The sequence below is a fragment of the Uranotaenia lowii genome, chromosome 3 (assembly GCF_029784155.1).
Source record: "Uranotaenia lowii strain MFRU-FL chromosome 3, ASM2978415v1, whole genome shotgun sequence".
NCBI lineage: Eukaryota > Metazoa > Arthropoda > Insecta > Diptera > Culicidae > Uranotaenia > Uranotaenia lowii.
In genome coordinates, this window is record NC_073693.1 from 137,037,151 (window position 1) to 137,280,943 (window position 243,793).

General features: G+C 36.3%; 4 protein-coding genes across 18 annotated transcripts in view; 1 reads left to right on the top strand and 3 right to left on the bottom strand.

Moving 5' to 3' along the window:
- The window catches only part of LOC129755968 (akirin), a 5,623-nt gene extending 2,463 nt beyond the window's left edge, over positions 1 to 3,160 (top strand). For all 5 annotated transcript variants that reach the window (XM_055752695.1, XM_055752693.1, XM_055752692.1 and 2 more), the window contains exons 3-5: positions 304 to 506; positions 588 to 744; positions 819 to 3,160. In XM_055752695.1, coding sequence (XP_055608670.1) covers positions 304 to 506; positions 588 to 744; positions 819 to 829 — 371 coding nt within the window. In that variant the 3' untranslated portion in view covers positions 830 to 3,160. The remainder of the gene's footprint in view (positions 1 to 303; positions 507 to 587; positions 745 to 818) is intronic.
- A 426-nt stretch (positions 3,161 to 3,586) lies between these two features.
- Positions 3,587 to 5,028, bottom strand: LOC129755817 (ribosome biogenesis regulatory protein homolog). The gene is made up of 4 exons (XM_055752490.1): positions 4,750 to 5,028; positions 4,196 to 4,685; positions 3,869 to 4,125; positions 3,587 to 3,789 (listed from the first exon to the last, which is right to left on the bottom strand). The coding sequence occupies exons 1-4, from the start codon at positions 4,896 to 4,898 to the stop codon at positions 3,645 to 3,647; spliced, it is 1,041 nt and encodes a 346-aa protein (XP_055608465.1). The 5' UTR covers positions 4,899 to 5,028; the 3' UTR covers positions 3,587 to 3,644.
- A 28,063-nt stretch (positions 5,029 to 33,091) lies between these two features.
- On the bottom strand, positions 33,092 to 71,887 carry LOC129756674 (glutaminyl-peptide cyclotransferase-like). Of its 11 annotated transcripts, none has more exons than XM_055753608.1 (4): positions 71,620 to 71,887; positions 63,123 to 63,477; positions 33,552 to 34,338; positions 33,092 to 33,489 (listed from the first exon to the last, which is right to left on the bottom strand). In XM_055753608.1, exons 2-4 carry the CDS (start codon positions 63,222 to 63,224, stop codon positions 33,302 to 33,304), a joined length of 1,077 nt encoding a protein of 358 aa, XP_055609583.1. In that variant the 5' UTR covers positions 63,225 to 63,477; positions 71,620 to 71,887; the 3' UTR covers positions 33,092 to 33,301. The 11 variants fall into 11 exon arrangements, with proteins under 11 accessions (XP_055609583.1, XP_055609581.1, XP_055609584.1 ...); XM_055753606.1 differs by having other exon boundaries at positions 63,123 to 63,492; XM_055753609.1 differs by having other exon boundaries at positions 63,123 to 63,565.
- A 16,406-nt stretch (positions 71,888 to 88,293) lies between these two features.
- LOC129754668 (organic cation transporter protein-like) lies at positions 88,294 to 236,843 on the bottom strand. Its single transcript, XM_055750850.1, has 7 exons — positions 235,704 to 236,843; positions 147,770 to 147,983; positions 133,233 to 133,491; positions 101,847 to 102,039; positions 101,345 to 101,778; positions 100,930 to 101,278; positions 88,294 to 89,793 (listed from the first exon to the last, which is right to left on the bottom strand). Exons 1-7 carry the CDS (start codon positions 236,165 to 236,167, stop codon positions 89,577 to 89,579), a joined length of 2,130 nt encoding a protein of 709 aa, XP_055606825.1. The 5' UTR covers positions 236,168 to 236,843; the 3' UTR covers positions 88,294 to 89,576.
- Positions 236,844 to 243,793: the final 6,950 nt, after the last annotated feature.

Consider the following 243,793-nt stretch of genomic DNA (forward strand, 5'->3'; position numbering starts at 1 on the left):
TCAATCGCTAGAAGTAACCGGTTATTTGAGCCTCGAGGAAGAAACAAAAAAAAAGTTATTTGAGCCTGTTTGCCAGGAATCATCATTTTGTCATTTAACACACATGGTTAAAAATTGAGCTAAATTTGCGGAAAAAAATGTCACAAAATGCACCCTCTCAAGATCCAAAATATAATTTTGTTTGCTGCTTGAGAAAACATTACCGAGTGGGCGTCATTTCTGTCATCCTCCTGTTCTAAAAATATTTAATAAGTGAACCAAATATAACCTTGAATAAATTATCATAAATTGATTGCATTACAGAGAAAATGGCCCAGAATATAACCGAAGAAATCAAAAGACTACACCGTCGGAAGCAGCTCACATTCCACTCGCATCACAACATGGAACGTATGCAGGACTCTGAATCGAGCGGATCCGAGATGGGCCCGGATAGCCCACGCCGGCCGGACAGTCCACCAAGCATGGTCAAGCACCCGGAAAAGGCTTTGTTTACTTTCAAACAAGTTAGTTGCTTTTTCCAAAACATTCGTCTTGTCGTTTCCATTATAGAAGTAATTCTTGTTCGATTTCTCCTTCAAAAATAGGTGCAAATGATCTGTGAGCGAATGCTCAAGGAGAGAGAAGATTCGCTACGGGAACAGTACGATGCAGTGCTGACAACTAAACTCGCCGAACAGTACGATGCATTTGTTAAATTTACATACGACCAAATACAGAGACGTTATGAAGCGGCGCCAAGTTGTAAGTTACTTTCGATGGTTTTATCTCGTTTGGGAAACGCTGAATGATTTGTTTTGTTTTTTTTTTCCTTGCAGACCTCTCCTAATCAGCTAGTTAACTTATGATGTTAAGCAAGCAGCAAGCAACAGCGTCTATAAATGTACATCCACACAACACAGTAACGTACAGCAACAAAAACACACAACTTTCCCACAACACTTCACAAATTTCCTTCATAGGCCGTTTTTTTGCTATTCATTTTTTTACTAAATTATATTAAACCATTCTGCTGATGCCATCATCCGCAGCGAGAAATACTACAAAAATAAGATTGGAAAGACATGTGAGAAAATGAACGTGTCCAACGCTTCGACAAGAAGTTTACTTTGAATTTTGTTGTATGGACTCTACACAGTAATTGAATTTCCAAATATGAATTTAACTTCTGAATCATTTTCAAATTTATTTAATACGAAGAGTATCAAAATACTATACATAGAAGTAAAAAAAAACGTTCTCTGTAACAAAAAAAAAAAAAAATGACTACGAATTCTTGAGACATAATTGATCCTAGGGCTAGCTGCACAACGTGGTGGTCATATCGTGCTGCCAAGAGTGCCGTTTTTAGTCTTGCTGGTCAAACAGGCTTAACTTATGGAACTATCTATCGTCGGAAGTCAGCTATATGAAAGATGAATGAATGACACAAATCGCGGACTCAGATAAATATAGTTTTAATTTTGTTTCAGTTGGTCTCTCAAGTATATCTATTTTTCTAGTTTCTTTTGTTCATCTTGTACTCAAATAACAAATCTTGATACGATGATATATTCATTCTTAGTTTAATTTTTTTTCTTATAGCATTCTTTAAATTTTTGCTAGCAAAATTTAATTGATAAGAGTTTTGTTTGATTGTAAGTTTGGTAATATTTGTCAATTCAGTTCAATCTTGTTTCTTTTCAAAATGCTTCCTTCCTCATAAAACCTTCTTTTAGTAAATTTGTTGTCTATTGTAGATTTTCTGTTTTGTTGCAGTCATAATCACCAACGATGAAACTTTTGTTAGCGTACATGTTAAAATTTATGTTCTAACACTCATCATGCAATAATAAATCGATAAATGACAACTGTGTTAGTTTTACTGTTTATTCTTCTCTTATTTTCATCATTAGATGATGTAAGATCCACTCTGTTCTGTGAGATATCCCAAAATACTTGAAATAATCCAGGCAAATTCCGAAACGGAGTTCTAAAATCTGCTGACCTCTATCATTGTCTCACTAGAACCCTAAGAATGCCAGAAAATTAACCTATATTATTTGCGCGATAGAAAAAATCAGAAGGTCAAGTGACGAAAAAAACTAAACATAACATTAGAAAACACACAACATATACATTTATACATATGGTATATATATATATAAATATATATTTATATACATGCAGAAAAGAAGACATACAATACTGGACAAAGACGTATGTAACCAGAAGTCGGAAGTAAAATTGACAAAATGCAGTAAAATGTTCATGTAACAGTTAAGTTTCTATTTAAGTTAAGGGTAAGTACTGTCATTATTAGTATACTTAATAAAACAGTAAAAGATTGAGCGTAAAGAAAACTAAAAATAGAAAAAAAACACAAAAATTAAGCTTATACTATTATATGTAAGATGAGGTTTATTCGTAAGCGTTTATATACATATGTTTTATATAAAAAAAAAAAAATAAGAAAGAATATGATGCAAAATTTATTTAAATGAAAATTCTAAGGAATACACAACACATAGCTCACCCAAACAGCCCCATGTCATTGCAGAGCAACTCACAGCAGGCACCTCTTTACTAACAGAATCCTTAATAGGTAAGCTGGAAAGCATTACATTATCAGAAGCAACCAACGCAGACATACAAAATAAACTAGCTATAACCTAACCAAAATGTAGCAGCCTGCAAAATGAAACCACACAAATATATATAATAACGACATTCTCGAACTCCTCCCCCAGATAACCCATTGAACGAGTTACGGGGAGCTATTCGATGTTTTAGTCCGGTAAAACAACTCATACAAAATACATAGCATCAAAAACACGCAGCATCTAATAGCCTAACTTACCAAAGCAAACGAAACGATTAGAGAAAATGAAATCAGAGTTAATAATGGCAGTGCGTAAGAAAAATATAGAATTGAAAAATAATCTATCTATTGCCAGTTAGCCGTCGAAGTGCGAAGGTTGCGTTCATGAAGTTGTAGACCTTCAAACACGCGGCGCGTTCGACAGGACGAACGGCACTTGGCAATGTTCATTGCAATCCCTAATTTTATTTGTATTTCATCATTTGACTACAAAAGCTGAATTAATGAAATAGGCAGACGAAACAAGTAGGAAGTAAAAACATCTCGTAAATAAAAATACAATTTGCTAAGTATAAACAATTTTGTATGTGCTTATTTAATTTCTACAATCCGAAACTGATATTTGAAAGGTTATCCAGAATGGTCAATTTCATAAATGTTTGAAGCCCAAAACTCAAAACATTAATTGAACTGATTCATCTTATTTATTTTATTCAAAAAAAACTTAACATGACCGGAAAAGATAATAGAAAAAAAATTTTTCACCTGTCGTTTTTCACTTCACTTATCCTTTGAAATATGACTTCAAATCTCAAATTTGCTTTACCACACAAAAAAAGCGCTCTGAGCGATTTAAAAGAGCTGATCTGATGCTATTCAAGTAAACGAAATAATGGTTAACGGGTAACGGGCCATTAAATTCTGGTTAACAAACATTTAAAGAATAGGATATCATTTGTGCCTCCTATATTTGTCAATAGTTTCGGATGAAATCAAACACTTAACTTGTGGAATAACTCTTTTTTATGACTTTCGAATAAAATATTGTGGAAATTAAAAACATCTAACGCCTCTTTCGACCGACTGCTCGTTTGCTGTGGTTCCGTTTGCCTTGACCACCTTTCGGTTTCTTCCTGCCAAAGCTACCCTTCGCACCCTTTTTACCTTGCTTCTTTTTCGGTGCACCTTCAGCCGATGCAGCTTCTCGTCTGAAATAAAATTGTACATTAATACTGAGTTTTTCCAGGAACACATACAATTTTTCCAGAAACAATCATTTCAACTCACTCTGCTCTTGCTTCCGCTTTTTGTAGAGAAATGGCTTTCTCAACATCGATTTTAGGTTTTTTGTTCAGCACTTTACTGACAATGTCCAGATTACGTTTCTTTTCACCCGGCAGTGTTAGCGGTGTCCGTTTGCGTTTGCTACCCGGAATCAGCTCACGTACTCCAATACCACGGGCCACCTTCTCGTTTGAAAGTTTCTCTTGGAAGACACCGACTGAAGCCGTCGACGCCTTAGCAATATTAGCGGCCGTGACCAACTAAATTTATGAAGAAATCATCATTAGTAAAAATAATTCAAACAAAAGGAAAAGGCTCATAAGTACACACCTCTTTAGCCGATGCAGATTCTGGCCCCAAAAACCCTGTTCGCAGTGTTTGTATTTTCTTGGTTCGGGCAATGTTCTTCATGCGAGAAATTTCATTCTTGGCAATTCGTTCAATACGTAAATCGCGCTTCTCTTGGAACATGTCCTTGTTGGGATCGGCGTTCTGGGGTACCTCCAGAACCCAGTCTTTCTCTTTCTCCGCCTTGTATCGCTGGTAGCCGTACGTTGGTACCCATTTGTCCAGCACCTCATCGTACACCTTCTTGTCCCGAGTACGTTTTTTGATTCCCTTAGCCTTGGCTATTTGTTCCCATTTGGTCAGCGGTTTAGGTACCGGTAACTTTCGTGCTCTGGGTAGAACGGTCCGCGGTACTGGCAGTTTGGCTACTATGTATTCGTCCTGACGATCCGTTGGCAGTTCCCAGATGCTGTTAATAAGCAACTGGGTATTGTCCCGCGTTAAATCCAGTAAATATTGTTCATGGTCGGCTCTAAATTTATAGAGAATTAAGTAATAAGTTAGAGATCGCAATACTTTAGCTTTTTCAAACTTACTTGAACTTTTCGTCGTCGAAATAGTTTGGGTCGGTTACCATTAGATGTCCCAAATCAGTTGCAACTTCCAGGTGTTTTTCAACCGTGATAGGTTTATATTTTTCCAAATCTTTTCGCTGCTTGTCCAATACTTCTTTTACGATATCCATTACTGTAATTTATTGGCAAATAATGCCTAAAATCAACGACAAACTAGAAGGTTACTTGTTATAAATTAACACGTTTTCGCGATACAATCGAATGGAATGAACTGAATGTTTACCTGAAGCGACTGACATTCGGGTGTACACATAACCTCGTGTTTTTAAAACCAGCGTTGCCATCCTTGAAACACTGAAAGTAATGTTCGATACTGAATTGAAAGATAAGACATGAAGTTTCCACTACACGGTTAATGTTGTTCAATGTTTATTATCATAAGAGCACCTGCAACGGTTCAGGCGTAAATATTGGTTTTAAGTATGCCAGTTTTAGCACAATTTGAAATTTTAGAATCGGCTAAAACACCCACTCCCCACCGGTGTAGGAGCAAATTTAAAACGTAAACACTTTCATTGCAGGTACTCAATAATTGAGAAGAAAAAACCCATTTTATTAGAAAAATTGCATAAGTTTTGAGTTTCACGGTTAATTGTCTTAAAATTAATTCTACGAATATTCTTTTTGACAGAACAAGGATTTCAACTATTCTACCAGAATTTCATTAATTTAAAAGCAAAAATGACTACACAACGAGGAAAAAAGGTCAATTGAAACAATTCTTCAATTAATTCAATCGAATTGCTTTGAATCAATGAAATAAGGTTTTGTTGAAATGAAATGAAAAAGCAATTTTTTTTCAAGTTATTGCTGAAGTCGATATGGTGGAGGAAGGAACACTCGCGGAATAAAAACTACTTCGGAGACGATTATAAAATAACAACGTGGTTTATTCTCTGGTAGTTTTACCAAGATTGAAAGCAAGCGGAACACTGTGAACGCAAATAATGACAGCGCTACCACATAGGCGGGTACGAATAGATGGGGGCACATTGATAGGGTTTGCAATACTCAACACGCCCGCTCAAACGCAGCAATCTGCCATTCCAAGGCTGTCCCGTAGCTTTCTAAACGCTGGTGCAGGTAGACCCTTAGTCAAAATGTCCGCCTGCTGCATCGACGTCGGTATGTAGTCGATCTTGATGATGTTCCCCTCGAGTAGCTCACGAACGTAGAAATACTTAACGTCCATGTGCTTCAGACGAGACGAATCCTTCGGATTTGAAGCTATCTTGATGGTTGATTGGTTGTCCTCGTGGAACTGGATGGGACCCTCTGGACAACGTCCAAGGTCTCGCAGCATACGAACCAACCACTGACTGTGGCATGCAGCCACACACAGAGCTACAAGCTCCGCCTCGGTTGACGACAAGGATACCGTTGCCTGTTTCTTCGAAAACCAGCTAACCACAACACCATATACTTTGAACACCGCTCCCGACACGGAACGACGATCGGTGATGTCACTCGCCCAATCAGCATCGGTGTACACCTCGAGAAGTGGGCTGTCACCGCTGCTTCGATAGGTTAGCCCCAGCTGCAACGATCCTTTAATGTATCGGAGAACTCGTCGAAGATGAACCCAATGTTCTTGATTCGGGCACACTTGGAATTGGCTAAAGTAATTCGCAGCCACAGCCAAGTCCGGTCGGGATGTCAACGAAACATACATGATGCATCCGACCAATTCTCGGTACGGTTCCGAGATCCTTTTCGACTCTTCTCCTTTCGGAAGCTTCAACTTATTCTCCATCGGAGTGGACACGGGACGGCAATCCTGCATTTGAAAACGTGTCAACAGACTTTCCAAATATCGCCGCTGGCTAATTCGCATCACTTTCTTTTTCGTGTCACGATCAATCCGCATACCCAAAAAATTCTTCACGGCACCTTGGTCGCTCATCTCGAATTCTCGAGCCAAACACTGCTTGATCGTGATCACCAACTTTTCCGACGGACTCACGATAAGTATATCGTCCACGTACAAGACGATAATCACCTGCTGCTTCCCTGTGCCTCGATAGTACAGACACAAAACGTTTGGGCTCCTTTTGAACCCTAGCCGCTCGACGAACTTGTGGAACCGGATGTTCCAAGACCTGGACGCCTGTTTTAAACCATAGAGCGACTTATTCAATCGACAAACAAGTCCGCTCTGCTGCTCGAAGCCCTCTGGCTGAAGCATGTACATCTCTTCGGAAAGTTCGCCGTTGAGGAATGCCGTTTTCACATCCATTTGGTGGACGGCCATTCCTTCCTCGTTCGCCAAAGCCAGGACAGCTCTCAGCGTGTCCATGCGCGCTACCGGGGAGTAAGTTTCAGAGTAGTCAAACCCCAATTTCTGGCTGAAGCCCCTCGCTACTAAGCGGGCCTTGTAGCGCGGCGGCTGGTCATCTTCAGACGGCTTAAGCTTGAATATCCACTTGCAGGATATTGCGGTTCTTCCTTCTGGCAGCTCTGCTAAGGTCCATGTACCGTTTCTTACCAACGCGTCCATCTCCTCCTGCATCGCCCGCTGCCACCGAACCCAGTCGTCACGTTTCTTCATCTCCTCCAGCGAATCCGGCAAGTTCTCGACGTACGACACGGCATTCAGGGCAAAAGCGGCGTAATCCACTTCATAATCCTTGTGCCAAGCCGGCGCAGACTTCGCGCGGACCGGACGATTTTCAGAAACACTCTCCGTCTGTTCTTCGGGATACCACTCTTCATTAAAACTTGCAAACTCTTCGTCCTCTTCTTGCGCGCCGTCGGACTCTTCAAGATCACTCACTTCTTTTTCGTGTTCTACACGATGCACTTTTTGTCTTTCGTGATTTTCACGATTCACTGTTTGTTCTTCGTGTTCTTCTTTTTCAGGTTGCACACAGATGATGGGAAGACTTTCCTTCTTTTTCTTCACTTCCTCCGATGACTGCAACTCCTCCGGAATCTCCACGAAGTCAACGTCGTGCGCCACGACGATCTGCCTCGTTTGCGGGTTCCACACACGATACCCATTCGGTGCATAGCCAAGAAAAATGCCTCTCCACGCCTTTGCGTCCAACTTCCGGCGGGTCTCTTTCGGAACGTGGACGTACGCAGTGCAACCAAACGTCCGCAGCTTACTAACATTCGGGCGTCGTCCCTCCCAAACCTCGAAGGGAGTCGCATTCGATTTATTTGCACTGGTGGGGCATCTGTTCGTCAAAAACACGGCAGTCTCGACGGCTTGCACCCAGAATTCTTTGGCTATCTTCGCATCGTCAATCATGGCTCGAGCTCGCTCAACTACAGTCCGGTTCATTCTTTCGCTGGTTCCATTCTGTTCGGGTGTGTAAGGGACGGTCCATTCAATTTGGATCCCCTTACGCCGGCAAAACCCGATAAAGCTCTTGTTCTGGTACTCACCGCCATTGTCGCACTTAATTCGAGAGATTCGATTCCCGAATTTGGCCGTAACCAACGCCTCGTAGTATTCAAAACAATCAAGCACTTCAGTCTTTTTCTTCATTGGAAAAACCATCGCGAAATGGCTCCAATCATCCACGAACGAAACGAAATATCTTTCACCGTTCAGTCCGGTAGGCGTAACCGGTCCACAAACGTCCGAGTGGACAACTTCTAGCACTCGCGACGACCGTTTCCCTTCTCGCGCCGGAAAGGGCTTACGCGTTTGTTTGCCGATAACACACGATTCGCACACGATCTTTTCGTTGCTCGAACTTCGCTTTACTGGCGACAATCCGTCCACTAAGTTCTTGTTCACCAGCAGATCTAACTGTTTTTCGTTCAGATGTCCGAATCTGCGGTGCCACAACTGCAATTCTCGCGCGATTCGACCACACGCGAACAACGATTCACTTCCGCAAATTTCACTCGTGTATAAATCAAGCTCGTAAAGTTTTCCGCGACGCGAACCGGTAGCGACAGTTTCGGAACCACTATAGATTTTCACTTCGCCTTTATTAAAAACAACTCGCATTCCCTTGCTCTCAACCTTCAGCACAGAAAATAGGTTGAAGCGTAGCGATGGCACAAACAGCACATCCGTAACTGTACATGGAATGCTCTCACCTTTTACGCGGGAGAACAGTCTCACCGTACCAGAATGTTGAGCCACGATTGAATCGCCATCCTTCGCCACTGCAATTGTCACCGGCTCTGCCAGTGGGCGCAAATCTTCGAAAAGCTCCCGATCCTTAACGAGATGATCAGAGCATCCGGAGTCATGTTACCGGTTGAGCGTCTTGCCCTACATCACCACATTAAGAACACTCAGGAAAAGCGGAGGTGGGTGTGAACGCACTCCACTGAAGCTTAGCTAATTCCTGAATGTAGGCAATAGTCAAGTCATTGAGATTCGATATTTAATAAAATATCGACTTGCTTTTTTGTACATTCCTTATTCGATAAATGTCTCATATAATATAATTTAGTTGATTAGATATTTGGATAAAAAGAAATTAATTGTAATACTAAAATCACACAAGCTAGCAAGGGACTCCCAACGGTCAATTTAAAAGCACGACACATTTCAACTACAGACTCACAGCAACATCATACAAGGAACAGGTTAAAAGGCCTTTTTATTGGTAAAGGTTGGACATGAGCAAGGAAAAACGGAAATAGATTTGTATGAAAGGAAAATATAAGGGGCAGCAGGCTGATATGCGAGAGATACACGTCCTTTCCGCTGCAGAACGCAGAACTGTGCACATCGCAACCACATCACAGTTTTCTAATATAAAGTGCGTTAAAAGTGGAAAAAAGCTATATTGTGAATTAAGCGAAAATCAGGTAGCTTAAAGCGAGTGTTATCCCTTAAACGCAATTCTAAGACCTGTTTGTCCTAGGGCCCATTTTAATCCCTTTGCTGAAAGCCAGAGCAAAGTGAGGTTAGGCCAGGCTGTCTGAGGTGCAGCTTCCACAAGGAAGCACCAAGGATTGGTTGGTCCGCCACACCGAGCAACCAGCTTTGTCCCGAACTTTCCAGCCGAACGTTATTCCGGTCAACCGTAGGTGTAGCTCACCGCAGGTTGAGCCAGCGGGAGGTTCTACCATCTGTGGACATAGCAACCAAGCCATCCAAAGTCGTGCATCCAAGCCGGCCAAGTCAAATCACCTGATCGTTCGCCTAAACGATATTCTCCTACCATACTTCCAACCGTCAACCACCAGTGCCGCAACCAAAGGTACTAGCCAAACCACCTGGTCGTAGTTGCCAGGTCGCCCATCGGTAATCCCGCCATCACACGAAATCAGGCCTAATCCCGTCGTAGTAGCGTTCCAGCACCAGCCGGCTTACACACCACACCATACACTTTACACAGGTTTGTAACAATACAATTACTTAACTAGAATACCGGTGTTTTTCTGTCATCCAGTGAAAGTCCCTGCTTTGCCCAAGACCGCCCTCGAAGGCCTCCGTTGCCGTCGAGAGCCAGTCAAGTCGCCTAAAAAGAGGCCGATGTAGTGCCCACCCCGGATCAGTTCTCGTGGCTTTAGACCAAGAACAGGGGGGATTGCTCTTTGGTCGAGGTCCCTCTGACTTAGACAGTATTAATTGGCGCCCGAATTTAAATGACTTACTGGATGGCAGTTAAACTTTAATTGTGGAGATTTTGACATTTATAGGTCCAGGTTTTCCAGCTAAAATTTCAGAGTTTTCTTTTTTGGTGGTACAGAGTAAAACGCAGAATCGGATAACGCTTTATTTGCTATTTTTTTTTACAATTCTGCTCAATGGTCATTTTTGTGCTATTTACTAGTGCGCGTGCCATCTATAAACAGATAATTTTCATTGTGGATTTTCTAAGTGGTTTGGTATAGTTAAATTTTTAAAATATTGATTTACGTTGTGGCAAGAAGGTTAACACAAATACAAATTAATGGGTCTTGATTTTCAAAAGATCGGTTAAGTTAATGTTTATTTATAAAAAGCGAGTATTTTTCAAAATTTTTGTTCAAAGTGTTGGAAATTTATTTATTATTTGATTTTGAATTATTTTGGGAGCTTAAAGGGTTAATTGTAGAGCTCCATTCAGAATGGATCTTCACGAGCTATATAAGAATATGGAAGTTGCGCATTTAACTGAAGATGAAGTGGATCATGAACTTCTTTGTCGTAATATGTTGTTTCATCCAGATGAACATGTGAGCACTAAGAGAAGAAAGCTCAAAGATCGCCTCAAAGTCGAAAGAGGTATGGAAACGGTAACGCTTGCACCTACTTGGAAACCTATTTTAGAGGAAATTACTCAGATTCGACAAAAGTTAGCGGTGATGGGAGGAATGTTGAAAAATGCGAATATAGGAGCTAGACAGAAGGAAAAATTAGCAACCAGATTGGTTCACTATCGCGCGCGAATCTTGACGCTTCCACGCAACACCGGAGCGAATCAAGTACGTGATGATATCATAGAGCTAGGGCAATACGCTATCGATCTTTGGCAAAAATATTTTCCGAATGGTCCAACCCATAAATCCACGATATCAACCGATTCTCTAAAAGTAAATTTGAACATGGCATTACAAGAAGTGCGTAGCGAGATTAACCTGTTAAACGAAACGGCGAGTGCGATAAATCTTGAGGATTCAGAAAGTTCAGAAGAGGAGGGAAGAGCAGAAGGGAGAAAAGAAGTAGAAAAAGAATTATCAGTTGCTAGATCGAGGGAAATTTTGAAAAAGCTATCAGAGTACGAAGAAGGTAACGTAGAGGTCGCGAGTGATTTAATCAAAAGCTTCAAGACTTTCGTAATCCAGACGACAGAACAGCAAAAACAGTTGAGAGAAAAAGAAATACAGAGAGAAAAGCAGATCAAGAAAGAAACAGAGGAGAATATAGAAAGAAAAACTCGGCTAGAGCAACTTTTGACGAACCTTAATGAAAAGCTAAGCAACAAAATGGATATCGATATTAAAGAATTAAGCACATCTCCGAAAATATCTAAAACAGATTCGGAAATGAAACATAGCTTCAAAGATCAAAATTCAGAAACAGATTCAAGTACGAAGTCATTCTTGAAAAGGTTTCACAAACTGAATGAAAGAGGCGAAACAGCTAAACTCGAGAAAGAAGAGAAGAAGCAGAGGGAAGTAGTTCAGGAAAATAAGAGGATCGAAAAATCGAGACCTAATTTACCGATTCAGTCCAGCTCCAATTCAGATTCTGAGGAGCACAATAGTAAATTGCGCAAGTCTCGTTCGTCAGATCTTCGAAAAAAAGATTCTATTAAAAGCTTCAGGAAAAATAGAAAGATTAGTTTCGAGAGTGAGGAGAGCGACATGAAAGAAAGAAGCAGGAAGGGAAAAAGAAGTCACGATAGAGAACAGAGGTACCGAAGAAGGTCCTTTAAACGTAAGAGCTTTTCATCCGAATTCTCAGATGATTCAAACTCGAATTCATCAAAAAGCTTTAGTTCACATTCCAGCTCGGAACTTGATTGTTCCGAGGGGAGTGAATATCGACATCGAAAAAGGCAAAGGGCCCCTTTGAAAAGAACTCCAATTTCCGAATGGAGAATTAAATACGATGGCAGAGATAATGGAACAAAATTATCAGAATTCTTAAAAGAGGTCAAAATGCGGTGTAGATCTGAACAGATTTCTGATAGAGAATTGATTAGAGGGGCGATCCATTTATTCTCAGGGAGGGCGAAAGATTGGTACATGGATGGGTGGGAAAATCGAGATTTCAGAACGTGGCCCGAGCTTAAATCCGAACTGAAGCGTGAGTTCCTTCCGCCAGACCTCGATTTCCAGCTCGAAGTTCAAGCCACCAATCGACGGCAAGCTCGGGGAGAGCGCTTTGCTGACTATTTCCATGACATGTCGAAAATTTTCCAATCGATGCGTCGTCCTTTGTCTGAAAGAAGAAGATTTAAGATTATTTGGAGGAATATGAAATTTGAGTATAAAAATGCAATGACAGGGGCTGAGATAAGAACTATTTCAAAGTTAAGGAAATTTGGGAGAATGGTCGATGAAAACTTGTGGAGCAGTTTCCACAGAAGCTTTGAGTATCCGAATAAGTCAAAAACAAACCAGGTAGCTGAAATCTCAACTTCAGGGAGAACTAAAGAAGGTTCTCAGGTCGCTCCGAAGAGGGAAGCCTATCCTCAAGAGAAGAGGGGAATGGGAAAATCCAATAAGGGGATGGAGAAAGCGAGAGATCCAAGTGGCGAGGGAAACAAATCGGAAACGCCACTGAACGAGCTACAGGGTTCATCTAGAAACACGCTTAGAATTTTGATCGAAGAATATCAAAGACCTCCAATTGGCACCTGCTACAATTGTAGAAGAAAGGGCCATCACTACGCTGATTGCCCAGAAGAAACAGAAAAATTCTGCAGACTCTGTGGTTTTAAGAATACATTAACTAAAATATGCCCGTGGTGTGCAAAAAACGTCGAGGGTTCAGCCTAGAGGGGGTGGCTGAAAATGAGAATCAAAGTCCTCCTGAAATGAAAAATTTGTTGAAAGAAAATGGATTAGAACAAATCACAGATAACGATTATGACACCGAGTATGATGAGCAAGTGGAAGAACTATTAATCGCCGTGGATGGAGACGCAAGGCCGTTCGTAGAAGTGAACGTTTTGGGAATCAGCATGATAGGCTTACTTGATAGTGGGGCGCAAAAAAGCGTGTTAGGTAAGGGTGCCGAAAAGCTCATAAAGCTGTTGAAATTGAAGCTTTTTCCAAGCAATGTTGCTCTAAAGGTAGCTTCGGGAGAAGCATTAGAAATAGTGGGGTACGTGAACCTGCCAATAACATTTAATCAAGAAACCCATATAATTCCAACTTTGGTTGCTCCCAAACTGAAACGAGGTTTGATTCTGGGATACGAAGACTTTTGGAAAGCTTTTAAAGTTATTCCGACATTACAGGATAACCGCGAGTTGGCAGAACTTAATTCTCTGGAAGATGAGCTCGAAACTGATCTCACAGCAAACCATCTATCTGAAAATGAAAAAGAGCTATTAGAGGGAGTGAAAAAATTATTTAAAGTTGCGGTTGAAGGGGAAATTTTAGAAACCACTCACTTGATAACCCACAAAATTGAGTTAAAAGAAGAGTATAAAAACTCTCCTCCGATTAGGTTGAATCCCTACCCAACTTCTCCGAAGATGCAAGCCAAAATAAACCAAGAGTTAGACAACATGTTGGCACAAGATGTCATAGAACCGAGTAAGAGTGACTGGGCGTTGGCCACGGTAGCGGTGCTGAAACCGTCAGGGGAGGTGCGGCTGTGCTTAGATGCACGTCGCTTGAATGAACGAACTAAGCGAGACGCCTATCCTCTCCCACACCAAGACAGAATACTAAGTCGATTAGGATCAAGCAAGTATTTATCGACAATTGACTTGTCGAAAGCATTTCTGCAAATACCGCTTGATCCTAATTCACGAAAGTACACTGCCTTCTCGGTGATGGGAAGGGGGCTATTTCAATTCAAACGGCTTTTCTTTGGGGGAGTAAATAGCGCAGCAGGATTGGTGAGATTGATGGATACTGTGTTAGGGTTCGGAGAGTTAGAACCCAATGTCTTCGTTTATCTCGACGACATTGTGGTTGCTAACGAGACGTTTGAGGAGCATTTAGAAACACTCAGAGAAGTTGCTAGGCGGCTTAGGGAGGCCAATCTTTCGATAAATTTAAAAAAATCGCAGTTTGGAGTTCGTGAGTTAACATACTTGGGATATATTCTAACGAGTGAAGGTCTCAAACCCAACCCCGAAAGAATAGAACCGATTGTTAACTACGAACGTCCAACGTCGATTCGATCTCTAAGGAGATTTTTGGGTATGGCCAACTATTATAGGCGGTTCATACCCAAATTCAGTGAAATGACAGCACCCTTAACAAATCTATTGAAAAAGAAGCCTAAATCAATTAAATGGACGAGTGAAGCGGAAGTTTCATTCAATCGAATCAAAGAAGCCTTAATAACAGCCCCCGTGTTAGCTAGCCCCAATTTCAACTTACCTTTCCATATCCAGACTGACGCGAGTGATACGGCCGTCGCCGCAATATTGACACAGGACCACCCAGAGGGGGAACGAGTAGTCGCATACTACTCGCAAAAGCTCTCTCCGGCCCAGCAAGCTTATGCAGCGTCGGAGAAAGAGGGCCTCGCCGTGCTTTCGGCCATCGATAAGTTCCGCCCGTATATCGAAGCGACACGATTCGTAGTTACGACCGATGCTTCAGCATTGACGCACATAATGCGAGGTAAATGGCGTTCGTCTTCAAGACTTTGTCGTTGGAGTATTGAACTGCAAAGTTATGATCTGGAAATCCGACATAGACGAGGGAGGGACAACATCATTCCAGATGCTTTATCTCGGGCCATTGAGGCCATTGATGTTGTAACAGATTCCTGGTATCAGAAGTTGTATCAATCGGTTCTGTCCTCGCCTGACGAGCACATTGACTACAAAATAGAAAATAACAAGTTATTTAAATTCATTCCAACCCAGACTGAGACACTCGATTATAGGTTTGAGTGGAAGATGTGTTTGCCTGCAAGTTTTCGTGAAGAGGTTGTTCAAAATGAACATGAAAATTCTTTTCATATAGGCTGTGAAAAACTGCTAAACAAACTTAAAATTAAATACTTTTGGCCTAGCATGCGAAAAACAGTTAAATCAATTGTAGGAAAGTGCACAACATGCAAAGAATGCAAACCGTCATACACATCCCAGCACCCACCGATGGGCAATCAAAGATTGACAACAAAGCCATTTCAAATATTGGCAATCGATTTCATCCAGTCTCTGCCACGTAGCAAGAAAGGAAACTCTCACCTGCTGGTACTTTTGGACCTATACTCAAAATGGACTTTGTTGTTCCCGGTCAAGAAAATTCAAACCGATTTAGCAATTAAGATTTTAGAAGAATCGTGGTTTCGCCGCTATTCGGTCCCTGAATTCTTAATCAGTGACAACGCAAGTACATTTTTGAGTAAAAAGTTCAAAGAGTTTCTTTCGAGCTACGGGGTAGAGCATTGGACGAACGCACGTCACCACAGCCAAGCCAACCCGGTGGAAAGGCTCAACAGGAGCATAAATGAATGCATACGCACTTATGTTAAAACAGATCAGAGAAATTGGGATACGAAGATCTCACAAGTTGAGCATGTTATCAACACAACCATCCACTCGTCGACCGGTTTCGCCCCTTACAAGGTTTTGTTCGGGCACGAAATGATAGAGCGAGGTGACGATCATAAGGTTGATCGGATCACTGTCGTTCCAGGAGATACGGACAGAATAGAAAAGAAGATTGAAATAGATCAGGCGATTCGGGAAATAGTCGTGAAAAATTTAAGAAAAGCTCACGAAAAGAGCGCACGAAGCTATAATTTGAGGTCCAATAGCAAAGCCCCAACATACGAGATAGGTCAGGAAGTATATAAGAAAAGTTTTGCCCAATCGTCAGCAGCGGATTCGTTCAATGCGAAATTAGGCCCGAGTTATGTTGCATGCAAAATAATCGCCAAACGGGGAACAAATTCGTACGAATTGGTTGATAAATTTGGGAAAAACATCGGAGTGTTTTCCGCGATGGATTTGAAACCCGGAGTAATCGCGAATCAATAAATTTCCAATTATCTAGTAAACAAATTAAATAAATATTTTTAAGGTTTAGGTTAATTAGGTAGTGAAACAAATTCAATAAATTATATAGTTTCAATAAATTGTCGAAGTCATAGAAAAACTGTCATAAAAATAGTCAATGTCCAAGTATTTGTGAGTCAGATAAAGTCCAGAAGTGCTGTCTCTAGTCGTTCGTCAAGGTCATGTCAAACAATAGTCAAATTAAGTCCTTTGTCTCACTGGTTTTAAGCTGTGATAGCCTATGATGAAATCAAACCGATCAATGGCAACAAAACTGATCCATGCAAGCATTTCACATAGTGCGAAGTAGGTATTTTAGACTAGTCGATCCTACGTTACACTTTAGCCAATCTTAACTAATTAAATAGTAAATTCCCATCAAATTAAATGAATTTCCAACAATTCAAATTATTCTGAGAGAATCTTCAAATTCCACGCACCATATACACATGAAACTCCGTATTCCATAAATTAAACCGATCGATAACGCGAACAAATCACTAATGAGGAGCTACTTTATCTGATACAACTCGCAGAAAGCAAAATAGCAAAGAGAAGGCAAAAGTCTCCAACTCAAAGCTCACGCTGTTTTGAGATCCTCGGAGCAGATAGATCCTTTGTTCAAAAGCCTAGCCAAAGGTAATGAGGTCAATAATTGACCTATCGTTAATATAATGATATGATCCAGTTATAGAATTGACATGAAAATGATCTATTTTGTGATTTCCGAAGCAATAAAAAAAAAAAAAAAAAACTTGCCCCTCAAACCTGGATAGCATGAACATGATCGAGTATGAAAAATTAATAAAATTCGACTTCATCGAATTTTATTTGGGAGGGATATGGGGTAGTGTTACCGGTTGAGCGTCTTGCCCTACATCACCACATTAAGAACACTCAGGAAAAGCGGAGGTGGGTGTGAACGCACTCCACTGAAGCTTAGCTAATTCCTGAATGTAGGCAATAGTCAAGTCATTGAGATTCGATATTTAATAAAATATCGACTTGCTTTTTTGTACATTCCTTATTCGATAAATGTCTCATATAATATAATTTAGTTGATTAGATATTTGGATAAAAAGAAATTAATTGTAATACTAAAATCACACAAGCTAGCAAGGGACTCCCAACGGTCAATTTAAAAGCACGACACATTTCAACTACAGACTCACAGCAACATCATACAAGGAACAGGTTAAAAGGCCTTTTTATTGGTAAAGGTTGGACATGAGCAAGGAAAAACGGAAATAGATTTGTATGAAAGGAAAATATAAGGGGCAGCAGGCTGATATGCGAGAGATACACGTCCTTTCCGCTGCAGAACGCAGAACTGTGCACATCGCAACCACATCACAGTTTTCTAATATAAAGTGCGTTAAAAGTGGAAAAAAGCTATATTGTGAATTAAGCGAAAATCAGGTAGCTTAAAGCGAGTGTTATCCCTTAAACGCAATTCTAAGACCTGTTTGTCCTAGGGCCCATTTTAATCCCTTTGCTGAAAGCCAGAGCAAAGTGAGGTTAGGCCAGGCTGTCTGAGGTGCAGCTTCCACAAGGAAGCACCAAGGATTGGTTGGTCCGCCACACCGAGCAACCAGCTTTGTCCCGAACTTTCCAGCCGAACGTTATTCCGGTCAACCGTAGGTGTAGCTCACCGCAGGTTGAGCCAGCGGGAGGTTCTACCATCTGTGGACATAGCAACCAAGCCATCCAAAGTCGTGCATCCAAGCCGGCCAAGTCAAATCACCTGATCGTTCGCCTAAACGATATTCTCCTACCATACTTCCAACCGTCAACCACCAGTGCCGCAACCAAAGGTACTAGCCAAACCACCTGGTCGTAGTTGCCAGGTCGCCCATCGGTAATCCCGCCATCACACGAAATCAGGCCTAATCCCGTCGTAGTAGCGTTCCAGCACCAGCCGGCTTACACACCACACCATACACTTTACACAGGTTTGTAACAATACAATTACTTAACTAGAATACCGGTGTTTTTCTGTCATCCAGTGAAAGTCCCTGCTTTGCCCAAGACCGCCCTCGAAGGCCTCCGTTGCCGTCGAGAGCCAGTCAAGTCGCCTAAAAAGAGGCCGATGTAGTGCCCACCCCGGATCAGTTCTCGTGGCTTTAGACCAAGAACAGGGGGGATTGCTCTTTGGTCGAGGTCCCTCTGACTTAGACAGTATTAGTCAATGAACCACTGCACACGATGCGGTTCGGTTGACCTTTCTTGCCGTGCACAATTCAACGCCACAAACGACACTCCTTTGCTGTTGGCCAAATTTGCCTTCACTTGTTGTTTTCCTTTTTGCGACACTCTCGGGCAATCCGACATTTTATGCCCCTCTTGCTGGCAGCCAAAACACTTAAACTTCTTCTTCTTCCTGTTTTTCTGCTGCGCTCCGGCAAAAGCTGTGACGTCAGCTTTCGGGGGAAACAACTCGACATCTGACCCCTTCTGTTTGATCTCCTCGTCTAGGAGACGACAGCGCACGAAATCAAGTGTCAGTTTATCTTCGGGCATTGTCTCAATCGCCGTCACGACGGTGGAGAATTTCGGTCCAAGCGTTAGGAGCAGATGACAAATAACATCCAGCTCATCAATATTTGCTCCTGTGTTGCGGTACTGCCTGACCAAACGGTCAAAATGCAGAAAATGCTCCTGCAACGAACCCGATTCGAAACGCAACGACAGCATCAGCCGCTTCAGATGCAGACGGCTCGCTATGCTTTTTCGCTCAAACACCCGGACGAGAGCGTCCCAAATCTCCTTCGGCGTGCCCTTCTCCTGCACGTACTTCAACTGGGAGTCGTGTATACGGGACACCAGGAGCGATTTGCACTTTCGGTCCTGTTTTAAACGCCGTTCCCGTTTCGTCGCTTTTTCGCGGATCTCTTCCGCCGAATCTTCTGCTTCCTCCTTCAGTTCCGGAACATCATCCGCTTCTGTCTCGATACACTCCAACAAATCGTGTTCTTCGAGAAGAATTCTCACGCGGAACTTCCACGCAGTGAAGTTTGTTCCGTCGAACAACGGGAGCAGGAATCGCTCACTTTTCACTTCCTCGGCCATTTTACACTTTCACAAAAGTCTTTACGCACTTCGCGAAAACTGGGCACCATAACCTGAAGTGATATGGTGGAGGAAGGAACACTCGCGGAATAAAAACTACTTCGGAGACGATTATAAAATAACAACGTGGTTTATTCTCTGGTAGTTTTACCAAGATTGAAAGCAAGCGGAACACTGTGAACGCAAATAATGACAGCGCTACCACATAGGCGGGTACGAATAGATGGGGGCACATTGATAGGGTTTGCAATACTCAACAATTGCTGACATTGATAAAGGAAACGAGAAATGTTCATCCCAAAGTCAAAGAAAATTTTCCTTTGATTTGTCGACATTTTTGTTTGACAAAAACTTGTTTCTGATAGATTCCGAGGTGGACAGGTTCGCAGCGGAATCGGCGATGGCCGTACGGATAGTGACTTGATGGAAAAACTGGTTTTATCCCGGGGAAATAAAACGCACGCGACTGGTGTAAATACGTTTAATCGGGAGAAAAGCTAACTTAGAACTAAACCGTCCGTTGGCGCACGACGGTGTAGCCAAACGAGACGAACACGCTAACATTATTTTAGCGACAAGGGGTACACAGTAGCACATATTCTAACACTCCTCCTCTACTTGTGCCCCTTGGCTACTCTCAAGACCGATCAGCTCCGTAACCTTCCTCGCACGTTCCTGCTACTGCCCCATACACTGCTTCTCTGGACGAGATGCTGACGCAAGATTTACGCCGGCTCGCCCACCAGCAGCAGCTCCTCCGACAAAGCAAACCACAATTGCTGCGGTTATCCTGCGAGAACCTGGGTTACTAGCCCATTCAGCATTGACGAACTCCTCGATATTCCGGTCCTTGACAACATCGAGTTTGAGCCTCAAACCACCGGTCCTATGGCAAATCAGCGGAGCTACCACTCCGTCGGAATTCATCCCGCAACGCTGCTTATCGCCTCTAGCCAGGAGACGCGCCTTGTACCTTGCCGCCTCACCAGACTCGATCACCCGAGCGTTACGTTCCGGACAATTCTTTGCTTCGGCAAACGACACTGGTTCCACTACTATATGAGCGACCAAACCAGAAACCTCCGAGCCGAACCCAACGGGCTCCTCCTTCATGCACAAAGGATTTCCTGCTGACATTCCAGGAGTAAACTGCTCCTCCTCACTTTGAGCTCCTCCCAAATTTTCTAGCTGATAGCTTTCCTTCGGAACACTCACTTTTCCCGCTCTGTAAGCAAACTCTAGCTTACGGCGTCCATTCTTCCGGTGCCACTGGTGTTGATAGGATTTAATTTGCTGCTTGATCTCACACTTCCCCACAGTCTCCACCATCTTCAGGTGGTACAAATCACCTGACCGTATGCCCTTCACCACCACTTTCCCTGATTGGTCACGAATGTCACAATCGTTCTTCCTGAAAAGCACTTCGAAGTTCTTTGCTGTCAACTTTGGCACAGACAACAGACTTGTATTCAATGAAAGCACATATAAAACATCCGTCAGCGTGATTGTCACTGTTTCACCGCAGCCATCAACACCAGTCACCACAACCGTACCACATCCGGCCGACTTCACTACTGAGCCATCCGCGAGAACAACATCCCGAGCACACTTTTCTTTGAGCGACGTAAATGCTCCTTTCTCGTTCCACATATGGCTGCTGGCCCCACTGTCGATCACACAGCACTTTGGCGTTTTCCTCCTAGCCATAAATAAAACAGCATTCTGCTCTGTTGCTCGCTCGGCTCTTTGCGGTTCACTTTTTCTTTTGTTGCCCTCCAAATCTGGGCAATCGCGCTTGTAATGGCCCTTTTCCCGGCACTGGAAACATCGCACTTCCGATTTTCCCCCAAAAGCTCTTCGCGAACCCGCTTCGCTCTTCAGCACTCTCGCTTCCCCGGATGAATCGCCCGAACGTTCCTTTCGGCGCTCCCATTCATCCAAGAGTTTGGATTTCACCAACTGAATTGTCAAATCGTCGTCCGGTCGTCCCTCCAGCGCTGTCACTAAGCCACCATACGATTCGGGCAAACTTCGCAAAATCATCGCGATTTTCAGCGAATCTTCCATTTCCTGCCCCGCACTTTGCAACCGATCAAATAGCTCGTCTATTTCACAAAGGTGCGATTCCAAATCGCCACCTTCCCGCAGATTCAAGTTGCACAACTTTTTCAGCACTGACACTCTGGAAGTCACGGTGCACTTCTCGTGATACCTCCGCAAACACTCCCAAAAATCACGAGCCGACTGGGCTACTTTCACCAAACCATACTGGTTCTCTTCTATGCAGAGCCCCATTGTCGCTCGAGCCTTTTTGTCATCCGCTGACCACTTTGCCGTCATCGGTTCCGGCTTCCGCTCCTCCACCACATAAAATAATCCTTCCCTGGTCAGGAGCATTTCCATCCGGAACTTCCAGGATGACCAGTTCTGATTATCCAGCTTTACAAATTTGCAAATTGCTTCCATTTTTGCTGCCACGGAAAAATCCAACCGCACACCGCAAGCAAAAAACGCACTAGAGCAAATTTCTTCTCCCGCACCGAAATTTCAAATTTCGCAAAATGGCGGACCACCGCAACACACGCAATTCACTTTTCGCGATTGTTCCGATCAGCACGAATCACTTCCGGAAACCTCCACTGGGCCCATAACCTGATAGATTCCGAGGTGGACAGGTTCGCAGCGGAATCGGCGATGGCCGTACGGATAGTGACTTGATGGAAAAACTGGTTTTATCCCGGGGAAATAAAACGCACGCGACTGGTGTAAATACGTTTAATCGGGAAAAAAGCTAACTTAGAACTAAACCGTCCGTTGGCGCACGAGTGTAGCCAAACGAGACGAACACGCTAACATTATTTTAGCGACAAGGGGTACACAGTAGCACATATTCTAACAGTTTCACTATTTGTAAATTTATGTATGGATACAGAAAAATATGCTGATATTGACGAAAACTCCGAGCAATCCATACGAAACTAAAAATCTCTCAATATCTCAAATAAAACAAAAATTATAGAACAAACAATAAACATTTATTTTTCCTCATCGAAAAAATATAAAAATTTTCTTTTGGTTTATTTTTTTCAAATTTTAGAACGCTGACTGGATTCACTAATTCGTCGAGCCCAAATGAAAAGCTTTTTATTAAATTATATTAAATCGAGAATAATGTGACGTCTATTATTTATACTTGATATGGTTTTTTATCAACATCTATTCTCAATTTATGTTACCTATAGGGTGGTTGAAGCGAAAAAAAAACATTCAAATAATATCTCAAAAAGAAACTATTACCCAATGTTACCCAAACATGTGTGAAAGAAATAATTGTTGGCTAAAATTTTCTAACCGTGAACTAAATCGGTCTGTCGTATATTTTGAAATCCTGTTCCAAATTTGCATGAATTTGGAACAAAGACGTATAACTGTTGGGAATTTTGAAATCGATAACTGTGCTAAAACAGCAATATACGCCACCGGTGCCAGCCGAAATGTTTTAGCGTGGTCGAAAACCGTGTTTTGCATCTACCGTTGGGACAGCCCTAACTATTAGACTGTTTAAAGAAAATATAATTAAATAAACATTAAACATTTTTTGACAATCTAATGAAATTTGATGATTTTTTTTATTATACTGATGTGATAAACCAGATTTTCCTGTATAGATTAAAAATGTTATTTCCATAACTTCCATAACATTTTTCTCTGATGATATTTTTTGATCAAATTTTCTGCGTAAGATAGATCAACTGTCACACTATCATATCATAAAATTTTAGTTTTCTGAAGATTTTGTGGCGAGAGATAGAGTACCCAAGTAACCATAAGCACTAAAGCTGTGCATTTTTGTAGCTTTACACCAGCATTCAAAGGCTAAATTACACTATATCAGCACATCAAGTGCAATTTTGCATTACAACAGCCCTTCGAGTGCTATGCTGCATCATGTTAGAATTATACCACTCTTTTAAAATGCAACTTGCATTCTATCAGCTTTGCACAATGCTTTTGAAATGCAACATTGCTCTAAATCAGAATAACAAAAATGCTATATTTTCTTAGCATTAAATTGGCATCACACAAGCTTGCTTTAATGCTTTTAAGCACTATGTAAGCACTACAGTGGCATTAGGTCAAAGCACATTAGCATTGATCGATGCTGAATCAATGCAAATTCAGGGCACCGGTTGCTAGAAATTTGATTCAAATAGGTCTTTTTTTTCAAAGATTTAACGCGGACCTGATAGGTTCACAGGCAGAGTCAATGTCAAATGTCAGAGCCACATATGGCATGAGTTCGATTCCAGGTCATTTTCAGCTGAAAAATAAAAAAAATATCATGTAGAGAATTCAATCCGAGAGATCTCCTCAATATGCATAAGCGAATATAAAAATAATTACAAATTTTGTATCATGGCCGAAAAATAAACCGAACAAAAATCCAAAATATTTTTTTTTTTCGCATGGTCGAACCTCATTCGAACGCCATTTGCATTTTCCCAGCATTTTGCCCGCCAACGCTGTAGCATCAACCAATGCTATAACAGTGCTTTTATAGGGTTATACCAGTTTCTGCACTAAAGCAGCAGTTAATTTCGCCAAACCTGGCTCACAGAGCTAAAATGATGCACAGAATCAAGCACTATAGCTGACGCTAGAGCAGAGTTGATGCTAGATTTTAGTGCTTATGGTTACTTGGGTAATTCTACGAAAATCGGCCTTTTTGGATTGTTACCATTCAAACTGCGATACAGTGAAAACCCGATTTTATCACCCCCATGATGAATTTTAGAGTGATAAATCGGGGAGAGTGATAAAATCGGGAGATTTTGAAAAAATGATTTCCATCCGTCATTATCTAATAAATTACTATAAAAAACGTATAATATCCCAATAAAACAGTGTAGAGGTTTTGTAGTAGATATTCCCTTTTTTGACATATTATTAGTAATAAAGCATGGATCACTACAAATCTGGACGCATTAAAACGGGTCTATCTCGGAGCTATATAAACGAAATAAAAATGTTTTGTACTTGAAATGTAGGGTTTTTATTGCACTTTAAAGGAAAAATAATAAAAAAAATTATTCCGATGTTGTTTTGGTGAATTTTCGAACTTTTGGTTGAGTATCACTCATTATAGTTTGAACACCCTATTCGCTGACCTCAGCGGCCATTTTGTTCCACAATCTCTTCATCTCTGTTGTTTCCCAAGTCGTCCTACCATTCTTCTTCATCTTCTGCTTGACAATTGCCCAAAATTTTTCGATAGAGCGGAATTGAGGGCAGTTGGGTGGGTTGATGTCCTTTTCGACAAAATCCACCCGTTGGCCCAATACCACTGTAGAACCTCCTAGCTGTAGTGGCAGCTTGCCAAATCTGGCGAAAACTTAACTAGTCCTTTGTAAGATCTAATGTACGAAAAAAAAAGTTTTTCAGGCATTCCTCCTTGTAAATTTCGGAGTCCATGGTCTTGTTTTTCACAAAAACCGGAATTTTTCGTCCGCAGCTGCAAATACCTTGCCAGATCAAACACTTTCTTGCAAACTTATCAGCAAAAACGAATTTGAAGTTGCCGGGGACATCACCATGACCAGTTCAGTGCACCACTGCAGTGGCTTTACATAATTTCCGTCGAACTTCGTTGGAATCTTCTTGTATAACTTGCGGGCACGTCCTTTGGCTACTAAATTCTGCTTCAATGTCCGGTTTGGTTGCTTACTGGTCCGATAGGATCGTATTCCTTCGCGTAGACGAATTCTGCTGACGGTGCACCGGTCGGCGTTGAATTTCTTGGCAATGTCATAGTCCGACTACCCTGTGTTTTCCTTGATCGTTCTCAATGTTGAAATACAATTATCACTACTCCATATACTTGTACATCCCTAGTTTGTTTGTCGCCTTTATTAGCCCACTGGGCATTTCTTATTCCTTTGTTAACTCACTCGTTAAAAACCTCTTAGAGAATAAACACGCGTTTTCGTTTTGATCTGTAAATTAGATCTCGTGTTTCTTCCGTCCGAAAACCCGATTCTTATCAGGTTATGGCCCCAGTTGACGCCAATTAGTTTCGGTTAAAGAATCGGTTGTTAGTAAAACGTATCCGTAAAAATGGAACGCGAAGAGGAACGAGATTTTATTCGTGTGCAGTTGTTCGACGGAACCAATTATCCGGCGTGGAAATATCGAATCCTCGTTGCGCTTGAAGAACACGATCTTCTTGAGTGTGTTGAGCAAGAGATTGTCGATTGCGCGGATGTAGTGGTAGACCCGAATGATGAGCCAGATGTGAAACATCGGAAGGAGCGAAATCTGGCAGTACTGCAGAAGAAATACCGGAAGTGCAAATCTCTTCTAGTCTCGCGAATAAGTGATGCTCAAATCGAACACATACAAGGACTTCCCACTGCAAAGGCAATTTGGGACTCTCTTGCTGCTGTGTATGATAGGAAAAGTGTTGCGAAAAGAATGCACTTAAGCCGGCAATTAAAGGAGTTAACATATTCTGGTGGTGATTTGCAACAGCATTTCTTGCGTTATGAGTCGCTTGTTCGACAGTTGCGAGGTGTTGGTGCTGTTATGGACAATGTGGATGTTGTTTGTGGAATGCTGTTAAGTCTTGATACACATCCGTCTTTTTCAACCGTGGTAACTACTTTGGAAACGTTGCCACCTGAAACGCTTACAATGGAATTCGCAAAATGTCGATTGCTCGACGAAGAAATAAAAAGAAAAAGTGTTGATAGTAGTGGTTCAGCATCGACAGATTCGAGTTCAGCTGCTTTTGGTGGTAGTGTGAGGCCTTATACTGGTGCAAAGAAGAAAATACGATGCTATTCATGCCAAGGATTAGGGCATAGAGCCTCGGAGTGTCCAGAAAGGAGAGCAAAAGAAAATAGAGACTCCAGTGTGAAATCGACGGCTCATATGTCCGAAGGCAGTGGTGGTGGTGTTTGTTTTGGTGCGCTCACAAATAGGTCATCTAGAGTGGTTTGGTACGTTGACTCAGGTGCGTCGGAGCACATCGTCAATGACCGCAATCTTTTTGTTGAGCTTAAGCCACTTGAAAAGCCCATGGATATAGCTGTAGTGAAAAATGGAGAAAGCATTTCTGCTAAATTTTACGGTACGGTGATCGTAAGCTCTTTTGTTGGGGAAATGAGCATTGAGTGTAGAGTATTAAACGTTCTGTACGTTCCTGAGGCGAGATGCAATCTGTTCTCAGTACGTAAAGTAGAAAGTGCTGGAATGGTAGTTATTTTCGAAAATGGTACAGTGAAAATAGTGCGCGGTTCAGAAGTGGTTGCTTTTGGTAAACGGAAGAATCTACTCTATGAGTTGGAGTTTTATCAGAAATCGGCGCAAGGGTATTCTTTGTACATGTGTGGTGGAATTAAGCGTTGCGACGAGCTATGGCATCGGCGTTTTGGCCATCTGAGCCAGAAGAATCTGGAAGTTCTTGCTCAGCATAATATGGTGATCGGTCTGGAAAATGTGTCTCATGGAAAGGTGGGTGAAAATGTGATCTGTGAAGCATGTATCCAAGCGAAGCAGACAAGAAAACCGTTTAAAAAGAATACTGTTCAAAGGTCGCAGCGCGTACTGCAGTTAGTACACACTGACGTCTGTGGCCCAATCTCACCCGTCAGTCATAACGGAATGAGATACTTCGTAAGTTTCATCGATGATTTCAGTCGATTTGTTAAAGTGTTCTTGATGAAATCAAAAGACGAAGTACTCCAATGTTTTGATGAGTATGTGCAGGAGGCTGAAGCATATTTTGGCACCAGGGTATCGCGAGTCCGTTGTGATAACGGTGGGGAATACTGTGGGCAATTCAAAAATTTTTGTCGGGCAAAAGGTATTCGTGTGGAATTCACTGCACCGTACACACCTGAGCAGAACGGTGTAAGTGAGCGAATGAACAGAACTCTTGTAGAAAAAGTTCGTTCAATGCTTTTCGATTCCGGAGTAGATAAAGTTTTCTGGGGGGAAGCAGTTCAAACTGCCGCGTTTCTAACAAATCGAAGTCCGGCTAGTGCTCTAGATAGAAATATGGTTACTCCGTTTGAATTATGGAATGGTATGAAGCCAGATGTTTCGGGGATGGTAGTATTTGGGAGCACTGCATATTGTCACATTCCAAAGGAACTGCGGAAGAAGATTGACGTTAAAAGTTGGAAAGGAATACATCTTGGGTATCATGTTATTGGATATCGGATCTATGATCCAATGAAGAAGCAGGTTCGTGTAGTGCGTGATGTAGTGTTTGATGAAACTTTACCAGCCGTGAAACGGGAAGAATTAATTAATGGATCAAACAGTGTTGTGATTCCTGAAAAGCTCGAAATGTTGGACTTGAAAATTGTTGACCATGATCCCGAGCCATATGCGGAAGATCTTGAGGAGTCGGAAGCCAAGTCGGATTTGTCGGATAGACAGTTTATGAGTTGCGACGAAGTGGTAGATGAAGAAGAAGAAGTAGAGGAGGAAGAAGAAATAGATCTACAGAAACAAGAAGAAACTGTATCCCATCGTGCTCGGAAGGCACCGGTATGGCATAAGGACTACGACATGGATTTTGCGGGTTTTGCTTTGAACGCATTAGGATTCGTTGATAACGTCCCTGAAACCTTGATGGAAGCAAGGAAGCGTGAAGATTGGGAGAGTTGGGAAAAGGCAGTTAATGAAGAGATGGATTCGTTAGCTCGTAATCACACATGGACATTGACGAAACTTCCAGAAGGAAGAAAGCCTATTTCTTGTAAATGGATCTTTAAGGTGAAACCGGGACCAGATGGGTTGAAACGCTATAAGGCAAGGCTGGTTGCTCGAGGGTTTTCCCAGCGCTACGGGTTTGATTTTACAGAAACATATGCCCCCGTGGCTAGGCTGGATACGCTTCGAACGGTATTGGCTGTGGCCAACCAAAAAGAATTAGTTGTCCATCAATTAGATGTTAAAACGGCTTTCTTGAATGGGCACTTGGACGAAGAAATTTTCATGGCCCAACCGGAAGGGTTTCAGCAGGGGCAAAATGTGGTATGTCGTTTGAACCGATCGTTATATGGACTCAAGCAAGCATCCCGTGCTTGGAATGAACGTTTGCACAAGTTTCTACTTAGTCTTGGGTTCAGAAGAAGTGAAAATGATGCCTGTCTGTATGCTAAAGAAGGCAGTGTGTGGATTGTTGTGTATGTAGACGATTTATTGGTGGTTAGCTCTGATCTTGAGAAGGTTCAGCAAACAAAGAATCGTTTAGCTCCCGAGTTCGAAATGTCCGATTTGGGTGCGGTGAAAGTTTTCCTTGGGATGCATATTGCAAGAGATGTGCATCTGAAACGACTTTGTATTAGTCAGCGTACATATCTTGAGAATCTGTTGCAGAGATTCGGTATGCAGGATTGTAAGCCAGTGACAACCCCGATGGAGTGCCATCTGAAACTTAAAAGAGGAGATGAAGAAAATCGGACCAATAAACCATACAGGGAACTGATAGGCTGCCTCATGTATGTAACTCTAACATCGAGGCCCGATTTGTCGGCTGCTGTCAATTATATGAGTCAATTTCAAACGTGCCCAACCGAAGAACACTGGGTTCACACGAAAAGGATTTTGAGATACATCAAGGGCTCCCTGAACCTAGCGTTGGTGTTTCAAGGTGGAGAGCAAGCGATACCAATCGAAGCTTACACAGATGCAGATTGGGCAAACGACATGAACGACAGGCGGTCCGTCAGCGGGTATGCGTTCAAGGTTTACGGGAGCACTGTTGCATGGTTGACAAGGAAGCAACAGGCTGTTTCCTTATCTTCGACTGAAGCCGAGTATGTGGCTTTGTGTACGGCAGCTTGCGAAGGAATTTGGCTGGTTCGTTTACTAACGGATCTCGGAGTTAACATCAATGGACCGTTGGTGTACCATGAAGACAACCAGTCTTGTATGCGAGTTGCTGAGGAACCCAGAGACAGCCGAAGAATGAAGCACGTAGATGTCAAATACAACTTTATACGTGATTTGATACACGACGGAAAGATCAAGATTGAATACGTACCATCCGCTAAACAACAGGCTGATATATTCACAAAAGGTTTGCCATCGACACTTTTTCGGCAATTACGTTGTGATCTTGGTCTTCAGGAGTAATGAAATTGAGCAGGGGTGTTGAAATACAATTATCACTACTCCATATACTTGTACATCCCTAGTTTGTTTGTCGCCTTTATTAGCCCACTGGGCATTTCTTATTCCTTTGTTAACTCACTCGTTAAAAACCTCTTAGAGAATAAACACGCGTTTTCGTTTTGATCTGTAAATTAGATCTCGTGTTTCTTCCGTCCGAAAACCCGATTCTTATCACTCAACACCTTCAAATGCAGTTTACGATCCTTAATTCCACTATGACGCTTGGTATGAACCTGCCGATCTATAGTACGTATCTCACGGAAACGTTTGAGAACGCTACACACGGTTGATTTGACCATTTTTAACGATTTCGCGATTTTTGAACCCGACCACGTCGGGTTTTTGACGTGGGTGTTCAAAATTTATTTTCATCTCGCGGCTTCCATCACGTGTAACTTTTTTTGAAACAAAACGAATCGTAATGAAATTTTCAGCACTGGTAGAAGAAACAATCCTCTACAAAGTGCTGCCAAAACATTCCAGATCCGACAACTAGGAGCACTATGGTAAAATAAATAGTGCGTCCAGATTTGTAGTGATCCATGCTTTAGGTCCATTTTACATCAAAACATCATACAATATTGTTTTTACGTTTCTTTAAACACCTTGTTGCTCAGCACATCATAAGAATGATGAGCTAAAAAGCGATGATGGTTTGATAACTGTTTTTTTATGCCTCCAAATGTGACTGCAGTTATTCAACCTATTGACCAGAATGTAATTCAGAACTGTAAACTAAAATATCGTCAAAAACTTTTGCTACATGTCATGGCTCGCGAAATCGATATACATAGGTCAAAGCTTGAAGAGCATATCGTTGAGGGATGCATGTTTCTGGATGCACGGATGCTTGGAATGAAATAAAGCGAAGAGTAATCCTGCAGTCATGGAAGAAAATTGGAATTATTTTAAATAACAAACTCGTTCACGAAGATGGTGTTCCCTTGATCCATTTGATTGATGTAAACAACCGTGATGAAATTATTTTGCCACAGGACCCTGAGGAGAGATATGCAAGTAAAGCATTTACGGATGAAGAAATTCTGAACATGACACTGGATGATCAGTCAGCATAAAACGAGCCCCTTGAATAATTGGAGCCATTAAAAATATCGGATGTAGCACCAGACTCAGAATAAGCGGCATCTACCCTTAATGATTCATGCGAAACTTCAAGAAACATAAATGATGTTGAAGCTGTACGTATGTTGGACAACATAGTTGATTGGGCTGATTCTTCAGATCTCTCGATAGTTGATGTCATCTTCTTGCGACGTATAAGAGAGATTGCTTTGAAGAAAGCCCAAACAACTAAAACTCAGCTTTAAGATAAGAATACTACTACTAATATGTTCTATTATACCATTATATTTAGTTATGATTGTATTCAAGAACTTTGATTTAGATAAAATTGTAATAACACATAACATAATTTAAAACTTGACTTTTTTGTGTAAAAATCTTGAAACGTCCCTGATCAATAATCTTCACTTTCAATATCGATGTAATCATCCATCAGTTTTGTTCCTTCAGAATATTTTCAACCCTTTAGTATTTTTGCATTGAATAGAATTTGATGACAAAATCGGGTGAAAAAATGAGACAAAATCGGGAGTAGACAAAATCGGGGGCAGACAAAATCGGTGTGTGACAAAATCGGGTTTTCACTGTATCTCAGAAACTACGCAACGTTTTTAATTGAAATTTTGCAGAGTGATTGTTGAAATATAAATTTAACATGTCTGAAGTTTTTGAAAAGTTCTATTATGAGATCAAAAGTTATGTGATGTACTATATTGAACCTTGGCATGAACCTTAAAATGCAATTTATATAGAACTTTGGTCGAATGTTCCCATAGGAAAATCATGTTTTATGCTCAACAACTAGTAAATCTGTTTCAATCAAAAACCTGAGACAATTTTGTGAGATTCTGATTTCGAAACACAAATGGATTATTTATTCTTTTTTTGCTTATACATCTCAGCTTGAAGTTCTAACTGCATGGTACCTTTATACGATAGATTGTTGATTATATTTAGTATTTGCATTAAAAATAGTTTAAAAAAATTTGTGATATTTTTTAAACTTCTTTTCCATAGGGAAATGCTCATGTTGAATGCCATTGTAAAGGCATTTGAGATGAATGCTCAAGCATACCAAGCCAAACGTTTTTATATCATAACAAATAAGTTGCCTATCCAAAGGCGATTTATATTGTCTTTTGTTTATGGAAATTTTCGAAAAACATTAAATTTTGTACATTCAGGCGTTTTCTGCAGTCAAAAAAGGAGCACATATAAGGTTGCTATTTTCCATCAAACAAGTACCTATAGGCATAGGCAGGCTTGGCAAAAGTCATCGTCATGAGGCGTGAAGCTGTGACTGTGAAGCCTCTTGGTCCGTCAAACTCAATTGACTGTTCCTTAACGACCAGTCACTTCGTTTGCCAGTCATTCATTTGAAGCTAAAATAATAACCTAGTCAAGCAATCGCATTCAAACGACCGATGACGAAAAAGAAACGCATTTATTATTATTGTTGCTCCTGCCAGCAAGCCGAAGACGACCGAAGACGAACAAGAAAGGCATTTATTATTATTGTTGCTCCTGCCAGCAAGCTCGTTTTCAGTTTTTTATTGCTATTGTTGCTCTCTGCCAGCAAGTCGTTCAATTAGTTGTACCCTGCCGTCAGCAGCCGATCGAAGTGTGGAGAGATTTGCCAGTCACTCTCAGGAGAAATTTTGATCATGTGTAGGAGCTTCGCCAGTCGATGATGGAGAAATGTTGATTGTTGTCGTGCTTTATCCGTCATGCGAGTAGTGAGGCTCCGTCAATTGAGTAAGGTGCCGGTCGTTTGATGAAACAAAACTAGTCGGGTCAAGCGTGACGGGCGAAATTTACCATCACTGGGCATAGGTAATATTCTTCGACGTCTGTTAAAAGATGATAAATCATCGTGATGGACATAACAATCAAGAAAACTTTACAAAAGCAAACAATAATGTTCCCTAAAATCTATTAAAATCTTATTTCGCAGTTGCTAAGTATGTGGTATGTAATCAAAAAAATAATAGGTACCTTAGATCAAGCGACGAGAAACGGTGAATTACTGAACTAGTTTGCTGAGCTTATAACCATTCATTGATGGTCGATGAATTTATAGAACATCACAAGTTTGATGTGCCATTTTCATCTTTGACATATTCCCACCCACGTTGCTATTAGGCATTACAACACAACAAATTTTGTTCTTATGAAAAATTGGTTGTTTCGATTGATAAAAGAGGCGTTTCATTCTATATTATTTCGGTTAAGAACGATTTGTTCAATAATATTTATTTAATGTTGTTCAGTGTACTAAACGAAGTGTTTTGGCGTCTTCTTTTGTTCAAATTTTACGATGCAAGTGATAATCAAAAAATTTACAACTTATAGTTCGCACATCGATTTGGTAAAATATTACTTTATTCATAAATGCTCTGATTTAAATAGTGCACAGGTTAGGCAATAAAATATCCTTTGTAGATCTCGTACAATCACATTCTCGTCTCTGGCGTTGTGTCACACTCACGTTAGACGTATGCATGAAGCGTTGGTATTTGTTTTTATTTTTAAACATCAGGTAGAAGTTTAAAGTGAAGCAAGTGCCACGTTTAGTTCAAACAGGTGCCAAGCGGTTCGCCGTACTGGCTGTTGCAAAAGGTTAAATATTCCAGCATGAAAACCCGCATGATCATGTTGATGTTGGCTACCGAGCGGAAGTTCACGTTCGCTTCTGTGTCTTCCGGTTTGTGCCACTGAGCAGGAAATGGAATCGGAATCATGTGGAGGATGGGAATATCTGAAACATTGTAATGTGAATTAGTTTCATTGTATACAGTCAAAACTATTTCTTCAACATACTTCTCTTCAAAAATGGAAGATGGTCATCCTCAATTCTGCTTGAGCTTTTTCTATCCACGAATATCTCGCTACCCTTGGGGTCTTTCAGAAGTAGCCTATTGCTCCTTAATGACGACTCAATGGCGCTTAACCTTTTGTGATAATTCTTGGTATTGTCGAAGAAGCTGTAGAACTTGGGATTTTCGCCTCCAATCAGATCGAGCAGCACCATAAGTTGGACCCGGTCGATCTCTCGCATTGATTTCCCCGATCGAGCTACGTACGGATTTGTGGTCCATTTCTTTGCAAGATGGCGCGATCCGTACAGCGAATCCGTAGCGGACCACTTTCGGAAGGCTTCCTCGCCGTCGAAAAAGACCAACATCAAGCTGAGATCTGTGTTGTTCCTGAGCAAATCGAGTGCCGATTCGGTTGTTTTGGCTAAATTCAACATCATGGCACAGGGCACGGCCGAATCTATCGCTCCAACAAACGCGTGCTCTCGGAAATACTTACTATCGTAATGACACGCCAGGGTGAGGTACTTATCAGCGGCTGGATTCAACTTGGCAATTATATTCGTGAACTTGAGTCTTCCGAAATGAGGCGTTTTATCGTTAAACTCGTCTAGTTGGACGTCGAACTGTAGCCGTTGTAGTTCCTGCACCAGATAGCGCTTAACTTCGTCATGACTAGCGGTGCCAACAATGCGGGGCTTGAGGATTTGCTTCAGCGCCTGTCGGAAGTGGGTGTCATTGTTGGACTTGGACACCACTCGCATCTGATCCACGGAAAACTGAGCATTGACCTGGTAAAGCAAGGAGAAAAAAAGTTTTCAATTAAACCAGTTATGAAGCAATGAAATGAAGAGAATATAACATCAATTACTTAAAGATAAAATGTGTGTATATCAAATGTTATAACCTGTGTGTATCAAATGTTATAACCTTTTGTGATGTATAATTTGCATTTTTTTACATCATACTCTAGAAGGCAACAGAATTATAAAATTTATTCAGTTTTTTTTTTAATGAAATTGGTGATAGTACGAAAAATATTTTTTAATAATAAACCCATTCAAACGTTGCATCACATCATTCGGATGAAATTTTTTTGATGAACTTTGTCGTTAGAACTTTATCAGACAGTATAGTCTGTCACATGGGTCACATGCTTTAAACAAGCTAAGCTATAATTTGCAATCAAAAATAGTTTTTTTTTCTATTAACTTCACATCATGCGACTTTTCAGCGTTTTAAAAATTCTTTACCGTATCGAAGGTTTCTGCTCTGTTCAACTACAAAAGTTTACGAAATTTTGTGAAAACGTTTATTATAAACATCACACGATTTTTTTTTCTAACAGGTTTTTCCTCTTGATATGACGCAACGAAAGAGGTAGCACTGGTTTTTTTATCAATAATTTATTTGAAAATTACCTGAAATTCCAAGTGTTAACTTTTTAAAAGTATGCAATGTGTGTAACACGAAAATGTGCGCCTGAAAGACGCAATACGAATACGAAAAAACGAACAAACAATTTGTTCCGCAACACAGTTTTCGTTGCGTCAAATCATTTCACTTACCTTGTTGTAACTTCTTTGTTTCTCAATCGGTTATAATTTTTAATATTTAAAAGTGAAAAACGTTTGAAAAATTGTAAGCATTCATTAAAAATGGTAAGCCCTTTTTTTTTTACTAAAAATGAATTGATTCTATTGAATGTTTTCATAAGTCAAATTTTATTTATTTAAATTTTCAATGTTGAAAAATTTACCTTTCAAATTGAGTGTATAAATATGAAATATAAAAAATGGCTTTGTGATGGACAGTCTAAGGGAATGGGTTAAATATTTTATTTTAAATAACGGTTTTTTTTCAATCCATGATGAAATCAAGTACCAAGTAAAAGTTACTGTTTCCACTAAACGGTAGAACGTTTATTGGTGTAGTTTTCGCTCATGAAACAAACATGGTATGTTTTCATGTCTGACGTTCATTGTATGCTAATGGCAGATGGTTTTTTAATTCCTCGGTGAAAGTTCTACAGTTACGGTTCTTTTATTCTGTAGAGAGAGCACAACAATCCACCAATTCCAACATCTAATTAAACAGCCAACAATACATATGGGTGGTCAGAGCTTTACTTTATTCAGTCCAACTTGATTGAGAAGATCAAACGTACCGTCAACCGAGAATAAATAATCATACCGTATGTACATCAAAAGTTTTAAGGTTGATGGGACATCAAATTGACGAAGTCAGAAAAAAAAATGTGTTACCATCTATTTTTTATTTGATAAAAATGCGATTTTTACCATACTAAGAATAGGGGTTAATTACGTCAAACTTTATTTTTAATCAAAAATCATATGAAAACGTTTGAAAATTTAGAGTTGTTAAAGCACCAATTGCAGTAATTTCTGGTTTCGTTCGAATAAAATGTTACACTTTTTCTGTCAAAAATGTTTACAAAGAAAAACCAAGGGTGATACATACATTTAGGGGTAAAAATACTACAAAATATTCTACTAGCTGAAATAATAAAAATTAATGTTTGGATGCTTATGGAAACGGGATTCAAAAAAATCTAAAATCTAAAATCTATGATTTACATTTAGATTACAATTGTTCGATCTTCTGAAAAAGGTAGATTCCCATGATCGATTCAGCTGAATGGTTCCAGGATCGATCCACCTAAAAAAATCGAAGCAAAAGGATCGATCTCTTCAAGATCAATCTTTAAAATTTTTGTAAGGAGTTCTGCATGAGGGCCGTTTTATGCTGAAGTAAATAGTGAAAAACGATAGGAAAGCTCAAACATTTCAACAGCAAATATGTGAGCAATAATAAAATATGTTTTCAAATTCAAAATCTGAATGTTTAACTTTTCGTGACTTTGGTTGAGTGTATATTAAGCTTGCCAGGTTGCCCGGTTTCATTGAAAAAGCTCGGAATAAAGTGAAAAATTTGCCAAATAAAAAAATTATGTTTAAAAATGTTTTACAAATAAATGCGACCAAGACGGATTTTTTTTTAGCTAGTTTTATAAAAAGTACCATGAAAGGTTTTATGGAAACCTAAAACACGATTTTAAATTTGCTGATGAATTATAATAAACTAAATGTTTTAAAGTTCTTTTTCTTAATTTTTGTTCAGTTTTGCCTGGACTTTCGGTTGACAATTTTGAAATCAAACGCTTGGATTTTGCCAGGTTTTTAGATAAAATAGCCCGGATTTGTCCTGCCCGGATACGAGCTGAAAAAGTTCTGGCAAGCTAAATGACATATCAAAAACAGAATAAATGTATGCATTTTTCATACGACATACTTTCAAGTTAAAATTATGAGCAAGTTGAATACGAATAAGTTTTAAAATTGTTATCTTACTGATTAAAGCAATTAAACAATTCTAAGTTAGTGCACTTGATGAAATGCTAATTTTGAAAAGGCTATGGATGTTTATTAAGGGGGGGGGGGGGGGGGGGGTAGGGTCTAACACTTTCAAAAAATCGATTTTTTTATTTTTTTATTTTCTTGTTGTAAAACATTTCAAGAATGTTGTGTCAAATTTTCAAGTCATTTGAAGCAAAACTGTAGAAATTATAGGCCTTTATCTCCTCTTATCTAATACTGCAAGATAGCAAGAGCAGAAACTTCAAACGCGTTTTTCTCGAAAGCACATTTTTAAAGTCCGTGGACATCGTCATTTGAAAACTACTTATCCGATTCTTTTAAAATTTGGAACATATTTTCTACATACAAAATACCAGACCCCAACGTTTTTCTTTTTTATTTTTTTTACTTTGGGGAGATTTTACAGGTATAAAATGGCGGGTTTTTTCGTGAAAAATCGTAGTTTTTACTTCAAACAGCCACAAAAATTTCATAAAATTTTTTTTAAGTAAAATAAAAACGTTGGGGTCCAGAGAAACATCTTTTAAAAATATTTTGCTCTGTTTTTTTGACTTCAGATGATTTTGTGCTGAGATACAGTGTCCACCGCAAATCCTGTTTTCTAAAAGGCATCCTCGAAAGTGCTCCTGTAGAAGTGTGTATTTATTATTCAAACAACATCAAAGCACATCGCCCGACCCCTCGATGCAGTGGAGAGTTTAGTTAAAGATTGGAATGAGATCGGGAGAGGCGATAATCGAACGACACGATGCGGTAGGTATGAAACAGAGAGAGATTCGAAGAACGGCAGTTGGTGAGTAAACGGTGCGCTGGACGGACGTGCATTTTGGAGTGTTTTACTGTTTACCTATCCGAACAAAACAACGGTGGAAATTAATAAGGAGGTTCCTACAATTGGCGCAGCCGGTAGAAAAGAAAAGGTAAGCCTACGTGTAACTTTTTTTTAAGATCTAGTTCGACAATTAACCCCGCTTGTGAAGTGAAAATTGGTTTGTAATATGGCGTCCCAGTAGCATTTTTTCCTTTGCCTTACAAAGTGTGTAGAGTTTTGTTTAAATTTATTACCTAGTGAAGAATACAACAGAATGTGGAATAAGGCTGATGCAGTGAAGAAAATTGAAAACGGTTGATGTCCGTAGGAATTTTTTTTTCGGTTGATGACCGTTTGGTGAAAATTATAAGACGGTTGAAGCCCGTGAGAATCGTAATGAAAAACAGTTGAAGCCCGTAGAGAATAATTATGAGCAACGGTTGAAGCCCGTGAAGGATGATAGTGATTTAAAAACGGTTGAAGCCCGTGAAAAATAATGATGATTTAAAAACGGTTGAAGCCCGTGACGAGTGATGCAAAAACGGTTGAAGCCCATGAAGAATTATGAAAAACGGTTGAAGCCCGTAAAGAATGATGAAAAACGGTTGAAGCCCGAGATTAATGATGATGATGAAAAACGGTTGAAGCGCGTGGAGTGAAAAATCATGAATCATTCAGAAAATTAAAATTTAATGATCAATGTTTAATTAAAAATGACGAGGTGACAAATAATAATAATAATAAAAAAAATAAAGCTTAAAAAGATGAAGATAGATGTTTGTGTGTTGTTGGAAAAGGCAAATTGTTTTCTCGTATTTTTTTTTATTTAACAAAAGTCTGCACATGGTAATGGCTCGGCCCACATAATATTGTTAAACCAAATCAAATTTCTAACTCGAAAATTTTGAAACAAATAAACATAATTGTAATTTAATTATTCAATATTTTAGATGGACAAGGATTGGCCACTAGAACCATTCAACGGCTCTACTGACTCCACCGATCAGCGGCGTGAGTGGGAGGAGTGGTTCCGAGCTTTTCAACTAATACTCGAAATCAAAGGTGTAGAATCGCAACATGACAAATTAGTCTACATGCTAGCCCGAGGAGGAAGAGCACTGCAACACATTTATTTCAATCTTGGCCCAGTACCTACTGAAGTACACCTAGAACCGGTAACAGTACCGTACGCCCCGGTAGATACTCCTGAATTCGATAATGCTGTTAAAAGACTTAACAATTTTTTTTATCGGCAAACGCAATGAGCGTATTGAATTAGAAGTTTTTCGTTCGATGAAGCAGTCGCTTGATGAACCGATAAATCGATTTATTCTACGTCTTCGACAGCAGGCAAAGAGATGTGAGTTCAAGGATCGAGAAGACAATGAAATTCTTCAACAAATCACAATGGGAGCGAAGGACATGCACGTACGTGATAAGGGTATGGAAAATTCTATGAGCTTGGACGAACTGGTGAATTATGCCACCAACAGAGAAATTTTGACCAAACAAAAGGAAAAAGCTCGGCCATTTAATGATGAAACAAATAGTTGTGAAGTGGCAGCTATTGGAAAACAATGGAAGGATCAGCGAAGAGGAACACAAAAGTTATCTGGTGGAAATATGAGAACATTTGGTAACACGTCGAATCTAAACTTTCGAACAAAGCGTTTCCGTGAACAACAAGAGGAATGTGATCGATGCGGGTCATGGAATCACGATGCAGACTTTGAAGGCTGTAGCGGACGAGATATCAAATGTACAAAATGTGGATTTCGGGGCCATTATGCTAGAAAATGTCAAAGTCGTAAATTTAACAACACCCAACGTAACAACAATGACTGGAAGCGCAGAAATGTTGGCCTCAATAGCCTTGGATATGAAACTCGTCGTGTTGATGGCCCAATTAACAATAAGCGCATCGAAGGTCCACCACAGGTAGAGTACTAGCATTTTCAAACCTTTTTTTTTTTAAGTCTCGAGCAGATGAACTGTTTTTCTTTTTTTTTAATTTGAAATAAATAAGAAATAAAAAAAAAGACTTTTAATAATTTATTTCACTTAATAGGCCTCATCGATAAATAAAGGGATAATAAAGTGTTACATCGATACATTTCCAGTGGATTTTCTAATAGATTCTGGGGCAGCAATCAATACTGTGACAGAGCAGGTTTGGCACAGTTTGATAAACAGCAATTCAAGAATTTTTAAGAAAAAGTTTCAATGCGATCGTGAGATCATGGGATATGCCAGTCGTGATCCTTTAAAAGTAACAACTATTTTCGAAGCGTGGATCTTCATCAATGAGGCTAAGCCTAAATGTTACGCAGAATTCTTTGTAGTTGAAGGGGCTACAAAGTCCCTGCTGGGGAAAAGCACAGCTGAGGAATTGAAAGTCCTGAAAGTTGGACTTGATGTCAACAATGTGGGAATTAGTAATAAAATATTCCCAAAATTTCCTAATGTACTCGTTAGACTTTCCATTGACCCATCGATTGTACCTCGAAAGATAGCCTACTTGAGAATTCCAGCTACTCTGGAAGATAAAGTAAATTCCAAAATTCAAGAAATGTTAGAAAGCGACGTTATTGAGCCCGTTGTTGGACCGTCAGAATGGATATCTCCACTAGTTGTCGTTCCTAAAGGAAAAGGGGACATTCGTCTGTGTGTCAATATGAGATACCCTAATCAAGCGATCCAGCGAGAGCACTATCCACTCCCGCTTATAGATACTCTTCTGAATAAATTAAGAGGGTCTAAATACTTTTCGAAGTTGGACATTAAATCAGCATTTCATCACATCGAGTTGCATCCAGACTCACGTGGAATAACCACTTTCATGACGAACCAAGGGTTAATGAGGTTCAAACGTTTAAATTTTGGTTTGAATTGCGCGCCCGAAATTTTCCAGCGTGTTATGGCGCAAATGTTGGCACATATAAAAGGAGTCGTAGTATACATTGACGACATTGTTGTCTCAGGAAAGGACGAAAAGGAGCATGATTCCAGATTGACGGAGGTTATGGATGCTTTAAAAGCAAATAATGCAGTTTTAAATAACGAAAAATGTCTTATCAGGGTTTCTGAATTAGAAATCTTGGGATACAAGGTTAGCGTTTCCGGAATAAGCCCATCGGATGAAAAAGTCTTGGCCATTCGCAATTTCCGTAAGCCTGAGTCCAAGGAAGAAGTTCGTAGCTTCTTGGGACTCGTAAACTACGTTGGTCAGTTCATTCCCCACTTGTCGACACGCACAGAACCGTTACGCAAATATATTCGTGGTGATGTTGACAGTTTTGGTCACGAACAACAAAAAGCATTTGATGATTTGCGAAGCCAGCTGGCGAACAGTGTACATCGATTGGGATTCTTTGACCCTAAGGATCCAATTGAGTTGTTCGTTGATGCCTCGCCGGTCGGCTTAGGAGCAGTCCTGACTCAAAGAAATGTTGGAGGATCACCAAGAATCATATCTTTTGCATCAAAAGGATTAACTAAGGCTGAAAGGGTTTATCCACAGACGCAACGAGAGGCGCTAGCAGTGGTTTGGGCGGTAGAGAAATTCTACCCCTACTTATTTGGAGTAAAGTTTACAATTTTCACGGACCACAAAACATTGGAATTTATATTCAAAGGAAAGCATCAAAGTGGAAGACGGGCTTGTTCCAGAGCAGAAGGGTGGGCGTTGAGGCTCCAACCTTACGATTTTGTTGTGAAACACATTCCAGGTTTTGTTAAACGAAGGGTTTATAAATGATTTAGTATTAATAAACATTTATATTCTAGGTTCATCCAACATATCTGATATTTTTTCCCGTCTGTGTGAAGAGTCTGACGTTCCATTCGACGAATCATCTGAGCATTACCTTTTCACAGTCGGTGAGGAGCCTATGGCAATAACTTTGGAAGAAATACGTAGGGAAACTTCGCAGGATGAAACACTGAAATTAGTGATGATGGCTATTGAGAATCAGGATTGGACTGCAGTTGGCCCCAGCTATCAAGCTTTCGCGATTGAGCTGGGAGTAATTAATGGAATTGTGGTTAGAAATGACCGCATTGTCCTGCCTTTCAAGTTGCAAGGAAAAGCCTTAGACATTGCAAACCGAGGGCATCCTGGTGTAGTTACGATGCGACGAAACTTACGAGACAAAGTATGGTGGCCTTATATGGATAAGTCCGTATTGCAAAGAATTCAGGTATGTTCTGGGTGTGCAGCTGTTAGCAAACAAAATCCCCCTGAACCTATGCTACGGAAGGAGATGCCAGAGAGGGCGTGGCAAGACATTGCCATCGATTTTTTTTCGGCCAAGGATTTCGCAACATTTCTGGTTATTACCGATTATTACAGTCGGTACTTGAAGGTTATAGAAATGCAGGGGACTAATGCTACCAGAACTATTGAAGCCCTGGAAGGTGTTTTTATTGAACAATCATACCCTGAAACTATCCGCAGTGACAACGGGCCTCCTTTCTCGAGTGAACAATTTTCAAGATATTGTACAAACAAAAACATTCGTTTGATAAAAGCAATACCCTACTGGCCTCAAATGAATGGGTTAGTGGAGAGGCAAAATCAAGGGATTTTGCGGGCCCTGCGGATTGCGAAGGTAAATAATGATGACTGGCGTAAAGCCCTGAAAGAGTACGTGTACTCTTATAATACAACCCCGCATTCAGTAACCCGAAAAGCACCGTTAGAATTGCTATCCGGGCGGCCTGTGAAAGACTTGATACCTTCTATGAAAACTGACCCTTTCTGGAATCGAGATGAGGAAGCACGTGACAGGGATGCGATAGAAAAGATAAAAGGAAAACTTTATGCAGACAAACGAAGACATGCGACATCGTCGAAAGTATCGGTCGGTGATACAGTTCTTTTAAAGAACTATGAGACTGGAAAACTAGAACCGAATTACAATTCAGAAAAGTTTACAGTTGTTCGAAAACAAGGTATGGATATTGAGGTAAAGAACGATGAGGGAGTAGTTTATCGTCGACCAGCTACACATGTCAAGAAATGGCCGGTAGTACAAAGCGGAACTGAAAGTCTCTCTGAAGATTCATCAGATGACATGCAATTATCGGAATCTTCTAGCATCCTTAGGAAAAGCACGTCGACTAAAAGAAACTGCGAATCAAGCGTACAAGATGAAGGGAAAAGTAATCGTCCTAAGAGAATAATAAGACTGCCAAATAAATATTCCCCGTAGGAGCAGGGAAGGGATGTAGAAGTGTGTATTTATTATTCAAACAACATCAAAGCACATCGCCCGACCCCTCGATGCAGTGGAGAGTTTAGTTAAAGATTGGAATGAGATCGGGAGAGGCGATAATCGAACGACACGATGCGGTAGGTAGGTATGAAACAGAGAGAGATTCGAAGAACGGCAGTTGGTGAGTAAACGGTGCGCTGGACGGACGTGCATTTTGGAGTGTTTTACTGTTTACCTATCCGAACAAAACAACGGTGGAAATTAATAAGGAGGTTCCTACAGCTCCGTCACCGGCTCATTTTTAAATATTTTTCTACGAAAAAAATACTAAATGTTCTTTTAACAATGCTTTGTATAATGCAAAAAATTTGAATACATTTGTTTGAACGATAGCTCTAGAAAAAAATCGTGAAAATGGTTGTTTTTTATACCCGTTATACCCTACCCCCCCCCTTAACGCTATACCGATTTTTTTTAATAAATAAAAATCTTGTTCTTCTGTGATTTGACCTGGAAATTCTGTGACGGCTTTCTGTGATGCTGTTGTCATGAAGTTTATAGAAAAGTCAAGTCAAATATAAACAAATTTAATCATATTTTAACAGTTCCATTGGAAAAAGTAAATTTACATAACAAATACAATAATATTTCATGAAATAGATTGGAAACATGAGGTTAATAGTTATATCGAAATTCCTTATTTTAAAAGTATGTACAAAATGCAGAAACTCTATTAATTCTGTGAAAATTTTCAATATCTGTGATCTACGACACAGATTCTGTGACGAAAAATAAAAAAAGCTGTGAAATAACACATTATTCTGTGATATCGGCAATCTAGCTATGAGACTTGAAAGTATCGTTAAGAAGTTAAATCTTGAGCTGAGTAGAATGCTACAGAATATTGAAGCTTAATTTAAGGCTGAATAAGCTTTCAAGTGACCCTTCTATGGAGCTTTCGATTACTTGAGTATTTGATAAAAGTTAAAATTTTTCTCAAGAATATAGAGATTATAAGAACCAACAATGAAAAGTAGTCTTTAGCAGTCTGAATCTCAAGATCTCAGTAATAAAAAAAAACTTCAAGAAATCGAAAGATCGGATAGAAAACAAACCGATTTAATCGATTTTTCCAAGGCTAAAGAATCGATCCAAAAAATCGGAAATTTCAGTTCAAAAGATCGATCTCGCAAAGATCGATCCATGATCGACCAATTTTAATTTAGATGCATTTTGGTACAGACTGGTGTAGTGAATAAAGGAAATAAAGATGATAACAGAAAGTATTGCATCTTTCTAAATCATGACAACAAGATAAAGTATATGAAAAACTGAAATGAATTTTGATTCAGTTTAATAGGCGCAATGTTGCACGAAATAAACTGTAGGAATCAGTGAGACGCGATATACATCGATGCTCTTCACACTCATCCATCACAACGAAATAAGAATGATAGGTGAGATAGAGTAGAGGAACAGTAGAAAATTCTTTAGAAGAAAAGAGATAGATTAGAGGAAACTGAGAGGCAGTGAGAGGAACTGGACGAAGTACGAAAAGTTGTCATTCCATTAACGACTTTTGTCGAAAGCAGTCGTGGTCAGTGCGTATATCCAGACCCGGATTGTGAAACTTAGAACGACAGGATACGACAACTGGTAACTGAATTATTATAAAAATATTCATTCAAAATAATTTAGTGATTATCCGAAAAATATTATTACACGAACAGTGTCGGTATAAGACAGTGGTCGGCAACCTTTTGGTTCTAAGAGTCAAAAGTTTAAAATATTCAAAATTTCAGAGTTTGAAAGAATCACATTAAAGATTAATTGTATTTGTTTTTGATAAGAACACCAAAATATATGAATGATCAATGAACATTGGTTTCACGAAAATAACTTCAAACCCGTTAGACTTTTTTCTTGGATATTTTTTTAATCTGCTTCTTACCATTACCATTCTTACCTTACCATTAAGGACGTGGATTGCATTCTTTTCTGGATTTTCATGGTTTGATTTTATTTCAATTTTAATGCGTTGGCAAATTTAAAATCCATATCAAGTTTAAATGAATACTTTTCATGTGTCGAAGTGAAAGATTTGAACCTATTAAGGATGGGCGAACATTTTCTGTACAAATTTATTTTGTCGAAACTAACTTTTTTCGAGTTTATGAAACTTGGGATCCACCTCTTATACATGAAATACACCTAATACAACAATTCACTATCCTGTTTTCAAAAAGGCATGTTTCAATCGTAATAAACAGTGGGTACGAAAAGCGCCTTCAAGTATGCAATGAAATGCTAAATAGCAATCAATATTCACAAAAGTAACTTGTTTCAATGCCTCGTATAAATCTGGAATATTGTTTGTTTTAAGAAAATTTGCGCGTCTGTGAAAAACATTTTTTGTAGTATTTTGTGTAATTTGTCAGCTTTTCGTGTCAGCTATGTTTGGTGTGGTTCCTGAATTTTCGCTTTTCAATAGTTTGAGAATATTTCTAAAGAAAATTTATAGTTTTCATTTTGCTAATTCCAACAAATTGGCAGTATTTGAATGACTTGGTTTTTTATTTTAATTTTTTTTTTCATTTTTTATGTACTCTTTTTGGCGTTGCATGATATGGTAACCCTAACATAAGCAGAATATTTATTTTTTTTTTGTTTTTTTTAAGCTTATTAAATAAGCTATAAAATATTATCTTTTTATGACATTTACAAGATTTAGCATATCATTTTCAAAATCCAGAAGTATGAGGTTAAAATCAACTAAAATTTATGCAGCCGATAATTTTAATCTTCAAAAATTGTGCTTCCGACTTCTGCTAGAAATTTATGCAACTGTAAAATTCAAAAGTCTAATTTTATGCCGCATGTGATTCTTCAGTATTGTGCGTCTAATTGAATGAAGAATCAAATTCAATACATAGTAGATTATTCATCAATGCTTGCTAAAGCTTAGATTACTGGAAAAAAAATCTGTGGTTTGACCAATATAAATCTATAAAAAATAGTGTCTACAAATTTTGTAATCTTTATTGAAAATTCGTGATAAATAATACAGAAACAGTACATTTTATCTGGAAAAAATAGTTCCAGAATACTTTTAAAGTTTCAAAACAAAAAACAATAAAAAAAAATCGTAGGTGATTACCCCTTAATCCAAAATAAAAAACGTTACTGAAACTTCGTTAAAAACTTGAAATTTTAAGTGTGCTCAAAGGTATAAAGGTAAATTTTTTTTATTAATTCTAAGTGTTTTGCCTGTGATTAAGTTTTCAAATAGATTTTCAGAATTGAAATTTTCATCCATTCTCAATACTGATTTGATTTTGAAAAACCTGTTCAACTTTAATTTAGTAGTTTTCAATTCTTAGTTTGTAACTTTGTATTAGAATATCATTTATCTATTCAATTTTTGACACGTTATTTTTAAGTAAGTTTTCTGGATTTATTTCTGTACGTATCCAGACCGTGCGAATCCGGGTATTAGGTTTCTAAATCAGGTAATAGCCGGACACATCCAGCAAAAATCTAGGTATTCTTCATAAAAAGACAAGAAAAAAGCTGAAGGAACAACAGCAGCGTTCAAATCTTATCTCAAAATAAAAAAAAATGTTTCACAAAAAAAATGAAATTTCGTAAAAATTGTAAATAATCCGGGAAAAAAACGGGCCTTTTTCGTCGATATCTGGACCGGACCGGAAATTTCCCAATTTTTTCTTTGAAAATCCGGGCAAGCCCAGTTAGAACCGGGCTATCTGGACTACTAATGAGATTTATCCAGACCTACATTAAAATTATCGTTTCCAATTTAAATAAATAGTGTCGGATTGATATGGTTTTTCCAATATTTTAATAATGTTGCGCGTCGAAGTTGTAAATATTTTTTTTATTTGATAATAGTTTTTGTTGTATTTACGGTTAACGATAAATTTAATCTGTTCTTGTGATATAGCTTAGTTGATAAGTCAGTTGCTTCCTGAGCCGATGTCTGTGAGTTCGAGCCCAAGAGTGAATATCGATCTCAGATTTTCAATGACTGTCCGCCAACTGCATCGTTGATATGCGTGTTGCATCTAACCCTGCTGTTGCATGATGCCCTGTTTGACGGTACCCCATTATGTAACTGAGCTGATCTTTCCTCTAAAAATTACAACTTCATAAAAAGAGGTTCCTCGAAATGCTTTGAAATCAGCCATATTTTGTTTCCTCCCATAACGGATCATCACTAGGTATAACTATCCAGATTATAACATGATAATCGATTCAGGAAAACTTGTCACCAACTCCAGCGACGAGTCAGCTCTCAAACTGCAGGAAAAAAAACGGTGTGGGTACAATACAGATACGTATATCTATGAAGATTTTCCCATTCAGTGAAAACCTTCCACGAAACATCTATTGGCTCCCGAAAAAATATGCGTGGAACGTAAACTCTTTTCCCTCGTCTTCCTCTATTATGATGTGCTCATCATTTTTATCACGCTCATTCACAACATCCCGAGCAGCGGCAATCCAATTCGAAGGGAAATTGTGTGGAACCAAAGTCGGGGCGAATAAATTACCCCGCTCACATCCGGCCAGGCGGGTGACCGGCTTAGTGATATCATCACTTTTCCGAATTGCTCACCCCCTCAAGGTTACCCACTCCAAACAGGGTTGGCTTTTTTTGCTGCAGAAAAGATTCCTTTTCCCAATTGAGTTTCCTATTTTTCCTAGTTTATGTGACCGATTGACTGCCGCAAGGTAGGTCTTCTGTTAATAAACGGGGAAAGATACCTACTTTGAAATTAAATTTATGCACGGACACGAATCAAGGACTTTACTCCTTAAAAAAAGAACTCCTCAGTAGACTGAGTCTATTTGGGTTTGTTTTCGAATTTTTCAAACTCTGAGATCTAATAGCTTCTTTTTCGCTCAAAACTCATTAATGATTTTATTTGTGCAAGTTTTAAAGTAAGTAAGTGGGGAAAAAAAAATTATATTTTGCTCTGAAAAACGTACAAAATCTATCTTATTGTTTTGGGCTAATTTATGAATTTTCTAAACGAAATTTTCTGCTGAACAACTTTGTCTAAGACCGTAACTTAGTATCTCATCAGATATCCGAATTGAACCCCTTTTAGTGAACGTATGTCAATGGTAGTTCAATGAATGAATTTTCAGCCAAAACGAAGCGACTTCAGGGTTTGAGAAATTCGGAAATGACCGAAAATCGAATCAGTCTACTTCCCAGTAAAGTACAGAGGGAAACTGGATGTTGAATTTCAGTTTTGAAAGTATAGGTTTACAGCAATTGTGAAATTTGGGAAAAGACGCTTCAAATTCATTTTACAGAAAAGCTAGCTTATGCATTATGTGCATTTTTTTTTTAGATATCAGAAAAAAGGGTTTGGTTCGTGATATAGCTCAGTTGGCAAGTCCGTTGTCTCCTGAGCCGATGTCCGCGAGTTCGAGCCCAAGAGTAAATATCGAACACAGTTGTACCGGATGAGTTTTTCAATAACTATCCGCCAACTGCAACATTGATATAAAGTCGCGAATGCCATAAAGATGGTAAAACGACTATAATCGAAACAAAAAAAAAAAAAAAAGAAAAAAGGCGTAAGGATTTTTTACTTGATCGAAACCCCCACATTCTACATGCTTCCTAACTAGATCTTTCGCATTCGATTCCAGCTGAAGCTGAGCTGTTTGATAAGTAGCTTTTGAACTCATACAAACTTGTCTCGTAAATCTTGATTGGTTTCCAATGTTGAACAGGTGAATAAAGTCGTTCACAACACAGCACATGTGGTTCGAAGCGCATTGCAGTGCTTGCGTTCATGTTAGATGGGTTCAAATTATTTGTGATTTTTTTTTATGTTGGAACATGTTCAATAAAGTTGCAAGATTTTTCCAAAAATTTAGCTATTTATAAATGTACATTGCTATGGTTAGAAATAGGGAAGAATGAGGATACCTGACCCTTGGGGATACTTGATTCCTTCGCTATATCTCGGAACAGGAATGTCTTACAAATATCAAACGTTTTAAGAAAATGTGCCGAAGAGAACAAAATAACAATACTGTTATCTCCACAATTTAAAAAAAATCTATTTTTCGAGCTACATATTGAACTTTTTTTGAAAAATGTAACAAAATGTGATTTGAAGATTTTATTTTATCACTTTAATAATTCTCACATGAAAAAATTAAACTAAAAATATTTATTCCAATATGTCAATCGTTAGAGCACAATATGAACATATTTTCAAAGCAATAGTAAACTCTCAGTTTTTAAAAGAAGCAGTTTTCCAGATTGTATGTTATGGGTATGATTGATCCGTAAAGCCCAAAAATATATATTTTTCATCTGAATGGATCGTGATCATTGGTTATCATGAAATTACTTATATCTGTTTAATAACAACCAGTAATTATCTATTAAAAAGGACTTAAAGTACTTGTTCCGGTAATTTCGGATCTATTTGAGACGGATTACTATTTTTTGCAGCAGTATAAATCAGCTCAACTGAAAGTGTATTAAATCTTTTAGAAGCTTAAAATATTTGTTAAGACTAAGATTACTTACAAATTTTATAGTTAACCTTCTCTCCTTAGGCTTTTACTGACAGGATTTAATCTTCCCTTGATCTTCTTCTCCAAACTGCCTTAAAATCAACCTAATTTAAATTTAGAAATTTAGTTTCCTTCTTTTAATATTGATTTGTTATAACTTACAATGATTGTGTCTATTATGCACAGCGGAGAAGGTATTTTTATCTGATTGATAATTCTGACTTTGAGGTTATGTTTGATCTGTTAATCAAACTAACTTGCGAGTTATTGCACTGATGGCAATTTATCTTAGCTGTATCAGGTAAGTATTTTGGTAAGTATTCAGGTAAGTATTTCAGGTAAGTATTTAGGTTATTATACTCACAGTTTCCTTATTTTAAATTTTCAGGTTTGGGCTAATAATTGCCTAACGTGCCAATTCGATCTCCTCGTGTCATTCGTAAATATTTTTAGGGTATATTTTTATGTTTTTATTATTTGAAAGTGATTATTACTAACCGTGGATGATACTTCTAGTAGTAAAGCACTTTGCAATTAAAGCCACTGATAATCTTAACTTAAGGATTTTAACTATATTTTAATCTAAATCGCAAGCCTTTTGCACCAGGTGGTTGATTTTCAGCACTCAAACTATCTATCTTGTTATTTGGTTAGTTCTACTTCTACCCAGAGTTGCCATCAAGTTTTGATGGTCATTCTAAATTGACACATGGCTATGGGCTGCCTCAACAGTACTGTATTTCTCTTAAAAAAATAGAAAACTGCGCCTTAAAGTAGGCAATGACTATAGGGAAGCAGACAAACTTTTAGAATTCTCTTTGTCAGATACTTACAAACTGTGTAATGAGAACGTTTATGGCGAAAAAACCGTCACTGAACCTTTTATCATCGGATTTTACTGGATTTTTTCTAGGGTCTGGGCACCCTGAATTAATGATCAAGTCTCCTTTAGTAAAGGATAAGGTCTCCTGTAACTTGAAAAATATCACATTTTTTTTAGTTTTGTGAAAATTCTTCTAGTTTATCTACGGGTTCATGTATCGTTCCAACTTTTGGAACATGTGAACTTGAAATTACACGCTAATAGAAAATGTCAAAGACGGCGAGACGTTTAATTTTCCCAAAAAGATATGATGAAAATAAGAAAAAGGGATCAAGTATTCCCATTCTCCCCTACCTACTTTAATACTTTTGTTCTTACGACGTTACAATTAATGAATTCCATCCTTGAAGCGATAATTCGGAACGAGTGCGAAGTCCTTAAATATTTCTAGATGTTGGGGAGATAAGGTTTTTTTTTTGTTTTTCTGGGATTTTTAAAGGGGAGATAAGGGCATAACGAGCACCCGTGGTCAACTGGGCTCCCCTTTTTTCTAAGGAAATACGTCTTTTCTCAAATTAATTTTTCAGCGAAAAAGAAATCTTCTTATTAGCTTTACAGAAATATTTCAAAAAAAAAACAATCAGGTTCTCGAGTGACGAAAATGTTATAATTCATGAGCCCAGAAAAATAAGCTCTTATTATTGATAAATCATCTTGATCTATAATGTACGCTCTGCAATAAGATGTAGGTACACATTGTTTTTCAATTTTCATCATCATTCAATTTTTGATTTTTCAAATATACTCAATTAAAAAACGCTTTTTTTCTTTAACTTGTTGACTCAGGGCCAACAGAGCACCATTAATCGGGGCACGATGAGCATTTTCTGCCGTAGGATCTAGCAGCGAATTCAACTCGATGAAGTCAACTGAATTATAGAGAGCTACAGCTTGACTAAGGTGTTGGAGAGGTAAACAAAAGACTCGAGTTCGATTCCTGGTCGAGTCCATTTTTTTTTCATTTGCCATTGATAAATTATTTTGATTGCTGCATTATACACTCTAGGCCGCTACAACCAAAACAAAGTTGTAATGCTGCAAAATCGGATGAAACTGGCTCCTGACAAAAATGAGTTTGAGGAGGTTTTCTCGAACTTGAGAATGAACGTAAATTCTCGCTACTTAGTTTTGGGGCATGTCATTTCAGGAATTTTGTTTGTTTGCTTAGTGATCCACTTATGAAAAGGGCATTCTAATATTTAATAAATTATGTCTTTATTCGTTCAATATACTTTTTTTTATTTAAAAAAGTCTTCATGGTTCTAGAATCGAGGGCGTAACATTAAAACTTTATCCATCTCTTGGCACAATTTAATAACAGAACCGATAAAAAAGCCCTGCTGCCACCGTAACGGAGCAGACCGGAATCACCATTCGTGCTGGCGAAATCTTTTGGACTGATCAACTGATCAGAATACAGTCCAATGGCCAGTCAATTCATCTGGTTAGTTTTCCAGAACATCATTTATCTGAAATAAGTAGGAATAAGGTCCCAGCAAACATAAAATCTTATTGAAATGATAACTCAAGTCATTAAAAACGTTACTGCGAATCGTAATTCCAGTTAACGCAAGTAAAAAGTCGTAAAAATTGCTACCCGAAGTCGGATTAAATGGTTTAAATCTGATATGCAAGCCATGATTGCAGATTTTGAAGACGATTTCGTTTCTTTGCTTTCTCCCGTGTGGGTCAAGGGAGAGAACAGCTTGTTGTTCTCTCTGCGACCAGATTGCTAAAAATCAGATGGTGTTTTTTCAAGAATTGCCTAATAACAGAGGCAGCAAATATTGTCGCTGGCAACGGTTCGCATGCGTTGAGAGGAAAAACTTGTGCTCTCTTGCATTCTTGCAGTTTGTATGAATAAGGTGTCGAACATCGTCCAAATCGTAAACTCTTATCGCTTTAGCCAGAATATGAAAATATGTAATGCATATATATTGCCTCCACTTTGGTAGGTATATGCTATTTTTTCGAGTTTTAATTTAATTTGTAAAGCGGCCCACCACACTCCCCCACACCAAGAGGCTCGTTTGGGCCCCTGGTAATCAACGCTTTCTGTTCTCAGCATGCCTGACAGCAAAAAACAATTATCAACAACAACTTAACGCGAGCAAAATTTACTCATGCTGAGAACTTAAAAAAATATTTACATTATGCGGGGAATGAAACAATACAATAAACTAAATTTAGACATGAATCTCAGTAGAAAAAGATTTCCTTTTAAGAGATTTATTTTATTTAACAAAAACAACAAAGATTAAACTAGAATCTATTAAACCAGCGGTCGGCAACCTTTTGAGACAGAAGAGCCAAAAATTGCAGATTAAGGAAATGTCAAAGTTTCAAAGAGCCGCAATTAATTTTATCCTTACTACAAATAATGTTGATCGCTAATATACATTGCATCCTGATGTTAACTCAGTTTTATTATCCTTTTTCACAACGCCACAGATTTTCGTTGTTGTATTAGCAAACGGAAGCGATTTTCTTTCTTCTGAATCAATACATTTTCATAACGGGTACAGCTTAGAAACGTTGAAATTTTGGCGATTTACCATTGTGACCTAATAAAATTTATCATTTAAAACTTTGGTGCAATTCTTTCCTAACACCTTTTCCCAGATAAAAAATAGACTTTCGATGTGTTCTGTTGAAATATTAAAAAGAAGCATTGAATATTTTATATCATAAAAATGCATACTACAAGATGTAATTAATATAAAAAATAACTATACGAGGGTTAGTCACAATTATTTTTTCTTCAAATTCTACAAAAAAGCCTTAAAATGTTTTGGGTTTTGAACATCCGTTAAAATCCATTGAAGTTCATTTGTTTGTTATGCGCATGAAACTATCATTTTAAATCGATAAATATTTTCCGGGCCCTAGAATAAATAAACCAATAAATTTTAATTCTTTAATACTCATTTTACGGATTGAAAAAAACTAGCCGAAATTTGACAAAATTTAACAATCGGTCGCGAGATGTGGTCTATAAAATGTGGTTATAAAATTTCTTTTAAATTTTTTCATTACTAGCATTCCGATCCAGCTTTCTAGTTCTCATTTTAATTTCTGATAAAATTTAAAAAAATATATATTTTTCGATAACGAAAATTTAAGTTTAAATTCTCAATTCTGTTCAAAATCGTAACCCTTCCAAGTTGTTTCTCCTCCATACTAATGAAATCTCAAAAATAATGTCTAAATCTCTGAGTCTCAAATATATCATGGATTCAGATTGATCCTTCTGTCAAAGTTTCTATGAATTCTAATCACAAATTCATTTTTTGAATTTTTAAACAATTAGTGATTTGGAATTTAATCTATTTGATTTATTCAAACAGATATTTCAATTTGTTGAATGAATTCTCAGTTTTCACTTGCGAATTTGTAATGTTAAACATTATAGTAGTTCGTTGGCGGTTTCCTGGCCGAAAATGTTACCAAATTTTAATGATATAAGATTCGTTGTGTGAGTAATTTCTTCTAATTTTCCAATATATCAAAACAAAACAATTTTAAATATTTTAAATAGTCAAAAAATTATTTTTAAAATACTTTTAATTCTTGGCAGATTTGCTGTATTTCAGTGTATCTTGAATTTTAGCAATCGCCAAGAATAGATTCTAGCGATGATGTAGAAATATGCTGGGGTCCAATGAAAGTTTTGATGGGTATCTTGGATCTTCGTAAACAATAATAAATTTTACATACCTAATAATAGACATTCGCTGTCTTTCATTTTTCAACGAATCGATTTTTTAAACTCAAATTTTAGTTTTTTGACGTTATTTTAGTCATCACTTCAGAGAACAAACCGAAACCAAAATTCTTATAAAGACTTAGAAATCAAAATCAACTTTTAGAACAGCCATGACGTTTAAAAAATAATTGCAGAATAATAAATTAGGTTTAGAATTTAAAAAAAAAGATGTGAAAGTTGTTAGAAGATATATTAAAGTTTATGGAAGAAATTGCTTCTCTGCCAAATAAAGTTTCTCCTTCGAATAAATACCTAAAAATACCTAAAAATACATGAAATTCTAAAATTAGACCAGCACTCAGATCCCGGTTTACAAAAATATTTTTTAACAAACTTGAACATTTTGTTCACTTGAACTCATGTTCAAAATTAGAACGAAGAACTAAATTTTTTTCATGGGTTTGAAAAGGAACATTGAGAGATGGAATTCAATATTTGAAAAATTTAAAAAGAAAATGTTTTAAGAAAGAAATTTTAATAAACAAAACAATTATTATCAGTATTCAAAGCATTATTAAAATCATCATCTGATATTAATATTGGATAAGAACGGTGATAAATCAAATTTATTTTTAAAATATTCAATTCAAGAAAACCATACTCAATTTCATAATCTTAACAGTGAGGACTTTATTTGACGATTGAAAAATGCTCGGTTTTTATCCGCTTAAATCAGAAAATCAAATTTAACGGAAAACTTCCCGTACCAGCGATGAAAAATTTCTCCAGGCTTCCAGATGCTATATCAGACTTTTACGAAGAACGTTAACTGATTTTTTAATCTCAACTTGGTTGCAAACTGACAAGATACTGTTAATTTATTCTATAGTAGTTTTTTGGTTTCTTTTTTTTATAATTCGTTTATTTGAAACGGCTCATACCGAAGGTTTTAAGGAGCCAAAGTCAGTTTTTTTTTTTGAATTTTCAATTCATTTTTAAGAATAGATATAGGGAAAATAGTAAAAGATTGTTTAAAGACAGAGGTTGATAGCTTTTAAGAAGAGGTAGATTTCCAACATGTAATCAAGGTCTATCAAAGCTAATACATCTCTTACAGGGGTGTAGGGTGGATTTCCTCGGACCCGGAGGGAGTCCAATAAATCCGCTCTGGAGGCTAGATGGACCTCACAATGGTTTCTTTTGGAATCCTGAGAAATATTATCTGAACTGAAGGAACTTATGTTGCGTCCGTTTACTCTAGAAAATTTCGAGGATTTTCAAAATTTTCACACATTGAGCTAAAGAGCCGCAGTTATACATCCAAAGAGCCGCATGCGGCTCGCGAGCCGCAGGTTGCCGACCTATGTATTAAACTAATGCTTTACAAAAGAAAAATTTAAGAAAATGTTATTCTACTAAATTAAAATTAACAGATTAAAAATAAAATTATTGACTAATACGCAAAAAAAACTGACAAGGTGATTTGGTTATTGACTAAAGTAATCCTTTGAGGTGACGAATGAATTGGGTTTTGAAAGAGCTACGATTGTTAGTGCTTTTAAAGACTTCAGGACGACTGTTGTAAGATAATGGTCCAATGTAGGAGATTCTGCGTTGACCAAAAGATGTTAAACAGTGACTTTGAAGCAAATGATTTGACTGACGAGTAATTCGAGAGCGAGTACCTGCGAGCTAAACAATAAATTACGGTTATTATCTGTGGAGTTTAAATTATCGAACACGTACGTTAATGTTTGCAAGCTGCATAGTTTAGATAAAGGCAAGACATTATGAGATGTACTTGAATAAAGTAATGAAGTTGGATACAGGAAAGGTAGTTTAAAGATAGTTTTCATACAACGATTCTGTAACGTCTGCAACCGGGCAAGAATGGACAAAGATGCCCTCCCCCACACTGCGATAAGGTAGTTAAACTGTGAATGAATAAATGCAAAGTAAAATTTCATAAGAACATGACGCGGTACAAAATTCCTGACTCTCCAAAGAATGCCACTCAAACACGATGTTTTATTGATTATGTTGTTAATATGAAGACTCCAGGAAAGTGTTTCATCCAGTGTCAACCCCAAGTATTTAAAGTTGTCAACTTTTTCAATTGTAGAATTTGCGAAAAAATGGCGATTACTGCTGGTGATAACATGTACACCTAGGTTTTTTTTTACACGGTTCTTTTTTACGCGGTTTTTTTTTACACGGCTTTTTTTACACGGTTTTCGGGAATTAGCACGGTTTTTTTTTACACGGTTTTCGCGAATTAACACGGTTTTTGAGAGAAAATATTCTAAGTCCTTTTCAAAGGAAAACACTTAGAATCTTTTTGAAGTTGGGAAAATCTTATCTCTTAGACTAAGAACATGATACATGAGACCTGAGACCTGGGATCTGAGACCTGGGATCTGAGACCTGAGACCTGAGATTTGAGACCTGAGACCTGAGACCTGAGACCTGAGACCTGAGACTTGAGACCTGAGACATGAGACATGAGACCTGAGACATGAAACATTAGAAATTAGACATGAGACCTGAGACCTGGAAACTGAGACAGGGGATATTAGACTTGAGACCTCAGCATGAGACATGAGACCTGAGACCGGAGACAAGCTACTAGAATTAGTACCGCGAGAGATAAGTTTAGCTCCGATTTCAACATGCGACCCCTCTAATGAAAGGGTTTGACTTGTGGGTGACGAAAAATAAAGTCGCGACTTCGCTAGTACAAGCTACTAGTGCTAGTACCGCGAGAAATTAGTTAAGCTCCGATTTCAACTTTCGACCTCTCTAGTGAAAGGGTTTGGCTTGTAGGTGACGCAAAATAGTGTCGCGACATCGCTAGTACTAGCTACTAGTTTTAGTACCGCGATAAATTAGTTTAGCTCCGATTTCAACTTTCGACCGGTCAAGTGAAAGGGTTTGACTTGTAGATGACGAAAAATAGTGTCGCGACTTCGCTAGTACAAGCTACTAGGGTTAGTACCGCGAGAAATTAGTTAAGCTCCGATTGAGACTTGCGACCCCTCTAGTGAAAGGGTTTGGCTTGTAGGTGACGAAAACTAGTGTCGCGAGTTCGCTAATACAAGCTACTAGGGTTAGTACCGGTAGAAATTATATTAGCTCCGATTTAGACTTGCGACCCCTCTAGTGAAAGGGTTTGACTTGTGGGTGACGAAAAATAGTGTCGCGACATCGCTAGTACAAGCTACTAGTTTTAGTACCGCGATAAATTAGTTTAGCTCCGATTTCAACTTTCGACCGGTCAAGTGAAAGGGTTTGACTTGTAGATGACGAAAAATCGCTAGTACAAGCTACTAGTGATAGTAACGCGAAAAATTAGTTAAGCTCCGATTTAGAATTGCGACCGGTCAAATGAAATGGTTTAACTTGAATGTAACGAAAAATATTGTCGCGACTTCGCTAGTACAAGTTACTAGGGTTAGTACCGGTAGAAATTAGATTAGCTCCGATTTCAACTTTCGATCGTTCAAGTGAAAGGGCTTCACTTTTAGGTGATGCAAAATAGTGTCGTGAGCTCGCTAGTACAAGCTACTAGGGTTGAAACTAATTTCTACCTGTACTAACCCTAGTAGCTTGTACTAGCGAAGTCGCGACACTATTTTTCGTCATCTACAAGTCAAACCTTTTCACTTTACCGGTCGAAAGTTGAAATCGGAGCTAAACTAATTTCTCGCGGTACTAAAACTAGTAGCTTGTACTAGCGATGTCACGACACTATTTTTCGTCACCCACAAGTCAAACCCTTTCACTAGAGGGGTCGCAAGTCTAAATCGGAGCTAATATAATTTCTACCGGTACTAACCCTAGTAGCTTATACTAGCGAACTCGCGACACTATTTTTCGTCACCTACAAGCCAAACCCTTTCACTAGAGGGGTCGCAAGTTGAAATCGGAGCTAATATAATTTTTCGCGGTAATAACACTAGTAGCTTGTCTCAGGTCTAAAGTCTCATGTCTCAGGTCTAATCTTTCATGGCTCTTGTCTCATACCTCAGGTCTCATGTCTTATGTCTCATATCTCATGTCTCAGGTCTCATTTCTAATGTCTCATGTCTCATGTCTCATGTCTCATGTCTCATGTCTCAGGTCTCAGGTGTCATGTCTCAGGTCTCATGTCCCATGTCTCAGGTCTCGTGTTTTATGTCTTAGGTTTCTAGTCTCAGGTCTCAGGTCTAATGTCCCATGTCTTTGGTCTCATTCTTCAAGTCTCTGATCTCATGTCTCAGATCTCAGGTCCCTGGACTTAGGTCTCAGGTGTCATGTCTAAAGTCTCAGGTCTCATGTCTCTAGTTTACATCCTCAAGTCCAGGTCTCAAGTCTCAAGTCTCAGGTCTCAGGTCTTAAGTGTCAGAACTTCAGAGCTGCAGAATTCGAATGGTCTTTTTTACACGGTTTTCGGGAATTAACACGGTTTTTTTTTACACGGTTTTCGGGAATTAGCACGGTTTTTTTTACACGGTTTTCGGGAATTAACACGGTTTTTTTTTACACGGTTTTTTTTTACGCGGTACGTATATCAGTGTAAAAAAAAACCTTACTGTACTTGGTTTTCGATAAGTTTAGAGTTAGAAGGTTACTATTGAAGTATTTGTAAAGAATTTCTAAATCTTTTTCCATTTGTTTACTATTATCTTTGGGCAAATTTCAGGATAAAACAAAGCAGTGTCATCCGCAAACAGTCTGGGAATGCCGTGTTTAAAGTAGATTACTTAAATCGTTGATGTGTAAGAATAACAATGGCCCAATATTACTGCCTTGTGGTACACCCACATCAAGGGGTTCCAAAGAGCTTTCTGTTTGGTCGATAGAAATTAGTTGTTTCCGACCTGTAAGGTAGCTTTTAATGATGGTATTAGCAACACCTCTTATACCATACCGATCATGTTTTTTTAAGGAGGATTTCGTGATCTAAAGTATCAAAGACTTTTTTTAAATCTAGAAACAATCCTACAACGATTTTTTTGTGTCTATATTTTCTATGGCAGAATCAATCAGTTCACACATAGCTATCAGTGTACTGCAGCCGGCTTTGAAGCCGTATTACAGGTTGTATAAAATATTATTTTCATTAATCAATTGGTTGAGTCTGCTTATTTTAAGTTTTTCAAACACTTTACTGAATACGCTAAGCGTTGAAATTGGACGGCAATTGTTGATACATGTGGCATCACCTGATTTAAATACGGGAACAACTTTTGCGATTTTTAAGATTTCTGGATAAATTCCCGTTTCCAAAATATTATTGAAACTCTCAGAAAGTATTCGTTGTATTTCATACAATCATTCTATAATGTAAATGAGATGTATAGCAAAGTTGTTGAGAAATATATCTATATTCAAAAATGTTTGCTGGAGTCAGGCCCGTGCGAAGGACCCGCTCATGGGGGGGGGGGGGGGGGGGGAGGGGGGTTTCAAATTTCAAAATTCAAATCCAAGATTTTCTAAGTCTTGAATCATTGGCCTTTCATCAATAAATTATTTAAAATGATGTTCTTTATTTTGAGTAAGACTTTTGCTCAAAAATGAAAAGTAAGCAATCAAGTTAACAAATCTAATATCAATATTTCAGAAAACACAGAAAACGAATGCGATTTAAAATTTTGATTAAAACCAGAGTTGAAAGTTTCAGTCATAAAAATGATAGAAATAAAATTCATTCATTTTAATCCAGTTTTAAAAAGAAACTTAATCCGAATTCTAAAATGAATTTCAGACGATGGAAGAAAATAATCATGATTTTAAATTGTTCAGCAAAACTTTAAAACTTGTTGTTAATTAGTCGTCAAAATTAACGTTCTTTTTTTTTATTTTCAATTGAAAGCTTGACTGAAAAATTCCACTGTAATATTTTAAATTCGAAGAATTATTGAATCTCTGTTTGAACTGTGAAATATTGATTAGGAAAAAATACATTTTGAACTTGAGAGAATTTCTTCGAAACACATATGTTCCTATTTGATGATTAAATTAATTTTGATAAAAAGAAAAATATCAATTTGACTTCAAGAGTACCAGTGATCAAAATCAGAGATAACATAATTTTTTATTTCATCCAGTTATCAACCTAAAAGACTCAAATAGTTCATCTCTGAAGTTCACAATAATTACTTCATATATTTATTTACAACAACTTGTTCAGTTCGTCATTGATAGCTTCTATTGCCAAAGTACTGGTTTGGAAATGGGTGACTTCTTGAATGATCAATAAAAAACTTATAAAAATAAACATCATAAATTTGAAGTTTTGTTGTAAATATTGAAAGCACAAAGCATATAGTTATTTGATAAATGCATTAAATTTTAACTATAAAATTGCTGCTTCGAATAATTTCGATTCTTTTCATGAATTAAGAAAGATTATTCAAAGGAATAAAAATAAGTAAAAACTTTATAAACTTTCAAGCGCAAGTTTTATAGTTTAAAATTTCGAGTTCTGAATATTTTGTAGCCGTCAATTTAAATACTTGGTCCTAGAAAAGGCAAAAGGTAGAAGTTATGTTTTTCTTTATAAAAATTTGGATTATTGGGCTTATTGTGTTTTCAGAATACAAAAATTCAGATTTGAAATACATAGAGAAACAAATAAAATTATTATAAAAAAAAAACTAAAAATGCTTGACTATAAAAATCGGTAAATTCATGTCAAAATTTAAAGCTTTACCATAACCATAAACTATAAAATTCGGTTACCTTATTTGAATATAAAAACAAAAAAAGACATTTAAAGAGATATGTTTCTAGTATTGATGTTATGGAGTTTATAAGTTTAAAAATGAATAAGTTTTAAGTGAAATCTCAATCATTGATAACTGATGCTCAAAAAAATCTTCAAGAAATTGAGAAAAAAAACAAATTTCTCATTTGTTTTTTATACTTTAATTAATTTTGGAATAATATTGATGATGACTATGCATGATTTAAACAAGTTCAATTAACAATTTTTATAAACTTGGAAAAAATCATTAAAAGCATATTCGACTAGAGTGAAGCAATTAAAAATAGAAAAGATAATATTAATTTAAACCAATTTGTTGAAACCTGCATTTGTTTTTCGTTAAAAATATCTTAAATCAAATTTGATTTAAATGGAGTGAAGTGAACAAGTAGAAGACTGCTATAACTTTTTTCGCAGAGACAAAAATTAGTTGCGATCTAGGGGAAAGTGAGTAGGTAATCGATTTGTAGCGTGTTTTTTATTTTTTGTTATGTCATAAAAATAAAAAAAAAAAAATTCTTAAATATTATTAACCTATTTTTAAAAGTGATTTCAAAAACAAAGCTCTTTAAAAAACCTTATTGCATATTTGAGACACCCAAATTATTCAAAATCATATCTTAAATTCCTTGCACCTAAGAAAAATGTGAAATTTGAGGCCTTAGTAATTTGTCAAACACTTTTTGGATATGGAGTTTGAGATTTAGAAGAATGAGAAACACAAAATACAATTGAGGCTGAAATTGGTTTCTTGAGGAATATTTTATATCAACATAAAATTTGGAATGAAATTTACACTTTTTTCAATAAAATTGGTTAGTAATAAATTCATCGATACTAGGATTTTGTTTTTATTTAGCTATGTAAATCTGTTGACTATCGTAAGTGTTAAACACTTTCAACATGGCAACCAACTTGTGATATGTTAAATTAGTATTCTTTGAATGAATTTTCAAGTAGAAATGGTTGGTTTCAAATTTTGAACTTGAACTTACACTTCTTTGTAAAAACCCATTTTAAGCACGAATTAGGTATTTTGTGTGTCAGGTTTGAGTTTCAATACAAATGTTATTACTTGAATCGCGAATCAAAATCTCAATTGATTCGTTTCAATTTGTGAACGTCATATAGAGCAATATGAAATGTTTCAGGCCTAGAGAGTGGTTTCAGACAAAGGCGAGCCGAACTCCTGATAGGTTTGTCAACACTTATACTGCCCCAAATTTTTATGGGAAATTCAAAACCTGTGAAACCAAAGGGAACTAAAGTTATTGGTGAAAAACTGCTTTTCATGTTCCTCCCAAAAAATGTCTCAAAATCACATACAAGCTTCAGGCTTGTTGAGCGTGTCCTTCCTGTGATCCGATCTGGCCCAAATTTGGCATGAGATCTTGTAGGCACTAGGCCTAGGATCAATTTTCGCCTGCAGTGCATAACTTTTTCAAAAGTCGGGTCATTTAGGCACTGTTGTGGTAATTATGCCCTTATTTTCCCTATCAGAGTTGGATTAAAAAAATCTTTGGTTTCTTAGGTCTGGATACAGTTGTGATCCGAATGTAATGGGCATCATCTTTATTGTTTTTAAAAGTTACATTGGCCGATTTTATATCGTTTCAATTTAGGGAAAACGCTGGGAAATTTGACTAATATTTATGGATTATGTAGAAACTTAGTTTTACGTTTTACTGCGTGTGACATTGTTGGACATCTTTTTAAGTCAAAATGAATCCTTTGTCTTACGTACAGCAAATAATTTTATTCATAAAACTATATATCATTCACGCTAGATACTTTCGAATAAAACTAGTAACAATTAATCTTAAATCTTCTTAACTGTATTTTTAACAGCTGAAGTTACAGGACGATTCCAGTACAGCAAAACATCTCAGGAAAACAGTTATCAAATTATCCTGTTTCCTGTATTTACATTCAAAGCGGTTCTGTCCGGGAAGGGAGATTAGGAAATTATCCTGTAGTCTCGAAACTGTTCATTCCTAACAAATTACGGTTACAAAAAAAAAAAACGAATGTGAAAAAGTAACTGTCATTTAAACAGTGTCCGGTGATACAGGAGTTTTCCTTCCTGATTTGTCTGATTTCCTGAACACTCGAAATAGAATTCCTTCAAATTTCAGAATAAAGTGATTCAAAACGATATAAATATTTAAAACTGACGATATTGAACCCATCTCATGATAGAGACCCCTTTCGTTTGTTGAACGATGATGTCGGAAAACCACTCTCACCTGTTGAATAGTCCACTGTGTGAAGGTCAAAAGCATCGGTAGCAAAAAAAGTAGCGCCGGCAGCCGCCGCAGCTTCAACCGCACCAAAGATGACGACGCCATGGTAAACAATCCTGAATGGTCGCTGGCGTGGATCTGTATCGGGCGTCGCGCTGAGTGTGAGTATTTTGCAGGGGCTTGTTGACGACGCCTTACATAAGTATAGCGCTAAGGGAGCTTTGTATGTATAAGCCTTGGCTGCCTTCTCACGTTGTTGTTTGCAAAAAGCTAACACGGTTATTAAGCTTGTTTCTCGACACTGTGTTTAATATTTTACCAAGCTCTTCTTCCTCTGCGTTTTCTGCACTGCAAAACACTTTAAACCGATGAACTGTTAAAAATTGATTTTGTTAGTGCTGACTAGGCAAATAATTCACGAGATGCTGTGTTGTTTTGTTGGTCGTCTTTAATGAATAATTGATGAAGGACCCCCGCTGCCAAGACGTGTGCATTGCCATGGAATAGTGATACTCATTATGTGTTATCAAGGATTTTATCTGGATGGAAGATAACAAACACGTGTGGAAAATTGGAGCATAATTTTCTGAACTCTGAAGAAAAATATACCAAAGCGATGGCCAAGCTGGAAAAAGTTTTTTCCTTGCTCGACTTTACAAGTTTAACTATAAGTAGATAGTTGATCTAGTTTATCATGGATCAGCATAAGGAGCTCGTGGTAGCAATTTTCTTATGCTTTACTTAACTCAGAGCACCTCAGAGTTCACTTTTTGCTCCTCAAAAATCTAAATATCGACAAAGAAGAAAAAAAAACCGCTTCCAACACTCAAACTCTTCACTGGAACAGTATCCACCTACATTGTTGTAGAAAAAGGTGTTAGATGAAAGTGATGTTATTTATAAGTTCACACCTTATAGTTATCAGTAGGGTAGAGACACTTTGTTTCGTCAATGTAAAAATGTTTAAAATTAATTGAAAATTTATTAAATCGGTTTGTCCGTGTTAAAATTTTTATCGTCGTTTTTACAATTGAAATGTTTGTAGGGGAGTGATGAATTCATCGAAATGGTACGTTTACAGGAACACACGCTTCAATAATCATTCTAGCGAACAGGCGGATAGATTAATCGAAAAGGAGAATTGAAATCAAATGAAGGACCACTTTTAGCGGAAAACTCGAGCACCGCTTAGTTAATAATCACTCTTTAGATTGTTAAGGCATTGTGTTTGGAAAGGTTTTGGATAACAGATGGATTGTGATCTGAAAATTAAATTAAATAAAAATGAACATGTACGAAGTATCAGCAGAAAAAGTAATTTCAACATTTAATGTATGCATGAGAAGAACTTATATGACTTGATAATCTCAAAATCTCAATCTGTTTTAAAAACTCAGATTTCTGAATTTAAATTTTGAAAACAGTTTAAGATTGGACCCAATTAATATCCATGCGACATTTTTCTTTTATGAGGTTATAATAATTTAGAATCCGGACAAACGTGTGTATTTTAAAAACTATTCATTTGATCGAAAAACTTTCTATGGAGAAAATGTTGGTTTTAATATGACATTTAAAGTAAAAATATAAAAAAAATACTTTTTTTTAATTTCAAGCAATACTCTTACTTTATCAAAAAATCTCTTTTTTATCTTAGCACACTTCTTTCAATCATGTACCTATCAAAATCATAATATTTTACACACATTCACCAGAAAAAACCAATTGGAATCGGGTTGGAACCATTTCATGAGTAGGCATCTCAAAGAATTTGACTTCTTTAATCCAGTTTTGACACACAGTCAGACACACGTTAATTAAAAAATCTGAAAAATGGGCAAGATAGTTCTTTTCATAACCAACACAAAACTGCTAAAGTTTTGCATATCCAAGCTCTTGTAACGTAGCTATCACTGAAATGAAGTGCCCGGATACTAAATGATCATAGCTTTAGTCATTGCCTACAAAAAGTAATTTTAAAAATATTTCAAACCATATTTTACATATTAAATTGTTAGAGTAATATTTTAGAGTTCATAAGTTTTCTTGCAATAAAACTTAAATCTACAGTTTCAGAACTGCTTTAAAAATTATGGGCTTAAAAAGCTTACCTCTTTATTCATGAGTGGTACTTAAATGAGTTTATGTTCTTAAACTACAAAAATCAAATACCTACTTAACTTTCTAGTTCAAATTTAGAAATAGTCAATTCTTTAACGAAATTTCATATTTGTTTGAATTTTTTTATGGTTTCTGAAAGGCATCTTTGATTGAAAATTTTATAAGATCGGTGCAAGTTCAAGTTAAAGTTTAAATGTGGATTTCAGAATGCTTAGCGGCATATTTTCAGAATATTTAGTTCTGTGTAAGAATTGGAAATTCGTTTTGGTGAAATTTATGTTCATGCCTACAGTTTGACTAGGAATTTGTGATATTGAATTTATAACGTTGAGTTTCTAAACTGTAAAATTTAAAAACACTGACGCAAAACCGGAATTTAGTGTCGTTTTAAAATAACACAAACTAAACTCAAATTACCTCTCAATTCAAATTACCTATCCTAAGTCGAGCTAGGGATGAATCTCCGACAGGGTTAAATTAAACTATTTTGAGACATTCATTCACAAAAAAATTCAAGCAAGAGATTTCTAGAAATTGAACCATTGCATTGTGTCAAATTTAGGTGTGAAAACAAAGCCAAAATAAGCAAGCTAAATTAAAATTTAATATTTTTTTGAAAAATATAGAGCACTTTAAGCTTACGCGTGGTTTAGCTGAAGAAATCAAGTAAAAACTTTAGACTTGATGTATGGCAAGAATGAAAACAAATAATTTAAACAACCGGAACAAATTTCAAATCCTTCTTTTGTCACTCGGAATGGGAACATTGCCAGAGGAGGGGACAATAGAAATAATGCGAAAAACAAATAAATTGGAATAAATTTCACGGAAGCTTGTATGCAACAAAATTGCATACTATATTGTTGCACAAAACCTATAAATCAAGTAATTTTTTATTGAATAATTCAATGAAATCAAGAAAACAAAAGGTGTAATACCTAACTATGTATTTTAGTAGTATTTTATACGGAATAAATAAGAAATTTACTTTAACCGTAGAGAACAGACGTACAAGCTCGAAAAAAAAAATCGTCAAAAAAGTGTGTAAAATTTCAAATGCTTTCACCAAAAAAATACGTTATAAATTGACTACAAACAGCGCCATCTATTGCGCCGTTCAAAAGTTACAAATCAACTTTAAAGTGCTCATTTTTGGAAAAGCGTAATCTTAGCTTAGCTTAGCTTAGCTTGATTGACTACTCACATCCACATTTAAACATTGAACCCGAAATGCTTTATTTAAATTTCGAGTATTAATATAATATTGACCAATGCCGTTGAACTTTCTCAGTATACTTTATAGAAACTCTTTATTGGTATAACAATGATATTGAAAAAAAGCATTTCGAATCCCATGATCGCAGGCGTGGCTCAGTAGAACGAATTCCACATCGCCAATGGTTGCTACTCCGTGATTGACCGAGGCCACCAATTTTGTTCAAAGGTCAAATGAATGGTGCCTGGGACTGACAGCACATTCACAATGCCCAAAACTGATGCTCTCTCTTTAATCATCAATAACGGCGCCGGCCACGTCCTAGTAGTCAAAAGATAGATTGGAAAAGAGAGAAAGGGATGAAAGAAATAATTCGTGCTTTAGGACCGAGGTCACCTCTGCATCCTAGCAAAAAAATTTATTGTGGGGAGTGGGTAAAAGGATGTGATCTGGAGACACTTTTGACCAGTGTGATTTGTGAACTTATTATCTACCATTCCATGATCTATTGACGCAAAATGTTTATTTTTCAGGAATCAATTCCTAATATTTTTGAAAAAAAAAAAGATTTTTATATGGTATCATTTCCAGCTCAAAATTCTAAATTTATGATTAATTAAATATGGATGCGAGTGAAATTTAGTTTATCTTCATAGTTTGAGTTCAGTAATTTCTATGGTTTGATTAAAATCAAAAAATAAGCCAACATTTAGAAAAAATAAGCCAACATTTCAAGGCCCGGATGTTGGCAGAAAAATATCTGGTAAGCTTAGATTAGATTGATTCTGGATATTGTGGTTCCAAATTTGTTCTGACACATTGAAATTCGATGTCTGTGATCAGATTTCGGACTCTTATTCAGTTTTTTTGTTGTTGTAGGAATCCAGTTTGGATCATCATTGGAAAAAACCTTATTCGAATCTTGGTATGTATTGCATTTTAAACCTCTACTAGATGCATTTTCCATATTCGACACTCATCATTTCGGAATGTGAAAAAAAAAATTAAACTTACAACTCTTAAAACATTTCAACTTTTAATTCTTTTGCAGAATTGGAACTACAGAAAGTTTCATAATGATGATCCAGAATCGAAAAATCTGAAACAGTTTCATCATTTGGTTTTATTATTTAGATTTAGAAATTGAATTTCTAATAATTAACTGAAGAAGGAATTCACATTAAAATCCTAAAATTCAGAAACCTCATAAAAGATTTCTGATTTAGGTTTTTCATACAAATTTACCTTGTTGGTTCATAACTAATAGAAAAAAATAGAAATTATTATCCGGAACTTAGATTGAAAAATCGTTTCCAGATTCGGAATTCAGATTTTGAACTCATGTTAAAACGGCAGAATTCAGATCTGAATTCGAATAAGAATTCAGATTCAGTTTCAGCTCGAAGTTAGGTTTTACTTCAAATTATCAATTTGAGAATTTCATTAAGATTTCAAATTGCAGGTGATCGCAGTTTCAAAGGTTTAATTCTTGATACAAAATTTTAATTTTATAATTAATCAGAGACAGTTTGGAAACATAAACTAGCAGAAACCACAAATATAAAATTAAATTTGGATTAATTTTGAAGATTTTGATCTTTGCGGATTCCGTTCGTATAGGGATATTATTTGTTCGAGCAATAGTAAACTCACAATGGATGATTGTTACGATAGAGGCACACAAATTCCATTGCACACACAGTGGTTAAAAAAACCTTCACAGGATTCTAATTATAAAATAAATTATTTATGATCAATTTGCGGATTTACATTGGTCAAAGAACTTGTACTTTATCTTCAAGCTAGAATTAAGCTGTGAATTGTTTTATGGGTTTTTACATTGCTAATAAAAAACATACGCCATCTAAGTCGATAAGGGTTTGACAGACTGTATAAATTATTTAAAACTGCTTAGTTATTCAATACAATAGTTTCAAACAAAAAATTTAAATTTATTTTTAAATTATCTTTTTCAAAGTCAGTGTCGATTGATTGTAATTTGATTAATAATAAATGCTATTCCAGTGATTCGCTTAGAATTTATTTAGAAAAAAAAGAGTTTCCAGATCTTGTTTTAATATGATGACATATATAACAACCATTCTTTTACTGAAAAATCGAGGCACATATGGAAAAAATTCATCTGTGTTAGAAGGTACTTTCTTCTTAAGGCCCATTGACGTGAAAATGAACGTGAAAAAATCTTATTTTATCAATAACTCAAAAAACCACTAGCATATGTACAGGCTCGGTCCTATGGAGGGGTGGGGGCGTCGTGGTGGTCGTGGTGACCCCCCCTTCCAAGCGGCAAAAAATCGTTACAAAATACTCGCAAACGCTGGAATTTCTATAAGAACTTTGAACTTTTCCTAGTGCATGTCCTTAAGAGTTTTAAAATTTTCCACTCCGTGTGGGTGATTGTCAAATAAAAGAATTTATTAATTTTTTCAATTCCTATAAATGGAAACATATCGGTCTGCCAAACTAAAACGGCTGTAACTTGCAATTCCCTAGACCGATTTTCACCAAATTACTTTTGTTAAGGCACTTACAGTGTTTAATTCGAATGTCTTTTATACATTGTTATACATTCATATCTATTCAATTTTCTAAAAATACCAGAAATACTCCTTCTTAAATTAGAGGTGATGAACAAAATCTGATAAAAATTGAGTTCAAGAATAAAACTCCAAAACCAGTTTTTAAAACATAGGCTCCAAAAGCTTGCCTATGTATTAATTTTAGAAATTGAAGAATCGAAAAAGAGTTAATATTAATTAATTGAATAAAATTGAAGAATCGAAACAAGAGTTAATATTAATTTGTTTTTTCGAATCACAATTCAGCAATATACTTCAGAAAAATAATAAAATATTAAGTTTTAAATTCATAGGAATTGTTAACACTTACTCAAATAAATGTTTGGATTTCCAAACGAGAATCACTCAAATTTTAGTGAGAGTTGAGAGTTTTGCGGTGATATATAGATACTCAAGAAAAATATTGTAGATAACTTGAGAAATTTTTCACGTTTTCTTCTATGAAAATGTGTGTATTTTTTTTATTGTAAAATTACATTTATATCAGAAGATTCATCATTTAAAGAGTTCTTAAATTGATAATATTTAAACTGCTCGATATGCAAATGACGAAAATGATCTCTTTATCAACAATATTTGCAGTGAATATTAAAAATTCGCAGATTGTTTTATAAAAGGATGTATAAGTTGTTTAAAATTATATTAAAATAAGTATGTATGTATAGAAAGTTTGTTAAACTTCTCTTATTTCAATTTTTATTAAAATACAAACCTCTAATTTAGTTCAATGAAATGGAGAGAAGAAAAGAAACAGTGTGCATCATGGTCGTGTAATATTGTTTTTTTTTTGAAGAAGTGTATCTAATCAGGATCATCCATTACTTTGATGAATAATTAGTTAGATAAAAAAATCGTTTGAATCATTACAAATTTATGCTGATATGAAATATTCCTTCAAGAACCCAATATCAGCATCTATTTTTTTTATCTAAATGTTCAACTCCACATTCGAAAGGGTATTTTTAAATTCACATAGCCACAGAATTAACATTTTGTTAGATGAAAAGAATTTAAGAGCTAATTTGGATTTATGTTGGTGCCCTAAAATATTATCAAATAGGTTAAAAATTATTGAGGAAAAATCTGCACTTTTCTGAAAAAACTTTTAAACATAACAATTAAAATTCGAAATAAGGGTTCATAGCACATTTCTTTCCCCAAGAACGCAAGTAATTTTGACTTCTGTGAAAAAAAAGTTATTGAAGTTTTCTGTTTTTTACTGTTCCATATTCTGTAAAATAAAATACTTTTAACGAATGTTTAGAGAAGTAATAACTACATTGAATTTATGATATTTCTCAAAGCAGAAACCAAATCATTTTTCAGACTTCAGCAATTTTTTTATGAGGAATTGTAATGAATTGTTGTTATATTTTAAATACATAAAGTTATAACTGCAAACACAATCAAAAATTAACTTGTATTGCCTTTTATAATGATTACTGGTAGAATTTGAATATAAATAAAGAATTTTATCTCTGACTTTGATAACTGACACTCTTGATAACTGACACACTCAAATTCTGGCTTTATTCCTAATTTCAATTCGCATTCCATTTCTGATGTTTTGAAAATACTTACTTAATTTTTTTTAGTTCAGAATAAGAATCAACATTTCGAATAATTTATTAATGACTAACCGGAAATAAAATTGATTTGAAATTTTTATTGTGATTTATTTTGATTCGTACCAGTAATTTTTTTTCCGAGTTTGTGTAATGATTATGGGTTTGAATATGGTTTTAGAAATGAATTAGCTTATTTATTGTCCTTTTTTTGGAATTTTTATTTTTTCTAACATAATTTGAAATTCGAAATGGACATGGACGTCTCCTTCGCACGGGTCTGGTGTGCAGCAGTCTCATTTGAAACTGAACAACCCCCCCCCCCCCGCCTCCCCCACACTCCTTCCAAATGAACGTATTTTCGTTATTGACTGATTTTTTGAAAATTTGGAAAATCTGTCCTTCTGGAATTTCATCTTTCAACGATTACCCATCGATTCCACTATTTCACAAATCCTTTTTTCGTCGCGTTGTTGAGTTATTGACGAAATAAAATTTTCCACGTTCATTTTTACGTAAAGCGGAAATGGGCTTTTATCTGGTAAAATTGGGAATATGAAATAAAACATATTCGATCCCATAATTTTTTTTATGAAAAATATCTTTAATTTTGGGTTGAGGCGTTAGGTGTTTTCGTTACTCTCCGTTCTTCATATTTTCGTAATTTTTGCAATGATTTTACATCTTCAAAACAAACACATTAAGAGTTTCTGTGAGATATCTACTACTCGTGTTTGTAAAATAACACAGCTGTTGACGTTTACAGGGCAGCAGGTTTTTGTTTCTTAATGGCTTTATAATTTAAAGGTCCTTTGAATAATGAGTATCACTATCCGAACAGCACACACAAAATTTTACTTTTACACCTAAAAAAATGAGTATTGCCCTACACAAGTATTCCATCAATGAGACACTTCAAACAGTACCCGGTTTGTTATCAGCGAACCGGGAATCCAGGAAGCAAACAAAACACCAATTGTGACTACACGTGGTTTCACCTAATCAAAGTTGAAATTTCAAACAGGTTGTTTCACTAGCTAGCCAGTCGCTCTGCTGCTGCTGTTCGTCGTCGTCACATTCTCGGTGCGCAAATTATTCCGCAATCAAGTTCGAACTTCACCGTTTAAAACAAGCTTTCGCTGGCTACAACAATTAGCCGTTCGCTAACCATGACACCAACTATAACACCGAACAACCACCGAAAGTGGCACACCGCGTCTAGTCTCGATGACGTCCTACCAGCGAATGAGTATGTGCGAAATGTGCAAGAATCGGGCGGCTGGTTCGAAGTGAATGTCTCTCCCCCATTCACATCCATATTGATACGCTCCCCATCACAGAAGAAAAAAGCGCGCCGTGCCAAGCTCCGGTACCTACTTGGGAACATATGAATGGACGTCTCGGCTTGGCTCGGCTACTGCTGCTGGTTAGAGGCGTCTCGTCGTTTCGCTCGTATCTAAGCAGCAGCGTCGAGATCGAAGAGTGAGCGGGCGGAATCAAGATTGTGCCGAACCTCCAGCAACCTGCATTGGAGCACAGCATACCCATAGATTTGATGATTCATTCAAGTCGGCAGCTTACCTACCCCACATCAATGCAATGCTTGGTGGAATCTACTTTTTTACTGGATGCTGTGTGGTTGGCAGTTCATAAACTTCTACTAGGTAGCTGCCATTGACGTGTGATAAAAGGCTGCAAATGTGCTAGCAGCAGCAATGAAAGGTCTCATAAGTCAATGTGTGTGCATGGAAGTCGCTCAAAGCATTGTTGGTTGGGAAAAAGGCATTTGGTTTTGGCTTATCAATGCCACATCATTTAAAAATACTTTCACGAACCGAGGTGCATTTGAGGCTCAGTTAGGATACAAAAATGGCTCCAGAGAGCACAGTTGCAATCTTATGTTCTTAAGTTGATTTTCTCATTCAGTTATGTAGAAGTAAAATTAAACAAAAACTTAAATTCAGCAATCTGGAACGCTACCTATAATAAAATATGCACTTAGCAGCTTATGGTTTTTTAAGCGAAACAGGTTAAAAAAAATTAATATGCTAACGTTAGATTGCAAATTTGCTCTCTGGAGCCACTTTTATATCCTGGAGCTAAAGTTCAGAATTTGAAATTGTGGAATCTTAGTTCTGATATCGAAATGAGGATTATAAAAAACCGGCAAACATAAATAATCACGAATACAAATTCAAAATGATTGAACCGACAAAAATTACAAAAATTACAAAAAATACAAAAATCACAAAAATTACAAAAAAACGAAAAATTAAAAAATTTACAAAAATTACAAAAATAACAAAAATGACAAAAATTACAAAAAAACGAAAAATTAAAAAATTTACAAAAATTACAAAAATTACAAAAATTACAAAAATTACAAAAATTACAAAAATTACAAAAATTACAAAAATTACAAAAATTACAAAAATTACAAAAATTACAAAAATTACAAAAATTACAAAAATCACAAAAATTACAAAAATTACAAAAATTACAAAAATTACAAACATTACAAAAATAACAAAAATTACAAAAATTACAAAAATTACAAAAATTACAAAAATTACAAAAATTACAAAAATTACAAAAATTACAAAAATTACAAAAATTACAAAAATTACAAAAATTACAAAAATTACAAAAATTACAAAAATTACAAAAATTACAAAAATTACAAAAATTACAAAAATTACAAAAATTACAAAAATTACAAAAATTACAAAAATTACAAAAATTACAAAAATTACAAAAATTACAAAAATTACAAAAATTACAAAAATTACAAAAATTACAAAAATTACAAAAATTACAAAAATTACAAAAATTACAAAAATTACAAAAATTACAAAAATTACAAAAATTACAAAAATTACAAAAATTACAAAAATTACAAAAATTACAAAAATTACAAAAATTACAAAAATTACAAAAATTACAAAAATTACAAAAATTACCAAAATTACAAAAATTACAAAAATTACAAAAATTACAAAAATTACAAAAATAACAAAAATGACAAAAATCACAATAAATAACAAAAATTTCAAAAACGATTTAAATTAGGAACTCTCGTCATCCTGTAATTTTTGTAGAGGAGAATGGGGTATCATGGGCCACTAGGCGCAATTAGAAAATCTATCAAAAACATAGTAAATTTATAAATTGAATCAGCAAGCAACATGATTCGGTTCACTGTCTTATGTTTGGGATTATTTATTTATTTATTTTATTTACATAGTATACCGTCTCACGACATAACTTGACGAACATAATTCCTATAATTCACTCGGTCCATGGCAACCGTTCTCCAATTTCTCGGGCACCCCACGTTCACCAGATCACGCTCCACTTGGTCTAACCACCTCGCTCGTTGTGCCCCCGCTCGTCTTGTTCCTACCGGATTCGTAGCGAACACCTGTTTTGCAGGACAGTCGTCCGGCATTCTCGCAACATGTCCCGCCCAGCGTATCCGGCCAGCCTTCACCACCTTCTGGATACTGGGTTCGCCGTAGAGTCACGCGAGCTCGTGGTCCATCCTTTGCCTCCACACTCCGTTCTCCTGTACGCCGCCAAAGATGGTCCTTAACACTCGTCGCTCTAATAATCCGAGTGTACGCAGGTCCTTCTTGAGCAATATTCATGTCTCGTGCCCGTAGAGAACAACCGGTCTAATGAGCGTCATATACAGGTTTCACTTCGTGCGAGAGCTAAGTCTTCTCGACCGAGTTGCTTGTGGAGTCCATAGTAGGCACGACTTCCGCCGATAATTCGCCTCCGGATCTCACGGCTGGTGTCATTGTCTGCGGTCACCAGTGAGCCGAGATAGACAAAGTCTTCGACTATCTCCAGCTCGTCGCCATCGATCGTGACCTTGTTACTACTGGACAAGCGGGTTCGGTCGGTCTCGGATCCGCAGGCCAGCATGTACTTTGTCTTGGACGTATTAATCATCAACCCAATACTTCCTGCTTCGCGTTTCAGTTTGCGGTAGATCTCCTCCACCGCCGCAGATGATCTGCCGACTACATCAATATCATCGGCAAAGCAGATAAGTTGACTGGATCTGTTAGAAATCGTGCCCCAATTTCGCCCACCGCTCGTCGAATAACACCTTCCAGCGCCACGTTGAACATCATGCAGGATAGACCATAACCTTGTCAAAGCCCCCTGCGCGATTCTAATGAACTCGACAATTCACCCGAAATCCGCACACAGCACTGCGTCCCATCCATCGTCGCCTTGATCAGTCTGATCAGCTTCCCGGAAAAGCCGTTCTCGTCCATGATTTTCCATAGCTCGTTACGGTCGATCGTGTCATATGCGGCTTTGAAGTCGATGAATAGATGGTGCGTAGGGACTTGATGTTCCCGTCATTTTTGGAGGATTTGCCGTAATGTGAATATCTGGTCCGTCGTAGACCGTCCCTCCTTGAAGCCGGCCTGATGACTTCCCACGAATCTGTTTGCTTGTGGCGTTAGGCGGCGGAGAAGGATTCGGAACAACACTTTGTAGGCGGCATGGATGACAGTGATCGCTCGGTAGTTCTCACAGTCCAATTTGTCGCCCTTCTTGTAGATGGGGCATATTACCCCCTCCTTTCACCCCTCCGGTAGCTGTTCTATGTCCCAGATCCGGACTATCAACCGGTGTAGGCAATCGGCCAACTTGTCCGGGCCCATTTTGATGAGTTCAGCTGCGATGCCATCCTTCCCAGCCGACTTGTTTCTATTCAGCTGGCGAATGGCTTCCTTAACTTCACTCATCGTTGGGAGCGGCTCCTCTACGTCGTTGGCTACGCCGGCGATGTATCTTCCCCCACCGTCTTGATCTCCTGCATGTGCGCCGTTCAGGTGTTCATCGAAGTGCTGCTTCCACCTTTTGATCACCTCACGATTGTCCGTCAGGATGCCCCCGTCCTTATCCCGGCACATTTCGGCTTGCGGCACGAAGCCCTTGCGGGATGCGTTGAGTTTCTGATAGAACTTTCGTGTTTCTTGGGAACGATGCAGCTGCTCCAGCTCCTCCTCCTCCAGACGGCGGTTTTTCTCCTGGAAAATTCGGACTCGCTGCCTCTTCCGCTGTCGGTGTTTTTCCACATTTCGATGGGTGCCTCTTTGCACTACTGCCGCCCGTGCGGCATTCTCTTCGTCCATCACCCTCCTACACTCCTCGTCGAACCAGTCGTTCCGTCGAGTTCGCTCCACATAACAGATGACGTTCTCCGCAGCACTGTTGATGGCTGTCTTGATGGTATCCCAACAGTCCTCGAGAGGGGCTTCGTCAAGCTCGCCCTCTGCCGGCAGCGCTGATTCGACCGATTGCGCGTAGTCTGCCGCGACCTCAGGTTGCTTCAGTCGTGCGGTACTTAACCGAGGCGGGCGCCGGTTTCGTAGGTTGTTCACTACGGAGAGTTTTGGGCGCATCTTCACCATCACCAGATAGTGGTCTGACTCGATGTTGGCGCCTCGACAGGATCTGACGTCGATGATGTCCGAGAAGTGCCGGCTGTCAATCAAAACGTGGTCGATCTGTGATTGAGTTTGGTACGGTGAACTCCAGGTGTACTTGTGTGGGAGGCGGTGCTGAAAAAAGGTACTACGTACGGTCATTCGTTTGGAGGCGGCGAAATCAATAAGTCTGAGGCCGTTTTCGTTGGTCAGCTGGTGCGCACTGAACCTTCCAATTGTCGGTTTGAATTCCTCCGACCTGAGGATTGAAATCCCCGATGACGATCTTGATATCATGTTTTGGGCAACGGTCGTATTCACGCTCCAGCTACGCATAAAATTCGTCTTTGTCGTCACCGGTATTCCGAGGTGAGGGCTGTGCACGTTGATGATGCTGATGTTGAAGAACCGGCCCTTGATTCTCAACCAGCACATTCGTGAGTTGATCGGCCACCACCCGATCACGCGCTTTTGCATCTTTCCCATCACTATAAAAGCTGTTCCAAGCTCGTGTGTGTAGCCGCAGCTCTGGTAGATGGCACGACCATCTGGGTACGTTCGTACCGGGACGCTTTTCCAGCATACCTCCTGCAGTGCTACGATGTCGAATTTGCGGCTCTTCAATTCGTTGGAGAGCACGTGGGTACTGCCCACAAAATTTAGAGATCGACAGTTCCATGTTCCATCCAAGTTTCCAATCGCTAGACCCTTTTCGTCGCGTGGGTCTTTGCCGATTTCCATCCGAAATTTGTTGTTCGCTGTTCGTTGCTTATGTTTTTTGTAGTCACGGGCTCGCAAGGCCCGCAGCGAACCCCACTATCTCGCAGGAGGACCGTCGTGATGTTGCTGTTTTGGGTCCCGAACACCACCAGGACGTTGTTGCACTCCGCACGCCGCCCCTGACATGGAGAACAGGCGTACGAAGCCCCCTAACTCAGTCTGCATGCGACCAAAGCATCCACCGGGGGTTATTATCTTTGATTGAATAGGTCTAGTATTCGTTAGAGTTTTTATAAATGAAAAAAGCCAGGTATTTTTTTGTCTTTGCAAACTAATATCAAAACAACAGAATGTTCATATAGTTCGTTAAACTAGAAAAAAATATTGATTCCGAATTGATGGAAATTTTAAATTATTCTAGTTACAAGAGGGTAATATAGGTTCACTAAAAAAGGACTCTGACAAGAAATTTAGTTGATAAACAACTGAATCGAAACGTTACGAAATTTATACTGAGTGTTGGGAGCAAAAATTCCAAATTGACCAAATAACATGCAAAATTTATGAGTTTTACCAAAACTGTAATTTTATAATTCATTTGTTATTTTTAAGCAATTTCGGAAAGGATATAAAAAAGAGAGTTGTTTACGATCAAACAGTTTAAATAATCTGGCTCGCGAACGTTTTGACAAAATTCCTCATATAAGATTTATTTTTGTTCGTCTCATTTACATTGAACGAAATTAATAGAATATTTTTCATATCCTTTCATTTGGCATAAGAAAACTGTACACATAGGATAAATGTATTTAAGTTAAAAAATGTGTATAAAAACACCGAAAAATATAGGTGGCCCAAGATATCCCACAAGCTATGATTTGCAAATTGGTTGCGTATGAGTGACTTAAAGATATTTTATGAAAAAAATAATTTTCCATGTGAAAGAGCAAGACAACACTAAGAAAATAAGCATGGGGCATATTTTTGTTATGAACTTAGGTTTCCCACCGATGCAATTTGCAGGTGCTTGTTAAATTATAAGCATTTGGTGCGTATATAAGTCAACAACATACACAGCAAGAAAAAATCGTGTAATTTTAGATCGAAAACAATGCACGAAAACGGAACATCGTTTTCGATCTAAAATTCTATTGAGGCGTGTAAATTTAGATCGAAAACGATGCACGATAATGGATCGGCTTATCGTCGTGTAAAAATACACAACGATGTAAAATTTTTGAATTTTTGTTCAGGATATTTTTAGTTTTGATTTCAGGTTTTGGATGTCATGAGGCCATTAAAAACAATGAACACTTTTATGAAACATTTATTTTCATTGAACAGCTTGAGGATAAATTTATGAAAATTCAATAACAATCACCGGACAGCGCAAGGCTGGAACATTGTTGAGCTCGAAGATGACCATCCTGGTGATACTTTACTGGTCAGCGTCACCAGTACGAAATTGTTTAGGGTTCAATTCCGGACAATCATTCTGGATTTTGGACACAACAAACAAAGAAAAACCAATCATTTTCAACATCTTTGGTTTATTTTATGAATTTTCATTTCTTATATTTACCTTAACTTCATCCGTTCAGGATTTCGTGTGCATTGATTTCCTGGGATTCGATTTTCTCTAGCTTCTGCATTCCTTACACTATCGCGAACTGCTAGTACTTTTGGCTGTTCGAACAATAACAACACCATCCACATAATTTTAAGCTTAGCATTTAAAAATGAATTAAAAAGAGTTTAAAATTACATCTTTTTTCAATTACACTCGGAAAAAATAGATCGCTCTTATTTTAGATTCCGTATACTTTTAGAAATTTTTTGCTGTGTATAAAAATAAATGCATACGCAGCGCAACGGCAATGACAGCTGGGAAGAGATTTTTAAATCAATACACAGCTGAGATATTTAGAACGGTACAAGTTTTCCCATGGACATCATTACCTCACTCTTCCCTTCTTGACTTTTGCAGTTTTTGTATATTTGTAATATTGGTTATTTTTGTTATTTCTGGATTTACAGTTTTTTTTAAATTGATGTATTTTTTTCAATCATGTTTGTCATTATTTTTATTATTGGTTGTTTCTCATGTGTGTAAATTTTGTAAATAAAAATTTAAGATGCCTTCTAAACATTCAAGCTATTCACATGTGGTTTTAGCGTGGTGTCATTTATGTTACAGACCAATTTCTCAACATTCCTATAAATCAATCGGAGTGTCGAAAAAAGTCCTCGAAGGTCGATTTATGGCAATTTTTTTAATAACATCCGAACCTAATTTTTAATACATTTTTAAGAAATTTGACATCAAAATTCGAGCATTCGATTTTCCAAATTTTTTAGGAAGAAATGAAAATCGAAAATATCGAATCAGATTCGTTAGATTTGAAATTTTACACTACACAGCAAAAATTATTTCCTGTAAAATTACGCAAATGTCCTGCAACAAAAAGGAGCATGACATTTATCGTAGTTTTATAGGTCGAAAACATGATTACGTGACATTTAATTTTTAGTGTACAACTTTTTTATAGGACATTTGCTGTAATAATAAATGAATCTTCATTAAATTTCAAGGAAAACTATTTTAAATTACAGGTTTGTTAATTACAGGTGATTTATTTTAAAGGTTGCAGTTTTCAGTGACACGCAATAGTCAAAATTTTTTTATGTGTATTTTGGTTCTTGAACCATTTGACAAAATGGATATGGTCCGTTTTTGGAACGCGATTTGGCCATTTTGGCTGCCACCCTTAAGTCTAAGCATGGTGTTAGAATTTTTTTCTGAACATTATTTTTAAAATAAATTTCATACAGATCTCAGACTCTATCTCAAATTCGAATACTTTTATTTCGTTTTGCTTGATTATGTTTCCACCGTGGAAATTAATCCAATCCTTAAAATTGAAATTGGAAAAGTTTTCAAAGGTTTTCAACCCTAAGCTCAGTTAAAATTTTATATTCAAACTATTTTATACGAAATGCATAGCATAAAGTGTATCTCTTATTCCTACAATAATAGAAAACACTTGTTATGTCGTTAATTAAATACCTTAACAACCTCGGTCCAAAACCTCATCTAGCGTGTAGATGTTTTTGTTTGAAGTACCTAATTATGTACATATTTATGATAGCGACAATAGTAAGGTGCGTGCCTCTAAATAAGACTTCAGAACGATTGACCCTATAACCATTGGATTGTACATCCATCTAACTCATGGGTGGCCAAACCACGGCCCGCGGGTCACATGTGGCCCGCGGCTGTCTTTTTGTGGCCCGCGAAGCTTTTTCCAGAATTACTCAATCATTCAAGCATTCGAAACTCAATACGGAATAAAACCTGTATATTTTTTTAATTTTACAATATTTAACACATGAACAGTAATTTCGAATAACAGATTTGTACTGCGATAAATTATTCTTATTTGATTACCTTTGCCATTATTCTAAAAGCGATAAGAGCTCCTGAATGGGTGCATTAAAATAGTTTAAATTTTGACTGGTTTTTAAAGGCTTCATAGATAGAAAAATATGATATTTTCAAAAAAAACCTGTAAAATTTAGTACGAAGTTATACCGAATATCAAAACATATTAACGAATTGAGCTATTTATTTGTCAAGGTGTGTTATTTTAGGTAGTTTAGGATAAAGAATTTTTTTCATTTGTTAGCTTCCATTGAAACCAACGAGATTTTTACTGTAAATATTATGGGAAAACCGATACTGTATATGGCAGTTTGCACAAGATATCTTCAGATTTACACCCACTTTTAAAATTTGCTCATTTTTTGCAGACGGTACTATTTAATAGTTTTTGTAGCTTATTTATTATTTTTCACATAGATTTTCACTGCTAACATTTTAAAAATATTTCATTTGAAAAGCTGTAAACTTTCAATGCGTTTTGATGTGCCTTCTTTTAATATTTGCTGAAAAATATAAAAGTAATGTAGATTGTAAATATGGTTTTTGTTACGGAAAAATGAAATATTAGTTTTGGAAGCTGCAAAATATCATGCGTTTTAAAGTCGCAAAAATAAACATTTTTGTTATCTTACGGAAATTTTAGGAAGCTTGCCAGTTGCCACACACCCGTCAGATTGTAAAGTTTTTCCCATATCGATGATACATTCGCAAAAGTTCGAAACCATGTTGCTGGCAACCATGTGCAACCTTTGTTATTATTCTGTTAAAACTGTTAAAACAATTATTCTATAATAGATAAATATGTTAAAAATGTGCTGTCGTTGTCAAAATTAGATCTTTGATTTATTTAAAAAAATTGTGTTTCAACCTTGATTTTTAAACTAGTGCAAATTGTTTGAAAAAATTAAACAATGCTCACAAAACCTAAAAAAATCAACTTTTCAAATATGATGAAAAGATTAAAAAAATATTAGAATCAATGAAAGGAAGAACGTCTGCCATGATTGCGGTTTTTACTTCCGACACCTCTATCTTCAGTTTCATTTTCAATCTTCAAATGTTTTGAATCTGTTTGGATAGTGTCAAAATTTGAAAAAAAAAGTATTCTTTGGATGTTTCTATAGCCGCGGAGACTGTTTGAAAATCCAATTTTGTAGTACGCATTTCATTTAAAACTGCATTTTGAATTGCTGAATAAAGTTCAGTTTGTAAATTATGATGAAGGTGTGGTTAAAAAAAATTTCTGAACAATTTGGTTTGAAAAAGAATATACATATGATCGTTCATTTTTGTGCAACGCTGCCGGTTAAACTACAACATCTGAAATGGGCATTTTTGAAGCAGTGCGCAGATGTTGAAATTTTTTTCAAGACGTTTGCAGTCAATACATCACATTATTTTGTTCGTGTCGTGACTGGAGGTTCTCAACCATTTCACTGGCCCTATTTTCATCCATCGAACACTTATAATTTTATTCCGATACCGCAATTCTCGCAAAACGTTCCGTTCTTCACAACAGTCACGACAGTTCGTTCTTTTTTTTTAAGTTAAAGTTAGAAAACTCAACAGGATACAGAAGTCAAAAATCATTTGTTTGTTTGAAAAATTTTAAGACCATGAACAAAATCGAATGTACTCCACACAATTAAACATTTCTGCAACAAATTTACTCACCCGAAGTTTAAACGGTCAATTAAAAACTTATAAATTTGTACATAAACCCTGCTCTATATAATTTATATCGATATTTAATTTGGTCTAGATAAACACAAATGTTATTCAAGTCGTAAAATGTTTTTAATTTAGTAATGAAAATAATAATTTGGGCTGAGAAACGAGTGCTCAAAAAAATTTTAAATTATTTTCCAATCAGTCCAATCCAACCAGTAGAAACCTGTACCGAATCATTTATTTGCTCCAAATACTTATTTGGAAAAAAAAAATGGTGGTGTGGCCCCCCAGCCTATCTTATCTTCAAAATTTGGCCCGTGTGTTAAAAATGTTGGCCACCCATGATCTAACTTCAGAACCATCTACCTAACGAGGTTTTGTTTTTCATTTGAAACGGTAAATGAGCAGCGTTTTTCCACTAACAAAGTTGGTGAAATGCTGCGTCCAGCCAGTTCCTCTGTTGGGCATTGATGTTTAATTGATGCGTGGAAAGGGGTCTGCCAAAACTCAATTCAGAATCCGCATCCGTTCCACCGGATGAACAAGTGGGACATATGTATGCCCTCATGATTAAATTAAATTAGTAGGGAATAATTTCACCATGATCTGTTATGTTCTGTACATATTGGAACAAGTTTGATGGGAAAGGCCTTTACGTGGGCTTTCAATTTCCTCTTAAAACCCTGCTGTGTTATTATAACTATAATCTAATAATCAGTACTCCGTTTTAACGATCAAAGTTAAGCTGATGGACGGTCACGGATCTTCCATTTGTTCGGGAAGCTTACAGTATCGAGAAATGATTCCAATCTGCCAAATGTCTACCAACCAAAATAAAGTAACCGAATCTACAAAACTACATATGAACTAGACTCAAGGTCTCACGGTACCAAATTTGTACAGCTAAAATTCAAACTTGAATTTTTAAACGCCTTTCGTTATGCAACAAAATTGCAGTCTGCTATTTTCTATACCAGTGGTGCTAGAAGAGCTGATTTCTGTTTATTTTGCAATCGGTTCTCTGTGAGTGATTAAAATTTAAAAAAAACCGAAACCTGCGAGTTATTTTTGGTAAGTGAAATAGTTTAAATGCATTGTATAAAATGAAAAAAAGAATTTTGTTTGGAAAACTTATCAAAACTGATTAAGGTACAGCGGGGTAAGTGGGGACGGTTTTTCGTATAGTTCAACTTTGAAAAATCATTAAAAATCAGCAGTTGATCAATTTTCATAAAATCGCATTCAATGTGATGCAGAACATGTTGTTTACAAATGCTGAAGACGACAAGCGAAACAAGTTATCACGTGAATTGTTATGGACTGCTGGTGTCTTCACTTACCCCGCTTTATGGGGTAAGTGGGAACGGTAGATTTTCCCATTGATTTGTCAGGAAATTTTCAACAAATTTGTGTGTTCTTGGTTGAATACGTTACTTTATTGCTCGAATCGTCCAAAATTTTGAAAAAAGTTCATGGGAGTGATAATTGTGTGTAATTTATGTTGAAACACACGAGATCAGATTTTATCGAAAATGTATGCTTATTCCAGAAAACACAAGTACTTTTTCCAACTATTCATGATCCGAATGCTAAATAAAGCTAAAATGTATTGAATGAAGGATAGAAAATTGAAAAAATATCTAAGCATCAAGTATGTATAAAGCCGTTCCCACCTTCCCCAGGAAGGGTATTGAGACTACATTTTACATTTTTGAAAATAAACTTTTTTTTCTTAATTTTTAATCGTCGTTTCTTTTCCTAACTGGTTTTTTCTAATCTTTCTAATGTAAGGATTGTTTTAATGTAGAGTTTTTCGTCAAGAGCCAGCTAGTTTACGAGAAATTTGCGATTGAAAAAGATGCACATCTAATAAAAATAGAAAATTTACGAAAAATCATCGTAAACATCCGTTATTGTCGGAACCGTATCTTTTTTATAGTTATTGGATACATTACAAGTAAATTTAACATTCTGTATTAAAAGTTTGAAAAAATAGTTGACAGTATTATTTTAATAGCCACCGTCCCCACTTACCCCGCGTCCCACTTATCCCGGTGTAGCTTAATTTGATTCGTACCACCGCAAAATTAAAAATTTATTTAATCTTTTCATTAAGCCGGCATTGATCTAACACGAGCAGACGAAAGAGTGTTTTTTCGACCGATAAGTCGACCATTACCAGCATAATTCGGTGGTGATAATCAATTATAGATTTATAACACGTTTTATGATCTGGTTTTTATGAAGGTCTTTATGCTTATTTCGCTGGAGCTATGAAACGATAAAATAGATGAAAACGGTCTTCCCGTTTCTAATTGTTGGTATGGGACATTCTCTTCTCATTCTTCTCCAAAACCCTTTGAGTATCTATTCTTATCTATTGATATCAATTCACAAATTAAATTGAGATACCTTTACAAGCGTTTTCTGTCATAACTTTGTCCTCTTAAGACTGAACATACCGGAGTCGGTCGAATGACGGGTTTTGAACTTTAAATGATGGTTACGATTTCTACAAAATTTATATTTTTGGAAAGTTTATTGTGTGACTAAATCAATTTTCAATTTATTCAAAGTCCAAGAATTTTTTTGAAAAAAAGCTTCAGGGAAAAGGTTATTAAGTGTTCGGAAAAAAATCCACTTATTGCCTAAGTGAGCTAAAGTTAGAAACTATATGATGCACACATATTTTTTTTATAATTTTTTTTTTAATATCATGGCCAAAAAAAAAAAATTTAATAGTAGTGTAAAATCAACAGCCAAAGCTGCTCCAATCTCAGTAAAAAAAAATTAAAAAGTGATTTGGAAAGTTGACGTAATTTGTCACATTTTGGCATCTTTAGATTTTTGGAATACGAAGCACAAAATTTATGACGACTTTTCGAAGGTAGCTGTTTTTTTCAAACTTTTTATCAATCTAAATTTTCTGTGACAATTCATACATCTAAATTCAGCTTTACACTATATTTTTAGTATGTTAAAGTAGAGTTTAGACAATAAAACTATATGCCAAAGAAACGAAATTTTCGTATCGGTCGTGTGATGTAACTGCATTGGCGGTGCGATGCTTGACACAAATTTTCTGTTTCGTTTTTCAAAAATCAAAAGATGCCAAAATGTTAAATTTAAATTAAGTCAACTTCCGAATTCAATTTTTTTTTACTGTAACTGTAACAGCTTTGGCGGTTGATTGATTGAAAAGTACGTGTTTTACACCACATTTTTTACACTTTTGTGGCCATTATCTTACATTAAAAAAAAAAAATCTGTGCAACAACTCCAGTTTTTCCAAGCACTTAAGTGAAAAAAATTTCCGAGCATTTGATAACTGATTTACAGCATTTTCGCCCGAAGCAAATTCTGTAGAAATCCGTTGAGAAACAAGAGAGTTTAAGTGAAAAAGGTCGTTACCGTCATTTGCCGCTCGCGGTATATTACATATATACAGGGTCCGGCAATTGAACTGCTACATTACTTCAACAGTAATTATTTCGTTGCACACGAGACAGTAACGACACCTCGTCGCTTTGTTTACATTACATAGTGCGATTTTGCTTGGCTGAGAGGTTCAAAATCGCGGCAATAATCATTTTCCCGTTCATTATTTCAACTGTTTTGCTTTCAGCCACAAACAGCTGTTTAATGTTTTGACAACAACGTTGAAAGTATATTGGTGAACTTCTCGCAAACCTGACTTTCTTCTCAGGGTGACTCCATCCGTTTTTCGAGCGAAACTAGGTTGCCTCTAGAGTAGGGTTACCATATCCCGTGACACCAAAAAGAGTACCGTAATCCGGGGTAATATTGATCACTTTTTTCAATATTTTTTGATTATTTTTTCTGTTAAGGGGAATGTGGCATGTTTTATATTTTTAAAACCAATACTGGACTCCTATGAACGTAAAACATGGTTGCAGAAATTCATTAGACTACTTAAAATTTGAGTTAAAAATCGATTGCGTTTCTGTTTTGAATCTGATGCTTGGGGTAAAATTGGTCAGTCTCTATTTTCGACGGTTTTTACGAGTTTTCTTGATCAAAAAGGATACAAAACACCTTCATAATATTTACAAATGCTTTTTAAAATTTTAAAATTTTTACCTTGCTTTTTAACGATTTCTTTTAAAAACATTTTTACCAGGAAAAAGTACTATTATCGTGCATACATTTAGGGGCAAAAATTAAATTAATTGCTAAATAGTTTGAGCTACAAAATACGAATGAAAATACCCCTTCACACATTCCTCTAGACCCTCCACTATTTCCATTCTCATTTTTTCTTCAAAGTTTACCATTTGATAGGGTTCCTACCCATTTGTCCAATACGGGCTTACTCTTGGAAAATGTCCTTATTTTTTAAATGTAAAAATTTTATCACTAAATGACTGTAAAAATAGCACTATAAATACACATCTACAAAGAAAAAAAGTTGTTCTTTCACATACTACAACCCGTTTGCATCTATGTGCTTTTTGGTATCATCAGGAGAGCTGTTTGTTTTCGAGCCTTATAAAACATAGATATTTTAGAATTTTGAAACTAAATTTTTACTAATAGAAAAAAAATTCAAATACAAACAAAATTTTGCCTATTTATTACTCAATAAATAGGCTTTCAAATGTAGAAAACTGTTTTCAAAAATTCAAATTATAGACTGAGTTATTGATGACAATGTGCAAAAACTTATTGTTGGTCAAAATTACCCCGGTGATCAAAGTTACCCCGTTTTACGGTACATTGAGATCATTAATCCAAAAAGTCAAGAAAAACGTCCATATATTATCAATGCTTCGCGCCCGAATGGTATGCAAAATGATGGCAGTAGAACCCTGTTTACCCGAGATCGGTGGGGGAAGGACCTCCGCGGATTAAACGAAATACATTGACAAACCTTTTTGCTCTGGTATTGCATATCATCCAGGCGCATAGCTCGGTTCTTACTTGGATTTTATTTTTCTATTTATTCAACGTTTCTGGCATGTTTGGATCTTAAACTTGACAGAGACATCAATTTCAATTATATCGCTATGATAAAACACATTTTACGCGGACTTTAGATAAAAATTGTGGCCCAGATAACCGGAGTTCTAATGTACATATTTCATGCTCTCTGATATGGCACCGAGATATATCAATTTAATTAAATACTGCTTATGTCTTGGAGGTTATGTGACTCACATGACAATTTTAAACTTTTTTTTTTTTAAATATTCTTGCACTATTCCTAAATTTTGTGCATTTGTATACTCAAAGGCGCTGATTACTATTACTACTATCTAGTAACTATTACTATTTGATTGATGATTACTCGCCTGGAGATGCACTCGCCTGGAGTGCATCTTTATTTAAAAAAAATTAAAGTAATTCTCCGTAAGCTGTATTCCTTTCTTAGTTTTTGAATAAGATGTGAAACTTCATGAAATGGAAGAAATTCGTTGGGTCTTCTGATCTTTCAACAAAAAAAGAGTACATTTGGTTAAATTTCACAAAAAGAAGAGTACGCACATATATCGATCGAAAAAGAGTACATGTACTCTTAAAAGAGTACGTATGGTATCCCTACTAGAGCAATAAATGAGCACGATGGCAGCAGTTAGAGCGAACTTAGGTTGTCTCTGGCTTGCCTCCAGGAGAAAAAAATACGGTATTAGTGTGAAGGTCAAGCAGAGGCGTCGTGCATATAAACAAATACTACATTTGAATGTTTACTCAATGTTGAATATTTACTCAATTTTGTCGAAAAAATGCATCAGATTCAATATTCCAAACTTATCTTGACGTATTAATGATTGAAAGCGGAAAGAAGTTAGTAAGGGATCAGTTAGTATATAAATCATACCGAAACATGCATTAAACTAATTTTAGAACCGATACTCAGACCCATCTGTGAATTGGTTTGTTAAAGCATTGCGTTGTATAACTATATTTGAAGTATAATTTTTGCGATAGAATTTGGTAGCTATGTTGCCAAAAACAAAATCGTAATTCAAATATTTATTCAGTAATCAAAATGAAATTATGTACCCACTATTTTAAACAAGATTTATTTTCAAGTTGTAATTTTGCAGGAATGTGAAAGTATTGGAATAAGGCGTTTTCCCGCACATCCTTGGGCATCATCTGGACTTTCTGCGAGAAAAAATGACCTTAATGGGTTAAATTCCTATGAAAAAAGAAAAAAAAAACTAGCCTTTCTTCAAGGCAGACCTCTGTTTAAATAATCTTTTTGTAAAGATTTAACCAAACGAAATAAAGCATTTGTATGTCTTGAGAAAAAGCCATACATGTTTTTCACGACGGTTTTCTGGTCAATATGCGCGATAAAAGGGAGGTGCGCATAGAATAGGGTAAGTGATGGAGTCATAAAAAAACACTTTTCATCTGTTTCATATACTTTATTGTTCGTAAATTCGTACGCGCAAAAGTCAGACATTCCAAGATACATTTAATGAGATTAACAATTTTTCCATAGAATTTGCGTCAAAAATGAGAGAGTTCTGCTAAAATTTTAGCCTACTAGGTAATCGCCCGCGTTTCGTATACAGATTTTAACATTGAAATTACAAGTAAAACAAAAAAATACTTGCACGAATTAAAAAACAAAAATAATTGTAAAAAACTTTCAATCGCCTATTGCATTGCACGAACACTGTCGAAAGCGATAGTGTGGCAGGTACTTGTTGTTGCTGTCATTTTGCTTAAACGATCATGTCTGGTTGACTTTTGCTACTACCTTCGAATACATAGTTACAATAGTTTAGTTCTAAAATGCTACTTCTGAACCTGTTTCTTCTCCTTACAATATAAATAAGTCCTGATTGATGAATAAGGTAAGCACATACTAAACTACAATGATGATTGGTGCTGTCTGTTTTTTTTCTTTTCTCGACGAGGCACAATTTAAACCACAGCCTTAGGAACACCGATTGGTTGTTTAGTAGTCTCTTCGCTATTATTGGAACATTAGAATAATACTTTTGGCAAATTTGATTTACTACATTTTATGGCTAGCAGGGTGAGTGACTACGCTAATGCCAAACGGCTTTGATTGGTTTTGGGAATAGTTTATACACTCACTCTGGATAAAATTCCTACAGAGTTAGGAACTATGATTTCTCCTTGAATTCGTTGTAATCTTCGTTCCGTGGCTTGATGAATTTGCATTGCATTTGGATGGTGGGTTCGCGTTCATTCGTTGCTAAAATCCTCCTTCGTTCGTTTGATTCCTGTTTGCTTGCTCGCGTGTTCATTCAACCCGCACATACTTTTTATATCTTGTTCTCTAAAATGTATGATAAATATACGAGTACCTAAACTAATATACTATCATCCGATACGGTTGAGCAGTTGTTCGGTTTTGTTTTCCCGGCAGCGACGACGAAAAATCCACCTGTGTCCAGTCCAGTTCACCGGCAGACCCAGACGCCGGATTCAACTTTCAGGTGTTGACTGACAGATCCATCGATCGGCGGGAAGAAACAAAACTTAAGTCTATTAATCTATCTCCTGTGTGCTATATAGGTATGTTTTAAATAGGTTTAAAAAAAATCTGTTCTTGTCTGAGGCGATAAATAGGACCGGGTTGCCGCCGACTTCCACCGGTTGCGAATGGATGAGAGCGGCAGCATGTTCCATTTATCGTTTTCGATCCGTTGTACGGAACAAAAAATCAGACACACTCGACGCCGGTCATCTGATTCTGCTCTGCCCGGTTTTGCGAGCGAACCGAAACGCGCGAACGGATCGAGCGATTCAGCATGCTGGAGCGAAGTTCGCCACGGGTCGACGCACGCAGCGAGGCGCCGATAGAATTCTTGGAAGCGATGCGCGTGAAACGCTCCACCGGAAGGTCGTCGATGCGGTCGTCGTCGTCGCCGTCGATTTTCCTGGAAGTTAGGGAAGAAGTGAACGTGGGGAATTAGTTGAGGGTTAAATTACTGTTGTGTTTATGAACCTATCCTTATCATGTTAATTAAATAAAAGTATTGAAAGGCTGATAGGAAACAACATATTCTGTTCTATTCTAGTTTGTGTTGCAAATTCGAATGTACCTAGGTTCTTTGGAGCGGAATGCTTCTTTCAGAATTGTTCCCAAATGGTTGAATTTCAATTTTTTTTTAAATGTTCAATGATTAGTATTAAAAAGAAGTTTTTTAAGGACATGCTAAGGTAAAGATTCCAATTATGTATAGTCAACTGAAAAAATTAAAAAGAATGACACTCCAAAATAAGTCAAAGTTTTCTTTTTTCAATAGTTTTTTTTTCAAATTTGACCTCTGGTTTTAGAATATTTATATAAAAATACCTCAGAAAGATCTTCCCGAGCAACCAAGTCCCTCAAATAAGAGCCGTGAAATCTTAATCAGTCCATTATTTTCAGCCTAACATCTAAGTTTCTATTGATACATTAAATGATTATCATCGAATCCTTCGACACTGGAGCAACTAAACGACCTTGACCTGGCAAACGATATGCAGAGCAAATTCGACGGTCTCACCGAAAGTTCCAAGGCACGGGACATTGCGTAGAGTTGTGATTGGAAAGAAATTGTTGTGCTTTAGAGACCATTGATTACATTTCCAGAGCTTAGAATGGGAACCACGTATTGTTGGTTCCAGCTTTCCAAGGAAGCTCTTCTATTAACAAACCGCATAATCATCATCTCTCTTCTATTACTAAGAGGCATCAAACCAGCAACAACTTCAAGTGAGCCCGTATGTGTTGTTTTGTGGATCCCAAGCATGTACTATTAGCAGCCCACTGGATTCTGTCCAAAATTAGTGCATCTTTTTGGGTGATTTCATTCATGAAAACACAGCCATAATCTACTGGAGCGCTGATGTGGTCTAGTGGATAGGCTGGCGCGAGTCTGGTAACCCAGGCGTACTGGGTTCGATTCCCGGTATCGACAAGAAAAACTTTTGTGTTCGAATCCAGGGTGGCCACAACATTTTTATTTTTAAATTCCCGGTTTTTTCCCGGTTTTCCCGATCAAAAATTCAAGGTTTTCCATATTTTTATTGTCCATTTTCGTCGAAATATAGCAAAATTCTCAACATATTTAATTGATTTCGTTGTTTCATAACACTCAAACCATTGAACACTTAGACGAACTCGATTCAATTTTGAGGTTTTCATCACATTTTCCTGAAATAATTAAAAAAAACATCCTATACAAAATCGTCATGGGTTTTAAGTCATGTTTATCGAAAAATTAAAAATGGTGTGTCAGGACTTTTCAATCAATCATTCGTCATGTGACATTCTATCATTTCCATAAGTTACAGATACCAAGTGTGTTACTAAAGCTTACAAAATCCACGTCTCTGAAAATACTCGAAACTGTTCTGAGGGCGTTCAATCACGTAACTCTCTCGTCACAGTAAATTCTGTTAAAATTTTGTTTCTAGAGATTTAACATTCAGTAATAAATGCATCTTCAAGTGTAATATAAATTTTTACCAAAAATTTATCTCACTAATTCACAGAGGATTGCTAATAGTTTTCCCATGTTTTTCAAAATAAGAGGTAGATAAATTTGAACACCTGTTTTAAGGCATTGTTTATTTACCTAAACTTATCTTTAATGTTTAAATATGTACCAATAATCATCAAGATCTTAAAAATAAACCGTTATGCATAAGCATAACTTTACCAGTTTCTAAAAATCTGTAAATATGAAATTGTAGGACATGATTCCCTGTTCCTTTGTGAATCTAAAATTGCCCATGACTAATTAAGGGTGTTTAGATTTATCTAGAAATATGGCCAACACTAAAAATTGTTACGTAACAAGAATCTTAATGGCGTTCATTATTATCTCAAATTCATCTGGGTAGTTATGAACAGATAAGACCAAAAGAGAATAATCTTTGTTCATAATAACCTCAGTTGACCCCACCATTTTTCAAAAAAATTGTCTTCTGTTTTCAGCCTAGTTTTAGAAAGATTTTCTTCAGTACTCATCAGTAAAGATTTTTTATATTGAAAAGGCCAATAATTTAAAAAAATAAATAAATTTTTGAATCGTGGTTATAATTGTTTTTTTATAAAATTGAGTTTTAGCACAATTAACTTTCAGACACTGAAAACTGTATAGAAAAGCGATAATTATCGATACTTACTGTTTTTTGCCTGCAGTCCACGATCTAAATGATCAGAAATTTGTAGTTTTGCATGGTCGTTAACATGTGGCTATTTGTGAAGATTCAATTCAAATTGTGTATGGCACTCGTGCAAAAATTCGACATTTTCAGCACCCAACGTAATTATCCAACTCGACAAGCCCCGTTGGATAAATTTACAACTCATGTTAAAGAAATCAATTTTTGCAACTTGTTGTAATAAATTTCTAATAAGAAACCATTCACTGAACATTGTTTTTGCATCGTTTCTTAGTTCTGAATGCAGCACACGGAAATTATAATCTCTATTTTGAATTCTGACTTTAAAAGTTAAAAAAAAATATGGACAACGAGTTGCATCGTCTTGATTTAACAGTTTTAGGGAGTATTTAACAGCATATCATAGTTTGAGATAAAGAAATATTAAAAACATTCATTAAATTCAGATTCACCCATTGTATTTTTTTATTTCAAAACAACGAATTTCAATTTTGAAATGAATATTCAAACAAAATGCATTAAGAATTCAAAATTATGATACCGAAATTTATTATTGTTAAAAATATAGAAAATAATAAATGTTTGATTTTAATAACGTAGTAAAATTGTAATTTATAATTTTGCAGTTAAAATTAATTAAAACTTAAATTAAACTAGCTATACCATCTCAAAGTTAAGTTAAGTTCAAGATATAATTTTGATTTAAAATTGTAATTGCAAAATTCGAAAGAAATTTAAAAAGGAATAATGTAATTTTTCTAGCAGAAATAAATGTTTTAAAGAAAAAAAATCTAAATTATCTACTGCATATATGGTCTCGAGCTTTTTGAAAAATATTTTTATGCATTATTCAGTTCTGTAAATAATTTAAAAATATATTTATAATTAAAAAAGTTATTTCATACATACAAATCTATTTTTTGTCAAAATTAAATATTTTTGCATTATAAAAATCCTCAACGTTTTTATGGTTCATTCAGAAGATGGATAACTTTGTTATGCAGAAAAATGTGGATTTGATTTCAGTGAAAAAAGTAATAGTTAATTGTTCAACATATATTTTTATTTTGAGTCACTTTCTTAAGGTTAAATTATGAACAAATAACTGTTCCGGTTAATGATAAAGTTTTAACATATTTTGTAGTATTTAATTGGAAACAATCAGGGAGAAAAATCTTATAAGTTTTTGCGAACACCTGCAAAGCTAAGGCTAATTCTAAGGATTTTTGAAAACAAAAAACAATTTGAAAAGTGTACGAATAATGTTTTGAAAATCAAAGAGACTTAACAGTGTACATAGTTTATTTTTAACTACAAGCTTAGTTATAAAATGCAGATAACAATGAATAAAGCCATTGAATTTGCCGTCTTGAATTCGAATCATTTGTTAGATTCTATCAAATCTAGTGATATTGGGTTTTACTAAGTTTTGAGCTGAATCTATCATTGATAACTAAAAAACCGACAACCCTCTTTAAAAAAAATGATTTGAAATCTTTTTATTATCCTTCATTTGATAGAGGATTAATATATTACCTAGCAAAAGTTCCTGAAGTGTTAAAAATAAAATATAAAAAAATATAACTATGTATTTTTGACATCATTGAAGAACATTTATGGGCATTTGATATCAAGGATTAAAATTTCATTCACAACTTTGTTGGAGACTGCGAATGTTTTGACGTTTGCTTTTGAAAAATATTTGATTTATTTTGATTTTAAACAAATCCAAAATATCTTTTCATTCTCATATTTTACCATACTGTGATGAATAAACTTAAAGGACGCCTCAGAAGTTTAAACTACTCGCGGTCTTCGAAAAAGTTGAACATTGATTTCAAACCTTCGATTTAAGTATCTTAGAAAAGTTCTAAAATGTTGATAAAAAGTTTAAAAAATTAACCCTTGAATTTAAAAAACTAGAGCTATCAGAAAAAAAACTGTCACGATTTTCGCAAATTTCCAAAGAAATTTCAACATATCCAAGCTTTTAAAAGTTTAATTCGAAATTTTCTGAATAAATTATGACCAGTTATCAAATTTATTTTGAAAGTACAACTTGAAAAAATTGATTTGGACCCCGTGATGCGTGCGTTTGATAGGATATGGTTTCCTTTTTAACTCAGCGATGTCAAATTTATTATTATCAGGCTACAAAAAACACCGTGCCGGGCGTAAAAATGATTGTCTTGTGCTTAACGCGCGAATTAAACATTATCGCTCGAAAATTAGAATATTCGCATCTTTTTAACATTTCCAAATTCTAAACAAAAATTTTACTTTGATTCGTTTGTTTTTACATGACTGATAGTTTTTTAATGACTCATTGTGCGATACTTGAAAAACATTTGGGAAACTTTTTTTTTCATCTCGTTCTTCGAGACAGTTTCAAACTCTGGGTTTGGGTAAAATTTGTGATTTTTTTTTCAATTTAGAGGGGTAATTGAAAAGAGATCAGAGTAGTTAATAAACTTAAAAACTTATGATATTCCTCTTATACATTTTTTGAACTGTTCAATTCTGTCTTGGAAATTTATATTAAAGTTCTAAATTTTTAATTTTTGGTTGAATCCCTGATCTTGGAACCAAAACTGAGTTTCGGTTTCCTTTTGTCAATTTTCCCGGTTTTGGGTCTGAATTCCCGGTTTTTTCCCGGTTTTCCCGGTTTGATTTTCAATTCCCGGTTTTTTCCCGGTTTTCCCGGTTCTGTGGCCACCCTGGATTGAATCCCATAAGTTTGCCGACAGGTAAGATGCGATTCATTGTATAAATTATATAATTCAGAGGGAATGCATCTGGGGTTAATCTGTAGAGACTATTGCAAGCGGAGTGGATTGCCAACCATTGTAGGTCTCTGAAGGTTGGATGCCTTCTTTCGACGAACCATCGGCCGTGGAAGCCTGAGAAGTAATTCGATGGCCAAGCCACACAGACATAGGCTGGACCTTGCTACGAATGGGGGAACCATACATACATACATACATACATACATACAAAACACAGCCATAATCTACTATCGATCGGATACAATATGAATTCAATATGAATTTCAGGTGGCAGTTCATTCTGATTTCTCGAAATAAGTAAGCATTTACATTTTGCAGGATATAACTCCAAACCCAAACCTTTAATTTGGACAGCAAAAGAATCAACAGCTGTTTGCAGTCTTCCACAGCTTCGATTGAGTGATGATCCTCGGACAGCGAGGGTTGTATCATCAGCGTAATTAATTTTGATTACTCCAGCAGGAACATATTGTATTGGGCGGGTAATCACAACGTTAAAACATATTGGGCTGAGTGGGGAGCCTTGAGGCAAACCTTTCCATGTTGTTCGAGAGACGGTTTGAGAATCAGTACAAGCATGAAGAATTCTTTCCTCAAACAGAAAGAAAATGCTTCTCACAATGCATTCTGGCACAGTCATGGTTTCTGAGAAAAAAGAACCAAAAAATAGGCACTTTTTATGTCTAAGCTGCATAGGACAACATGTTCCATTTTCGTCAAAGCATCGGAAGCATTGTTGACCAATGGTAGAAGAGCATCCATCGTTCCACGACCCTTTCTAAAACCATTGATTTGGTCTGGGAATGACAAATTGCTTTCTAAATAATGCTTCAGACCATCAATTCGTAGATTTTGCGAAAACAAGACGCTAGTGCAATCGGACGAATGTTATTAACCGAATTTGGTTCTTGTCCAGACTTGGGAATAGCATAGCATAGCATGGGGTGACTACACACATCTTGCATTGGCTGATACAAGAGGTACAACTGATAATCATAACCAACACGATATGCCAAAATAAGTACCTGGATTCAGTACTTATTTCAAGTGTTACTTTTGAAAATCAGTGTGGTACTATATAGCATACCGCGGCAAGTCAATGTAATCATGACCATGGTAGGGAAGTTCTGTAACAGCAAAACAAACTTTTTAGGTGCAGAGAACTCATAATAGCCATAAAGCTGTTTCAGAAGGGATCTGGAATGGTAAAAATAGGAAATCCTACTTGGCAGATATGATTGAAAAGTTTCAACATAAAACAATCTCACAAAAATCCATTGTCAGCCGGCGGTGACTTCCACACTTCTTATCCTTGGCAGTTGCTCGTGATGGACTCATCGGGGTTTTAAATTCATTATTCAGTTTAAACAATATTTGTGGTATTTCCGGAATTTCTACTGGCAGTAAAACACGTCTTTACAGTATAAAGTATCTTGTTTTCCAGACTTGGGAACAGCTACTATTTGAAGTTTTTTCGAATAGTAGGAATACAACCAGTGTTGAAAATATGATGTAACAATTATATTTAAACTTGGTTTATTTAATCACCTAAACCAATTCGGAACCAAAATCATGTTCAAACAAATTGCAAACAATCATACATCAAGAATTTGTCGAGTTATTTTCTCCGTGTGCCAAATATGAGACAAGCAATCTTAACGAAAACCCACCCTGTCATCGTCAAATCGCCAAGAAAATTTGACACTCAAGCTAGAAAACGTCAAACGTAAACCACCAACTAGACTTCCGTTCAAAGTGTGCTCAGTTGTGCAAGCTGTAAGAACAGCAAAAAAGTAAGTTGCTGCTAAATTTGTTTGCCCCTGTCGTTGGGAAACACGGCCACGGTTCTTGGAACGGCAAAAACAGCACTAGCAGCAACTCTGGTGAGTAAGATAAGTGAAAATCGAGCAAAGGGAAGAAACTAATTCTTTTCTTACGGCTCCGTCAGCGCACACGCTTTTTGAAAAGGCAAAAAGCACCAGCAGCAACTTTGTGCACACGCTAAAGAAAATCACCGTTGGGAAACACGGCCACGGTCTTTTAGAACGGCAACACAGCACCAGCAGCAAATTTGGTGAGTTAATTTCGTGAAAAACGTAAAAAGAAGAGAAACTAATCTTATATTACGGCTCCGTCAGCGCACACGCTAAACCAAACGGAAAGCCACGCTAAACAAGAAACCGGACCAGACCATCAGACCATAAAAGAACCCCTCTGAAAAGGGTGAGTGGAAGAGATAATTAATCCGGACATCTTCTAATAGAAAATTGACCGTAGGGTTCTTGTTCTTGTTCTTGTTCTGGTTCTGGTTCTTGTTCTTGTTCTTGTTCTTGTTCCTGTTTCCTGGATCTTGATTCTTGCATTCTTGAATCTTGGTTCTTGTTTCGGGTCCCTCGGTCCTCGTTCTTGTTTCTTCTTTTCATCTAGCTTGAGCTCGTCACAGCACGGAAGGCGGATAACGATTCGGATTCACACATCCCGAATATTCGACAACTCGAAGGACGTCCGGTTCATCGCGTTTGCTAACGTGATTTTGGAGCTGAAAGACGGTGGGCACGATCGAATTGCTATTGTGTTGCTCATCCAGGAGGTTTTGCGACTACGGGGTGCGGTGCACCGATCAGCTGAAGTGACGCCAAATCGAGAGCAGCCGGGAAATCATCCGGGAATCGGTGTCAATCGCCGAATCACGGAATTTTGCAATCCGAATCGTCAAACATCACCAGTGGTGACATCTGGTGACAGGAATTAGAAGCGTGCGACGAAGGAGGCGAAAAGCAGTCGTTTTTTTCCGTGAGCCACCGGGGTGTGTCAGCCAGCTACTGGAGGCGCATTTCTCGATGGCGAACGTGAACGTTGGTCCAAAGATGACGGGAGCACTCGCCGAGGGATTGGAAGAATTAGCAAGGACGTACAATCCATCGAGAGAAGCAGTGCGGAAATTGAATGTAAGTCAAAAATCATAAATTTGCTTTCTCACAACTATATGATCTCTCGACTATGGGCCGATCAGGCAAAATAAAAAATTGTTAACGCAATGTTTTGAATGAACATGATAAATTTTGCATTTTGTGATATTGATTGAAAACAATACTATTTATCCTTGGCAACATTTACGAGCTAGCCGGAGCCTTAAGGAGAAAACGTCTTCATGCTTCTCCTGAGGCGAAACCTCTAAATTTTACAATGATTGTATATTACAAGAAGTTGACGCTCAGCTTTTTCAGGTAAATTTGCAATTATGGAATATGGAATATCATCTACGCTAAGACTAGAATCCTTCCCAGTCTTCAAAACTGCTTCATGCCATTCAACGAGATACGAGTTGTTGATGGATTGCAACATACACAGCTTTGAAATACCGGGCTTGGTTTCCTAGCTGTTGCAGGCGCTAATTTCTCCATAAGTTGAATAATGACATTTTCGGGTATGCACTGATTACTGTTTTCAATATGCATGCCGGCATTCCATCCTATCCAGCTGAAGTGTTATGATAGCTTCTAAAACCATTACCTCTTTAACAGCTGAAGCGGTAGTGTTGGTGACATATATAGCGAAAAAGGGAAAAAATATAACCACTGGCACAGGTGATCGTGTAGCTAACCTCTACTATCTGATAACGAAAAGTAAAAAGTCGATATTAGTGGGTCAACAATATCGGGCGGATTGCCAACACGTACGGCATCGTCGGTTGGGACACCACCATTCCGAAGATATCCAGCGAATTGATCACGAAGAAGCGCCATATAGTCTGGAACAAAAAGGCAAGGCCGAACGGAAGAACAAAACCTTGATTGAGATGACCTGCTGTTTACTACGAGAAGCAGGAATGGCCGATCAGTATTGTGGTGAAACCGTAAACAGCGCCAAATTCTCGTTGAACCTGCTGCCCTACCCAAGAAGATCTCCGTTCGAATTCTGGCACGGGAAGAAAGAGAGTTATAAATACCTGAAGATATTCGGTTCGTTGGTGTATGTGCAAGTGCCAGAACAGGAAAAAAAAAGAAAACTTGACTCTAAAAGTGTACCTCTGGTGTTTGTCAGATATGGACAGATCGATGGACAGAGAGCTTATCGCTTTATCGATCCGAAAACAAATTTCGTGACTGTGGGCCGTAATATCAAGTTTTATGAATCACTCAGTTATAAAGAGGACATTCGGAAGATAATGAAGCAGTGTGAATCCAAAAAAAAAACAAGAGGAGGTTAATCGTGATCAGTCGAAGTTGGAGAAACAGAGCGGTAGCTGAATTTGGAGAACTGTCAGAAGAATTTGAAGACGATTTCGTTCCTGAAGAAGAGCAGTTCGAGTCTGCTAACGAATGCTTCAACGATGATGAGTACCTGTGGCGTTCGAACAAAAGTCGGCCAACTGCCCGTTTTATCGAAGAAACTAACGCTGTCCGGATTCAGAGGAAGAATGCTGTGAATAATGATCACCAGATGGAGTGGCCCGAAGCGATGACTGATGAGATTGAGTCACATCGGAAGCTGAAGACGTGGGATCTTATCAAACTCCCAAATGGCAAGAGAGCGATCGACTGAGTGTGGTCAAAATAAAAGCGTATATGGCCTTCGGCAATCAACGAGATGCTGGAATTTGCGCATGAAAGGCGTTCTGAAGCAGATGAGATATTCTCCAAGTTCGGCTGATCCTTGCCTTTATGTAATTGATTGAAATGGTAAGAAAGCTTATAAATGTATATTGATGATGTTGCAATTGGATGTGAAGATGAGTCCAAGATCGATCGTGAATTTATTTATGTAAAAATCGGTAAGCAATTTGAAACTACAGGTTCCGGTGAACTGAAATTCTTCCTAGACCTGGAGGTTAGCAGTGTAGATGTAGATGTAAAAACACGCTCTTAAACCACTGGGCTCGCTATACATGGGAATGCTGTTTCTCTCAGTTTCTCATGCATAGTTAGCTAGTGCAGAGCAAAGGCGGGACAATTCATGGGAGCTTTTCATCAACATGCCCTCTAGCCTATAATTTCAACACCTATCAAACTTTCTCCTATTGGCGCACTGATGCCTGACCAGTTATAAAATAAAATTCTCTCTAGTTTTCATTCCGCCGAACATGCCATTAAAATTATATTACATACTGGGCAATTCGGATTGGGAGAGACCAAAACCGCGAGTACCGCAACGCTTACGACGGGAAGATGCTGATAGTCCGAAATTGCCGAATTAAATCGATTATCGTAGTCTTAAAGGATCGTTGCTTGCTTAGGATCTGTAAACGGCATCTGCGTCTTCCGTACTTGCCAGAAAGGTCGCACGACCTACTGAAGCCGATTGGACAGCCGCTAAGCGTGTTGTTAGATACTTGCGCGGTACTATGGAATACCTTGAAGTTTAATGGCGCAGATATGAAGTTATAATGATATACGGACGCAGGTTAGTCTGCGGATCAATGTACCTGGAAATCTACGTCGGGATATGTTTACAGCACGATAAGTTTTGTGGCTACGATTGCTAGCAGATCTTGACACAGAACAGCGAGGCCCAACTGTGATGTACGTAGACAATCAGTCGTTTCAGTCGAATCCACTTGGAATACCTGTGTACCTGATGTATCCTCTCTTAGCATGTAAAACGCTTTCGACATCAGGGGCCTAATACCTTTTGAACAAGACAGGAGTTTCTCTCAGAGTATATCTTGATAAAGATTTAGGGACCTAGTTTTGTATAATGCAGGTTAAATACAGTCTTCTAAAGTACCTAGGAAAAGATTCCAGACGCGCTGACAAAGCCTTTTGGATCGATCGAGAACATCAATTTTGCTGGATCGATGGGACTGGTACTGAAGCTGGACACCTTGCGATGATTAAGGAGGAGTGTTGCTCTACATAATTTGTTACACCTGTATGTAATCTATCGCCTTTGTTTCTACAAACTGACAGACCAGCAACCCAATCTTCAACAGGCGACTTGCCGCCATTATGTTTTGTCTCCAAACCTTTATACGATTATACGTAAAATATGAGTTCTTTAAAATACGTTGTGATCGGTCGTTTTTAGTTATAGTTCCGTTGAAAAACTTTCGCCATTAGCATATTGGCCACGATATCTAGTGTTAAACTGGATTGTACAACTTTTACTCACTTGGTCAAGCACGGGAAGTCCCAGATCTTTTGCCCACGTCCGAATTCTTCTCCATCTGCCAGCGTCTGGGGCAGATCGTGTCCGAGGGTTTCGGGCAAAAGCAACGACAGCAAACCTCCGATGATTCCGAGCACACCGAGCACGATCAGCGGCAGCGATACGGAGATGTTAGATAGATAGACCACGAACGGTGCCACGATGCTGGCCACGTAGCCCATGATGTGGATGAAGGCAACGCCTTGGGCGCGAACTACGGTTGGCAACAGCTCGGCGGCGTACTGCAGCCCAATGTTGTAGGAAATGTTGACGCTGAAACGACCCAGGATGGCCAACGTCGCGGAATAGGCACCTATTGAGACGAAAAGATTGTTAATTATTTATGAAGTTAGGTAAAATATTGCTAAAGAACACTCACCAACGGGTACAGTGGTAGCAAGCAAGCTGAACACGCCACTGGCCACCATCGTTCCGCAGGCCAACCATCTGCGTCCCCATCGGTCCAAGGTCAGGGTGAGGAAGGTATCGGCCGGCAGTTCGGTGGCAGCAGCAACGGTAAAGGTGAAGAACAGATCCAATCCGAGCGAACCAACGTTACGAACGTGGCCGTCGAACACCAAAGAAATAGCCATCCAGATGACGATCAACAGAAGGGTGATGTTTCGCAGACGAGGAGTCTTGAACAGGTCCAGCACCGAGTGGTTGTTGTTAGCGGCTTCCTCCTCCTGTAGACGAATGCAGCTATCGGTGAAATCCTGATACACTTTCGGCTCAACAGTCTTCTTGTTGATCTTCTCGAACTTCTTCAGGATGCAGATAGCTTTGTCAACTTTTCCCTGCGAAACCAACCATCTGAAAAAGTGAAGAAAGATATTAAAAAATTTCCATTTCAAGGATTTTTGAAAACAAAGTTATCTCACCTGGCGGATTCTGGAACCAGCAGCGGCGTAAGGATGGCCAGGGCCAACGGTGCCGAGGTAACGATGGTGAACATTTTCCAGTCGGCCAGATAGTAGGCGATCCAGGGCAGGGCACAGGAAGCGGTAGTGAAGAACAGCGCGATGGACATATTGGCAACAAAGGTACGCCATTTCGGGCCAACGTACTCGAGAACTGTAAGAAAAGCGAAAAAAAAAAATTAAACAGTTGGTAAGGGGGCGAATAGCTAAAACTTCAAAATTTAACATTGCAGAGTGTTCAAAATAATTGAATTGTTATATGATTTTAATCGCCGTAATTTTGAAGTTTTAAGTAGCATGTTTGGCGGAACTAAAAACTAGAGACTTTTATTTAAAAAAAATATGAAAGAAAGGTGGATAGAAAGGCATTGGTACGCCAATAGGAGAAAGCTTGATAGGTGTTGAAATTTTAGGCTAGAGGGCATGTTGATGAAAAGCTCCCTTGAATTGTAACGCATTTGCTCTACACTAGCTAACTATTTATGCAAGAAAAACTGAGAAACAGAATTCCTATATAGGGGAAAGTGTTCCTAATTGCGCATATTGGGTAATATATTGTTGACGAATTGACGATTGACGAATTGACGGAATGGCTGATAGATCAACATATCTAGTCATTGCAGTTTGAGAAAAATCCGCTTTTGATCCATGGCATGAAAAAAAATTTATTTTTAAATAAAGTCAAAAAAAAAAATTAAAATTCATACAAAGTTGTTAACGGTTTTGTTCAAATATATTGAACTTTAATACTTGTGCTGTGCATTAAATCTACGCTCAAACTACAACGTTAAAATGAAAATAGAAGATCTTAATACTAATCTGATAAAAATATGAGATGAACAAAATATTATCATGAAAAATAGCCATATGGCATCTTATGCAAAAGAACCACTGATATCTAAAATTTCGTAAAATGTTTAGCTTTGACGTATGCTTATCACCAATTTCTACCATTTTTAATTGAATTAAACGAAACTTTTGCAAGTGAAACTGAATTATAGCTAAAAATATAAATGTGCGCATTTAGCCCGTCGTTTTCGGAAATCGGCTATCTCGATTTCTTTTATTATAAAATCATTTTCACAAAAACTGAAAGAGAGTTTATCATGAAAGTTTCTCAAACGTATGTAAAACAGATGTCCGCTCATGTGCATATAGGTTTTAGACTCCTATCTATTGGAATAAGGGAGAAAATGAGTATTCTCCTTAGTATGCGCATATAGCCTCTCCCCTAAAGCGAGCCTAGTGGTTTGAGAGCGTGCTTTTTACACACACGAGTAGTTACTACTTGTCTATTTTTCGCTTTTTCACATTTATTCTACTCCTCGTTCTTACACCCAAAATAATCTGCACGTAGTGGCTACGTGAAAAACTACATAATTTTTTGATTTTCACGTAGATGCTACGAAATCAATATGTAAACGCGTCCCTATAAGAATTTGTGCTTCACCTACATTTTACGTAAATTTTTAGTGAGTTCAACGCGGTTTGGTTAATTTTTACCACATTTAACAACCAGAGTGAACTTGCTCTGACACAATGAATACAGCTGTTTACGTTCAAGAGTGCCTGAACCATCGTCTGCTCCCCATGATCCGTAAGCTTAATCACCCAGTATTGTTTTGGCCGGATTTGGCATCAGTTCACTACTCAAAAGGCACGATGACTTGGTACAAATCCAACGAAGTTCACATTGTACCGAAGGAAATGAATCTGCCAGATTGTCCGCAATCGAGACCGAATGAATTTTTTGTGTCCTTGCCAAATCGAATTTGAGAAAACATTCGAAGCCTGCAGATTCTATCGAAAACTTCGCAAAAGACTGAAAAAAGTTGTCAAAATCATCGCATATCAGTCTGTGCTGAAGCTTATGAGCAGTCTTCGATCGAAAATTCGATCACTGGCCTACGATTGATCAAAATCTATTTTTTATTATTGAATCACTGTAAAAAAAAAGACTATAGAGAACATAAAAGTGAATTAAAAAAAATAATTTGCTCCTAAATTGTGTTTATACCACAGAGAACAGACGTACAAGCTCGAACAAAAAATCTTCAAAAAAGTGTGTAAAATTTCAAATGCAGAATCCAAAAAATATGTTGAAAATTGACTTTAAACAGTGGCACCTATTGCGCCGTTCAAAAGTTACAAATCAAATTTTCAAGTGTACAGTTTTCGAAAAGGCGTAATCGTATATATGAACTCATAATTAAACTAATGCCGCTGGAAATTTTACACAAGTTTCGTGGGCTAGCTTGTACGTCTGTTCTCTGTGTTTATACTGTTCAATTTAAATCGTAGGTACTAACACATAATGGGACACCCTGTATATTGCAGATCATGCGTATGTCAAGATGTACAGTCAAGAGAAATGCATTTACTTACTCCCACTCACCACCCATCGCTGACGATAGTGGCCAACGAACTTGGTTACACCCGAAACACGATGACAGAGCTTGCGGTCACTCCTTAACTGCCTTACAAAGGGGATAGAAATCCATCTGTCAGTGGTAAGAGGGTAACCTTCTCGGTTACAACCTGGTGAGTCTTCGCAGTGGATGTGGGTATTGCAAGCCAATCCCGATTTGTGCCAGTCTTGTCTTGCTCTTGACCTGAACTTCTCGAGGTTGCAGGCCAACTCTGTACCAGATTCTTAGAACCAACAGCCAGGGACCAACGAAGACGACCGTCATTGCGGAAGGCGGAATCTTACCTTGAGTTGGGTCTCATATATGTATGTACTGAAAGTACGGGTGCAAACTCGGAAGCAACCACTCGTTCAGGCAGACGACGACACAAAGGGAGTTGTAGAACGAAAGGGAAGGGATCCTAATTATACAGGGACTCAACGACAGGTGGTATAAGCTCCAGAATCATCTGAATGCTGGTTCAAAGGCTCGAAAAGTTTGTCTGAGCATCCCTCAATTGACGTTGAATTGAACACCGATTTGTGTTTCAGCTGAAGTCCAGTTGAGATGGAGTGAAACTCATGAAACACTGCTAGACTGCTATTTCTAAAGGGTCCGGAGCGTAGTAAACAAAAAAAACTGGCCATGACAATGATGACTCCAGAAGCACCATAGAAGCCGCCAGTTCAAATCCGACCGAGAAAGGATCGTATGCGTATGAATTGTGAATAGGAGACTACAGGTTCACTCAGTTTCTACCGCAAACTGAAACGCGAAGCAGGAAGGATTGGGTGGATGATTAATACGTCCAAGACGCAGTATATGCTGACCTGCGGATCCTAGACCGACCGACCCCGCTTGTCCAGTAATAACAAGGTCACGATAGTCAAAGACTTTGTCTATCTCGGCTCACTGGTGAACGCAGACAATGACACCAGCCGTGAGATCCGGCGGCGAATTATCAGCGGAAGTACGGGCACGAGACGTGGATATTGCTCGAGGAGGACCTGCGCACACTCGGAGTATTTGAGCGACGAATGTTAAGAACCAGGGGAATAGGGGATTTGCATGTCAGTATTAGTGGGGATGCTCGTAGTAGCTTCGAAGCCAGTTTAACAAAATTAAAGATAGACAGATATGGTAACTACACGTGGTCATCACGAACCGATGTAGAATGATCCTTCAGTCGGGTGATCAACTAATAAAAAAAAAAAAAATACTATAGGTCGTGCGGTTACCAACGACCGAATGATAAGACTTGACCTTCTTCGCAGTGGAAATCGATGGGAAAGGGTTATTCCACGATCGGGGAATACCCATAGGTAGAGCCATTCGAGTCGGAGTAGGATAACGTCTTCGTCGCGAATCATGCGAGTAGTTGCGTTAAGTCCAACGCGTGTGCTATGACAGGCGCGAGTCTAGAATAAGCTGCTCTCGATCGGCACACGACGGGCATAAAGGGGGCTAAGCTCGAATCCTGGAAATAAGAGGTCTAGCTTCAGGAGGTTTGTGTGGTCAACCCCGAGTCTTTACGATAAGAGGTTGGGTCTCGGGTCGCAACTGGAGAGATCAGATCTTTAATTAACAAGAGAAAGGGTATAAGTGGTTACCTCGAGTCACTACGAGGAGAAGTCAGATCTTGAGTCGCTAGAGAAGAGATCGGGCCTTGAGTCGTGCAGAGGAGAGGTATGTGTATGTCAACCTCGAGTCGATACGAGAAGGGGTCGAATCTTGAGACGTTAGAGGAGCGATCAGGCCCAGAGTCGCAAAGAGGAGAGGTTTATGTGGGAATCTCGAGTCATTGCGAGAGGATGTCGGTTCTCAAATCGTTAGAGGAGAGTTCGGACTTCGAGTCGTAAGGATGAGAGGTTTTGCTGAAAGTGGTCTAGTCTATGAGTATTACCTCTCCAAGGCACTAGGGCGAATAGACCCCCCACTATTGAACTATAGTCTGTTAAAGAGTTCGAGGTGGGAACTAGGTCTGTGGTCCCAGGTGGAGTTTAGGGTGTAGGATGAATACACGGAGTATATCAGGAGCCTTTCCGTTATACCCATAAATCCAGAGCAGAAAACTGGGGGGACGCGGCGGCGCCGTGCCTTGGAGTGCAATCCGTAAACCGGGATTTACCTCCGGTGGTTTCCCTGTGGTCCTGTGTTAATAATAGATAACATTAGTTTTAACTAGTTTTAAGTATTGTAGTTTACGAAGTTTGACGAAATGAATAAACAAAAAAAAATACTATAGGACGTCTCAGATATGTGGAATACAAATTCATATAACGATTTTTCTGCACAACTCACAATCAGATGATCACAAACTCTGAGTCAAATACCAGCTTGGAAACTGGTAGCTTCTCCTGAAAAATAGATTTCAATCCCGAATGTTTGATAAGCAAACAAATTATTTTAAACATTTAATTTACAACTGAACATGGCGTCATTATATCGTACCACCTACAACATCATTACTCGAATCGCTATCAAATTTCACCGTTTGTGTTATTGCGTTACTAAATACATCACCGTTCACGGTCAATTTGATCGATCCGGACAATCCGCGGCTGGTGTCCTGTGTCTGTTTCAAATGAGGTTGAAACACAACTCACTCAGGCTACTGTCGACTTCGCGATATCGGTCGGTGGAGGAGTAGCCAAGTAATTAGTCGCCCAACTCCTCTCGCGGTTTTAATTTCAGGGTGAACCATTTTGCTTGCTCGCTTCCCATTCAAAGTCACCACGAAGCTTATAGATACTTGCTAACCGGACTTGTGCTCTCGGTATATGTGTGGATAGACATTTCCTTTTCCCAGAATTGAAGTTGAACTAGTCAATCAGGTTGATCTGCTGGAGCTGTGAAAATCAAGAGTTTAGGTAGGTGCTATGTGGTTTGATGCATACTGGTAGATCCTCGGTCGATCGGAGTTTGTGAACGCAAATAAACTTCAGCACGCTCTATGCCAAGGATCTTGGCTGGGACGGGCAATCACGTAACATAATCAAGAAAAAAAACGATTCATAACCGGGGAATCGCTTCTAATTTTTGCTGAACATCATATTAGCCGGTAAATTTTTGCGCCAACTGAACTATCTTAGTGCTGCTTGATTTAGGTTTGGGTTTTTTTCTGTTTTCTGTTTTCTGTTGACTCAACATGCAGAAACTGGAAATAATAAGTGTTCCAAATTGATCCGATCAAATCGTGGCACGGAAGACTTCCGGGTATTGGTTTTCGTTGTTTTTTGTTGTTCAGAGCCGTTTCGGACATTAAGTTTAGACCGACGCCCAAAATTAATTAGATTTACGACTATAAGATCTTTTAAGGAGAAATTAGACAGAAAACTGCTTGCTCATTGCGCTGTTATCAATTAAATTAATTTGCCGTGGTAAATATTATAAAGAATCACACTTTTTTTCGTTATTATTTGCAGATGTTGTTTTAAGTATACTCGGCATCAATTAAATTTGTTTTTTCTCTTTCAATAATGGAATAAATTTTAAAATTCTTAATGTAAATGGACATTTCTTATTTTGAATAATTATAAGTATTTTGATTCAATTATCATATTCATCAACCAGTGTTACATGTATGTTTTTAATGCTATTTTTTAATTAAAAACAAATCAGAATCTGAATAATCTTAAATAGAATGCGTTTCGGTCCAGATAGGGAAACAACACCTGTTGCATGTAAGACCACCTTCCCGCTTCAGATATCACTTGAAACCTGAACGAATTCGAATAAATATCACACCTTTCGATGTTAGCTTAACGAGTCGTATTTTAATTACCGAAGTAACACACCCATGTGGTCACCATTTCGATGAATATTCTCTGGATCACAATTTTAACGAGCGATTCAAACCTACAAACATTATTCCAGGATTGCGGAATACCACATGACAAAATAAATATTCAGCGACCAATTGACACTCACAAATGGCTCAATTAGAAGGTGACCGTAACTGCTGCATGTCAATCCAAGAAACAGCAGACAAATTAATTCATCTGATACCAACAATAAACATCTGCACGCAAGACGCAGGCCTACGATATTATTTGCCTAAATTTGCATATCGTAGCGGATCAGATTGAAAACTTACCCTATCAAGATCGGTGATTAGCTTTCAAAGCAGCTGTCGAGTGCTACAAGCTACTGAGTTGTGAGTAAGATTGATGTTGATCACATACTGCTCTAGGAATAAAGGCAAAGGGAAAGTGTAGTTCTGCCAAGTCCGTGGCCCCACGCAAAGAATTTAAACTACGAGTTGTCGATTTAGGAAAATCGATCTTTTCAACTCAGATTTTCTATTTTTGTGGACTGATTCTGTAGTCTGGGACCAATCAATTGGATCTGTTTATTTTAGATCCGATCTTTCCGATCCTTTGATTTTTTTCTCGGTTAGCCGAATATAATTCAATTTTGAGTAGCGATTTAATGTCAAACAGTGCCATCTGTTTGACATCTAGTCAATATCGGGTACTCAGTATGTTTGCCTTTTGAGATTTTTTTTCCCTGTAGTTTCGATGCACTGAGTTCCCACATTTGAGCGTTTGAAAGCATTCCATAGGTATGTGCGTGTACATGAAGCGTTATGTCATTATTCTGCTTTTTTAAAAACAATAAGGAGTTTATTGGAAAAAAAATGAAACACTTTGTTTTGCGCATTACTTTTGAATGCATAGATGGAAAAATTGATGTAGTTTTAACTGAAGCTATCTTGAAATGTCATGTATACGTGTGCTAAATTTGACGACAATCTTCCAAGTGCATTTTGAGATATCTTTTAGTACAGAAACTTATTGACAAATTTTTTTGGGCAGGATCGAGAGAAGTACCAGTGGGAGACCCAAAAAAAGCTGGAAATCAGCTATTCTACCAAAGTTCATATGGCAAATTGTTTAAGAAGTTCTAGCAGATCTAACAGTGAGCTTAAATTTCAATAAAGGTGACGATGATTGATTCCAACATGCAGATGTTCAGAAATGTGTGAATCCGAAATCCGAAAATTTCAAAGGGGGAAGTAATAAAAAAGGAAAAAAAATCCAATTGGTTCATCCAGCTGACTAATACGGTGGTCAAACCGTGCGCATAATATTTGGACCGCTAGTGGGGAGATATTTATGAAAAATCGTAATAGACAGCATAACGAACTCTTTGGTGGGAACCTGGCAGACTTCCATCCATAAACTTTTCGTTGACGAGTCGTCTGTATTTTCCGGAGTAAGACATGGAGAAAAATTGTAAAAAATGGCCCTTATTCTGCGCCGCGCGTGACGTGATGATAGTCGACTCACCCAAGTCGCTCTATTCCAGTAGTCGGTTTAGGTGACGAACGTCACTTCGGATGAACTTTGTGAGTTCTTACCCTATTCTCGTAGTCACCGTGGGTGAGAATCGTCGCATTCAAGTGACGATTTTAGGTGAGAATTGTCGGTACCTTTTCAGGTGGTGACAAGATAGGAATTTAATCGAAAATTAATGTAAATCAGAATGTTAGGCTCTAAATAGTAAATTATACTAATGAATGATAGTTTTGGAAACAAAATGAAACAAATTTATTAGCAAATATGATTTTTAAATATATTGAAACTTTTTCATTGCTATCTAAAATATGTAATTTGCATTGGAATACTGAATGGAAAGAATGATCTCCAAATAAAAACCAAAATTCAGTTTTAATTGAAATTTTATTCGCGAAACATTAAAACGATGAAATGACGAAAACTTTGAAAATCAAATATTTGTACTTTTTATTTATTTTCACTTTTTAATGATAATATGCCATTATTTTTCAAAATAAAAAAAATGTGGAATTCAAGTGAAGGATACAGGTGAGGAATACCGATATCAATAATCGACAAGTCAGAACATTTAAACAAAAATGAATTTCCTGGGAGGTTCCAAAGAAAAATAAGCCGTTATTGGTTTTTTGGATTGGTTTTTTTTTTCATTTGGTTCAATGCTTTATTAAATAACTTTACTGTTTTGGAAACTGTAGAAAACAAAAATTTTATTATGATAAATATAATAACTATTATAACAATAGTAACCCGATCTGGAGTCTATGGAATCCCCACCATCGATTGACAGTAATCCGTCGATTCTAATGGAACTCGATGACTCCGATTCTCCGGCCTTACCAACTACTAGTTGGAAACTTTACTTGCGTATGACCTGATCAACTATCAATCCTTCTTGGTTTCTTTTTTCGTTCGGCTGCTGAGCTACATTCCAGCTGTGATTATCCACCAGCTGGGGAGCCTCCAACTGATTTTTCACAACAATATTCACCGTATTTTTGAAGGTGCAAACCGCTTTTTCGGTATTTGGCAATTCGGCATCGATTTCCTGTAAATTGGAAGACGAATCAGAAGCCATCGCAGATGTCATTTGTGATCAACACGACCGCGAAATCTGATCATTAATCTGGAGCCGACGGATTTCCCAGCAGCAATCCTTGTGGTCGGGCCTGTCGTGTAGTTTGTGTTTGTTGGCTGCCGGAGTTTGATATCATAGAGCGCACGGATTGTAATCCTCGATTTGGTACCCTACTAAACAATCCTTGAAACGCTGAAGTTATCATAAACGCAGAGGCAATTTTTTGAGATCTGAAAATAAAAAGTTGATGGTAGGTATATTTTTCGTGTGTGCCGTATCTTTTTGCTAACTTACCGTTTTAACTATCTGGACTGACAATTGTACTTTTAAAATGTTTACAACTAGAGGTTCCAAGCTAGCACATTCGCTAAAGATAAAATTCCAGCGTTCCAAATTCCAGCGAATTCAGGACTTCTTCCACCGAATGGCCGGCCCGGCACTCTCCTTGAAGCACACATTGCAGACGCCGATGATTTTGTGCAAATCATTTTCGATTCCTTGTTTGGAAGACTTTTCCTCGCTGATTTCCGCCGAAAACTCGAAAATTTTCCGAAAGAAATACAAAAATCTAAGTTTGACAGTTCGGGGCTCACCTAGTCACTCAGCTGGGAATGAACATCTCTCACTTGCTGTCACCTCACTCACACCGACTGTGGGAATAAGGTGACAAGAGTCGAGTGACAGTGGGGTGACTCGCCAATCTTCACGTCACGCGCGGCGCAGAATAAGGGCCAATGTCTAATACTCGAAGAGGCTGGCAATCTTTCGAAGCAGCACTCATTTCATAACGATTGACACGATGAATGGCTAAATTAACAAAGAAGGCTGCCTCCAAATGCAACCGATTTTTATGCACTGCACTTCAATAATAGGTCCGACAAAGTTTATACTCTGTTTTGGTTGAATCCAAGGTGTGTATATATACAGGAGGTGTTACCGAATATCGAATTCCCGGTTCAGCCATTTTGGCTATGTAGGCTATGCAACTATGCGGAACTCATGTTAAACACACGTTTCGGGGTCTTCCGTACCAGTCTGGAGTTGGCGATAGAGGAAAAGGAGAAGGAGGAAAAAGGAGAAAAAGGATAAAGCAGAACGATGATCAAGGAGAAATTGAGGAAAAAATTGAGAAAGAGGAAAAGGGTGCGATGTATAAGTGCATGAGCACAGCCTACCCCTTGATGTAGTATCATAGGGTGAAACCAAGGGGCACATCTGGCACACGAAGCCCAAGGTGGATTTAGTGGGACGAACCCACACACGGCAGCAAACACCCGGCTGTTATGGTTTGAAGTCAAATTTCCATCTTGTAAAAAAAAAAAAAAAGAAGTTTGTTAAACAACAAACCACAGAAAAAGCTGAGCAAAAAATAAACAAACTCATTGAGAGGCCCGCTCACTCCTCGCCTACTTACTGTGAAAGTCGGAGAACCTAGTGTATCAAAAACCTTGGTTGAATCTAGAATTATACCATTACGCAAAATCTGTGGTGGAGTGATAGGAAGTCAAATATGTTGTTTCTGTTCCGAAGGAGGACAATTGGCTAAATTTGTCATAACTTCGACCAAATTAAAATTTTTGAGTTATTTTAAAACAAAGCTTCAGGAAACAGCAAACGTAATCAAAAATAGCTTTGATGTGGAAAAAAGGTGGCGTGAGTTGTTTGTATGTATGTATGTATGAGAACCCACCAGTGGCTGATAGGTCTTTCGACCCGAGTCGGTACGGGAAGTCTCGATCGCACGTTCAAATATTGTCCATACTTAACTCACCAACAATATTTGCACCGCAACCAAGGGGTCCGTTACCACTGGTTTGGGATAGGTTTGATTCACCAAATTCTCTTCCAACTGTTCGAATCAAATTTAGAATTATGAAAAGGAACCATAGTATCCTTCTCATGGTTCCATATTTGCCGAGATACTCCGGCTGGCTTGAACCCACAATCCATTGTATATCAGTCTTCCGTTCGTTTGATGACCTATCCAACCCCCCACGAATCCCCTTTAATAGAGTTAAGCTATTTTACATTTCATAGTTGATAAATCATTCAGTTATTTCGAGAAAAAATAATGATACAATCTTACCATTTCTGTTGCATTTGGTTTATACTCATCTGTGAATCGTCTTTTACCGAGACCTTCATCAGCCAGTAAACATCCCTGGATACACCATGCTAATTCGGCCGGACGTTGCACTTCAAAATCTCACCTCAAATTTCTTCAATTAATCAAAACCGCATATCCACTCAACTTCCATTGACAGGACAATTAAAGTAATTTCCTCTTCCATTAAATTTGTCCCTCGTACAGGCATAATTTGCACTTGGCTCTAGTAACTCTATATTTATGCACTATTTCCGGTGGTTGCTCCTGCTGGGAACATTCGGTCGCCGATTTATATCACTATTATCGTTTTCTTTGGAGTTTGTTACATTAAAAAAACTAAAATTATTGAATTTTGAATTCCATCCGGAAAAAAGGTGGCGTGAGTTGTGTCAAAAATAAATTTTGAAAAACTTCTTTATAGGAAGCTATCTAAAAAACAGTGATTTTTTAACGTGATTTGAAACGTCACAAAAATTTGCACACGTAAATATTACATTATTAGGCCGCTGTGCTGAAAATTTCATTAATTTCCATTCATGCATTCAAAAGTTATTCACAAAACAAAGTGTTGCATTTTTTTTTCGAATACACTCCTCAGTTCCCCTTGCTATGATGCTATGATCCTCAAACTGCAATTTTTTAGGTAGATTTATCCTAACGACCATGCATCTAAATCGATTTTGAGGATCGATCTTTTCCTGAAGATCGAATAATGCTAATTGGAACACATGTTAAAAGCAAGAAAGATTTCATAAAATTTCAATTCCAAGTCATTAGCGACTATCTTTAAGATTAATTTGGAGAATCAGTAATAAAACAATTATCCAGTAGGTACAACTTTTACTCTGGGGTTTGAAATCACGGTCATCACATCAGAAGGTGAATACCCCATCAACAGAACTTACAATTGAAAACCTGTGTGTGCTACAAATCTCGTTACAACAACCGTAACACAAGTTTCAATAAATCTTAAAACTTAACATTCCATTCCTCTTAACCGGCAGATTTACCATAAACTTTCAAATACAAGTTCTTGAGTTAGGAATCAACTATGATTTTGTTAATACAAAAAACCTCGCAAATTTTGGTGATCAACACATTAACAAACCAGATTCCGACTTGCAGCATTCTACATTTTTAAAACAAATTGACAGAATTACATGTTATTTGAGTAACCTATTAAAAGTGTCGTGTTTCGTAGAACATTATTTGGTTATTGGATTTATAGATTTTAAGTCATTCTTCTAAATGTACCAATCAGGTGTAAATTCAAATACAAGATATCTTGAAATACAAATTTTCTACTTTAAAAATGTCACTTTTTCATACGAAATTCAAATACCATCATTTCCAACTAGACCTATCAGAACGAGATAATAAAAAATGAAATTTGGTTCGGAGATTTTTTAAAAAAAAGAGCCGCAGACCGCGGTGCAGAGGATAGCTTTCAAGTCTTCTAAGCCAGCGGGCATGAGATTGAATCCCAGTCACGACATACATAGTACACTTACTGTGGGTTGGTGGTTTTAGCATTTGTTAAGAGAAAAGCATTTGTTAAGAGTTAAGAAAAAAGGAATCTCTTCGAGGAAACATCAAGTTTCATTGAGAACCTGTATGTGTTTGTGTTCGTTTAAAAAAATATTTTGTAATGTAAAAATGTGTCACATTACGTCAACTTACCAACAAAACAATTCTGGCGTTTGATTGATTAAAAAATTTTGGCACCACTGTTTTAAACATATTTTTTTGACCATGGCCCAAAAAAAATTGATATCCATATGTGCAACATAAGTATTTGTATTTAGCTTCTTATTTCAGCTTAGCTTAGCTGATCTACAGCAGATATGCTTTATTCACGTATCTAAATTTTTCTTGGAGCAAGAATAAGAATAGACCCTTTTATATAAATACTAGCTGACTCGGAGTGTTTTGAAACACCTTTCAAAATCAAATGAAATTTTAAGAAATTATATAAATATTATTTTTTTGTTGGTATCCTAAGTGCTCGGTTTAGGCCAAAAAACTTATATGAAGACCTCCTTTCTCCTTCCCATTCGCAAAAGCTGGGAGAAGGCAGGAATCCAAATTGTTCGTAATCAAAAACTCTCATATAAAATTTTGTTACATTAGTTGATAAGTTTTAAGCGATACATCAACAATTATATGGAACCCCCTTCGTTCTTCACCTCTCCAAACTGCAAGGCAGAAGGGTCTGTAAAAGTCCATAAAAATTTGATTTTTTTTTTGCTTGATACATCAATACCAAGAAAATTGTATTGGACCCCGCCTCCATTTCTTATGTACACACTGGACAAAAATGGTGTTTTAAATTATTATAGAACCATTTCTCTATTTGTTTGATAAGTTCTTGGTATATGCGAAACAATTTTATGTGAGCTCCCCTCTTCTTTAACTTTATCTCCAATTGAAGGAGAAAGGAATCTCGAATAAGCATATTGCCATTTATCGATTCCAAGTGCTCTCCCATATCAAATTTGTTTCCGTTTGCTCGATTAGTTTTCGAGTTATGCTAAAAATTGTAACGGAGCCCCCTTCTCTCCATCAAATCACCTCACTGGAAGGAGACAGTAGTACCAAATATTCATTGAAACATACCTCGTAACTACTGAAATACTCTACCAAGCGAAATTTGGTTCCATTTGCTGAATAAGTCCTCGAGTTATGTAAAAAATGGTATGAGTGCACCCTCCCACCTTAAAATTTCCCCACAAGAAGAACAGAGGGTTCTCAAAATATCACAGAGACATTTCTCGTATTCAAATACCTTTCCACGCCAAATTTAGATCCATATGCTTAAAAGTTTCCAAATTATGCTGAAAAATGTAAAGGAGCCCTATTTGATGGGAATCAAATATTGATAGAACCCTTTCTCGTACCCAAATACTCCTCCAAGTCCAATTTGGTTCCATTTGCTCGAATAGTTCCCGAATTATGCAATAAAAAATGTATAGAAATTCCCCCTTCCTTCCTATATCCCCACTGAAAAAAGGAGAGGTCTTAAACAACCATTGAAGCATTTCTTGTGTTCCAATGTCCTTCCATGTCGAATTTGATTCAAATATCTTGATTAGTTCTCGAGTTATATAAAAAAATTGTAAGGTAAGTCCCCTTCCCTTTCCTATCTCCCCACTGAAAGGTGGGGTATCTAATATTTGTAGAAATATTGCTCGTACCCAAATACCACCACATGCCAAATTTGATACCATTTGCTTGATTTTTTCTCGAGTTATGCAAACATTTTTCTTTTGTTTGGAAGGCCCCTCTCCCCCTTCATGAGAAAAGAACCTACCCCTGTCTTCAATAACTCCACCTGCCAAGTTTCACGCAAATCGGTTCAATAGTTTCCGAGTCTATAGGGAGCAGACAAACAGACAGACAGACAGACGGACAGACAGAAATCCATTTTTATATACATAATATAAGTAGGCGAAGAGTGAGCGGGGCTCTCAATGAGTTTGTTTACAAAAATAAGATTATTTGCTCAGCTTTTCTGTGGTTTGTTGGTAAACAAACTCCATGAGTTCCGCAGTTGCATAGTCTACATAGCCAAAACGGCTGAATCGTTAATTTGATACATGGTAACACCTCCTATTTATACACACCTTGATAATATATAGATTATAACTAACATTCCTGACTAAGTCGTTTCCGGCATACACGCTATCAAGATATACACGTATTTCCTGAATTAATGCTTCCATGTTTTTTCGATTTTTTTCTTAGACTTTTAATAACTTCAAAAAATAATGACTGTACCTGACTTTTGTCAGAAAATCATATTCAAGCTAGGTACGTTACGAGGTTTTTGAAAACTATAATTTTTGTGCATATCGTTTGATGTACAATAGAAATATAGCAATAATTAGCAAGGAGTGTCAAATTTAGAATTTTTTTTTCTTTGGACTTTCAGGAGCATTCGTAAAAAAGTATCTAATGATGCAAAATCAAAGTTTCCAAGAATTCATTGGGCACCCAACATAAATTTGTTTATTTGGATGCGCCTGCACAAAATTGCAAGCCGTCAAACTTACAAAACTCTAGAACGGATTTGGATGTAAGATTAAATGTGAAATGGCTAATCTATATATCGAAAACTATAAAATGAGAAACAGATTAATTCGGGGGATTATATTATAAGAGGACTTATCGATTACAATTTAAAATGAAGAAAACAAACTCTAGACGCGTATGAATAAGAATGCGATTGTGAAAACTTTAGAACTACTTTTTTTAATCAGAGACAAACCAGCCAAAGGAAAGTCTTTGCATAAAGATAAAAAAATATTCCAAAAAAACAAGGTTTTTAAAAGACATACACCGTCTTAGCCGATTTAGGCTTTACAGACTGAATAAATGACGTGGACAACTTAAGATTAACATTTAACACCCAGTACCGAGATGGGAATCGTACCCATGCCATCAGTGGACCACCAGTGATTACCGTCTTATCACGCTAACCACTCGACCACCGAGACGAACGTTTTAAAATTGATTCTTTAATATGTGTTTCAGAATTTCTTGGAAACTTGTTATGTATGATATGAGCATTTTAAAAATCATGTAAAATCACGACGTATCATAGTATAGTAGGACGTAAAAATACCAAGGTTTATTCAAGTTGATCAAGTTGATCACTTTTAGAAGGTCGCCAAAAATGTGTGAAAGTAGAGATTTTCCAACATCTCTCAAAGTTAGTCTTTTCGAAAATATCAAATTACAAAGACATTTTTTTCAAATGTCAATTTATTCGAACAAGGGTGCCGCCAAATCAGCAAATCAGACACCTTGATCAGAACAGACACAATATTCACCAAATATCCGGGGTGACTTGTATTTATTCCAGGAACAATTTGCGATTTTTTTTTGTTCAAGGTTAAGTAGATAGCAAAAAAGAGCCTACGCAATCCGGAACCTACCGAAAGTGAAAGGGGTTTTCCTCCCGGCTAGATCTCGATTGAGATTAGCTACAGCATCAGCCGCAACAGTAGTTGACCAAAGACGTTTTGCCCATATAGAAAAAAAAAACTTCATTTCAACCCGGCTGAACGAACAAGTCTGTTTATTTACGTAGGTACCTATAGCTGGCTGCAACCGTGAAATGCACCGCGAAAATCATAGTCATTGAACTTGAACTAGTACTGTTCCAAAACCACGCCATGTTCAGCGGCTGGTGACTTTGCTAGATACTGGGTACTGGAGAACATAATGAGCATTCTCTTTGAATCTTTGAAATTTAAGGGTACAAAAAAAATTCAAACGCCTAAAAAAACTAAAATATTGGGCATACCAATTGAAGGCTGCACAGAATTTTCGTGCAAAAAATTTTGGATCACGATTTAAGTTGAATGAGGTACTATATCCGTAATTATCATCTGTCTGTCATTTTTCTCGTACAATATTATTTCCCAAAAAGAGGAGGCACACTTTTTTGCAATCCTCGCATAAATACTATGACTTCACATAAGAAATTACACATTGCCTCAGGGTACCCCGCAAAAATTCCAAAGCTGCCGAGGAATAGAAGGCATGAAGGGTATAGAAAAAAAGTGAATGGTCATTAAAAAGTATTGCAAACCTTCATTGGTATAGTGACAGCGTGGCTAGGTCCAGCAGCGACCGGACGACGTCAGCAAAGGTTCCACCAATCGGTAGAATGTATTTCTGGTCCAAGTTTGTACCTACGCCAAGAGTTGAATGCCCCATCAATGAGATGCTGGCTGTGTTGCAGCAGCCAAAAGGCAATGGGAATGACGTGCATCAGTCAGTGGAATGGTTTCAATTTGAAGCGTAACAAAGACAAGAGGTGGGAGGCCGGTTGAGAGGGAGTTTGTGTGGAACTCCACAGGTGTTTGATTTTTGTGTTAGGTCAGGTCAGCCGCCATTAGGCTGCTGCTTTTGCTGATGCAGAAGATTGAGTCATCCGGTTTTCTCAACAGAAGGATGTCAGTTTTACGTTCCGGGTTTTCGTTTGCTGTGGCGTTTGCCAAATTTGATGAGGAAGTGAAGATTGTGCTATTATAGGAATTAACCCTTATCCGTTCTTAACACATTATGAATCGCGAAAAAAATTAAAGCCTAAAATCACCGATATTCGGCATTTTATATTTAAGAATCCAATAAATCAAATTCTTCGAATTTGATATCTCTGTGTTACCTTAATTGTTGTGTTTAATTTTGTAAAATATAGTTTTAGGATTAAATTTATAACATTCGAGTTATGCTTCTGTATGTGGCACATTCGTGACAAGCGATAATCGAGATATCTCAATATGTCAAAATGATACACTTTTGGAAGTTTAGCGGCTTTAATCTTAAGATGCATCCAAACAATAAAGTCTCATCTAGCACCCTTTTTTATAAACGCACCCTGAAAGCCCAGACAATTTTTTTCTACTGTGACTGCCTAAAACAATTTTGACGGTTCATCGATTGAAAAGTTCGGTTTAACATTACTTTTTTTTACATTTTTGTGGTCATTATCTTAAAACAATTCAAAAACATATATCCTTGTGCGCAAAGTATAGCTACTAACTTCAGCTTTCATGGGCCTAAGTAATTGTTTTTAGCATTACCCGATCAGGAGAGCATATCAAAATAATAACTCAATCGTAACTCACCAAGATATTTATATATGATTCAGTTATAGATAGGTACTCTAAATTTTCGATTTTAAGTTTACCCGATCAGGAGGGGAAAACAAAATTATATCAAGATGAGATATTTTGATACTAATTTTTTTTCTATCTAAATGAGTTATTATTCAGTACTCGTAGGATGTTAAAATATCTGAAATTATATCAAAAAATCTATACGATCATAGCTAAATTATATCAGTTTTTGATATGCTCCGATCAAGATTATATCTCGTTCAGATAGGATAGTTTGATATTAGGCAGAACAAAACCTATCAAAATTATAACTTATCTTGATATGCATGCTTCGAGAAGTCTTTCTAGTGAAATGTAAATTACCCACATTATTTGCTAAAACCATGCTCCATTTTTGGTTTCCCAAAATTTGGATTCAACTTTATGAATCGGTTGAGCAAAACTTATAAATTCTAATTAAACAGCATGTAATGCGGTTTATTGACATATCCCGATCAGAAGAGCATATCAAAATAATAACTCAAACATATTTGAACGAGATATTTATATCTTCTTCAGTTAGAATTTTGTTCTCATAATTTTCGACATTAAGTTTCTTGAATCTGGGTAATATCTTATTTTGATTGACATTCTTGAATAGGATTGAACTCACTTTCAACGAGAAAGAATTTGTTTCAAATTGTTATAAAACATTATATTCGTATCTTATTTTGATATGCAAATATCTTTCCATGAAACACGGACATCAAAGTCAACGGCCCAAACCGTACTTTAATAAGTTTTGCTCAACCGATTCATAAAGTTGAATCCAAATTTTGGGAAACCAAAAATGGAGCATGGTTTTAGCAAATAATGTGGGTAATTTACATTTCACTAGAAAGACTTCTCGAAGCATGCATATCAAGATAAGTTATAATTTTGATAGGTTTTGTTCTGCCTAATATCAAACTATCCTATCTGAACGAGATATAATCTTGATCGGAGCATATCAAAAACTGATATAATTTAGCTATGATCGTATAGATTTTTTGATATAATTTCAGATATTTTAACATCCTACGAGTACTGAATAATAACTCATTTAGATAGAAAAAAAATTAGTATCAAAATATCTCATCTTGATATAATTTTGTTTTCCCCTCCTGATCGGGATTCCACTAGGAATTTTTCTCGAAGCCCTCATATCTTGATCAGTTATAATTTTGATAGGTTTTGTTCTGTCCAATATCAAACTATGCTATCTAAATGAGATATAATCTTGAAAGGAGCATATCTGAAATTGACATAATTTAGCTATGATCGCATTGATTTTTTGATATAATTTGAGATATTTTAACATCCTACGAGTACTGAATAATAACTCATTTAGATAGGAAAATAATTAGTTTCCAAATATCTAATCTTGATATAACTTAGTTTTTCCTTCCTGATCGGGTACGTAGCTGATCTACAGTTTTTTTCCGAACCATGTTTTTCGGATTTTTTTTCTTAGACTTTGAATAACGACAAACTGATGTGTTAAAGCTGAATATTGTCCGAGGCTGAATATTTGAGTTACATTAAATCTGAGGTTTTTAAAACTATAAATTTTGTACAAATCGGCTTATTGGCTTTTCTAGTTGATGCTTTTCGGTGAATTGGAAATCAAATAAAAACAATTCTTTTTACGTTTCGGCCTACTACCTTCAGCCATCCTCAGTAGTAGGTAGGCCGAAACCAATGTGGTGGAAAGAAGGTGATGAAGAAACACGCACACTAATACAGAACTCGTTATTCAAAAAGTAAAAAGGTAAACAAAGCCTACGTCACTTGCCAGGATGTTTATATATCCTAGGCGAGAATCGTAAACAGCAGTTGGCAATGATTTTTTTCTCTATAGTTTTCGCTGTTGGTTGTTTGTTTGGAAATGCAACTGACGTCACGAATTGTCTTGGTTACAATGTTTACAAAAAAAAACTTTTACTAACACTTAGCACGGGATTTCCATCGCCACCTGAGATGTGTATACAGGTTGGGCCGAAACGTCAAAAGAATTGTTTTTATTTGATTTCAAATTCACCGAAAAGCATCAACTAGAAAAGCCAATAAGAATCAGCGGTGATCAAAGCTCGTTAACCACAAATCGGCTGAGAAACAAGAGAGATGTAGCGGTTTTAGTCAGGAGTGTAAAATTGACACTCCAATTGCTGTACTGGGTAGAAATTTCTGGAACGGAGGAGAGTAAAACAGATTAATTTCGGTGTAAGGAGGTATTTTTGGAACTTTATAGATTTATTATTATACATACTTCGAAAATCGATGTACTATTCCAAACGCTCTGTGGGGGCGTTTTAAAACCTTCAAAGCTGAGTTTGAACAGAACTCGAAATTTGAAGTCGGTTGAGGGAGACGATATTATCATTAAAATGGAAAGTGTAGAAAGGTTATTTCATAATCGGCTATCTTAAAAACCTATTTTTGATTTTTTTAATCATAAACAGAATATTGTCATTTTTTTCAATTTTTTTGCCTGAAACCTGGTCATTGAAAGGAATTTCAAACTACCGTTAGATAAATAAATGTGTATCGGATAATAACACAGTGTTGACCATGGCCGTAGGAACGCCAAAATGCCAAGCGAATTGGTCTTCCCTTAAATTGAAAATTCCTAATCAAATTTTGATGAACTACTTAAATGATTAATAGTCTGAAATCTTGTTCCTGGTCCACAATTATACTACAATTTTTTAAAATATTTCTCGCTTGTTGATAGAAATTTGGTCCCAAATATCGAAAATCAATATGATAAGACTAAGTTTGCCAGATTGTCCAGATGTTGCCCGATTTTGTTCACTTTTTTTTACAAAATCAAATTAAAATTTTAATTTATTCATAAGTATTTTGCGTCCAAAATTTTTGGGCACATTTTATCAAATTTACAATCAAAGTATGATTTAAAATTGACTGATGTGTTTTGATGTAAGTGCATTTCTTCATTATTTTTACAAAATAATTTTCATATTGGCAGATATTGGGGAAAAAAATCCGAAGGTGCACGACCAGTATGTTGGATGAAAAATATCTGGTAAGGTTAGGTTGGAATAATTCCGGATTTCGTGTTTCCAAATTTGCTTAAAGGGTGGTACGGTCAAAATTTGGTCAAGGGAAAACGCGTGTAAATCGGTGAAATCGTTTATTTAAAAACTCAAATTAAATTTCATTTTCAAGTTTAATAAGTATAAAATTCAGGAAAAATATTCAGTTAGGCTTCCGCTTTTCCAAATCCGAATTGCCGGGCCTTACGCTTAACTCCTGCCATCAGATTTTGTACAGCCACCTTGTCCACCTTCTTCGCCGCAGAAAGCCAGTTTGCCTTGAACTGCTGCTCGTCCTTAGCAGTTTTTTTATCTTCTTTAGGTTCCGCTTGACAATTGCCCAGTATTTCTCAATTGGGCGGAGCTCTGGCGTGTTGGGAGGGTTCCTTGTCTTTGAGAATCACCTACACGTTGTTGGCGGCGTACCACTCCATGGCCTTTTAACCGTAATGGCAAGATGCCAAATCCGGCTTAATCAGTACGGAACAACCGTGTTTCTTCAGGAAAGGCAGCAGACGTTTATTCAAACACTCTTTCACGCAAATTTCTTGGTTGACAGTCCCGGAAGCTATGAAAATGCTGCTTTTCAAGCCACAGGTACAGATGGCTTGCCAAACCAGATATTTCAACGGGAACTTTGACAGTTTCATGTGCTTGAAAATATCTGCTACCTATCCCCTTCCTTTTGCTGTATAAAACTCCTGTCCCGGAAGCTGCTTGTAGTCGGCTTTGAAGTAGGTTTCGTCGTCCATTGCCACGCAGTCAAACTTCGTCAGCATCGACGTGTACAGCCTCCAGGAACGCGCTTTGGCCGTCGTATTTTGTTTATCATCGCGATTTGGAGTCACTACCATCTTGTAAGTCGATAGTCCGGCTCGTTTTTTGGCTCGATGCACGGTTGTAGACGATACACCCAGCTTATTTGCGGCATCTCGGAAAGAGAAGTTAGGGTTTCGCTTGAAACTACCGGCAACTCTCTTTGTCGTCTCAGCGGCTTCCGGTTTTCGATTTCCCCCCGATCCAGACTTCCTGGCTGTCGACAAACGTTCCCCAAACACTTTAATTACATTTGTAACGGTTGATTTGACAACTTTTAGCGATTTTGCCAGCTTTGCGTGCGAGTAGCTCGGATTTTCGCGATGCGCGAGCAAAAATTTGATTCGCAGCTCTTCTTCCTTGGACGGCATTTTGACAACTGAAGAGTGAATTCCAAAATCAAAATAGGAGCAACATTCTACACACACACACACCTTCAAAATGAGGGGTGTTTAGGTTTTTTAAATGCAAAATTAAAAGAAATACGTCAAGTTGATATTGACCAAATTTTGACCGTATCACCCTTTAGGACGAATAAAACATGATAAATCTTCAGTACTACAGGCTAGAATTGATCATTGGCTAATCCGAAGGTCCATAGATCAAGATCTGAAAGGAAAAAAAATGCATTTAGCCTTCAGAGTGAATGGGATTTTGAGATTTGCTTGTAAAAAGAAAAAAAATATTCATTTTCCATTATTAACACTTTTCTTTACCAACCGATCGCTATTTCTAATTGATTTTCATAAAGCTTGAATTAAAATAAATATTTCTCCCGAGAACTACATCACGATTGGAGTTATGTATAACAAAAAAGTTATTTCAGTTCACAGATTTATTTCGACCGCAATTTGTCGTCCACGCACCGCATACGTTACATTAGCTTACATTAACTTTACTAATTCCAATTACTTTTGTGTTATAATTCCAATAGTGATGCAGTGCTCGGGTGAAATATTTTTCTTGATTATGGCATTAAGAAAATCAACCATAAAAATCATACAAATTGTAAGAAAAGTAAGTTAACAATAAAAAATCGGTATTTTTATCAGCATTCTTATCTTAAAATTGAACGATTTTCGTTTCATTTTAATATGATTTTGTACTGGGTCCCCCTTCCAAAAAAAGTTAGATTCCTGAAACTATTATGCAAACCCGAAAAACCCTCGGATACCAAATTTCCTTTCATTACAACCTTCCGTTTATACGTGATGGTGTTACAAAGAAAACTCTTCTATGTTTTATATATAAAATTTCCATTGGTTATGTAAAAGAAAAAGGTATATTTTGAAGTTATTTGCAATGTCGATCCAAAGACAATGGATTCACGCAATTCTTGAGTTCTTATAAATTTATAAAGTTCTACGTTCTCAGGGTGGCCAGCGAGTTTCCATTTTCAAATTCCCGGTTTTTTCCCGGTTTTCCCGAATGAAATTTTATGGTTTCCCTCGCTTCAAAATACGCAAATAAATATGTCCATTTGACCAAAACTGAAGAAATGTTTATGCAAGTTGAATGTAAAAGTGTGAGAGGACTTAGTTCAATCTTGAAACTCAAAAGTTATTCGAATTATGGTGATCGTAATACGGTAAGAAAAAAAATCTAGTTGTCCGAACCTTAACCGAAAAGTGTTACTTTCTTTTCAGTCTTTCATACCATCTTCGTTTTTTTAAGGGAAACCGCTATATTTTTATTATTCGCATAGATAAATCATATTTTTCATATGATGCCATATAATATTTTTAAAATTTGAAGTTGAATTTCTAAATTTTTCTATTGAAATCTACTGACTGACACTCTGATATTTTTTCTTTTGAAGCTCTTAAAACAGATTCAGATGAACCTTATTCATGATAAGCTATCTGATATTTTAATTCGATTCTCATATTAAATACTGAATCAATTGAATTCCTTTAACATTTTTATTAGAATGCGCTGAGTTCTAGATTATACATATGTCCTATCTCAAAAATGCATGTTTTTATTCGATTTTTTCTGTAATGTAAACAAGAATCACACAAAAACTTGATCTCTTGTTACATGTTCTGTCTTCTGTGCGTTTATCAATAAACCGAAAGAAATGGTAGCATCTTTTTTTCTGGCATTTTTCCCGCATGGGACAATTCCCGATTTTCAAAAGTTAAAATTGAGCTAAATATTGAATGAAAATATTTTCGCAGCCACATAAAATTAGTTCTTCGAGGTCATATCGTTTGTCAGAAATTTGATCTTTGAACTAACGTTTTTGACAGTTTTTCGATGCAAACAAAATATTTGATTTTTTTTAGATTTTTTTTAATGTTTTATTAATCAAATGAAAATTTGAAGTATGGTTATGATTATTTTTGATTTTTGAGGTACTGTAAACTAAATTGAAAACAGCTGAAAATAAATAAAGTCAGGTAAAAAAAATTCTCAATGTTCAATCTATTTAAAAGCTACCATTGATCATTAGATTTTTGTAACAATAGCTTTTCAGTAAATTTGTCAACCGAGGTAAGACTTCAAGGCTGAATAACTGAATTCATATCTCTCGTTTAACGTTCTATTAAAATTAATGTTTTTTTCATCAAATAATCTGATATTTTAGTCGGACTCTTCAAAATAACTCCCCCATTGTAAATGTGTTTGATAGATTTCTGCTTATTTTTCCAAGTTTCGTTTCAGTATAACGTGTTTTTCTAAAAAAAAATCGTTCCTGATGCCGATTCGAACTTCGTCAATTCTGGACTAGTGTATAATTTCAGTTATAAGATAGATGATAAGCTTAAATCTTAGTTTTTGAGATGTGGATTCAATTGAAGACTGTCTGATTTCAACACATGAATTCACATCACAATTCAATTTTTCTTATTTTGAATTGAATTTTTATATTTCTTCATCCCGCTTTTAAAGTTCTATTTTTTCAGATATTCGCAAAGAAAGTGCGCAATGGTAGAAATCTTTAATTAATTAACGCTATAAAAGATAACTATCAAGACTTAACGTTTTAAAACTTCACAGTTGTGAAACGTTATTTAATTTTAAAAAAAATTATATTCACTGCAGTGCACAATATACTTGAGCAAAGAAATAAGCTAAGTTTGTGGCCGAGAAATCTCGATTTTTCAAATATTCTCGACTTTTCCCGGCATTTTACTCATTAATATAGAGTCACGACATTTTAATGCTCCTCCCACATTATTAAAAATCCTGGAAGAGAAAGTTCAGTCATGATGAAATGAATGTATTTTAGGATTTCATATTATTTAATAATCCATAAAAAAATTTCCCGGTTTTGATTTGAAATTCCCGGTTTTTTCCCGGTTTTCCCGGTCTCATTTTAAATTCCCGGTTTTTTCCCGGTTTTCCCGGTTTTCTCGGTTCGTTGGCCACCCTGCGTTCTACTATTGTTTAAATCCTTCCATATTTATTTGATCTTTTGAAACAATTTCCCATAGTTTTATTTTTAATTAAATCAAATGTTATCAAAAGGACTTTTTTGGTTTAATTTTCAAATAAAACCGTGCTTTCTAATGATTTTTTTAAGAAGGTTGATTGGCATAGTCCCTTTTTCAGATAAAAAAAAACTGTTAATCGTAGTAGAGAAATACTCCAACATAATTCAGCAGATTAATCAGCTTGTCTCGCTCGACGACATCTGTGACTTATGAATGCGACATTTATTATGATCAACCCGCGACGATAAATAAGCATCAGAATATTTGGTATCGATTCAAGTAAGTAGATATAGGTATTTATGGAACCCGTCCAGGGATAATCACATTAAGCGAGAATTTTCATAATGGGTTTTTATCCTTATAAGTAAGTAACTTGAATAAACAACACCATGCGACACTTAAAGTGCTACGGAACAAGTCGTTCCAATTTAGTCAATCCACACCGAGGAGAACAAGGAAAAACAGCGCTGATGATGATGATTCGCTCGCTGGAAGGAGAACTTTTGTGAAAGAATAAAAAAATGTTACATGCACCGAGTAAGTTTAATTGGGTCCTTGGGATTCTTCTCTAACAGATGGGGAAAAAAGTTGTCCCGTCACAGATTGTGATTGATTCGAACAATGACCATAAACTTTGTATCGTTCGTTTGTTGATCGCTAGGTGCTGATTATCACTTATTGTTTCTGGATTCTATCATTGAGAAACAATTAAATACATTTTATGTTATATTCCATTAAAAAGATTGTTTTACTTTTGAAATTGCCTACAGAAAAGGTAACCTTTTTGTCGCAATCTATTTTTGGACATAAGTTACATAACACCTATCGAGTACATTCGAAATAAACATCTTCACAGATGATGGGGTGCTTCATGAACTTGACACCGTGCAATGTGATTTCACACAACATCAATGCAACAATCCATTCCATGAGTAAGACGATTTGTATTTTTTTCTCTCTCCTTCTGTACCGTTTGCCGTTAATTCAACAACAGGTTAATTGACGATACCGGTTCAAGTCGAATTTCATCTAAGTATGGCGGCGGCAGAAGCCGGTTTAATTCTCTCTAAACCAGAAGTGCTCTCAAGAAACATTCCATCAAGGACGTAGGTACCTCTACCTGTTGGAGGTAATTATCTCAAGGTTTCGTGCAGAGACATTTGCACGTGTGAATTGTTATTTCTTCATTAGAGATGCTCACATTTGAATGAAGTCGTGATATGACGGGTAATTAAAAAAAGATCCTGTTTAACGTTTTGTATTCATGTTTCTTGTTATGTTTTGAAGTGATTTTAAGTTTTAGGCATCACTTGAAGATATTATTCATCTATCAAAATCTTGATTGTGTAAAGTTGTGAAGAATTTCTATACCATACTTTGAAATATATTAATTTCAGATTACGCAAGCTATGTAAGTATGTAACACCGGGTATATTACTATTTAACATTTATCCCATAAATCCCATACTTCATATCTGTTTATAAACCTTCTCTTGTCCGCTAATTTGATTCCAATTAATCAACCATATTTGTTACTAACCAACATTTAAATTACATGTTCTTACCTGAGTCTAAAAGAAGTAAATAATTTTTTGAGATTCCACAAAATAATCAACAACATCAGCCACAAATTGTCAGAATTTCTGTTATAAATATTGCATTCCCCATAAGGGCTGTCACCTGTCAATAAAATCAATTTAACGTGATTTCTATTTATCCAGCATACCTGTGGCACTGATGACAATACCTTCCGATATCTCACTCCCTTTTCCAGACTTCCCCACCTGGTTCCGGTTTTATTTGTTCTACCAACGCAACCGACCAATTGAGACGTTGACTATAATAACCATACACAATAAGTTCTCGATCTTAACGGGGGGGCCCAGATCGAGTGTAAAATACATATCATTGGATTAGCGCCTAGTCCCATTGATAGAAAAGAGGTGGGCCATTTCGGGACCCAGCCGAGAATGAGATATAACTTTTGTGCCTGACTGGAGCAATGAATGCCGACGACGACGCTAGACGACACCGATAATCAAAGTTTCTTGCCGCCGACGGCGCTGCCGTCAACGAGGGTTGGATAAGAAATCTCCTCCCACCTTAGGGCCAATTATCCAAATGACAAACTGCTTCCATAAACGAGTGAATTTAAACGAGTCCGGCAGCTGCCCATTAAGAGGCCCTTAACTTTGTGGGGTTTTTTTCCCAACTTTTCCTACAACTAATGAATTTCGCAATCCATAAAGAGTTCCGCCGAACAATGTTGGTGGTGGAAGGGAGGGAGTAAAATCAAGATTGCTTCACACATCGGATTGTTTCCTGCTTCGGAAGGGTTCCTCGTAAGAATTGGCATAACTTGTGTAAAACAGCGTGTAGTTACGTTGTGACCGCTCGTGTTTGTTTTTTGTTATTATTTTTGCTCCTACAACTGTTGAGCAGCACAAGTTCCACCGTCGGGTTTTTTTTGTTATTTTCATTTCCATCATTCCGCTTTGGTGTTTAGCTTACTGACTAACAACATCTATTCGATGGCAATGTGATAGCCGCTCATGTAGCATATATTAATTAATTAGTTGGAATCGATGTTTAAGCACGATTCTTTGACGGTAGGTACCTTTGTATCGTATTGCTTTAGATACCGCCAAGCCATAATACTTGGTTTGCGCGGTGCAAAAGTACGAATACCGCCCTCCTAGAGCATGGTTATTTATATGTTTTACAGCAGCTGACATGTTGTCTAATAAATCTTGAAAGTCGTGATAGCAATAGCTTATTGCGACCATTTATTGCAATCAATTATTGTCAACAAATTATAGGATTATCTTTTAATATTTCATTCTGAATGGAGGTCCAGAGCTTAAAAGCATTTCAATCACCAAAAGCGTGGTTGAATCCAATGGATTTTATTGCTTTAGCTTTAGGGAATATTGTAACACATCCTCCAAAGTTAATTCTTTGTCAAACCGAAGTACACATTTGCGAATAATTGTTTTACATTTTCAAATGATCCTTTTTCAAACCATGTTTTGATGTGCAGCAGGTTCAAAGCAGATGTATTTTCGAGCAACTTGCTTCAAGGGTAAAACCTTCTGTTCAGTCCCAAACTAAGAATACAATTCAATTTTGAAAACATGACACCACGCCATAAGGTTTCAAACTAGTTCTGATTGTCCACCAGATCGACTTGCATTATGGTCAACATTGCAAATGATAGGTTTAGAAATAAAGTACGACTGTAAATTTGTATCATTGCGTCATTCAGTACCGCAGCTTAATCTACGCACACGCAGGAAACGATACTACTCGGAAACTTCCCAGAGGACGATAGTTATTCTACCAAGCAAGCACGTGACCCAGCAGATGCCTTAATCTTCTGCCTTAAATACTTCTTTGCCAACGATGTCCAATGCAGAGAACGTAAGCCTCAAACGTCACGCGTAAGAAACGGAACTTCTCTGGCTGAGGAGTATCCACTAGGGTGGCAACCAAATTTGTCATCTCGAATTTCGAAAACCGACCATATACATTTTGTAGATTGGCCAAAAAACTGACTTGTGAAAAATTTCAGCTCAATCGGACTTGATTCAGGGGTGCCTCAAAGCGCTCAATGTTTCGGTTTTTTTTTGTTTTCTCATTAAAAACTATGAATTCAACAAATTTATTCCAATCGTATTCAAAAACGGGCGATTAGAGACAAGTAGTTTCTGGTTAAGTTTTTGAAATAGAATCAAGCTTCAAGATGTGGAATTTTGTTGGTGTTTTACCCTAAAAGTTCGCAAAAATTAAGGAAAAATTAAGGAAAAGATCGTAGAAACTTAAGATCTTGTGCAACATATGCGTATTAAGTGTCTCATTAAATATTGTGAACATCGTAGTTATGTTAATACAAAATTTACAATGGTTATGATAAGTATAAAAAAAAAACAATTTTAAGTATGTTTTAAACTAAAAGCTTTATAGCTCTGCACTGAATAAAGATAGAGCTCTCATTATTTCAACAAAGTTTCATATTTTCATGAAATTTACAACATTGTAGAAACAGTTTTGTATCAATCTCCTCAAACATAAAAGTTTGTGTTTTTATTTTATCGTAGTAAGCTGTGACTGATTTCTGATACTTTTACGTTACGGGGAACGGTCTAACGAGTAAATGTTCTGAAGACACCTAACAGCTAAAATTAAAACTTAAAGCACTAGGAAAAAAGTGTCACTTTAGGAAACTGGAGGAAAGCTGCTTGTGCGTTTTCTAATTGTTTGGAAATTTGTAAAAGATGCTACAAATTTTCGAAAATTTATATGAACGACGGATTCCTTGAAATTTGTTGTTTACACCAGTATTCATTTTGTAGGGGTTTTCTGAGGATTCGTATGGTTTATGACTGTGCACAGAATCGAATTTTCAGACAACCAGAAGTCGTATTTTATTTTACAGATTATATCGTTTAGAATGTTATTTAAACTCATTTTCGTATATCTGCACCTACAATGTGCGGCCCATGCATATTCTTTATCGTATTTAAGTGCATTGCATGATTTTACTACGACAAGAAGAGAGACTCGTATTTATGTACATATGAACTCGACCTTTATGTACGACAATTTGCAAAAAATTCGTGAATCGACCGATATACGATGATCAACCGTGATTGACAGATTTTGTCGTGCTATGCATAAAATAATTCAAAATTAAGATTTTTTTTTTTTTAACTTGAAATACGATTTATATTATCAAAACAACCAGGAGTTAGATCTTAGCATAAAGTACATTTTTCCATCAACCATGATTGCTTAAATGATAGATTATATTTTAAAAAGAAAAATTATAAAATGTCGGAAGAGTGGTACCTACAGTTGATTAGTTCAGCGATACAAAAGTACTAAGGTTGCTGGTAATAAAAGTTCTTCCCAGAGTGTTCACATTGAGCGATGCGGCGAAACATTTCTACCCGAAATCCAGGACGATGCTGTATCCAATATCGAACCTGTCGATGAAAATAAAAATTCCCAGAAAATTTCCAACATAGATCATAAAGCCTCCGAAAACTGTAAAATACTGTTATTATACATCTGGAATTGAAAAGTGCATTGGACGGATTAAATGGAAGATCCCACCCCCCTCCCCCTCCCCCCTCATAAGGGGCCGTCTTAAAATTAGATTGCATTTCAACTAGAAGTTCTCATAATAAGCTTCCGTGACAAATATCAGCCTATTCGACCTCATGGTGACTGATTTTTAAAATGTGCAACCATTGGAAAAAATCGGACAACATTATGCACGACACAAAATTTGCCTGTGCAACTATTGGGCACAGACAAGCTGTTTTAAATGATTTTTTAAATTTTTATGTCACTTTTTTTCAAACATTTGAACTTTTGGATCTTATTTACCAATCCTGTATGAGTGCAACGACAAAAAAAATCGAGTGAATTTGGTTGAAATGACTAAAACACAGCATAAACACTAAAATCATGTGCTTAGCTGTGAAACGATTGGCAAATCACCCTATTTCATTTTTATTTTTGCGTCCAATATTGAGATTCCTTATTTATTTGATAAAATCAAAGAGAGAGGGGAGAAGAGAAGAGAGAAGTTTCAGGTCTGACTTGAATTTAGAATATATCATCGAATGTATATCATTTTAACATAACAGGTTGAAAAATGCGACCGCGATACGGTCACGCACTTTGAATTCCATACGAATTATTGCGGGGGCTATCGGCTAAGAGAAGCACGTGTTCTGTTGTTTTATAAACTTTTCATTTGTCTAGACTTTCTACTGCCTCAGCTATTCACAGCGTTCCGGAGAATGACCAGATGTAAAATTGTTTTCATTTGTATAAATTGTTGTGTAAGCTTATTTATAAACGGAAATTCGATTGTTTTTAAATTAATTTACAATATATTGAATATATTTATAGCATCAATGCTACCAGCATCTAAGAAAGTTGTGAATGAACTTTTAATCCAACAAAGGGATGATGGGAACGATTCCAAATTGGAACAAAAATGTTTAGTCATCTCAACCTTTAAAACAAAACAGCGGTCAAAGAAGCACACAATCCGAATGGTGAATTAAAAAAAACGAATAAATAAAGGCTTAAATCAACTTCGTCATGCCTGATAGACTAAGTCCATTAAGCACTTTGAGACCAACAACAACAACAAGCAATGAAAATTCAGAAGGGTTCATTCATGAAATGAAAGCGTTGTACGATAACAGGATGTTAAAAACACTGGAGTTTGGACTCAACAGTTCGTAAAAAATGACATCAAAAATGTACAAATACTATTAAAATTAATTTTTTGAAATTTGAGTATATAAAAATATAAACCAACACAAGTTAAGTTCGCATTGTTCTTCTAACCCTACTTGATTTAGATAGAACTATTTCAGGTAGCACTCTAAGCTGCTTCCAAGTGCCAATTAGCAAAACAGAGAACGAAACGAAACATAACAGCAAAAAAGAAAAAAAACGCTTCATCCAGCGACTTACCCAAGATGTACATCATGGTGAAGCAGTTGTCGAAGGCAAATCCGACCAGGAACCGGTAGAACGCGAACTGAAGGAAGCTCGTTGAGAAGGCGGTGGCAACGCCGGCCGCAAAGCCGACCACATTACATCCGGCTAGTGCCGGGATTCGTCCGTAACGATCGGCGATCCAGCCGAACAGCAGCCCACCCACGATGGCACCGACGAAGAAGATCGACTGGGACAGCGTCGCGAGGTAGGCATTCTCGCACACCCACTCGAGCTGTAAATCAAAAGAAAGAGAAACATAAATAAATATAAACCATACAATACTATACATAAAATACAATACAATTGTATAAATACAATTCAAACATATTACTAGATTTTTACTAAATTTGAATAATTTAACGAATCAAAAAATTAGAAGTTTTAAGAGATTTTTCACATTCCCACTGGAAAATGTAAAACCTACATACACCGTTAACAATTACAGGTCAGACTCGATTATCCGTGCATCCTGATTTTTTTCAGCACGCATGGGGTGTCGATTTAAAATGTACAGTATAGACACAATTTTTATACCTTTTATTTTCTCTATAGTCTTCGATTGATTTTGGTCACTCGCGGATCACGGTAACAGACAAAGATTTGGTTCCGAATCCGTAAACGCTCCTTTAATCCGTTCGAAGTGAGTGGCATGTTTTAAAATCCTACGATAGCAATTCTAATTTCTCTTTCTTTCCTCCTGTCTAGATTCCAGCTTTTGCACTCGCTAAATAATTGGTACAACTTCGCAATAAATTCGATATATTCTCAACTACTTTCTCACCTCTGCTCGATGTTGCCTACTCCAAACTGTACAGTTGCGCACTTCCGGATTACTTGGGTTTCTGCTTGCATAAGCGACTCCACCGGCACTTGTGTGTTAATTAGGTTGAGATATTTGCCTAGATTTAGTACTTTAAGTTAAATTTCAGAACTAAATTGCTCTTTTTTTCTAATAGAGCTTTAAGGAAAGAATTAAGCTATTGTTCAAACACCTTTACCACTTGAATTCAAATTGTAAGAATGATTCTTGTTTGTTTACTTTTTGTATATGTTTTGCTTCTAGCTTTCCCGCTTAATTCGACCCTATTTGAGTACTGTCACCTATATGAGTGCGTTCAATGCTGTCAGCACGTTAGGCTCGTTCATTGACATCTTCTTTTAGAGTGAACAAATAAAAAATATGTTACAGTTCTAATTCTAATTCTAATTTTCTTTATTTATAGAGTATTTTAACCATTGCAGTCATTCGTCCTCAGGCTACAGTCAATCGTAGGATATTGATCGATTTTTTTTTATTGAAGACTGCTCACTAGCTTCCGCACAGACTGATTTGCGAATGTTTTAGCTACTTTTTTCGGTCCTTTGCAAAATATTAATAGAATCTGCAGGCAAAAAGTTTCAATCGGTCTCGTGTGAGGACAATTTGGTGGACTCATCTCCTTCGGTACAATCTGGACTTTGTTGGATTGGTATCTAGCCATCGTATCCATTGAGCAGTTAACTGATGGAAAATCTTGTCAAAAAGTACTGGGTGATCATGCTTTCAGATCATGGGGAGCAACAGTGTAATACTGGTCAACCGGAAGCGTTTTGTAATCAAACTTGCAATGGGTTTCGTCGTTGGTGATAACACTAACCGATTTTCCACACAGCAGTTGATTATACAATTTAAGAGCTCTTGGTTTGATGGATGCAGCTGGTTTTTGACTCGGCTTTGGCTTCTTCTGTTTCTCAAATGCCTTTAGACCCAATCTTACCTTGGCATGATGGACGATACGGAGAAGGGATCCACGATTTAGGTCACGTCCTGAACTGAGGCAGTTTTTTTACTTGCGTAAGCACGCATGACTTTCCGGTCCAAAGTTTTGTCCACTGGATCCGGGTTTTGCCCAGATTTTTTATTGACCACATAACTGCTTTCCTCTCCTGAATCCACTTCTGAATCTAATAACAGACCGCTCCAATGCTTACTTCTTCCATTTTCGCCAATTGAATAAGCGAAACGTTGGGTATAGTATACCATTTGTGCACGATATTCTTGCACGTTTCCGAGGAAATACTTCTCAGCTCACGGTACACAAAGTTTTAAATTAAACTGTAAACATCAACACCGAGCAGAAATCAGCTGTTTAAACGTCATCCGGAATCGTGCTTAGACATAATGAGACACCTCGTATCATCGAGTCAAAACAATTTCTGATCAAAATCATTGTGTTCTTTCAAACGAGATTTTTAGAAAGTAAGGTCTTTTCTTTATATTTATTATTTCTAAAGTTCATTAATTCCTTTCAAATCCGAGAAAAAACTGGACATGGTCTGGTCTTTATGGACTAAGAAATACTTAAATGAAACATTTCAAGTGATTCTGATAACACAAGGAAGCAAAATTCCCATTTTTCTGAGGTGCAAAGAATTTAAGGTTAAATTTTGAATAATTTTGGTACGCTGATTTCAAATATGCAATAAGGTTGGCTGAAATAAGAAAACATCTCAGCAGAATACATTCTTGTGTGAAATTCCATCAGCAATCTTCTCCTTGTTGTTTATCCAAAACCTACTGAAATAACCTTAACTGCCCAAAAACATAAACTAGGCTTAAAAACTTGAAAAAGTTTGTTCGCACTGTAAGTTTCCGCTTATCAAATTTCGTTTTTTCCACCGGAAGGCTAAATCAAAACAAACAATCAGCAACAGCAGTCTTAAAAATCTGTACTTCCTAAGTCAATTCCGTCCTTTTCACCGGAAAGCTAAATCAAAGCAAACAATCACCAGCAGCAGCCTGAGAAATCTGCGCTTCTTTAGCCATTTCTGTCTTTTTCCACCGAAAAGCCAAACCAAAACAAACATTCAGCAGCAACCTTAAAAAATCTGCGATACCAAAGCCATTCTGTCTTTTTCCAGAAGCCGAATCAGAAACAATTTTGTTCGTAGCAGCCTTAAAAATCTGTGCTCCCTGAGTCAATCCGTTTTTCTACCGGAAATCGAATCAAAAATAAATTTTTCGTAGCAGCAGCCTTGACAAACTGCGCATTCTGTCCTTATTCTACCAACTACACGCCATTGTCGTGATTTTACAATTCTCATGAATCTCAATTCCGAGATTCACTCAGACACGTCTGTCACTCACAAGAAAAGATCAATGACTGATTTTGTTTTGTTTGTTTTGCCTAGTGTTGCCAAAATAACAAACGTTGCCATAAGAAGACATTTATTGTATTTTATTTATCTTCAGTGTTTCCGAATACAACTATTATTTTATTTTATTTTAAATTAAATTTGATTTATATTCTGCATATCTTTCAATTCATCCCTACTTGGCGAACCACGTTTGGCCTACTAATGTGTGGTGGTAGATGCAACGCTATCTGTATCTACTTCATAGTAGTTGGCCATGCTGAACAAAAATTTGGTATGTACGATAATGCTTCTAAATAAATTCTACCTGCTCATTTTCACCATCTTTCATTTCTTAAAAAAAAAGCACTTTTCACCGATTGATCCGATAAATTAAATAACTAGGCCTAATAACTGTTCTTTGAAATTGTCTCAAAAATGAAATGAAATTACAAAGTTGAAAATAAAGTTATGCTTCCTTTGCGAAAAACAACGTTTTTATTTTCGATCACTGATTTAACGTTATTATTGTCATTTTTTTTCAAAATTAATGTATCAATGTATCATTAAATTATAAATCAGAACATTTTAATAAAATCTTAGCAACGAGTATTTTTTCAACGACTTCTAAGTTCGAAGATATTACATTTTAAAAATTAAAACTTTTTCTACAAAAGTCTATGGACCAAGTTTGGCGAATTTCGGATGATATATTTTTTTGCTGTGCACACTTGACATGAAATGACCCTTAATTTACCTTTGGCTGGTAAAATAGATTAATCCAAACTTTTTTCAACGACATTCGAGAAACAGGGCCGGACCGGACTTTTCCCATGTTTGATTTTAAATATTCGGGCAAGTCCGGGGAAAACCGGGAAATCCGACAAGCTTAGTCTTAACTACACACATTCAACAACAAAATTTGTAAGGTAGTTGTAAAATTGATATGATTCGAGTTAAACATGCAATATTTAAAGTCCCAAATCGAGAGAAGAAACTCCTTTATAAATTGTGTCGAATATTCGTTATAATTTCTGGTATCCCTGATGAAAGTTTTTGAGCCTTAGATCTTAGAGAATTTAATTCATTTAACAACTTTGTTGAAGGCGGTTTATGCTGTAAATATATTAAAGAATTTGTTTTGGCTCAAAATTCATTGAATTCCAACATTTTATTGAACGAGAGAAAAAAAAAACAAAAATTAAACTCCGGTAACTACTTACTTAGAAATTCAAATAAATCGCGCATTTCGCAAAAGTTGATTATTGATTAAAAATCTTGGATATATTTTTTAGTGTAGCCAACACTATCAATTAATTTTTTGAGTTATAAAATTTCATTTTTTAATAAGTCCTTAGATCTCAAAATACAAGAGTTGTTAAAGAAAAAATAGGTGCATTTTAGATTAAGCGCACTCAAATTATTGAAAAAAAAGTTCTAAAGCACTAGAGAAAAAAGTTAATTTTGTAGACCTGCTTAAAAGTTGTGTGTAGTCAAAATGAACAGGAATCAATAATTTCATGTATTTTGCTCAGTTGAATAAATTTTTCAATGACCTTAAACCTTTTAACTGATTCAGTAAGAAATTACTATTTTTATATTGTGGACCCCTCTAAATTTTTTTCGCAATTGTATGCTCTCTAAGAAGTTGAACATTGCCAAGTGACAGGTAGGCATAGAGATTTTGCTTACAATCGCTGAATGGTATTTCATTCATTCTGGCCGTATTTCTTTTTCCTTTCATAAGTAATAAGTTTCTTAGTAATGTTTCATTAGCAAACTCACCGTTGACTTTATGATTCCGAGTAGTTTTCCAACGTTCTGATAAAAAAGTTAATATTTTACGTAACTTTAAGAAAAATAAATCCGCGTCGTAGCTCTTCGAGTTACAGTACTTTTACAATTTTCCAAAAAAAAAACTGACAGTTTGAAAACCCTGGTACGAAAGAAATTTAAAACACGTACATTCTACATACAGTAGCGATCAAAAAGAAAAGATGTAGGGTGAAGAAGCACACTCTCTTCCAACTTTGACAAGCTGCCATTTCTCTATCACGTTATGGTTTTCCATGGAATTTTCAAAAAAAAAAGCTAGAGTTCAACTATCAAACTAATGCTTCACAAAATTTGAAGACTGTACGTTAGGGTGGCAGCCAAATGGGTCATGTCAGATTTCGCGAACCATTCTTGTTCATTTTGTAGATTGGCCCTAAAAACTGACCTGTGCAAAATTTCAGCTTAATCGGACTTGATGGTGCCTCGAAGCTCCAAGTTTCGTTTTTTTTTACCCTCAAAAATCACCAAAGGGGATTCCAAAAGAAATAGGAAAAAAATCGAAATTTTAATGTCGATGCCAAATGACTTAAAAATACACGATACGTCAAGATCTGTTGTTATCTCCAAAAAAAAATTGGGCCAAAAATTGACTCTCTGGAACGATATTCCGAAAAACGGCCAGTTTTCCGAAAAAAAACGAAGTTCTAGAAAGTCTATTTTTGACAATTTTTTTTTCGAAATAACATCAGATCTCGACGTTTCATGTATTTCTAAGTCATTTGGCATGAAAATTAAAATAAGGCAGTGGTTTTTGAAAATTTTAAATTGGCTTTTGACAAGTTTTTTTTATAATTTTTTAGGTGATTGTTAGAGTTAAAAAAACGAAACTTTGAGCTCTTTGAGGCTTCTCTAAATCAAGTCCGATTAAGCTGAAACATTGCACGAGTCAGTTTTATTTGGGCAAATCTACAAAATGTATATGGTCGGTTTTCAAAATTCGATCATGAAATTTTTCCCATTCATCCATTGCTACCCTACTGTGCGTTTTATAATAAGCTTGCCAGATTGCCCGGATATTTAACACAAAATTTGACAAAAGTCCGGCCCGACCCGGCCCGGTTGCCCGAATTTCAGTTAGGAATGCCCGGATTTGGCCCGGATTTATTCACTTTATTTGCCAAGACAAAAAAAAATGGTGTTATAATTTTTTTTTTATTTATGCATCTAAAACGAATTTTTTTGAACAAGTTTTTTAAAAATAACCAAGAGAAGTTTTTTGAAAGCGTTAAATACAATTTAAAAACTGCTGATGAAAAATAAAATTTTTCGTGTTTTTTTTCTTGATTTGTGTTGAGTAATTCCTGGATTTGGATCAAATTTGCCCGGATATTGTCCGGATTTTTGGTCATCATTTTGGAATAAAATACCCGGATTTTGCCAGGTTTTCAGTTGAAAATAGCCCGGATTTTCAGGCCCGGGTACGTGCTGACAAAATTCTGGCAACCTTATTTTATAATGATAAAGATACAATTATTCCCGTAAAAAAAGGAAATTTTAAATTACTTCGCAAAACTTGCTGTATCTTTGCATTGAAAAAACTTTAAATTTGGTCAAAAGATTTAAAAATGTTTGATCTAGTGCATAGCAAAACTTTAATGAAGTCGATCCTCGCGATCGAAAAAAGTGATGGTTTGAAAATGAGGTTCATTATCACCCGACGAGACTTCATTCATTTTCGGACGGGTGTTTGTATGGAAAATATCGTGTTGAAACATTGTCAATTCTTAAACAAAGCAGGTTTAAAGTTTCTATAAATCTACAACATTTTTTGAGTTTAATTTTAATTTTGCGAAAAATTAAAAAAAAACAAAAATATTTTTCATAAAAACATTTGTCCAAAAAAGAATGAAATCGCCTGTAGGATGATAATGCGGTTTTGATTTTTTTTGCCTTTTTAAAACTGTAGGCATCAGCAATCAAGATCTGGTTCCGGGATTAAATCAGGATTAGGAGACGGGATCAGAATCGGGATAAAGGTACAGGACCCAGACTCAGGATCAGAAACCGGAATCGGGATAAACAATTAAGGTGAAAATCCAGAATTAGGACCATGATCATGATCTGGATTTAGAATTCATAGATCAAGATTAGAATCGGAATCAAAGATAGTGATCCACAATCAGGAATCTGTATAATGAATCAGGATGAGAATCCAGAATCCTGAATAAATTTCAATAACCTTGAATCGTAGTCAGGATCTGAATCTATGGTCAAGACCAGAGTCCTGGATGAGGAATCATAATCCACAATCAGAATAAGAATCTAGGATGTATTATCAGAATAAGAATAGGAATAAGAAGAAGGTTCAAGATCAGTATCTTTTTTTTTTTTTTTTTATGTAGCGGTCCACCACACTCCCCCACACCAAAAGGCTCCATTGAGCCCCCTGGTAATGGACGGTACTGTTCTCAGCACGTCTGGCAGCAGAAACAACAATAAAAAATCTAATACGCGACGCGAGCAAAACATTACTCGTGCTGAGAACTCAAAAGTTTATAGTTTAATGCGAGGATATGTGGCGATATAAGTTAAACTAATTTATACTTTGAATCTCAATGGAAAGAGATTTCCTTTGAAGAGATTCATTTTTAAGAAAATTTTAATTATTTATATAAAACGTAATACTAAAATTAAAAGATTAAAATTAAAAGATTAAGTTATAACTATAATTTTACAATAATTAACGCTACAAAATTACAAAAATAATAAAGGCTAGCTTTGTTCGGCTTGTTTTACGGACTTAATTTATCTTTAAATATTTGAAGCAATTTGGCTTTGAAAATGGATCGTGAATTGATTTCTTTTAATTCATTTGGTAGGGAATTATATTTTGTTGGTCCAATAAACGATATCCTTTTTTGTCCTAAGGAGGTTGAGGATCGACAGCGTTGAAGATGATTTTTTTTTTTTTTTTTTTTTTTTTAAAACGAACACAAACACATACAGTATCTCAATGAAACATGATGTTTCCTCGAAGAGATTCCTTTTTCCTTAACTCTAAGCGTACATCTTTCGAGGATATGATGGCTAGCATCTTACAAATGCTAAGTAAAACCACCAATCCACCGAAAGTGTACTATGTATGCCGTGACCGGGATTCGATCTCATACCCCTTAGCTTAGAAGACTTGAAGGCTATCCTCTACGCCACGGGTAGCGGCTGTATTATGTGTTCGTATTCCCGTTGTGAAACGTAGGTTTTGAATAGAGGTTGACGAATGCAGGTTATCAAAAACATACAATATAGTTTGGAGATCACAAAGATCTGATAAGGGTAAGATATTATGGACTCTGGCTGAATAAATAAGCCTAGTTGGATGCAGCAAAGGAAGATTGTAAATATTTTTCAAGCATCTATTTTGCAAGGTTTGAAGTTTATGTAAGTGTGAAAGAGATGCTCGTCCCCAGACTGTTATAAGATAGTGAAATAAAGAGTGAATGAATGCATAATAGAATTTTAAAAGAGCATGTTGTGGCACGAAGTTTTTCAATCTCCAGAGTACACCACAGAGGGGAGAAATTCTTTTTTCTAGATGTTGTATATGACAACTCCAGGAAAGAGTACTATCTGTAGTGTCCGTCCAACACACTTTATTTAGTATTTTCACACCGTTGAAATAATACACACTTCGACTGTCCGTGACTATCTCGTCCTCCTCCCGTGCTGTCAGTCTCTCCCTCTCCATATTGTACGTCCAAGGTATGTCAAATACTAAGGTATGTTATACCGCAGACAATGCACGCTTTATAAAAGATAGAACCCTACATCCCTACTTTTCATTAAATAAAAAATAAAAAGCGGAATAAATACATCAGCAAGTCAATCAGTTTGACCTTACACACAAACTTGTACAAATCAGTTTTTTAACTTGATCGCTACTTCGTTAACTGATTCTGTTCATATTCCTGAATTCGGGAAATCCAGAGCTCTATTCAAATTCTAAAAACCTTATGGTTACATTGATACGCATCCTTGATGACTTGTTTCGAGTAGAGATTACCGTGAGTCCTCCTAGACGTTTCACATGACCTACAACATCTTTCAACATCCACCTTACTGCTACAACTATCTATCCTTTAATGATCAACGTACTATCTCTTGCTACCTCTCCCCTTTTTCATAATTCAAAAACCTTCATTTGTTAAATAAAAATCAACGTTGAAAACATTTTGTTTACCCATAGAAATAATAAGTTGAGAAGTCTATCTTGCTCATTCGTTTCCAAAATTTATCTTATTATTTTATCCTTAACATTCTCCTAATATGTTTATCTTTAAATTTCTTTTCAAAACCGTAAAAAAGGTGTTCATTGATTCGACATTTGATCAGATACAGGTTAACAATGAACGATCTTTTGATTCTACAGCTCATTCCCTACCGCCATTCTGATCATATTCTTATTAAACTACAAATTCACTGTCATTAACTTAACTTATTGGTCAGATATTCCATAGAATTCAGTCATAAATATCATCCATGGGGATTTATATATTAAATTAAATTTAATGAATGAAGTTTCTCTCCCGTTTCTTGAAATCCTGATAGCTGAAATATAGCAAATATTTCACAATAACATTTCTATTAATGACAAAATTAAACTCAATTTCATTCAACTATAACTCCACATTTCATATTTGAAGTATGGGAACTTGACATTTCTATTTTCTCAATTTTTTTTTAGATCTTCGTAACATATACCCACTAGCAACAACCTATAATTTACAATAGGACAGGACGTTTCAAAAAATGAAGAATTGTACATTGTTATTAAATATTTTCATTAATTTTATCGCCTCTTTGATCTGATCATTCGCCTAATTAACAATCTAACTTCCATCACAGCATCTTTCACTACTTTCTTTATTTTCTTCTCCGGGTCCAATGTTGGACCCCACGAATCAAATATAATGCACACAACGCTAGGTAGCACTGCTCGGTACAGCGCTTTACTTATTTTGTTGTAATTATCAAATACTTCGTTTTGGAGCATTTCTGTGCAACATTTTACAAATCTTTTTTTTTTTTTTTGATTTTATTTTCTGCTTCACTTCGGGCCAATTCGACTAAATAATAGTTCTCAAACTCTACATTTTACAAACTTTCCTAGTTTTAGTAATTTAAAACCAAGCTCTATTTAGCTCCTTTCTAAGTCTTACATTCATCTCTTTGTTCCCATTCCCAGAGATAAAGCTCAATGCTATCGTCACACCTGCTTCAAAACTACTTAGCTGGGCTCTCTGCTTAGTCTAACTCTCATATCTGTGCTCCCTCCGCTAGAGCCATCCGTAGCTGACTGCAACTTTAAAAGTTATGTCTGTCATGCATTGTATAAACCCTACTAAGCTCACTGTCAAGTTTGCCTAATCTCTAGGCGCACTGCTCTAGAATTATCATACTTAGCTCCCTACTAAGTTTTAACACTCCACTCTAGGCTCCCTGTACTAGAGTTTAAACATAGCTCCTTGCCGATGTTCTAACACTCCACTCTAGGCACACTGCACTAGAGCTGTGCATAACCTGCTAATGTTTCAACACTCCACTCTAGGCTCTCATCACTAGAGTCGGACATAGCCTCCTGCTAATGTTCCATCACTCCTCTCTAGGTTCGCAGCACTAGAGTTGAACATAGCCTCCTGCTTATGTTCCATCACTCCACTCTAGGCTCCCAGCACTAGAATTGAACATAGCCTCCAGCTAATGTTCGATCACTCCACTCTAGGCTCCCAGCACTAGAGTTGAACATAGCCTCGTGCTAATGTTCTATCACTCCACTCTAGGCTCCCAGCACTAGAGTTGAACATAGCCTCGTGCTAATGTTCTATCACTCCACTCTAGGCTCCCAGCACTAGAGTTGAACATAGCCTCCTGCTAATGTTCAGACTCTCCACTCTAGGCACCCAGCACTAGAGTTGCACTTCCTTCTTATATCAACTACCTCATTTTCTGTTTGCAGAGCACCTCCTTCACTTATATTGCTTCTTCAAACAAAAAGGCCTTAATCTTACCAAAATAAGCCGTATCCAACTTTTAGGCGAAATAACACGTTCAGGTGTTTCTACCGAAGTACCAAGACCAAATACAAACCAATCATTCCAACTTCTCTTAAAGAAATCGATCTGCTATCAGCAACTTGAAAATTCATTTTAAAAATTTTGAAATCATATATTTGGTAGTTTCCTCCTTTTTAACACACTCAACTGATTTGATGCTTTTTACAAAGAAACGATTATTAAATCATCGGGCCCTTTTGAATAATTTAATTTATGCTTCTGCTTTTTATGATATCTCATAGCTTCGCGAGATCCGTCAAACTAACCCAGAATATTGTCTTTAGTACCGTTCCACATAAAATCTCCAAACTAAACGTTCCGTATCACTTAGCTGAAGTAATCACTCCATTTTGATAAAATAAAACTAAAAACATGTTAATTAACTCTCATTCCTGTTGCATTAACCAAGTAAACACCAATTATACAAATCATGCTACGTCTTGGGCAAGTAACGCAAATGAAAACAAGGTTCAGAATTGATCAGATTTAAAACACGCCCCTCTGTAGTTCCACAAAAAAAAATACAGGAAGAAAATCAAAATATAAGCGCTATAGTCTCCTAAACAGCTAATCAATTGGAGAAAATAACAGAACATCGCCGATCTGCCTGGAGGATCAGGAGAAACAAGATGCGTTCTCTAGCGGAGACAAAAACAACAACAAAACAACGAACAACCACAAACTTTACTAGTAAACAAAACCTAGTCCGAGCCATGCTACACGGTTTGATGCTATATATCCTGCATTACACTCCCCAAACCAACCTGGAAAAACGTTACGAGTTTTCGGCATATCCACCCACTGGGCAACCGCCTGCAATAGTAACTCATGATACCGCCCGGCGATCTGAGGCATCGTCCCCCTCAGGCCAATTGAAAACAAAATACAACAATATGATAAACAAAAACATTGTCAACATGAACATAACCATACTATCGCTCAATCCTCTACTAATTTCTCTTTCTCTTTATCATTTTACCCCCTTCTCTAGCTACAGAACATTCACATCGTTTCGGCAGCCATTTTTGCTTTCGTTTTTTTTTTGAGAACCAATTCTTCGAAGTACAACCAAATTCTTTGGACAACCAGCTCAAAATTATAAGGAAAACGTACCTCAACTATTCCTGGTTCGTTCTCCCGCTCGTCGCCAATTGTAGTGTCCGTCCAACACACTTTATTTAGTATTTTCACACCGTTGAAATAATACACACTTCGACTGTCCGTGACTATCTCGTCCTCCTCCCGTGCTGTCAGTCTCTCCCTCTCCATATTGTACGTCCAAGGTATGTCAAATACTAAGGTATGTTATACCGCAGACAATGCACGCTTTATAAAAGATAGAACCCTACACTATCTAAATGAATACCTAAGTATTTGAAGGTTTTCACCTCTTGTATGGCAAACTGATTCATATGTGGATCCCTGTGTTGTGATATTACTTTCCTGGATGAATGGAATAACATGTATTTAGTTTTTTCGTAGTTTAAAGAGAGCAGATTGCTATTGAAAAATGTAGATAGCAATTTCAAATCATGTTCCAGGTTTTCGATAATTGTATTTGGAGACTTTCCTGTGTAAAATAAGGCAGTATCATCCGCAAAAAGCCGTGCTGTACCAATAAGGGGAAGATTACAAATGTCGTTAATGTAAATTAGAAAAAGTAAAGGACCTATGTTACTGCCCTGTGGAACCCCTATATTAATATTTCTGAATTCGCTCGCTATTCCTTCAACCACAACAAATTGTTTCCTATTGTTCAAATAACTTCGAATTATGTCATTTGCTTTTCCCCTTATTCCGTATTTGTTCAATTTTTCTAATAAAATTTCATGATTCAGTGTGTCGAACGCTTTTTTCAGGTCCAAAAATAAAGCTCCGACAATATTTTTAGAATCAACCTCTGTTATAATTGAGTCAACTAGTTCAGAAATAGCTATAAGAGTGCTGGAGCCTGCTCTGAAACCGTACTGCATTTTGTATAAAATATTATTACGACTAAGAAAACTCATGATTCTGTTTACTAATAATTTTTCGAACACTTTGCTGAAGACACTGAGCGTAGAAATTGGTCGATAGTTGTTGACATCTTCTGAATCACCTGATTTGAATATTGGGGTTACTTTCGCTACTTTAAGGCAATCTGGAAAACATCCTGTCTCAACTATTGAGTTGAAAAATTTTGCAAGAATATGTGAAAAAAGCTGGTTGTTATTTTTAATAACACTTGTTGGGAAACAATCCGGTCCACAACTTTTTTTGTTTTTGAGGCTCAGTATTACTAATTTTACTTCATTTTCATCTGTTGGTTGAAGGAAGATTGAATTCCTTACCTCGTTTATATTGGACAAAGCATCAAACTCAGGTTCATTTGGTATTTCCTTGGCAAGGTCCAATCCAACTGAAGAGAAAAAACTGTTGAATTTGTTACCAAGCATTTTTTTGTCAGTTATAAGGTTTGGACCTTCGGTAAGTTTTATTGATGGAGAATGGTTGGATCTCCCCAAAAGTTGGTTTATATTTTTCCAAAGTTTAGAGTGTGTTGTATTATTGAGTAGTCTTTCATAGTACAACCGTTTATACGTTCTCTTTTTAAGATATAGTTTTTTGTTTATATGCTGAAGCATTTCCTTAAGGTGAATATCATTGGGATGTTTTTTAACACGTTTCAAATAGTTGTTTTTCATGTTTATTAAAATCCATAGGTCATACGACATCCATGGACAGTAACTACCTTTCATGTTTATTTTTTTCGATATTGTTTTGGTACACCGTTTGAATAAGTTATTGTATGTGGTTGTGATTTCTTGAATGCCACTGTTCACGTTGCCTGGGACAAAGGTTCTAAGATAGTTCGAGAATAATTCATTTAGTTTAGCGTGATCCGTAATCTCTCTTGTCAAGACCGTTTTTTGTTTGTTGTGATCTTGTTTCGAATTAGAACCATTATTTATGTTAGAATCAGGAACTGAATCAGAATCAGGATCGGCATCTTATTCTTTTTATATTTGAAATTGTTTTGATAGTGTATTGTAGTAAGTTAAAGTGATAAAGTGGAGAAATTGTGTGATTAAACCTTCAAGGTTAAAGTACAATTGATACTGAAATAAACGGCATTTTCAAATTTCCAATATAGAAGTGGAAGAATAATTTGAATAATATGAGCACAATTCAATCAATTTTTTCATGCAAAATGGAGGATGACTCTTGAAAAATATACAGTTTTATCGAATGTAGTAGAGATATACATGCGAGATGTCTTGAGAAAAAATTCTTAAACGTATAAAATTGAACGGTGTAGTGTATAGATCGTGCTTTCAGTATTCATTTCTTTAGCATAAATTGCTAAAGTACTTCAAACTAGTTATGAAATTCATCTTATATTTATGGAAAAAAAGTTTGCAATTCATTTGGTAAGCTTTGAAGAAGAACGACATCGATAGAAAAACCAACTTTTCAAATAAATTAAATTGAACTTATTCAAGACATTATATTTAAAACAGTAATACTCACATCGGTGGCCGCGGTCCGGTATGGCACATCGGTAAAGTTGTACTCCCAGCCGTGTTGGCAGGGCTGAGTCGGCCAGGAAGGATCGGCCTTTTTGATGTTGTTGGCCAACACTTCGGTGTAGTTGACGGCGTACATGCTACACTTGCTGTAAGAAGCTGTGCCGTCGTCAAACTCGGTTCCATGTTCAAAGTGAACGGGAATTGCTAAGGCACGTCTGGAAAGAAAGAAACAGGGAAAAGGAAGCCTTAGAATACAGGGATAACAAGGTGTTTCGAGAGCTCTATAAATTAATCATAGATTAAAATCACTGCTTGGAGAAGTGAAGTGGAATGGCAGGAAATTCAAAGGTCCTTATTTGCATAAGCAACCACCAAATGAGGCGTTTCAGGTTCTGGATCTGGATCGCTGGTCACTGTCAAAACAAGCTTTCAATCAAGTCAGCATCAAATTTGATCAGTTTGGGGCATCAATCTAGTTACTGGAGCACTGTCGACGGATCCAGAGAAGCAAGAAGGTACAATTATTTAACATTTATAATGCCCTCTAAAAGGCACTTGTCAAAATGTTGTCGATCCTATAAATAAAGTTCTACGGTTGAATAACACCTTAATGGTTTTTCAGCTACATTCATTTGAACGAGAACGATTCAACCGTCACTAAAAGCGTTGCCAAGGAAGATTTGTTTAGTCCTTAAGAGATAGTGATTCGTTTCATTTAAATGTTAATGGCTTCATTGAATCCGAGCGTTTGTTTAATCAAGTTAAATTGAGCGACACATTTATTGATATGCATCATATAATTTACCAAAAATGCAAACGAGTTTGACTATATTTGACCTGATTGTGTTATTGATAGAGCAAGTTTTGGGACGGGTAAGTTTCTTGAAGACAAAGTTAAATGTTTAAACATTATGCAGCAATTCAATTTTCAAGGTCGCAGGCCTTTTTGGATTATCCGTTTCAAATTCTCAAGAGTTTTATGAAATGAATTTGCGGCTTTATCGGTGAGGGTTAAAGAGTTGAAATGAAAGACGGATAGAAGATCAGAAGAAAATTCTAAGGTGGTGAAAAGAGCGAAGAGCATTTGAAATAGAAGCTTGACCACATGCTAAATTCTTTGTCCCGCATCAATTAACTGTATTGAAGAAGTAGTACCCAATAGAGAAGGCACTACATTTTTCGATACAGTTAATTATGGATGGTTCAACCGCCATGTGAGTGTGCACATGTGCCGAACGGACAAAAAATTTAGCATGTGGTTGCTCTGTTAAGTCTTCTATTGTGCGATATCGTTCCATCGATGGCTAGGTAGATTTCTTATTTTCGTTTTGTGCGGATAGGCCAAAAAATAGTTAGGCCAAGATTTCTGACCTTTGACCGTATGCGACAACTCAATCCAGTTGGAACATCCGCACAAAACGAAAATAAGAAATCTACCTAGCCATCGATGGAACGATATCGCACAATAGAAGACTTAACAGAGCAACCACATGCTAAATTTTTTGTCCGTTCGGCACATGTGCACACTCACATGGCGGTCGAACCATCCATAATTAACTGTATCGAAAAATGTAGTGCCTTCTCTATTGGGTACTACTTCTTCAATACAGTTAATTGATGCGGGACAAAGAATTTAGCATGTGGTCAAGCTTCTATTTCAAATGCTCTTCGCTCTTTTCACCACCTTAGAATTTTCTTCTGATCTTCTATCCGTCTTTCATTTCAACTCTTTAACCCTCGCCGATAAAGCCGCAAATTCATTTCATAAAACAAATTCACGGTGATTTCTCCTCTTGAAATATTCTCAAGAGTTTTAAAAATATTGCTAAGTTTAACGTCCGTGGCTAACTTTTAGGTGAAACAACGAGCTAGGAGACAGGTATGTATGCATGTAAATATTGTAAGGATCAGGTAGGCCTAGAATGTTCAAGAATGTTTAGGAGGCAGATCGCAGATCACTACAAGATGTCAAATAATAAAGACTTGAAACCGAACTTGGTCTTTTAGTATTATTGGCGTCATACAGTCTTCAAGAGTGAGATGGTAATTTCAAGTTTCAAGAGCCCGTGTTAGAAGTCCCACAGCCCGGAGAAGTTATCCCAAGGATTAAATCATTTAAATTTAGATCGATTCTAAACTTCTGTCCCTAAAAGTATTGAAACGTTCCGGATCTATCGGTGAGAGCTGATGGAGCAGCTTTTCCAGGCACTGGCGCTGCCGAAGCGGTAGGCAGTGCTGGAACCGAAGATGCTGGAAGATTGATTCTTCAAGTGGACGTTGTTAGAAGCAACCAGCGGAAGATAAGTCTGGAGGAGTCCTCAAACGTCATAGAAGACAGAAAACACTCAGGATGGTATGGTAGGAGCTGATGGGCAGCTTTCCAGGCCCATGACGCTGTCAAGATGACAGGCAGGGCTGGAGCCATAGAAGGAGCTCGTGAATAATACTGAATGCTGGAGTTGGATGATGGTCTCTGCGAAAAGGATATACGAGGGAATTTCTGAACAGCATAGCTCGAAATTGAAGTTTGATTTGACATTTTGTAATCTTATGTTTTGTATTTCTAATTTTTTTTTTGTGAGACATCGAGGACGATGTTTTTGTCAGGATAACCGAGCTGTAAGGATCAGGTAGGCCTAGATAACTTGAAGATGTCAAATAATTAAGACTTGAAACCGAACTTGGTCTTTTAATATTATCGGCATCCTTCAGTATTAATGTATCAACCTCGAGTTTATCCAGGGTTAAAGAGAAAAAATGTCTCGAGCAGCTATAACGAATGTTGTCACATCCAAATCTGTACTTTCGAGCAAAAAAAAATCTTTTTATCAGAACATTTTTTGACAAAAATCTACCAAAATCTGTACAAACGATGTATGAAAATTAAGTGAAACTATCACAAATATTTCTTCATTTTTACAACTCCAGTGTTCGTATTTTACAAAATTTCAAAAATTTTAACTTAAACCAATCTCTCTGATAAACTATATATATAAAAAAGCTCAGAATCAATTACATGGTATATTTAAAGCCATAGAGTAATTATACCAAATATTAAAAATCTGCACAAATCTATACCAATTATCGAAAATATATCATCTGCGCGTACAGAATCTGTACCAAACATCTGAACTTTCCTAGATAAATCTTTACATGTGGCAACCATAGCTATAACCATCCCAGCAACATTTTTGAATATTCCTATGCTCTTTTGATATATCTACGTTAAATCATCATGTTCAATCTCGCAACTGAATAACCTTCAACACAGCTCAGATATGTAAAACATGTGACCTAATCTAGCGCATTAAAAACTGGATTACATGAGAAAGCAACTTTAAATTAAGCGGTAAAATCATTGAATTCCGAGCATTATTCTCCACTTAAAATTTGAAGTTAATATCTATGTAATATTTTATGTTGCTTTGGATTAACAACTTTTTTTTTAGTTTTTTAGATTTATTTTTCAACCTGGATGCAAGAAATTTTTGGATTTTAGTTAAATGATAGTACCGTGAACGGCCCTAATTTTGCGCAGTAAAGGGTTTTTGGAACGCTTTAATCATTTTAAAAAAAAAGTCTTTCTAAATTTGTTTTACAGAAACTCGTTAAAAGTTAGCTACACTGCCCATCTACTAAAAAATAGTTGAACTCAACTTTGAAGCTGCAATAAGTAAAAAAAAAAATAATTTGAAAAAAAATCTCTATGTACCTAATTCTGCGAATCAAATTCAAAATGTTCCATATTCTGCGCACATGGTCCTAATTTTGCGCACCCCAAAAAAAGTTATAATTTTTATACAAAGTAATCAACAAATATTTATTAAATAAAAAAGGGTTTAAAAATATAACTTAAATCAATTTATTTCAAGTGTGAGGCAACTTCGCGTTTCTTTTCGAGATCTGTTTTTTTCTTTCTGCTTCTTCACCTCTCTAGCAGCTTTTCTCTGTTCCCGCTCATTTTTTTCACGTTGTTTTGTTACTTCCGTTTAGTCGTAAAATTTCTTGTATTCCTCGCTTGTTGCCACGTATGAAATGTGGAACTTACGAGATTTGGCATTCGACTTGTTAAGAGAAGGTTTGAGTGGCTTGGGAAATGACCGCTCGAAAATATTTTTTTTTTCAATGACCTGCACCAAGTTTCCAGAAGACATTGTTGGTGATGAAGCTTCTACAGTGATATTTTCACCACTCGCTGTTATTTCGAGGGGATCATATCGAAATAATATTTCTGATGGACTTCTCGACGAGTTTTTGAAAATATTTGATAACTTTTAATCATGAAAATTTATAATCATACTAATTTAATTACCCTCTATTTCAGTGTCATCGAATCCATGAAAAAATCTGTTTCGGGATAATTTTCTGCATTTATTTTAATCCGGCGCCATATGTAAAAAAGATTGGTATTGCCAATAGAACCAGGTCACAGCTTTTCTTTGAAAAACTTTTCAAATTTTCTTATTTCTTAGGAGCATAGGAGGTGTAGGAAAACTCGATCGCACCATTCACCAAAATGGATCCTGATCTACACATTTCCCCTACTAATTCAACCCTATCCTAGGATATTTGTTCATAGATTCGCAGACGTATAGACGGTTTCTTCATATAGCTGGTGATATTGATTTACCTTTGTTTCTGAATTTTTCAAAACTAGTCTTTGGAATAAAAGGAACAAAAGGTTGTTGATTGAACCTAAAAATAATCCTACTAACATTTCTTCATATTTCCCCCATTGACTACTAGCACGTGGTCGTTATTGATGTTTTTCAAAGGGAGAGCATGAGTTTTGTGCTTTGTGAATGATCTGCTAATCCCAAGCATCATTCTGTTGACCCTTACACAAAATCGATAGTCTCGATCAATCACGGAGGAATCATAGAATTCGAAATGCGAAAGTTGGAAAAAAGCCTAGATAAAAATTTTATCAGAAATTTTTGATGAATTATCATATCTACACAGCATTTCAATTTCAATGATTTAAGGTGGATATGAGAGTCTATCAAGCTAAGCTAAGCTTTAATCACCCGTATCGTATCGGGTATTTCCGACTTGCAAAAACCTGAACTATTATCAATTATAGTAATTTAATTTTCAATTAGTTTAATTAACCAGGCAAGGATCAAAGTTTTTCAAATTTTCTAAAAACGGTCTAAAAAGTCGTATATTTTGCCACAAAACGAACTAGATTATATTTCCGTTTTAAAAACAAATTAAGCAAGTTCGATATGAAGTTTTATTTATAAAATGAAAAAACCACGGTACCGTTATATATTTTTTTAACAATTTAAAACAAAAATGGAATAAAAAAGGTCTGAAATAAGTTTTAAATAATAATTCTTTTTGTTTTTGTTTTACTTATAATCTAATAACACAAAAGGACCTAAGATATTTGTGAATTTTAATGCTACATTATTTTTCAAACAAGAAATTAATTAATAAGCCAATTAAAACAGTAATAAAAATTTCCTTATGAAAACCGTTATCAATTTATTTTTCCTAAACCATGATATCTGGTTACTCCAACTTTTTAACCTTAATAAAATAGTTACAACTGATAGAAAATTAAATGCCAATTTTTTTTGTTTTGTTTTTTTTTTTTTTGGTATTAACTTTCTCGTTGGTATTTCTTAACATTACACATTTTGCATGAATAGCAGGATGGCAATGGATGTATGGGAGAAATTTCCTGATTGAAAATTTTATCGAATTTTATAGATTGGTGCAAAAAACAGCCCTGTGCAAAATTTCAGCTTGATAGGACCCAGGGGTGGAAAACAGAAGAAAAAAAAACAAAAAAGCGTTCAAATGTCAAATTGATCTGATTAAATCACACACCAGTGAGCAACTTTTTTTAAGTCGTTGAAAGAGTTTTGCATTGGATAAGTTTACAAGTTTCACCAAACTGAGCATGCCTCATCTATGAAACAACAGCTTTGTTGATATTGTTTGGTTCCGGCACGAATTTTTATCATAAACGATTACAAATCTTTTCAAAAAGTGCTTATTTTTCTGTCGAAAAGTAAAAAATGATGCAAAAATGCTGCAGCAAAATATATATTTTCCTGACCTAGGATAGAACATGATTTAGTGGTGCTTACTGCCAGGGCCGTAGGAAGATTCTCCTTAATGGGGGGGGGGGGGGGGGGGGTTGACTTTAGGTGATCTATTTTTTTTGTATGACATTTACAATGCAATGCATGAATAAAAAAATTAAAAACATTATGATTATTAATTTTTAAGTTCTTTTAAATTAAAATGTTTTTCGTGTTGAATAGAAACTTTCGAAAATTTATCCTAAAATATTTAAAATAGTAAGATGGATTTGTACAGGGAATCCTTTAGCAGCAAAATAAGAAACTTACTCAATGGTTTAGTTCTTCGAGTTTGCTCAAAAATCTGGTGAACTTGGCTTATTTTATTTGAACATACAATAAGTTTACATAAGATAGCTTTCAATTTCTTTAAAAAAAACTTTATTTTATGCTCAAATCTAATCAGCGAAATCAATCAACTTTTGAGCAAATTCAAAAATTATAACCATCAAAACAAATAAATCAAATTTTCTAAAGTTAAAGCAATCGTTTAAAATTTTGTAGTTTAAATCAGATTCTTGCAAACTCGGTCAAAATTTAAGATTTTAATTTGAAATTTCTCTCTTTAAAAAAACTGCAAAATTGTAGATGGTTAACAATACACCAAAAAGTATGGAATTCCTTGCAATGTTTTTAAAGGGAAGATTACATTTTCCTTCATCCAAGCAATCCATAATTAAAACCAAGTTTTTTTTTCATTTGACAAAACTTGCAAAATAAACGGGAATTTTACTTTATATTTATGATTTTCAACTGAATTGTGTATACAAACTACCTTGGGTTTTAATTTTTTAAATGAAACTATAGATAAATGATTCAAAATTTTAAATCTGTGATCTCTTGCAATTTGAATTCTTCGACGAAACAGTAATTTTAATATTTTTTCTTGATTGTGCAACTCATTTACGAGCTCAAACTGAATCTGAACATAAAAAAATGATTCTGAAAGTTTTTTTTTTGTTTCGATTATAGTCGTTTTACCATCTTTATGGCATTCGCGACTTTATCAACGTTGCAGTTGGAGGATCGTTCGGGGGCATCCATAAATTACGTAACGCTCCCAGGGGGAGGAGGGAGTAAGCTCGAGCGTTACGAATTGTGACATAAGGGAGGGGGGGAGATATCCTCATCGTTACGTAACGATTTTTTCCTTATACAAATTAGTTAATCGCAGCTTTTTTCATCTCATGCAATTTTTGCAGATAGAGATGCAAACAAAAATCAGTTTAAAAATTGTAAACTTCAACATGATTGAAACTGGTTTGTAACCTATCCTCTTTAAATATTCTGAGATAGACTCCTTAAAATGTGTATTGAATATCCTTGAAATATTCGTTGGAAAACCGAATATTCGCTACATTTACCCCCAAGAACTCAATGCAACCTTAACACGGAAATTTTACTATTTTTTCTCAATTGATTTTAAAAATGCAGTATTGGTTATTCTGACAAATATTACTAAGTTGAGTATATTTTGCATACCAAGTTATGCTCATTGAACAAAATAAAGTAAACAAGGTAGATCATCATTGTTAACTGTGTTAATTCTGTTAACACAGAGCTTCTCATAATAAGATAATCTGATAAAATAAGAGAGTTATCATCAATGAGCGATTTGGATAGATATTAATTCCGTTATGAAGAACGTTAAAAAATTATCTTTAAATCTTTCTTCACTTTCAAAAATCAGTATTGAAAGACATGAGAAGAGGGGGGGGGGGGTAATTATCAGCGTTACGTAATTTTCATAGGGAGGGTACGTCAAAGCGTTACGATTTGTGACATACGGGGGGGAGGGGGTCAAAAAAGTTCATTTTTTGCGTTACGTAATTTATGAATGCCGCCTTATTGAAAAACTTATCCGGTACAACTGTGTTCAATGTTTATTCTTGGGCTCGAATTCTGAAACTGAATTCTGAAATTCAATTCAAAACTTGAGTTATGCATCTGTTTCTGAATCTCATTACGATTTATAAAATGTAGAAAAATGAAGCTCTAGTCCTGAATTTATAGCCAAGAATTGGGGGGCTCTTCGCGAATCTATGATTTACATTTAAATGTTTTTGGTTTCAATGTGAGTTCATTATTTCAATCTTTTTATTTTTAATCCGACCTGGGAATCTGAATTAAAATATGAAGTTCGAATGATAAATCTGATTTTGTTTTTCAATACTGATGTTTGAATTCTGCATTAGAAATGAGTTAAAGAATTTCGAATCTGAATATGAAAGCAAAACTCAAGATGGTTACTTATTGTTTTTATCATACTCGAAAAATTAACATTGAAAATGGATATAAACCAAATTTGAATGAAGATTTTCCAAACTGTATATAGAATCCAAAATATAGAAACCGAAATTTTGATATGGATAATATGAACCTCTGAAATGAGTTCAATCTAACTTAAAATTAAACATTAAGGAATGTATTTCTATCACCAATTGAGAAGACTTTGCAGACTTCTGAACCTGGTATTAGTTTTTGAGGTTATGGTATCTGTCTTGAGTCAAGATGTTAACTTTTGAAAAACCTCAATCATCAAATTTTAATTAAGATTTTGAAAATTTTAGTAGGAAATCGGGAAAGTCAAAATTTTCATTTTGATGCCAAATAAATTAAAAATGTATAAAACGTCGAGATCTGATGTTATATCGTTGCACAACACGTTTGAAATTTTCTAAACAATTGTAATAACAAAAAAGAAATGGAATATATAACACTTTAAAAAAAGAATAATTTGAGAAAACTCCTATAAATCGGTTTGTAGGTGTAAAAAACTACCTGCAATTATGAGATATTCTGTAATGAAATTCCAGTAAATCAACTCACATTTTAGAACAAACGATAATTGTGTAAAACAGGGAAAATTACTAAATGCACGGAATTTAAATAGCTTCTGTAATGTGTTGAAAAACAAGTGTTTATCCTTGTCAAGCAATCAATCATCTGTAACCGTCGTTAAGAGTAGAGACGTAATGGTCGATAAATGAGCTATTAATTGTTCTGCCATGCAATATCACGACTTGCTGTTAGAAGTTATTACTTTCTGTCACGTTTTCATGTTAATACATTTGTCATGCATCATCACCGAATAATTCCTAAGTTTTTCAATTCAGGGCAGTACTCCAGGTTTTTTTTTATTTGTTTAATCCTAGGGATGTCTTTCATGTCTCTACGCACTTCAGTTATTATTGTTACGTCTTCAAATAGCATCAGTTGAAAGTGATCTACGCAAAGTAACTTAAGTTCTTTGTAACAAATAGCGCATGACAAACGAATGTGAACTACTGTAACAAGCTCATACATATTTATGCTGTTCGATCAACTCGATCGAATTACTCAAGAAGTGCTTACATTAGCCCACAACACAACTAATGCCCATTCCTCCCTAAACGCCAACCTAACCTAACAAAAGTGTAATATTCACAGTGGGTAGATGTCAGGACCTTCGTCGCCATTTGTCATCGAGAGAGCACTGACTGGTCGACCATCACTTTGAATGTACAACTTAGCAGCAGTTAGTATCTGGTAAGTAATTGAAGTGCTTAACTCCACAACACGATACCCCGAGGGCTTTTAATTGCTGCTTTAATTAACACACAGTGAGCACTAATTAGCGAACCTTCCGGCTGAAGTCCCCGAAGCGACTATTTTTAATCCACCGGAGCATTACCGAGAACCCTTCTAGGAATATGTATTAGTTTTTTTGCTCAATTTTAGATTCAATTATGCAATTTCCTAGAGTGGAAAGGCACGTGTTTGTCCTTTCGCCCAAGCACGTTGCTATAAAATGTTAATCTAATTCAAATTTTGGGAATTGGGATCGTCAATTAATCTGAGAATCAAGTGTCTTGTCATAAAATGAACCACCTTGAAACAAACGTTCGTTAATGCTTGAAGGATCACTGTCTTATCTCATTTTTAATCTTGGAAGTATTTACTCGATTGTTTTACTTTCAAATTATGTAGGGAAAACTTTTCTACTACCAGACACTTCAGGTTTTTTAGCATTTTTTTTTAAATATTGGTTCCACTACTGATTTGAAGAGTATCAGTATTATGATCACTAAACAATATTAGAAGAAAAAATAAAATTACAACATGTGGTAAAAGAAATCAATTTAAGTTTGTTTTCACTCGTTTCTAAAAGTTTTGTCTATGGTCGGAAACCACGAATTACTTCACTAAAGTTGTCACCAATCGTACAAAAACGTAGCAAAATAACTCACTTGCACAGGTCTTGTGGTACGGGTTTTAAATACTGAACATTCTATGAAGCCTTTCATTAAAGTTTTTTTTTGACAAACGAGAAAGAAACATTTGTTTCTAAAAAACTAGAGAAAAATTTTCTATGACTGGACAGCAAAATTCAAAGTTTCTCTTTGGGCCAAAATACTTTCGTTTTTGAATCCTTATCTTCTGCTTACCATTTGAGGGTGCTACAGAGATAAAAAATGAAAGTTTTATATTGAAATCATGTTTAGTTTTGAATATTTTCTTGTCCGGTCATTGACAACAATATGGTGTCCGGTCATAGACAAATCGCACTTTTTTAATTTTCCTAATATTTCGTTTGAACTTATGTTTTGTTATCTTATGTCTACTAGAGTCGGAAAATAATCAATCAAAGATTACGTTTATGTGCAATTCACATTTTACAAACCGAAAAAAATACCGCAATTCAAATGCAAAGTTTAGGCGATCCTATCCGTACTACTAAGATAAAGCTTTTGATGCCTGTCATTGGTTTACCTCAACAGATTGGATTGTCCAGCCATAGATGAGTTCCCACTAAATCAAAACTTTAAAAATTCCTATTAAACATGAAATCTAAACATATAACTTTTAGTGCTAGTTCTGAATTTGACTGATAAGCTGAAGAATATGTTCTTAACTCTAAATCCCTAAATTCTAAATTTTGTCTAAAAACCAATTGTTAATTTTTATCCATATTATAGATATTACAACTTATAAGAGAAATATTGAAATATTGACTGCGATAGACAGAGAAAATATGAAATGATGAATAGTGTTGAAAAACAGAGAAAAATGAAAAACAGCTTGCACCAGATCGAACCGCCTACAACTTTCTAGGCGTACAAATCTCGCATTCAGCCCGGAGAATTGCAATAGAAAGAGCATTCTTTGCATTTGCAATGGTAGTGATCAAAATTCCACAATTTTTTCACAATTTGCATTTTCTGCATTTGCATTTTGTCGATTTTCTCTCTCTCTTTTTTCCATTTTAACTCAAATTTACTTATTTTCTCGCACAATTGGCCACAATTTCAATCATTGGCTGCACAATTTGTATGATCTTCTCTCTTTATTCTCTCCCCCGGAGCATCTGTCTTGCTCTCTTAGAGCGTTTCTCTCGCCTCTATTCATCGTCGCTCTCTCCAACTTTAGATGACTGGTCGGACTGAACACCTGAGTTGCCAACTGTTTTTTTCCAATAAAAGTCCGGAAGATTTTGAAAAAATGTCTGGTAGCAATCTTCGTAGTTGGTGACCCTTTTTATTTGGTCGCTCGATCTCAATTTTGGAAAGGCGGCATCCATAAATAACGTAACGCAAAAAATGCACTTTTTTGACCCCCTCCCCCCCATATGTCACAAATCGTAACGCTTCGACATACCCCCCTATGAAAATTACGTAACGCTGGTAATTACCCCCCCCCCCCCCTAATTTTCGTAGTTCAAAATACTGAATTTTAAAGGTAACACAGATTTTAACACAAAATTTTTTAACGTTCTTCAAAACGGAATTTATATCTATGCAAATCGCTTAAAAATACTTATTTATTGATGACTAGCTGATTTTACCCGGCCTTGCTCGGGTTCACATAAAATATATATCGAAATGAGTCGTTTGACTTTTTGAAATTTTGAAAGCTTTTTGTTCATCATTATATCAAATTGGACCATGTTTGGCCATGTGAGCTTTGTAAGTTTTGTTAGTCTTTTTGAAGTTTTAATTGGGGTTATTAGCAAAGTTTATCAATTTCATATTATTGAATAACTATTAGTATTGAGGTTTGCTAATAAAAATTTGAAATAATTTTCTTCGAATGCTTGTCCATTCTATCACGAAAAACATTTCAATCTAAGCTTGCCAGGTTGCCCGGATTTATCCGGATTTGCTAGAACATTTGAATCAAAATTTGAGGTAAGTCCGGTCTTGCCCGGTTTCCCGGATGTTGTTGCAAAAAGCCCGGATTTTAAAAACATAACATAAACTGAGAATTTATAATTATTATAATTTTTATTTATTTTAATGAACGTAAACATAAAGAAGTTTTAAATGACAAGTTTTAGAAATTATTTTGACCCGTGTTTTGAAGTTTGATATACAATTTAAAATCTGCTGATGTGGTTTGTTGAAAAAAAATATTGCAAGTATATTTTTCGTTATTTTCACTGAATAATTCCACGGATTTAACCAAGTTTGGCAAGATATTGCCAGGATGTCGGTTCGAACATTTTTAAATCAGATGTTGGATTTGACCAGTTTTTTTCGATAAAACTGGCTGGATTTCTCCGATCCCGATACGGCAATTCTGGCAACCTTATTTTACACCCACCATTTTTTAGGGAACTTGAATTGAATTACCATTTTTTTTTATCAAATGATATCATTTTTTTATCTTTTCTATGGGTTATCTAGTGAAAATCCCATGTATTAAGCTTGTAACTAAATGTTAACGACTTATTTTCAAGATATCCCCGTAGAATGGAATACCCATTTAAGTTATATTTTGTGTTTAGAAATTTTTAAATAGATTTCCGCTGAAATCTCTACATGTTTTCAATGTGCTTTATAAGTTTTCTTATAATTGGATGGTAGAATTGAACACATCGATGATCAATAATAACTTAAAATTTAAAAAATTCACAAATGAAATTGAATTGTACAAAACTTAAAAACTTCAGATTAAATTACTAAAAGTCTCATCGTTGGATTTGGTTTTAATTTTTTGCATAAAATGAACGTTTAATTGTCTAAATCCTATTGTACATTAAACTCCTACACGGCAATCAAAGTGTTGAGATCGCAGCCTTGAACCAACAACCCTCAGTTTTATTCATTGTTTCCCTGTGAGGAGTTCGGAAAATATGAAAATGGATGGTTTCTAAAAGCTGGAAAATAAGTTTTCAGTCCAAATTCAACTGAAGAAGTTTTTTTATCCTAAATGAAGGCTCATTATTCCAATCAAATGCCTCGCACCGGTACCACGTGCTTTGAACAGTAGAAGGAAAAAACACCCGCCAAAATTTCTCCATTCAAATTTTTTATACTCAGCAAGCTTTGATGTGCTTTCCAGTACACGTGAACTTTGGATCGTCGTTTCTAATGCCTGGCTCATGGTGATGGTGAAAACAATCCCGCCAAAGGAAACGAAAATCGGTTGACAAATGGGTGCCATGACTTTTGATTCGTGGGAATAAAAACGTAAGTTATATGGGAGGGCAAGGATCCGAAATTCGCTCATTTCCTCTAATCACCAAGCGAGCCAGTTCATCACAGGAACAAAAATTTTATTTTTCCTTCCTGCTGCAATCAAGTTTGCCACTTTTCAGCCGAAAGGGAAGGCGTATGTTGCATCTATCTTCTTGTATAAGGCAGTCAAGCGAATGCAACAATATTGTATCAACAACGAAGACATTCAATGGTGATCTGCAACATTCAAAATTCTAGTTGTCGCTGATCATTGCTGAGCGCATCGTTGGTGAACTATTCACGAGCAGACTATCCGAGCTGTTTTTGTTTTCCTGATTGTCGCAGCAATCTTTGGTCAGAATTTCTTGTAGCTTTTAGCAGGGGAAGTATAAATTTTTTACCCCCCAAACATTCCCGCCTTACCCGGCGTCTACGATTGGTATATAAGCGATACATTTTGAGCTGTTCACTTCCGAATGTTTCACTGCTGAATAATACATAGAGACGATCGCGAGCGAATGCAACAAATGAAAAATTTCCTCTTCTAAGATCGCTTAGCAACTATGCATCAGACGGAAAATTCTGTTGTGAGTCGTCCATCAATTTGTGTTTTGGGCAGAGCCTTCCCCTCATCCGTAAACAAGAAAACGGAAGGCCCGCTTTGATAATTTGAAAATGAAATGTCGCACAGCATTTCTTCGGTTCGTACAGCAAAGGTAGGGGCTAACCAACGCTGCCTGAGGGTGCTATGAGAAAAGTGTATAGATAGAAGCTATCGTGAGCGAATTTCGGAACCTTGTGGGAGGGTCCCTTTTCTTAGGTGGGAGGGACTCAAAACTATTACCTCGACCTTTCTCATGTCCGTTTACATCACTGTACCAAATTTCAAGCTGATCGGTTAAGCGGTGTGGATTTGTATAAGGTGCATATATATATACAAACATATATAGCCCAACTCATCTTTATATATTAGAAGATAACTCTCTGAAAAAATAAATTGATTGTCTTATTACGAGCTGCTCTGTGCGTGTTAATCGATTATCTATCTTGTTTACTTTATTTTGTTCAAGGAGCATAACTTGTTAACCAAAACATACTTAGTAATATTCGTCTGGATAATTTTGGATTGCATTTTTTTAATCAATAGAGAAAAAAAGTAATATTTCCGCGTTTGGTTGAATTGAGTTCTTGGGGGTAAATGCACCTAATATACGATAATCCAACAGTTATTTCACGGATATTCAATACACAAAGGGAAGGTTACAAACCAGTTTTAATCATGTTGAAGCTTAAAAATTTTAAGCTGAATTTGGTTTGCTTATTATTCTGCAAAAATTGCATGACATCAAAATGACTGTGATTTAACTAAAATTTTTAAGGAAAAAATCGTTACGTAACGATGAGCATACCTGCCCCCCTCCCCTATGTCACAATTCGTAACGCTCAAGCCTACTCCCTCCCCCCCTAGGAGCGTTACGTAATTTATGGATGCCCCCAAATAATATACTGTTCTATACTTTACTCGTGTAACCGTATAATACACCTATATTTCTGCCGATACCAATTGCATGGGACTAAACGTGGTATACTAAACTCCCTGTTCACATATATCTCCGCAGAATTTCACCTTCTAAATATCTCTAACTCTTTTAAATTCTGAATTCCTCAGCATTGCCTACCATAATACCTTAAACATTTTTTAATTTCTATTGTTCTGTTGAAAAATTCACGCCCAAAACCCAAAGGCTGGAATTGTCTGGGAGAAATTTTAAAAATAATCTGGTAGTCTGGAAACTTAAAAAATGTCTAGCGGAAGGAAGATCCAGACAAAATCTGGAAGTTTGACAACACTGCTGAACACTGGAGATTTGAAAAACAGGTTTTTATAAATAAACAATTTGAAATCAATTTTGTAATGAGTGAGTTGAAATATTTTAATGATATTAAATAGCATATCATATGCTGCATATGTACAAAACCTTCTAGACTTTGAATTGTTGCTTGAGCAGCATCATTTACGGGAAAAACAAGTTAACTTTATGTTTTTTTTTGTTTGTTAAAATTTATCAAAATATTTGGGTTGTTCTTGAATCGATAATTTGAACTTTCGTCACAAACCTTTGGTTAAAAACGACCACACTTCCACACCTATACTCTGAGTTGAAAACCGTAAGAATTAATTATTAAAAAAAAAAACATTATATACGGGGAGATAAGAGCACCTTAAGGAAAACGCGTATTTAACCATAGACAACAGCTATAATATGTTTATTACATCATAATTTCTTGTTCAGACACTAAAATAGTCTATTGCCTAATTAGCTGAAACTTGAAAAAAAAGATAAAAATATTTAAAAATGCATTTCAAAATATTTTGCCAAGAGCTGGAAACCAGTCATTGTAGGGGCATAATGAGAACCCTCCTTGAGGCAGTATAAGCACCATTAATCGGGGCACGATGAGCGTTTTCTGCCGAGGAATCTGGCTGCGAATTAAACTCAATGAAGTCAACTGAATAATAGAGCTACAGCTTGACTAGTTTTCATCTGACGAATTGTCCTATTGGTAAGGTGTCGGAGAGGTAATCAGTAGAATCGAGTTCGATTCCTTGTGGAGGTGATTTTTTTTCATATACCATTCATGACCGGTGCATTTTGCACTAAACGGTAAGGCGTAGATCCATCAAACAAAGCAATAACAAAATAATCTAGATCTGATTCTACAAACAATTCACACACGCTCATACATTATGTTTCTGGTGCTTTGTTTGGCGGATGATGCTACTAGCCGTATAATGTAACAATCAAAAATATCAATCATTAATGGTATTTAAAAAAAAATCAGCTCTAACAGGAATCGAACTCGAGTCTACTGATTACCTCTCCGACACCTTACCAATAGGACAATTCATCATATGAAACAAGTTAAGCTGTAGCTCTATTATTCAGTTGACTTCATCGAGTTGAATTCCCTGCTAGATTCTACGGCCGAAAACGCTCATCGTGCCCCGATTGATAGTGCTATTTTCGCCCCGAATCGACAAATTTAAGTAGAAACGCGTTTTAAAATGAATCAAAGTGAAAAATCAAAATTTAATGATGGTGAGAAACAATGTGTACATAATGTTGCAGTGCGTACATTTTAGATCAAGATGATTTAAAGGTCATAAAAGCTTATTTGGTGGTGCTCAAAAATAGTAATATTTTCGTCACTTGAGCACCTATCTGGTTATTTTTTAATATTTCTGTGAAGATGATAAGGATATTTCATTTTTGGTGAAAAATTAATACTATAGGTAGTACGAAACAAATCCTCATGCAAATTTGTTCAAGAAAAAACGTACTTTTATAGAAAAGAGGAGTGTTTATTATGCTCCGGGTGCTCGTTATGCCCTTATCTCTCCTACTTGTTTTTAGATTGAACCTTTTATAACTTTGGAGATCAAATATTCATAATCATAAAGTTTATCATCTCATCATCTCGTAATCATTTTTTGTTTCATTATTTTAGACATTGTATAACTATGAATGTTAGTCTAGCAGAATATCAAACTGAGTTCATCTTACTTAAACTGTGCCAAATATACACTTTTCTTCATTTGAATTTAACAACTACATTTTCAATCTTGAGTTAAAAAAAATTCCTGGAATTAGAGTTTAAATAACTTGATTATTGCAATTCAATTTTTAATCGTTTTTTTTTTTTTGTAAACAACTTGAATGTTTGAATAAATTATCTGGCATCATTTTTTTTACTGAAGTATGTTAATATCAATATGTTTATATCAAGGCCGTGCGAACGGGGGGGGTTTTAGGGGTTTAACCCCCCCCCCCCCCCCCATGGAGATTTTTTCCAAGTAAAATTTTCACCGTAGTATCGAAAAAATACACATTAAAAAGTATTTAAAAATAAGTGTAAACAAGCAAGTCAGAAATTTGGAATTTACTCTTGGATCTCAAGACTAGACATTTAATTTTACGAAACTATATGACGTTCATGATTTGATACTGATTTTTAATTGTAAATTTTTAATAACCTTTTGTATTGAAACTATAAACTTGAATTACAAAAACCCTACTTCACTTTAGTGTAGAAGTGTAACTAAACAAGAACAGACTTTGAAACGAACCATTTTAACTTCAAAATTAATTAATCGAACTCTAATCTTATACATCGACAAGTTAGAAACGATGTAACTAGCGTTTTATTCTCACACAATTAGCAAAAAAATCTAAAATCTAAAACCCTTTACCTTATTACTAAAAATTTGATGGAAATAGAATCATTTATGTAATTGTAACTAATTTGAGTGCCCTGAATCTTATACCGTATTTGTTTACCCCGAGTTTTGCACTAGTGTTGCACTGGTGCACCACTAGGTGCTGTCAAACTGTTTGTTCATTCTTCATATAGTGTTGCACTGATTTTGACCTGGTGTTGCACTGCCATCGGGCGGTAGTGCCCCGAAAATTTTGGCAGTGTTGCGATAGAGCGTGTCAAAACAAATACGGTATAAATATGCAATTTTTTTATCAGCTTTTGTAATTGAAATAACTTTTCAAAACAGGTTAAATTAATTTGAGAAAGCAAAACTTGAAAACAAGCACATAACATTTTAAAATAAATTATTTGAATCTATCATCAACTTTCATCAAAGCTGCATGTCACTTTGAGTTCTGCGATAAAAGTTATAGAAGTTTTCCTTTTCTCATTTAACGAATTTGTAAAGAAGTTTTAAACGAAATGGAATTTGGTTCTGACAAATATCTTTCCCAAGATTTAAAAAATGTTGAATATTACTTTTTTAGAACATACATCATCTTCATCATCAAAATATTATTTCTTATTTAATGAAATATAACAAACGAAATCAGAATCAGATTTCTTTCTAAATGCAGGTTTGATAGTTAAACAGTTATCAATGATTGATTTCACTCAAAAATGAAACATTTTAAAAGTTCATATAATCAAAACCAACTGTGATAGTTCAAATTTGACAAAAGACTCGAGTTTAGGACGCTTAAATCTACCAAATTAATCTTAAAAACATAAGCACTAAAATGCTGTTACCTTGAGTTATCAATTAAATTCAGTTTTTATAAATTTTGAAATAAATTTATTGAATTTTAAAAACAAGCTATTTAATTTTAAGAAATATTTTTGCTAAGTTTGTCTATGTTTTTCAATTTCGAAGTTTTTTATTCTAAAAACATACATTTTTCAATCAATTCTTCAGTTGAAAATGAAGATAACAAATGTCAATTAAGATGAATAGTAAATAACAATTATTGTTATTTTCCTAACAATTTATCATGGTTAATGTTTTACCTGATCTGACATTAATTTAATGATTCAGTTTTTTTTATCTTTGTATGGAATTATTTATTTCTAATTTGAAAACTAAACTGCTTAATAATTATTTTGAAGCAAATCTCTAGTTCAGGCTTAGGAACATCATTTTGAAAAAGTCATCAATGATTTCCCGAAAATATCATAGATTTGAAACTTTCATTGTGATTTGTTTTGAAAAATTTTGATTTTTGTATCAGTAAAATTTATTATTTTTTGAGTTTGAGTGTTAATCATGAGTAAGAAAATGGTTATGAATTCATTTTCTTGTTAATTGTGTATTTTTGGTATTATTATTATTTTTTAGCTTAATTTGAATTTAGAAAACCCCCCCCATGAATGGGTCCTTCGCACGGGCCTGGTTTATATTAATATTGTATAATATTGATGAATGCGTTTAGAGCCTTAAACTTTAGTGGAAGGCAGGAATAAATATAGGAAGGGTTCGTTTCATCTATTAACATCTATTTTAAAAAAATCGTAAATTTTATTGGCTGACTAAGTAATAATTCTTATGTAAAATCGGTCGCTAAAGTTCAACAGTAAGTACAAAAAATCTCAGTAAAACAGTTTTCGGACTAAGCTTTAATTGTGAAATTGGCTAACAAAAAAGTGCATGTTTATAAATCCAAATATCTCGTACTATGTAACATTAATTTAAAATCTCTGTTTTCGTATTTAAGATGAATATTTAGCTAATGGTCATCTGAGGAACAGAGCAGGCCTTGCTCGAGACCGGGTGTGTTTTTCCAGACGGCGCGTTTTTTTCTCTCGTTTTTGTTAATTTTGGTATACAGAAATATGGTTTGAGTTTTAATTGAAGCCTTGTTTAATAAATGTCTGGTCTGTGAATATGTAATTCATGGTGCAATCCTATTCGGGAAGTGACTTAAATCTATCAAATCCATGTGTGAAATGGAGTATCAATCGAATTTTCAAACGGACACGAGCATGCAACGACCTTGCAGTGAATTGTCGAGAGGAGAAGCCAAAATGGCGTCTTAGAAATGGGCTCTAAATATGCCTTATGGGAATGGGAATACTCTGTGTCAGTGAATAAATCCAAAACATCGTGGAAAATTTGAAGGAAACCTGGGAATTTTTCCGGAATGGATGGTGGTTTAGCTCTTGGCGAGCGAGATTTTTGACATACGCTGTTAGCGAAAACAGTTTAATTTTCTCATGAGAACATTATCATTTGAAGAGATTTGATAAACTGATGAAGGGTGCGAATAATTGAGACTTTTTGTTAAAATTTGTTTTGCTTTTTCGCGAAAAAACCAACGGTGCTGTGCAGTTTGCCTTTTGTTTGAGGATGAAGTGTAAAGATTTAGTGAAAAGTGCTCTGATGACTTCTATTTTGAAAATAAAAACTCGATTTAATTTGAAATTTTTCTCCATTGATCGACGCGAGTGGGTTTTTTCATATATTGCTGTTTCATTTTTCATGAGGAGATGCATATGAATAGACGTTGCCTGGAGAAAATTTTGTGGAACTTGTACTGGTTGCTCCGTCTCGCTCGCACCAGCATGTTTCTTACTGACCAGTTTTGACGAATGGATGGAGCACGCAATGGCAAGATAAGTATTATTTTTCTCCACCTTTTATGAACTGTAATGAATAAAAGTTATACAGAAGTAAAAAAAATGGGAGAAAAGTTTTTAATGTTCCATAATTCGGAAACTTCAGATGATCTTCTTTGGACTTTTGCCGGAGCAGAGTAGGTAATTGAGTAGACGAATTTGGTTAATCAGAATATTTTCTACTGATGTCAATCTTATGATTAGAAAAAGGTACTTGCACTGTTAGCTAGGGTTCCAGTGAAGTATCAAGTTAGAGGGTTAAAAAAATAAGAGAAGAAAGTTTCAGTAGCATTATGAAAAATCATTAATTTATGCACCATGCAGTCAAAAAAGAATGAAAATAAACATTGTGCTAGCTCGTTGATTTAAGTCGATTTCCAGGATTCATGGAAAGATGTTTTTCTTTCAATATTTTTTTTCCTTTTTCTCCAGTTATCTTGCGTTGTCTTACTCCGTGGAATACAGCAGTTCTCAATCTTAGAACAGCTAGAGTAAAAAAGTTTATATTCAATATTTTAATCTTGTTTTAATAACTAGACAGGTGTCATTTATTTGGAATTTATCAAAATTACCATTTCAACTTAGTTTTTAGATGATGCTGCATAGAGTTCAAAAAGAAAAATGAAGTATGTGGTATGGAATTATTAGTAGCTGAATTATTTTTTAATTTATTAATTTTTATTAAGGACCTTTTTTGACATTCGGTCCCTCGCTTTTTCCTTGTTACAAAGTAATACTAATTTTTTTTTATATAATTGAATGGATTTTAAATATTCTATCACTTTCATTGCCTGGAACTATTTAATTAAATCATACCTTTTTTTAAATGTTTTTCAGAAGTTCAAAATTTATCACTAATATTAAAATATTTAAAATCTACTATCAGAGTATATCATGAACATCTATGAAATTTCACATTGTCGCATAAGAATATTTTCAGTAGGATCCCGACAATATTAAAACAAGTAGAATTTCACCGGCTTAATATTTTGAAAGCAGAAATCTAAAAAACTATGTATTTGAAAGTAAATAACTCAAATTCATTTTCAGCATAAATATTATAAGTGGGTATATTCCAGTTTCCAGTCCCCCCGAATACACTCAAATGTTTAATTCTTTTTAAGGTTTTATGAATTTTAAATCTATTATTTTAATTTTTACACATTTTGATTGATTTTCCCCGTACTATCACGAAATCTAACTGAGGCAAAGAGTTGAATTGCACTGATGAGTTTCCAAAAAAGATCTAAGTCAGTTATCACAACCTACATATCAAATTAAAAATTAAAATGAGCAGAAAGGAAATTCACTTCATCCATTGACAAAACTTTTATGTTTTGTATATCTCCTCATGAGTATTCTTCGATGTTTGATAGAAGTATCTTCAATCTAAATGGTCGTTTTTTGAAACACATTAGTGTATCAGGAACAAGAATTAGGAAACCAAGTTAGTTTAAAGAAATCTAAACACTTTTTTATTTTACTTTTAAACTTTTTTTCACTGCCTCAAAGTTAGAAATAGGAGTTTCCTTAAGAAAAATCTAGAAGCATAGGAGGTGTAGGAAAACTCGATCGCACCATTCACCAAAATGGATCCTGATCTATAACCTTTCCCCTACTAACAAAACCTTTTCCATGGATATTTGAATATAGATTCGCAGACGTATAGACGGTTTCTATAGTTGGTGATATTGACTTACCATTGTTTCTGAATTTTTCAAAATTAATCTTTGGAATATGAAGAGACAACAGGTTGTTAATTAATCCTTTGAAGTATCCTACTAACAATCCTTCCTTCATTCCTCATTGACTACTAGGACGTGGCCGGCGCCGTTATTGATCATTTTCAAAGGGAGAGCATGAGTTTTGTGCATTGTGAATGAACTGCTAGTCCCAAGCACCATTCTTCTGGCCCTTGCACAAAACTGATGGCCTCGATCAATCACGGAGTAGCAACCATTGGCGATGTAGAACTTGTTCTGCTTAGCCACGCCAGCGATCATGGAATATGAAGTGCGTAAGTTGAACAAAGTCTAATCAAATATTTTATCTGAAGTTTTGAATGAATTATCATATCTAAGCACTTCAAGTTCAATGATTTAAGGTGGATATGAGTAGTCAACTAAGCTAAGCTAGCTAAGCTGAATATTTAGCTAATGGTCATCTGAACTTAACTTTTATGTGAATTCAACAGTATTACTTATATCGTCAACTAACATGTAGGTATCATGTGAGACTTTTCAACTTCAATGGCTTCAAAAAAGCTTATGTCCACAGTCATTCATACGACTTATGCATCAAAAGTTTTAAAGTTCATGGGACATCACAGTGACGTAATCAGAAAAATTATTAGTTTTTTCAGTTATTTTTAACCTCCCAAAAACATGCATTATGTGCCTTACCCAGAGTAAGGCGTTACTTGAACAAAATTAAAGTTTAAAAAAAAAATTTTATACCATTAAAGCAAGAAGTCATGTAAAGATCAATTGCAGTAATTTTTTGTTATGTTCGAACTAAATTTTACACCCTTACTGTCGTTAAGAATAAAAAAACATAACATAAAAAATACAAAAAATTCTACTTACTGAAATTGTAAAAAATAAATGTTCGGATGGATGAAATTTGTTATCTGTGCCGAGCATTCGAAGGTTCTTTTTACCTACAGATAATTCAGAGCTACTTAGCTTGGACAATTTAAGGGAAGGAAATGATACTTTCTTCAGTCGATAACCCACTGAGGATGCTAGCAAGTAGCAAGTGAAATACTAGTATTTGGGTCTTTCAAATACTGTGGCTGAATTCAAAGGAATCATCGACTACTTTGAAATCATAGTTTCATTCAGCTAAGAGGTTCTTCAAACCTTTGAATACAAGAGCTAAAAACAAACAATTCAAGAGTTGATTTACCAAAATAAGTTAAAAATTGTAGAAATTATGACTGTTTTTCTGTAACAATAGTGTTTTTCTAAATAATATTGAAGAACCATAGTGAACAGTACAGTAACTAGTCTTGGTATAGAAAATACCGGAAGGTCAAATACCAAGATCTGAGTACAGGAATGGCTAATGTCTCTGAGACATTTTACTCATGAAAAGCAAAAAAAAAAAATCTGTTTTTTTTTCATGAAAAAAACACATCTTTATTTACTGCTCAATTGCGTTTTATGATTGAATTTCACAAAGCTTTAAAAAAGACAAACATTTGTCCCTAATATCGCATCACGATTGAAGTTAAGAAAAAAACAAACGAATTTTAAGATTGTCTCTTCCTTAAATCTACGGCTCCTGTTATGATATGACATATCGACATACATAAATAGACTCATCAAACCCCACACGGAGCCTTAAAAATTGTTTAGATATTCTTGGAAAATAACCGTTTTAGAATTTGCATGATAAACGGCTTAAATTTTAACAGTTTGTCAAATTCGATAAAAGCCAATAAAATCCCACCAACTTTCAAACGCTTCCGCTTGGAATAATCATTGGAAAAACCCGATATGTTATCGCTGTGGACAAGGCACTACCTACGATCTATGTGTGATGTATAGACAAGCAACAACACAAAAAGCGAATACTGATGAAATCCACATTTTGCAATCCGTTGTGCAACAATTTCGAGCTAAGCTGAAATCCGGATTAACCATTACCCATAAACAGCTGAGCCGATACTCTTCCGGCATCAAGGTGACAAGGTCAGTACCGGCTTTCGAGGTGCCATAGTTAATCAAACGAAACAAACAAAACAAGAAAGATGACTCTCTGGGCCCCGGTCTGTTAGCGGCGAAACTAAAATCATGCGCAAAAACAATCGTTTTGTCACAGAGCGCGGCATGAAAAATTGAACCCACGACAAGTCTGCCCATTCGACAGATCCCAGCACAATAAATCAGCGTAAAGAAACGAAACAACGATGATCTACCAACATCAAATTCCCGGTCGATTGTTGGGAATTTCCTCAGGTGGTCGACGATATTTTTTTGCCAAATCATCTCCTACTTCCGCATTGCCTCCGGTGTGTGCTGTACTGAAAATTTAAACATTTTAACGCCTCTTTTGACAAGCTCCGCAAGATTCAATGTCCCGGATCACGACCGATCTGTCGATTAATGGTTCCACCACCAGTAGTGTCCGGTTGATAGGGAGAACAAATTAATTTTCCATTTACCATCTCCTGGTCCTGAGATTTCGTTTCACCGCTCTGTAAGCCGACTTCGGTAGGTGTCGAGAACGTCAACAAGCTTCAAAGTGTCCTCAAAGCTCATCCGAGGTGACATTTTACGTATGGACTACCTACCGAATCAAACGAGGCAAGTATTTTGAGTAAAGAAGATTTTTGTTTATTATCTTTTACAAATTTTCAAAAATCAAATTATAATATCTAGAGAATAAACTAATAAACGTATATTTTAAAATAGTTGACGATGCTCCACACTGCCCCTTTCTCACCAATTGGTTCTCATTGAACTTAATTGGAGATATTTTGAAATTTTTAACATGTTTTACCCATTTTCTATTCAAACTGTTTTCGATTTTTTTTAAACAACTTTAATCTACGAATCTATAATTTTCCGTGCGGGAAAAAGTTAATAAAAAGTGAAGTTGGAAATATAGACTAATAGGCTCTTTAAAGAATCTCACGTTATAAATGTCATTTTATAAATGACATTAATACATTTTTTTAACAGAAGACAATTTAAAGAAACTTTTCAATTAAATATTTTTTATGAGTTTCTTCATATCAGTGCACTATGTGAGATCCCCATGCAAGCAAGCGGACAAAAATATTTTCATATTTTTTTCAACAATAAGATGAACATTTCTGCTTGTAATGATCGAAACTATTTGTCTCAGATAATTTTTTTGACATAATACGATAAAATTTTGATAGTTGCAGTTTTTGCGAAGCACTTGCTTGCATGAAAATCTCCCATAGTAATTTGACCAAAAATCTGAATACTACACAACTTTCTAAGTGTTCTAAATCTCTTCGCTGCAGGTGTCTGCAGCTAAAAATTTTGCCATTTTCATATTTATTTATCAATATCTCGATCATGATACCTCCTACAGCTCCAAGATCTTGAACTTCTTCTAATCAAAGTGTCTACTTTTCCTCTTATCCTCCATCAACAATGTTTAAAAATAAACACTTTATTGAAAAAAACTTGAACGTTCGCAGATGTATCTTTTATTAGTTTTATACTCGTTCGACCAGAGCTAATTTTTGACTCCTTCGAGAAAGTTTTTTGAATGATAATTTATTTTTGAATATTCTCTTATTTAATTTTTGGCATTTCAACGAATTATAAAATTCAAAGTAAAATTTTTGGGACTAGGATTAGTCGATCTTGGATCGATCTTTGGAAGATCGATCTTTTCAATTCAGGTTTTCGATTTTTTCAATCGGTTCTTTGGTTTGAACAAATTGTTTAGATCGGTTCATCTTCGATTTGATCTTTCGATTTTTTGGATTCTTTTTCTCGCTGGGTCGAATTATAAAGATCCAAATTTTGATCATCGATTCAATGTAAAAAAGTGCCATTTATTGGGCATTCAGTCGATTTTGATACCTAAAACTAAAGTGTTTTTTTTTTAAGTTTTGTCTGAAATTTTTCACTACCTTAATTAAAGCGTTTATAGGCATTTATTTCTACGAAAGATAAAAGGTTAATGGATCTTTGAAACTTCGTGTTCTTCTTTTGTCCTTTTAAATTCTCTTTCTGGATAAAAATGGATAAGATATCTATCTATGAGAGATCGATCCTTAAGCTTCGATATTAAGGTGCATCGATGCTACGACCGTCCATCTGAATCGATCTTGGAGATTGATCTTTTCCTGAAGAACGAACAAACCTTGTTAGGATCCATTCCAAGCAACCACCCAGCATTTCTGTTCTTATTTATAAAGGAGCGCGCTGTTACGTCACGATTTCAATCCCTCACATATCAATTACTATTTTATTGAGAAACAAACTTTTAATATCAAAATTTAATGCTTTGAATTCTTAATCAACACCATACACACGATATACATTATACACAATTTATTGAAAAGGTTAAAAAAAACCGTGACATCATCGTGGAATGGGTCTTAGACAGCGTGAAAATCAATAGTGGAAACAAAGGAAATAGTTAGAGAAAAATGTGAGCTAGGGCTTAAGTGTGTGGACATCTTTAAACTACTTATGTGGTTCTATAGTATGAATGCATCTTCTTAAATGAAATTATCTAGTTAGTTTAAATATTTTTATTATGCTCTCTGTCAAAATCGAGACTTGCTTTTAAAAGCGTCTCAAGAAATTTAGAATTTATTTATTTAAAGGCCACAAGGAAAAAAAAAATCAAATCGATGCTTTTTATTTCAAAGTTTTTAATTTTTCATAAAATCATGTTTCATAAGCAACGGGAAATTAATTGAATACATTTGTGTTGCCTTTCTATATTATACGTGTCCGTTATCCATTTGTTACTTTACAAAAAAAATGACTTAAATTCATGTTGATCTAACCATCCATACCAATGGCAACTGTTTTACAAGGAGTTGTCAAAAGCTATATCTAAGAAAATTGTAACTTAAGAAAACTGGAAATGGACCCTTTTTCTGAAAAATTATCATATTCGTCGTGTTAGTAATCCTTGGTCCATGTGTTTTTCGATCTACACATAATCTTAAATTTCCCATCGTTCTGGTTTTTCTTTATAAAAAATCCTATGTTAGGTTAAAAAGAAAAAATATAATGAAAACATGTCTGAAGGCGGAGTTTGAAAAAAAAAACAACAAATCGACAAATATGTTAAATGGTTGCAATCGAAAAAGTACTGAAATAAAGTTATTTAACTTATGGGGTTATGCAATTTTTGGTAGAAAAAAATTTAATAATTTGTTTCCTTAACGATACAGTTTTTCGTAGAACAAAAGTACCATGTAATCATAAGACTAAATTTCTGTAAATTTTTCAGCGAAAAATTGTGTTTCAGATGTTTAGCATTAAATAATATTTACAATGTTAAAAGAAAGATAAGAAAGTGGGACTACTAGTAGAAGTCCTACGTCTCTGAGGCGCCTGGAAAGTTTTAATGCAATTCATTTGGGAAACATTCCCACGGAGTGAAAAATTATGAAAATTCAAGGGTATACTAGGAAAAATGTTAATTTTTAAGAATTTCGACCGTTGTCATAAATTTTTAACCGGTTGGGGAGGCTGGGGGGTTATTATCAGCTTTCCAAATAAAATTTTCACTTAGATTTTACGTGAAATCCATGTGTCAGTTACGTGGAAGTTAAAAAGTTACTTACGTAGAATCACTGTGATGCAACAAAGGCTTAGTTTACGTGAAAAATACCGTAGAATTAATTTCTCGTGAATCTCTTAAACGATAGCAGGACAGCGTCAGTACAATCCTTTAAAGGTAAAATTTCTATGAAATAATGTGCTTTAGTTCTCATCGAATATTACTAAGATTATTACTACAGTTTCGTAAATTGTTTATGTTCATGTGTTGAAATCCATAAAAGGAACCAAATTGCAGAGCCTCTAAATAAACTTTTATGTGTCCCTTCAACCCTGTGCAAAAATAGTAACAAGGCTTTTATTTGTTTTTTCTATAACTCTTGAGTTACCGAAATATGCGCCCAAAGTTTTGAATTTGTCTGCACATTCTTACCAAGGAATATTTAAAGAAGGTAGTGTCAAGGCAGCCCTGCTCTAGTATTAGTACATACTGCGACGTTACAATCGGGAAAAATCTGTTAATTTACTAAGAAATTTGCCTTTTTTGTTGATAACTCGGAGAATCTGCTGGAAATTTTCCCCTTTCAAAGCATCTTATTCTAGAAGGATTCTTGCTCTCGGTACGAAAAAAGATGGATTTTCGAATAATAATATATATAAAAAGCAATTTCTGTATGCTTGTTTGTTTGTTTGTTTGTTTGTTTGTTTGTTTGTTTGTTTGTCCTCTATAGACTCAGCCGTCTTTAGAGCTAGAGGTCTGAAATTTGGCATGGATGCTCATTGGGACTAGGAAGGATGAAAAATGTTTTCAGATTTTCGAATGACCCCTTCTGAAGGGGGTCGTCCATACAAGACAAATATTGTTTTCGCGATATTGACGTCATTTTTTGTCGGATTGTGATGAAAATTTGAACATGAGTGTTTTGAAAGACGAGCAATTGATTTCAGGTGTTGAATTTTGTGTAAGGGGTCGGCCAAAGGGGTCGTCCATAATAACTGTTTGCTGTTTTTACGATATTGACGTTATTATACATCCTATTCAGATGAAAATTGGTACACGATAGTTTTGAGAGACGTGCAATCGATTTTAGGTATAAAATTCAGTATAGGGGACCGGCAAAAGGGGTCGTCCATACTACACAAATACTGTTTTAGTTATAATGACGTTTTTATACTTCGGATCGGGATGAATCTTTGCACATGGGAGCTATGAGGGACAAAGAATTGGTTCCACTTATCCAAATTAAAAACAGGGGTCGATCAAGGGGGTCGTCCATATTAACGATTCACTGTTAATGCGATATTGTCGTTATTATATATCGGATTCAGATGAAAATTGGTACACGAGAGTTTTGAGAGACGAGCTATGGATTTCAGGTATTAAATTCAGCGTAAGGGGTCGGCAGAAGGGGTCGTCCAAATTTAAATATTTTTGCAATATCGTCGTTATTTGACATAGGATTGTAATGAAAACTTGCACACGGTAGTTTTCGGGAACAGGCAATCGATTTCAGATGTCAAATGTTTTGCCAGGGGTCGACGAAAGGGGTGCTCCATATTAATTAATTTTTCACTGATTCAGCCATATTGACATTATATGCAATGGATTGTTTTGAAAATTTGCACACAGGAGTTTTGAGGGAAAGGCTATCAATTTCAGATATCAAAGATTGTATGAGAGGCCACCGAAAGGGGTTTAACTTTTTGGCAATAATAGTGTTGCTATGCAACGATCGAGTCAAAATTTATACACAGGGTTTTTTGGCACGGTCAATTAATCCCTGATTGCAAATTTAGAAGCAGACGACAGAAAAAGAATTATATTTTTGCAATTATTACTAATCAATGAACTCGGAAGTGCATCTGGAAAATTTTCGGCAATTGACTTTCATACAAACTGTTCATGACATATTCCAAGTTCAAAGCGAAACGGAGTTCGTATGGGATCAGCTAGTTTTTATATAAAATAGACCATCGAATTTCGAAAAAATGGTGGATTTTCCCTACTCAAATTTGCAAAACTTTAAAATAAGTTCAAAGTCTTCCATGAAAATGATCAAGCCAGTGCAGTTTAAGATCCTTATTACAAACAAGTTATCAAAAAACAAACTTTTATACAAAACCACAATTATTTATTGACATTTTAGTTAATCGAGTTAACAATCATCAATTGAGGTTAATTGTTCCATATAAGAATTGAATATGGAAAACCGGTTGGATAAAAATCATGACAATCAGTTGAACACTCAATAACTACCAGCTTGATCTTTTTAAAGCTGATTTTTTCTTCGTTTTTGCACGTTTTTGCTCTAAGATGACACTGCATTTATTATTAAAATGAGAAAAAAAACCTAATGTAATCTTCAATGGACCGAAAAATTTGAAAACAAGTGAAATAGAGTAATTACAACACAATCAAAATGAAATTTTAATTCATTGTCCTCCTAAAACGTGTCTTTCTTTGTAATTTCGGTCATTCGCATATAAATTTTCGATACATTCGTTTTTGTGACGTCACAAAAAAAAATTCAATATGGCTCTCGACACTGCCTTATTTCAATATTTCTTGCATTCTCCTGGCATTCCTTGCAATGCCTAACGTTTCATCCATAAAATTCTGAAAATTTTGCATTAAAAATCCTTTTTGCTAACTGTTTTTGCCTATTCACTTATTTTTTTTCTTTTGCTTATACGAATTGAGCTACTATTTTGGATTAACGTACACCTGTGTAAGTAGGGACGATGGCAATCAAAACCATACTGTACACTTTTTTTTTCACACTTTGAATGAAGAATGTTAAATTTACTTGTAATCTATTCAATAACTATAAAAAAAGATTAGGAATTAACGAAAACAATGGATGTTTACAGCGACTTTTTGTAAACTGCCACAAATCTCTTGATCACAAATTCTACAATGAAACAATTCTTACAAATAACAAGTTAGAAAAAGAAACGAAAAAAGGAGAAAATATAAGTTTGTTAAAAATTTCCTGATAAATCAAAAGGGAAAATCTACTGTCTCTCTACTTACCCAATAAAGCGAGGTAAGTGAGATACCAGCAGTCCATAACAATTTAAGTGATAACTTTTCTGCTTAGCTACAGCTATATTTTTGGCCCTATAGAAAATGTCTGTTCTGGTGAGTTTTGAATGAAATTGTTATTGTATTAATATACAAAGCTAATACTCAAGGCAATAAATCAGGACAGAACGAATCGTTTTAAAACTTTTAAATACAAAACTTTATTTTCATAAATACCAATCTACTAATGGATTTAATAATACTCTTTCTGTAAAATAAATATAGAGAAAACACATGCTTTGCGGAAGCAATCATGAGACGATCAATTCTCCCAATTAGCAACCGACAATCAGTAAATGGGATCAGTAACATGAATGAAAAAACAACCTCCCGAGTTTATTGCCCGATGTTAAGAACAACCACTAAAAGGCATTAAATAGTGAAAATGACGGTATAAAATTGTAACAATTCTTCGCTTTAATGCAGGCAGGCCATTTTCGTTCTCCTTGTTCTGGACACGAGCCACGATCGCATGGTGCATTGGTTTCAGCTCCATTTTAGGATAGTCTTTTCGAAAACAAGTGCCGATACCATTTCGGCACCTTCACTTGCTTGGGAATGGATTTGCGAATTTACCAATGAGTCAATTTTAGGAACGGCCGGCCGTTGTGGAGCTAATACTGGTTGGCAACAAAGAGCCAGTGCTTTTGCTTCAACTAACTAATCAGCGATCTCATTTCGAATAAGACTTTGGCAATCGCAAATTGTGGCAACTCATGCGTGGGATTACAAATTGGAAACCATTTAACGGCGAACTGGCTGATTAATGACAAACGGTGACGATGATGGCCAACAGCAAATCAGTTAGTGAGCCTCGTCTGGATCAACTGTAGGCTTACATGTGGCGAGGAAATCCCGATGAAGAAACGAGGTTCAGAAGCTGATTGGAAGTTAAACGCATGTATCGATCTAAAATAGAGCAACTCACGCGACTTGTTCAGATAGACTCATATGCCTTACGAGGTTTCCTGGTTCTTTGTTAATTTAAGTCTCGCTGCAGTGATTTGCGCGTGATTTATGAATTTTCTAGTTGTTACTGGTGGAGTAGACTTTTTCTAGGAAGTTATAAGAATAACTTCTCAAGAAGTTATATGAAAAACATTTTGGTTTTTGAGCATTAGGTAGAAAAAGTTTTAAAAAGGTTTTCTTCAGAGAGAAGATTGGGGCTAGGCTTAAATAATAGCGGCACTTCATCCAAACAAACGGGAAAATTGTGCCACAAGTGACATAAATTCCACGCGAAAATGTTCAGTATTAAAAAATGCATATGCCTTCAGTCAACGATTTATTCATGTACATTCTATTCTGTAGGGATAAATAAACACAAAAAAAGCAATAATCAACTTTTAGATGCGTGGTCTAACCACACCAAGTGGAGCGTGATCAGACGATGCCCTAGAAATTGGAGAACAATTCCTACGATAGACCGAGTGAATTTTAGGAATTATGTTCATCAAGTTATGTCGTGAGACAAAAAATCTTTGTAAATAAATAAATAATTTTTGGGTGCTTGAAGTTCAAGATGTATAAAATTAACCAGCACTGAAGTTTTCTGCAATACCCTAAAAATTTCCTCTCAGAGAGGCTCAAAATCACACTCTACCCCAATGATCTTTCTTAGAGGTGGAATGATTGGCTTAAGAATTTATGCCGGACCGGCTATAACAAGTTTCTCATCGCTGGCGTTGTCCTCCCAGCGCAACCGCATTTCATATGTCTGAAAGAAACCAAACAAAACATATCCTTTATCCCATCACAAGACAAAGCAGGATGGAAACAATCAACCAGCAAGGATATTTGTTTCCCTTCCCATTCCCATCAAAGACAAAGGAGGATGAAAAAAAAACCACCGATTAAACGGCAGACGGCCAACGCAGTGCTTTTTTTCTAGTGATCAGGTGTGGCAAAATACTATAACAATAAACCTTCGTTTGCTAACTGATTCAGTTGGTGCACTGGTTGAGTTATCGAACTGGCAAGTCGAAATAAGTATGTTGCGTTGGGTTCGATTCTCACTTTATTTTTATTTTATTTTGAGATAAATTCTCCAATAGGATGAAAATCCCATAACATGTTTTTCTCGTTTCGTTTGAATGTTGTAGTCATGCATCATTTTGCTAGGGAGTTCAAGTCTTCATGCCAGTAGTGCTTTCCCAATCATGTCATCTTTGGTACAATACAATTTTCAGCGCATTTTTGGCCTAGAGTTGGCGCCGGCCGGCATCGAAATTTTGTAACCTCTTCTCTTCTTGATGCGAATTTCAAGGAATTTCTTATTATCTGATTCTAGATAACGTCAGCTTCGCCAAGAAACATTTTACAACAAAAATCTATTCTATTTAGTTGCTTTGAAACGTATTCTAAGCTATGGAATTATCTTCTCCCAAAGGCTGCTATTGATGGAGAAGTGAGTGTTTCTGAGTGCAAATGTAAATAAATAGATTTCACCAAATCTATCAAATTTGTCAAACTTCGGCAAGCTCGAGCAGAGTAAAATTAACAATTTTGCGCATCACAAAGCACAAAGCGACAATTAAGGTGGAAAAAGCTGAAGACAATAAAATAGCTTGTATGAATATGAAGCAGTTTCGGAAATCAAAGATGCCGATTGGTATGAATACTAATATTATGGAACAGATGCAAAATAACTGGTTATTTGTATCTTTTTCATACCGACTTAAGGTATGAAACCTTTACTTAATTCAAGCAAAGTTCATATCACCTAATATTCATCTAGTTCAGGGGTGAGCAACCTTTTGAAGCAACGGGCCAATTTGAATTTAAAATCCCTTGGATGCGCCGCATTCCAAATACACACCCCGTTCGTTTTTGGCAACATTGGTCACTTTATTCATTGAATCGTTGAATAACAAAAAAAAGCAGTGGCCCTGACAATATTTCATCACAGGTGCTTAAACATCGTAGTATACATTTCGCAAAAATTCTCTCGTAATGCTTCAACAAGATTTTAAAGACAGGAACATACCCTGAATGTCTCAAGACAGCTAGAGTTATTCCAATATTTAAATCTGGAGATATACTCGATGTAAATAACTACCGTTCCATATCACCTCAAAGCATTTTAGTAAGGTTTTCGAAAAGCTCTTTATAACCAGAATGAACAGCTTTCTTAACGAAAATAACGTTTCCTACAATCTTCAATATGGGTTTAAATCTGGAACAAGTACGCTTTCAGCCATCTGCAAATTGCTAGATTCTGTGATTGAAAAAATAGGGGGCCGGACATTCGGCCGAAAGATGTTAGGCCGAATGGGTTAAAAGGCCGACGGATGTTCGGCCAAATAGGACAATAGGCCGAAGGTTATTTGGCCGAATGGTCATTAGGCCGAATGGTCATTAGGACGAATGGTCATTATGCCGAATTGTCATTAGGCCGAATGGTCATTTGGCCGTATTGTCATTAGGCCGAATGGTCATTAGGCCGAATGGTCATTTGGCCGAATGGTCATTTGGCCGAATGGTCATTTGGCCGAATTGTCCGGCCAAATGACCGTTCGGCCTAATGAACATTCGACCTAATGACCATTCGGCCTAATAACCATTCGGCCTTATGACTATTCGGCTTAGTGACCATTCGGCTTAGTGGCCATTCGGCCGAACATCCTTTCGGCCTTGCGTCCTTTCGGCCTAACAGCCTTCGGCTGGATAACCGTCGGCCAAATAACCCATTCGGCCAAGTGGCCTATTCGGCCAAACAGCCCATTCGGCCTAACGTCCATTGGCCGAATGACCTTCGGCCGAATGGCTTTCGGCCTCATGATTTTCGGCCGAATAACCCAGCCTCGAAAAAATAGATGCCAAAAAAATCGTGGGTGCACTCTTTCTAGACCTTAAGAAGGCCTTCGACACTCTTAGTCATGGTAAATTACTGAAAAAATTGGAGTATTACGGCATAAGAGTGCTAGCCAACAACCTTATACGCAGCTACTTGGCTAACAGGAAACAATTTGTCCTCTTAGGTGAGGCAAAGCGCCCTCTAGAGAGCTTGGAAGTTGGTGTCCCACAAGGCAGCAATATAGGACCTTTACTGTTTTTACTATACATCAATGATCTCAGCAAATTACCGCTGCGTGTTATACCTCGTCTATTTGCTGATGATACAGCCTTATTTTATCCTGAAAACTGTCCAAATGCTGCTATAACCAACATGGAAGAAGATTTAAAACTCCTTCACAAATATTTTTCAGCTAACTTCCTGACCCTCAATCTTGCTAAAATGATGTACAAGATTTTTCACTCTCCGAGGAAAAAAACCGAACTTAATTGCGATCTCAATTTATTCAATACAACTATAGTGTCAGCACAGAACGAAGGCAGGGGCTGAATTTCAATAGCCGTTTATTTATAGATGCTTCAAAACTAAAATTTAACAAATCAATTATAAACTTGGAATTCATTATGGTTAATATTCTACTCACTATTCAGTGACCTTCTAGGATTTAAATTCTGTACCGACTGTTATCTTCGCGTTATTGCGGTTCCTGTAGGTTATTAAACAAATGTTAGAGTAAATTGTATAATTTTACCAGATTTTGGTAATATTTACTTTAGGTCTCAACTGACCGACACGTGCCCTAAAATGATGGTAAGTTTTGGATTTAGGTTATGGTTTTGCGAATGCGCACTAAACTACCTACCGGCGAATAAGTATCACCGAATAAAATAGCACTAACGATTCCGTATTTTGCTAAACCTCACTCAACTCACTTCGCGTCTACAACCTAAATAATATGAAATATTAATAATTAAAGTAAATCTCGGCCACATTCTTGCTAATTACTTTTGTATAAAAGATCTGCTGCGATCACCGCCACTAACAGCCTAACTTTATGCCGAACTAGTTCCGGTTTCAGTCTGCGTCATCCCATCAAATTCTTATCGCGCACTACAGTGACGATTGAGTTTTGTGAACTTTTCGCAACATATAGAGAGGGTTACCAACTTCAAATATCTAGGAATAATTCTAGACGAAACTTTGTCATGGTTCTGCCACATTGATCAACTACAAAAACAAATTCATCTCTGAGCGGAGTCTTATGGAGGGTGAAAGCTTTTGTTCCACGTCATATTTCACTTATATTTTATTTTGCTTTTGTACACTCTCGTTACTATTTAATATCTGCTTGGGGCAGAGCGTCGTTATCCCTTGTTTCTCGTCTACAAACCCTTCAAAACCGTTGCCTGTAAACCATATTCAATTTTCCTTTTCTCTATCCAACCAATTCAATTTATTCAAATCGCTCTCACAATATATTACCTCTCTCCATACTTTGTGATCTTCAAACTATAACCTATGTTTTTGATAATTTAAACTCATCAAACAATAATCAAAACTTTAGATTCAATGCGGGTTTGCGATATCACAATACTCGTCAATCTCACCATTTGATGCGCAGTACAAGTTCAACAAGTTTTGGCCAACGTCGAATTTCCTTCATTGGTCCAACAAAATTCAACAGCCTTCCTGAAGAAATTAAAAACAGTTCCAATAGAAATATTTTTAAGACCAAACTTATGCAGTACTACGAAGGTAACCTAAACCGATGATCAACCAACCACTTATTTCAGTCCTTTTGTTTTAATTTTCTTAGCGAAAAATTTAATTTAAATTATGTAGATTTAGTCGTATTCTTAGTTACTCTAAATATTAATAATTCTTTTAAACCTTAGTTTTTCCATTAGATCCGTAATGGATCTCTTAAAAGGAATATTTTTCTAGTAGTTTAGTCATACTTAAAAGGACGCTTACAAACCGTTTTATTTAATGATTCCTATTCTGAGTTTGCTCCCATCAAATCAGGTGTTCCTCAAGGATCAATTTTTGGACCCCTGCTTTTTATCAACGATCTACCTTTTGCTTTGCAGTACTGTTCTATACATCTTTTCGCTGGCGATGTGCAGATATACCTTTGTGAAAAGCGAACTACAAACCTGAATGCCTTCTTTGGTAAATTAAACCATGATCTCACTCAACTGAGTGAATGGTCTAACAGTCTAACGCAAATCTTTTCTCAACAATCATTCTCTAGCTATGCACAACTTACTTTAAATGATGACGTTATTAATGGCGTATTTTTTTTTGATTCCGGATTTGGCTCTGGAACCGTCAGAATAAAAAAGCAAGTTTCGGGTTTCGAGTTATTCCATACGTAGGTGTGCGTGAGAACGAGCGCAATGTTTACATGCAGCTGTCATTTTGTTCTCCCTTCTGGATTTCTTCATTCGGTTCTTCACATCCGGATTGCCGTTTTTCGTGTCCGGATTGCACTGGACTGCAGATAGTACGATTTTGCTTGGCTGAGAGGTTCAAAATCGCGGCAATAATCATTTGCCCGTTCATTATTTCAACTGTTTTGTTTTCAGCCAAAAACAGCTGTTTAATGTTTTGACAACAACGTTGAGAGTATTGGTGAACTTCTCGCAAAACTGACTTTTTTCTCAGGGCGACTCCGTCCCTTTTTCGAGCGAACCTAGGTTGCCTCTCGAGCAATAAATGAGCACGATGACAGCAGTTAGAGCGAACCTAGGTTGCCTCTAGTTTGCCTCCAGGTGAAAAAAAATACGGTATAAATTTGTTGATAGTGATTTTATCTACTTGAACGTTTTAGAGAAATCTGTAAGTAAATTACAAGTAGCCCTTAATTCCTGTCTAAGATATGCCTTCAATTTATCACAGAAGGAGAAGAAGAAGGAGAAGAAGCAAACTTCTTAAAAATACCAGTTTACATTCTTGATTCTATATTTTCTCAAAAGGATTTCATGGAGTTTCTTGATTGAATTTAGATATCACTGGGAAAATCGTTCACTAAGTTTTTTTTTAATTTTACTTCCTTATTTCCGTCAATATTCGAGAACAAAAATTATGTACATACTTGTTAATGATCTTCATTTTTGTTTAAAACTAGCCAGAACTAGGCCAAACTCCCAATCTTGTACTTATTTTGTAATGATTTTATACTGAAAACAACTTCTTTGTTTCATTACTTTTTTCTTCCACGGTACATTTTTTTGATCCCATAGTGATTTTTTCTCGACTCGTCAAGATCTTTCGGACCGTTACACATCAATATGCACGATATTCAAGTTCATCAAGTTTCATACGTTTTTGTCCAGTCTCCTTTCCGGAGAAAACAATTTTTTTGTGAATTTTATGCATATGATGCAACTTTTGGGAAGCATTAAACGTTATGCTTTGAAATAAACTAAGAAATTTAAAAAAAAAAAACCTGAATTTGAAAATGATATAAATTGGAACGCGAGATCTTTGCTGGTTAAAAAAAATCAGTTTTTTTTCTCTTTTTAAACTCAAAACTTTTAAATTATTATTACAGTACTCGTTTGTTAATCGGACGATTTTTAATCGGACACGCTTGGTAATTGGACGATTTTAAAAGCTGCTGATTTTGGAACAGCCAGTAAAACTGGCAAACATCGGAAGTTTTGTTGAAATTATTTCAAAAATTCCAAGCGTTGTTTAGCAATTCACTATTAAAACTGAACGATTTACAAACTGGAATTCACTGGAATCTAACTGAAATTTTTAAGAAGCCACGTATGTCAATTACAACCTTAGAAAATGACAATAAACTTTAACGCAGGAAAAGCTGAAAAATAGCCTTAAAATTTCGGTTATTATTTAAATGGCATAAAATCAATTGAAGCTAAAATCTCTATAAAATTTGACTTGAATCTAGACAAAAATATTTTTTTTAAGACAAATATTGATTAAACTTATTTGACTAATCGTGAAAATCTACATAGAACTAGTCATGAGGACATGAATTTTCACCGATAAATTCAGTAACAAAAATTTAAAAAAAATAAAAATTTGTTTTATTGTTAGACAAATAGATACCGGAGTTTTTTTTAAACATCTCTGCACCGAAAGCCACAGTGATCCAACGCCAAATTGCTGGTTGGTTGCATCTTCACTGAACCATAAGTAAACAACAATTATAACGCGACCATAAGCTGTACAGTTGAACGAAATGTCCTGCGTTCACACATTTTTTTTCAATTTTAATCAAAGTTTTTGATATAATTTTGCCTTCAATGACTTTTTCTGCTATCACTTTGTTCGAGATGTTTTACGAATGTTTTGTTTATTTCAAAATGTTAGCAAATCGTTATAAGTTCAGTACGGTCAGTTAATCTTAAAATAGGGAATTCAGCGTACACGTAACGATTATACGAACCGTAACTAATGCACTGACCTGTACACTTGCGGTTCGTGTGGCTTGTAGTGAAGCGAACTTATAGTGAAGTGGAAATTAATGATTTGTAAGAGCCTCGGTATGAATCATGCATATGAGCAGCTTTGAAAAAAAAAAATGCCAAATAGGTAAAGTTATCGCTCTAGTTTTAGATCATTCAAATGTAGTAGGACGAAAAATTAAAGATATGCTTAACTCCGACGATTCGAATTCCGGAATAAATACTGAATAATAACAGCTCACCAGAATCGTTGAAAGTAAAACAAACCCCAAAGTGAGATGTCTTACGATGGTTCGACATATGTACCTGAAATAAACAAAAAAAAAAGGAAATTGATTAAAATTTAGGATTAAAAATTATTATTATTATTATTATTTCATTTATTCATCGAACATATTTGTTTAAATGAATTCTAATATATATAAAAAAAAAACAGATCAGATAGAATTAATTAGACTGGACTGACGAACACGACGAATAAATCGACTAACTGGTTCATTGAACTGGTGCAGATGTTCAGCGTCCTGGAACACTCGCATCATCGCACTCAATGGCTCATTATAGCCGTAGGATGTTCGGTGGACTCGAGTTGATAGCAACGAGTGAGATCGTAAGGTTCTTAATGGCGCACTGAAGCATATCATTTCCAGCAAGTGTGGTGACTGGACCTCACCGTTCAATACTTTAGCGACGAATGTTGCTTGTTGAATCCTTCGGCGGCGTTCCAGTGTTTCAATACCCAAAAGCTGGCAGCGGTTAGGATAAGCGGGAAGATCCTCAGGATGGTGCCATGGCAGATGTCGTAGGGCGAATCTTAGAAAACGCTTTTGTATGCGCTCAATTCGTAGGATCCAACACAGCTGGTAGGGGGCCCAGACGATTGCAGCATGTTCTATTATGGACCGGACGAGTGCACAGTACAGCGACTTTAAGCATAGCGGATCAGTAAATTCTCGTGCTATTTTTGAAATGAAACCAAGTTGTCGATTGGCTTTATTTATGACGGTTGTTCGATGGCTGTTGAACGTGAGCTGTGCATCAAGGGTAACACCTAGATCGTCAACTTCCAATACCCTTTTAAGATGCTGATGATCGATGCTATATTCGTGTAGAATGGGTGATTTTTTTCGATGGAAGGTTATTACATAGCATTTAGGGACACTGACAGATAACTTATTCAGTCTACACCATTCACTAAACCGATCGAGCAGCGATTGGAGGTGAGCACAATCCTCGGAGCATTCTATTGGGACATATATTTTCAAATCATCAGCGTATGCAATCTTAGTTCCATCATCCAAACTGATTATCAGATCGTTGAAAAACAATACAAACAGCAGAGGTCCAAGATTGCTTCCCTGAGGCACCCCAGACCGATTTATGAAAGGAAAGGATATGCTGTCACCAAATTTAATTCTGATACACCGATCTGTGAGAAAGGATTCCAACCAAACAACCATGTTCTCATGAACACCAAGTTTAATAGTTTGGCAAGCAATATTCTGTGATCAATCCTGTCAAATGCAGCCTTGATGTCCGTGTAAACAGCATCTACTTGCTTTTTACACTCCATCTGGTTCAGGCAAAACGATGTGAATTGCAAAAGGTTTGTACTCACCGATCTACCAGGCATAAACCTGTGCTGTTCAGCCGCAATATATTGGGATGAAGCTCGTAATAGAGCGCCACTCACGATGATTTCGAAAAGTTTAGAACCTGCCGACAAACTAGTAATACCTCGATACTGCTTGACATTTCTTCGGTCACCATTTTTAAATACTGGAACCATAAATGAATTTTTCCATTTTTCAGGAAATTTACGTTGCTGAAGAGATCTGTTGTAGATTCGTGCTAGAGGCATTGAAAGAGCTTCGATGCAGAGGCAGTAAATCACAGCTGGAATTCCATCAGGTCCGGGAGCGAATGAGGCTTTCAATTTCTTCGCAGCATTTACAATTAGCTCTTGGTTAATTACAAAAATGTTAAGCTCTATTGCATCAACTGGAACATAAGAGTTGGCTACGCTGCACTCAGATTCGGAGGAAACAGTGTCCGAGAAAACCGATCGGAAATGCTCAGCAAATAAATTGCAACAGGTATCTGGAGAGCTAGCAACAGCATCATGGTAAAAAACGGAGGTCGGTAAGGGGCTAGTTTTGCGTTTTGAGTTCACGAAAGTCCAAAAACTTCGCGGATTACTGCGTAAACTAGACTGTAAGCGTAAGACGTGGAACTTATACAAGGATTCATTCAGTCTACGGTAAGCAACGCTTGCTGCTTTGAACTGTCGTTGAAAATCCTCAGTTCGATTTTTTCTAAGTCTCCGTAGACAAGCATTTTTTTCGCGTCGTAGTTGCCGCAAGGTGGGCGTACTCCAAGCCGGCGACATAGGTGCTTTAAACTTCGGAACGTGCGAATTCAACCAGGTACAGATCAAATTGCAGAACGAATCTGTCATTGCATCAACTGACAAGTCTCCAAAAATTGCATCCCAGTCAACACAGTTCAAGTACTCAATGAGCAACGCAAAGTCCGTCTTTCGGAAATTTAAAGGCCTGTTCCTGGGTTCGGAGGTATTTGGAGAACCGTAATTTGTTGACAGAGCAGCGGGTAAATCAAAAACGATGGGCGGGTGATGCAAGTCTATCGGTACGAGAATATCGGGAGCATTTCTTATTACGATTTGTTCCTCACAAGAGCCAAAAACGAGATCAAGTATTCGTCCGAGATGATTACTGATAGCGTTGAATTGATTCAGATTGAGCAAATTCATTCCATCTATCAAGGAGCTGGCGGCAGCACTGATCGGTGTAACATTTAAGAGTTTAGCACCCGCATCACTCGCCTCCCACAACAAACGAGGTTGATTATAATCCCCACATACCACGACGGACTCATCAGCAGAAGCACGGGTGCACAGCTCGCGAACAGTAGCTACGTGGGACTCCAAAATGTGTATACAGTTACACTTATCGGGTGACACGTATATAGTAAGCTTGCCAGATTGCCCGGTTTTATCCGGGTTTGCCCGGATATTTGATGCAAAATTTCGAGAAAGTCCGGTCCGGCCCGGTTTCCCGGATATCGTGAAAAAAGTTTAACACTAGTTAAAGATGACAACACTTATCGAAAAGTCAACAGAGATCCCACGGGAGGTTTTCAGACAAAAAACAACAATTTTGTTAAAAGACTTCTGGACCTAAAGCTGATCGACAAGGTTACTGGGAAAAGGCTCACCGTATACAACGCCACCTGTCCAAGGATCTACGGACAGCCAAAGGCGCACAAGGCCGAATTACCACTAAGACCGGTTGTGCCTAACGTGACTGCCCCAACATATCAATTGGCCAAATACATCAGCGAAATCTTACAAAAATCATACCATAGTCCATACAGCTGCAAAAACTCATTCGATTTTTGCGACGAAGTGAATGGTTTAACTTTACCGGACGGTTACATAATGATATCACTCGACGTTGTATCATTATTCACCAATGTTCCCCGAAGACTGGTTGCTAGCAACATAATCCACCACTGGGCTGAGATCGACACCAAAATTAACCTCGATCTTTTCCTCGAAATTGTGGAGTTCCTTATGGATGCAGCATACTTCCAATATAAAAACGTCTACTACATCCAAGAATACGGCACGGCTATGGGGAGTCCGATAAGTCCCATCCTGGCAGAATTGGTACTCGACACCATCATTTCAAGCGCGATAAACCAACTACCATTTCCAGTTCCCATAATTCGGAAATACGTGGATGACCTCTTTTTAGCTATTCCACAAGAAAGCTGCGAACAGGTCCTTCAAATATTCAACCAACAAGAAAAACGGTTACAGTTTACCATGGAAAGAGAGCATGAAAACCGCCTCCCATACCTAGATATGGTTGTAGTGCGAAATGAAAACCAAATATTAAAAACGGAATGGTACATTAAACCCATAGCTTCGGGTCGTATGTTAAACTGGTTCTCTTGCCATCAACTTAAACACAAACTAAATGTCGCAAACAACTTTATAAACCGCATCGCTTTGCTGTCTAGAAATGAGGAGAACCAAAATATCTACCATATCATCCATCAACACCTAAAACAAAACAACTTCCCTCAGAAACTCGTAAACAGGCTGATAAACACGAATCGAAACATCCAGAACAGAAAATCACAACAGCAAAACCACAAACTATGCGCCGACCAACCAGACCAACCATCCAACAGCATCGAGCAACAACTTTCACCGCACCATTCATCCACCGATCATCTCAACCAATTATCATCATCACAACCACAAAACCACTCAGAACTATCCAATCCATCCATCAATCATCAAACTTCCAATCCAGCATCCAATCCTGCACCCGATCCAGCAACCATTGAATCAGCAACCCAGCACAACAATCTTACAGCAGCCCGGCAAAACATCTTCACAGCAGACCAGCAAATCATCCATCCGTCCGACAATAGTTCAGCTTCCAGCAACATGACCAACGCAGAACAGATATATCGTTCGGTTCCATACATCCCGCTTCTCACCGAACGACTGATCCACTGCCTGTCCACTGACTATCCCAATGTCAAGATCGCCAGCAGGAGGAACATGACAGTGGGAGACATGTACAGCAGAGTAAAGGATCCGAAGAGTATTGGTGAGAAATCAAACGTCGTCTACCAAATTCCATGCGAAGAGCCGTGTTCGAGTGTATACATTGGTCTTACCAAAAATACTCTCGATCAACGACTCTCCGGACACAAAAGCAACATAAAAATGTTAAAGAAGAAACAGGATAGAAATACAAACAACACAATAGCAACGGAAAAAACCAGAGAGAAAGACAATACAGCACTCATAGACCACATTATAGAGACAAACCACACATTCAATATCGATAAAACAATAGTATTAGATACAAGTTTCAACAAATACACCTTAAATTTCCTCGAAATGTGCCATATTTTTAACACACCCAACACAGTTAACCAAAGAACAGATATAAACAATCTGAACTCTATTTTTGCATCTGTATTAAACATATTGAACCAACACAATTACAAGAAAACAAATCGAAAAGATGTCAAAAATATCGAAAGTCACAACGAACCAAAAACAACGCAAGAAGAAACATTGCAAAACAGTAGTACCGCCTGAAAGTACACAACAGTGCTTTTCATAGAAAGTTTGGAGATAAATTTAAATTTTGAATTTCAAATGTAAGAAATAGTACAGTTTCAAGTGATCTTTTATAACATTATCAACTATCGTTACAGTGATTCTAAACCAAATAATCCGGACAGTACGTTTTTACAAAAAACAAGTAATAAACGACAACTTTGTAAGTAGGCTTAGAAAATAGGACAATCAACACAAACAGTACACTTTAGTTTAGTTTAATTATCAAAAAAAAAAAACTTTGTAGGATCCCTGATGATGGTGTTAATAGACACCGAAACGTCGGAATAAAATAAACGTCGTTTATACAAATTAAATGGACTGATTTGCCGTAAATAAAACACTAAAATATACAGTCGACATCTTCAAAATCAATATGTTTTTGAGTAAGTTTCAGCAAAATCGATAAGCGGTAGGGAAATTTTCAACGGTTGTTTCAAATAATTTCGCAGATTTACTTTTATAAACCTTTAAATATTTAAGTGTTCCAAAAAGTTTTTGGGAGTCTGCAATTACATTAATAAAATATTAATTTCATTTTTTTGCATTTTTTCTTCGCTTTTATATATAATAACACCTTAATTTTGCCCGGGTTTTGCCCGGTTTTTGGATTTGAAAAATTGAAATCCATGCCCGGATTTTGCCAGGTTTTTTTGAAAAAATGCCCGGAATTGCTAGGCCCGGATGGGAGTGGAAAAAATTCTGGCAACCTTAGTATATAGCACAAAAAATAAACTTTTTCCCGTTGATATTCGCTGCAACACAGACTTGTTCCAAGTCATTTCCGCAATCAGTGGTGACAAAACTGCTCACGTGGTGTTGTTTAACGGCAATCAAAACTCCACCAAAGCTTTTTTTCAAACTATTTTTTTGAGCTGCGGTCGCATCGAAAAACAGAGTACCTATTGTTGAATAGTTGGGCAGCATTGATTGAATCCGTCTAGCCAGTTTCGGTCAATATGATGACATCGTAGCTGCAATCGATAGTTGCCAAATAGAAGTCCTCTGTTTTGGTGCGTAGGCCCCGAACGTTTTGGTAATAGCACCAAGCTGTGTCGTTGGGTTGAGTAGACGGAGTCCTGTTCGATGCAAGGCTAGAAGGCAAAAATGCATCACTGGGTGAAGTGCTCGAAGCAGACGAATACTTGCCGTGACATAATATTGTAATGTTGAGTGATTCGAGGAATTTCCACATGAGAAAAAAAATCTTAATTTTACCTTTAAAGACATTAGACTTTTGAATCCTAAATGGTCCTAAGTAAGTACAATCATAACTTACTGGTATATGAATTTCCTTCCAGCGTTAAACAGGCCAGTAAAATGGAATTTCAATAGACTGAATTTTAAGCAAAACCACTCTGGCTTACGGTGAGTGAGTTTTGCCGGTTGCGAAATTCGAAATGCCAATTACCTTTTAGCTACAACTTTTTGTGTTCTATCGAATGCCTTTTTAAATTCCTACAGGCCAACGACCTGTCAAAAAATTTCCAATTTCAGGTTATCGTAAGTTGAGGAATATTTGATAATTTTAGCTTATAAACCTACTTATATGTGTGTCAGTTCCAGTAATCTTTTAATCAAACAGAGTTGATACTTGTTTCCACATATTCAATTCAAAAGTTCATTGTCGAACCAAACCACAAACTTTATACGGAAGATCTGGCCGGATGGAGTTTATGTACCTATATTTTTCCTCTCTGTCTCTTAATTTTCCCCACTCGGCCATGACTAGCCACGAGAAAACCGCAATAATTAAACTGCATCTCGGTGAAGTGACCAAGTGATCAACCGCACACGCACAATGACCAACTTTGCATCTCGGCAAAGGTTTGCAAAGATAAGTATCTAGCGTAAGCCTACTTTGTTGCATGAAATGTTAGTGGAACTGTACCCATTTACACCTTCTACCGACAATGATCTTACTGTTTTGTCAGTCAATGAACACTGGTTAAAACGCTTTTATATTTATTTAAAATTTTGATTGTGATATTAATTCGCATTGCAATAACCTCATAACAATTTGTATTCTGTTTTCTGGCCTGGTTAAGAACCATCTGGAACCCAGTATCCAGAAGGTGGTGAAGGCTGGCCGGATATGCTGAGTAGGACATGTTGCGAGAATGCCGCATGACTGTCCTGCAAAACAGGTGTCCGCTACGAATCCTGTAGGAACGAGACGAGCAGGGAGGCAACGAGCGAGGTGGTTAGACCAAATGGAGCGTGATTTGAATGTGGGGAATGTGGGTGTTAGGTACCTGAATCCTTGGGATGGTTCTTCGATAGCTCAAGTTCGGGGCAGGCACCAACATCGACTGAGTGGGAATTTTGAGAAGTGGTTTTTGTGCACTGTATAGCACTAAGCAGCAGCCACAGAATGTTCGGAGTTGTTTTACGAAATAAGTCACACCGATTTGAATAACTTAACACACGTTTAATAACAATGAAACCTTAATTACACAATTTTACAGATAACGACAACTCTTTAATTTCAACTTAATTTATTACATTTATTCTTAAACTAAAACGAAGTAGGGTTCTTCTACGCCCGGTATTGGAGATGGCCCAATCGCAACTAGCTGATCATCTCCTCTGTTGACTACCAGCATCCCGATGGCCTGGCTGTTGATCGACGTAGATGACGTCATAGGCCGTCGGGTTCAGTTGAGATGATCACTTCTATTCCGCTCACTTATCAGTTTCTGTTATCATCAGTATTCGCTTTGTCCGTCATCGCGGTGGCTATCGGTTGATATCTGACGGGTGTGAGATGTTATATGGGAACTTCGGGGTGATATGTCCACTTCGCTCTCCAACAGTGGGATATCCGAGAAATTGGAGAACGGTTGCCATGAACCTATTGAATTTTAGGAACAATGTTCGTCAAGTTATGTCGTGAGACGGAATACTACGAAAATTAAAAAAAATCTGTTGTCTTGTCGGAAAACATGGACTGTATTCTTCGTTTTGTAGACACAAGCCAAAAATGTATTTAACAACGCCTGAGTCATTAGTAGCGAGATTAGTTTATTTTTCGCAACACAGGTTTGATGGATTGTAGATGTGTTCATGAAACCGCTGTTCGCATAAGGTGGAAGCACACCCATGAAACTTATTGAAAATGTCAATCCAAGTATAACATGCTACAAATTTTCTTATTGGATCCTAATTGCGTATAACTTGGATCACGCTTGGTATATAATTTATAAAGGAAAATTTTACTTCCAGAACGTAAGGAAAGTACCGTAATCCGGGGTAATATTGATCACTTTTTTCGATTATTTTTTCTGTTAAGGGAAATGTGACATGTTTTATATTTTTAAAACCAGTACTAGACTCCTATAAACGTAAAACATGGATGCAGAAATTTATTGGACCTCTTTAGATTTGATTTAAAAATCGTTTTCGTCTCTGTTCAGAATTTGATGCTTTGGGGTGACATTGATCAGTCTTTATTCTGAAGGTTTTAACGCGTTTTCTTGATCATAAAGGATACAAAACACCTTCATAATATTTAAAAATGCTAGTTTATCAATTTAACCTTGATTTTTAACGTTTTATTTTAAAAATATTGATTATCGAAAAAAGAACTATGATGCTGCCTACATTTAGGGGCAAAAATAATTATTATTGCTAAATAGTTTGAATATCAAAATACAAATGAAATTTTACCTTCACACATTCCCCTAGGCCCTCCCATTATTTCCATTTTCATTTTTTCTTCGATTTTTTCTAACGATTTGATAGGATTCCTATCTATTTGTCCAATACGGGCTTACTCTTGGAAAATGTCCTTATTTTTTTAATATCAAAAATTTATCATTAAATCATTATAAAAATAGCACTATAACTGTTCATATACAAAGAAAAAAAAAGTTGTTCTTTCACATTAAACAACCCGTTTGCTTCTTAAAGCTTTTTGGAATCATCAGGAGAGCCGTTTGTTTGCGAGCCTTGCAAAATAGATATTTTAAGATTTTGAAATTAGATTTTTTACTAACAGAAGAAAATTTCAAATACAAACCAAATTTTGGCTATTGATACTCAATTAATAGGCTTTCATACGTAGAAAACAGTTTTCAAGAATTCAAACTATAGACTGAGTTATTGATGATAATGCGGAAAAGTTTCTTGTTGGTAAAATTTACCCCTGTGATCAATGTTACCCCGTTTTACGGTAATTAAAAAAAGTGCAAGAGATCCGACAAACAGAAAACTTTGGGGCCTTCAAAAAGTGAGCCACCTTTGTCAGAAAAAATCATGAAATGTAACTCTTAATCATTCTACACCATATTTGAACAAAGTGAAAATGTGGCGACTTCCACTGATTACCATATTCTCAAAATCCCCAACAACTCTCGCAAATACGGTAGTAGCAAACCAGCAAAAATTATGGACGCAGAAGACTTCTTCCTTGTGCCTTCAACAACAAGGATTCACTGAGCCAACGGAACACCGTCAAAAATTTCAATTGTTCTCACCAGCACATTGGCAAGACATTGAAAAAAAGTTGGAATTAAGTGCCGAGAGAAGAAATTCAAATGCCGCTGGATGGTAAAAAATTATTCCGGAAAATGTTTTGTTTTGGATGACGAAAAATACTTCTCTCTTTTGAAGACGCACATCCCCGGAAACGATCGATACAGTTCCAAGGATAGTTCTACTACATCTCCGAACATTAAATACAAGTTCAAACATAAGTTTGAACAGAAAATGATGCTGTACATCGCCATTTCCGAGAGAGGAATTTCTAAGCCATTTTCATTTCTTTCAATGTGTACCAGAACAAATGTTTGAAGAAAATTTTGATGCCGTTTCTATACAAACATCATGCAGATGTGCAATATGTGTTTTGGCCGGCTAAAGCGTCGTTAAATTATGCCATAAAAACATAATCCTTCCTGGATAATCATTCGATCACATCTGTACCGAAGAACCACAACCCGACAAATTTGCCGTAGTGTCGTTCAATCAAAGATTTTTTCGGAACTTTGAGCTCATTGGTGTACAAAAATAATTGGAGAGCCAAGAACTGCAAACAATTGATTGGTAGAATTAAGAGATGTAACAAAGTTGACATGAAAGCCGTACAACGCTCCTTACTCCTTACTTATTTATTATGGAAGAGTGGGGAAACATGGGCCACTTTTTTCTTTGTCCCATAACTTCTTTATTATTAAAGATAAAGTGAAAATAAAAAATGGTATGATTTTCGACATTTCAAAGGTATCATTAGGCTTTTTTTTATACTTTATAAGTTATTTTCGACAAGTTCTGACTGTTTCCAAATTGACCAAATCTTGTCAGCATTCCGGTGAGTAGTAAAAGTACATTTACCACCCATCTATGTAAACTCGGCCGGGTCCACTGTGCATTATTGGACGCAGAGACAACTGGAACCAAGGGAGGAAGAAACGTGGACAACAGTACCATACGTATCCATGTTTATTAAGTGTTGAAAAGGTTCACGTTGGAAGGACATTTGCTAAACTTTACTGTGCTTCTTGATGGTGATCCTTGTGAGTTCGTGCTTCTTTGGATGGAATTGAGGTTTTTCTAAATGGTACTTCGTAAATGTATCAAATCTTGTACTGAACGTTAATTTAGTCAAACCACATGTTTCGTATTTTTGTACACCATAATCTCTGAACATAGACCTTGGATATAGCGCCGATACTCGCTCATGAAAATAAATATTGAAAGAACAGAGAAAAAATTAGTTCTACCACAAAATCTCTTGAAATAAACGCTACATGAACATACACAAGTTTGAACCAGTTGGAATCCACTTTTGATACGATCTTGAGAACCTTGGTAGCTGCAACATGTAAAAAACAAGCCTAGTCCCCTGAATTAACCCGCACTATGCTTTTCCGTGTATAATTCTTTTTTCCGTTCTGTTGGAGGGCTGACAGCACTGGCAAAGTGAAAGTGTTTTTTTTAGTTCTGTTAAATAATTTTTGTAATTCTTTCCGAACAGTGGATTGTAAATTGTGACTTTGTGTTTCAAGTGGTGTGGTTTTGTGTGTTATATCAGAGAAATGTAAAGATTCGCGTATAAAAACGTACGTAATGTGTTTTTTCCGCAAAATGAATGTGTGGAGGAAGCTGGAATTACGCTCTGGGCCAAGGTTGCCGAAAAAAATTCTGTGTTTTTGACAAAAAAAAATTATTGAATTCTGTGATTTGAACCTAAAATTCTGTGACGGTTTTCTGTGACGCTTTTTATGAAGTTCATAGGGAAATCATGTCAAACATCAACAAAATGGAAATTTCCTACAGTTTTAACTGAAAAATATCAATTTACATTAAATAGTTTTCATATTTTCATAAATTATAGTCAGAAATAAAAAGTCGAAAATGACAAAAAAAATTATAATTTTGGAAATCTCTACAAAATTTAGAAATTCTGTGAATTCTGTGAAAATTTTAAAAATTCTGTGATCTGTGACACAGATTCTGTGACGAAATTTTGCTCAAAATTCTGTGATAACACAGATTTTTCTGTGATTTGGCTTCGTTCACAATTGTAAAACACACTCCTTGTTCAATTATTTACTGATCGTTAACTTTCCAAAATCTCCTAGATCGACAATTATTTTCTTACACCCAACTTCGATTAAATTATTAGCCTTCAGACCGAAACAAACTAGCATCTAGCTGGAGAAACTAGAGCCATCGAAGAATAATCACAAAACTGAACCGCCGTGATCGAATCTATGCAAAATCAAAGGCACTATAAAACGAAATATCCTCGTTTTTGACCGTATCTTTTAACATAATCTTGTGATGATCACTTGCGGCTATCCTATGATAATTTCTACCTAAAATCCCGCCTATATTTTCACTAGAAAAACAATAATTTTAATAACATTTTTACGAGTGCTGAAAAAACGCGTGCGTTGCATTTGGGTCAACGCCTACTCTCTGACCAAATGCAAAGTTTATGAGTTGACCCAAAACTGTAATTTTAAAATTATTTTCCTTATTTTAAAGCAATTTCAGATGATGAAATAAAAAAATGAAATAAAAACCTGGTTCGCGAACGTTTTGGCAAAATTTCTTATATAGGATGGACTAAATATTTTTCATAACTCTTCATTTGGCATAAGAAACCTTTACAGATAGGGAAAACGTGTTTTAAGTTCTGAATGTGTATTAAACATAAAAATATAGGTGGCCCAAGATATGTGATCCACGATTCCCCACGTTTGCTGGACCACCAGTTTGGAGAATCTACTAGTCGAATACGTCAGTCCAAATTATTAAACTTTCATATTCGATGAATTAATAGGGGAGAGTGGGATAACGTGGGCCATGGGGAAACGTGGGCCACTTTGAATATTTTAGATGTGTGTTGAGATAAAATCCAACTATCATCGTCGTCGCTTTGCGTAAGCATATTTTTCTATATGTTGTTGACTTAAATACTTACGCATCATATGCTTCTTTTGTTTATCGAGCTTAAAAAGGCTTTTAAAAAATTACTTACATAATCAACAAAGCACCCGCTTATTGTATCGATGGGGAACCTAAAGGTCATGACAAAAATATGCTCATACGCTTATGATCTTATTTTTGTCATGTTTTTTCATGTGTAAAATGAATTTTTGATTTTTCCTATCTGCAAAGTTTTCTTATGCCAAATAAAGAGTTGTGAAAAATATTTTGTTCATTTTTCCCAATGCGATAGTGACGAACATAAATCCAATATAAGGAATTTTGCAGAAACGGCCGCGAGCCAGGAATTAGGAACAATTCAATCATACACAAGTTTCTTTTTTATTTCCTCCTTTCCTTCATTCAACACGATGTGTGAAAAACTTCGGCAGTCACAAGACGGAGAAATGTTGACTATTGTATTGCTTTTTTCGTCTTAATTAAAGATCTGATTCAAAGCAAGAACAAACAGTACTTCATGAATTACTACCGGGTAGACCGGGCATATAGTCGTTGTCACTGGCCCATTTATCTGGAGCAGAAAGCTCCAAAAAGAAAGAAGAAGAAGAAGAAGACCAAAACAATATTATTTGATGATCAACTCTAGAACTCGATCTGTTTTTTTTTGTTGTATTTCACATGAAGTGCGTGAATATGAAATGAAACTTAGCAAAAAAAGTTTTTAAAATGTACTTCAGCTTTATACGGATGAATCTGTTGTTTTAAAACAACGAGACACGGCCTACACGATTTGCTTCATTTAAAGAGAAACAGTATCGTCGTCAGTTTCGCGACATTTATCAAGAATTTTAGTTTATGAACCGTTTTAAATAAAGATATTACAAATAAAAAGAATTTCAATTTGCATCCCTAGTGTTGCCGTTAGAATAGAACCTACGTAAAAAACAAAAGGAACTTTTTGTCACCAAAAGAGGAAGAGAAACGAAATAAATAAATGTCTAGATAGTTCCAAATAAAACACTTAAAGTGCTGTAGATAAATAAAAAAAATAATTCGGATATCAAAAGAATCAAACCTTTTAAATTCAATAGCCAGTTCAACTAAATTTTATCCCATTGTGCACAGAACTCAACACTGATGGATGATAGTAGATTGCAGATATAAAATAGGTAGGTATGCATTACCTGCGGCGTTCTTTAAAGCGAATTTACTTTGAGCTGTCACATTCTTATGCTGCTGACTTGCGTGTGCAATAAAGATGAACGAGATATGAATCGGCACAAATAAAAGTTGGAAAATTCAATCGGTTTCGGCTGATCAGCTTTCCCGGCATGGAGTTCACATAGGACCGCTTACGCAGCTTCCCACCAGCAATGAAGTTGCATATTGCACTGATGGTGCTTAAACCGAACCGTGCGAGTGTAAATGACTGTGAAGCGTCAGTGGTCACATCAAATGAATCAACCAGGTAATTATAATGAGTTCCAGCACTTCGAGAATGAGAATGCGTCTCCAGTTCTGCGGCAGCAGTCAGACTGAATTAGGTCAAGTTTAAGCGCCCGAACGAAATAATTCCGAGCCGTAAATAGAACTCCACCTGTGGTGTGTGGAAAAAACTAAGTAGATGGCTCAATGGCACATTTACGATCCACTCCGTAAATGCTCGATCCGACACATATCCATTCTATGATGTAAAATTGTCTGAAGTAATTAGACTAGCACCCGTCAGACGCGCCAAGGGAATCATCCTCTGGACGTTCGTTTGAGGCTCACATGTATTGATCGGACCGGTTCAAGCGCACAAGGAGCTTATTTGCCACGCAAAGCAATTCCTGGTTCGGCTCTGGGCTAATTGCAGCTACCAGCACTGCACTCATAGTAGTTCTCAGTATTAACTGTTTGCAGAAATAATAAATTGGCGCTTGATCGTATCATTAAAATAAAACGCATCCTTGAAGCCAATCATACACCACCATGGTACTCCAATTATTTATTTATTTATTCCGATGATGGGATCAACTAGAACAAATCTTTTTTACTCGGTTAGACCCACCACCAGAGTTCTTCTGTTTTCAGTCTTAGGCAGAAGTCGTTGAACCGATTTTCGATCCTCTTATTCTGTTGAACATTTCCTTGATGTGGCCGAACGCGATAATCTTCTTTTGAACGTATGTTTGTGCATTCACGCGGTTTTTTTCTTCTCTTCCAGTCGAAGCATAGCCAAGCAGCGCTCCATTCATAAAAACCACCCTCAGCTAGGTTTGTTGATTGCTAGGGGCTGCTGCTGTTGCTGCTTTGAAATCGGTACGCTCAAGTTTGTATTTATATATAGTCGGGGCCGGATTCAGGGGATGAAGCGATAGTAAAATAGTAGGACAAAACAGTATCTTTCGATGAAAATAGCGACCAACCATAGGTTATAAGAAAATGAACAGTGAACTTTAAATGAGTTAAATTGGAATATTTCTGGATGATCCATTACAAATTCATTAGGATTTGATTGTCGAAATGTAAAATTCAACAAAGAAACTACACCTTTGAATCAAGATTCTAGTGATTTTTGAATCTAAATCTTAATTCTAAGTTTTTAAAACTTATTTCATCGAAAGAACAGAAAATTATTTTAAGTCAATGAATTAATGTAGGGGAGAGAGGGGTAACGTGGGCCACTCTAAATATCTCAGCTGTGTGTTGAGATAAAAATCTCAATCCATTTGTCATTTTCGTCGCTTTGCGTAGGCATGTTTTCTATACATTGTTGTCTTATGTACGTATCATATGCTTCTTTTATTTAACTAGCCTAGAAAAATGTACTTACATAATTAAACAAGCATCCGAAAAATAGCATCCGTGGGAGACCTCAAGTACATAACAAAAATATGCTCATACGCTTATGATCTTAGTTTTGTCATGATCTTTCACGTAGAAAAGCATTTTTTTATGAAACATCAATAAGTCACACAAACGAAATCAATTTGCAAATCATACCTTGTGGGGAATCGTGGGCCACATTTTGTGGTGTATCTTGGGCCACCTATATTTTGGTGTTTTTATACACATTCAGAACATAAAATACGTTTTTACTACATGCAAAGTTTTCTTATGCCAAATAAAGTTTGTGAAAAATATTTGATCCATGTTTTCCAATGCGATAAAGACGAACATAAATCCTATATAAGGAATTTCGCCGAAACGCTCGCAAGCCAGAAATTGGCAACTATTCGATCATACACAACTCTCTTTTTTATTTCCTAATCTGAAATCGCTTGAATATAACTAAATGAGTTATGAAATTTCAGTTTTGGGTCAACTCATAAACTTTGCACGTTATCTAGTCAATTTAGATTTGGTGGTCTACGTTTCTCCACAGTTTTTCAAAATCTAAAAAAAACTTTTTTTTAACAGACAGGACTTGGGAAATGAATGTATTTAAAAAATAAAAAAAAACCCTAATGATACCTTAAAAATGTAGAAAACCTTCCCATTTATTTTTTTTTTCTTTTTATCTTTTATAATGAAGAAGTTATGAAGCAAAGATAAAAAGTGGCCCATGATACCCCACTCTCCCTTACTGTACTTCAAATCAAAAGAAAATTATTCTTGTCAGAATCAATGAATATATTCTTTGATTTTGATAACATTTTCTTTGGTACTAGCATGATTTTCGCACCGGGTATGATATCACATAACACATATTTTTGGATCGATCTACTTTCATCCAGAGTATGCCAGAAAAGGTTATTTCCAAAAATTTCTACTGAGCATTACAAAATTATTTAAAAAGCTTCCAATCCGAATTCAAAATACACCTGTATGGCGATTTTAATCAATCGAATCTGCAATCTATACCGGATGAAGATAATGAAGCAATCCTCTTTCCGATTTTTGGAGATAATGAAACATTAAAATTTTTTTTTAGACAATCTTGCTACCTTCCCAAGTAACACAGATTAAGCCAACTAGCATTAGGAAGTTTTATAATGGTTTAATTATGGCATTTTTTGTGCAGCTCGTTTTATGACGGTTTTATTATGGTCATGCAGAATGCTTACATTTTTTTTTCGACCATATGTTTTCAGATGGTTTTGAAAGCGCTAATAAAACTTTTATTAAACATACTGTTTTAGTTTTTTTTTTTAAAGAGTTATGAATGCTCTGATTAAACTATAATAAAACACAAACTTAGAAGTTTGCTCCAAGCTTTCTTTTGCATGTTCTAAAATAGCACTCAGTGCATGATTATTAAACCGCCATAAAACTTATTGACAGTTCTCGATTAAGATATCAAAACAGGACACGCTCAGGTTAGATAGCACATATTTGAATTGGAACTCCCATGTTTACACATTTTTGGTAAGTTATGCGTGTTGGGGTTATGCGTGGGGGTTTTATGCGATTATCAGTCATTTATAGTATTTTAAAGTTGAGCGGCAGCCGCCATCTTGGCTTTCATGATGGCGTCGGACAACGATTTTCGACTTTTATTGTATAGCCCTTTCACCCAATACCCAGTATTGTGGTTGTATCATGAGATTTTCAATTATTTACAGCTTTGAAAAGAATAGCAAAAGCCACCATCTTGGATTGATGATGGCGTCAGATAGCGAAATTCGACTTCTTCTAGTTGAGTCGTTTAACTCAATACCCATAATGTGGTGATTTCGTGCGGTTTTCAGTGATTTAAATCATTTTTAAGTCCAGGGGAAGTCGCCATATTGGATTTCAAGATGGCGTTTGATAGTAAATTTCGACTTCTACTCGTTTGGTCCTTTTACCCAATACCCATATTGTGGTAGTTTCATGCGATTTTTATTGATTAACAGCATTTTAAAGTTCAGTGGAAGCTGCCATTTTGGATTCCAAGATGGCGTCGGAAAGAAAAAAAATCAACATCTTCTAGTTTAGCCTTTTCATTCAATACCCGTATAGTGGTGGTTTAATGCGACTTTTTGTCAGCATTAAAGCATTAAAAGTTGAGCGGATGCCGCTATCTTGGATTTCAAGATGGCGTCTGATAGCGAAATTCGACTTCCACTCGTTTAGCCCTTTTACCCGATACCCATTTTGTTGGGGTTTCATGCGTTTTCAAGTCATTTACAACATTTTAAAGTTCAGCGGCAGCCGCCATCTTGGATTTCAAGATGGCATCAGACAACGAAATTTGACTTCAACTCATGATTTATTCCACGGGTCATTTACAACCAATCCCTTTTCATACAAAAAGTCTGTCCTCATTTACTGTACTAATGATTAACAACTCAGAAATGAGGAACTCATCCTTAGCGTGTAATTGATTGGCTTGCGAGAGAAACGTCAAATCGTAGCATTTTTTGGGGTCACCATTAAACCATAATAAAACTATGAATTGACTCACGCCATGTTGGTTGCAAAATCGAAGGGCACAAAACGACGCCGTGTTGATGGATTCGCAATGCAAGCATTGGAAAATATTTTTTAGGCCTTTTTTCCATCAATTCCATCATAATTGACCATCAGATTTGACAAGGCACTTTTATTTTAAGATACTATTTCATACACATTTTACCTAAAATCTTGACTGGCAGTAGAAAAGACGCTCATTATATGATTAAAACATTGGTTTTTAAGCTATTAATTTTACCAGAACATATCTGAATAATGCAATCATCATTCATCAACCATTATGGTTGCTGGAAAAAATAAAAAAAAACTCCGAGAACTCACAGAATCGAAAAAAAAACAAAAATGTCTAACATGTTTAATAATAGGTTTTTAAAAAATTTGGTGACCAACATTGATGACTAACAATTATATGTCTTGATGACGTTTCTAGGGTAGGGCCAAATAGCCTGATTTTGGCTTTGGAGTCCAGATGATGTTATAGAATGCACTTTAGCTTTTTATGAAGATTAATGCTATAGTCCAAACGAAATTTTGCTGACCATAATAAAGCTAAAATTGTTACTTGGATTATGTATGTCTTAATCAAATAAATCATATGAAAAACGCCTGTATTCGCTATCTCGATTTACTGTTTTCAAACTTGACTGATGATTTTAGTGTTTTGAAGGCTACTAATCCAATTTGGAAAAATGAGATCTTTCATAAAGCTATCGAATTTTATGTTCTGACAATAAAGGAACACCAGAATACGAATATGAGGAGACCCTTGACCTTTTCCATGCAAATTACACGATGATTAAAACTCTTTCCGACTCAACATCAATGACTGTGGTAGATTCAATCACCCTTGAAGAAATACACGAAGCAATTTGCTCCCAAGGTAGCTCCAAAAGACGCGGACCTGATGGAATTCCTCCATTTTTTTAAAATCTTGTAATTGAACTTAGTTTAACTCATCATTGAAATCCGGTGTTTTTCCTAAAGTATGGAAAGAATCTTCTCTTGTACCTATTTTCAAGTCAGGGAAAAAGTCGTGCATTAAAAATTAGAATTCAAATCAAATTCAGTTAAAGAATAAAATATGAATAAAACAGAATTCAACAATAAAGAGTTTCAAATGCAAATCCAGTGCCAGAAGCTAGGTTTAGTCATCCAGATAAGAATTCAAAATCAGTTTATAATTTCAAAAACTTGAAATCAAATCTTATTTTTAGAATTTTTCTTTATTCGAAGCGGTTTAAACGTTAGGAAAAACAATGAACTTTTTAATATCCAATCAAATCATTAATTGTGTCTCTAAGAAAGCAAGCAGAATCAAACTTCATAACTTGGAAACTTGGATCAAGCTTCGTACTTGAATTTCAAAAAAAAGTTACAACTTTCAATGTATGAAAAACGAGAAACAAGAAAATTTATAAACGCATTTTCTTGAAAACAGCTTTGATGCACGTATAACTCTTTGGCTCTAAGGTAGGGATACCATACGTACTCTTTTAAGAGTACATGTACTTTTTTCGATCGAAAAATGAGCGTACTCTTCTTTTTGTAAAATTTTACCAAATGTACTCTTTTTTTTGGTGAAAGGAAATAAATGAAATTTCTCATATAAATTAAATTATTTTTTCCGATACATGAAGATTGTATTCTTATAAATCCAAAAACTCCAACTTATTATGCATTCAATGCAAAACACTTCAGTTGTGCTTCTTTTGTTAAATGTTTCAAAGGATGGATTCCTATGGAAGTAATAACGATTTCAATCTGGATTTTTCCTTCAAAATTAGCTCCTTTTAGTATGCAATGAACTCCTGAACAGTAGGCAATATGCATAACAACAAAAAAAAGAACATAGTGCACAAATCAAAAGCGAACGAATCAGCAATAATGTTTTCGAAGAGTGAAAAACTACGCCTTAAAAATCTATATTAAAAATTCATTTTTTTATTAACTTTCGTGTGCTTTCTCAGCATGTATTTAATTGAAACTTAATTAATCTATTTGTCAATTAAGTCACATATCTTGCAACAAATTGCCGCTATTTGAATGACCTAAAACATCATGGCTTTTGTCTTAACAATTTTGAAAATATTTCTCTCTTTTTGGCGTAGCAGGATATGGTAACCCTACTCTAAGGTAAACTTCTGCCTGGTTTTATCCGGGTTTGCCCGGATCTTTAGTACAAAAAAAATCGTGTTGATCAATTTTTTTGTTTATGCGTCCCAAACGAATTTTTATTGAGCAAGGTTTATAAAATAATCATGAAGGGTTTTTTGGAGAATAAATAAGATTTAAAATCTTTTAATGAGCTTTGATGAGTTTTGAATTAAGTTTTCATTTTATGAGTTTTATTGAGTAATTCCTGGATTTTCACTAAATTAGCCCGGATATTGCCCAAATTTTTGGTTGACAATTTTTCAATCAAATGCCCGGATTTTGCCAGGTTTTTAGATGGAAAAGCTCAGATTTGTTTGACCCGAATACGTACTGAAGAAATTCTGGCAACCTTACTCTTGTTATCCCCAACGTATGTTTTCCCATTCAATTATTTTAAAACTTATGAAAATTTATGTATGTTTGGAGCGTCTGAAGAAAATTTTATTGAAAAAATAAGTTATACCATCGAGTCGGGGATTTTTTTTTTTCAATAAAATGTGTATTAGGGGAAAGTGTTCCTAAATGCGCCTAGTGGGTTAAATGCGCCTACGGCCGTTTGACGAAATGGCTGATAAGACAACATATCTAATCAATGCATTTTGACGGTGATACGCTTTGAAAATAAGGCAAGAAAAATTTTTATGAATTTACAAACTCAAAAAAAAATTAAACATTCATACCAGGTTTCGATTCCTTTTGATACTCAAGGAAATAATTTTGTAACAATAAAACAGTTTTGTTTCAAAAACCACCTCTAATAACACGAATAATTCCATCAACGGATAAAAACAATATAAGTTGAATGTGACTGAATAATAAAGACATAGTTAAACGATAATTTCCATTCTTGTTTTTTTTTGTAGTGCTAAATTGTAGGTCTTAATGTTAACTCTAATTAGATGTTCTAATTTTTGCTTGTCATGTTTGATTTTTCAGGTGTGTTGCTGTATTCTGCACTTCAGTTTTATTCCTAATATTTAAAATAGAATTTTTCAGAGAAATTCTGATCTTATTTTTCAAATCAAGTCCGGATCTTCCAATGCCTGAATCCGGCTCTGCACAGAACCATAACAACAAACACCCAGCACTTTATGAATCGAACCGCTAAAAGCTCAGGTAGGTACCTAAATCAAATTTGCATACCATTCGCACAAGTGCACAGAACAGTCATCGGCCGGTCATTGAGCGATTATTGGGGGAGGCAGGTAGTCTTGGGACCGCGACCGGTTGGTTGTTTTATGTGAGCATTTGAGCATGAGCAGCAAAACTTTGTGAGCTGACCTTCACTTTGCTAATACGTTCTCGATTTCTTAGGGTAAATGTTGATAACTGCAGCAGTAGCAGCATGCAGCGCGCGTATGAAGGGGTTGAACTTGAACAAACGCAGCCACTGCACTGCTAAAAGGCGCATTTCATCACAGCGTTGAGTACATAAATTGTTGGCTGACAGCTTCGATACAAGAACTATGCTAATAGATTTCGGAGTACGCCCATTCTAATCAAACCAGCAATGAGGAGACATCTATCTATTGGAAACATTCATCAAAAAAAGTGTCTCTTTGACCGGATTACATATGATTAACTCGATTCAGATAATTGGAAGATTCAATCAGATCATGTATCAGAGATGTAAAATAAATCTTATTCTCAATTATTTCAACAGATCCACCCAAGAAATGGTGGTGATCACCTGCATCTCGAGAAACCGGCTCTCATTTTTATATTTCGTGGGTAAATCTTTAAGATAAACTTAGCGCGTTTATCTGTTAATGAGCGATTACTCTGATTGTATTATGTAGGTACATTGTTTGAGCTGTAGTGAAAATCATTTTTATACATTCATATGCTCCCACACCTAATGTGAACCTGACTCAAGAAGTAAGCGCTTCGATTTCATATCTAAAACCTGGTTTACACTTCTAGTGAAAATGAACGTGAAAAAATCTTATCTTGTCGAAAATTCAAAAAAAATTGACACAACTAGTGTCTGTAACATAGTGGAATCGATGAGGAATGATTGCAAGATGAAAATACAACTGGTCGTGTTGTTTACAGCCTCCTAGAACAGTTTTTATTCCATTTCCAATCGGAATAAAAACAGTTTTAGGAGGTTTTACACAACAAGACCAGCCGGATTTCCATCGTTAAACCATTCTCCATCGATTCCACCATGTTACAAAATCTAGTTTAGTCGCGTTGTTGATTTTTTGACGAAATAAGATTTTTTAAGTTCATTTTCACGAGAAGTGTAAATGGGCCTGAAGTCTTTGTATGAACGGAATAAAAATGCAACAAAATATTATCTCATGAAAAATAAGATAGGCTATCTCGCGTTATGATTTTTGTTTTCAAGGATGGAAGTCATATAAAAAAATAGATTGCTATCAAGTATCAACTCAATTAGTTATATATTATCTACGTTCTTTGGAATAATCGACATACATTCACAAAGTAAACCCATCGCAGTAAATTGCACCAAAACATTTCAAAGTTTAGTCACGTTTAGCCTTATATGATTCTCAGATTTTTCCACCAGGTCTTCATGTGATTGATGTTTTTGATAACATTTCCCTTTGCCTTAAGTCTCCTCTTCATGATTGCCCAGTTTTTCCTAATAGGGCGGAACTCGGGGTAGTTGAGCGGGTTAAGGTTTTTCGGAACAAACTGGACCCCTTTCTTTGCATACCATTCTTGAACGACTTTGCTGTAATGAAAGCCTGCCAAGTCTGGGCAAAACATTACGGGATGGTCGTGGGATCGAATGAACGGCAAAATTCGTTTTTGGAGACACTCTTTTTGGAATAGTTCCGACGTCATTATCTTATTTGTAACGAAAACTTTCGTTTTTTGGTCCAGCTACAAATGCTCTGCCAAATCATAAATTTTCGCGCAAATTTGTCGGCAAAAACAAATTTAAATTTAGCTGAATCATTCCCGACACGTGACGTCCACCAGGAGCGCCACAATACTAGCGAAAGTTTGTTCCAGTTCTTAATAGAGCAAGCTTATTTTCAGAAATTTCTTAGAGAAATCATGCCAAATATCGCTAAATTGAGCCACTTTACTTTAAAATAAGCAATCCACATTATCTAATTTAGGTTAGCTTTAGAAATCCACAGCCCGTGGCGTCCAGGACAGCCTTCAAGCCTCTTAAGCCAGCGGGTTTGAGATCGAATCCCGGTCACGGAATACATAATACATTTTCTGTGGGTTGGTGGTTCTTCGAGGAAACATTAGTTTCATTGAGATCCGTCTCTATGTGTTTGTGTTCGTTATTAAATCATATCCCTCTGTGGCTGAAATCCTCTTCAATAAAGACAGAAAAAACCTATCCCAGTGGTATCTTTATTAAACTTTTAAAATCCCTGAAATCTATAGTAAAAATAAGATTTTAATATCTATAATTCAGCAACAAACTCATTTTATATGATTTGTGCTAACGTAAGAACAACAAACAATCAAAAAAATTTGAAAATGTGATTTTTCACGAAATATTTTTAAAATATGATTTTTTTCTAAATCTGTAAAAAATGTAAATATGCAAGATAATGATTTCTTTTCTGTGATTTAAACAACCTTGCTAAACATCTCAATGCAATGAACTTATACGAAACTCCAAATTAAAAAAAAAATTAACGTTTGTTATAAACAACCCCCTGCCAACTTGACGTTTCCCATAGTCCTATTTGCCGTTGGTAGTGTTTGTGATATTATGCTGGTTCTTTCACCAACACTATTCAGTTTTGGGACAATCAACCTCAGAAACGACAATGTGTGTCGACCGGCTGCCCGATTTTTGTACCGAGAGTTTTTGAGGTTACCCAGTCAATTATTGTTCTACCTGACTTTTTTCAAACGTGTATTTCTGACAGTTATTTGACAGTATAACTGTTAAAATTCTCAGGATTGAGCTCACTCACGATCGAGGAGAACGCGGACTAGATGTGTGTTGCCAATTTTAGCCAACGTTTTTAAGCTGTTTTGTGCTGTTTTTTTTTTATTTATTAACCCATTTTAATCTGTGATATTAGATATATCTTGATTTTAAACTGTGGTGTTGCTAGAAAAAAACTTATTTATTGTGTGGAATGAATATAAACAACGCTGCCCCCGTGGGGGCAGCTGCTGATGAAAAAATACATAACCTCAATCCTATGCAAATCCCAGACGATGTTGAGATGGTAAATAACAAATCCGATTCAGATAACCAGCAAAAAAACGTAAGTCAAAACGAACCACTAACTCGTTCCGAACCTATTAAAAAAATTTACCAGAAATTCCACTATTGTGATGGAGATAGTAGACCATATAGGGTGATTGTCGAAAACACTAACCTGGAAAAAAGAAAACAGATAAACAGATTACAAATAGGAATACTGTTAAACCAGATAGGTTTTGATAAATGCATCGATGACATTAAAAAAACTGGAAGAAATAAAGCTACCGTCTATGTAGGTAACATGCGTGATGCTAATCGACTTGCGGACTGTCAAAACTTAGTTTTAAAAGGATATAAAGCGTATATTCCCAAAAAGTTTGTCACGGTCACGGGAGTAATATCCGACATTCCAACAGAAATTAAACCGGAGGAAATTCTCGAAAACGTAATCTGTGATATGAAAGTGGAAGCAGTATTCAGAATGACCAGAAGAATGGACGACGAAAGAATCCCAACCAACAGAGTAGGTATAGTATTTAGAAGTAATGTGTTGCCAAGGTGGGTACGTTTATATTCTGTGATAAATCGTGTTGATCCGTTTATTCCACGTCCAGTAATTTGTTTTAAGTGTCTCAGGTACAACCATTTGTCAAAAAACTGTAAGAGTCCGACAACAAGATGCAAAAACTGCACAGAAGAGATGAAAGAAGACCACGAACCATGCTCAAGGACAACTTATTGCTTGTACTGTAAACAAGAAGGTCACAACACTACTGATAGGAACTGTCCCAGACGAAAAAAGGAAAACGAAATTCAAACAGTAATGGCAAAACGTAATTTAACGTATCAGGAAGCAAGGGAATCTTTCTACATTCCTACAGAAAACCAGTTTGACTTGCTGAGAAATACGGAAGATTATCCTACTCTAGCAGAAACATTTGCAAAAGTCGTAAGCAACGGAACCAAGAACTCCACGTCTAATTTTGGAACACTAAGAAAATCGATTCCAACAACAAAACCAAGTTCCCAGAAAAACAAACTAACAAATAATAACAGAAAAACAAAAGCAATTGAAATTGAAGAAGAAGAGGCAGGAGTAGCAAGTTTGTTAGGATTAACAAGAAGAGATTTTTTCAAAAAGAGGAGACTTGAGGAAGAAAGAGAAGAAGACAATAACAAGAGATTAGTAAACATTCATCGAACTTCAGAGGTAGATAGATTTAGACAAGAAATAAAAAATAAATCTGAAAAACAACAAGAGTATGAAGCTATGATCTCTTGTTTAATTGGAAAAATAGCTGAAATTTTAAAAAATCATGGAGTAACGGGTGATGAAATCACAGCCAGCATTGTTGGGGAGCTGAAAAACATTGCTGACCACCAAGATGGTGGACCATGAAAAACCGAGTATGGAGACCAAATTTGAAATTCTTCAAACAAATATACAAAGTCTTTATAAAAACAAAAACGAATTAATACACGAGCTCAACACAAACAAATATGAAGCTGCTTTACTATCGGAGATTTGGGTAAACCCGAATCAAAGCACATCAAATCGTTACACCATAAGAGGCTACCATAGCATACTTTCTCCACGAGAAGATTCTCATGGAGGAGTGGCTATTTATATCTGTGATCAATTCCAATTTTTTAAACTTAACTTGACGACTACAGAGAAATTTGAAACATTAGGTATTAAGATGACCAAGTTTGATATTGTGCTAGTTGTTGTATATGTAAATCCTCGTATTCACATTGCTGAATTAAAAACCGCTATGGAAACCTTACTACAAGAATTGAGCAATTATAACAAAGTGATTATAGGTGGGGATTTCAACAGCCATCATGAAATATGGGGCTGCGAAACAACTCAAGGTAAAGGAAGAATTATACACGAAGCTATAGTTGATTCTAATCTACTATTACTAAATAATGGAGAAAAAACTTTTATCCCTGGTGTTAGTAGTCAACGTTTTAGTGCTATTGATCTAACTTTTTGTTCTGCGAATCTGTATAATTCAATCAAATGGTCAACACAACAAAAATCCTTCGGCGGTAGTGGGCATCTATTTGTAAAAATTACTGCCCAACTACAGTGGAAAAAAAAACTAAAAACATATTATGACAGGAAATCAATAGGAGAAGAAATTGCAAAAATAGAACACTGGGAGTTTGATGATCTCCAAGAACTAGCAGGAAAAGCTAAAATGATACTGACAAATAACAAAAAAACAAGCGATCATACAGCCAAATATTATTGGTGCAATGATCTATCAAAGCTCTACGCAGAAAAACAAAATGCACTAAAAAGATACCACGAACGTTGTAATAATACAAACTTAATAGAGTGGAAGAGAACCTCTGCTAAATTTCAAAAAGCCAAAATAACTCACATCAGGGAAAAACTCCAAGAACTATCAGCTTCAATTGATCCTCAAAACATGAGACACAATTGGAAACTGGTCAAAAATCTGAAAACCTTACCAACTAAAAACCCAAATAATAACTGTATCTTACAAAACAAACATCTAGCTAATGATTTCTTGGTGTTAAACTTTGGACAAAGTAGAACAGAAAACAATATTCCACCAGCTGAAGGAACAAGATCCGCCATTATTAACACAATCAAATGGACATCTATAATAGGTAAAAAACCAGCAAGATCGTCACCAGGAACTGATTATCTAACCTATGATATGCTGAGACATTTGGATTGGAAATCTACAGCCAAAATCGTAGATTGTATGAATGAAATGTGGAGAAAGGGATGCCTCCAAGAACACCTAAAAGAAATTAAAATTATTCCTATAGTTAAGCCAGAAAAACCAGCAGAAGAAGTAGCATCTTATAGACCTATCGCTCTTATTTCTACCATTACTAAAACTCTAAACACAGCAGTACTAGAAGATATCAACAAAAAGTTACAAATATCTAAAATCCTCCCAGAAACATCCTTCGGGTTTCGTAAAAATATGTCAACAGAACACTGCGTTACATATGCCACAAACTTCATTATGGAAAGCAAAAGAAAAGGTATGACAGTTATTGGAGTATTTTTCGACTTTAAAAATGCTTTCAATTCCATAAATGTCTATAAACTACGAGACATAATGAAAGAAAATAATTTCAGTCCAGACACTATTACGTGGATATATAATTTTCTTATAAATAGAAAAACTGTTATCAACACGGAAGAAGGACGAGTGGAACATGTAGTTTCTAGTGGATTACCCCAAGGAGACGTTCTATCTCCAACTCTCTTTAATATATACACCTCAAGCCTCCATGAAACAAATTTAGATCCTAATGAATTGACCCTTCAATTCGCCGATGACTTCTTCAAGTTAGTAAGACTAAAAAATGAGAATCGAGCAGTTGAAAAAATGCAACAACAAATAAATGTTTTTGTCAGAAAAGCATCAAATCTAGGACTTATCATTAATTGCACAAAAACTAAAGCAATGATATTTAAAAACAGTAATAAAACACTAAATCTTGACATAAATGGTGAATTACTGGAAACAGTTAGACAATATAAGTACCTGGGAATAGTATTAGATCAAACCCTTAAATATGGCGCACACGTTAAAACAATTATTGAGAAAATACACGAAAGACAAAAAATGCTTAAAATCATAGGAAGCATCAAAAGTGGAGCTACTCCGCGAGTAATGATGCTATACCATAAAGCTCTGTATGGAAACTTTCTAAATTATGGTTCGACAATTTACGGTGGAACGAGTAAGACTTACATTAACAAACTAGAAGTGACAAACAGACAATGCCTAAGAATCGCGACTGGTTGTTCAAAGTCGACTCCTATAAATACTTTGGCAGCCATCTCAGGGGAAGGTCCACTACACCTTAAGAGAACATACCTTGCGAAAAAACGTATCACACAACATATTTACAGAAACGATTTAATAGCGCAACAACTACAATCATTAGAAAATAGGACAGGAAATTTGGAAAGACAATACAGTTTTCTAGAACAAGTATTTCTTAAAAATGCATCTGAATTTCAACAAATATACATACAGCGAAGAGTGAACGAAACAACAATCACCGTCACAGTCCAAGAACAAATAAAAGAAACACAGATTAGAAAAAAACAACAGTCAGCAGATGTTATGAGAAAAGAAGTTATGAACATGCTCAACACACAATATCCTTGCTACAACTTAATATTCACAGATGCTTCAAAAAGCAAAGATAAGTGTGGAATAGGAGTTTTTGAACAATACAACAACAGAGAAATTAGCATACAATTGGCAAATGAAGTCTCAATCACTACAGCTGAACTGATTGCGATAAAAACAGCACTAGAAAATATCGATTCAGAAGCTACAACCAGAAATCTGATCCTTACAGACTCACAAGCATCATGCATGATTTTGAAAAACCACCTCGAAATAAAAGAATTCGATGAGTTGACCTATCAGATATTAACACTAGCTGAATTGAAAAGAACGACTATCCAATGGATACCAGCACACATTCAAATAGTCGGGAATGAGAAAGCGGATCAATTAGCTAAACAGGGATTATCGAGTCCATGCGTTATGATAAATAAATTTCGTCTGAGTGACAAGACACTCGCAGCGAAAAAAGAATGGTTCCATTCAATTAATGAATGGTACAAGGAATATGCAATTATCACGAATAAAGGAACGAAGTTCTATCGTTTCCAATCTTCCTACAATGAAAAGCCTTGGTATTGGAATACCAATCTGAATAATATTCAGGTTCGAATAATGAATCGTCTATTAAGTGGCCACGATTTCTCACCATATTGGCTAGGAATAATGAGAGTACGAGACACATCAATCTGCGATCTTTGTGAAGTACCTTTCACCAGTGAACATGCTATTCTAAACTGCATAAAGTACAATCATCTACGAAACTATTATGATTGGGAAAAATTCAACAATCTTCTCGAGCTGATTCAAGATTTTGACGAAAATCGAATGAAAGAAATTCTGAGCTTTCTAGAAAAAGCAAAATTCAAAATATAAAAAATTGGCAACACTATACACAAATCTATGAACCGCAAACGCTAAATCGAATGTAGTGAACTGAAGTGAAAAGTGGTGTTATAGAGTTCCATTCTCTGGCCAAAAAAACTAAAAACGAAGAAGAAGAAGAAGAAGAAGTTAAAATTCTCAGTATTTGTGAGTTTTCAACCCTTCAGTTGAAATCTGTCACACATACATTTAAACTTAACTTAAACCTTCTGATGGTTCATCGTGTTCATTGTTTTATGCACGTCTGAGTGAGGGATGGCGGCATGGCTCTCCATCGGCCATACTGCAAACTGCAAGACTCAAAAAGAATCATTGCTGCGGCAGTGACTCCAGTCGAATATTTTTTACAAATTTGAGGTAATTTCGATACGGATGAAAATTGTCGTTGGGAATTTTTTAAATTAATCACATATTTATGTACAATATTGAAACATGTGTTAGCGGAAATCAATGTTTTAACATCATTTCATCCCTTAAATTATATTCCGACTCTGAACATGTTGTTATTGTTACTACATATATTACAGTTTTTCTGTAGCATTTTCTATCACTTATATCTATACTAATTGATAATGAAAAATAACACATTTGCACCATATTCGAGTTATGGGAAATGTATTCATAACAAAAAGCAGTTAACGCGATTCAAAATGTATCCATTAATGTGGTTATATTTCAGAAAAACCACACATTCAACAACTGGTTTGGTTGATTTGGCACGTTGCGCGAATCGCAATTGATAGATTATAAACAATTCATAAGGACTTTAAATAACTATTGCTGCAAATCAAATCTGCATTTGACATCTATAATTTATTGTCCAGACAACAAATATTCAAATGAAAAGAAGTTGCGGCTAGTTTATGCTTTTTTAAAGATTTAAATTTGAAATTCAAAAATAAATTTCAAATCGAACAAATTAAACTTTCTTTCCAAACTGGCAACGCTGTATCGAAAGAACAGTCATCGCATCTTATACTGTATTTTTTTTTCACCTGGAGGCAAACTAGAGGCAACCTAGGTTCGCTCTAACTGCTGTCATCGTGCTCATTTATTGCTCGAGAGGCAACCTAGGTTCGCTCGAAAAAGGGACGGAGTCGCCCTGAGAAAAAAGTCAGTTTTGCGAGAAGTTCACCAATACTCTCAACGTTGTTGTCAAAACATTGAACAGCTGTTTTTGGCTGAAAACAAAACAGTTGAAATAATGAACGGGCAAATGATTATTGCCGCGATTTTGAACCTCTCAGCAAAGCAAAATCGTACTATCTGCAGTCCAGTGCAATCCGGACACGAAAAACGGCAATCCGGATGTGAAGAACCGAATGAAGAAATCCAGAAGGGAGAACAAAATGACAGCTGCATGTAAACATTGCGCTCGTTCTCACCCACACCTACGTATGGAATAACTCGAAACCCGAAACTTGCTTTTTTATTCTGACGGTTCCAGAGCCAAATCCGGAATCAAAAAAAAATACGCCATTAATCAGAGAACATGGCGAAAAGAAAAAAAACGTCCGCTCATTGTAGAAGCAAAATAAAACAGGTAAACTTGGTTTTCTTCCATTAAAATAAGTGGTAGCATGATAGTCATGTTTAAACGAAGTATTTAATCTAATTGATCTTTAAAATATTTCAGATATACATTCCATACGGCTCAAAAACATCGATTCCAGCCCAGCAATGAGGATTGTGATGGCAGAGCGCGGCGAGTGGCTAGCAAGAAGTCAATTCTAACAGGCAATTTATTTTTCCTGAAAGCAGGAAACCTGGTAAGATGATGTTTGCAGCAATCATACGACATTCTTAACTGTTCAAAGTTTTATTTCTTTAATTTCAGGTTGGGATACTGTTCACGTTCCGGCGAAAGCATCAAAACTAGTTAACAACAGGCCATGGTCACGCAATGGGATTTGGAAGTGCTAACTGTGTTATTGTGAAAGTGAATGAAATAAAGTTATGTAAATGTTATTGTGAAGTATGAGGACAATAATAAAACTTATCGAAATTGTAAAATTTAGAAAATTTCTTTTTCATTTCATATTATTCTTCTCTGAAAATCGCGTTGATAGTAGTACAGGATTCGCGTTCACTCACACATGTACACATGGTTGTCGTTCACTCACACATGCACACATAGTCGTCATTCATTCAAACGGTCATTCTGGATCGGGAAATTCATTCCAAGTAGAATCGGGTGGGCCATTTTCTACTTGGCTGCCTGCAGAAGTTCTAGTAGAATTCTACTAGAATTGCTACTAGAATTCTAGTAGCCCTAGTAGAATTATTATTAAGCGGGTAATGGTCCCGTCTCATCTGTACACGCTCAGCAAGTGTGCGTAAGAAATGTCAAAAACAACTCTATACAACTCGCGTGTGCCAGTTTTTTCTGGTTCTCTGGTTCTGTCAAATCGAAAATCAAGCGACTTAACATGTCGGAAGGACACATATTAAAATATATTCTCTTTCAATTGATTCAACAAATGAAAAAATGATTTGAATTTAAAAATTTTAGGTCAGTTTTATGTAAAAACGATCTGTTTTCGAAAGTTTAGTCGATGCAAACGACTCACAGACGTAAATCTGTGTGTCATTTATTAGGTCTAAAAGTTCTGAACTGATGAAAATAATCCACTGGTATACGGCAGTTTTTTGGAACAAGTATCCCTTCCACCGAAACTATTGTACACAATAAACATAAAACAAAACATTACTACAACAATTATCAAGTGATTTCATAAACTGCGATACATATGAAAATTTTAGAATGGCAAAACTTTCACATCATAGCAGAGCATTTCCTGTTTCATGGAAAACTGTTCCTATACAAAAAATAAAGAGGTAGATTATTGAATGTGTATAATAATTTCGGTTGAATGTTTTTTTCATTCTTTCGAAATTAATGAATTTGCCTGATTCGCACCACATTTGATGATGTACCCTTGCCATACACATAGCTCGAAAAGTGTGTAAACAAGCGGTACACATGCGACATCTGCAATTTTGAATCAGGCACACGAAACTCGCCAGAACTGTCAAGTTGCCAGGGGGTTCGTTATAAAAGAATTACTTTTTGAATAAAATAGGTCGATTCACGCACTGCCTGACCTCACTGTTTTTGACATTTCGCGATCCCTGTTTTGATTCCTTATAGAGAATTCGTTTTCGCGTGGTGGTGCACCGGGGCACTACCGGTAGTGCACTTTTTGCTGTTTTCATGCCCGTTTTCACGATGAGTAGTCCACTGGTAGTGCACCATAAAGCGGACGGTAGAACACTCTGAAAATATTCGGTGTTACTGGCGCTCTCACCAATACTATCATGAATTTTTACAGGACGTGCTTCCCGATGTAAACAAATATCAGCTGGTCTTGTTTATTTCCACATTGTTTTTTTTCCTTAATTTACGGAAACTTGTTCCGGATTCAATACCAGTGCCGTTTCCAGCAGAGGCGGAGAATTTTACCCGGAGAAAACATTCCAAAGCAAACGAATCTCGGCCCTCAAGCAACTGGAGACAGATGGAAAGTTACCAAGAGTCACTTGTTTTCATCCGTCCATTTCAGCAAAAATGGAGGATGCGGATCGGACGCTCCCAAGAAGAAATGTGCCCAGAAGGCTTGCTGCAATCGGTTCCAGGAGATACCGAAGAAGAGCAGCAAATCCGAGTGCAAAAAGTGCAACCCAAAGATCTGGCGGAATCGCCTAAACCGAAGAGTTCTCTTGCTCGGGCGGGTCCCTTAAGTTGGTCTCGTGCAGCAAGAAGCGTTAAGCTGCTTCGAAGCTACTCTGCTACAAGCCAGCTTCGAGCGTTGAAGCCCCCGAGTGCGTGAAAATCGTGAAAGAACTGTGCTTTATTTTATTTAGGGTGACGATGCTCAGTTGCGTCAAGTCCCGGATTCCAGCCCGTTGCCCTTAAAAAAAGGCAGTTCGAGACTGCACCCGCATTGGGGGCTTGAATTTTTTTTTTATACGGAATTTTCATCCTCTGGGATGATTCATCCCTACAAGGGCTTGAATTTCGTTCGTTTCGGTATGATATCAAACTTTTCCGCGATCCGAGTTTGCCGTTTTGGATTTTTTTTTTTTTTGTAATCTGAAACGGACATACTCGAACGAAGAAGATGAGATTTGTGAGGAATAAATGTTACTCTCAAGACAAAATATCGGAATCATCAAGCTGGGGTAACTGCAGTTCAGCAGCAGCAAACATAGACCGCCCAGAATCAGCCGGTATTGCAGTTATTATCACCAGGGCCAGAGACGAATCTACCAAGCAAGCCTCTAATAAAATAAATCTGAAATTTTCACAATTTAACATAGTAGGTACATAAATTCATGCTAATTTTTTTTATTATTTGCAAGACAATGATCAACTAAAGTAAATTTTATTTCAATTTTCGAAATCAAACGAAAACAAATACCAGCTGTAATGGATTTTTGACAGCTTGATGTTTTCTGTTTACACTGTCGATATCACGCACACCAACAAAAGTGAGGGCAAAACTCGATTCATGCTCGTTTTCGGCGTGGATGGTGCAACACTTTCGGGTGATGAAAACGAATACGATATTAGTTTTCAATTCAACACGCTGAGGAAGCAAAGCAAACATTTGGGTCCTCATTCAATTCTCATTCGAAAGGTTTTTAGCAATAGTTCTCAGCTCAATTTGGAGATAAAAAATAATTTAAAAGGAAATGAGTTATTAAGAAACTAAATGATTTTAGTATCAAATAATGAAAAATAAATCATTTTGTTTGTTAATCCAGCTAAAAACAGAAATATTGGAATAAATGGATTATACTTAAAAGGTAAACTATCCGACGTTTGTTTCTATTCGTCGAAAATATCATATCGTAAAAATTTATAATAGTTCAGCCTTTTTGCTATCTTTAAACTGAGTTTTGAGTAAAATTTATTGAACGTGCGACTAGACGAAAAATTTCGGCGCACCCCATCTCTCATTAGGACGTGTGAGCTGTCACCACAAAAGGGAATTACGTCATCGTGAATTGACTTATAAAAGGGGAGTAAATGGTGGCTAATAAAAGAGAGACAAATATGAATAAGCTTTCGAAACAAACCCTTCCAAAGGCGATAAAGTAACTTATCGTTATTTAGTCAGCCACTCAGTTTATCGATGGTCGGTTTTCTAAGGGAAAATAGCGGTGAAGTTTTTCTGGGTGCGATGAAGAAATCACTATTGAGTGTTGATTTTTTTACGAAATTTGCTAATAAAAAATCAATGATTTTTGTGATCTTTTTGTAATTTCGACCACTTTTCTCAACTTATAATCTTAAACGGAATTTTAATTAAAAATTCATTGTTTGTAGCGAAAATAATTAGGTCTTAGATAAAGATTTAAATTATGGAAAAATTAAAAAGTGCGTTAAAAAAAATTTTTAGTCAATTAATTTTGATAAAGATTTAAAACGCTGAACGCTTAAAAGAGAGAGATTTTCACAAAAAATATGTTATCACTGTGTTTCACAAAAAATATGTTATCACTGTGGTACAGCTCCAGAAGACTTTTAGGTTATCTAATTTTTTTTAAACGGTTTAAATTTGTTTTGAACAAGATTATGTTAGATTTCTGGAAGGACAAATTTTTGAAAAACAGTTGAAATCAATCGAAAATTGAATTATTTCTAGGTTAGACATAGCTTTAAGAAACCCTTCGGAGCTCTCTTAAGACTACCCACAGTTCTTTTAAAAATACACCATGGAATCTGATAGGAATTTTATTATGAGATCTTCCTGTTCCGTGTTTTTTCTCGTGTTATCACTTATCCTCCCAAAAATATGATGATTGGTGAAGATTGCATTTGAATAATTTTAAAAATATTTTCTTTTATTTATACCTTAGAATTAAACTTCCTCCAACCTAAGATTTCTACTGAAATATATACGAATTAGCATCAAAACATAAGTGCGCCTCAAGGAAAATCAAATTTGACCACATTTTAAGCATTTTTTAATTAAAAAATTAAAATATTAATTTGATCAAATTATGCAATTTTTTTTTGCATGGAAATTCATTACCTATACAACAAATAGTACAGATTGATTTTCACAATCAATATGGCGTTTAGTGAGGTAATATTGAAAATCTTAAAGCATATGTAAAACAGTTTTAAATTTTTTTTTATGCCTGTTAAAAAAATGTTGTAATAAAACAATTTTAATAAACAGCTTTATGAGAGTTTTAAGAGAGCTTGAATCACAGCTTCGTTTGACGTTTCTCTCAATGGCATACATGTAATGATGGATTTATCAATTTTTGAGTAAGAGAAGTTTGTCGCAATAAATGAGAACATATCGATTTGTTGCTTGGCAAAAAACATTCATACAACTATTTGTTTCCTTTTGACTATGAGGATACTCAATTATCTTTGAATAACAAGTGTTATCAAATAACTTCAGACTGTTTTGGAATAGATTATTTTTTGTCATCGAAAGCCTGGCCTCAAAGCTAAATAATAAGAATTCGTATTTTCTTCGTTCTAAAATGGTTCACCTTAGTCATTGTTAATTTTAGCTTTTCATGTTTTTGGTGGATACTATCGAACCAAATTATCTATCAGTTTTATTTTTTTGTTTTGTGTTTTCAATTAAGTGAAAACGGGTCTTGTTTGATGAAATGTTTCTGAAAGTTGCTAGTTTAAAAGTCAAAGTTTATTTTAAATGAAATTATTTTCTTGATTTGAAAAAAGTCAGATAATAAATGTTTTTTTTTAACATAAAATGTATCCAATCCAAGCTAATAATTTATTTAACCCAAAAAAAAATTCAATCAGTATAAGTCGTACAGCACAATACTCAAAAGAAGACTCAATCCGTTAGTCCTCAAGACTTATTGTTATCGAATCACAAAAAACATTCATTCACAGTAAGTGCTTTTAATCGAACCCTAAGAATTGAGCCATTAATGATGTGGACTGATTTGCGATTCTTTTGAAAGTTGAATGCAAATGCAACAAAGCTGCTTATATTTTTCAGGTGAATTTAGTAGTGTTAATTTTTATCATTTTTAGAGCCTGTTTTTCTCAAAGTTGGCATTTAAAATTCTTTCAAAACAGGTTATGCTATCTCGAAAAGAGGTAGAAAAGTTTAAACGTGTATAAGTTCTTCTCGACTGTCAAATTATCTGTCACTTAGTTTTATCATGCCTACATCCACTGTTCCAGTAAAACAGTTTTTCAACTTGGCTTGGACGCTAGTTTTAAAAGCGCATTAAGTGCTTTATTAAAACAGGTACCAAAGCCCTAATAAAAACAGGACAGTATGTGTTTTATTGAAGCTTTAGCAATAGTTTTGCAACACTCTTAAGATAGTGTTATATTCAAGTTTTAGCAAAACTTTCAGGGCCCTTTTTAAAACACACGATAAATGAAGCATTTTATATGTTATAATAAAACAGTTTTAAAAATTGGATGCAATGGAAAAGTCTTCATAAAACAATAATGAAACTTAAAAAAAGCCAGTTAGCTTAATATGTGTTTCTTATGAAGTGCTGAAATGCCCTTCAAAGTTGTCAGGGTACTCGATTTTTCATATATTTATTTATAATACGAGCAGTTTAAGTTCAATGAGAATGGTAAAAAAAAATTATAAAAATCCGACGTTTCGTGTTTTTTTCCTGATATTGATTGCGATATGAAAAATCGTCTGGTATACTTAACTAAAATTGATGATTTCGACACATGTACCATTCTGATCCTTAAAGACCACAAATAGAAATAAGCAAGATTTGATTCAGGCATGTGTGCAGAAAATTGAACTTTGTTGGATATGATAATAAATAATTGTGACATCTGGAGCAGCATAAATTTATTTATCTAATCAATACAATCTTTAACATTTTCCTTTCCAACTAACGGTCATCAACTTTTATTTAACCGATTGAAGCCTGAAGACGTTTAACGAATTCAACTTGCAGCCATTGTAGCAGGGCAGCTTCCGTCATGTTTGCGCTTCCAAAAGACATATGAGCCGACCTGACCAAATCGATTGATCGCAAAGAAATCGATACTAATTTGATTCATTCATTTTGCGCTTGAGTTCCCAGGCAATCACCACTGCCGCAGTGTTGAGAATGATTGAAGAAAAAAACCTAAACTCTAGCAGCCGAGTGGACACTACTTAAGCATTTGCTGTCCTTGAGCTGACCTGTCTATAGTATGTCTCGTTCTTGGGCTTGCATCTTCCTGTTTTATGACGACGACGATGAATGGGCTTTAGACACGTTTTCGTGAATCGTGCCTCTTGGAGCCTAATGATTATGGGCTCTTTAGATTGCGTCTGATAGATGATGACGATGAGTCGTTAGAGTTGTCGAGCTGAGTAACTGCATGACAAATGATAGCTGCCAGTCGTGATGTGTCTATTGAAGTTTATTCACATGACTGACCTATGCTCAGATCATTGAACTCTTGACTGCCAACAGGAATCAATGAAGTTTATGATCTTTTTGTTTCGTTAATTGGTTAATCCTGTTGCACGTTTTGCGGGCTTGTTTCCGTTTTAGTTCAACAAAGTAGAACAAGTTAATCCCAAATTTTACTGAAAGACTTAAGTCTTAAAATGTTTGCCGAACTACTCAATCAAGGACATGGTAATGTTTTGGCTGTCTGTTGTGTGACCGTACTTTATCTTGTGATACACCGTCATCGGAGTACTTGCATAAATAAACCGGAATGCAAACCAAGAACTATAAAAACGGATCGTAAATTCGAATCATAAAATGCACACACCACATGTCATCTAGTCGTAGTGACGTCGCGGTCAACTTGCAGACCCTGAAGCTAGGAGCTAAAGCTCTCATTATAAAGATGTTGTTGGTCTCCTCAGAAAAATCTGGGTCTAAAAGCGGACAGAACAATCGATCAAGAACGTTCGCGCGTAATCGGCTTAGACTGTCACAAAAACTCCTTACTGATTCTAGACAGCGCTGTTCTAAGAACCAATCAATAAATACAATAGCTTGATTAGCGTTACTTCTGTTGATCAGTCAAAAGGAAATCTTAAAAAAACAGGCTTCCGATAATACACTGCACCGGATCTTTGAACGCTTCTGTTAAGTCGATCGGCTTAGTTGGTGAACTACCTGATAGCCTACAGACTAGAGAACCATGCACGTAGCACTGCTGAGTTGGCTATATTGTTAAAGTGGTTAAACAGTTGTACGGGAAGTGCGAAAAAAATCGTTCTTGCAAATTGAAAAACACACACATTTTTTTATCTGTAGCGAATGTCTTGTTATACTGTTGCTATCATGAGAGATGGTAATACCGAACGACGTGATTGAGGAACTGTTTATCTTGAGAGCTTTATACAAATGCATTCTCAAGTAAGGAATGTATTCGAAAAAAAATGCAACACTTTGTTTTGTGAATAACTTTTGAATGCATGAATAGAAAGTGATGAAATTTTCAGCGAAGTTATTTGGTAATGTATTGTTTACATATGCAAATTTTTGTGATGTTCTATCGAGTTGTTTTTGAGATAGCGTCTGATGAAGAAATTTATCGACATAACATCTTTTTCAAGTTTAATTAGTATAAAATTCAGGAAAAATATTCAGTTAGGCTTCCGCTTTTCCAAATCCGAATTGCCGGGCCTTACGCTTAACCCCTGCCATCAGATTTTGTACAGCCACCTTGTCCACCTTCTTCACCGCAGAAAGCCAGTTTGGCTTGAACTGCTGCTCGTCCTTAGCAGTTTTTTTGGTCTTCTTTAGGTTCCGCTTGACAATAGCCCAGTATTTCTCAATTGGGCGGAGGTCTGCAGGAGGAACATGCATAATTTACTCGTTCCAGAACAATCAGGATATCGAGAAAAACATTCTTGTGAAACTGCATTAAATCTAGTCTTAGCAAAATGGAAACAGCAGGAATTTGTGGTAATGTGTTCAAATGGTTTGAGAGTTAATTAAGTGGCAGAATTCAAAAAACATCTTTTAATAATTGTATCTCGATATTCTTTAGATAACTCTCTTGGGGTGCCTCAAGGAAGTGTACTGGGGCCCATTCTGTATATAATGTACATTAATGACATAAAACGGGTTTTACGATTCTGTGATATTAATCTTTTTGCCGACGATACTGTTTTGTTTATTGCAGAACGCGACGTGGTTAGAGCTTTGTCACATCTAAATGAAAATTTACATTATCTAGTTAAATGGCTCAAGTTTGAAAAATTAAAATTGAATGTAAGTTAAACAAAGTATATGATAATCTCGTCACGATTTGATGTTTTCAATTTTAATGTCAACCTTGATGGAGAACCGATCGATCGCGCAAGTGAATCAAAGTATCTTGGTGTGACGATTGATGATAAATTAACGTTCAAAAATCACATCGACAATGTTATCAGAAAAATAGCTAAAAAATATGGAGTATTGTGCCGATTAAAGAATGATTTAACAATTGCCAGTAAAATTGAGTTGTATAAATCTATCATTTCGCCACACATTGATTTCTGTTCGTCAATTCTTTTTCTAGCTAATGAAACCCAATTCATGCTTCATGCTCTCGTTTCATGCTGGACGCTCTTCATTGGTTGTCTATTAAATAAAGAATCAAATATTTGACAATGATATTCATTTACAAAATAGTAAATATGTTATTGCCATTGTATTTAAGTAACCGTATTATAATCCGAGGAAGTGATATCCATAGATATAACCAGGGTTGACATAATTCAACGGTCAACGGTAAAATGGTCCTTCAAACTCATTTGACTGTTCCTTAACGACCAGTCAATTCGTTTGCCAGTCATTCATTGCCCAGTCATTTGAAGCTAAAATAATAACCTAGTCAAGCAATCGCATTTCAACGACCGATGACGAAAAAGAAACGCATTTATTATTATTGTTGCTCCTGCCAGCAAGCCCGTTTTCAGTTTTTTATTGCTATTGTTGCTCTCTGCCAGCAAGTCGTTCAATTAGTTGTACCTGTCGGCAGCAGCCGATCGAGGATGTGTAGGAGCTTCGCCAGTCGCATGACGGAGAAATGTTGATTGTTGTCGTGCTTTATCCGTCATGCGAGTAGTGAGGCTCCGTCAATTGAGTAAGGTGCCGGTCGTTTGATGAAAAAAAAACTAGTCGGGTCAAGCGTGACGAGCGAAATTTACCAACCCTGGATATAACACTAGAAATGCTTTGGAAGTGAGAACACCCACTTTTATCCTCAGCGCAACTCAAAACTCATTGTACTATAAAGGAATAAGCAACTTCAATTCATTACCGCGAGAAATCAAATGTGCTCATACTTTGGCTGAGTTCAAGAGACTTTGTATTTTACACATAAAAAGAGTAGGTTTTTAAAAATAGTTCATAAGGGAAGAATGTAATATTTGACGCAATTGCCAATAATAATAGTGAATAGACAAGCAAATCATTGTTTTCGTCCGAAGATGATGATATTTGCTTTTATTATAGATTTGTTGTGGCCTTCCGCCATCAGTAAAGTAGAGTTAAAAATAAAGAGAAAGTCTAAATATGTTTGAGCCACGTGCGCAAAATAATACTAGATTATTTATAAAATTTGATTGCAAACACAAAACAGAATTCAGCCCGTTTTTTAAGTTTTATTTGTATAATGATTCTGATAGAATATTCATTGATATTAAAATTATCATAAAGATAACTCAACCAGCTCAAACCTGTATAGGGAAATGAGGTGGGACCATCATCATCATCATCATCATCATCATCATCATCATCACTACTACTGAATCTTAGTGTTTAGGATGGATTTAGGGTGGCGGGATTCGATCCCTTGACCTCTGGCTCATAAGTTAAAGACGTTCAACATTAGACTAAACGACCACCCCATAAAGCTATCAAAATACTACAAATTTTCTTGGATACGAAGAAAACACGTGCGATACCATTTGGCCACGGCTACTCTTTTTCAAGTCAAAAATATATCCAAAGTTGCTAAAGTTAATCTAAAATGTTGATAAAAAAAACCCGAATCTCGTGACACTTCATTTCTCCTGAAATTTAGAATGACATTCCTACGAGGGCACAGGAACATGAACTATTCCCGGGAATTCGGGACAATGTTGCTCTGTATCACGATAGACACATTCCTTGTCAAATTTCCTTTCTCTTTCTAGCCTGCATAAAAGAAACAAAAACATTTTTTGTCTTTTTTCATCAGTGCATATAACTTTAAAGCGCCATACATCTTAACCACTCATTTTTTGCCATAACCGTCCGTTGTAATTGTTCGGTGGTTGGTGCTCGCGTAGATTTTTTTATTTATTGAAATTTCAGTTGAGCGCCAGTGGGAACGGTTAATATTCAGAAAAGAAAAATCCATGAAATTCAAATTTAATTTCTATAAGTAAACAGCTCCATGATTCAACACAACAGGTAAATATATCTTACCTTTTACGTGACAAAGATCAATAACAATAATTTAATTTTGATTTTTTTTTTCAGGTGACAATTCAATGCACTAATAATCTAAAGTAAGGTTGCCAGAATTTTTTCCACTCCCATCCGGGCCTAGCAATTCCGGGCATTTTTTCAAAAAAAACCTGGCAAAATCCGGGCATGGATTTCAATTTTTCAAATCCAAAAACCGGGCAAAAACCGGGCAAAATTTAGGTGTTATTATATATAAAAGCAAACAAAAAATGCAAAAAAATGAAATTAATATTTTATTAATGTAATTGCTGACTTCCAAAAAGTTTTTGGAACACTTAACACTAGAAGGACCGGCAAATTGAATATACCTATTCGGACCGTGACCAGTCAAAATGACTGGTAAAGGGGAAATTCTTTATATCACAATATTTTTAACTTTTTTCTTTTGACATTATTTTGTTATTAATTCGATAACATTTTTGATATAAAATGGAAATATTTTTTCACCATGGGTGCACGGAATCACCTCACTTTGGCATAGTTGACGAATGCGTGTATGTCATAACATGAATATTTCAATTAATTATCAAAAAATTAAAACACATTATCAATCTAATTAAAAAATCATGATAGATGGCTATGGATATTGACCATGGGTGCACGGTTTCACTTCAGTTTTGTTTTAGTAGATATTTTCAAGCATCCATCGCTCTGAAATTTTTCAACATGTTGCCCATAATTTATAGCTGATATTATAGGTTTTGAAGCATATTTTAGCTATAAGTAAAGCAATTTACCATGGGTGCACGGATTCACCGCCATTTATCCAAAATCTTTTTTTTTTGCATGCTAAAGGTAATGAATAAAGGCATTTATAGATTCAAATGAAAATTGTGTTATAGACATGGGTTTTCACTATGGGTGCACGGATTCACCGCGTTTTAATCAAATATTGGACTTTTTGGAAATTTTGAAAAAGCATTTTTACAAATCTTAACTAAACCAAAGTCGAAACCATGTCTTTCATGTTGAGATATTAACATTTGAATACCGATTTTTATTTTATGTTCCGTTTTTTTCATTTCTGGAAAAGAAATATTTCAAAAATATCTTGAAATAATAAATTTATTTATATATTACTAAAAAAAAAAAGGTTTTTGCAATCGTATATTTATCTGATAAGATCTGATCAACATCCAAGAATTTGGAAATCGGTTACCATGGACCGAGTGAATTTTGAGAATTATATGCATCAAGTTATGTCGTGTGACGGAAAACAGTGAAAATAATAATAATGAATCAACATTGTCAAATGTACTCGTTGAAAAGTTTTTCGATTGACCAATATTGTATTTTAAATACCTATCATATCTATTTAACTCAAAAATATTTTGTGTTCTGAAGCAAGTTGAAAACAATTTATTTCTATATAATTTACAACGGCGAATTTACAGCCTTTCTGTGCACCCATGTTAAAATATCTTAGCGCCGTTGTGGTGTATCAGATAGGCTTGTGCGAGTCTGGTCTAGGTATGCCAGGCGTACTTGGTTCGATTCTTGATATCGGCAAGAAAACTCTTGGGTTCAAACCCCATAAGTTGCCGAAAGGTAAGATGTGTTTCCTCTTATAATAAAAATGTTCAATCAGTTGCCAACTGGCCAGGTATATACACGGGTGCCAGAATACCTGTAAGTGAACTTGCATTGGAAATTTGTCGAACCTAATAATCTAAGAATGCATGTGAATACATACTTGGGCAGAAACTGCGGTGAATCCGTGCACCCATGGTGGATAGCCAACATATAAAAAATATTCCGTGCACTCATGTTGAAATATCATTTAAATTATTCAGTTTATTAGCTGTTGTCTTCAAATTTGAATAAATGAGCACCCAATTCATAATTATTTTACTCATTCCGGTTTAGTATAAAACATATTTATCACCTAAAACTACTCGATTACTCGAATGTACATGTATTAAATCTAACATAACTTTTACAAATCTTGATGAAATTTCGCCAAATTTTGACAGAAAGTTCGATTAAAGTAGGGCAACAAAACAGACTAAAAAAATTGGGAGTCGAGTGCTTGAAGCGCCACACAGCGGCCAATCCGAGAACTTTTTCTATAAATTTTCATGACTTTGCATCTAAAATCAATAATTTCATAACGAATGACACACTTCTGCCCACCATAAATCAACTAGGGCTCATTGTCTTGAATGTGAATTGCAAATGAAACCAAAAGCAAGGCAAAAAAATTTATCTAGTTTGAGTTATAGGGTTGTCAATTTTACCAGTCATTTTGACTGGTCACGGTCCGAGTGTCCATGGCGAAATTTATCTCGCTTATGAAAAGAGCTAGTGAAATAAAAAATACACAGTTTTGTAGAGATTCAAAATTCATGAAAAGTCATATTTTTTTGCGAATTTTTAAAGCGAAGTATTCAAAAGATATTCAACAAACAAAGTGTCCAACCAGTCATTTTGACTGGTGCGGTCTTTCTAGTGTTAAATATTTAAAGGTTTATAAAAGTAAATCAGCGAAATTATTTAAAACAACAGTTCAAAATTTCCATACCGTTAATCGATTTTGCTGAAAGTTACTCAAAAACTTTGATTTTTTTTTTGGTTTCTTTGTGAAAATTGTGAAAAAATCCGGGCAATATCCGGACATTTTTCACGATATCCGGGCAACCGGGCCGGACCGGACTTTCTCGAAATTTTGCATCAAATATCCGGGCAAACCCGGATAAATCCGGGCAATCTGGCAAGCTTAATCTAAAGGTACGTCCCAACCTAAATACTGTTGGAAACAAAAAGCTAAGAATGTTCAACAAAAAGCCGTAAAGCATCAGCAGCAAACCAACTTAACAGCAACAGAGTTTGGAGATGCCAGGTGTAATTGTTCCGTCACCACCACCGCCAATGTTCTGGCAATTAGGCCTAACCGAAGTGTTAGCTTAGCTTAGCTTAGCTTGTTTGACTACTCATATCCATATTTTAGAGGAATGAAGTATTTTTAACATTTGATTTCAAACTATACATTTCGAATTCCATGATCGCTGGCGTGGCTAAGCAGAACAAGTTCCACGTCGCCAATAGTTGCTACTCCGTGATTAATCGAGGCCATCAATTTTGCACAAAGCCCAAAAGAATGGTGCCATTCTCATTGTACAAAACTGATGCTCTCCCTTTTTTATATGATTTATCTGATTAATAACGGCGCCGGCCACGTCCTAGTAGTCAATGGGGAAAAGGGAAGGATTGTTAGTTAGATACTCTTTAAGTTCAACTAGCAACCTATCACTCCTGCATACTCCAAAAACATTTTTTGAAATAGTCAGAACCAGAGATAAGCTAGTATCATCAACTATGGAAACCGTCTATACGTCTGCGAATCCATATTCAAGTATCCAAGGAAGGAGTTGTGTTAGTTGGTGAAAGGTAGAGATCAGGATCCATTTCAGTAAATGGTGCGATCATGATTTTCCTACACCTCCTATGCTCCTAGACATTTCCTAAAGAAACTCCTATTTCTCTGAGGCATTTGATAAACGTCCAATAAAATGGATCGAATAAAATATTGAAGGCAAATCAATACCATTCAAATTTCTTCTTTGATAAACTAGCTCTTTTCCCTAAACGTTATCCCTGTTGAAGCAAAGAGTTTTCAAAAAGGCTTTACTGTTTTAAGACGGAGGGCAACTTAAAATGAAAATGAATTATATTTTAATATTTAGACACAAATTTTCGTAAATTGTTTTTGAAAATTCCTTGATTCTTTGCTCTCCTTTGCCTCACATTTTAGAAGCCTTAAGACCTTTGATACTCAAAGAGTACAAATCAATGTTTTAAATAATCAAAACTTTTAAATACATTTTTGCACATAAAGCAGGTTACGCAAATTAAAACCTAACCCACTGAACGGATTAAAACGGGTAAAACAAACATCCTACACAAATAAATCGCGTGGGAGTCGGACACTCAAACACGTCCTTGCTCGACAAGTGCCGGGCGAACCCTAACTCCTTATTTTTTTTAAATAACTGCAATTATGAAAATAAAACTCAAAATATTGAAATAAAATAGAGAACATTAAGATTGTTAACAAAGTATGTTTCCACATGCGTAGATGAAATGCCGCAAACACACTTCGAGCTGGTTCGCCGTCTTTCAACAAAAACTCTTATGAAACCTACTATGTATATTCAGGTGTTTGTTTCCTTTTTACCTGCACACAAAGTGTGCAGTTAAAGTTAATGAAAAGAGAGAGTGAATTTGAAAAATACCATCATTGGTTTAAAATCCCTGAGAAAAAAGAAAAAAAATGCCATCATGGAATATCCTCACCGGGTTTTTCCGTATTCGTCAGAGATGTTGCCTTTTCTCCACCCAGCGGCGCATGCAAAAAGTTGCTCCTGATCTAGATGCAAGGCGCGAGGTATACTTACATCACTTCAACAAAACATGAAAAATCCCCGATCAGCCAAACTAAATTATAATTTTTCTAGAAAACACATTACGACAGGACCAAAAACGAGACCGACAGAAAACGCGACCGTTCTCGAGCACGGCTTGCTGCGAGTCCATACTTATCAAAACACATTTCAATTAGGCCTAACCGAAGTGTTCCTGATAAAGGATTTCAAGTTCCTGGACAACAGTCAACAGTAAGTAACAACAACGCCTACTGGCCAAGCAGTTCAGCAAAGTCAGAATGCCAGACTAAATTGTTATGTACATTTCGTCTACAAACGCTACAGATTTATCGACTTCATCGCCGCTGGCTTTTTCGCAGGTTTTCTGGGCAGCATCGTTCCGGAAAATCATTCTCCAGGATTTTCCAAGACCACTTTCCAATTTCGTTTAGTATTAAGTCAAGTACAGTAATTTTTAAAGTTCACAAGAGTGATCTGTGTTATATGGTAAAACCAAATCTTGTGAAACAAATCGTTTATTTTAGAAAAAAAAAAACTATTTTTTTGTAACACGCACACTATAACAACAACAATTTGGAATTCGAAACCAGGGAAAAAAAATTCAGAGCTTTCTGCTAAACTCGGGACGAAACCGTTTCAAACCCACAGGAAAATTTCAAAATTCTCTGCAATTTGCGGGAGGGAATTGTTCCGAAATCACAGGATGTTTTGACAGTTGCTTTCCTGAGCTGTTTTGCTGTCCTGAAATCGTCCTGTAATTTCAGCTGTTGAAAATACAGGACAAAATCGTCCCGACCACTGGAGAAAAGATTAAGTGTGTATGGAGTTAAAGTCCGTTTTTCATTTTTTTTTTTGCGGTCACTTCAAAATAATAAAAGCCTTAAATCGATTGAAAAATCAAATTATAGGAAACTACTTACAAGAAAATGTACGTTTAGCAACTCAGCAAAAAAAATCTAAAGAATTCCTTTCATCGTTTCAATATTCTGGAGAACTAAGATTTTTTTTTATAAAACAATTGTGTTTTATGAAAATAATATTGAGATAAACCATAAACGAGAAATAATTGAAATCTGAGTTTATAAAATCGGTTTGTTGAAAAATGATTTTTTTAAGCAATCATGATTATTTTAATTGGATCCTTACGTATTTGTACCACGATCGATAGATGTATTCTTGACAATTTCGAAATTCATTGAATCGGCTAAATACAGTAAAGATATTTGAATTAACAAGTTTGGACTGGTTTGGAACCTTTTCGAACCTGGTAAACTAAATCAATTAAACTTTTATTGTCCTTGCCGTCATTTAAGAACAAGAAATCTTTTCATTATAACCTCTACTCGAACTGATTATGGAAAATATAGTCCTGTTAATTGTTTAATGTATAGTTATAATAAACATTATGAGAATATAGACTTAACTATGTCAAAACAGCAGCTGAAAAAAGGTTTTTACGGTAACAGGCACCGAAGAACCTGACTTTGTAAATGTAAAGAAAAATTATTATTATTAAGCTTATTTGAACATTGTAATCTCTAGGTTTAAGTTATTATATATATGTAGCCTACACTGTTTGGCGGAATAAATAAATAAATAAAACAAATCGACTTTATTTTAAATATTGAGAAACTAGAATAAACAACATCAATATCATCAAAATCGAAAAAAAAAACATTTTCTTTCAGGAGAACGACAATAAATTACAGCTTAAATATATCCAAGAAACGGATATTTTGCGAACAGTTTTGAGAGGTTAAAAAATGTGTAGAATCAGCTTTAGATAATACATTGTTAATTATTGAATTTTTGTTGTGACTGAGATCTTATTTTACACAACTGATTGGTAGCTTATCGATGTCAAAGTCATACCTCTTGATTAAATTTTTGAATAAGTAAATAAGTGTTTTACTCCAAACCTATTCTTAAAACTTGGTTCTATTGCCTAATAAAAAACAACACAAATAATAGAGGTTTTAATTGCAGATACCTCCCCCAAAATTATAGCTCTCCTAATTAGGTTATCTGAAAAGTTTTATCTAATTCGTCACCCAACCAAACAATACGAAAGATGGATATTGGTAGATGCCAGTCAGCCCACATGTGTTAGTACCTACATGGCACAAAGCTTCCAACCCGCAGAGCCTCCTCAAGTTTATACGTCGAGAGAAGGCGAAGGAAAAAAAATGAAAATAAACCTTGAAAATTTATATATTTTCCTACTTTGTGGCGTGGCTCGGCTTGGCTATAACTGTCGACAGCAGTCAGTCTCAAGCGCCTCTTTTTCCAACTACTAAAGGTAACAACAACAACAACACCAACAGCAAGTGTGTTTGGCATGTTTGTTGATTTTTTTTAAACGGTTTTTCGATTACAAACCAACCGAGTCTTGGTGGTCATTGTGTGACGTATGTCTAGTTGGTATGTATTTGTGCAAATTTTGTGCCGCGGCAGCATGGGTTGGCAAGAACGCGATCACGAGGATCTGATAAGTTCCTTGTGCCTTTGCCGAGATCCGATAAAGCACTCCGATAATTACGGCGGCACTCATACCACATCAAACATGTGTGGCGTGATACGAAAAGTGTAGGACTTTTGAACGGCTTCTGACACGGGGTTAGGTTATTTACTAAAACAACTGGCTTGCGATCGGTGGGTATTCATGCGTTTCCAAAGACATTTGTACCTAGTACATAGCGTGGCGGATTAAGCCACAATAGATTTATCACGAACACTATGGGATGATCACCATATAGCCCACCCTAGAGGTTACCGATAGTTCTACACAACTCAATGCCGTTGAACTTACCTTTCTTCTACGGACAAGTGTTCTAGCTCCGGGATCCAACACCAGTGCTGTTCGGGTGTGATGGTAATGAAAATTTGCGCAAAGTACACGAAGGCCACGAAGAATGCGAAGGGAATCATAAGCAGGAAGAGAATTTTCTGATAGCGTCCGAATTCCCCGACATGTGGCAGGAGGTCGTCAAAATCTACAATTGGTTTCTCCGGTTTGCCACTGGGATCGGGTACGGCTACAGTGCTGGAGCTGTTCTTAGCATTCTTCTTCTCCCTCAGTTCCAGGTCCTTTGTCTGGTCATTTTTATCGGTCTGAGCAGGACAATCCGTTACGAATCCGTTGTTGATAAATCCATTCAGCTTGAGGTTGTTGCTTAGATTTCCCACACTGCTGGAGTTGTTCAACGATCCCTGCACTTCCTGATCTTCAGTCACGTGCACCACGGGAATGTTGTCCTGAGGCTTTGGACTCATTTTGGTATTTTTATTAATATTCACGAAGTTTTATTAACAAGCTCAAAGTACAATCGTTACACCGATTTTTTTCTTTATCACAAATAACACTGATTTTTCTTTACTCAGGACTTTGAAATAGATCAAACAACTTCCTGATACAAGCACATATTTGCCCTTCACAAAAACACGCGTTGAATCTTTTTCGCAAGTGATATTGATCGGCCACTTTTCGTCCTACTCCACGGGAGGTCGCAAGCGCCGGATTCCTGCTCTTCTCGAGAAAGAACTCAACGGTCCTAATCTGCGGATAATACTGGATTGAAGTCCTCCTCCGGTGATCACATCAATATATAAAGTCTACCAACTACCGAAAGGAGGAAACCTATTCCGCAAAACTCGAGACAATCGAGAGCAGATCTTGCTCAGATTTTCTCCCACGGGCCCGCAGCATCCGTGTTGGGAAAACTCAGCACTTCACTCTAGCCTGTAGCCCGAAATAGGTGACACATTTGTGCGGGATCTGTTCTCAGCGCTCCGAGAGCTCGCGAGATCACTCTCACCCCAAAACAACGATCAGAACTCCACACGTGACGGAGAGCGACTAGTAGAACCCGGTGGGGTTCTAGCTAGTAGTGTATTGAATCAGGACTCTTCGCTCGAAAGATTTCCCGATCTTCACTAAAAAAAAACAAAGAAAAAAAAATTCTAAACCTCACCAAGACTCGATCACTCCGAACCTAATTTTAAATCGTACGCTGAAGACGACACCGACTTCTTCACTCGTTCCTTCATCAATCAAGACTAGTTGCTTCTGCATTTTACAAGTGTTACTTCAACCCGGAGCTTTTTTGCTACCCACCAGCAAGCAACCCACCGGCCATACGATCGAGACCTAAGAAAGGTAGCGATTCGGGTTGTTTGGTAGCGAAACTCTCATTCTCTCGTACAACCCTCTCTTTTCCGATTAGCAGCACAAACTAGATTTCCTCGAAAGCTCGAACCAAAAGCTCCGTCGTACACCTACTCGTTAGGCTCCGAACGTTGAGCGAGGTGAGAAAACGAACGAGTGCGCGCGCAACCAGAATAAGACCAGGTGGTTGGTGGCACCAAGCACTAGCAGTGAACCGTTGTTGTCGGTTTCGTGATTGCAAATTTTCAAAGTTGAAGTCGTGACAATCCACGCATTCGAGTTTCTTTCCAAGATAGATGAGCCGTAAAGTACCTACCTGTGCTTTTTAGTTTGTTTTTATTTTTTGCTATTTATTTTTAACTTTCAGCGATGATAATGATCGCGTGGAATTCCACTCGATAAGTCGTCCGACCAGTTTGAAAGGATTAGCTAGTGCACATGAGCGATCGATCCTGGGTTTTTCGAAAAAAAAGCCATCGATGAGTCAGGCAGGGCCGTCTACTAGTTAGGTAGACAGACGGTATTTGTTTACTGTTCAAATAATAGCAATGATTATGTCAAGAGAAGATACTGCAAATGCTAAAATTAAAGAAAACTTAATGCTCATAAGGAATGCCATTCCGAAAAAATGTGTGGATATTTAGATTTGAAGAACATTTTAATTTCAATTCTTTCCAAAGCTAGGTTATAAATTCATTTCACTAAGTTAGTATGAAGAAAAAAAAACGAAAGCGTTTGCTGTTGAAAATTTCGAAAGTTTCGTAAATCAAATTACTTGTTGTACACAAGTTTTTTCTTGGAAACCTCGCAGTCCTAAATGGGCCTATCGGGTTTAATCCGCCTCTGGCGTTTGACGAAATGGCTGACAAGACAACATATCTAATAAATGCATCCTGAATTCACCAACTCGAAAAAAATAAAAATCCTACAAGGTTTTAATACCTTTTGATGTAATATTTTGACTTTTGAAAATTATACTTAAAAAAGCTCAAAACTAGAACTTGGGTGATTTTTGACTCTTATTCAAATGTATTTAAAAAGTAAAACAAATTTAAGCGTTTATGAGGTTTAATAACGATTAGATAGTGAAATAAGAGAGTGTTTTTGTAAGTTCCTATCATGTTTGTAAAATGCCTCTATCCTGAAATAACAGGTTAAAATGAATAAATATATGATTTTTCACATTAAAACTTCAAATCTAAGCTCTAATTAACACTTTAAGAGAGAATTAAAGATTTCAAACGGATTTGATAAAATTTTTTCTTATGGACGAATGGCCTCCATAATATGGCAACCCTAACTTTTGTTTTATTCCATAAAATTATAAAAGACATAGTTTTTTTCTAAAACTTCAGCTTTGTCGTATGAAAGTTAACAGTTTCTAGCATTTTCTATTAAATTCTACGGAAATATTACATGAAAAACAGAAATTTTGCTCAAAACATAAATAGGCGCGTTTAGCCCGCACGGTTTGAGGTTCGGCGTTTTAGACAACAGTTACACAGAAAAAAAAATCTGAGCTTTGCATTTCATGTAAAATTTTGTTTCATGTAAAATTCGGTCAAATGTGTTGTAGAACTTGCTTTATTGAAACGCAGCCTTGAAAAAAATCATGCGTTTCCTTATTCCAGCATATTTGCTGTAATTTTACATGATTTTTGCATTTAACGATGTGTGGCAGCATCATTTCACAAACAAACACCAAACAGCCGACCGGTAAGCAGCAGGTTTGACTTGATGCTCCGAGAAAATAGTGTTTCAAATCTGGAGCACGTTGATTTCTAGAAAAATCAACATTATGAATGACTTTGTTATCATGGCGTTGATCCAACAGTTCGGGCTGGAAAATAGCGAGACATTCTGCGGTGATGGAAAAGCTGATTTTTCGTGGGTGGTAAGAATTTGGTTGTTTCGTTGTTGTTTACATTTTTTTCTAAGGATTTGGAATTGGGGGCGCTCAGCAACCGCGGCTCATAAATTGCCATTTCATCGGTAATGTCGGTAAAATTAATGAAATGTTAATGTGCAGTTAAAATGGTAAACTACAGTTACCATGGAAATGAAAAATATATGCATTGTGTTTTGAATTTCATTCGACATAATAGGTAAAACTCCTCTGCGAAATTAAAATATGGTTTAATTCAATATCCGAAATAAAACACCCGCTACGTTCATATCAATATGAGATCTACGTGAATTACATGTAGCAGAACGAATTCCTTTTCCACGTAACGCTTCAAGTGACATTCATCCACAACAGACATGAAAATTATGAGAATTCTGTTCCATGCGCGAGCTCTGTTTGCTACCTGAAATTCACGAAAATTCCACATGATTTTCAGGGTGGCAAAAATCTACTTACATTTTCACGTTGCGATAATGTGGTAGGTTTACTACTTTAAGTAAGTAAGTAAGACAGCCGTTAGGAAAGCACACGGCGAAACAATTTTTTTCTGAAGATGGCCGAAACAAAATATAAGCCGAAACGTAAAGAAGTTGTTTGGATTTGTCTTAATTTTCACAGAAAAATATCAACCAAAATCGATAATTACAATAAGCGGTGATCGAAAATCGTCTCTCCAAAAAACATGCTTCGGAAAAAATACTGTAGATCGGCTACAGAATGCTAAAAAAATCACTTAATGAAAAGTTAGAACCTATACATTGGGCATAAGGATATATTTTTTGAAATGTTTTAAGATCATTTGTTTATTTGTTTATTCAATCAACAGACCGAGTATAGGTCCAAATGACGACTTAAAGGTAAAGTTACATAAAATTTACATCTAATTTGCTATTTCTTGATATTCTTAAAACATTTCTTCGGAAAACATCCCGCGAATCGTCGAAGTCGAAGAGCTTGGAAAAGCGGTTGAACGTTTTCATTACACCGATGAATGCACTATTGGCTCCATAGTTGTTCAATCGGAGGAATAGCGCGATGTCAGGAGATCGGCGACGAAAGAAGTCAATACTGATGTTATGAAATCGCTTGGTACATCTTTGTACCTGAAAATGATCACATTTTCATATGTGATGAAAGAAATTAGAGAAACATGAACTATCAAAGAACGAAAGAACATAAGCCGTAAATATCACGAAAATTTCGAAAAAGATACAACGGCTCACCGACAGGACTTGAACCTGCAATCTCCGCTTCGGTACAACGGCGCGTTAGCCAATTCCACCACGGTGAACGTGATGGAACCGGCGAACACGAGCAATCGAGCTCTGCCGATCAACTGCTGGACCTTCTATCGAAACACCATGTATATCCCGCATGTGATCTTTCCCTCTATTGATCTCTCTTGTTTCTCTAACCCCACCCATCGACTCGGGATTTTAGCCGAGCGAGCACATGGTCGATTGCTTCGGGTTTGCCGCAACTTACGGTCAGATGAAGAGGCAATCAGTGCCGCTCAAGGTTCCGAGAAGACCAGTTACACAGGGAGGTGTTGCTCTGTTGAAATCAATACTGATGTTATGAAATCGCTTGGTACATCTTTGTACCTGAAAATGATCACATTTTCATATGTGATGAAAGAAATTAGAGAAACATGAACTATCAAAGAACGAAAGAACATAAGCCGTAAATATCACGAAAATTTCGAAAAAGATACAACGGCTCACCGACAGGACTTGAACCTGCAATCTCCGCTTCGGTACAACGGCGCGTTAGCCAATTCCACCACGGTGAACGTGATGGAACCGGCGAACACGAGCAATCGAGCTCAGCCGATCAACTGCTGGACCTTCTATCGAAACACCATGTATATCCCGCATGTGATCTTTCCCTCTATTGATCTCTCTTGTTTCTCTAACCCCACCCATCGACTCGGGATTTTAGCCGAGCGAGCACATGGTCGATTGCTTCGGGTTTGCCGCAACTTACGGTCAGATGAAGAGGCAATCAGTGCCGCTCAAGGTTCCGAGCAGACCAGTTACACAGGGAGGTGTTGCTCTGTTGAAATCAATACTGATGTTATGAAATCGCTTGGTACATCTTTGTACCTGAAAATGATCACATTTTCATATGTGATGAAAGAAATTAGAGAAACATGAACTATCAAAGAACGAAAGAACATAAGCCGTAAATATCACGAAAATTTCGAAAAAGATACAACGGCTCACCGACAGGACTTGAACCTGCAATCTCCGCTTCGGTACAACGGCGCGTTAGCCAATTCCACCACGGTGAACGTGATGGAACCGGCGAACACGAGCAATCGAGCTCTGCCGATCAACTGCTGGACCTTCTATCGAAACACCATGTATATCCCGCATGTGATCTTTCCCTCTATTGATCTCTCTTGTTTCTCTAACCCCACCCATCGACTCGGGATTTTAGCCGAGCGAGCACATGGTCGATTGCTTCGGGTTTGCCGCAACTTACGGTCAGATGAAGAGGCAATCAGTGCCGCTCAAGGTTCCGAGCAGACCAGTTACACAGGGAGGTGTTGCTCTGTTGAAATCAATACTGATGTTATGAAATCGCTTGGTACATCTTTGTACCTGAAAATGATCACATTTTCATATGTGATGAAAGAAATTAGAGAAACATGAACTATCAAAGAACGAAAGAACATAAGCCGTAAATATCACGAAAATTTCGAAAAAGATACAACGGCTCACCGACAGGACTTGAACCTGCAATCTCCGCTTCGGTACAACGGCGCGTTAGCCAATTCCACCACGGTGAACGTGATGGAACCGGCGAACACGAGCAATCGAGCTCTGTCGATCAACTGCTGGACCTTCTATCGAAACACCATGTATATCCCGCATGTGATCTTTCCCTCTATTGATCTCTCTTGTTTCTCTAACCCCACCCCCCCCCCCAGCCAAGTAAACGTTCGCAGAATCCTAAGCATCCAACCTTACCAAGGGCGATTTCGTAGTTCACCTTTTCAAACGCTGCCGACAAATCGGTATAAATAGCGTCAGTTTGAGACTTAGCAACAAAACTTTCGTGTACATAGGAGGTGAAGGTCAACAGGTTAGTTGTCGTGGAGCGTTTGGGAATAAAACCGTACTGATCGATTGAAAAATTTTGCTTACAGTACGAAAAAATCGGATCCATGACGACTAATTCGAATAGTTTGGAGATTGCACATAAAGCAAAAATTCCTCTATAGTTGTTGATACCTCTCCGATCTTCCTTTTTATGGACTGGAAACATGTAAGCTTCCTTCCACAGTGAAGGGTTGTGGCTCTGTCAAGAGAAGCTTGAAAGATGAGTCTCACAGGAGTCAGTAAAACAGGCATTAATCGTTTTAAAAAGGTAGATGGTATATTTGAAATAGTAGCTTGACCACTTACTAAATTCTTTGTCCCGCACCAATTAACTGTAATGAAGAAGTAGTACCCAATAGAGGAGGCACTACGTTTTTCGATACAGTTAATTATGGATGGTTCGACCGCCATGTGAATGCACATGTGTCGAACGGACAAAAAATTTAGCATGTGGTTGCTCTGTTAAGTCTTCTATCGTGCGATATCGTTCGATCGATGGCTAGGTAGATTTCTTATTTTCGTTTTGTGCGCAAGTTCCAACTGGATTGAGTTGTCGCCTACGGTAAACGATCAGAAATCTTGGCCTAACTATTTTCGATTAATAATCGAAAATAGTTAGGCCAAGATTTCTGACCGTTGACTGTAGGCGACAACTCAATCCAGTTGGAACTTGCGCACAAAACGAAAATAAGAAATCTACCTAGTACTCGAGAATTTTTGAGCAAAGAGAGCACAGATTCCGCAATCAGAGTTCGCAGTGTTGCCATCCAGAATCATTTGAGTTGGAATACCAGGTTCTTTCCGCTGACTTTTGACATGCTTCCAGTACGATTTTGGGTTGGACTTGAGGTTACTTTGTACTCGAAAAAGATAATTTTGGTAACAACGGCTTTTTCATAAGCGGAGCTCAGTCTTCCATATACATCCTTAGTTTGGGAGGATAAGAGCTTATGGTGATTTCTAAGAGCACCTCTCTTCGCCGTCTTCAGTCGACGCAGTTCTCTCGTAAACCAGGGAGCCTGCAACCAGGGATTATGACCACAAAAAAGTAGAAAAGTGTTGTAAAACCCGTACTTTTCAATCAATGAACCGTAAAAATTGGTTTAATCACACCAGATAGATTTTTAAAGGAGGATTGGAAAGTTGACGTAATTTGGCACATTTTTTGCATTTATAGATTTTCACTGGATTTTGAGTATATTAACTCAAGATTTACGCAATAAATTTATATTCACTAGAAAGCCAATTCCATACCGATTTTAGTGGTGTAATTACATTAGCACTGCGATACTTAATAATTCGCAATTTCATGAACAATTTGTATTTCAGCCGAGTAAAAAACAGCTACCGTCACCTATTTGTTAGTTTCATAAGTGAGAATCTGTTGGCGCTGCATATCGAAAAGTTTTGCCACAAATCGCCAAAATCTTTTGTTCGATTTTTTAAATTTTCCATGAGAATCTAAAACTTTCAAAGTTTAGCTTGAGATGTTAAAAACTATGTCATCATTTTGTAATCATTAAATGATAACTCGATAACATTAAATTAAAGTAAAAACTGAATTTGTGCTGTGGTATACAAAAGTTGCATGTAACACCGCTGTTACATGATGCCTCGTTTGACGATACAATTAAATTTAGAGAAAATTTTAAATGATGAATATATTTAATTCGATACCATTCGCATCTAGTACACAATACCGAAAAAATCTGGAAAATTAC

Excerpts from the sequence above, each read along its gene's own strand:
- LOC129756674 (XM_055753608.1), bottom strand. The coding sequence starts at position 63,224 with ATGGCGTCGTCATCTTTGGTGCGGTTGAAGCTGCGGCGGCTGCCGGCG. Across the intron at positions 34,339-63,122 it reads CACAGTGGACTATTCAACAG|GTCAATGCTCAGTTTTCCGT; the intron begins GTGAGAGTGGTT and ends TTGCTTTACCAG. Across the intron at positions 33,490-33,551 it reads TCTTCCATTTTTGAAGAGAA|ATATTCCCATCCTCCACATG; the intron begins GTATGTTGAAGA and ends ACAATGTTTCAG.
- LOC129755817 (XM_055752490.1), bottom strand. The coding sequence starts at position 4,898 with ATGGATATCGTAAAAGAAGTATTGGACAAGCAGCGAAAAGATTTGGAA. Across the intron at positions 4,126-4,195 it reads AATCTGCATCGGCTAAAGAG|TTGGTCACGGCCGCTAATAT; the intron begins GTGTGTACTTAT and ends TCATAAATTTAG. Across the intron at positions 3,790-3,868 it reads AAAGCGGAAGCAAGAGCAGA|ACGAGAAGCTGCATCGGCTG; the intron begins GTGAGTTGAAAT and ends ATTTTATTTCAG.
- LOC129754668 (XM_055750850.1), bottom strand. The coding sequence starts at position 236,167 with ATGAGTCCAAAGCCTCAGGACAACATTCCCGTGGTGCACGTGACTGAA. Across the intron at positions 102,040-133,232 it reads CACCATGATGTACATCTTGG|TTCTCGAGTACGTTGGCCCG; the intron begins GTAAGTCGCTGG and ends CTTTTCTTACAG. Across the intron at positions 101,279-101,344 it reads TGCTACCACTGTACCCGTTG|GTGCCTATTCCGCGACGTTG; the intron begins GTGAGTGTTCTT and ends TCGTCTCAATAG.